Source organism: Cyprinodon tularosa, unplaced genomic scaffold (assembly GCF_016077235.1).
Source record: "Cyprinodon tularosa strain WSP-4 unplaced genomic scaffold, ASM1607723v1 ctg161, whole genome shotgun sequence".
NCBI lineage: Eukaryota > Metazoa > Chordata > Actinopteri > Cyprinodontiformes > Cyprinodontidae > Cyprinodon > Cyprinodon tularosa.
Window position 1 is genome coordinate 424,318 of NW_024038449.1, and position 222,252 is coordinate 646,569.

At 37.6% G+C, this 222,252-nt stretch overlaps 2 protein-coding genes across 2 annotated transcripts; one reads left to right on the forward strand and one right to left on the reverse strand.

The window, feature by feature from the left end:
* Positions 1 to 1,867: 1,867 nt before the first annotated feature.
* On the forward strand, positions 1,868 to 104,646 carry atrnl1b (attractin-like 1b). Its single transcript, XM_038280577.1, has 29 exons — positions 1,868 to 2,925; positions 11,131 to 11,214; positions 13,481 to 13,594; positions 14,329 to 14,457; positions 14,700 to 14,908; positions 17,238 to 17,412; positions 19,732 to 19,819; positions 20,161 to 20,422; positions 29,669 to 29,852; positions 29,981 to 30,135; positions 30,332 to 30,416; positions 32,371 to 32,585; positions 32,690 to 32,808; positions 33,078 to 33,210; positions 33,945 to 34,132; positions 36,023 to 36,236; positions 36,340 to 36,531; positions 42,290 to 42,523; positions 43,094 to 43,231; positions 45,773 to 45,866; positions 54,746 to 54,798; positions 56,012 to 56,106; positions 56,355 to 56,433; positions 59,567 to 59,724; positions 64,885 to 64,946; positions 74,855 to 74,933; positions 85,804 to 85,911; positions 101,786 to 101,900; positions 104,100 to 104,646. Exons 1-29 carry the CDS (start codon positions 2,681 to 2,683, stop codon positions 104,222 to 104,224), a joined length of 4,131 nt encoding a protein of 1,376 aa, XP_038136505.1. The 5' UTR covers positions 1,868 to 2,680; the 3' UTR covers positions 104,225 to 104,646.
* Positions 104,647 to 112,806: 8,160 nt separating this feature from the next.
* gfra1b (gdnf family receptor alpha 1b) lies at positions 112,807 to 149,506 on the reverse strand. Its single transcript, XM_038280557.1, has 11 exons — positions 149,471 to 149,506; positions 148,940 to 149,128; positions 148,383 to 148,691; positions 144,474 to 144,557; positions 130,181 to 130,359; positions 129,770 to 129,942; positions 127,061 to 127,170; positions 125,257 to 125,391; positions 122,628 to 122,821; positions 116,371 to 116,418; positions 112,807 to 114,073 (listed from the first exon to the last, which is right to left on the reverse strand). Exons 2-11 carry the CDS (start codon positions 148,995 to 148,997, stop codon positions 113,933 to 113,935), a joined length of 1,431 nt encoding a protein of 476 aa, XP_038136485.1. The 5' UTR covers positions 148,998 to 149,128; positions 149,471 to 149,506; the 3' UTR covers positions 112,807 to 113,932.
* Between the last annotated feature and the right edge of the window lie 72,746 nt (positions 149,507 to 222,252).

Sequence of the window (222,252 nt, forward strand, 5' to 3'; positions counted from 1 at the left end):
CCAATCTAAGTTACAACAGGTGAAATTAAACCATTCAAACCAACAAACATGTATATCCGTCATTGGTTCCCAGGACAATGGAATCTAATGGCTGAATTTCTTTAAGTTACATTTTGTCTTCATGAGACAACTCTGTTTCAGATCTAAAGCTGAGATGAGTCCCCCTTTAGCCATGGCCTTGACCTAAAGTAAAACAAGTGTTTGTTTACAGAGAAAGCTGTTAGTGATTCTCTGCCATCTTTGTTAGTTATGTTCTCTGTTATAGCTAAGATGGAAGCTCAGAATTTGAATCTCTTTCGTTTCCATGTAGAGAGTTGAGTTAATTTTTTAGTAAGAATTGGTGTTTTGTTTGTTTTTGGCCTGGGATGCCCTGAAGCCTAAAGATTTTTCTGTTTTTCTTTTATTAGATTCCTGTAGACTTGCGTTTAAATTTAAAATACTCATTTCTTTGGACATCCTCTCTTTGGTTAGTTTTTTTTTTTTTTTTTGTGTAGCACCCTGTGCCGTGCTGTTTAAGGGGGCTAAAACTATCAGCAAATTTTTTTTTTAGTTGTGTTAGAGAAGAGAGGGATCTAATTACTGCAGATAATAGCTCATCAAATATGTAATCATTATAAAGATCAATAATGAATGTAATCAACACAAGCAAGCTTTGAGAAGAACCCCTGATTTAGGTTTATCGCAGCATCCCAACAGATGGAAAAACAGCTCCTAAGTTTAATATTATCCTAAACCTGAGGCATATTTCACAAAATGATGAGGGATTAAATTGTTATTTTCCAGATATTATGGCTAGATTATGTCTTAACGGTGTTTTTTCATACAATGAAAAAAAATAATGCAACCGTTTTTGGCATTTATTTAATCATATTTAGTTACTTTAACACAATTGTTTCATGTTAGCAGGGAAGGACATAAAATAATTGTGTTAAAGTAACTAAATATGATGCCAAATGCCAAAAGCAGTTGCATTACTTTGAATAACAAACACAAACGCAAAGAGGCGTGCCGAAAAAGTGTGCATAATTTCTAACATTTGATGATCAACAAAACAAAGGTTGCAGCCCACTAATCCTATCTATCTATCTATCTATCTATCTATCTATCTATCTATCTATCTATCTATCTATCTATCTATCTATCTATCTATCTATCTATCTATCTATCTATCTATCTATCTATCTATCTATCTATCTATCTATCTATCTATCTATCTATCTATCTATCTATCTTGAAGTAAGTACGTTGTACGTTTGTCCTTTGATAATGTGATCTGCCAAAGCAATGCGTACTGTTGCCATTAAGATAAGATAACTTTATATTATCCATATTATGTGTTATATTACGTGTTTTTTTCTTATTTTAAATGTAAATCATCTTATTCCATCTGCATATTGTATAACCCTTCCATTAAAATTTAGGAAAAATATATTTATTCCCATGAAAGTCCCCCTGAGGCGGGATAGGGTGCGCAGCATGCAGCTCGATTAAATAATCCAATAAGACTTAGACTTAGGAGGATTTATTTTTTTCATTTTGTATACACGAGTGTAAACAAAAAAAAAATTGTTTTAAACAAATCTAGACAATTTCATTTTTTAAAGTGCAGCCTTGAAAAGAGTAATAAATACATTTAAAAAAAAACATATGTGTAACATAAACATGATTTTTTTTTTTTCATAATACCTGAAAAATTCTAAGATGGTATAAATAACCAGTTAATAATGAGCAGATAATTAATTAAATTATAATATTGGTTTAGGAAGATAGGCTTCCATAGGTTTTGAAGTCCTTCATCCCATCAATCAACTTAGTCCATTTTCTGTGCGCTGTACCTTTAAGTGGAGCTCTGTTCCACTGCGCATGCGCAGTCTGTGTTTAGGTTTAGCCAACCTGAGGAGCTCCTCGCTGCGCTAGCTTCTCATCGCTCTCTGTTGTTGTCATTCTTCGAGGGAAAACAACACATCTTTTCCTCAACAGCAGTACAAAGGAGATAACATTAAACGGTATTGCGACGGAAATCTGCGTTTTAGGAAGCCTGTGGTTTCAGTAAAAACCGATATTGTCCATAAAGAATAGCTGAAGTGTTCGCCGAAAATACATCCCCCCAGCAGCAAGGTAAGAATAGCCATCCGGTTCCCACATCACACCGCATCCACTGCGGCAACCGAGCTCTCGGGCTAACGCAAACCTCTTTTCACTTTTTTGTTTTTACTTTGTGACTGTTTGGGGGAAAACATCCGGTTAAAATGCAGCAGCTTCTTGTGGAACGAGCCAGTGTTAGTTTTAAGGACTGTTAACGCATTAAAATGGCTGCTGAGATGGTATTTGGGGGAGAATGGCCATAAATCAGCACAGTAAAATAAGTAACGAATCCTCTAAATTATCCCGGGCTAACAAACTTTTTTCTTTTTTTGGCCTATGAGATTATTTTATGCATTTTTGTTTGTATTGCTTCTTTCAACAAATCTGGTGAACGGAATTCCTCCCGATTCAGATGTATACAAGCAGCTTTAACTCCTATTTTAGATATTTTCTTACCCAGTCCTCTTGTATGCCCACCGCTCCAAACAAATATGCAGGGCGACTGTGTCATAGTTGAAGCGTCCTGAGAAGTCGAGGCTTTCTCCCAGAGAAGGCCCCGCTTGGTCGACCTGGAGGGGAGTAAAGCAGAAGAATCATGGAGCCTGGAGGAAAAAGGAACACTTTTCTATTCGGTCCCAAGCTATATTTAAGGGGCGATCAGAGGGGGATCAACAGATATCTGGTGGTGTATGTTTTGTTTTCCTTCGTGCTCTTAACGCACGCGTCCCCAGCGAGATCCTGTGACAAGAGCTGCAACTCTGGGAAATGCATCAACGGCTCCTGCGTCTGCGAGCGAGGATGGGTCGGAGATCAGTGTCAGCACTGCCAGGGGAGGTTCAAGTAAGTGGCCTGGAAACCCTGCCTGCTGCTGCCGCCGCTGCTGCTTAGAGATGTGGGCCAGCAGCATCCAGAGGCTGGAAGTTTCATTTGGAAAAGCTAAATCAATGGGGATGATTGGCAGAAAGCAAAACCTCTAGGAACACTAATAAGTTCTCACTGCAAATTAGGCATTTGTTGCTTTTAGATGAGTCCCCACGTTATGGAAGAGGATTAGGGCCACTGAGGAAAAAGAAAAATTGACAAATTTTAAAATTTAATATCAGAGTAATATGAGAAAAAAAATGTGACTTTTTGCTCAGAATTCTGACTTTTTGCTCAGAATTCTGACTTTTTGCTCAGAATTCTGACTTTTTGCTCAGAATTCTGACTTTTTGCTCAGAATTCTGACTTTAATCTCAGAATTTTGGATCTTAATGTAGATGGGCATCATGAAGGAAGAGATGTGGGAGCACTCAGCTTCACGGTCAAAAATGGGAGTTGTTTTATTGTTTAAAGTTTTACATTTTATTTTAGTGTAATATGAGAACATCTGTCAGAATTCTGACTCTTTTCCCCCTCAGAATTCTGACCTTAATCTCAGAATTCTGACTTTTTTCTTAGAATTCTGACTTTGTTCTCAGAATTTTGAATCTTAATGTAGATGGGCACCATTAAGGAAGAGACCATTAAGGAAGAGAGCACTCAACTTCACTGACAAAGATGTGAGTTGTTTTAAGTTTTAAATTTTATTTCAGTGTAATATGAAAAACAAGTCAGAATTAAAATTCATTCGGCTAATTCCGTCATATTCCAGCAATGTGTTACTGACCCATCCAAACAACTCAATCTTTGTCAGTCAAGCTGACTGCTCCAACATCTCTTCCTTCATGGTGCCCATCTACATTAAGATCCAAAATTCAGTAGATTAAAGTCAGAATTCTGAGGAAAAATTCAGGAATCTGAATTTTTTTCCCATATTAAACTGAAAAAATATTTAAAATATATATTTAATTTTTTTTTTTCAGTGGCCCTAATCCTCTTCCGTACCACATTATTCATAGAATCATTTGTTTTAATAACGGCACACAGCACTGTTCTCAGATCTTCATATTTTTTTCAGTAAACATCCTCGCTGAGGACCTGTAACACCATCCTTTCCTTCACTTACTTCTTGCATTTCCTGCATTGCATAATTTAGTCATACTCTCACAATTGAAACAGAACAATGTATATTTAGAAATTTATGCACAAAAAAGGGGTAAAAAAGGTTCATCTAACGCCTACCGTATAAATTCAGAGCAATTTCTGAACTTAAAATAGCTTTTTTTTTTTAGCAAATACTGTTCTCTTGTGTGTAGTTTAATCCAAGTATGGATTATAACCGCAGTATATCAAATTAATCAACATTCTCGTATCAATATTTGGAGAATTATAATTGTAAAGAAGTGCTTGAATGCAACGTTGGATTTGATATGTTTCAAGTACCATGTTTTTACACTGCAAGCCAATAATTTATTGGATGGTCTCTAACTTTTCTTATTGCAGAAAATAGCTACATTTTAGTTGTGAGATGTGAAAGCTGCAATAACAGGAATTAGGAAAAAGAAGTTGAGAGAATATCATCATTGACAACCCAGTCTCATGGGAAAATGTACCCCCACTACGTTGGTCCACACTGCAAAACGTAGTGGAGGTACATTAATGGCCATTTTTTTGTGGTACTGTTACGTTTCTTCTGCCTATACGCTTTCTATTGTTCTACGTCCTAGTCACGTGACTTTCAAGATTCCAGCTGGGAGAAGAAAAAAATATATATAGATGGCCGACATTCGCTCATTTTTTTGTGGAAAGATTAATAACTTGAGTTTGTTTTTGCATTAAAATGAGTTTTGATTACATTTCTAGTGAGAAATGTATAGTTTGTTGCCAGAATATTTACTCAGGGAATGTACATATTCACTTGCTTGTTCGTTTCTTGCAAAGATTTTTCAAGATAATGTGAAACTGTAACATTTTGGTATAAACATGGCTGAGATTTCTCTAACTTTTAGTGGGAAAATCAATAATTTCAATAAGTTTCTGCATTTAAATGGGTTTGACTACATTTATAGCGAGAAGTGTAGGGTTTATTTACATAATATTTACTTAGTGAACATACATAATCACCCGCTTGCTAGTTTTTGCTACGTTTTTCGGATCTCGTCAGGATTATGTGAAATTGCAACGTTTTGGCTGCTACCCATCGCCTAGCATTTAGCTGCCGCCCCGATTCAACATTGAATCCTTTGTGATTTAACTCCATCTGACGGATCAAACCCTCGCCACTGCGGCGTTGCGTCTGAGGTTGATTTTCAGATCAATGCATTACGTCGTGGCATACGGGAGAAACTAATTAAACTAGTTTAAAAAAAGGATCATGGATTAAGATCGGATGTGTTTTATTTGGAAATCTACCGGATCCTTTGTGCAATTAACTTCCTGTTTGGTGCGATCTCATTGATGGGTTTTGACCAGATTTAGACCAAAGAGGAACTAAAAAAAACAAAAAACAATTTAAATACACAACCAGCATATCTGGAATCAGTGACAGAGAGCGACTGGGACCAGAAGTTTATTAATTTCTCCCCACTGATTTCCATTCAAAATGTTTTCGATCCCACCGGGTTCTGGGGAAGGGGCGTGCATACCGCCACCTACTGTTCATGAGTGTGTAGCAACATTGTTTTACATCTATTAAATTCTATTTTTTAATTTTGTATTCTGAAGATAAATAAATAATGCTTTCCTTAATCTATAAATATCTTTTATATTTCCTTTATTTCCCAATAATGCTTTAAGACTCCATTCTTGGCCTGTCCTCTTTTCAATTTCTTCCTTTCAGGTCCAGATGTTTTAAAGTTCATCAATACGTGTTCTATATTTTCTATCTCTCCACATCCTTCACATTTATCATTATTTTTCCTCCCTATTAAGTATAAATTGTCATTTAAATAAGTATGACCTACTCTTAATCTGATCATTATTATTTCTTCCCTTCGGTTTCTCTCATTAATATTTCTATTTAATACTGACTTTTGTACTTTATATAACCTTCTTCATTTTTATCTTCATTCCACCTTTTTTTTGAGCGAATGTCGGCCATCTATATATATTTTTTTCTTCTCCCAGCTGGAATCTTGAAAGTCACGTGACTAGGACGTAAAACAATAGAAAGCGTATAGGCAGAAGAAACGTAACAGTACCACAAAAAAATGGCCATTAATGTACCTCCACTACGTTTTGCAGTGTGGGCCAACGTAGTGGGGGTACATTTTCCCATGAGACTGGGTTGTCATTGAAGCATTTGTGTCTCAAGTACATATCTTCAGTATTTGGTGCAACTCTTATATAAATATGCTTTTATAATGGCTTTGTAGATTTGATAGAAAATGTAAATGCAACCTTTAAACAGAGCGTGCACGAGGAGAAATGGGCTTGTGCACGCTCTCACACACATAGGGATTCCTTCTTGTGAGCGGGTACAGGGTTGTGCATGTGAATTTTTTTAAAGTAGAGAGGGAAGGTCTTTTATAAAATTTGGGAAAATCCTCACCTATACCTATAAGGTAGGGGAATCTTAACTGCGGATGGTAGCCACCAAATTGGACCTTAAGGGGAAATTCTATTATTGGGAGAAGGTTGTTCACAATTTCCCATTTAAAAAAAATAGTTGGACACTCTTCTTAGTTCACATGTAGCTTTGTGGTATTTTAACATAACAGAATGTGTAATGGGAAACAGTTACTTTCCTCAGTGTAGAAAGAGAAGCTGGTCAGAGTTTATAAGAGCATGGGTGGCGCATGTACTAGGTGATCCTGGAGGAGAGACCTACATGACCGTTATCTGAATGTCTACAATAAAATAAAAAGTAGTTTTTCTAGGCATAACATCAAATGTTTATCTGTTTTTACTTTTTAGAACATATAAACAGACCAGGGCTATAAATGAGAATGTGTAACTGGTTGCACAATTCAGTAAAATTAAGTAACAGTTGTTTTTGACCTAATGACAAAGGAAATGACTGGACAAAAATACATGTTGTCCTTGTACCATAAATATAATTTGCTAACTCTTGGCAATTACTGCCAGAAAAAAAAGGATTTACCTTTTTGTTTTATTATTATTCTTAATAAATACTGCTAAGTCTGGATCATTTTTCTGCAAAAGTCTCGAAAAAAAGCCAGTAAATCCATACCTAACTTCAGAGCATGCAGTTTAACTGTATTGTTTCAGGCTGCATGTTGCAAGTCTGATCATTACAACAACCCATGAAAATGCATGAAGCTTGATATTGAAAACAGCTGCAATAAAAAGTATTTTGGCACCAACTATACATAGAAATGTTAAGTCCAGATTCTCCCCATGCGGCTGCTAGCTTATGGTCATTTTAACTCTTATATGTGCGTATGTTTGCACAGTTTGTTGCTTTAGCATCTGTTCAGGGGGACTGGTGTATGATAAGTGTTTTTTTTTTTTTTAATATTGTATTCTTATATGTTCTTCTGTTATTTAGTCTGTAGGTAGAGACCAATGGAGTTTAGAGAAGCATCTAGAGCAGGGCTCCTTTTAGATGTGTCTCTGCTTCGACACATCAGAGTCAAATAATCAGGTCGATGACTCTGGAGAACTCTGCACACTGAGGAGGTAATTCAGCCATTTGATTAAGGTGTGTGGAAGCTGAGACGCATCTAGAAGGTTTAGGACACTGGACTTCAAGCACCAGAATTAAGGAACTTTGATCTAGAGCAGGCATCACCCACCTTTTTAAAGCTTACAGCTACTTCATGGCTACTAAGTCACAGGAAGCACTACCAATGCTGACCTATGAACAGGTTCGGTCTGTGTTCACGTAAACTTCATACATAGTAAGCATGTTTTTATTTTTTTGTTGAATTTCTTATTCTCTTTTAGATATTAATATAATGCTTGAAACGCTCCATATGATTAATATGCTAAACTGTTCTACAAATTATTACAAAAGAACAGCAAAAGTATAAAATCAAATATCAAACTTAGTCCACTGGGGTGACTAATTGATTTGTATAGGAATAGATGGTATAGATTCTATAGCATCTATTCCTATCCAAATCAATTAGTCATGTTTAAATTCAAATATATATTCTATATAAATAACAAGGCATGTCCCGATCCAATTTTGATATCAGAAAACAGCCTGATATTAGGCAAAAAACAAATATCAGATTATTTCCCCTCATCAAAATACTCCAACACAAGCAATCATATAGAAAAGCTTCCATCAATAACACATTGTTCAGTTGTTTTTCTCTATTGTTCTCTTTTTGAGTAAAATCCCTAGACTAAACCCTTTCTAACATTTCACCCTATAAAGTCAGTGATAAAAGCATGTATGATTCATGCTGATTTATCAGGAAAATATAATTTTTTTCCAACTGTAACATTGGTATATTGGAAATTAAAAAGTACTAATGGGTACTCTTAAAATAAAACCTTTCTATGCAGTGTCTTATTGACTCAGTCCTTCACTATTTCAGACTATATTCTCAATGAAATTCTCAAACAAATAGATCAGTTTGGGACAAAAGAGATCCCCCACTGGCATCTCTAATCAACTCAGTTCTCCATAAACGTCTGTTCTGTTTTAACTAGTCTTTTATTGGTTGAATTATCAAAAGGAAAGAAAACATGTCATTTGATGCTTTGGTGCAGATAAACGTCAAACTAAATTGGGTTTATATAATAAAATCTTGGGATGCGAGGGGCAGAATTCATAAACGACAGCTTGACAGGAACTTGGAAAGGGTTTTTAATAAATCGGAGCCGCTCTCAGCGGAACAGATGTAACTCGATTTCTGTAAATAGCATTGCCCCAAATGTCTTAATGTGTTTGTTGTTTTCATCAGACATGCTGTGGAAAGAGCCTCGGCAAAAAACAAACTCTTTTTCAGTGATAATACTTCAACCCTTGGCATGTGCAGCATTCAAGCTGCAGAACAGTCGTAACTCCCAGGGATGCAGCAGGTGTAAATTGAAAGACTGATGTTTTTTAGAACATGCTTTGTTCCTGTATGGAAAGCAGTTACATTATTTTATCTTTAAAGCTCCAAGTCATGTATATGCTGTCTTATAGGGAAGAACTGATGCCCCTTGAACAGTGTTCTTTTTGGCAGCTATCTTAGATTTAGTCTTAGTCTTCAGGAGGAAAACTATTAGTCTTAGTTGCATTTTGGTCATTACGATATGTGATAGTTTTAGTCGACTAAAACTTAAAAAGGTTTTAGTCTAGTTTAGTCAGTTTTATGTTGCTGAAAAAAAGTGAACCTTTACAATTTTGAAAAAAAAAACCAGATTCTTTACCAGACTGACAGCTTAGATACTACAATTGCTGGGTATAGAATTCTGTTGTGAAGTTCATCATTGCTGTTGGGCAGAAAACTTTGATTTATAGAATTCAAATAAACTTTTTTATGAATTAATGCACAACTTTATTACAATATATCCCACAAAAGTAGTAAAAATAGCAGATCTAGTTCAACACATCATATTGGTTAACAAAGCAGAGAGACAGTCTAACAAAATGTACAATAAAGGAATGGTTTTAGACATATAAGGGTTCCCTCCTAAAGCAAAATACTTCCTGATTTACTATGAATTATGCATTACACACAGATCAATCAAATCTTCATTGCTCCTAAAAGCAAAGAACAAAAACATTCTTCTTTCTACTTTGGCAATTTTGGCTTTATGTCTGAGGATTTCCCCCAATTGTTACCACTGCTCAGATGTTAAATTAGATTTAAATTCACATGGTTTTTATATAAAAAATTACAAAGAGAACCTTTATAATTGCCTTGTAATGCCATGACAATCCAGACCTAAATTGAATGAATATGCTAACTAAAATGTTAACATATATAAATGAAACAAAGACTATTTTAATGACAATACAAGGAAAATTTAACATCATATTTTAATAGATAGAAATGAGAATAATGAGAGAGAAATATTTAAAGATCTATGTACTTTTACACTTGGCTCTTTATCCTTTATGGAATGAAATATTTTAATGAAATGATATATTTGCATGAAATATTTTATTTGGATATAACGTGGGAATTCCTTTTGGTATAAATTAAAGAATGTTTAGTATCACCTCTTGTGAGCTGGAAGAAATTAATTAATGTAATTATATTGATACTAAAGGGATTTTTTACGCTTGGCAGAGGATGATCAGCCACATAGTTTATTAAGTAGCGAGAGCAGGAAGAGACAAACTGCTCGTCAGTTTTCATTTTGGTCATAAAAAAAGGAGCAACGAAACGATTTCGTCATCCTCATCATTGACGAAAACAACACTGCTCTTGAAGTTATTCTGGTTCGGTGAGTTTACAGCCTCAATATCTGACATGCTGTTGAAACTATGCTAAACATTATATAACAATCTTCTTTGTTTTGTACTGGCAAAACATGTAAAATATTCAATTTATTAAAATTAGATTTTTTTTAATAAGATAAAAGCATCCCAGTAGCCAAAAAATTGTAGGTAAATTTATCCAACTCTTAATTTCTTGTGAAGTATACAGATGGTGTTTGTCTATTTATATTCCCCCTATAATTATGAAACATTGCACAAAGCTTTGGTTGCTCAGGCCTCGTCCTTTGCTCATTGGGCTGGTTTTGCTCTCTGCTGTTATATGTTCTGTGATGTTATTTAGTTTTTAGAAAAAATCTATTTGGTATCTAATCTGGTATGATCTAAAAAATTGAGATGTGATTATAGTTTATTATGCTTTAAACCGATACACATAATCAGTCCAAAGTTTGGTCACGCTTCCTTATTCAGTTGATGAGAATGTATTTCCAAACTTTTGACTGGTAGTCTACATGTTCATATTTTGTTTAAAAAAAAAAGTTATTTTAACCCAGATACTAATGAAACATTTGGATGTGTGTAAAACCTAAAACAAAGAGCCGTCACCAGTTGAGGCAGAAATGCTTAATCACAGGATGGGGGAGGTGATCATAAACAGAGTTAGTGCTTTAATGTTTAGTCATCCTTCCCTTGGGGAGCAAAAATAAATCCATAACCATAGAAACAAACTCTGTTCATAACCACATCCTCTCACTTGTGAAGGAAGTGTTTACATTGTTTCCCACACTGGTGAAACCATTTTAGTTAATGGTGTTGTTTTGTTTTGCATTTTCTAGATTGACCGAACCCTCAGGATACCTCACCGATGGACCCTTCAACTACAAGTTCAAAACCAAGTGCACCTGGCTAATTGAGGCCTAGTAAGTACTTTATTCATTTGTTGCACTATAGCTGAAAAATTGCAGCAAAATGTAAGATTTATTTAATATCTGCTTCGACTGTTATAAATTCATAGTTAGTTTTTGGTTTAGGACGATATGCCCATTTTTACCAATATCTATTGTTGTTCTTAAACATCATGTTAGTTTATATCTCATGATGGTTAAGTGTTTTAAAAGTAATTTAGAGTTAATTAGTAGATCTCACAATTCATTTTCCTCTTGTGCCGGGGCGCACCATTTTTAAAAACCGAGGAGTAATAACAACAATGGATAACCACGGCGATCGTTGATCGAGGAGGTTCGGAAGTACAACCACTAGTATGATGCCTCAGACTTGTTGTTTTGGAAAATAAACACTCCCACCGGTGACGCCGAAGAAGTTCTCATGACCATCCTCCGATGTTCCACTCGAGTTCTCGAATAGGCTCCCCCTTGCACTTTGGTGGGAAACTGCTGTGCATCCCTAGAAATCCCAGACCGACGGTGCAGAAGCATAAAAGCAAATCAGGCTCGCGACCAGAAGCAAACAACATTTTATGTGTGCCTGTTGCAGAAGTATAATCTGCTCTTTATCCTTTATATCGGTGTAAATGATCCTGTATTTGTCGGAGATGTGTTCACACATCTTTTTCATCAATTAGGAAGTGAAGTTGGTGTCACATAAATTCTTGTTTGGCTAAATTGGTGGATAAAGCTCCTCTAAGTTTGGTACAAACCTGACAAATCTACTAACTCTAAGCCATAAAGTCAAATTATTAATTAAATTTAAATCATGGGAAAAATTGACCTGTATGTTGTTTCAGGGGTTCAGAAGGTTAAACGGCATCTTTTTCATTTAAAACTGACATAAATCAATGTTAATATACAGCTTTCCAAAGAAGACAGCTCTCTTTTTGTGCTGAACAAAGTTGAATAGAAATATGGAGATGCGAAGCATAAGTTCTGCATCTTTTTTAAGCAAACCAAAGCTTGAAACTTAAACAGGATAATTTAATAGAACCTGTAAGCGGCTGTAAGATCACATATCAAGCCTCACGTTACTGCTACTCTTTCATAAGCTTTGTTAAATAAATGTAGTTTGGTTTTAAGAACCTCTTTACCTTTTAAGGCCTTTAATTTTCATACCAGCTCTAACTACCAGTTGGAAACTTTTCTTTTTTTTTTTTTTTTTTTGAAATACAGTTTGCCAAAGCTAGCTTGTTATTTCCAGGTCTTGTTGGGTTAGAAGATGATTAAGGATGTTTCTGTGGACTTCTATTGAGCATAATTAGGCTAAAACATTATTTCATGCTTGCTTTTTTAATACTTCACTGAAAAAGACAATGATGTTTGGTTTAGATTGAACTTTAATGGCTAAATGTGTCTTTTGAAATACTCTTTCAGTCTTCAAAGTTGGTAGGATAAAAAAAAAAAAATGTATATGTTGCCTCAAAATGTTTAAAAAAATTTTTCTCATGCAAATTTTATTGATTTCATTTTGTAAAATATACAACAGATATGTTGATATGCCACACTGACCTTTCCAAGTTTACTTTACCGTTAGCCATTTGAGAAAGGCAGACCACGTACTATCATACTGATGCATTTTACCTAGAAGACTGTATGTCACTTTCTCATAAGAAGCCAGTTTAACCATAGGCGTCAGCCATTCATAACAAGGAGGACGGTTCTTTTTCATCCAGTATCTTAACAGGATCCTTTTTGCTGTGGTCAGAGCCAGAACCAGCCACCTCTTGTCAAAAAGTGAGAAATATGAGTCCGAGAGTTCTGCTGTGGAGCCTAAAACTGCAAGCTTGGCAGTGATATTAAACCTTCTTTCCAGTACTTCAAAAATTACTTCCATAATACTCTTCCACCAATCTTGAAGAGCAGGGCAGGTCCAAGGAATATGTAGAATAGATGCTTCCTCCTTGTTGCATCTCCAGCAGGTGTCTTTGGGAATCAGGTTCCATTTATGAAGTTGTTGAGGGGTTATGTGCCATCTGTGAATTATTTTTAATTGAATAAACTTGTTACTCATTTTGTTTATACATTGTGTTTACATTTTGTAAACATGATGTTTAAACATTTTAACTGAAATCAACTTTAATTGCTGATTTCTGTTTCATCAAATAACAAAATTCTTTAAGATAAAAAAAAAAGAAGATTAATGTTTGGATTTGTTTTATGTTCCCACCTAAATTCAGTTTTTAATGTTATTCCAACAACACATCTGACAGGAACTCTAATGCTTTTCTCCTTCCAGTCCTAACGCTGTTCTGCGGTTAAGGTTCAACCACTTTGCAACAGAATGCAGCTGGGACCACATGTATGTCTATGACGGAGACTCTGTCTATGCTTCTCTGGTTGCTGTTTTCAGGTGAGAAATCTCTTAATTTACCAGTTGATATACATACAGCTGTGTTTTGGAATCAGTAAAAAAAAAAGAAAGACATCAGCAGGGTTTTTTTTCACCCTTGTGTGAAGATAAAGCTGTATTAAGTTTTTCTTGTTATTCCTCTATAGTGGGGGTTTGCAACCTTAACAACCGAAAGAGCCATTTTTACTATCAGTGAGGATAAATAAAACTAATTTAAAGCCAAAAATTAGAAATTATCTTTGAGGAAAAGTGATTAAGAATTTTTCCTAAATGTTTTGTTTCAAAATGTTTCATCATGAATAAAAAAACACGATTTTGCAAATGTATGAAGGTTTGAATAGATAAGAAAAACAACATAAAACAATTGCAAATAGAGGATGAATACTTTTTTTTTATAAGTGACATTGATATTTGTGTAAAATGACACAAGAAAAAAAAGCAAAAAAGTAGATCTAAATGAAAGTATTTCTGGTACTTTAAGTGTAATTCTGTTGTGGAAATTCCCCAAACAATTAAAACCTACAAGTTATTTATATCCACATGTAACATTAGCGTTTTTTTAACAGGTTTAGCTATAATTAATAAGAGCAATTGTGGAAAACATGAACAGACACTTATGGCTGCAGGTTGCAAAACTCTGCTCTCGTCTCAATGATTTAACACAGAGTAAAGGATTTTCTGCTGCAATGCAGCAATATTTAAAAAACATTGAATGCATTTTGTGAATGTTTCAGCGGCCTGATAGTACCAGAGATCCGTGGTAATGAGACGGTTCCTGAGGTTGAGACGACTTCAGGCTATGCACTGCTACACTTTTTCAGCGACGCTGCCTATAATCTGACAGGATTCAACATATTCTACTCGTAAGTATGTTATGTGAAGAATTTGGGAAACAGATGTAATGGAAATAACAGTTTATTGAGGTAAACCTGAGCTGGAAAGAGAATCTAGAGCTCTTTTAGTCTATTTTAACTTTTTTTTTAAACAATTTTAACTTAATTAATCTAATCTAAAGTAATGATTAATGATATGGTGAATATTTCTTTTTCACACTCTCTCTATCACACTCAAGATTTAATAAAATGCTATTGATCTTTATATTCAGGATAAACTCTTGTCCCAATAACTGTTCCGGCCATGGAAAGTGCACCCCGGGGAACTCGGCTGCCAGCAGGGTGTACTGTGAATGTGACAAATACTGGAAGGGTGAGGCCTGTGACATCCCCTACTGCAGGAACAACTGTGGAAGCCCCGACCACGGCTACTGTGACCTCACCGGAGAGAAGCTGTGTGTCTGCAATGACAGCTGGCAAGGTGAGAGCCGAGGGGGAAAAAGATCATGTTATATGTTAGATTACATCTGGAAGCGGGACGTATTTGTCAAAACACGAAAAGCTGGCATTTTTTCCACTTTTTCAGCTTGAGTAAATCTACAGGAGATTTTATTGTATTTTTCCTGGTCTCAAAATATGGACCTTAAAACAATACAAAGTTATCCAAGTGCTTATATTTAAAATAGATAAAACTGGTTTAATTTCTGCTTCAACTAAAGTAAAAGCGTATTGATTATTACATTTAAAATGAAGGTAACTATAAAGTTATAACTTAATCTTTTTTGTGCCATGAACAGAGAGAAGAATCCGAGGTTGTAATCATCAACAATACAGTCATGTTAATTGGCAAAAATGCTTTTTGTTGTGCTTTTATTTATGGGTAGTAAAAATCACTCTGTAGGACAGAAAACAACTAGGATAAAAAACTTTGGACTTTTACAGCGGTCGCAAAAACCGCGCAGACCTCAAGCGGAAGTGCGTAGCACAAAAAGCAACTGTGATTGGTCCTTGGTATGCCTTTCCGGATGTCTGTGTGGTCGTCCTCGATTCAGTGCCGGGGCGCTCCATTTTTTAAAAACCGAGGAACAACTACGACAAAAGGTTAACGGTATCTTGCAGACGCGCCATTGTTGTTTTAAAGGATAAACACTCCCGCCAGTGCCGCCAAAGTTCTCGTGACCATCCACCAAAGTTCTCTCGAATTCTCGATGGTGCAGAAGCATACCAGCAAAACTGGTTCGCGACCACACCCAAGCAACATTTGATGTGTGCGGTTGCAGAAGTATAATGTGCCCTTTAATCACTGACTTACATTTTAAATGGTTACATACTTCAACAGTATTTATTTTGAATGGACATGCCTCAGACTGATGGACCACACTTCTCATCCTCCAGATGTGTCCACAATGGACATTTGAGCATTAAAGAAGGCGCTGGAATGAAGGTTTATAGTGCTTCAGTGATGCCCAAGGACAGTTGATCTGGATATTTCAGACATGCAAAATAACAGCAACCCTGATTTGTTGCACTTATTGACAGAAATCCTACAGCTCCAGTTCACAGCATGGTAATGAGCTGCGGTTGCGAGGAGAAAAACAACCCTGAGGTCATGACTTTATGTATTAATGAATACGATCTTTATGTAATGCACCATTTGTTGAACCTGTCGGGCAAGTTTATTTAATATATGGAGGCTTCACCACGCATTTTTAAAGACTTAGCTGGTCTGCCTCTAACAGCTTGACATTAGATACCTCTGCAGAGGTCTAATTTAAGTCAAAACTCCTGAAGGTCAGCAAAAAGCCAACCTGTGTAAAATAGCTTTGGAGGGTTTGAATAATCCCACTACTGTTGACCCCTCCCTTTTTTTAAAGCTCTGTCTGTAGTTTTGGCATCATATGCCTGTAGTTGTTCCTTACAGGCCTGTTTATACGGCTTCTCCCTCTGCAGTGCGCTACGAGGCACAGCAGAAACAGCTGTGTTGTGTCACGCCAATGTTTTCTTTGGCAGCCACTTAACTTTTAGGCTTCACTTTCTGGATCAAATCACTTTTTAGTTTAAGATTTTTTTTTATTATTATTATTAGATGAACTAATAATTTTAGTCAGTTCAAAATTTTAATATGCAAAATTTTTAGAGTGATTTATAGAAAATGTTTTTTGTTTTTGTATACATAAAAAAAACCTGGTAGTAAGTAAGTGTATGAAAAAAAAAAGTAATATATGCATCAGGAAAAAAAAACAAAACACATATATGAATATATTCTTGTACATCTTGTGTTTGAACTAGTGGTTGGATTAGATTAAAATTGTTAATCAATATACATCCTTTATATCTAAAATCGTATTCCTAATAACTCTGAAGCATTTTTGTTTTCCTTGTGAAGTGCATCTCCATAACATGATGCTGCCATTGCTTTTTACAGTTGTGTTGATGTCATCCATCCATCTGAAGGCTTTTTCATAATTGTATCTCTCACCTACCTGCTGTTCTTTGGTCTTCATGATGCTGATTGTTCACAGATGTTCTCTGTGAAAGCTTGCTTGCCTTCATAAAACGCCTGTTTTTTTTTACTGAGATTCAATCCCTCTCATGGGGACTTTATTTACTAACTGGGGGATTTTTTGCACCTAATTTAGAAGTATTTAGGGATATAATTTTAAAGGGTGGATTGGACACAAAAGTAGACCATAATTAAAGATATTTATTTATTTAAAAAAACAACATGACAATAAGGCACTGTATTGTTTTTTGTTGTTTTTGATATATTCTCCAGTTTTTATGCTTCTCTGTTCTGTTCACCTTTGCAGGCCCAGATTGCTCGCTGACTGTACCATCGACCGAGTCCTTCTGGATTCTGCCCAGCGTCAAGCCCTTTGGTACCTCCTTTGCCAGGGCTTCACATAAAGCAGTGGTACAGGAGAAGGTCATGTGGGTGGTGGGTGGATACACGTTTAACTACACCTCATTCCAGATGATTCTGAAGTAAGTTATTCATACCAGATAGCTTTTATAATCTCTTGTGAAATGTATGGTTTTGTTTATTACTTAATTTTTATTTTGAATGACATTGGACTGCTTAATTTGCTTTGTAAAGAACTGAGATGCTGTTTCAGATGTAAGGCTGGTATGAACAGCTTGTAGTTTCATCTATAAGCACAGCTTTCAATCTGTTAGTGGTTCTTCATTTCCATATGAGCAGTTTTCTTGATGACGTTCCGCTAATTTGTTTATTTATTACCAGGTGCAATAAATCCAGATATTCCTGTTCTGTCTTTTTTGATTACCAGAGCATTGATGTGCATTTTTGTTGCACATGGGCTGTAAATGCTGTGCACTTATTACTGTAGCTGAACTGGAGCAGTGATATGCTAACTGGTTAATACTGAAAAGTGGGAGTAATGAAAGTGTGTTTAGTAAGGGTTGTTATTTTTAATAGGTACGTTTAATCTGACAAAAAAGCCTCATTTGAAAATGTATTTAAGTTTATTGAATATTGCCTGACATACAGTTTTAAGGACATTTCTGTTTTACAAATATGTTGAAAGGTTTCCTGTAAGACTAACCCGATTGTTTACAGTCAAAAAACAGCAACTATCAGTAGAAAAAACACAAGTTCATTTTTTTTGTATTTATAAAATGATTAAAAACAGAACTAAAAAACAGAACTCTTAAAAACACATGAAGATATGTTTTTGGACATTTTAGATTGACAATATTTATGCCTAAGACTCTTAATTTTAAACTGGAAGAACCACAGCTCTGGTATTGTTGGACCTTTGTGCAGCTTTTGATACTGTTGATCACTCGATTTTATTAGAGGATCTGGAAAACTGGGTCCGCCTTTCTAGTACTGCACTGGACTGGTTTAAATCCAACCTAAATGATAGCTACTTTTATGTGTCAGTAGGAAACTTTCAATCAGAGAACAGAAAAATCACATGTGGGGTTCCTCAAGGCTCCATTCTGGGGCCCCTCCTGTTCAATGTCTGCATGATCCCTTTAGCTCAGATTGTTACTAAAGAAATGCAGACCATACACAGCTCGACATCACATTGACACCAGGTGACTATGAACCCATCAGAGGGTTTGCTAGATGCTTAGAACCACCGATTACAGCTTAAATCTTGGTGTCATGATAGGCTTGAACCTTCAGAGACTCATAAAAGCTGTTACTAAATAAGCCTTTTATGAGCTGAAGAACATTTTCAGGTTTAAAGGACTAGTTTCCCAACAGAAACTAGAAAAAACTCATTCATGCCTTTATCTCTAGTAGAATTTATTACTGCATCAGTGGTTTCAAACTCCCAGAAGACTGTAATAGTGCTGAAAGCCTGAGTTCTTTTAAGTCAAAGTTAAAAGCCCATTTGTTTAGAACTGTCTTTGACTGTGAAGGTTGTGGTCAAACTGTTTTGTTTTTCTTTCTGCTTCTATCATGTTTTATCTTTATTAGTTATTATTATTTTTCTGCTTTTATTTTTCTTCTATTTTTATATAAAGCACTTTGAATTGTCCTTGGACTGAATTATACTCAACAAATAAACTTACCTTGCAGAAGCTTAGAAGTAGATAATATTTTTTATTGGTCCAGTCATTTTTTTTTTTCAGTATTTTCAAACATAAGTTTTTTGTAAGTTAGGCAAAACAATAGTAGCCTTCTATCAGCCAGCTGACCAGCAGTGTGCTGCAACAGGTGTGAAAGGCACATCTGTTTCACACTTTTATGATTTTTGTCCATTTTAGCCTAAATGATTGAGTTATAATATGAAATGTCAGGCCATGAATGATGCCAAAAACAACGTCCAGTTATTGTTTTTATTTTTCTCCCTGACATGAGCCCCTCCCCACCATTTACTGGAGTGTTGTGTCTCTGCCATTTGCAACAGATGCCATAGTGCTGTAGCACGCCACGACTGCTATACTATCTTGCTGACGCCGTGTGCCATGTTAAAGTCCTGTTTGATTTCGTAGAGATGTGTGTGTTTGAAACTGTTTGTTTGAAACTTAATGCAGCCTAAGAAAACGATCAGACACTAACAAACACAAGTAAAGATTATATTAGTTGTACTGTTTTCTCAGACATTTAGATGGGTTACTTTGTGCAGAGATTCACAGCAATTCTGCTAGTTTTCTGATAACCACAGATATATTTAGGTCTATTGGCTGTTGCAAGTCTATCTCTTACCACAGAGGAAAAAAGTTGCATGTGTCATTTAATGTTTTCTTTTATTTCAAGCGTCTGAAATTAGATTTTATGATGCATGTTGGGGTTTTAGCTGAAATGTAATGTGCCTCTCTTTGTAGCTACAACCTTGAGAGTGGCGTTTGGAACACAGTACCCATCAGTGGGGGGCCCGTGCCAAGATACGGACACTCGCTTGCAGCCTACCAGGTACCTGCAGGTGTCGCTTGCTCTGATGCATGTTGGGGTAGATCAAAACGCTGTCTAGCTGCACAGTTTGATTACATTTTTAAAGTGCATCTAGGAAGCAGTAATAGCTGCTGCACTAAAATCTGTTTTTTTACACTTAAAAAGCTGTATTCACTATCTTTTGGATTTTTCTTACTTCCTTTATAATAGAAAAAAAATATGTATCATGGGAGCCCGAGATTAAAATATAATCTGATTTGTTAAACTTTTGTTAACAGGCTTAAACCCTCTGAAAGGTTCCTCCCTTTTAAATGCATTCTATATCTCAATATTCAGGCTAATCTAAGCTCTATGCTTTTCAGGATGAAATCTACATGTTTGGTGGGAAGCTTGAACCCAGCGGGGGCAACGTTACAGATGAGCTGTGGGTGTTCAACGTACAGAGTCGGACGTGGCAACGCAGAAGCCCCGTTGTGGGCTCGTCGGCCCAAGCTCAGGTTTACGCTGTGGAGGGCCACACGGCCCACTGCGTCCAGCTGAACAGCGGCGAGACCATCATGCTGGTCATCTTTGGTTACTCCCCCATCTACAGCTACATCAACAACGTTCAGGAGTACAATCCGAGTAAGTTGCAGCTCCTTGGTTAAGTCAGATTTCAGATTAATTAAGCAATAAAGAAGTGGATTATATTACCTTCTTAAAACTATGAAATTTACAAGTTTCAGTTTTCCTCTTCATTGAGTCCATGAAAACTCATACCAGCAGGGTATAATTAACCTGGCGCTGCAAGCTGGATTGTCGCGAGATCTTAGTCTCACAAAAAAATCCATCTTGAAAGCCTGTTAACAACCAGCGAGTTGGACCAATGACATGCAAGCAGTGTTTTTTTGGGGCGGGACATGTAGGAATCACAGCAGTCAGAAGGGCCTTGCTTGGGGCATTACAAACATGGTGGAGGACTCACCTGTCGATACTGCAACTGATTCGGTTTTAGCTAAAATAGTGAAAATTTCTCGTTCAAAAAAGGAGCAAAGAGAGACACTTTGTAAATTTGCAGATGGGAAAGATATCTGTGCTTTTCAAATTTGAAAATTTGATTTATCAGCTTACTCTGCCAGTTGTGAAAACACTGAAGAAGCTGCAGCCAAATCCTATTGTGATCATCGTGTCTCCGTTGGTGGCTCTCATGGACGACAAAGTTCCTGAAGCTGGTTATTTCTGCTATGAAGCTGGGTGAAAATGATGGCTAAGTCCTGAATCGCAATTACCAGCTGGTGTTTGGTAACCCAGAATCATTGGAAAAGTTTTTTCATTATAGGGTTGACGATGTTCAAAAAAATCAACTTTGTGTTGCTTAAAACGCCGTTTATGGGCAGATTTGTCATGCAAATTCTACAAACGTCGTTGCATGTTGACATGATGACTTCTCTATAAACATCCGACAATGACCTACATTTCAGTAAACTCGTCCCACCTGTCATTTCTGGTGCAAGTCTGAAATGTCAAAATTCTGTGCTGCAATGGGCTGAAAGTGTATTATAGAAGGCGGGTACTAGCTGGCACGTCACCCAATCACATCGAAGTGTGGTACTAGACGTCCCTCCTTTTCATGGGCAGAACTAAACAGCAGCCATCCCAGATTGATACGTAGAACTTTAAAGAACATTTTATGTGACCAATAGAAAATGTTTCTGTCTTGCCGTTAGGTCCGATTTGACAGACGTGTTTTAATTTTTCATTCACTGTAATCGATTTCTGTCTATTGGAAAACAGGAGAAAAAAACTAGATCCAAATTATTTCTTTTTTTTGGTTCTGTTTTTACAGCACTAGTGGCTCGATTTATGGACAGTAGGCTACGCCTGAGATCCAAATTTTCTGTAGCCTTTTCATTTAAAATTTTTATTCAAGGTATTTAACTAAGAATGCTCTCAAAGAATGAAACCAGGCAGAGACGTGATATTAGCCAATCAGAAATAGGGTAGGGCAGGTTTTTCCTAAGCAAACATCCGTCAGTGGGTATGCCAGCGTTCCATTATTTTAACTTTTGGAAAAACATCACAAACTTAGTGGAGATGGAAAGAATCAAAGTAGTGGAGACAAAGGTTTTCCTTGGATATATGCAGGTCAGAATGGGCAGCGGGCCAATATCTGTAAAGACGGTCACTGATTGTTCCTCTTGGAGTTAAAGTAATGAGTGTTATTTCCATCTGTAACCAAATCATCTGAGTACTTGCCACTGTCATCAGTGTTTCTCTCCCCTCCAGTGACTTTGCTGATAACCATGATTGGTCATTAGGTTTATTAAAAACATGAAGGGAGCAAAACAGAGTAGAAAGATTTTCGAGTCGGGCTGCAAAAAGTTTAACCTTCCAGGCATGCGAATAATGTGCCACAGAAAATTAGCTGTGCTATAATAAAATTATAAATTGTGTGAAACTAGCAAAAGCTAGATAAAGTTCAACAGATCATGTTAAAGACAAAATTGGTGTTTAAATCAATTCCCTGATGACTTCTGTAATATAATCCATTTTATTTACAAGCATCTTTCAAGATCGCCTTCTGGATAAACATGGTACTAAATGAAAAATGGAAAAGTCATAATATAGGAAATGGTTACAGATTTAAAAAAGCAATAACCAGTAAGCAGATTAGAAATAAAACAATTAATTGTGATTAATCAATTATTGAAATAATCGTAAGCTGATTTTAGTATTCGATTAATGGATTAAAGGAGTATACAGACTAAAAAAAAGTCTTAACCGACAAAGCAACCCACTTTGAACATTAATTATACCAAAATGGAGAAAAAAAACAACAACCTTTTTTAAATTTATGATGAAAAAAAAAACTTAGTCCATCAATATGCTCTATCCAGAACTCCTCAAGTGGAAAAGTTAATTTCACCTGCTTTTAATTCTGTAAAAAAAAGAAAATAATTCATCAATCAATCCAAAAAAGAATTGACAGATTAATCGATCAACAAAGTGATCGTTATTTGGAAACCATAAAAAAAAAAGATCAGAGTTAAAATGCTGTCCAGGCCTGCCAGCTCGTAAAGAGAAGGTAATGAGTGGTGTGGGCCAAGGATGACGCCAAGGCACTTAAGTTTTAATTGAGGGTGAGTTCTAGAAATGGTGGCACGGTGTGAACGGCCCAGGGAATACATGGGCTGAGTGTAAAATGTTTTATTCAAGTTGATTATCAGTTTAAGGAGAAAAAGGGCTTGATGTTTATTTTTTTCCATCCTAACTTCGACATGTATTGATAGCCTGAGACTATTACCTATTAGGCCTTAGATTATATTGTCCGGTGTTTTTATCTGATAGTTTTTGGACATGATGTTGAAGGTCAAGCTTATTCTGTTTGAATGGAGGATGTCTGGGAGAACATCCTTGCCAAGGATTTTCAAATATTTTCAGTTGTAACCTTTGACCTGATTATTTCCTTTTAAATATGACTCTGTCGTCCTTCTGGTAGGTTAACATCCAGCCCTTTGCAGTGTCTCAACAGGGACTGGTATCAGGATTTTTTTCTGTAATTAACTGCATATAGATTCCCTCTTACTCTAACTAGAATCCCCACAGCATGATGCTGCCGCTACCAAGTTTCAGAGAAGGAAGGATGATTGGTGATGTTTGGTGTTGGTTCTATTTCATCCCTACTGACCGCCAGAGGCGGTGCTTCAAGCACTGAATGATCATTCTTGCGCATGCGCAGGTCGAGTATTAATGACAACAAAGTCAGCTGTGACCTGCCGGGGACCCACGTGACTCTATATAGTCACGTGGCACCCGGCAATCAATCCCTTTTGTTCTTCTCGCGCGCAGGTGTGTTGAGTACCGGAGTGTGGTCGTGTGAAGCTGGTTGCTTCTGTGTATACCACTAGTTTTCTGGCTGCTTGTTGCTGGTAGCCCCGTGACCGGGTTTGGTCGGAGCTGCGGGTAAGTCTCGCCCTCCAGGGGCTGCACAAGCTGCTTTCACCTTACCAGATCTGCGGTGACTGGTAAGTTTTCGTTCTTTTCTCAGCAGTAGTTTACTGTTCGCTTTGATTTGCCACGTTAATTTTGTGGCTCTTTTGACTCACGGTAGCGTTTCTGCTCGCGCTGAGTTGTTTTCAGTTTGTTTGCCTAAGCCCACCAGTAGCGTTTCTGCTCGCGTTGGGTTCTTCTATAGTTTGTTTATCTACACTCACCAGTGGCGTTTCTGCTCGCGCTGAGTTGTTTTCAGTTTGTTTGCCTAAGCCCACCAGTAGCGTTTCTGCCCGCGTTGGGTTCTTCTATAGTTTGTTTATCTACACTCACCAGTGGCGTTTCTGCTCGCGCTGAGTTGTTTTCAGTTTGTTTGCCTAAGCCCACCAGTAGCGTTTCTGCTCGCGTTGGGTTCTTCTATAGTTTGTTTGCCTAAACTCACCAGTGGCGTCTCTGCTCGTGCTGAGTTCATCTTTAGTTAATAATCGATTTGCTAGTGGCGTTTCTGCTCACGCTGAGTTTGGAATCTCTGCGGGGGTTTTCCTACAACGAGTCGCCAGTAGCGTTTCCTGCTCGTGTTGACTTGTCCTTGGTAGCAGGCTGATCACGCCTTTCAGCAGTATGATGCTGGATAATTTATGTTGCTCGACCTGTCTGGCTCCACTTCAGCCGGATGACGGGCATGACTTGTGTCCCTCCTGCCTCGGTGTGGAACATCTCCGGGAGGCGCTGTCAGATGACGCTTGCCCCAACTGTCGCGTCATGCCCCGGTCGGTCAGACTGGATCGGTTGGCTGCACTGGAGCAGCCTACCGACTGGGCGAGCGCTTCGCCGCGTGCTCGTTTGCCGATGGAGAAAGTGGTGTGCAAACGATCTACTGTGGCTGCACCTTCGGTACCGACGAAGCGTGCTAGACGGACCGATGCAGGGAGGTTGTCCACCAGAGTGGATCATCTCACTACTGAGCTGGCCCAAATGAAAGCCCTCCTCCAGTCCTTTCAGACTGCTGGTGATCGCGGCACGGCTCTCCCTACCGAGCAGGATGAAACGTCAGTCAATGACGACGATGCTGTTTCTGTGGCGGCCTCTGGCACCCATTTCTGTGAGGACCTTCCGGAGCTGGGCTCCGGGGCCTCTGGGTCGGACTCCATTGCCTCCCAGGAGGATACGGGGGAGTCTGTGACATCCGCTATTCGAACGGCTCTTGCCCGTTTACAGATTAGTGTTCCTCAGGCCCAGCCTGCGGCTTCCAGCGCCTTCTTTAGGCGCAGTAGGTCAGAGACTGCCTTTGTGGTTCCTCCCTCGGCGGAGTATGTGCGGGAACTGCATGCTTGCTGGTCAGACACCAAGGCGTTTTCACGTCTGACGACGGATGGCAGGGTCCTGGCAGCTATGCAGGAGGCACCCAAGGTTGGCTTGGGGCAGATGCCAGCGGTGGAACCGGGCATTGCCTCTCTTATAATCCCGCCTGATGAGGCCTTGCGGCCCAATGCCCGTTGTCCGCGTCCTCAGTGCCGTATTACCGACGACCTTCTCTGTAAGGCCTATGACTCTGGGGCCCGCATGGGCCGGATTGGGAACTCTCTCTCCCATCTTATGCTGGCCCTGTCTTCCTCCTTGGAATCTGTTCCGCTGGATCATGCCACGCAAGGCCTGGTTGATGCATCTCTGCAGGCCTTTGCTCTTATGACGAGGGAACTTGGACGCACACTCTCCACACTGGTTCATGCTCGCCGCCAGGTCTGGTTGGCGCAGTCACCACTAACTGAGCCTTGTAGGAGGACCCTCCGGGCCCTGCCTGTGGTCCCGGGGGAGCTTTTTGGTTCAGCGGCACTGGACGCCTTGGACCGTACGGCTCAGGCCTCTAGAACGAGGCAACAGCTGGCAGGGCTTCACAGACGTGATCGCCAGCCAGTAAGCACCTGGGCAGCTGCGGGTCCTTCACGGAGGTCCTTAGTGCCTTCTCCTTCTCCCACTGAGCCCCAGGGTCTGTTACCAGGTCAGAGATCGGTCCGGGGACCTGCTCTAGATCGGAGGAACAGAGCTCGAGACCAGGCTGGGACGAGGTCCTTTCATCCCTTTCGAGCCGCGCAGTCTGGCCGGCGTCCTCCCGGGCCTTCGAAGGGCCGGGGGACCCGCAGATGATGCCTTAGGGCCGGCGGTCGGTTATTTTTCCCCGGGACAGCTCAGCTTCTGGGCTGCCCACACCCCGGACTTGTGGGTGTTGTCCACCCTGTCCCGGGGGTACCGTCTTCAATTCCGCCGCCGGCCACCTATCCCTGGCCGGGTCAGGATGACTGTGATCCACGACCCGGTGAAGGCACAGGCACTGAACCAAGAAATCTGCACCTTGCTGGCCAAGGGTGCTATAGTGCCTGTGGACCCTCTGCTGGATCCAGGGGGCTTTTATTCCACGTATTTTCTGGTTCCGAAGAAGACCGGGGGCCTGCGTCCAGTCTTGGACCTCAGAGGCCTGAATGTGTACTTGAAGGCCATGCCCTTTCATATGCTGACCACCAAGGAAGTGTTGCAGGCGATTTCCCCGGGCGATTGGTTCACTTCCATAGATCTCAGGGATGCTTATTTTCACGTTCCGATCGCTCCGCCCCATTGGCGGTTTCTTCGTTTTGCTTTTCAAGGGAGGCATTTCCAGTTCAGGGTCCTCCCGTTCGGACTTTCACTGTCCCCCAGGGTGTTCACCCGATGTGTTGCAGCGGCCCTCTCTCCTCTGCAGGCACAGGGATTGAGGATCCTCCCATATCTGGACGACTGGCTCATTTGTGCCGCGACGTGGGACCAGGCGGTTCGAGATACTCGGTTAGTGCTCCATCATGTGGGATGCTTGGGCTTGCAGGTGAACATGGAGAAAAGCAGTCTGACCCCCTCACAGGAGACTGTCTTCCTGGGCATTGCCATGGATTCCATCTCAATGACTGCTTGCCCGTCACCCCAGCGGGTGGACAGTATATTGAGCGTGCTCCCGGAATTCAGGCGCGGCATGGCGCTGCCTCTTGTGCGGTATCTTCGACTCTTGGGCATGCTTACAGCTGCGTCCGCCGTAGTGCCCTTGGGGCTGCTGTCATTGCGGCCCCTCCAGATGTGGTTGAACAGCTTGAATCTGGATCCCACACGGAACACTCATCGTCTCCGAAGACTTCGGGTGGGGCCTCAGTGTCTTCAGTCTCTGTCCCAATGGAGGGTGAGGTTGTTTATGACCACAGGGGTCCCGCTCGGTTCCCTCCCGTGTCGTCGGGAAGTTGTGTTTACAGATGCATCCTCCACGGGCTGGGGTGCAACCTGGCGGGGTCAAATGGCACAGGGGACATGGTCCCAGCGGCAGGGCAGGGAACACATCAATGTCCTGGAGTTACAGGCTGTGCTTCTGGCTCTTCAGAGCTTTCTTCCAGGCTTGCGGGGGAAGCACGTGCTGGTGAGGTCAGACAACACCACAGTGGTCTTTCACATCAACCACCAGGGGGGCACGAGGTCAAGGAAACTGTTGTGCTTGACTCAACGGCTTCTGACCTGGGCAGCTCCACGCATAGCCAGCCTCAGAGCAGCCTACATCCCAGGGCCGGAGAACGTGCCAGCAGATTTTCTATCCCGTCAGAAGCCGCTTCCAGGGGAGTGGAAGCTTCACCAAGAGGTGGTGGAGTGCATCTGGAAGGTCTTTGGCAGGGCGGACGTGGACCTCTTTGCCTCAAGGGACGCATTTCACTGTCCCCTTTGGTTCTCGTTGGACAACAGCAGCCCTCTGGGCCACGATGCTCTGGCACACGACTGGCCCAGGACCCTCCTTTATGCCTTTCCGCCATTCAGCCTACTTTTTCAGACTCTCCTCAGGGTACGTCAGGAGGGGCACAGGGTCCTGCTGGTGGCCCCCTACTGGCCAGCGAGGACTTGGTTTCCTCTACTGTGCGAGCTCAGCTCCGGCTCGCCAATGCGTCTCCCCTCCAGGAGAGACCTTCTTTCCCAGATGGGGGGTCAGATCTTGCACCCCGAACCGGACCGGCTCCAGCTCTGGATTTGGCCCCTGCAAGGCCGGGGTCCACCTTCTCAAGATACACTGGGTCCATAGGGCATACAATGGCTAATGCATGGGCGCCGTCCACGCGAGCTGTCTATGCTAACAAGTGGACGGTCTTTGCGACCTGGTGCCGTGATAGAGGGCAGGACCCGGTGCAGTGCTCAGTTTCTGACATACTGACCTTCCTGCAGGCATTGCTGGATCAAGGACGGTCCCCATCTACCTTAAAGGTGTATGTGGCTGCCATTTCCTGTTGGCATGTTGGGCTGAATGGTTGTTCTGTGGGCCGAGACAAGGATGTTGTACTGTTTTTAAGAGGTGCTCGGCGTTTGCACCCACCCAACCGCCCTGTGGCACCGGCGTGGGACCTTTCTCTTGTGCTTGAGGCTCTTCGGTCCCTCCCATTTGAGCCCCTGGCGTCGGCGGACCTCAAATGGCTCTCACTGAAGACTGCGTTCCTTTTAGCTATGGTTTCCGCAAAACGTGTAGGGGAGTTACAGGCTCTCTCGATAGCCGAACCCTGCTGCCGGTGGAATCCTGATGGCTCAGGCGTTACACTGTGGGCTGATGTAGCATTTATTCCTAAGGTATCACTGCCAGCAGGCAGCACCCAGCCTCTCCATCTTGCCCGGTTTGACTCCGGAAGTCCCTCTGAACCACTGTGTCCTGTCCGTGCCCTTGAGACATACATCAATGCCACGGCATCCTTCCGAAAGACAAATAGCCTTTTTGTTTGCTACGCTGGCTCACGGAAAGGTCAGGCACTTTCTAAGCAGCGACTTGCACACTGGGTTGTGGATTTGATCTCCAAGGCTTATGCCTTGCAGGACCGGCCACTGCCGGCGGGAGTGAAATGCCACTCTACAAGGGGCATGTCGACATCGTTTGCTGCTATGACTGGGGTGCCATTGGATGTTATATGTCGTGCGGCCTCCTGGAAGTCACCTAGTACCTTTACTCGGTTCTACAGGGTGAATGTGGCTGCGCCCCATCCGCTTCAGGGAATCCTCGAGCAGTATGCCTCTACATCACATTAGGTGGGTGGTGTAGTCGTTGTTCCTTGAATGTTGCTGATTCCTCGTGACCTTGTTGATATGAGTCATCCAGTGCTTGAAGCACCGCCTCTGGCGGTCAGTAGGGATGAAATAGAACGAAAGTTACTACCGTAACTACGGTTCTATGAATCCCGGATGACCGCCAGAGTGCTTGGTCCCTCGGAATCTCTGCTTTCGCGAGAAGATTGAGGGATTGATTGCCGGGTGCCACGTGACTATATAGAGTCACGTGGGTCCCCGGCAGGTCACAGCTGACTTTGTTGTCATTAATACTCGACCTGCGCATGCGCAAGAATGATCATTCAGTGCTTGAAGCACCGCCTCTGGCGGTCATCCGGGATTCATAGAACCGTAGTTACGGTAGTAACTTTCGTTTTCCACCACACCAGTATTTTTGCATGTTTTCCAAAAAAGTGACATTTATTTATTTATTTAATTTTTAGGTTTTCTTGTCACTCCTTTATAAATCTAAATTGATCTTCCTTTTTTCTTATGGGTGTAAGCCGGCTAAAAATTATTGTACGCGACAGATGCATTTTTTTTTCTCTCTCTATACAGTTATGTTTCTGTTGGTGTTTCACAAAAAATCCTAATCGTTGTAGATTTTACTTTTAAGTCGATGAAATGTAGAAAAGTTTAAAACATTAAACTTTTTAATTTGTCTGATTCCTTTAATAAAAGCCTACCGATGTTTGTGACTGTAGTAAATTCCTGATGATTTAAATCTTTTGTAAATTCAATTATTATGTGGGAGGAAATTTGATTCAACAGCGAGTGAATTCTTTTATTTTAAGCTTTCCTAATATGTTTTCCATTTAGGATCCAAAGTGTGGTTGGTACCTGAGACTAAAGGGGCCATTCCACAGGGAGGTTATGGCCACAGCAGCACTTATGACGGCTCCAGCAGCAGCATCTATGTCCATGGAGGCTTTAAAGCTCTGCCAGCCGGCAAATATGGCCTTGTGGATGACCTCTACCGCTACGACGTGAACACAAGGACATGGTAAATCAAGATAATCGTGTACCGCTTTCGCCGTTCATTATCCTTTACAGATGGTGTGTGACGCTTTGTGTCACACGCTTTCTTGCTACAGCTGTCCGCGATAAACACTTGTCTTTCACATTTCACAGGTTCATTCTAAGAGAAAGCGGCTTTCCACGGTACCTGCACTCCGCGGTGCTTCTCAGCGGCACTCTGCTTGTCTTTGGTGGAAACACGCATAATGACACGTCACTCAGCAACGGTGCCAAATGCTTCTCTGCTGACTTCCTGGCATATGATATCGGTAAGTCTCATGTTCAAACATACAGTAACTAAAAGAAATGTTTGTTTTTTTTCTGTAAAAGTGATGCTAAGAGTTGTGTTAACTTTTTACTCCATTTAATTTTGAGCTGTTTATTAAAGAGAATGAAAAATTGTAGTTGAATACATGACCATGCTTTTTATTTGTTGGATATTGACAAAGAGAATGTATTCCTCAGCTTGTGACGAGTGGACACTCCTGCCAAAACCAGACCTGCACAGGGACGTCAACCGCTTTGGCCACTCGGCTGTTGTTAGCAATGGGTAGGTATTTAAAATAAAAATAATTTCTCCATTTAATTTAAACTGGTTAGTTTCTTAAGTGAGAGGTACAGGGTTCCAAAACATTCTGGAAAAAAGCCTTTTCCATCTGTTCTGTCCTGTGCAGGTCAGTTGGTTGGTTTGACTGTTTTTTTTCTCCTTAGATGAGTTTAAATTAGCCAAAGAAAATCAGGACCTCCACATAAAACAAAGTTAGGTCTACAGCATGACCTACATTCAATAAATAGAAAAATAAGTTTAATAATCTAATTTACCAACTATTGTCTGAAGGATTGGTTAAAAAAAAAGGATTATTTACTATTCAGTTCAAGACTCCATTCTGTTTATGCTCAGAATGAGAAACACTGTAAGATTGTTTCATGAATAGAAAAGAATGGAATAGAGTAGAATTGATCTTTATTGGCTGCCAGGGTGGAAAATTGTCTTTGCGTCACCAGACAGTGCAAAAATACAGACGCTTACAATTAGTAAAAGCAATCAAGAACATAAAAAAAGATGAAACAAGGTCCAGTGAAATAGAAATAGAAAATCTATTTAGGTTGTCACAGCTTTATTAGGACCTTCATACATACAATCTAACCGCTATTCAGTGGGTAACTCTTTATAAACTATCACTTTGCCTTAAAGAAAACCCAAATAGTGAAAGAGATCTGTTAGAAGTTTCAGATATTATGCTAACATCAGCTTGGAACAGCAATTTGCTAACATTAAGGTGAGCAATCAGCCTAAATGCTGCGATTTCATTTAAACATTTCTTCATCTTAAGTTGGACCAACTGATTGTGTTGCATTTTTGGATAAGTTCAGTATTCTTTCTCTGCAAATTTAATTGACAGCAGTAAGAGGTTTGTTAGAATGGAGAACAACCCATGTTTAATCTATAGCAACAGAAACGGGTGCCAGTCTTGATTGCACATTAATGCTATTATTTCTTTCACTTGATTTATTTGCATTCTTCCTTGAGTTTTTGTAGAGTGCAAAAGCGCCCTCCTCAGCAGATTGCGCCCTAAGCAACTGTGTCTTTAGCCTATATTGCCCTTCGATAGAGCTGGAGATAGGCACCAGCACCCCTCGTGATCCAGCTGGCATATGCGTGATGGAAAATGGATGGATGAGAACCAGCTGTCCATCCAACTGTTGTTCTATCCATGATGATGTTTCATGATACAGAGAGAATATTTGAAAGATAAGAGTGGGGTTTACCTCTGCACAATTCTATATCTTCAAAAGAAAAAACAGGATAAATCCTCATATGACAAAAATATTTAGACTATATTTTGTTAAATAGGCACAGATTTACTTTCTGTCTTAGACGCTGGTAATTTCAAATGCAAACCTTTTCAAAGTGGAAAAAAGTCATAATTCCTCATTCAGCCGGTGATGCTTCAAACATTGATAAACAGCATCTAGGGTGTGTAGCGTTTATAAAATTTGTACATATGTAACAAGAAATGCTGCTTTTCTCTTTAAACAAAATGCACCTTGATTTTCACGTCAAGCATAAAAAAAACAAGCATGCATATTTTTTCGCATAGGACCAATGACATCAGACCAATAGTATCCCTACCAAAGTTGAAATCAAACCTACATCCTTGTATCTACCTGATATTTATCCATCCAACCTCTTATGCTTGTGGACATCCATTATTTTATTATTTTGCATGTTACATTTCTGCTCAGAAGAGGAACTGTTTCTATTTGAGCCCAACAAATCTCAAGTCCAAAACTGTAAGAAGTATTGACAGAAGCCTGTTAAACAGTTTCTCTAATAAACATGGCAACAAAGTTTGACTAAAATGCAGATTTTAAACCTGCTTGGGTCTAAATTAGAAGTTATTTAAAGTAATATTAAGTAATACTATTTCATAAATCTGTTGTGTCCTTTGTAGTTTCAGGCCGTTAACCTTGGTTCTAATGAGGCACTTCTTTTCTGTCAGGTCTATGTATGTGTTCGGGGGCTTTTCCAGCGTCTTGCTGAATGATGTGCTCGTATACCGACCTCCCAGCTGCCAGGCCTTCTTGGCAGAGGAGTGGTGTGTAAGGGCAGGGCCTGGGGTCCGCTGCATCTGGAGCAGGGGCCGCTGTGTCCCCTGGGAACTAGGCGTGCTTAATGGCAGCTCTATTTCCGTACCTTACTGCTCCTCTAAAACAGGTAAAGACAGAATAACGAAATATCTTTGTACCTTTATTTTTACACCATTTTTATTTATTTCAGTCAAACTCTAAAAGAAAATATTCAATGTGCTCTATTTTTAGTGGCAGCGGACGAGTGGTGCTATAGGTTCTCAGACTGTGGCAGCTGCACAGCAAACACCAAAGGCTGCCAGTGGTGTGATGACAAGAAATGTATCTCTGCCTCCAGCAACTGCACCTCTGTGAGTGTTTCAACAGGGGGCAGCAGAGCACTGTTAATGTATCTTGCTGAAACACATAGAAATGATATTTTCTTTAGTTAGTGAGGTAGTTTTGAATATTTATAACCTTTTACCGAGCTGTTGTCCTGTCCAGTTTACTACATGATGACCCAAGCTGGATGCTGCTTCTGAAGGGGTTGATTTCCCCAAACAGATGCAAACTTCCTCATTTTATCTTGAAATTACAGCCACTCTTCTCATCACCCTTCCCCTCTTTGCACTGCTTCCAGGGTGTGAAGAACTTCACCGAGTGCCCGGTGCGCACCGAGCAGGTGTGCAGCAAGCTCGCCAACTGCAAGAGCTGCTCCCTGAATCTCAACTGTCAGTGGGAGCAGAATCACTCACAGTGCCACTCGCTGCCTGGTGAGCCCGAAAAGTGGAGCATGAACACTAATGCATGCATGGGATGCTGATCAGATGTTTTTTGTTATTTGAGTCAAGGATGTTGGCCTTTCCTGGAAATTACAAATGGATCTGATGATGCTCACTGTTAAAGGCATTATTAAGCTATATACTCCATGAATTTACCCATCAGGGTTTGGCTTACGTCATCAGATTATATAAAGTTTAGTGCGGAGTATGTGTTTTAAACACAGCAGAGGGTGTTTGTTTTTTGTTTTTTTCTGAGGTTTTTGTAAACATGTTTTTTTTTTTTTTAATCTGTCATCCTGATGTTGTTTATCAGCTTTGCCAGTGCATTTAGTTTACCTCTCAGCTACTTCCTCCCACCCGGCCCCGTTGTTGACGTCGACAAAATCTAAAGAAATGGTGCTGTCACTTTATCCGTAATTTTCAGCTCATGAGGAGCTGTCGCCTGAGGGGGATTGCAGTGGTAGCTCCAAATAATATCTTTTTTATGTCTGTGTGTGACTCTGGATTTGTCATGCATGAAAAGGACTTGGTGATCACATAGACACGCAAAGCCTAAGACCAGCAGATGCAAATTAGAAAATTAAATATATACCAAAACAACACATTTAGATTTTACATGTTAAGTGTTTTCTAACTTAAATGCTTAAAATTGAAAAATGTTTACCTCTGACTGTAGTTAAAACATCATTTTGAATGATATTATTGCCTATATTCCCTACTTATAGCCCAGCAGTGCAGTGAGGGTTGGAGCCAGGTGGGCGACGCCTGTCTAAGGATCAACTCCAGCCGGGAGAGCTATGATAATGCCCAGCACTACTGCAAGAACCTCAATGGGAACATCGCTTCGCTCACCACCTCAAAGCAAGTGGATTTTGTGCTTGAGGAGCTAAAAAAGCTTCAGCAGCAAGAACAGGTAAAACTTCACAGTGTTAAATGTTTGCTTAGCTTCATCCAACCAACCCTCCAAACATGGTCACAATTATTCACACAGACTTATATTAAGCACTACAAACATTTAGTTAAATGTCCATTAGCAGGTTGATACTCAACCTCATGCTTTTGCAATAGCTAATGAGGTTTGTATCATAGTCTACTAATTTACATTTGAGTGAAAATCAATTCCAGGCGCTGAATGTTAGACTGTAAGAATCAATTGATTAGGTGCTTTTTTTAAAAGAAGGATTTGTTAGTCATTACTCCTTCATTAAAATAGTCAGCATGATGCTGCCAACACCATGCTTGGCAGCTGGTATAGATGACATAATCAATTTGCATTTAAGCATGGTAGTGGCTGTATCAGGCTTAAGGCTGCATGTGGATTTTAGAGCCATAAAATGATGAAATCTTCAATGAATGGATGTTTTCCAATCAATTGTACCCTGGAAAAACACTAATTGAATTAAAAGAATTATTTTTAGCTCCCAGAACAAATTACATTAATCTGTTTGCTCTAAACTAACATGCATTAGAGAGCAAAAGTTTCAATGATAAATCTTAATACGCCGTCTCCCCCATTTAATAAAAAAAAAAAAAATCAATTCAAATTATATAGTGCCAACTCTCAACACATGTCATCTCTAGGCACTTTACAGAGACAATGCAGTCATATTGGTTGAAAGTGGAACATAACAAATACTGCAAAATAGAGATAGAACAAGAAGAAGTGGGCTCTATGTGATCCAGCAGGCCAAACATATAGCATCACAAATACAGAAAACAAGCTCAGGATAACTGCCTATTTTGGATTAAATATCAGAAAGTTAGAGCCTACGAGAAATGTAGACTGAAATTCTCCCCCGCCGGATCAGGCTTTTTTTTGGTGTCCTATCTGGCAATGTGGCAATAGGAATTGTTGTCTTAATGCCAGAAAGAGCCCAACAGATTTTACTCTCACAAGTGGAGTATTATCGCTTTCACCACAGTGCTCTGCTATAATTAAATATCTAAATAGTTTTATTATGGTTTATGTAGGGAATAAATTATGTTATGGCAACTTTACAAAAAAAAAGACAAGTTTAAAGAAAGATGAGACAAAAGGGAGATATTGACAAAACTTAACCCTTAACCCGATAACATCTAAACCTCTTTGATATGGGATTTAAATGACAGGTCCTGATCAAAAATAACACCTCAGATGCTGCCTCACCTTCCAGAGATAAACCAATCATATTTAGAGTGGTGCTAATCTCATTTTTAATGGAATCAATGAAGTATTCCACAAAAATCATCACTGCTAAGATGAAGATGGGATAGACAGTTCAACAGAGTTATGGCTCTGGGTGAGCTGCTGAATTATTAAAAAGAAATCTAGGATTATTCCTATTTTTCTGTATTAATGAGGAGAGATGATGAATATTATTTTTATTGATGGTCTTAATGCTAAAGCTACTTAGTGAAAATGTTGGGCAGTTGCTCATCTTTTCCTGACCTCATAGCTACATTTTCCTCCTATAGCTTCAGAACAATTGCAAAGCTGCTCTGCAGAGTTGGTCATGCATGCTGTTCTCATGAGGCTATAATTAGCTGTTTGTCTGCCTAGTTTAGAACTTTGTTGTTTGTTCCAAGCAGTACCTTGATGTACTGTTCCACATTATTTTCCCATTACATTAAAAGCTGAGTCGTGGAGTTAAATAAGTAAACATATCTGTGAAATTATGTTTGGCAGATATTTAATGGCATCTTTTCTTCCCAGGTGGAAATGGAGCAATTATTTTTATTTATTTATTTTTTATAATAGCGTGACTGAACAGCATTTAGGATATTTTTGTTCAGACTTCCACTGACTTCAGCTTTGTTACCACAGCGACTGTCTCCCTGGGTGGGCCTGAGGAAAATCAATGTGTCATACTGGGGTTGGGAGGACATGTCTCCCTTCACCAATAGCAGCTTGCGCTGGCTGCCTGGAGAGCCCAGTGACTCTGGTTTTTGTGCCTACTTGGAGGAGCCTCAGGTCTCAGGACTTCGGGCCAATCCTTGCACTGCAACTGCTCATGGCCTCATTTGTGAAAAAGCTACTGGTAAGCCACAAATAACACACAGATTGTTGGATATTATGAAATTAAGCATGCTTTTACCTATAGAAGGTTTTCTTAAAGTCCCATTCCTTTGGTTTGTTTTTAGGGAACCCCAATCATAGCAACCGTACGTCATGCAAGAAGCCTTGCTCTCTGCACACAAACTGTGCCAACTGCACCAGCCAGGGCACGGAGTGCATGTGGTGTGGCAGCACACAGCGCTGTGTGGACTCAAATGCATATGTCATCTCATTCCCCTATGGCCAGTGTTTGGAGTGGCAGACTTCAGACTGTGTGGGTAAGTTTCTCCAGGCAAATTAAATGTAGGTGAGTCTCCCGGAGATCTAGAGTCTAACGTCAGGGCAACAGACAATAAGTTCCCCTAGATTGGCTTCTGTAATTGTTCGATATTCATTATGGAGAGAAGAGAGGTTACGGGAAAGCAAATGGCTTAAAGTCGAAGGTGTTTGAATCACAGGGAAAATCGTATTTGTTTCCTGTAATTGACTATGGAATCTGCTTTGGCTCTTAATGGCCAATTACTTTTGCATAAACTCGCACCTAACTGCTGCTGTCCCTCCTGACTGCGCTTTAGCTGGTCTCTTTACTGTTTGATGCTTCTAAGTAATGTTGCGGTAAGGAATGGTGGCTGGGGTTTAATGGGAGCTAGGAAAATCGGGGGGATCTTTCTTACCTGCTCTTTCTTCTGTTTAACAATTGCAGAGAGTACTAAAATAATGGGATAGAACCCTAGGAGAGGGAGCCCAGATGTTGGTCAAAGAGCCAATGCGCTCTTATAAATTAGCGTATCGGCATAAATTTAGTCTAGTTGTGACAACTTTCAGTGTGTCTAAAGGAGCTGACAAGAACCATGAAGAGTTTTCAAAGAAACTCGTCTTATTCAAGGCTTACGCAAAAATTATCCACCTAAACATTTAAGAAAAGGCAAAAAAACAAAAATAACAAGGACCAGTGGTCCAAATCAGATTGAAAAGTGGACACATATGAAGGAGAAAATAGGCTTTGACTACCTAGCAGTAAGCGTACTGGGGATCTCTTTCACCTGAAGGTCGACATAGCCTTTCAGCTAGATGCCGGTTCTTGATGTATGAATTATTCCCCCTGTTGTGTCACATTGAGAAAAATCTCTGATCAGTTTAGCGAGTAACAAATTTAGGGAGCCCAGGAGTGCTGTCTCAAATTCATTTGTGTCTGCTGGTGTTGGGCAACACAGAAATGCTGTTTGCTGTGGATATTTGTCTTGAGGAATTAGTCTCTCTTGGCATGAAGGACAAGGAAGGTTGTTCTAAAAAAACCTTTTGTGTTTCCCTTCCTTTCTCTTTGCTTGGGTGAATTCGGAGAGATGTTTCAATCTTGGATATTTGTTCCCTCTTTCTTTGTTCCTTTTTTAACGTGAGTGTGTTCAGTGTGTGCAGTAATGTATGCATGGGGTTGGGCCTTCTATATAAATACATCTAAAACCCCAAGAACAGGGGAAATGTACAGCAGTGGTACAATGATTACTGTTATTCAAAGTTTTTTTTTTACTTACTTGAATTTAAACATGTATTGTTTTTGTTACAAAGGTTAAATTGTTTTTTCCACAGAGAGTTTTTTCGACAAATATTGCCTTTTTTTACTGACAAATCAGAGTCCAGGCAAAACGTAATGGCTCTTCATTAGAGTGGGCTATAAAACTGTTTCCTTAAGGTTAAATTAACTATTTAAGTTTCAAACATTCTCAAGTCATGTTGAATTTCTTCAGGCAAGGCAAGGCAAATTTATTTGTATAGCACAATTCAGTACAAAGTCAATGCAAAGTGCTTGACATGATTAAAATACAGGAAAGTAAAAGAATCAAAGCAAGTAGGAAAAAATAAAAAAATAAATTTAGCTGTAGGACGCAAAATCAGATTTGGTGTTTTCAGGGTTTTACAAAGCTAGCAAAATAGTTTAAGCGCTGAACACACTGAGTCCGATTTTTCGTTCTAGTCGACAGAAAATCGCTTCTTATTAGCGCTCATTAGGGGGCAATGGGGATGATCACACCCGACATGATTTTCTGCAAGAGAGCTGGCGTAGCTCTTAGTCACACTATGCAGTAATTTAGCTGCAGTTTCATGGGTTAGACAGGAACAGACACGCGGTTAAAAAGTAACACACAGCCGCTTTGGGTGAAGGCAAAATAAAATCTGTTAATCGCAAGACAAAAAAAGTCAGGATTGGAATTGCAAATCCAATATAAGGCAGGTGGGACAGACTCATGTATAGAAAATAAATGAAACATTAAAAGGAGCACCTTACCTATGATAGGATTTCAGGAGGACAGAGAACGTATAGAATAGTGATCCTCTTTGAGCAAGGGACAGAAAGCGCAGTTCATCAATATTCACGAAAAGGAAAAGAAAAACTTCAGGAGGATAGAAAACAGATATAGTAAAATAGTGATCCTCTTTGAGGCTCACAAAAACCAAAACAAGGGGCAGACAGAGCAGGTAATTAAACTTCATCATTCTCCCTTCTTTATCTTTCTGTGAGAATCACCTCTCACTGCCTCAGTCAGCATATAAACCATCCAACATCCTGTATTGCTGAGTTTTCCTTATTTAGACATAGATGACATTATGTTTTTAATAGAGGCATATTATTATTCGCTATCTGTTCTGGTTTGAGATGCCACGCAAAATCATTTAGGGGTGGCTTTGCTTTATTTATATTTTTATGCTAAGCAGTATCTTTTAAATTTCATTTTTAATAACTTTTTATAATCTTTCGGAGGCAATTGTGGGAAATGTTTTTTATTTTATTTTTGTAGCACAGAGACAGAAGTGAAAAAAAATCTGCACAGATCTGCTCACCCTGCCTAGTCGGAGCCTCTCTGTACGCAGTCAGTGTGACATGGAAAAAATCATATCGGAGAAAAAAAAAACTGTCATACGCAACGTTTGTGACCTTGCCTTAATAAGGAAAGTAAATGTTATCATTTACTTTAGCTACAACCAAATAGACCAAAAACTGGTTGAGTAGTTGATTTTATACAGAAGCTCCGTAGATGTATTTATACTCTGTAGTTAAATTAAAAGCTATTTACTACTAACTGATGAGTAGAAGAAGGTAACTGAAAGAAATACTTTTTCCTGCCAGCCTAATGGCACGTAAGAAGCCATTGTTTCTGAAGCTAACAGCCTTTTTTTGCATCCATAGCTAAGACATGTTCACATGGACATAATTAGTATTATTAGATTTTTTTTAAACAGAACACATTTCAGTCTGATTAAGAGATTTTGAAGAAATGTAAGCATGACTATTGCTATGAATAAAGCAAATACATATCAGAGAACCGACAAAAAGAAAATTATTTAGATTTTTTTTTTATTATTTATTTTTTTAAACGGAGCAAAGTTGTTTATTTGATAAATCATAAGACAATTGATCGGTTTCCTTTATGAGGGGAGGCCTTCAGCTGTCACAATTGATCTGTGTGTTAGGAGCTTTTTGTATTTCAACATGCTTTTATGTTGTGGCAAAGCAAGCGTCTGCTTCCAAACGTCTTCTTTTTTTAGAAGAGCATTTTCTGCAGAAATCCTCCACTTATGGCCTGTCGTCTAAGCAAACTTAAATGGCTTTACTTTGTTCTGATTGCTCTTGTGTTGTCATGGTTTCACATCCATTAGCGGAATAGCTGGAGATTTGTTTGACATAAACTGAGGTAAAAGCACTCAGTGTTTGTCGTCTTAAAATAGTGGCGGTGTTTCTCTGCTGAGGTGTCTGTTGAGCGGGTGAGTGGTGGCTTTGAAACTTGCCAAGCAATCGAAGTGTCCTTAAGAGTCTCTCAGATGGCAGCGCAGTATTCCTCCTTCAGGTTTCCAAAGTTAGGGTGAAGTGCAAAGACATGTGGCTCATTTAATCCCTTTCTGAAACTTTGTTAAAATTTGAAAGCTTTGGAGTTTTCAGGCAGATTCTCATTTAAAGTCTCAGACTGTGATTCTGACTCTTATCAGCTATTAAAATAGGGAAGCTTTGCTTTGCTGTTTCTTATCGTCTTATCTATTTTCTGGTCTGTTTTCTTGCTGTCTCACTACATTGTGTTAAAGTGTTAGCCGCGTTTCATTTTCTTAGGCAGTGGATCCTGTAAAAGATGAAAAACAAACTAAATCTTTCTGAAAAGATATTAAAATTTGATATTTTTAAAATGACTTTGTGTCAAAGTGACTGGTAGCGCCCTTGTTATTATCCCTCAAAACATTTTTCGTCAATGTCTGAAACTAGACAAGCTTATATTCAATTTTATTTTGATTTGTAGTACAAAATTACACAAATTTCAACTGTTTTTTTTGTAAAGCACCTCAAGCATGGGCCTGCTTTATGGGGAGAATCTGTTCCCTGAAATCTTAGCTCTTGCCAAGGGTTCCTAAGGCTACGTTCACACTGCAGGCCTTAATGCTCAATTCCGATTTTTTTGTGAAATCGGATTTTTTTGCGTGTCCGTTCACACTTCCAAGTATATGCGACTTGTATGTGATCTACTGTGTGAACTGAAAGCGTTCAACCGAAGTGTCCCGCATGCGCACTCGAGGACGCGATGACGTCACATGTAGCAAGCGTCCTCAGTGTTTGCGGAAGTAAACATGACTCGTAATACCGCAGCGTATATTGCGTTCTTTAAGTTCTTCTCCAACAGGAGCAGGCACATTACGAATGAAATCTTTTTAAGAAGATCAAAAAGAAAGACCCTCCCCCGGTTCCTGTAAGACCCTTCGAGTTTGGTCTGAATCGAGCTATCTTTCCAAATATGAATTAAGTCAGCAACCTCACTTTCTCACCATTGACTGCTCTCTGTGTTATCTTCCGCCTTTTTTGTTAGTTTTTCCCGCCTCCGCTTAGTAGGACGCAGATTAGTAACGTTTAGTAACATTTGTCAAGTATCAATGACGTGTAGGTCGGATGAATGCGACCTGGCCGTACAGACACAGGTCGCATTGAAAAGATCAGATGCGTATCGGATTCAGGACCACATATCCAAGTGGCCTGGGTCGCATTTGAAAAAATCCGATCTGTGTCGTTCAGACTGTCATAAAAAGATCAGATACAGGTCACATATGGGCAAAAAAATCGGAATTGGGTCACTTCAGGCTGCAGTGTGAACGTAGCCTTAGTCACTTCATTTCTGGACTTTGACTAGAACCTTCCTACATATCAAGATGCTTTGATTTAATCCACCCAATTGTAGCTTAGGTTGTAGAGTATGTATGCACTTCATGACTCCTACAAACTATAAATGTAAACTTTGGCTTTTCCTTATAATGGGATTTTTTTCTATAAAGGCCAGATTTTTAAGGTGGAAGAAAAAAAGATTGTCCTTTCATCACATTCTGCCACCTGAGTGGTCAATCTTGACACCTGTCCAGAGTTTTCATTGGCTTCCTACCTGCTACTCTAACTGGCGCACTGTCTGCCCAGGCCTAAGTGTTTTTTTTTTGTTTGTAAAAAGAATATCTTGTACAAATATCGAGAAAAAAAAGATGAATAAATGCAAAATGGCTGAAAACAATAAAACAGCCACAGAGCCTGAATGGAGCTTACATCAGTATTTTTTTTTACAGTTTTCATAATAGTCGACACGGGGAAGAAGGGTGACCCCTATGTGGAATGTTTGAATTAATTCAGACTTAAAAGGTAGAAAACACAAAGTAAAACGATAGAAACAGAGGTTTGAAAGGACGGCCTACAAAAGGTCACAAAAATGTAATCCATCGGTTTTCCTTTCATCAGAAAAAATGAGAAAAGTAAAAAATTGTCCATTCCTGTTTATAACTTAAATGCATATGTTGCTTTCAGAGCCGTCCTCTGTGTCCTCATGGTGGTGTTGACTATCCAGCAATAATTCACATAGCAGTTTGTGTTCGTAATGTGATTAACAATGCAGACAAGTTCAAGGATTCAAAATGCTTTAGAAGAGAAAAGAAAGATGCGTTTGATGTCCTCTGAAATGAATGGCCAAATGAAAGTGGTGATTAGCACAAAGAGATGTGACCTTTACTTGTTTTCCTCTCCAGCTCAAAACTGTTCAGGACTGCGGACGTGCTCCCAGTGCTTGGATCAGCCCGAGTGCGGCTGGTGTGGCGACCCCAGCAGCACAGGGAAGGGGCTGTGTATGGAAGGGTCCTACAGGGGGCCCATGAAAAGAGCTGCAAAGCAGGGCCAGCAGGGCCATTCCCATGACATGAGCCTTGAGCCTGGCAGTTGCCCCAAAGACAAAGGATTTGAATGGGCCTTCATTAGCTGCCCTGGTGAGTAATATACACCCCCGTCCCACCTTATAGTATCTCTACTACATTATTAGGTATTGACCGTTGGGTTGTTCTGATTTTGGTCTGAAAAGATATCCATGTATTGGAATCTAGTTTCAGCTGCTGAATGCAACCAATCCCTCCCTGATGACTTCTTGCAACCTAATGCTACTCTCCCCCTTTAATTTTCCTTCCGTTCCACGCTTCAACACATGTTATCAGATAACAATATAACCCTTTCTCAACGCGATAATGTTATCAATCCAAGGTTGTTTTCTGCTATAAATTTAAATGTATGGAAATTACCACATTTTCTTTCTGGTTTTAGTATATCCAAAGGCTAATTTAAAGTTGTTCCAATAAATGCAATTCCAAAAAGAAGCAATGATTTTTCAAAAGTCATTCCTATAACATGGCTGCTGGCAGCATTAATGGGTTTCAACCGTAGCTGTAGTAAAATTCCTAAATCCCGCATCGACTCCATGACACTCGGGTTTATTGACATGCATTTTTAGATCATCCTTCTTCTTTCAGGTCTTTTTATCCTCTTGTCTTGATATTGCTTTCCAGCATGCCAGTGTAACGGCCACAGCACGTGTGTGAACGGCAGTGTGTGCGAGCAGTGTCGCAACCTCACCACTGGTCCTAACTGTGAGACCTGCATGCCGGGTTACCACGGAGACCCGACCAATGGAGGCAAATGTCAAGGTGAGTGACGCCCCTTTTTATTCCTTTAACATAATGAAGACTTCCTCCAGTTGTAATCTCCCCCTCTGATTCGATCAGTAGATGACACTCCAGCATTTGGTTTGGTTTGATTGCCAAAATAAAGATGTAACCTAGATTATTTTATAGACTCGGAATATCTAGCTTGGGTTTGGTTAAGCTAAGTTTTGTGTAACGTTCAAAAGATCCAACCAAATATGGAGAATTTATTGTGCAAAAAAAGTCCCAAATAATGCAAAATCTCTTTAATCAATCAAGAAATTTCAGTTTGGAAAATTGTGAAATGATGCAAACAAAGATTTTTCTCAGCTATGTTAATATAAAAGATTATCCATTGAAGTTAACTTTAGATGAATTTAGAGAGCTTTCAAACACAAATGCCTTTTATGCAGAGCTTTTTTACTACACCCAGAGAGGGATACATGATATTTTTTAGAGGAACCTGATACAAGTTGTTTTGAAAATGGTGAAACAATTTCCAACAAAAGCTCCTTTCTTTCAGTTGTTTGACCAGTTGTAAGACTTCTTTATTAAGTGGTTTACAGAACTGGTTTCATTTCCTGTGTCTCTGCCAAACAGAGAACATCGTTGTTGAGCTGGTGCAGACTATACTTTAGACTTAATTCCTGTTTTCAGTGGGCAATGTTTTTACTGTAGTCCCTGCTGAATTTAAAAAAGTAGAACGTCTGCAATGACAGCAGAGTGTAAAGTAAGAATAGGGATTAAAGCATCAGTGTCTGATGTCCACTGAAACACCTGAACTTTGGTGTATTTCATTTTGCCTGAAAGATGAGACTTGATTTCTCTTCATGTCTTTTGCCATGAAACATCAATTGCATTCCTCAGAAATTAGACACATGTATTTGTATGAGGTGTCGGACGATGAGTCACTCATCCTTACATTCAAAAACATAAAGCTGGGTGGATTTCCTTTCCTTACATACTTTAATGCTGATGCAGTTTTAAAGCTGTACAGTGACAGTAAACAGCATAGCACCTTAAATAATCCTTCCATTTGTTTCTATGGGTGGAGATTTAATTTCTGTCATTGAAACCTGTCAGTTTGAATGAAATTGAGGATGCATCACCTAGTTCAGTTTGATCTTAATTACGATAATAAACATTCAAATTAGTAAAAAAAAAAATGTAAATTCATTAAAAGAAAAGCCTTATCTGTCTATGAAGACTGTCAAGTCATTGATTTCCGTACAATTCATGCTAAACGGTTAAAATTGCAGTAAGTAAGCAGAAGTTCTAATCGCTTAGCAATGAAAAATTGGAAAAGCTGTTTGGGTAAACTTATATATATATATAATATTACAATAAGTTTTGACTGCAACCATCTCAGCACTACTGGAAAATCTTATAACTTTAGATGCAAGCAGATTACAGAATATACACATTTTATGAGGTGTGAATAGAAAGTCTTCAGATTAAAATGATATAAACTCATTAGGTTTAAGTAGAAGTTCTGAGAAAAATCATTGTCATCTTCTTCAGTTACTCCACCCTTTGTAGCCATAATAGCTTAAGGGTCAAACTGAGTTTTACACATAGGGTGGAAATAGTAAGAGCTTGTTTTTCCTAAATGTATTAGCTTAGAGCTTATTATTTCCAGGTGATTTTCTTGATTCTCATACAGCTTCTAAAGTCTTCATAGCAGAAACTACACAAGCACAATTTGCTTTATTTACACTTTAATAAACCTTATTTATGCTTTTAAGTCCCTCAGTGAAAAACTCATACTTTTGCAACTAGCTGAGTTTCATTTACTCTAGATTTCTTGGTGAAAATTAAATTAAATTCAATTCAGAATACTTTATTAATCTCAAAGGGAAATTAAATAAAAAAGATGAAAGATAAAGATAAAAAGATGAAGTTGTGAAACGTAGCTAATGAAAAACCTGAAAGAAAGAGATTAGACACTTTTTTTTTTTTTTAAAGCACTCTAGTAAATTAAGATATTAATATGCACTATGGTAGAATTTGGGGGTGGAAGGTCTACTGACCCCTCAGTAATTTGTCTTCTTTGTTTTTTTTTTTCAAAGTTGGTGAACTAAAATGAAGGGGTCTCTTATTTTCCATCAAATGCAAACCTAAAAGCCTGCCGTGGTCGAATCATTTCAGAACCCTGTCCACCCACCTATTGCGGCATTTTCGACACAGACTCTCAAACACCCGGGGGTTTGGTGTGTGTGTCTATCAGATCTTTGAAGTTCAGCCTTTCTTTTGGGAAATCCAATTGTTTACCGTAGTCCCCAGATCAATATCAATCTTTCCCGTGTGTTTTCTGAAACAGAAGAAATCTGAGGCGTAGCTTAGCCTCAACAGCAGGAAACTGCTCACCAAGTACTTTAAATTGGAAGAACAATTTCTACAGCACAGAATTGTCTCTTTTGTGTTCCTCAACTCAAATCTTCATAGTAAACCACTTTTTACATTTATCAGTAAATTCCTCTGTTATTTTTAATTTGCTCTTTTTGTCTCAATGTTTGATCTATCTGTTCTTGTCGCCTGTTTCAGCTTGTAAGTGCAACGGTCATGCAAATGTATGCCAGGTGTTGACGGGGAAATGCTTTTGCACCACCAAGGGAATCAAAGGAGACCAGTGCCAGCTGTGAGTACAACAGCCTACAGCTAAAACAATGAAAACAAACACTCTTATCCTCTGGTTTATGGCTGCAGTTTTTCACATCCTATATCCTGGTTTAGGCATAAAAAAAGTCACTTTTTTTCCCCGTCTAAACATCATCTTAATGTCAGTTAAAGATGAATAAAGAACAAAGAAAGTTGTGGCTGATTTAGAGAAGAAGAAAGAGGCATAAGATTTGTTGACATTGTTTTTTACGAAATGAATGCCATTCATGGTTGTAATCCACATTTGATTTCACATGTGCTTTTTCATAGAAATAGTTGTTTTAATCTGAAGTAATTATTGATCCATGGTGACCACTTGTATATTTAAATATGAAATCCCTGATCCAGGCTGTGTGGGAGAGCAGATGACATAAAGGTTGAACTTTTGCTTTCTTTTATCCTTTAAAGCGTCAAACTATTTGTTTTTGTTGAAAATGCTGGATTTTAGAAGGCTGATATTTCTTTGCCAACTGTGCTAATTGCTAATAAAATATGCTCTACTCTTAAGATCCTATCAAAACCTTGTTTCACAGCGACTGCTTCCTCACACCCTGTGGGACATCAACTCTCCTGCTATACATAGTTAATGACTCCTCACTGCAGGAATGCAAGAAAAGCACATTTGAGACCCTTTTCTTCTGCTGTAGTTTTTAAAGTAAACATTAGACTAGACTGAAACTTTATAATCACGGGTCATGGTAATAAACGGACGGAAAGTCAGCCCTTAGGTTCAGATGAGTACATTTCTAGAAAACATAATTCTTTGGATTTCATTTGATGCTTGGATACAGTTTTTAGAAGCAAGATTTAAATTATTTAACAATAAGTCTGTTTGCTAGATAAACAAAAACAAAAATGCAATAAAAAAGGTATAATAATAATAATAACAACATTGTAGTGGCTAAAATCTTATATTTTAGATTACTCTCCTGGTAAGCTTTGGCCTTTCATGTACTCAATCAAGAATATGCAGGTCTTCTTAAGAGTTATGCTTAAAGCCATTTATTTTCCTATATCCATTATCTTTCCAACAAAATAAACCAACATAACTTCTAACTAAGCACAGTAAAAAAAAAAAAAAAGTTTGCCTCTTCTTATTTAGCAACACCTGAGCAGAATGACACTTGACCTTAAATAACCCCATCCCCCTTCCAGTGTGATCAGATCACAAAAGGGCAGGAGTGGCGGCCTAGTGGTTAGGGCATAGAGCTTGGAGGTTCTGATTTCGAGCCCTCAAGCTTTTCCTCTCCACTGTCGCTGCATACATTTTAATGTGAGGGATTGCTGTAGAGACAGACTTTCACTCTTGTGGCAGTCTGATGTGAATTTCTTCTATATAAAGAACTTTACACAGTACTTTTGACAGTGTAATGACATTAAAGCTGGGAAAAAAATGAAGGAAATGCAGCCCCTGGTGGAGATAAATACAGAACAATAAGGTGGAAAATTGATAATTTCTTTACCACAGCTACTACTTCTGTTGATGATAATGAAATTGATCTATAACAAAAACAATCAATCACATATACTAAATTATAGTAGGAATTGTTGCTGCATTTTTGTTTTCAAATCTGAAACAACTATATGCCCATCATGTAAGTAAACAGCTCTATATAGATCAAATTCAATCAAAAATCTAACTTTGAGTCCGACAGCTCCCCTCTTTCAATTACACGTTGAGATTGATGTGTATATGATTAATTCAGGACGGATGATGCATGGCTTTCGTGACGCTGTTGTAAGCGTTGATGTCAAATCTCTGCGAGCCAGCTCTGTTTCCTCTCACATGGAGTCTCAGATGTGGAGATGCTGTTGATTTGATGGGGATAAAAACGACTAGGGATCAGTTGCATTATCGCCCAGAAAGTCTACATCCACTGTGATTTATGCTGAGACGGTGGATTCCAGCCGCGTGGGAGGACCATTTACTTTAAACTGGCACTTTTATTTATTTTTTATTTTTTTTTTACAGCTGGAAGCAGGATAATGCAGTAGAGTAATGGTGGGGTCACAGGCAAAGCTGAACAAGCATTTATGCTTTTTAAACATAAAACCTAACCGTTTTTTTCCCCTCCTAAGTCATTTTGTTCAGATGATGCACACCTTTGGATTTCAAAGTTATAAAATTTTGCCCCATAGGTAACATAATTAACTCTCTCCTTTTTTAATAGCATTTAACATTGTAATGAGATGTGGCTTTGTTAAAGGCTGACAGTGTTTCCTTTTTAGAGGAAGTCTGGAAAGAAATACTTTGTAGTCTGTGTCAGGATGTTCTATCCAGTTATTTCCTAAACCTGTAGCTCCTGCTGCTTTTAAGCTGTTTGTATGGCAGCACTTTGGCTGTCTCCTTGGAGAAATACACAGTGATGGCGGAGAAACAAACCATCAACACTTTTAAAGTGTCTTTATGGCTGCTGCATTCCACCACTGAAGTTGTCCTTGATTTTCAACTTATAGTTCAAAATCTAATATGCCAACTCTGGTCTTACAGAACCCGAACCATTTTTTTTAAACAGTGCTTAGAGACTTTTTGAAGTACAGTGGATTTATTCATTATATATCTTTATTATTACAAATGATAAAAATAATGGTTTTTAATTTTATTTAAAGTGTAAGACCCATCATTATCTGTGAAAGCTCTTCTGGACGTAGCTAAAAGGCTTTAAAAATTTTAAATTAATCACTTATACTTTAAAATTTTACAGTATCTTGCCGGCTCTAACCTCAGTTTCTAGATATATTCTGAGCAGAAATTGATCAGAGCTTAGTTTTTGGTTCTTTTTTGTTTGATTTTTGTAGGTATTCTCAATTTTTTAAAATGGCATATAGAGCAATTTTGCTACTTTGCTCTTTTAGACATTATCAGTGCCTAAAAAGTGAGAACTGGAGCATCATTCAATGACTTCCGCTTCTTTAAAATACAGCTCACAATTTCTGAAACTGTTACTTTATTTGCAAACATGATTCATGGTTTAGTTATTGGCTGGTGTGAAGTTTTTCTTTTTTCATCAGCCGAAAACTCTCTGGCTGCTCAGAACATAGAAGACTCAGAAAGCTGCAGCTCTTTGTGTCCAACTTTCTTAACTTAAGAAAAGAATCGATGTATGAATGCAATACAATGATGTATAGATTATAAATGTAAGTTGAACTAATTGATACTTATCTCTTCTATATAAATAGCTTGGCTCATTTCAGTAATTTAGTTTGAGGTTTTTTGGTTCAAAATTGAAAAACTTTGGATTTTGTCGTGTCTTTTCATACTGGCTTGTTGCTACGGAAACCAAATACATTAAGTCCTGATTCTAATATTGTTAAAAATGTTATGTTTTCTACCCATGGGCTTGATTCAGCTTCACTTTAAATGTCCTACTGTGCTATGATAGAACAAAAAGCAGCATCCATATATTATTTCTACTTTGTAAATTATGTTTTTTATAATGTTATTGTTGCTAAGATAGCAATTAAAATGATTAAAGGTATATAAGAGGGACTTCAGGAGAGTGATTCCAGAAAGCGATGGATTCCCATTGCTTTCTGTTAACCGTTATGCTGAATTTGTTGCACTTTGCACAATCGACAAAGTGCCACATTGATTTCTTCTTCCAGAAAATGCAGTGCAGAGCAGTGATTAGCAGACCGCAGCACAAGGCTACAAAATACACAAATAACACACATGTAAACATCCACCTGTGCTTACACTCAAACCGCAGATGCCATTAGGTTTTTGAAATAATAGCTTTACTGATGAAGCAAAGAGTGCATTAATGCAGAATAATAATTGTTTTGGGCTAATTTTGACCATGGTACATTGCTGTGATCAGTCAGTGGGAAACTACTTCTTCCTTTTTGTTCATTTTTAAGGGAACTTAAATTATAAAAAATGTTTTATGCAGGAGGCACTAGTAGTAACAAACTTTGCTGTAACTAAAGCAGCCTGTGCTTATATAGCGCACAGCCACAAAGGTTGGAGAGGAGTAGGGATGGGGATCGAAACCCGGTTCTATCAAGGACCCGGTTCCAGTTTTTTCAAAACCCGAAAATCAATAACGTTTGGGCTTATCGATACCACTATCGAGTCTGGTCTTTTTTTTTTTTTTCCCGGAGGTCCTGTAACATAATTGTGTGTCCCTCGAGTCGCGTCACAGCATTTAAATCTAATCAATCCAATCACTGCAGCATGTCTACCAATGTTTTGGAATGAAATTGTAAGCAAACAGATATTAAAAGTAAAACAAGTGAAGTCTGGCAGTTAACTTTGCTCGCAACTCGAGAATGGCTGAACGGAAAAGACTCCTCCTCCTCCTGCTGCTGCCCCGCCGCACCACAGTCGGGCCCGTCTTCATCATCCACTCAGAGAACCACTGGTTAGCGCGCACACAGACTTTGTAGCTTGTCTGGTCACTTAAAAATGGTAATTGTGAAATCCGTGTTGTAATCGGCAGCATACAAGCTAGTTAGCTTAAAAAGTAAATAAAGTTTCAGACGTGCTGCGTGATGATGTGTTCAGGTTGGCTCAGTAAAACGACAATTAGGTTATCATGATGCGTTCAAGTGTAACGTAAAGAAAAGGGAAATTGAGTTTTTGGCGAGAAACATGAGTAATACAGTTGTATATTGCTGTAATTATTTTACAATATATAATTAAACTACTGATGCCAACATTTATTAAAAATTACATTTAATTTAAAATAAAATTATTTATTTGATAAATATTTTCCTAATCTCTAAAAACCTGATGAAAAGTGACAGACATGTTAATTTTTCTGCAAAAAAATACCTGTTAATTTATGGGCTGATATTTTATTTCCTTTTTTTCTGACACAGCATATTATTCATTTAATTTATATACATTATGACATTTTATTTTTCATTTGGTGCTGCTGATATATTCTAGTTAGTTTTATGTCATTTAGAAGTGGCCTATTACATTAGCCATGTTTACTGAAGGCTAGAAACTTTTTTGTTATGCTCACTTGTTAAGCAATAAAAGCAATACCAGTTCTGTTAAAAACATATTGTCGCATCGTCTTTCCACCAAATAACAGAAAAGTATCGATAGTGGTATCGATAAAGACTCGGATCGATAAGGAGTATCGATAAAGGTATCGATATCAATAAATATTAACGATCCCCATCCCTAGAGAGGAGTGTAGATCAAATTAAGATACAGGGAAGGGGGATTGCCTGAAGTTTGGATGCATGAATGGATGCATGCTGGTGTAGATTAAATTAAGATACTGAATGAGTGGAGAGGCTGAATTATACTGATGAGTAAATGGGTGTGTGGAATTTATGCCTCTACAAATTCCAGGAAGTTGAAATACTTAGGTCCTATCTAAACAGAAAATATTTAGCCCTTCAAGCTGTGGATCCAAACAGCTGGCATTTTGGGATCAATGGCCCAAGACACACCCGCCGCTTTCTTTGCCTGACACCGCGCCGCGCTAAGACATGTGTTACAGGCTTTGACCACTGATCTCTATTGCTATGATGCACATTTTAGTTATATTGTTTAAAACTTATATTGTTTAAAAGTATTTATTATACAAAAAAAAGCATTGGAAAACATAATGAATGTCTGTTTGACCTCCTGCACACCATATTAAAATAAGCAAACAATAAAAAATTTTCATACATTTTTGAAAAGGCTCCAGGGAGCCGCAAGGGGGGCACTAAAGATACGCGGGTTGCTGACCCCTTGTCTAGTTGATGAAAAATTAGTGGACTCAAAATTTCCCACAATGCACTTTAAAAAGTAGTGATTGCCCATGTTCACCTGACAAGCAGCCATATCCCGGAATGCTTTGAGGGGAGAGCTTTCCTTGCTTAGCATTGTGGGATTTGTTATAACAGTGGCCCGACAAATAACTAAGATGGCGCAGGCATTATGAGTCACATGACGGAGTCACATGACAAACCAGGAGAGAAAGTAGTGATCATCGGTTCGAACGGACGGTTAGCTGAGTTAATTATGGCTACATTCACACTACATGCCTTGATGCTCAATTCCGTTTTTTTTTTTTTGTGAAAGCCGATTTTTTTCATTGGCATTCACATTTCCAAATACATGCGACTTGTACGTGATCTCCTGTGTGAACTGCATTCATTCAGCTTAAGTGACGTCACAAGCCACCGTGCTCTACCGTATGTTTACGGAAGTAAAAAAGGATGGTAGTGCTGAGGCGCATCTAGTGATCTTTACAAACCTTAAAACCTCAATCTTTTCAAGATGGTTAAAAAGAAATGCTACTCTCTGCATCATCGTCCGCCATGGTTGTTGTCTTTCTTGCCGCTTCTGTGTAGCAAGACCCAGAATAGTGACCTTTGTCGGGTATTATTGGCGTTCAGATTGGATGAAGGCGACCTGGCCGTTCACACACAGGTTGCATTTGAAAAGAACAGTCGTATCGGATTCAGGACCACATAGACAAGTGGCCTGGGTCGCATTGGAAAAAGAGGATTGGGCGGAAAAAATCAGATCTGTGTTTTTCAGACAACCATAAAAAGATCAGATCCAGGTCACATATGGGCAAAATAATCGGATTTGGGTCACTTCAGGCTGCTGTGTGAACGCAGCCTAAGAGACTATAAATCTTCTTCCAGAGTTAGAAAAATAAAGTTCCCTGTGATGGAGATCAAAGTCACTTAAAACTAAAATTGCTATCCGTCGTAAAGTAATATGATTGTTGGGGCTCACCGATCACTACCTTTGGATGGGAACTCCTCTCTTTCAGAGCTGTATGATCAAACCATAACACCAAGGAAAGTGATTGGATAAAACACAGCATTAATAAAGGATCATGGTTCGGTCAACATTAATGGCAATTTATTTAAGCAGAAGAGATTCTGATACGACATTTTGCATGTTGACTCTAGCTCAATAGGACAACTGATATAAACCAAAGGTATTTGTTAATATGCACACTAATGATTCCCTGATCATTAATAAAAGTGACTTGTAAAGTTTTCCTCTAAAATCGATCAGTTCTAAGCTAAAAATTTTTAAGGAGACCATTTTAAGGAGTCGTCCACCACTGGCTCATTGCTGGCTTTGATTTCCTGGAGCAAAGTTCCAGCACTTTCACCAACATATTGTATATTAAGTTAAACTATGGAGCCTACTGAGTAAAATGTACAGTTGCACTGTACTAAAAGCCAAATAAAAAGTCTAAAAGTTAAAGCCAAGCATCCCTTTAAATCTTTTTAAAACCCAAAAGTGGGTTTTGCTTTTAAAGTTTTTTTTTTTTTGTTTGTTTCAAAGAATTAGAAACTTCACAAACTCAGAAACGACACAAAGTGTTCCCTGCGTTCTTCAAATGTGGCAGAATATTTTAAGAATCAGAGTCAGCCCATTTCCAATACAACACCGCCTCACAGCCACCCCCTCCTCCTCAGTGGCGTTCTCGTCTCTCAGCCGGCTTTCCTCCCGCCCGTCACCGGCCTCTCTGACTCCACAACACCGCCTCTGATTTTTCACATTCTAACAACTTTAATTAGTCGTTCAAAAAAAAAGTTGATAAAACTGTGTGGAATGGTTTATGTGATGACAGAGGTAATATTTAGAACAACTTTCACTTTCTTTGTACGGTTCCAGAATCCACAGTATATGGTAATACTTTAGAAAAACTGTTTCATGGTGAGCTGCTTAGACTTCAGAACATAAACAAACCGGGAGTGAGAGATGCATTTAAATAAGATAAAGGGCAATGCAGTCCAGTGAACATGACCATATGCTCGGATTGATTAGAGGGCTTTGGAAAGCCATGAGGCTAATAAAACACTCTAATGTGCACACATATTCTCAGAGTAGTTGACGTTCCCTCTGTGGATATAAACAAATTATTTTTACTTGGCAGCTCTTCATTTATAAAGTTTGCCTGTTTTGGCTGATTCCACAATTTGACACACTGCTGCGGTTGCAGCTAACGTTAATAAAATAGTCTGTTATCTGGTCTGATTGTAATGTTTGATGTGACTGGACATGTCTCTACTTACAAACCTTCCATAAAAAATAAAAATAAAGAAAAAAAAACAAGCAAAAGTAGGTACATTTTTCTTAAAATTAATGCATTTTTTTGAAATTGAGACACTTTGCTAATAGAATAAAACAACTTACATTTAAAATAAGGAAAACATCTGCAGTTTCTTATTTAAATATCTTATTTTAATATCTAATTATTTAATTTTAAGGGTAAAAATACAGATTCCATTGGCAGTAAATCTTATTTACCTGCTGAAATTACTGTTAAACAGACGTTATCTATTAAATTATTACTCTTTTTTTTTTTAGATCATCTTTGCAGAAATCTGCACAATTATATTTCTTTGTTCATCAGCAGATATTATTTTGACACTGAGTTAAATGATTTTAATAATCCCAACATATCTAAAACACAAATTGTTTGTCCAATTTAAGACTTTTGGCAAAGAAATGATCAAATCCCTTTTTTAAACAGGATATTTATTTGTTCTGATTTTGATTTTTTTTTTTCCCTAAATGTATGATTAATTAATCTATTTAGGTCTATATCTTGATTTAAATTGCTGTTGATATTTATTTATCTAATCACAACTCATGTAGAGATATTTTTATTTCCAGTGCAAAGTTCTGTCATCTGTAATCATGTGCATATAAACGTTCATGTCATTGTTTTGTGTTTAGTAAAAGTTAAGAAAAGCCTGTTTAACTTCCATAAACTGTCAGATTCTTTCTCCTGTCAGAAGTTAAGAGGCTTGATGAGGTGCCAACAGAAGGAGCTAATGCGCTGGCACTTGGCATACTCTGCACCTGATAAGAGGCGTTGTTTTTGTCTTTTAGCGCTCCTCTTCATTTGCTTCTCCATGTTCTCTTCCCTTCAGATGTGACTCAGAAAACCGTTACCTTGGTAATCCACTCAGAGGAACCTGTTACTGTGAGTGATTCTCCGCTGGACTACTACCCGCACACACGTAGACATTTCACAGGCTATTCTCTCTTTGCTTTCCTCTTTTTCCCACTTCTCTGCTAGCACACTTCCGCTCAGGGCAGATGGCATCTTAGCACTTTGGCACCAGGGGCCCATGTTCGATGACAGAATGACTTGTCGTGAAAATGTCAAGTGCATCACAGGGAGTGAGTGATTGAGCTAATCAAGGAGACGGAGGAGTCAAAATCCTCCACTTGTCTGCTCACTCAATCGCACACCTATTCATTTAGAAATCAGATGAAAAGAAAGCGTAACTTGGAAGGAAAGGAAATACCAATGAAAGTGCAAGAAATACATGTCTGCATCAGTACCTGCTCAGACCGCTTTCTGTGTTTGCATGACGGGGTGTCCTTCACAGTACCGCAGAAGTACTTTGTGATTTGTTATGTCTTCGAGCACTGATGTTGCAAACATCAGAGCCTTTACCAAAGCTTTGTCCCTTTTGAAATGTCGTAGCCTGACAACGGGCTCAATGAGGAGGAGACTGGAAACTAAAACCCTGAAGCCTGTTTTAACCTCTGGACACCACTGGAGCTCCTTGTGCTTTTTTTTTTTTTACGCTGCTTTGTAAACGCAACACTCCCTCCAGTCAGAAAGGCCAGCGAGCACACGTTTAGCAGAGCATGCTCAGGGTGACACTGCTCAGCTTTGTCTCAGGGTTTGTTCGTGAGCTCTCTCTCTCCCCCCCCTTCTCTGTCTTTCTCTCTCTTATTGATCATTTTGAGCTTAATGTCGGCTTCCAAGTTTAAGACTATATTCTTAATCCCACCTTGTTCACTAAAGCAGAAAAAACCCTTTCTGCTTTTAGATCTTGCATGCTTCACAACAATTATGCCAAGAATTGTATACCAGCAAATTCAGGCTTTTGAACCTAAAGTAATGATTGAAAATTGCATCTGATGTTTTGATAATAGAGACAAATGCATGAAACACACTGAACAGTAACTTATTCAGTATCTCACTTAAGTACATAATAGGTCTGGATAAATGGACTCACTAGTGAATATATATGAAGAATGTTCAAATTTCCAAACATTACTCTACTTGTATTGAAGATGTTTCTTTGGCAAACATAAATGTTAACACTATTTCAAATAAAATTCCTTATAGCTGTTGTTCAGAAATCCTCCCCTTGTTCTTCTTCTTTTCTTCTTCATAGATAACCTCCTGATTGACTATCAGTTCACATTCAGTCTCATCCAGGAAGATGATAATCATTACACCGCCATTAACTTCATGGCCTCGCCTGAACAGGTAACTCGTTTAATAATAAATGCCTTTCCTTGACTTGTTTTCATGTATAAAGCTGATCATCAATTATCTTTTGTGATGATCATCATTATAAGTTGTTGATGTTGAACTATTCTGATATAAAACTGAGTTTTACGCACCAATGACTGATTGTACCTCTTGAACTATTGTTTGATTTTTTTCCTATCATGATGTGATTTTGTTTATTTGTCTCCCTGATAATATCTTTGATTCGGTTTTCTTTTTTTTAGGCAAACAAGAACTTGGACCTGTCCATCAACGCATCTAACAACTTTAACCTCAACATCACGTGGTCCGTGGGTTCAACAGGTAATTTTGTTCTTAAATAATTTTGCTTTTTCATGCAAACTGGAAATTAAAAAGGCGCCTTATTTCCTAATCATCAGCCCAATAACACATTTGTCAATGTTTTGCTTCGTTTTCTATTAAAATTTGTGTGGCAGTTTGCAGGAAAATGACTGGAGAAGCGGTAATTATTTTCCAGTCACACATAAAAGTACTATTTATATGTCTTTAGTTTTGTCATGGGTCATTACAGCTAATTTCGCTTAAATGTATGACACTGAATTAAATTGTATCTTTCAAATATTATTACAGGGCTTACACTGAGTTTTATAACTTTTCCTTTTAAATTATTATCTGTTATGTAGCAGCCTGTTGTTTTTTTTCACTTCATGAATCAAACTTTTTGCAACAATTAAATAAGGAAAAAAAGCTGATTTTACAGCCAAAGAGACCCTACAGGTTATGATGTTGCATGAACTTATTCATCCATTGCTTAAGACGATTGTGACACAATATATATGCAGGGATTAATATGTGACGTGGAAGAAGTCATGAAATATTTTCTGAGAGCAGGAGTTTTGACACCAAGCAGACTAGAAGCATAACCTTAATTATCATGCCTATAATTCAGCAAAACTAAAACACAAGGATCGTCCCTCTGCCCATGGGCAGCTATATGTGTCTCCCAACAGCTAATCCTTGATAATAGCATTTTTTTATAAATAAGATTTCGCACAATAGCTCTGAACATTTAAATACAGGAAACTTTGTAAGTTCCTCTACGATTTCCTACATGAAGATATTTGTTTTTCCCAACTTACTAGAATTAGCCTCCGACTAAGGCTAAATAGGTATGTTGAGGTTGGAGGGAAGGTTTTAATAGTCTTTGTTAAAGAAACAGTTTTCTTTCATTTGGTTGAGATGCTGAGCAAATAGAGCGGGAAGCTAAAAGCAGTTTATTGTGAATTTAAAGGAAAACCTTTGGAGACAGAGGTTTGGATTTATAATCAGTAATAAAGCAACCCAGCAGAGAACCTCCAGCACCATGAAGCAATGTGATAGAGCAGACTTAGACCTAGATAGATTTTATTTTGTCATTTTGTATGCACAAGTGTAAACAAAAAGTAATTTCATTAAGAAAAGCCTTGAAAACAGTAAAAAAAAATACATAGAAACAGTAATATAAACATATGACTGTATATCTACAGTTCTAACATTTCATTTTTTTTATAATTAAATATAATAAAATAAAATAAAATACCCCATTTTACATAACATTCAGCAGTCTAATGTTAGTGGGGAAGAAACTGTTATGGAATCTGCTGGATCTGCAAAGGATGTTTCAAAGCCTTTAACCAGAGGGCCGCAGGGAAAACTGTCCATGTTGGGGGGGTGAGGGGTCACTGATGACGTTACGGGCTCAGGACACGCAGCGCTGGGATGAAATGTCTTTAAAGGAGGCAAAGATCTTCTCTGCTGTTCTCACAATTCTTCTCACCTCCTTCCAGTCTGAGGCGCTGCAGTATTGAGTACTTGTAAAAAGTAAAAATCTAAATAATGCAACTTGATTATTTAATGAACTCATTGCTCATAGCTTACGCCTCAGTCACCTTTATTGTCTGGGCTGCTAACTTACTGCCAGCTCTTTTGGTCATATTTGGCATAAATGTAGTCCTCCTCTAAGTTAAAATGTTAATTGTCATTGAGCATAAAGTGTTTTTGACAGTGAAACATCTATGTGAACAAAATAAGACATTCTTCCTTTTCATCTGTTCACTTTTACGATACTCCGCCATCAAGAAGCTTCACTGTGTTCTCAACAAGTGGCCACAGACCTAACTCTCTGTTAGAAAGTTTGTTTTTTTGGTTGACACCCGCAGAACGTTGACTTTCCAGACGGCACGCCATCACTCTGGATATATAAGTGCAATTTCATTTCAGAGAGACATGGTTCCAAACTTTCAGTTTCAGAAAAGGGCTTTTTAAGAAGACTTAGTATTAGCCCTAGTACGAGTAAAGACTGTGTTTTTACTGTGTGGATCAATGTGGGTTTCCATTTTATAGCAGATTTCTGGCTGTTTATGTTTGGTCCTGAGTTCATGAACAAATGTTCTGTTAGCTTTTACAGTCTCCCAATTAACTTGATGCTGTAGGTCCCTGAGGAAAAACACCCAAGGACACTGCAGTTGTCCGATGCCACTGTTCATCTCTTGCTCTCCCTTTCTTCGCCTGGTGCACTCAGTTCATTCCGACCACACTGACATTTTCCAGCAACTAAAACAGGCTCACCTCGCACCCTTCTCTTCACCAACTTTAGCATTTTCAGTGTTCCATCATGAATATTTGAATCGGGGCCCCTACTTTTTCTACAACGCAGATTTTCTTTTTTGTCTCTGAAGGAATAGAAGCCTCTTAACAATTGACAAGAGCAAGAGGCGCCTTTAGGTGGGGTGGGGGAGGGAGAAGGTGGGGGTGATTTCAATTAAGATAAACATGCTCACGTAGCGACACTCAAGCTGTCATTTCTGCTGCTTTTGTTTCAGAGTTGTGGATTGGAATATCAATGCTGGGAAAGCACTGACATAAAGAAGGAAAAGAAATCATTTTGGAAAATAAAGGCTGATGAGGAACAGGCTATTTTTAATATTTTTCCTTGAAAATACTTTTTATTAAAAAAAAAAAAACACCACAAAAGCAGAATTACTCACATTTTTAACTGTTAACAGATGCATTCATGAATACTGGCTCTAATTGGTGCTTTCCTCCAATCTATGGACATTAAATGGGAAATTTGGGGTGTTATATATTCATAAAGAAGTGGGGGTCCTGAGTTAAGGGGTGTTTGTCACTGTACAACCTGAGCCTTTCACTCACATCCATGTCTCTTTATTTGATAAGCATTAACAATCCTACAATACTTCTTTTTTTTTTTTTTTTTTTTTGCTAACTGCATTGAAGTTAAATGCAGTTAAGAAATAATGATAATTGCACATGAGTGCTCTCCTGTTGTTCGAAATGGACAAATAAACTCGTTAATGCATTTATAATCACACGTTGCAGTCAAAGCACCTTCATCTCGATATGTAAGGTTTCCTTTTTTTCTTTTTATTAAAAGCTAAATGGCTTTGTTCTAAAAACGGACACTTTGTTTTAACAGCTGGGACCATCTCTGGAGAGGAAGTGCCCATTGTGTCCAAAACAAACATCAAGGACTACAGGGACAGTTTCTCCTGTGAGAAGTTCACCTTCAGAAGCAACCCGAACATTACATTCTACGTGTATGTCAGTAACTTCTCATGGCCCATCAAAATCCAGGTAAGAACAACAGCTAAGGCCTGAATTTGGAATGATTTTATGGGGATGTTTACCTCCTCTATCAAATAGTTTTGGCTTTCTCTGGAAGGGTGAGATTCTTCCTAGAATAATCACTGAAAAAAAAAAAAAAATTTTTTATTTTCCTTTGTGTCATTTGGTTGTAAAAGACATTAAGGCGTGGTCGACAAACTAAAAGAAAAATACTGCTATTCATCTAATCGGTCATAGGCCCGATTTAGACAAATCTTAAATGGTGGTTCTGTCCAGTTAGCAAACCCCAAGCAGTGCCTAAACTCCAATATCACATCTTATTTAGGAATTATATTGTATAGCCTAACGGAAGTGGAAAATTTTCCAATGTTATTCAGGATTGCTTTTTTTATAATTATGAAGTAACATTAGAGCTTAAAAGCTAAGAATGTAAAGAGAAAAAAAATTATAGAAATAGGAGAAATGCATCATCATCACCATCTCAAGCCTAAAAGTCTAAAGCAAAGTTTCATGGATGAATGCACAGATAAATTATTTTTTTTTATTGTTATATTAATGGAACATATTAGCCTACAATAATACAAAATAATCACAACATTTTGAAATTGAAATGTATATATATATATAAAACATTAAAACATATTTGTTGAACTAATACGTATTGTAGGACCTAAAACAAGCAGGTTATATAGGGAGAACCCGAGATTTGTCTTTTTTAATTTTTCTAATATTTCAAAATAATTTAAAAACTAAATGACATTGGTAGATGAATACAAGCATTAACAATTACTTAATAAGTTTGCCCATGATATTATTAAATTCCTCTAAGCGTATCCAAAGGGTTCTGTGAAAACATTAAAAATATCAACCAACTTTCAAGAAAGCCTTCTACTATTACTATCACTGTTTGTTTAAACAAGGTAGGGAGGCTTTTACTCAGAAACGTGATAGTTCAAGATAAGAGTAGCGATTACTAATAATAGCACACAGCACCGGTTTTGTTAATTAGCCCACTCCCACATATTGATTTTTATATCCTGTCGCTTCACATCGCATGGTGGATGAGTGGACCACCTTGAGGTAATAACATCTTAGGGGATGGTCCATCTGCAGAGGTGGCCTGGTAATAGTTTTCTATTAAATTTCCTGGCCGACAGTCACTTACTTATTATGGACTGAGCCCACACCATAAAAGCAAATGGCTTCTATTACAGAGTAAGCCTTCCTGGTCGGGCCTGTGAGGCTGAATCTAAGCTGGGATTGATGCTTGTTTTAAAGGGTGAAGCACATTAAATAAGCAATGGAAAAATACTGTAGAGGCATGATTGTAAATCCAAACTTTATTCCATATTTCACTTTTAAAAGCATCCATCCATCCATCCATCCATCCATCCATCCATCCATCCATCCATCCATCCATCCATCCATCCATCCATCCATCCATCCATCCATCCATCCATCCATCCATCCATCCATCCATCCATCCATCCATCCATCCATCCATCCATCCATCCATCCATCCATCCATCCATCCATCCATCCATCCATCCATCCATCAAAAATAAAAATAGGGAGGTCAGATTTGAGAAATGGAGCATAAAAAAGATATTTTGCACTGAAATAAATGTTAGACCTTTGTGGTTTGGGCCATGTTCTCTGAAAAAAAAAAGAGGTTTTTATAATGGACAATCAGTGGTTAGAAATGAACAAATCGAAATTAAATTAACCTGCATTTGTGGCTTTGAGTTCACATCATGTGGAAGGCAAGTTTTATAAGCACGAAACAAAAAGTGTCCCACTTATTAAAAAGCCAGCCAATCATTTGTACTTTTCATGTTAGCCGTGTCAGTGACCATCGTATTTCAGATCAGCGGCTCTCATTTTCTTGTTAATAACGAAGAGAAAAGTCAAAGGTGACCAAAGTGTAAGAGGGTAATGGAGTTGTTGAAGAAGAGTTTGGCACAATACAGACTCTTAACCTAAATATCACCCTGCTCCCTCACCACTAATGCTAAAAACTCAAAATATTTAGCCGTTTTTTGTTTTTTTTTATTATGGACAATGTAAATGAGCAATGCCATTATGTTTGCTGGTAAATGTTTTCTGTTTAAATAACCCATGGAAACCTCTACTTTTCCTTTTAGCCATTCTGTACCGTCCACTTTGACATTCAGAGCAACAAATGTGACGCAAATGGTCCACGTCTAAAAGCAGAAATGGTGCTCCATTACCCAGCACTACACGTTGCCAATCAGAGGCTCAATACAGCTGCAGATGACATTGTTTTTGTGGTTCTAAATGCTTTCAGGACAGAATGGCTTCAAAGCATCTGTGGTAGATAATGACTTGTCACCATGATGTGGCCTATCATATATGATTTAGCTGCCAGGGCTGTCTGTAATCTCTCCTTTAATGAAGATGAACCATATTCCTGACTCATTATTCACTGCATGTGTTGCCTCCCAGGCAACAATACATAAATCATCAATGAGCTATAACTATTACTCTTAAAATGACAAATATATCATATAGGATTTGATTCCTATCATTGTAATATCTGTGTATATATTTACAATAGAAAATAACTTTCTGCCTCTTGTTTTCATTGAAACAAAGACTAGAAGGTTCTAGCCTTAGCTTTATGCACAGAAAGGCTTGTAAATGCCCTTCCTTCCTTGATTCCTTCCTTGCTTCCTTCCACACTTTCTTGCATCCTTGCTTCCTTCCTTGCTTTCTTCCACACTTGCTTTTACACTTGCTTGCATCATTGCTTCCTTCCTTACTTCCTTCCACACTTGCTTTTACACTTGCTTGCATCCTTGATTCCTTCCTTGCTTGCTTCCTTCCTTGCTTCCTTGCACACTTGCTTCCTTCCTTCCTTGCTTCCACACTTGCTTGCTTCCTTCCTTCCACACTTGCTTGCTTCCTTCCTTCCACACTTGCTTGCATCCTTGTTTCCTTCCTTCCACACTTGCTTCCACAAGTCCTTGCTTCCTTCCTTCCACACTTGCTTCCACACTTCCTTCCTTCCTTAACACTTAGACACTGACAATTCTGCTCATATCCTTTATATAAGTGTGATATAATTAAAACATTTTTGTAAATGGATCCAATAACCCCAAAGGCAAAATAAATGCCAGTGTCCAGAAATGTTTGAACCTAACTGTACTTTGCTCCTGTCTTTTCAGTTAAAAATATGACCTGTCACACTTGTTTGTAGAGCTTCTTTGACACACATCAGCAAATTCTAAAATCATGACCCACTCTGTGACTCTTGACTTTTTAACCTGTCTGATTATGTCAGCTGTGTTTATTTATAGCTTTTTATTTCTATTACAAAACAATATTATAATAACATTATTTTTTGTTTTGTTTAAAAAAAGAAAAAAAAAAGCAAAGAAAAAGTCCAAAAAGCATGTAATTTCAATAGCCTTTCTTGGCCTGAGCTGAATGCAGTTGGTTGGCTGCAGGTCAGGTCAGGCCCTCCCTTCACCTCACATCCATCCTGCTGATCAAATGAACTTTGATGTATACTGCCAGAAACTTCTACCTTGTTCTTGTCTTTAGCCACACTATTACATCAAACCTACTTTTTTTTTTTTTTTTTCTTTGACGTGGGTTTTAATAACAAGTCTTCCAAGTGAATCAGTGACCTTTAGCGGGCCTACTTGGTTCTCAGCACTGACTTGACCTGTGAACGTCATGTCACATTAACCTCCTCACAATGTCACATTTCAACTCAGGCACAGTTTTCAAGATGCCCAAAGGCACGTTTATTGTAATGGAAATATAATGGTTGAAATATATACACTATATTGCCAAAAGTATTTGCTCACCTGCCTTGACTCACATATGAGCTTAAGTGACATCCCGTTCCTAATCCATAGGGTTCAATATGACGTCGGTCCACCCTTTGCAGCTAGAACAGCTTCAACTCTTCTGGGAAGGCTGTCCACAAGGTTTAGGAGTGTGTTTATGGGAATTTTTGACCATTCTTCCAGAAGCGCATTTGTGAGGTCGCACACTGATGTTGGACGAGAAGGCCTGGCTCTCAGTCTCCGCTCTAATTCATCCCAAAGGTGTTCTATCGGGTTGAGGTCAGGACTCTGTGCAGGCCAGTCAAGTTCATCCACACCAGACTCTGTCATCCATGTCTTTATGGACCTTGCTTTGTGCACTGGTGCACAGTCATGTTGGAAGAGGAAGGGGCCAGCTCCAAACTGTTCCCACAAAGTTGGGAGCATGGAATTGTCCAAAATGTCTTGGTATGCTGAAGCATTCAGAGTTCCTTTCACTGGAACTAAGGGGCCAAGCCCAGCTCCTGAAAAACAACCCCACACCATAATCCCCCCTCCACCAAACTTTACACTTGGCACAATGCAGTCAGACAAGTACCGTTCTCCTGGCAACCGCCAAACCCAGACCCGTCCATCAGATTGCCAGATGGAGAAGCGCGATTCGTCACTCCAGAGAACGCGTCTCCACTGCTCTAGAGTCCAGTGGCGGCGTGCTTTACACCACCGCATCCGACGCTTTGCATTGCACTTGGTGATGTATGGCTTGGATGCAGCTGCTCGCCCATGGAAACCCATTCCATGAAGCTCTCTGCGCACTGTTCTTGAGCTACATGAAGTTTGGAGGTCTGTAGTGATTGACTCTGCAGAAAGTTGGCGACCTCTTCGCACTATGCGCGTCAGCATCCGCTGACCCCGCTCCGTCAGTTTACGTGGCCTACCACTTCGTGGCTGAGTTGCTGTCGTTCCCAAACACTTCCATTTTCTTATAATACAGCTGACAGTTGACTGTGGAATATTTAGGAGCGAGGAAATTTCACGACTGGATTTGTTGCACAGGTGGCATCCTATCACAGTTCCACGCTGGAATTCACTGAGCTCCTGAGAGCGACCCATTCTTTCACAAATGTTTGTAAAAACAGTCTGCATGCCTAGGTGCTTGAATTTATACACCTGTGGCCATGGAAGTGATTGGAACACCTGATTCCAATAATTTGGATGGGTGAGCAAATACTTTTGGCAATATAGTGTATATATATGAATGTATGCATACAGAGAGAGAGAGGTTTCTATGTTTTTCAATAACCTTCCCTCATATCGACAGATTTCGGTCATAATCAGAAATACTGAATCTGTCTCCTTTTTTCTCCAATAGATTGCCTTCTCCCAACACAACAGTATTATGGACCTCGTCCAATTCTTTGTGACCTTTTTCAGGTAAGAGCACTGTTTGGTTTACTCTTTTTCACTTTTTGCTTTTGGTGTTGGTAGGAAAGATAACACATCACCATTACAGTTTAATATAACCACTTTTTTACTCCATATATGTATAAATAAAGTGAACTTTCTCAGCTAATCTTTACTATTTCGTCTTAAATACAGGTACAATGGAAAAATGAGAATACCGCGTACATGTATTCCAGTCATCTCAGAAGATGAAACTGGTATAGAATCACTACACCTAAAGTGATATATTGCAAGCCTTTATTTCTTGTAGTTTTGATGATTACGATGTACAGAAAGGGTAAACCCAAAAATCTTCGTCATGGGAAATTTGAGTTTTGTAAAAAAAATTTTTAAAGAAGATTTTATTTGTACAGGGACAGTGAAAAATATTACTTTGACTTAAAAGAAGTGAAAGACATATTTATGGTGTCAGGTTCTAGCATAGAGACACTAATCTCCCCCTGCAGTGCATTTTTTTGGTTGATCATAAGCAGAACAAACTCTAAATGCATGAAAAAGAGAACCATTAAGTCCATATAATAATACAAAATGAAAAAAGACTATAGTCTACAGTTACTCAAGCATCTATCAGGAAACTCTAGAGGACTTTAGGTTTTATTGTACTGTCAAGCTCTATTGAGATGCTGTTTCTATTTGGACTGGGCTGCTGCCCAGACTTCCACAGGTCGCCATAGCTGGCTCAAGCCTAAAGGTGCTCCTGCTCTTAATTGGCCAGCAAATTCCCCTGACTTCAACCCCATAGAAAATCTATGGGCTTTTGCCAAGAGGAGGATGATAGTCACCAGACTTAACAAAGCAGATGATGGGAAAGTGATCTGGGCTTCTATTACACCTACGCAATGCCACAGGCAGGGCTGTATGCAGGGTCCAAAAAATACAGAGGTCAAGGGTCAGAACTTTGTAGCTGGTTAGGGGGCAGGCTTCCCAGAAACATTTTAATTCCATCATTTAAATCTGTCCAGTTTTAAGGAGCAAAAACAACATGATTCTGACTTTTGAATATGCTAGAAGATGCATTTCTCTCTTCCTCTTCTCCCATGCCAAATATATCAGACATTGTATACTTTATTTTATATCATCTTTCTTTTGAAGCTTCTATCTACAGGTATTGTGTCACAAAAGCCATTCCATTATAACTGAAATGAGTTGCTTCAAATTTATTTCTGTATTTTAAATAGACACCGAAGCCCCATTACACTATTATGTTGAAGATGGTGCCTAATCTGTTCACTCTTGTTAAGGAAAGCTTTTGAACATATTTCTATTATAGTCTTACACAATACTTAAATTATCATGCATTAAACATCTGACTTTTAAACATATACAGTTGACTGGTGCAGTATCTTCCTTTTGTAGTACCTTCTCTCCCTCTATCTCCTCACTGCTCCTCTTGCTGCTTGGCTCAAAGATGAACTCTGTTTAACTCAATGTTTTTCTCCCTATTCTGTTTCCCTTTAGTTAAGAATAACAACTCAGTCAAATGCTAAACTGCCATTTCAACATTAATCTAGTATAAAATAGTAAAACTAGCTATTGATAAGTATACATGTTAAATAAAGAAGATAAAATATGCAAACTTTAGCTAAAATAAATGAATATAGGAGTCGACAACATTGAATAGAAATTGGGCATTCTGTGGCTTTTTGAAGGACCATGGTGACTCTTGAAGGCTTTAAAAGTTACCACAAAAAGTTATTATTTTAAAAACAAACCTGATGTTTTATTTTATTTCTGCGGATGACTTCCTGTCCCTTGCAATCTGCTCTGTGCCGTCCTTCTGCGTTGAGCTCAGGCATCAGGCAAAAAATGTGGGTTCAGCATCCAACACTGAAAAATCAACACCGAATAAAGGTTTTGTTTTTAGCCGAAGATGTTGCTAACATATGAATAGCATAATGAAAGTTGATTCAACTGCTGGAAATTGACTGAACATTACCAAATGAGTTAAATAAACTTTGGTTGGACGTGAGTAGCTCGTTGAGCTAAGATTTAAATATTTTCTCTTGAAAATGTATGTTTTTCTCAGTCATCTACAACTTAAACTGCTCTCTGTCTACAGTACGTCTGTAGCTTAATGTGCTCCTCTTCCAGTGGCTAAAAAACTGAAAATGGCGTCAGTAGCTTGTGTGTGACAGTGCATGCTGACAACGATGTGCATCACATATGCCCAAACCCTCGAGCTACTACTGTTTTATAAAAGGGTTGCGCTACTTTTGCAGTTACTAACACCTCGCGGTTTTTTGGGAGACCAAGATCATCGTCCCACTGTCAAGTTCACTGTAATTTATTTTGTTTATATATCACAATTTAAGCAATAAATAAACTGTGCCCCTGGTGTCTTCAATGGTAGTTACAAAGAAAGGGTATTTCGAGTTTAAGCTTTACTAATACTTCATCTTATGTCCTTTGTTTGGATTTCTTTTTAACACTTAAGTCAGCAAAGATAAGGAATATCAGTAAACCTGGTGACCGGAGTCCAAACTTTCATGCTCCATTAAAAACAAACTGTATAGAGACCAAGAAAAAGTCCCTTTATTTTTATATATAGGCTATACTTTTATATGCTCTAAATCGGTCAAGTATGACTATTATCCACCTCTTCCTTCTCTTCCTATGCTTCTTATTACTTATTGCGTTATTTGAGTCCCTCTTAACTAAGTATGTACAATTTTCCTTGTTTTAAAGTGGCAAATTAACTACCAGTAACAGTTTAAGAAGGTGCATAATTCTTTGTAAGTGGCATCTCGAGAGAAGGTGTGGGTGATCAAGATATGGGGGCTCTTCAGGATTTTTTTCCCTGCTCAGAGCTATGACTGAAGTCTTTCATTATTTTAATGTTTTTAATGAGTCAGTCGAGCTGTTTAAAAGCGCATTAAGGTCTGAGTACATAAAGATGATTCAGTGAGATTTCCTGCATATCTGCTTTTGTTTACTCTACAAGTTTGATTTGTTGCCTGCATTATTTTTTCCTACCTGTATCCTCCAAATCATTTGATTTGGTTTGCTGGTATTATCATAGAAGACACAAGCCTTGTATAGTTTTTCCTCATGCGCTTATTTTCTTTTAAAAGTGTGTGGTTCCGGTTTGCCTAAATTCTGTGTGTAGGCATCACAAAGGGCATAATAGACAAGCTTTGCCCGAGGCACCTGTCCATCAGTGCCCAATCCACAATACGTTTCCAGGGAAGCTGTCACGCAGTCACTTAGCTTGTGCCTCCAGCTGATCATATTACAGCATGAATGGCCCAAATCATGAAACCTTTGGATAGAAAACTGAGAAAGGAGACTACTTTTGTCATTTACGCTGCCAATTACACAGGTTAAAAGAACCTTCAAATTATTTAACTTTTATTATCACTTTAGAATTTATTTATTGCCTAAATCTAAATGAACAAACACTCATCACACCAGTTAAAGAACACGATTCTCTTGTTTTTATGTTCTAAACATTAATTATTGCTTAATTAAAGGAATGTTACACTCTGTCTCAATTTATCAAAACTCAAGTTGGTCTCAATATTTATGAAAATCCATCTAAATAACAAATTCCTGAGTTGTTCTGTAATAGGATGTTGTTTATAAACTGATGTCAGTTACTGGAAATTTGACTTTTTTATGTTAAAATGTGTGTTTGGCTTCAAGTAAAACCTGCCAGAAAATCTGTAATGTGAAAGTGCCTTGGTTTTTTTTTGTATGCGGTCTCATTATGTAAACCAGAAAAACTCATAAGAGTGCACCCTCCAAAAAGCGTAATTTTGGTCCTCCTGTTTTACTAATGTGAATACTGGAAGGGTACTAGCTTTAGTCCGTCTCGCTATCAGCATTCCCATCTCTGTTCCACCAAAAGGGGTGATTCCAACAAATATAGGCTCACCTGCAGATAGTTGGTAAATGTTGCTGCTTGTGTGTAAAATTGTAAGAAGGAGCCAATAAATTATGGTAAACAAATCATGGAAAGCTGCTAATGCTACATCCACATAATGGACATACACAAGTCTTGTAATCTTGTGAGACAAAGCATTGGAATGAAAAGTGGTCTGAATGAGCCGCTTTAATTTATTTTTATTCTTAAAATGACTAATCATTAATTAAATATCATTTTCAAAATGATTGTATTTGTAAAATACTTGGTTAATAATACTCCATTAAATATTCTGGTTGAATTGAAAGTAATAAAAGCATCCAACAAAGCTTCTGATCAGATAAAGTTAATTCAACTTAGGTCAAATCTTTGTGTTAAAGAAGTAAAATTAACTAAATTAAGGCTTAGATTTTATATTTGCAAAATATATGAACTGGAATGACTCCAACAACAGGAATTTACCACCCCAGTTAATACTGGAAGTGATTTCTCCTTTTTGTAGAAATGATTTTAGTTCAAACCTTTACAGGCATCTTAAGCAGTAAATCACACTTTTGTTTGGTACAACCTGCTGCAAACAGGATTCACTGCCAGAATTCTGTCATCTGTCTTGGAGGATTTCAGCCCACTCTTCATTGGTAAATGCCTCTAGTTTATTTGTTCTGTTGCTTTAATGCTGAAACCAGCATAAAAGGTGAAATAAGCTGAATAGGATGGTAGCTCTAATATCTTCCATGACTTATTTCGCCAACTCTTGGTTCGCTTAGAGTTTTGCTTGGAATATTTGATCGATTTCAAGTTCAAATAATACCCAAGCTTCAGCTTTCTTAGAGGAAAGGGAAAAAAAGAAGAGATAAAATAACCAAAGTCTGTTCAAGACATGCAACTATATATATATATAAAAAAAAGTATTGCAATATCCTCATACCTTTGATTGCTAACAGAATGGACCAGAGTCTTCACCACCTAGAACCTGCAGCAACTAGTAGATCATTATTTATCGGACAAAAGCACATAAGGTTTATATTTTTTCAATTTATGTGCAAGTTGTTAGCTTTATGCATTTTCAGCGTCAATAGTTGGCTGCAACATAGATTCAAATTGTGTATTTTTTTGGGGGGATTAATGAGTAGATGCACTTACCCATAGGAAGATATTTTAGAAGTAAACACCTGTTTTATTTCTTGACACAAATGGGTAGAAATATGTTACAAGAAAAATGATGTGAAAAAAATTCGTCTCTCAGGATTTCTACTGTAGGGCATGAAAAAGAAAAACAAATGAATTTACAGCAATTAACCTATTTTTATAGCATTTATTCAACTCGATTTTAATTGGGGTCAATGGCTAAAAAATGCCTTTGGTACAACAGTGACTCTATGTAGTAGAAAAAAAATCTAATCACTCAACCTCAAGGACACGGTTTAGCTTATTTTGTAAAAATTAAGCAAATTTAAAATTTTGAAAACATGAAAAATTCAACATTGACCTTAGGGCTAAATAAATAATTGACACAGGTTAACCCCGCGGTTCTCAAAGTGTGTGGCGCGACCCACTGGTGGGGAATTGAGACGTGACAGGTGGGGCGCGCCAAGTTCCGGTGTGTGTGTGTGTGTGTGTGTGTGTGTGTGAGACTATAAATATAGAATGTGTGAGAGCAAACTGTCCTTAAAGCTGTATGTTGCCGCTTTTTAGACCAATCAAACCCACAAAGTAATCATTAGTAGCCTACATGCAGTCTAATTAAAAGAACATTAGATATGAGAAAAATTTCACCTGGAACTGAAGTGCCAAAATAATGATTGACGTGACGTCGGCATATTATTTGTAACGGAATAAACTTTCGCGCCCCAGTGTTGCCAACTCAGCGACTTTGTCGCTATATTTTAGACCCCTCCAGCGACTCTTTTTAAAAAAGGGACTAGCGACAAATTAGCGACTTTTGGAGACTCTTACGTGAAAGCACGTATCGTTCCTTTTCTTGTCCTCCAGCGGCAGGTGCTGCCGTGGGGCGCCTCCGTCCCAACCCCGTTCTCCCCCGCTATCGCAGAAGTCCCTCTCAGTGCTGCAGAGACACAGCATGTTTACCCTCAGCGTCCAGACTGCAAATAAAGCGCACATGCGCCGGGATTGACGGCGCAGGTTGATCATAAATAACTGAATTTGAAATATTTTATCTTAAATAAATAGGACCAGTTTATTGAAATTACGTCTGACTCCACCCTGAGGCTCAGGTTTAATGCTCAGACTAATAGTGAATTCTGGTTTGGAGTGGAGAGGGAGTATCCACTCATCGGGCAGAGAGCTGTGTGCATTCTTCTTCCCTTTGCCACATCATATCTCTGTGAGATGGGCTTTTCAACTGTTGCTTCACTGAAAACAAAATACAGATCTCAGCTGAACATTGAGCATGACTTGAGAGTGGCAGTATCAAGCCTGCAACCCCGTTTTGAGAAACTGTGCAATGCAAAACAGGCTCATTGCAGCCACTAATGCAGGGATAAATAGACCTGTATTGCCAGATGGATTTCACTTCTTTTCTTTTATTAACAGATTGCAGAGTGGCACTTTAATTTTTTCTATCTTTGAGCTTGATACAAATTTTGACACAGCTGCATTTTTATTTTCTTTATTTTTGAGCTTGCTGTTATTTGATGTAGATAGTTTGTATTTAGATACTACTTGTTACTTCAATAAAATTGGAAAATTTTAAGATTGTTGCATATTTCATTAGCATTGTGTTGGGGCGATGGGGACAGGCGGGGCTTGAAAATTCCCCCTTGTCCAAAGTGGGGAATGACAGAAAAAGTTTGAGAACCACTGGGTTAACCTAACAGATTAGCAGTTACTTTCCTCAGTGTTTTAAGAATGCATATATCATAAGTTCAACAGACTTCATGTTACAGACTTCATCTGTACATTTTTTGAATATATATAAAATTATCAGTTTTTTTATTAAGATGGGTGGTTTCTTTTTTGCCTTTTCACTTTTATGCAATATTATACCCCAAATGAAACAGACTGTTTGCTTTTCCCCCATTTGGTAGACAAATCATATTCCATTTAGCTTTTGTCTGTATCCACGTTGTTTAGTTCTCACTGACCCATAAACCCAAGAATGGAAAAAACAAACACACAGCTAAGCACTGATTAACTAATGAGTTTTTTTGGGGGGGAGGTTGAGACAGTGTGTGTCTGTGTATGTGGGGGGAAGATTTGAAGAGACTTGAACCTGCTGGAAACATAATCAGCCTGATGACAAAATGTCAAATCGCCCCACAGGGTTTTTTAGAGCTCCTTGAAGGAGAGATAAAGAGGGAGGACTGGACATCAAGACTTCTCCAATGCATTAATTTCTTTCTTCTAATATGAGATCATGTTATCTTTTTAATCAAAACATTTTAAGATGCATGCACAACCTACAATAAAGTATATCACTTTTCCTCTAATATTATTGCATAACATTCTAGAGAATCACTACAACTCAGGAGGAATGTCTGAATTATTTTAAGAAGGACCTTGGTTATTTGTTGAGCACCCTGAAAGGCTTCATTTTTCCCTGTCAGGTAGTTGCAGATGTGTGTTAAAGAGATCCAATTTCCTTTAAAAGGTCAACAGCTGATTAGCATTACTACCGTAGATTCATTTTTGAAGGGTATTTAGTAGGAATTAGAAATAATCATCCAAATGATGTGAATATTAGAACATCAAACACCTGCTGTTTTTTTTACCTGTTCAACAAAATAAAAAGTATGCTATATTTGCAGATTTATTCCCTAAAAGCAAGGCAAGTATTTAAGCCTCTTCAAAATCACAGGCCGTCTTTTAGGCACTTCAGTCTCAACCGTCTCCACTCTGTTTACTGATCTTCACGGTTATCACTGTGTTCAAACATCCGAGCAAACACATCTGGAACGCGTGGCGATCTAAAGCTTACATATCAAACAAATTGGCCAATGATAGTTAAGATGGCTGTTTGCCTCCAGAGAGACTTTTTTTTTTCTTTCTTTTTTTACGTTTGTGTTTGGCACATCACTAAAGAGGGACACTGGTTTCTGCAGACATAAGACTGGAGCGTAAGCATTGCTATATGGAAACCTCTTAACTTTATTATTAATAAAAAATGACATTGCAAGGACTTCTCTTTAATAAAAGGAATTTAAATGTGACCAAATGTCCCTATTTCTGCAGGACTGATGCCCATTTTTCATTTCAGTCAGTGTCCCACAAATTGATACATATGTATATGTATATAAAATATGTATGATTGATATATATCTATCATACACATATATATATATATATATATATATATATATATATATATAGAGGAAATAGAATATAAAATACCGTCTTTGTTGGGGTAAACATCTTTAAAATTATAGAAGAAAAAAAATAACCAGATCCTGCCCCCCTGAGGTGATTTGGAGTCTTTAAACACGAGTGACTTCTAGATCATTCACTACAGTTGATTTTCATCAAGCCTCAAGTGGTCAGTGTATTTTCATCTGTAACTGGGCTTGTTATGCTGCATCTTTATGCATGATCCAACTACTGATTTTGATCAATTTGTTTTTATTGTCTTTCTCTTATACAATGCCATATTTCTTAACCTTTATCATTATCCACAGCATTAGGTTTGTAATCTGAATCTCTACCCTGACCAGAACTCAAAGAATGAATTAGAGAAAAGAGTGGTGGGCCAAAGCTCCCAAATATTATAAGGACAGTAAAAATGCTTCTGTTGTGAAAAAAATGCACTTGACTATGCCTCATTTTATTATGTGAAAAAAATGAGTATGTGCATGGCTGTTATTGAAGAGCGAGGTGAAGTGAAAAGCTCATGCCCCCCTACACCTCTCAACAGAAACCTGCACATTATACATTATACCTTTTTTGCGGCCACCAATAAGTACTGTGTTTGCATGAGTTAGGCTTTGTACCACAGAAATACTATCGGCATAAGTAGCCATTTACTTTCTTCAAGCACGCACCTTATTGGTCATCACACATTAGAAAAGCTTGTCAAGAGACAAGCCTAAGCTATTTAGATAAATTAGTTGTGTTTTTTTTCTTCTTTTTTTTTTATCTTATGCAAATGCTGGAGAGATTTTACAGTAAAAGACTTTAAACACAAAGATAAGCATTTTAGAACCTCCAAAACTAATTTAGAGCATTGAGCGGTTTATTTAAAAATTGTACATTAAGCAATACAAAGAAAACACTATTTTCTCAGAAATATACGGCTTTTTCCTCCTTTTCTAGTTTGTCCTCTGCAGACTTTTTCCTACTTTTTTCATGAAGGACTTACTGTAGCATCTGATTAAATGCATCAAGTTCTTTGTCAAGCCCAGTATCTTTCTGATATCCATTTATATAATAAATGACTCCCATTTGCGGTTGTTGGACTTTAGAGAAAAGAAATCCATATTTTGGCTTTTTTTTTTTTAAATACCTTAAGAGCTTTAACGGCAATATAAGTGGAAAATTCTTTGAGAACTTTCATGTAAAATCTTGAAGTTCATGATTTTTTTCAGCTCTTTCAATCTCTTTAGTGCATAATCATCTTTACATTACATGTCAAAAAGATAATGAAGTGGAAGCTCTCAATCAGTCAATTTGTCCCTCCCAGATAGGCTTGGATCATGCGGACTTTTCTTTGACTAATGATCATAGTGTTGGGTTATTAATCGAAGTAATCGGCCAAAATATTTCAGTCTGAGCCAAAATTATACTTCTACCTTCATTTTTCTACCTACTTCAAGTAAATATTACAGAGTAAGGTTTGCTTTGACTTGCTTTCTGCTCTAGTTTTCAATAACATTTACGATTAATAATTGAAATATTATGAAATATGTATTCTTTAACTTCCTAAATTTAATACAACTGAATATCTTTAATACTTACTGCTTCTTCTGCTATAAATCCTACTATCAAGCTCAAAAAAAGAAAAAAAAATTACTAAAGACAATTGTTTTTCCATTATTAATCGTGCCCTTTTTTTCTGTCATCACAGTTGCTTTCTGTCGTTACTTCTGGTGGCGGCTGTTGTGTGGAAGATCAAACAGACCTGCTGGGCATCGCGGCGTAGAGAGGTAAGTCCATGATGTTCAAAGCTGAATCTGACTAATTACTTTTCAGGTACTTGGTTGAAACTAGTGTGAGTAAATACAGATCTGCAAATTTTATCTCAGTTTAATACAAAGAGTTTCACAGCAGACAGTAGAAGACAGCAGTCTACTTTTGGGCATATGTAAAAATGAATAACTTAATAGTACGCTTAAGAGAGCTGGATTTGTCGTTGTTTTATATAATTCTTTGATGCTAATATTTGCAACACCTGCAGGTAGCTGTTTATTTAAAATATTGTAAGTTGATATTGTGACCAAGGCAATGAATAAGAAATAGAAATCTTAATTTCTGCTTGGATATAGCTTAAAAATGTGTGAGTTGCAAGCATAGATGAAGAAAACCATAATGCATTTTAGCCATAAAAACAGTAGGTTGTTTATTTAAAGGTATTTGATAAACTTTTTTTTTTCACCATGTGTTTCAGTTTGTTAGGAATATTAAAGCATATCAAGACCTTACATCTCACTATCTGGACTTCTCTTTATAATCCTTTGACAGCTGATAAAGAAAGCTTTAATGCTAAACCAGCAATACCCTGCATTCTTCTTTTTGATCAGCAATGTGTCAAATAGCAATATAATCAAAGGTGGAAATAATTATTCAGTCCTAGAGTGAGTTTACGGTCAGCAGAAAGGAGGCGATAGTAGGGATGGAAAGGAGAGGAAATATTAATTTATTGATATTCAGTGGTGGATTGAGAGAGGTTTGGATGAAAAGAAATGAAGATGGGATCATTGGCTGTGGAGATATTAAAGTGGGTCTTAAGAATTCCGTCCAGAAAATGGAGGAGAGGATAAATGCAAACTCATCTTACTGCTCCTAATCTGAAACGGTGTTGAAAATTTTTCAGCTCCTGAATTGACTGTAATTTCCATCTCTTTGGAGTCAATCTTCTATTCTCCTGGGTGCTGTTGGATGTTTAACGGCAGGAATTTTATTTTGGTCGCACTGCATGACCCATAGTTTGTTAATGAGGCTCTCGCAATTCATTTCCACTCTGGGAATGACATTAATAATAGGGGAATCAGTTTTATTGGCCCTAATTGATTTATGAAAACAAACAGAAATAATTACCCTTTGTTTTTGACTCATATTTGTCCAAAAAAAAAAAAGTCAGTAAAAATGAACGCCAGTTGTTGGTTCCCATTAAAATTCAGCTTTTTGTTTGTGTCTGATTTGGCCCGTTTTTCTGATCTCTTCTTTTGTTGGTTCTTTTATTGTGTCAATGGGGGTATATCGTCTCCTCCTCAATCTTGTATTGTTACAGTGGATATAAAAGTTCTCTACAGTGAACCTCTATTTTATAATATAAGACCTTTGAATTATCCATTTTCATCCTCAAGTGAAGAAAGAAAAAGATGATTTAATAGAAAAGCTGTTTCAGCACTAGAACATACAAGGCAGTCATTTAGACTGTTCTGAGATTTTGAAGTGAAAGAGCTTATTTACATTAATCTTACCTTGGTCATGTTAACTGACTTTTCCTCTTTCTGTACAGGTGCTGGTCATAAAATTAGAATATCATGAAAAAGTAGATTGATTTCAGTAATTCCATTTAAAAAGTGAAACTTGTATATTATATTCATACATTACATACAAACTCATATATTTCAGATGTTTATTTTGTTTAATTTTGATGATTACAAATGACAACAAATGAAAATCTCAAATTCATCATATCAGAAAATTAGAATATTACTCAAATTAATTTTGATGATTTGTTGTCCTTCAAAGACAACTCTGGAACCTTTGCTTATAATGGAAATGGCTTCAAAGACATCTAAAATCGTAGAGGGCTTTTAGCATGCTTCAAAATATTGATGATAGCGTTTGGGAGGGAAGGAAGAACGATGATCACAACAAGGAAAGCCAAGAATTCATGACCGCATCCTGAAAATAAACAAACACCCCCTGCAAAAAGTGAGAGTATCTGTGACATCAGACATGGGGAAGTTGTCATTTGGAAGAACCCCACACCACGACAAAATGCAAAAGACATGTTCTACTTAATGTCACTAGTTCTTGTGTCAAAGATTCTGTAAAAGATCCAAGGCAAAGTGCGTCTCTTTTCCCTGGCAACAGAGAAACGGTTGGTTTTGCGAGTTTGAAGGTCGTCCAAAGATTTTACTTGAACTGAAATACAGTTTTGATTCCCTCACTCCAGAGGAAACAACCAAGACCCAAAGAGCAGTTTGGCAGGCAAAGACAAAAGGGCCACTTCATCCACAAACGCTTCTTGAATTTGTCTAATGTGTAAAGGTGTCATTATATGTTATGGTCCAGTGCTGGTTTAGGGCCCATTCTTATCTGCACTGATGTTGGCTCCTTGGCTCAATTCTTAGGTCCAGAGTCGAACAGCCCCAGCCACAACAGGAAGCTGTTGAGAAACTTCTAATCTTCCAATTGTCAAACTGACATCATCTTTTTTGGACCAATTTTTTCCTCCAAAGTGACTTTGATTTCTGCACTTTAAGTGGAAATGCATAGAGTTGAAAGTAAAAGTTTTTGCTTGCAAATGGTGTGCGAGTAAACATCTCTACTGATTATTTTAACCAATAGACAAAATATAATGCACGTAATTGGAGAAAAAGATAATAAAGACACTGTTTAAAGGCTAATTACATATTACAATGGGCTTATATGACACAGCAGACCCGTTGATACACACACTGGTCCATTGGGAAACATGTCACCCGCAAATTGACTGCAGTATTTCCTTCATTTTTACTTTTTTTTTTTTTTTGTAATAAAATAAAAACCTAAAAAATAAACATGGTTTAATTTAACTCGATATCTCATAGCCGTCATCTTTACAGCTTTATTAGATGCATCGTAAATTCTTTCTATAGATGATTGTGTTTGGTACCGTTCTACCTAGAAAACTCTGGAACTCTTTGGCTTATATGGAAAAATGGCTTTCAGAAGAAATCTAAAATCGTAGCAGGTTTTTAGCAATGCTTCAAAATATTGATGATAGCGGTTTGGGAGGTGATGGAGAGACCGATGATCACAACAAGGAAACGGCTCAGATTCTGACAGAGTCTGACAATAAGCAACCACCCCCTGCAAAACGCAGACGTATCTGTGACCCATCAGACAATGGGGAAGCTTTGTTCAGGGTTTGGATAGTACTGCCCACACCTCAGCCGGTACAAAAGCCAAACCAGAGCCCATGTTCTACTATAATTGCACATAGGTTGGCGTGGATGTGTTGGATCGGATTAGAAAGTATTCTGTAAAAGATCCAAAGCAAAGGTGGCCTGTGGCTCTTTTACAATCTCCTGGACACAGCAGCTATGAACGCGTTGGTTTTGTCCAGGAGCTTTTTGAAGGTCACTGTCTCACTAAGAGCTTTTATCCTTGAACTGGTAAAACAGTTGTATGTCAACCACATGCACTCCAGAGAGCCGCAAGTTACCAACCCTTAAGACCCAAAAGAGCCAGCTTTGGCATGGCAAAGACAAAAGGGCCAGGTGCATCAATGTGGCACAAAAAACGCTTCTAGGATGTTTGTCATAAATGTGAAAAGGTGGTCATTGATAATGTTATGGGTCCAGTGCTGCGTTTCCAGAGCCCATTACATTATCAATGACCCCACCACTGACTGTTCTCGCTGCTGCCCTCTGGGAAGAGGCCTCACAGCATTCAGTTCAGGTCCAGCAGATTCCGAAACAGCTTCTTCCCCACCGCCATCAGACAGCTGAACTGTTGAGAAAACTCTAAATCATGTCACAGACTCTGCATCAAACTGACCATTTCGATGCATTTTTTTGCGCCATATTTTTTCCTCTCAAAATGTTGACATTTGATTATTGCTGCACTTTAAGAAATGGAAATGTCATGAGAGTTGTACAATAAAAGTTTGGCTATGTCTAAATGGTGTGCGGGAGTAAAACAGTCTTATTTCTTTTACTGATTTATTATTAACTCAAATTTAGACTAAAAATAATAATTGCACCTAATAGAGCCTTTAAAAAGTATATATAATAGACCTGTTTTAAGGTCTACATTTACATATTCACAATGGGTTTATATGACACAGCAGAACCATTTCAGTTGATATCACTACTCTTGCGTTCCATTGGGAAAAATGTCACCCGTCAAATTGACTGCCAGTTGGAGTTCTAGTAGGATCAGAATTCTGGGAGTCCTGGTGTTAAATGGAGTCAGTCATTTCACTTGGTGCTTTTCTCTGTTCAAATTAACCTGTCGCTATTAAAGTGGTTTAACTGGGACTAAATTGATCAGAACACCCTTTTTGTTTCACATTACAATTTTGCTTCAAATTACGCTAAAATTATTTTACTCGATGATTAATAAATGCGATTACTCTCTATTAAGTGCATGTAAATTATATTTATTTTAAAATAACAAAACTTTTTTAAGGAATAAAGAGATGGATTTGCTACTTGTCCATGTTGTTTCCTGTCCCTTTATAATTAAATATTACAGCCATATCATTTTTGGCTGTTATATGTTCTAACCCTATTAAAAAACAATTTCTTTTTTTCTTTTTACTCAAAGCATTTCAATTAATCGATTAAAGAGTATCAAAGTTAATTATTTTCCCCTGACGTTTTTGTATGCCATTTGCCTTGGCAGAATGACTGTCCTGCATTTTAAACACGTCCGACGCAGGCAGAGTGTTCATGTTCACCGTCTGTTTCCTTTTCTGTGTTGCATTTTCTTCATATTGGGAATGTTTGGATTTCTATGGCATAATTTCTTTAGCCACTTACCTGAGCACGCAGCGAGACCGATGTGCAGCATTTAAACTCTCATCCCCCTCGCATGCTCAACTAACAATCCGTCAATGCCGTCTAATTTTAATCTTTTTCTTCACTTGCTTCACAACTTTTCTGTGTGCTGGCTGCGCTGTTTGCTTTCTATTCCCCCCCCCCCCATGCTGGATGTGCGGTTGGTTGCATCATCATACATTTTGGCTGTGTGCTTTTGGTGTGAAACACATATCAGCCGAAGACTGCAAATGCACTTTTCTGTCATTTTTGGTCCAAACTTTTCAGTGGCTGAATTTTCGCTCCATTCCTATATTTAAAATATGCAAAACATAAAGAGGCGTAAAACAAAACAAAAAATTAATCCAGCTAACTTATGAACATCTAAGTCATAAATATGTTATAATAAGTTGATTTTTGTATAGATATAACAGAAGCATATTCTTCATTATGGAGAGAAAATTATATTTGTTGGATGATCTAAGTTTTTTTCCTTCCAATCAAACTCTTGTAACTTTTTCTTATTGGTGTTTACTACAGTTTATGTTTGGTAATAGGATGCTGGTATTTGAGGCTAGAAGGTCTTCTGTAAGATCCCCCTAATTTTAATATTTCACTCAGACTCTTTACCTACTTTAGGTTGAGACACTGCTTAACTCATAAATTTTTTAATTAATTAGAAGAGATGTTGATAATATTAAAAGATTATACTTGAATGTACCAGGCTTGTGAAAGTTTTGATGAACCGTATCCATGATATTAACACTAAGACACACAGGTTTCTACAGATTTGCTGTGGCATTTTCTTTTATATAAACCTTGTATTCAGAAGTTGTGCTCCAATAACCTTTTCCTAAGGGGGGTTTGGGGGGGTGTCCTTCGCCTTTACACAGTTGTACCATAGAATAATACAATAGACTTTAAAGTAACTTAGCATTTTGCAATCTTTAAACTTGCTCTTCGGTGATACAAGAATCAGTAAAATCACTTACAGAAATCATTACAGCACCCTTAAGGGTCTCTTTAATTGTCAATCTGAGGAGGTTTTTGTGTTAAATTGGCCATCTGGTTGTGGTTTAATTGCTTACAGTGAAATGAGTGCAGACATTGCATGCAGAATATGAAGGAATTATCATTATTAAGTAGATTTAACTCCTTCTCTTTTGGGCATAGATAGCTTTAAGCTGTTGGAGCCCTGACAGTCTTGTTTGACTGGTAAACCAAATGGCTTTCTGATTCCTCTCCAATGTGTCTCTGCATTTACAATGCTGGCTGAAATGAGGGACGGAGGTTTTCCTAGGGCCTTTTGAGCCTTCATCTCATGTGAAGACATGAAATGAAAGGGTTTTAATGAGGCTTTCAGAAATGGGTAGGCCATTAATGAAACTGATCAAGCCAAGGGCTTCATGAGCATCTGATTAAATGTGTTTTTTTTGTTGTTTTTTTATACTGGCATTCTACAGAAAATGTTTGTGTTCCAGTTGAATTGTTTAAGGCATTATATAATGCCTATATTTCTGATAAAAGGTGTGAAGAGAGTTCAATTCTAAAGGCTTTCCAGAAAGCACAAAGCGTTTCCTAGAATTACTTTTTATCTCAAAGCACTGGTTGTACTCCGCACTGTAAAATTAATTTGATAAGGATTTCTTGTCTGAGTTTAAAGGGACATGATAACGGAGGTGTGCTGGTTAATTTGAATAATTTTCTTTGAAGTTAAGTGATGGGACTTGGATTTTAAGTAGAGAACAAGGGAGGAGAGACAACAGCTCTAAATGCCACATAGTAGTGCAAAGACTGACCTCTTTGAAGCTACCTGTGGGGGAAAACGGAAGGGAGGGGCGTGCTGGCATTTCACGAGAGACAGCCACAAAGATGTTACACACATAAACGTGGATTTATCTAATGCAGCTCCTCTCTGTCAGACCCTTTAAAATCATCCATGGTGCTCAGTAGTTTCTCATATTTTAAAAGTTTTATTATTATTTATTATTCCACAGGTGTCCAAACTCATTGTTACATTGGAAAAAAAATGTCAAGCTAAAGCTACTTGTAGCTAACCTGACTCCACCAGATGGATTTGCTCCGCATATCCATCTGGAAACCTTCCATTGAAGTAATTTTGGGAAGGGGCGAAAATACTGGTTAGCTGATTGGCCTATGTTGGTGATAGACGGGCCAAATAAACCAATCAGATCAACGAAGCATATGACGTACTAACAGGGTGACGACAAAAACACGACCACAAGCCAGGCTACTCTTGCCGAAACCAGTCGAGAGAAGAGCAAAAACATCTTTTCCTCTGAGAAAAGCCTCCAGAGCAGTGTTTTGCTCTTCTTTCAGTGAAGAAATACTCTGTAATTCCGATAAAACTTGCTCAATAGCCACGCTAACGCTAGTTTCATTGGCTGAAGCCGCCATGTTCTTTAGACTGAACTGTCGCACTTCTCGTTGCGTCACACCTCAACCCGCCTCAAAGCCAACGCTGATTGGACGTTCGTTTGGTGAACGGCTCCAAATTTTCTTTAACGGAGAATCCCCAGACTGATCTGCGAGTGAAACCTTGAAAGCTCGCAAGATCAGGATGGTCTCACGAGGCTAACTTGTAGAACCCTTTTTAAAATTATGATTTTTTACATCAGGTTGTAGGTTATGTGAGTGACTAACACAAAAGTGATGCAAGCTTGTCTTTACAACATTTTAACACATTTACTATTTTTAATAAAATTTGTTATTTTTTTCATTTTTATTTTAAGAAAATCAAATACTTTGTCAAGACTGTTGAAGAAATGGACAATTATGATCCAAATATGATCACCTCACTCTTAAGCCTTTAATAAAGAGTTAAGTTTGCTCACCTCTAGTTAGTTTTGGTCAAATTTAGCATTTGATTTTCAAGATATTTAGCAATTTCTGGGATGATTTTAAAGTTGACTTCAAGGAAAATGTTTTGCTATTATCTATCCAGTTTCTATTTGAGTTAATTATTATTCTGTTCTGGTGTTTGGTATCTTAGCCCACACAGAACACCTCCGCCCTTCCAGCGTTATATCAGATTTGGGAAGTGTAGCTAGACACCACTGAATATCTTCATATGGTTATCTTTGGTCCATTAATCACAGGATGTGTTTAGACTGTCCAATAAGGATGGTGTAAATATTCTAAAGCAAATTTGTTATGAGGTAAGGAGCTTTGGTACAGGGCTGGGAGGTTGTATATTTGATTGCATGTTTATGTATTGTTTGACTTTTAAGGAACCGGCCTCTGGGTATAACCGGTGATCTTTGAAGGGGACAGTGTGACCTGGATCTGTGTGAAATATGCTCAGAGGCAGGATGACACCCACCCCTTCATACAATTCAATGAGGGGAACGAAATGTTGTATTCACTCAACAGATAATTCATGGCCTCAGTTGCCAAATTAATCAAGTAGCATGGCAATGTGCTGCATGCCCACCCTTATCAAAACTCTGAATGGCTCCAGCTTGTACTCTAGACAAAATCAGTCTGTCATTGCATAAACGTTAATTGGTTTTACAGAGTTCAGCCTTGCCTTTTGTCATTAAATTAGCATTCATTTCTAGAGTCTCTCATGTATTGTTCTGGTCCTTTTTTAATGGTTGCTTTCTTGGCATACTTTGGATGGCAGGTGCTAGATTTGCTCTTGCTCCCATCTTGTGCTTTGCTGCTTTTAAATGAATTCTGCAGCATGATAAATAACATTACTGTTATCTGACATTTAGGATGAATGTTGTTGGATTTGAAGCTTTTTGTGCTGGAAACCGTAATAAGCCTTGAGCTGTTTTCTTGTTTTGAAACAACCTCGCCAGGCCCCCCATCCTGCGTTTATCTTTTTCGAAAAGGGCAACACTTTTCATTTTGACCCATTTTGACCCAGCAGCTCAAATCCATCGGTTTTGTATTGCCGGTTTGATGTTTAATGGCAGAGATGTACAACAATTTAACATCGGGCATCAGATTTAAAGTTTAAAAAAAGGAAAAATCAATCAGGTGATCAATGTCAATTTAATGTGGGTGCTGTTATGTTTCCCCCCCCACAAACACTACCTCCCTGAGGGAAGGTTTTCAGACTGAACAAAGCAGCATTGCTTTTCCCTCATTCAGTGTGTACCTATAGATCTACCCAGAATTGAGTTGGGTCTCTGAAAAGCTTTCATACGTATTTGATGGCACATTAGAACTGTAAAAGACCATAAAGTGTAGAGATACAGGGCATTTTGATACACCTAAACAAGTAGAATCTTAACGGTTCATTCGATTGAAAGTGGTTTAGATTCTTCGCGAAAATAAAAGTCCAAACTCCAGTTTGTGCTTAATCTTTTAAATTCGATAAGGCCAAAATTCTTACTTTAGAAACCTTAGGTGGCCTCTGAACCCATGGGAAGGTAAAGTTCATCAGTCATTAAAACCCTACAAGCCACTGAACACAATTGCTTGAAGAATATTGCTGTGTTTTAATAGAAATGAAAAATATGAGAAATATAAATATATTTCTTAAGTATCGTTGTAATTTAAAAGTTTAGTTGATAAATAAAAATGTATCTTTGTGGGAGTTCAACTGTAAATAATAGAATACAAATCTATATTCTAATATAAAAGCATGAGCTCTGTAAGTTATGGCTGCTACATAAGAACTTCATCGTAAAAAGTCTGGTTAAAGTATCCTGACTTTGTCTCTTCACCGTTTGTCCTTGATAAACACCTAGACACTGATTCAAATTGTCACTTTCTCACTCGTTCATTTTTTCCATGTCAACCTCTCAGGCCTCTAATAATATCTGCTAATTAATAACCAGACTAATGAATACCAAATTATGCTCTGAGTGTTAAAGGTTGGGGGTCCTGAAACAAGAATTGCGAGGGTCATTTCAACTTCAAGGAGAACATTGTGTGAAGGAAACTATAAAGCACCTCGGAGCAAAAAAAAAGTGCACATCTATTTAAGTTGTTTTATTATTTATACTGAACATGAAGAAAAATCTGCAGGAAAAAATTTAAAACTTTCCAGTGCAGTGCTGGTAATTTGGTGGCTACACTGAGGTTTGAAATTATAGACATTAAACATAAATGGCCTTTCAAATTTACATAACTTCCAAATCCTTTATTTTAAAACAGACTGTTGTACAAACTGCAATATGTTTATTGTAGTCTTTGTAGTAATTCTTAGGCAAAGGAAGTTTATTTTTATAGCAGGTTTCTGTGGCACGACAATTTAAAGTTCTGTACACGAGGAGGAAAAAACACAAATAATTGAATAGAATAAAAGTGAATAATTAAAATTAGATGATAGTATTAAAAAAGAGAACAATTGAAAGAAAAGTTTGAGTCTAAATTAATCTGGTTTAGCTAGCGCAGTAAAAGGAGACTCTAAACAAATATGCTTTTAAACATGACTTAATGCAACTGAGGGTTTCAGCTCTTTTGTCGGGAGTTTGTTCCATATTAGTGGAGCATAGGAACTAAACTCTCCTTCTCTATGTGTAGCTCTGGGTATACACACTAGACTTGAGCCAGAAAATCTGGACGGTCCAGGATCTTGATGCACTGATAGCAAGTCTGTAATATAATTTGGTGCTAAACAATTCAATGACTTATAGACTAACAGAAGTATTTTAAAGTAATTTTTTTGAGAAACAGGAAGCCCCAGTCATGATGTGCTTCATTTTCTTAGTTTTAGTGAGGACACGGCAGCAGCATTCTGGATCACCTGTAGCTGTCTGATTAAGTTTTTAGGCAGGCCAGGAAGACCCCATCGCAGTAATCAATTCTACTAAAAATGAACACATTAATTAGTTTTGTATGTCCTGCTTGGACAGTAGTCCTTTAATTTTTAGATGTTCCTTAAGTGATTAAAAGCCACATTTGTTACTGCCTTCATGTGTCTTTAAAGGTTTAGGTGTATGTCCATAACTACACCCAGATTGGAGGTTTCTAGCTGTATTAACTGAAGCTCTGTTTTTAAAGCCATGTTCTTGTAAATCTAATGGTTTGGTTTAATAATGACACTAAATATGTATCAACTGGTTAATAGCAGATTTACTCAGTTTTGTTCACATGTCTTCTGTGTTTGTTGTTACAGCAGTTAATGAGAGAGCGTCAGCAGATGGCCAGTCGTCCGTTTGCATCCGTGGCTGTTTCACTGGATGCCAGAAGAGAGCTGACTGAAGTCCTGCAGCCCGTGCTTGATGTGAGTATAAATCCCACATTAAAGACTATAGATTATTTGATGCATTCTTTTTAGTTTTAAAATTTAAAATACAAAGTTTTACAAAGTAGAGATGATAGCAATATCCTTCCATGTAATCCAACATACTTGACTGTTCCTTCTGTTAAAGACATTAAATATGCAATTATTTCAATTCTACATAATCAAAAGCTATTGTGCTGTAGTCATCTTAATCATTTTTGGCTCTGAGGAAGCCTTTTTCTAAGTTGTCACCTCAAAGAAAATCAGTGAGTTCTTCCAATGCTTCATTTCTACCCTTTGGTTTGGTTTATTCATAATAGTTTTTTAATTTCTTGCTTTCTTACATGCTTCTGCGTAGGATTACTCCATACTGTCTAGTCTTTTCAGTTTTTTTTTTATACTTCCCTAACAGATGTTTAAGTTTGGCTCCAGGTTCAGCATTGGATATTAGCCTATTCTGTATATTTCTTGGCTTTAAAGAAGAAGAAATATGTCGAGCCCGAGCTGAGTCTCATCTGCTCTTGTGAGAAACAAAATCACTGTGGCAACCTGCAAAGAGGCAACCCATTAAGGCTGAGCGTTTTGCTGAATGGTACTCACGCAGCATTATGTTGTTTTAAAGGGCAATGTAAAGCACAAAAGAGGAGGAAAAACTATGCTTCTTCGCTCACTTAGTGTGTCATGCTGTCTGAAACCGAAAGCTGCAAGAAACTGGTTATTTTTTTAGATTAAAGTAAAGTTTTAATTGCATATTTATCAGTGGAATGTAGGTCTGTGTGACGTTGGATATATTCCAGCCGTGGTTCTTCTTTATCTCATGAATATCTCAAGCGTCTTTATAGCACATCAAATGGGACACTTATGAGACTCTAAAGCAATATTAGAAAACAGTTTGTATTGTGAAAAATAGAAATCCTCCTAATGGCAATGAGACAATACAGCAACCCAAAATAGGTGTAACCTATCCAAAATAATTTTGTGCTTGGGTGTAAATTCTCTTTTTTCTCTCAAGATTTTGGATAATGTATTTGCTAGAGAGCTTTTACCTTCTAATAAAAAAATATGTTTTTGATGTTTAGGAAAAAAATGCATTTAACTGAGAGTATGCTCCTTTAGACAGCTACAATATTTTGGGAATCTATGGCCTAATTTCTTTTTGATTTTCCGTCTGTCTCTGCTGCCCAGAGCACCTTGAGAAAAAGGGTGTATTATCTAGCAGAGATCACAGTTGATCCTGGGTTATGGTTCGGATCGTACTTTTCAAACAAAACCATCATCCAGATCTTGCCATATTTGATTGTCATATTTTTTATACATTTGGATTGTTTAAGAATGATTTGGGCTTTTGTTGTACATACCCCAACATTTTACAACATTTCTCACCATGGGAGGTGGTTAAATGTATTTTTAAAAGCACGTTTTTGTTTATGTCTATACGGTAGAACAGAGAATATGGCGCTCAAATGGTTTGTGACATTTGCAAAGGCTTCTATATGTTCCTGTTCCCTTTGCACCAAAGGGCCACTTACTTGGATAAAAGCCACAGTTAAGCTGAGCTGTGGAAAGAGAAAAGGAAATACTCTGAAATGTCACAAACATGATTGTTGTTTTGCACATCACCAATATGATCCACTGCAGCAGACATAAAGCCAATTGAGCTCAAGCAAGAAAGTTAATTTAATTTGAACTTTGAAGATCTTCCACTATTGAGAATTGTTGAAAGTCTGGGCTTTTGTTCAGTGGAGGTGCCCTTTGTATTTAATATCCCACCCTAAAGGTCTTTCCCTGGAAGAGCCATCCCCACAATTTTAAACAACACAAAATCAAAGCAAAAATGACACAACCAGCCAAGATAAATATAATATGTGACGGCATTACCGTTTCAGTCTCTGCTGCATCACTGTAGCTGAACATTTTCTTCATTTAGTTGGTTTCTTCCCATTCCATGCATTTCAGAAAATCAGGTTGCCTACAATTGCCAGGGAGGCTTTGCTTTACAAAAAGGACATCTCTAGACATTACCCTAATTGCATACACAATTTGGACACAGCCCCTTCCTCTTCGAACATAATGGTGGTGGACAAGGAGGTGCATAAAGCAAGGTTCATTAGACATGGATGAGAGAGTTTGGTGTGGATATGCTTGAATAGCCTGCACAGATTCCTGACCTCAACCCAATAGAGCGCCTTTGGAATTAATTAGAATATTGAGTGAGAGGCAGACATTCTCATCCCAGTTATGATCTTACAAATGTGCTCATGAAAGAATTGCCAAAAGTCAAGATTCCTTTAAACCAACCCAGAGGAGTTGAAGCACTTGTTGCTGTAAAGGGTGCACCAATGTCATATTGGACCCTGTGAATCGAGAATGAGATACTACTGAAGTTTATATTAAAGTCATGGTAGGTGAGAAAATACAGAATCTGATCTGAATATTCTGGCTGGAATGTTTAATGATGCATTTCAGTCCAATTGGCTGATTATTTCAATAGCTTATTTCCATGTAAACATAGCTACAAATTACACTTTCAGGAGTACCAGGAGGTAAATGGTGTCGCACGTGGTCCTTGACTTTAAAAAAGTTGCTCCTTAAAAGTCCTTGATAATATTTGCATTTCATAATAACCAAGGTGTGGATACCCTGCTTAAATAAGGGCAGGAATTTCGAAAAAATTCCACTAATGCCCCTTTTCCACGGACCAAAAATCCTGTTTAAACCTGGAAAAAAAATCAGCTTTTAGCAGCAGTGGGAAGAGTTCTCTGAAGCGTTTCTACTGGAATCCAACAACTCGGCAAGCGGCCTGTGTTAAAATCACTGTTCGACATTCTGTGGAAACACCAGAGCCAGGTTGACCCGCTAATTTACGTGAAGCTCTTGAGTGCAACGTTAGGACTTCAACGGACTGAGCCAGTTGCATCTGATCTAACAACCTGAAACAACTCTGCTTGCATTCTATAAATATGATGCAGCACTGGTGACAGGGATTCGGACAGATAATAGATCAAATCTATAAAGCACACTTACTACTCCCTGGCTTCCTTACATGTTACTCCCCATTGATTACTTTCCTGATTTGTGTCACACTGATGATAGTATCAATGCTAACCCAGCGAGATGGCATCACAGACATGCAGCGATAGGGGGACAGAGGCAACGCAGAAGGAAGGGAGCTACATGCTGATCGTTAGCGGGTCAACCTTTGTTTAAAAAACACTAGTTAACCCGGTATTTTCAATGGGAAAGAGGCTTAAAACTGACAGGCAGCGTCCTGCAGGTCCAGAGCAGAGGGGAGAGCGGGCTCAACAGCATATTAATGTGCAACAAACTCATTAAATCAGTCGCATTTTAGCCAAATTTAAGGCAGGTTAATGAGCACATTTATGAAGTTTGATTATGCTAATTTTACCAATATTTTTACGAAACTTACAGGGGAGGTTTAGTCATTCAATGAGAAATCGCCACTGGTATAGAGGATTTAAAAGCCCAACGTGTTGGTGGTTATATTACGCTTGTAGCTTGCTGTAGCCACATGCTAAAGGTTTTTATTTTTTAACATTGGGTTTTTTGCTTTACTAGGCTTAGTTTGCATAAAAAATAGATTGAAGCTAACATGAAATTTAAGTAAATAGTTACTTTTTTGCCTGACATGATGCTGGTTGCCGTAATAAAATGTGTGATGGTCTTGTAGTAAACCGTCTTGTAGTAAACCATCTCGTACCTGACGATACATCATCACCAGTGCAGTGCTGTGAATACGGCCTGTCAGTGAAATGCCTTTGCGTGCTCCCATGCCGACTTGGCTCGTTGCTGCAGTTGCCCCAAGCGTGTCACTCTTGAGTCTCATTTTCTCATCTTGCCTCTAGTTCCTTTAAAGGCATTTGAAGACATATATTTGCTTTGTAAGCCAATATTAAGAAGAAGATGGCAGACAAAAAAACCCAAATAACATATATATATCTAGTTAGTTATATATATGGGGTAGATGAGGTTATTTCACAGCAACCATGGACAAATCATTTACCCCATTTTACACTAGGGTTGGGAATTGAAAAGATTTTCACGATTCCGATTCCCTTTTCGATTCTATGAAACGATTCGATTCTTTATCGATTCTTTTTTCGATTCCAATTTGGGGGAAAAAGGAGAACAAACAGTTTATCAGAATCAACTTTGTTTACTTAACTATTGCACAATCTTACAAACTCAACAAGATCAAGATGTCCACAGGAAATGTGAAACTGGAGTAACATCTGTGTTTAAATGAAAAATGAATACAAGAACAAACTTAATAACCAACAATGTCTAATAACAAATGATGGGATAATAACCTATTTTAAATAACAACAAAATACTAATTATAAAACAGTAGTAGGGAAAATTAACAGTTCTTTTGCAGAAAGATGAGCATATCTGCTTTTCTGGAAGGATACGGGATCTTTCAGGGCTTATGGTGTTTCCAGCCGTGGAGAACACCCTCTCAGATGGGGTGGATGAAGCCTGCACACACAGGTAGTTTTCAGCCAGTCCAGATAGCAAGGGCAGCGTATCTTGCTTGTTCCACCACCACAGTGTGGCGCTATCCCTGCAGGGGATGGAGGGCAAGCTTTTATAGAGCTGGATTTCCTGATCTACCCTCTGGACTAAGGAAAGACGGGGCTTTGATTCACAAAGTGACCACAGCTCGTTGTCTTCCTCCTCGAATAGTTCTTCCAACTTGCGTAACTTGCGTAACTTACGTAAAAAAACGTGACGTAAGTCGTGCTCCCCAGAGCCGGCGCTCTCGGCTCTGGTGCTGCGGGTATCGAAAAAAGAATCGTTCAGCGAGCTGCCAAACGATGCCATGGAATCGGAAAATACGGAACCGGTTCTTAACAGGAACCGGTTTTCGATTCCCATCCCTATTTTACACTACCCTTGAAAAACCGATCCATGCCGAGACCGGTCCAAGCTCGGATCAGTTAACCAGGCCAAGTTTGGTTCTGACGACCATTTACACATCACGCTATCTCGGTTCCTCGACTCTTCGCCTCCTAGTGACGATCTGCGGTATTACTGCCAGTATTGAAGGAGGAAGTCAAGCAGCTGGTGGCGGTAATGCACCAAAAGATGTTTCCCAACTTTAAAACACAAGAAGAAGACAATTTTGATTGTTGTTTATAGTTATCCTCCTTCTTCTGTTTTGTGTTGGTTGGCAAGCAACTTCCGGAGGGGCATTACCGCCAACTACTGGAATGGAGTGTGAATCGGGATGTGCAGCCAGACGGAGATGACGCGTTCTGCTCATCGCTCTTGTTATCAGAGAACCGAGCCGAGCCCACCTCTGGAACTGGTCTGCAGTTAGCGCGGTTCGGTTATGTCTAGCTCGGTTCACTTCAATTTGCTTTCCATTTACACACGATAAGTTATCTCAGTTACTGAGCTCGGACCGGCTCGAGATGGTTTTTCAAGGGTAGTGTAAATGGGGTAATTGTCAAAGCCCAAGTCTTCCACAGCTAATAATGATGGGTACACAAAGCTGTGGCCTAAAAAGCTTTTATGGATTATTATTATACACAAATTATAGGCTTTGTTCAAAGTTTAAGCTTTACCTACAGTAATAACAAACACAGATCAAACTTATGGAACAAGGTACAAATCATTCAAGCAACTTTAAAATTTACACCCTTTTATATTGATCATCAGGACATGCTCTTTTTCCAGTAAAGTCGAAGGTTGATCCTGTCCTTTTCTGTCATTAGTATGTAACCTTTGAGCTAAAACATTTAGTTCGTTTAGAAATATATTTGAAGGTTTGAAATTTCCATGCTTATGAATATTTAATTGTACTTTTGGATGACTTACAGATTTATTAAATGATTTGGCATGGGCTGAAGGTGAAACTTCAAAACAGCAGTTTTGCTTGGTGTCAGCTAATAAGTCAACATCTGCTGTCATTTAAGTATTGTAAATATATTTTGATGACATAGAGGGCAGTTTTTATTTTTACCATTTAACTTAGAAAGACATTCAACTTGATTTAGGTAGTTCATCTTGGAATAGTTCTTTGGAAAAATAATAACTGCACAAATGACTGAAGGTGTTTGTATAAGAAGTAAAATAGATGAGATAAAGCTTCTCACATCTTTTCTGTTTTAATGAGTTTTATTAAATTCAAATTCCTAAAAGATTTATTGATCTCAAAGTTAGATGTTGTAGTAACTCATGTTTTTTTTTTCTTTTTTTTTTCTTTATATATATATATATATATATATATATATATATATATATATATATATATATATATATATATATATATATATATATATATATATATATATATATATATATAACACATTGTACATGTTGTTAACTGAAGGTAGGCAGGATCTTCTGTTTTGCAATGGATCTGAAGAAACCTTTGACTGAACAAACTGTGGTTGTTCAACAATCTTCTAAGGAGGATTCTCCCGGTTGTCCATGATCTTCTTTTTATAACATTTGCTCATTATTAAATCATCCCAAGAGGTTTTAGAATATTTCCAAGAACAGAGTCGGTTTTCTTTATCAGTTTGCAGAACTTTTTGATGCTGCTACCAAAGCAGATGATTATGGAAGATATGCAGCTTCTTGCTGCAAATACTGAATGATCCAAGCTTCCTTAAGAAATACAGTCTACTCTACCCCTAACACAGACGTATTTATACTCGACCACCACATCCTCTAATTATAATAGTACTTGACTTGCTCCTGTTTTTATTGATATCTACAATCGTCTTCCTTGTTTTGTTTACATTCATGATCAGATGATTGTTTCTAAACAAAGCGATTCACCAAGTATATTTAGAAATATTTCAAGTATTTCAAAGATGACAGCCTGACTTGTACTGGAGCAGGGTTTCCGCGGGTCATTAAAAATCATTAAAAGTCATTATATTATTATTTTTCAAATTAAGGCGTTAATTAACATTAAACTTCATTAAATGTGATTATTGTTGCATTTAAAATGCTTTATTTAAAAAGTTTATAAAAACAACTTTATCAGATATTTCGCTATATATGAGCACGAAACTGCCTTGTGTTGTTAAGCTGTATGTTCAGAAAAGAAGCTTGAGGAGAAGAAAAAGCTAGAGAATGGAAAAATGCAAATTTCAACAAAAAGTGTCTGGAAAACGAGGAATTCGGGACGTGGCTGGAGCTTGTCGACAGTAAAGATTATGCAGGATTTTGCTGTGTTTTTTATATATATCTCTATATATATATAGATATATATATATATAGATATAGATATATATATATCTATATATACATATATACCGTATTTTCACGACTATAAGGCGCACTTAAACGTCTTTTTTTCCCCTCAAAATGTGCGGTGCGCCCTATGGTGCGGTGCGCCTTATGTGTGTTGTAACTGCGACTTTTGAGACCACCTCATTGAGGAGATGATGAAAGAGTGGCTGAATGTAAGGAGACCAGGTGTTTTTTTTCCACTCATCACCATCGCTGTTAATATGTGACTCCATGCGTGCCCATCTCACAGCTGATGTGAAAAACATGGGGAAACAAATTAACGCTGTGCTCGTTGTTCAACCGCTCCACATCGGTGTGAACCGGACCCAGCAGGTGCAGCAGAAGCAGCGAGTTTACATGCAAAGTCAATGGTTGACGCGCGTATAGGTGCAGCAGAAGGTCCCGCAGCGCGTTTTGAGCAGCAGGAGCGTTTAAGCATCTGCCAACGCGCTGCTGCTGCTCGAGATGGAAAAATTGAAGTTTTGCTGCTGGACGCGCCGCATCAACCAATCAGAGAAGCTGATCTGGGAGCTGACAGCGAGACAGACACAGCACTCTGATGACATATGATATTAACGCAAATGAAACGGGCTTGATGGATGAGGAGATGATGAAAGCGTGGCTGAGGCAGGTGTATGTGAGGAGAACAGGTGTTTTTTTCCACGCATCACCATCGCTTTTAATCTGTGACTCCATGCGTGCCCATCTCACAGCTGATGAGAAAAACATGGTGAATCAAATGAATGCTGTGCTCGCCGTTATCTCGGGGGTCTGACAAAGGAACTTCAACCGCTCGACATCGGTGTGAAGCGGCCGTTCAAAGTAAGGCTGCGAGCGGCGTGGGAGTGATGGATGACAGACGGAGACCACAGTTTTAGGATAAGTGGAAGGCAGCGCTGGGCAAGTTACGCCACCGTTTGCAGATGGATTGTAGATGCTTGGACTAACGTGTCTGCTGGCTCTGTTGTTCAAGCTTTCGCAAAAGCCGGCATTATTTCTGAGGAGCCGCGCTGCACGGAAAGTGACTCTGACAGCGAAGAAGGGGAAATTGGCATGTCTGATTTAGCGCAGTTGTTTAATTCAGAAACAGAGGATGATGACTTTGATGGGTTTGATTAATACTTTGTAATAAATACATGAATAAAGCACAATCATACTCAGTTTTGCTCCCGCTCTATTTTTCTACCTGAACACTTAATTCAACAGCAGCCTCTGGGCCGGGTCTCCTCCTCTTCACCACGGCGGCTGGCAGGTGTTTTTTCATCTAAATAATCTAAATCTTGCAGCTATATTTGCTGTGATCAGTGGGAATAAAGTAGTTTTAATATGTTTTTAAGTGAGAAAGTCCACCTGAAAACTTCATAATTGCAGTCAGTTCATCCAGATTATTTATTTCTGTCGGAGGCGCTCAGACCCCCACATACCAGCGGTGCACCGACCAGTAGAAATCCCTTCATCAGCAGCCTCTAGGCCGGGTAGCCTCCAGGTTCACCGCGGCTGCTGGCAGGTGTTTTTCATCTAAATAATTTTAGCTGCAGGCACCAGGATACCGGTAATAAAAGCGAACATATTCTGTCGGCAGGTTTCAGGATTTTAAGTTAATTTAGGAGTAATCACAGTGCTGTGTCATCTGCGATGTGTCTGTCTCACGGCCAGCACCCAGGTTTGATTAATACTTTGTAATAAATACATGAATAAAGCACAGTTATACTCAGTCTTGCCCCCGCTGTATTTTTAAATACGCAGTAGAGCTATTTAAAGGTAGTAGAGGACATGTACCTGTATATAAAAAACGCGCCCTATAGTCCGGTGCGCCTTATGTGTGTGTTAAATACAGAAATGGGACACATAACTGAGAGTGCGCCTTTTAGTACGGTGCGCCTTATGGTCGTGAAAATACAGTATATATATATATATCTATATATATATATATAGATATATATATATCTATATATATAGATATATATATATCTATATATATATATATATATATATATATATATCTATATATATATATATATATATATACACTATATTGCCAAAAGTATTTGCTCACCTGCCTTGACTCACATATGAGCTTAAGTGACATCCCGTTCCTAATCCATAGGGTTCAATATGACGTCGGTCCACCCTTTGCAGCTAGAACAGCTTCAACTCTTCTGGGAAGGCTGTCCACAAGGTTTAGGAGTGTGTTTATGGGAATTTTTGACCATTCTTCCAGAAGCGCATTTGTGAGGTCGCACACTGATGTTGGACGAGAAGGCCTGGCTCTCAGTCTCCGCTCTAATTCATCCCAAAGGTGTTCTATCGGGTTGAGGTCAGGACTCTGTGCAGGCCAGTCAAGTTCATCCACACCAGACTCTGTCATCCATGTCTTTATGGACCTTGCTTTGTGCACTGGTGCACAGTCATGTTGGAAGAGGAAGGGGCCAGCTCCAAACTGTTCCCACAAAGTTGGGAGCATGGAATTGTCCAAAATGTCTTGGTATGCTGAAGCATTCAGAGTTCCTTTCACTGGAACTAAGGGGCCAAGCCCAGCTCCTGAAAAACAACCCCACACCATAATCCCCCCTCCACCAAACTTTACACTTGGCACAATGCAGTCAGACAAGTACCGTTCTCCTGGCAACCGCCAAACCCAGACCCGTCCATCAGATTGCCAGATGGAGAAGCGCGATTCGTCACTCCAGAGAACGCGTCTCCACTGCTCTAGAGTCCAGTGGCGGCGTGCTTTACACCACCGCATCCGACGCTTTGCATTGCACTTGGTGATGTATGGCTTGGATGCAGCTGCTCGACCATGGAAACCCATTCCATGAAGCTCTCTGCGCACTGTTCTTGAGCTACATGAAGTTTGGAGGTCTGTAGTGATTGACTCTGCAGAAAGTTGGCGACCTCTTCGCACTATGCGCGTCAGCATCCGCTGACCCCGCTCCGTCAGTTTACGTGGCCTACCACTTCGTGGCTGAGTTGCTGTCGTTCCCAAACACTTCCATTTTCTTATAATACAGCTGACAGTTGACTGTGGAATATTTAGGAGCGAGGAAATTTCACGACTGGATTTGTTGCACAGGTGGCATCCTATCACAGTTCCACGCTGGAATTCACTGAGCTCCTGAGAGCGACCCATTCTTTCACAAATGTTTGTAAAAACAGTCTGCATGCCTAGGTGCTTGAATTTATACACCTGTGGCCATGGAAGTGATTGGAACACCTGATTCCAATAATTTGGATGGGTGAGCAAATACTTTTGGCAATATAGTGTATATATATATATATATATAGATATATATATATAGATATATAGCATTAAAAAGTATTAAATTAGAGTTACCCCTTCCTGTATAAACCCTGTGAAAGCTGAAGGTGATCAAACTAAATCAGAATTTTGAAAGTTTATTGTCTATTGTGGTGCTCCTGTGCTGCTGACTGTTTTTATACACTTGAACCTTCAGTATCACAAACTGTAGTCTTTTTTTTTTTTTTTTTTTTTCTGGTAGTCTTTTATCACGGTAATTGTTAACTAAGTCTTCCAGAGTTTCTGAGAAAGTGATCTCTAAAGTCCTGCCTGTTTTGTCTAAATGACAGTGGGTTTGTTGAAGCAGGTGTATGATGGCATCTTAAGCTCCACCGCAATAAGAAAACTGTAGGGGCTCCTTATAGGCGTTCATTTGGTTGCTCCAGTGAACCAAGTAATTTTCAGGATACATTATTTGGTTACTTCTTTCTGGCTCCATTGGAGAGCTTCAAATTTTGCCTCCTCGGCTCCAGTCATCCCTCTAGCACCTCTCCCCTGTCCCTGGCTGGACGCCCATGCGGTCTCTTTCCTCCCTTCCTCTCTTTTTTCATCTTTCTTCCTCATCTGATGACCTCCATGCCACAGTCAAGACTTGGGCTCTGTAAACAAGGAATATATATGCTTCCAACCAACACATTCTTGTTAATAAACTAAACGACTACAGTTACTTTGTCTGTTTATATGTCTATGCTAAGCAGCTCACTAAAACATGACAATGATGTGGAACAAATAAGTACATTCTCTGTCTTGGGCCTTCATAAAATCTATATCCTAAAGGAAGTAATAAAATACAATTTATAAAATATCTCTGTAAATAGACATCCTCACTTAACAAGATAGGTGATGCAGATGTTGCTGAAGCCATTGTGTATTGTTGGAGGGGGAGAAGCAGTCATGGGAGCGGCTCATGTTGCGGTCAAAATTAGATGTCACTAAAAATGACACACTATAGCTTTAAATCTCTGTCTGCTTGTATGTCAGATTGCAGAGAGATACTGGAGTTGGGGATATGATCTTGCAACCAGTAAAACACGCAATACTGCATTCCAGATGTTCTGTCTGGGTCCTTGCTATGGCATCGAGTTCTTTTAACCTGTTTTACTAAAGATCTCAAATTCCACATAATAATTAATGGAAGATATGGGCTGAATTTCTTCCTTTTCTATTCTCCTTGTTCATGCCCTGCACCCCCTGTGCCACATTTCCAACCCGGTTTAGACTTGTAGAAGTAGTTATAAGTATTTTTTTTTAGCTTTTGAGATTTGAATGAGCTGCTCCTCAATAAAAAAGAATAACAAGTTGCTATCGTGACCAAAACAAATGTCCAAAAACATTTAAAAAATAAATTAATTTTGATCCACTAACAGAGGAACTTGAGTTCTTTTGAAAGAGAATATCGGAGTCATAATAGCAGAGCTACCCCAATGTGCAGCTACCTTCAGCAGCAAACTTCTAGAATCCTAAAAAAGATTTAGATCCTGTACTTTGGACTGAACCATTAGGACTAATTTCCATACGTCTGTGATCTTCAACTCTGGTCCTCTGGGTTCACTGCCCATGTGCTTTAAATGCGCCTCTGCTTTAACACTGAATCAAATGACCTGCAGTCATCAAGAGCTACAGAGGCATGTTCATCAGCCGTTTACTCAAGCCAGGCACTTGGAGACAGGAAAAACCTTAAAAAACATGCAGGACAAAGGATACTTTTTGGTTATATTAACGTATTGAGCAATACATGCATGCATTTGCAGATTAATTGGTGCCTTCAGTTCGTGTGAAGCAAATGCACTGACACTTCCTCCATTTTCTATCCATCGCTAATGTGCTGTTTGCTAATAAATTTTTTTATTATTAAACTGGGATTTTTACATAACATTTGGTATTATGTTTTTTTTATCATGTAAATGGAGAAGGAAAAAGAAATATAGACTTCAGTAATCCGCCCCCCAATAATTATTATCATATTTTGGGAATCTGTTGGTCAATTTAAAAGTGTCGGCCTTAAAAAAAGAAACGTTATCTGTATTTTCCTGGTGCCCAGATTGGAGAATCCTGCTTTATCATTAGCATTTCTATGACACAGCTTTGCAGAAACCGCTTAGTGCAAAAATGCTAGCAGCCTTTACACCTTTTTTTGTATTTTCTTAATGGGCTCCACAATGTTGACCAAGACATCAGCAGCTGCTGGACAGACAGATTCAGGCCCTCAAACTACAGACCAAAATGGCAGGCACTCGACATATGGAGCCAGTAATGAACAGCTGCTTTGATTGATGAGACCTGTCAGTGCTGGAAGGAGAGCTCATACTGACTGTTTGGTTATGCTTTTGCATTCATTAGCATGTTTTCATCATGCATGTTCATGAGCTTTGGAGTTATGAATGACCAAATGCAGAATAGATTTTGCAACAGCATTTTCTATTATTCCTGCAGTGAGTGATTATTAATAAAGTACTTTAGTCCTGTGGTTTCCAAACCCTGTCTGCATGACCCACTGTCCTGCATCTTTTTAGTATTTCCTATCCTCTGCACACCTCAATTTTATAAATGGGCGATTATGGGTCCCTCCAGCCCACGGTGGCTGCTGAGAAGGGAGTAAAATCATTTGATGCAGGTGTGCTGGAGCAGAGACGCATCTAAAACATGCAGAACAGCAGGTCTTTAGGGCCGACTTTGAAAACCACCTCTGTAGATATGAGGCCTAATTTTATCTCTGTGTTAAAATTTAGTTAATCGATTTTGACCATCTTAGTTATAACGGTAGTCATTAGCATACTGTAGATTGGTGTTTAAAATCACTAATTTAATTTTCTATTTTAGAAATATATATATATATTTATTTTTTTTATCCAAGTGGAAAATAAATAAAGGCTGCAAGTTGGCTTAGTTTTTAGCACTGCTGCCGTGCAGCAGGAAGGTTCCAGGATTGATTCCTGGCCCGGGGTCTTTCGGCATGGAGCTTGCATGTTCTCCCTGTGCATGTGTGGGTTCTCTCCAGGTACTCCAGTTTCCTCCCACAGTCTAAATACATGACTGTTTGGTTTATTGGCTTCTCTAAATTTTCCTTCGTTGTGAGTGTGTGTGCATGATTGTATGCCTCCGCTTGTCTCTGTATTTCGCTGTGACAGACTGGCGACCTGTCCAGGGTCTACCCCGCCTCTCGCCCATAGACTGCCAGAGATAGGCACCAGCCCCACTGCGACCCTGACAGAATAAGCAGGAAAAGATGGATGGATGGTTAGATGAAAACTGAATAACATTTAAAAAGGGCCTAGTGTGGTGTTGCAACCGTTATCCCCCAAGTTAAGATATACAGTAATAATTAGATTAGTTTTATCAGCTTCTCCTGTGATTATTTATGGTGCTTGGGGTTTTCATATTCATCCAAAACAGACATAGCTGTCCAAAAGGAGATTGGACCTTATGTCACCTTATATCACATCAGTGGAGCTAATGTGTGACATCTGAGTTTGAAACTCCATTATAGCCCATTAACTGAAAGACTAAAAACTAAGACCCTGTGATAGCTTAAAGGATAATTGGCTGTTCCCTGCTGATGGAAAAAAAAAATCAACAACAAAGACCAGGTGCTCCTGCTGGCTACCTATGCAACAAACTGTCTCACTCCCCCCTAGTCTTTGAGTATTTATGCATAAACACTTCTTCTGTCATTATAATTACAAATTGCATTTATAATAAAATATATTTGGGGTAAGGGCTAAATGAATGTTTTTGTTTATTTTGATGGAGAGGTACATCTGTAGATAGACAGATATATGATTGCAATCATTGTTAATTTGCGGAAAATCTGACCATAAATGTAACTTTTAAATCACTTTTCTAAATATTTTTTGGAATATAGCAACATAGTTGTAATTTCAACCCATTTTCTAACATGACTTGTTGATATTGGCTATTTTTTCAATAACATAATTATTTATGCAGATTGACAATGTTATTGTTTTGCATGTAATGCTTGTTAGGATTATGTTATTCTAAATGGGGCAAACTGACCTGAGTTTGTATGTGCACTCTGCATCAATGTATGTATTTCCACTTCTAATGCTACAGTAAATGCGATCAGAATATTCTAATAGGCATGTGTACATGACACATTTTTATTCCAGTTATGTCCATAACAGCGGTGCATTTAGATTATTTTTGGATTTGTTTTTATTCCGAAAGCATCTTCAAATTTTTCTACTTGTAAACATAGCTATTGTGGGGTTGTTGTTTTTTTTTTCGTTATATAGACAATTGTCTATAAAAGAGGCAAACCTACCACTGAAAATGGGCCACAGTTGCACCTGGTGAGAGAAAAGCCAAATTCACATAAAGCAACTGCTGCCAGATCGACCACTTAACATCGCAGGTGGTGTAAAAATCAGTCACCCTGTGTCACCCTCAAAGATAACAGTTACACCTGATCTGTTGAAAGTTTCTGTCAGTGAAAGTATTTTTTATCTGTGAGCGTCTCTCTCTCTGGATTTCTAAAAAGGTTTCAGAGCTACAGCAAAGAACATGGCATGCACCATGGAACCTGGTCCACAGAGAGAGAAAAATTAATATATAGAGAACAAGTCTGCATCTTCTAAAGATCACTAGATTTTTTTTGGACCAGAGTAGTTTTTGGATCCTTAATGTCAGATTTTACTTTTTTTTTCTTCATGTTTTTAATTATTACGATACTTTTGGAGACTAAAAAATGTATCTTTTCCCACTTTGACTTTGCTACATCTACTTTAAACAAAACAGAGACGAAGAAATCCTTTTCTATTCAGAGTCATGTCATTGCTCCACAATTTCTGTCCTTTCTTCCAAAGCATGCTGTGAAACCCTTGACATTCATTATCAGGATGACATGTTTTTCACGCTTGATACGAGCAGCTCTGGCCATTACGTCTGAGGGGTAGGTCATCGCCTCGACGCACCGACTGTCTGACAGAGACACAAGTGTTTTTGTTGTGTGACGAATCAAACCATTTGTCTCAGGAGGAGGGCGTCTTGACTTAAATGCAGCAGCTCCATCAGATGACATGAGTGACTTTTTGTCAGCTGGTCCCTTAAAAAATAAAAAAATAAAATATCTCTGACCAGAGCAGAAAATAGAATTGATTTCAACTTATCTGTTGAGGAATGGCGTATGAGCAGAGAAGGCTGTTTAAGCCATGATTGCTGTTATTGATGTTGTCTTTTAAGAACAAGGTATAGTTTTCTTTTAAACTAATACCTGATCTGGAAGAATAATACCTTAATGAATTTTGCTAAAATTTGTAAAATTGTTGTGTTTTCTCCTGTATGTTGAAGGGGCCACCTAAACCAGTTGCAATGGAGCCATGTTTTGGAGGGAAAGCGGCTGTGTTGACGGTCCTCATGCGTCTCCCGTCTGGACTTTCTTACTTGCCTCCACCTGGACAGTCAGGTAACCACTTGAACTAACAATATATCAATCATCTGTCTCTGTCTGCAGTTATTACAGAAACTCTAAAAAACGTAATCAAGAACGATTTCCTAAAGATCTTGATCATTGTCACCATTAGGGGTGGGTATTGGCAAAGAAGTCATGATTCGATTCGAATCATGATTCACATGCCACGATGCGATTCTATCACGATGCATCACGATACTTGAAATATTGAGATGCATTGCGATATTTTCACTGAACACTGTAAGAAAAAGATACAGCTATTACCAGTGGCTGACTGGCTGGGTGTGATCTGGATAGTCTCTTCAATTGATACATAACTGAAAGCAACTGAATTCATACATAGCTGTATTTATTGAAATGACTTTTGGAGGTGTTGCCATGAAAACAAATACTGGACACAAATATTACTATTACTGGTGTGGACACACTGATAAAAAGATGTTAGGATTCATCAAACTTAAAATAACAAAATAAGGATAATCAGTGCCGTTTACATGGCCTAAGTGGTCCTTTTGCAAATTATGTGCATCATATCAATTTAATTTTTACCTTCTTTGTTTTTAAAGCCAAAATGCATCCAAGCGGGGCGAATTTTCTCAGTGTCGTCCATATTTTGTTTACGAATGACTCTTCGCAGTATCCCGCGGCTGGAAATGCTTGTGACACAAGGCAGCGGGCGTCAACACATCCGCAGCGACATCTGCTGGACTGGAAGTTGTATTCCACTTGATTTGGCTGATGTGCGCCAACAATTAATGTATTTTACTTGTTCATTTTTTTTTTTTTTATAATCGATTCTTGCCTTCAAGAATCAATGCAGTAGATCACAAAAATTAGAATCGCGATGCATCGTCATGACGATTATTTTGCACACTCTTAGTCATCATGATGTATTTTTGTCCACATCCTTTACCTACTGCATAAATTTCACTTTGATAAACAGAGCTCAACCCAGGTACACTGCCAGGTGATAGCTCCAGCCTCAAGCAACATTGTTTTAATCTTTACATTTTAATTTTTAAATGAGGCTCTAATAAATCTTTTAAAGTAGGACATTTAGAAGACTGTTCAAAATGTCCTACTTTTTTCCTGCAAGACAAAAAATGTAAGCACTCGTGAAGATTTAAAAAATGAAAGTTGATTGATGTTAGCTTACCAATGAAAAGGCACAAATCCTTTAGGTAGTCGATGAGCATACTGACAGAGTAACTGTTCAGTAGTCAGAATAAAAGTTGTTTAATTTGCTTGTCAGTATGCCGCAGTGCAGCTTGTCAGGCTCGGCTCGGCAGCGGTCTTCAAATGTCCCGACCACCCCCCCCCCCCCCCCCCCCGGAATCTCTCACTGTTATGTCCTAAGGTGTTTTCATAGAATCTTTAATATTTGATGAAATAAGGTAGCAGCGTACTCTTAACACTGCGGACTTCTTTTTGGAAAAATCAAGAGTAATTATTGTTCAGATGGAGCATTGCGTTTTTATTTTGATTTTGTTTTTTAACCTCTTAATCTCAAACCTTAAAAGTCTACTAAACCAATAAACACAGATGGGTAGAGAAGCTGTTAATATATATATATATATATAATTATTATTATTATATATATTTTTTTAAATAGGATAAACGGTGAAAAAAAGTTCAAGACCCAAAATTCCCTGGAACCAATCGCTAAGCCCTGTATTTAATTATATATGAATATATTTATATTGTATTGAAAACCTGGCTATATATGCTGTTTGAATTTTCCGAGAAAATCATTTTTCTTTATTTTGGTTAATTACTAATTAATTCCGTTATATCCTAATTCCCTGAGATACTCCTATAATAAACAACAGTACTTCCTTCATAGAAAATTTACCAGGAAGTCTTACATGACGCAAAAAAGCCCTACCTGTACCCCAGTATGTTGTTTATATTTAAGGTAAACAAACCAAAGTAAGAACGGCAAACATTTTACAGTCAATGCAAGATTTACATACCTATAAAAAAAACCCAGCTAATATTGGTATCAGATGGAGCATCTATTTAGTTTAGTTATTTTGCCAATTCTGATCTACAACCGCATCCCAGGAAAAAATGTAATTAAAAATAACTATTTTTTTATCATTATTTACTAATTGTTATTGTTTGTATTATTCTCAGATGCATAAAAAAGGTTCATGTATGTGTCACTCATTCCTCCGCTCATGTTTCCTGCAGGACTGATTGTTGCCAGTGCATTGGTCGACATCTCACAGCAGAAACCATCAGATTTTAAGGACAAGTCCCAAACCTTAAAGAACAGAAAAGCCCTTCCACCAGCTCACCAAGGGACCTGCGTCTGACTCCACCCGACGGTTACCTTTACGACCACAGGTCACATCATCTCAGCACGCCTCTGGTTTCGCAGCCGGAATCCTTTCCACAGACTTGAAATCGCTAAAGTGACTTACAGGAGTTTTCCTTTGGCTGCTAACGTTCACCACTACAGTTCACCATGTTGCAGGATCACAGCCCCCTGGTTTTTCTGCTTTTCTTCAATCATGCTTCTGCAGCAACAGATACCGGCTTGATTTTCAGTTTCTTAACTTTCGCTCGGACGATAGTGTCTACATATTTGTGTCAGAATATGACAAATACAGACTTATAAAAGCGTGACTGATGCAGGTTTTCTGATGCCATCTATTTGCAAAGAATGAGGGAAATATGAACATCCATTTGGTAACGTCTCAAGCTGACAAAATGTCCCCATTTAATCAAAAACGTGGTACATTTTGGTACCAAAGCATTTATTATTGTCTATTTTTTTTTTCTTTAAAGAATTGTGACTTAAAAAGGTCTCAATTTAACAACCCATAATTATATTGCAAGCCATGGCAACTGAAGCATCTTCTGAAATGTCTAAGCTTAATTGTCTGCTTGCATATGACTCCTCCTGTGTTTTTAGTGGGATACATGAACTAATGCTGCTGTATTGCGACGTATTGGGAGAAAACTTGGAAGGAGGTGCAAATTAGCCAATGTCATCAAATCCAGGCATGAAAATCTAAAACTCGGATGCATTTTACATGGGAAAACAGTTTTAAATGTATTTCTTTCGCGTTTAGATAAAAAGAAAACACTGAAGCTTTCGTTTGGTCTTTACTGTAGTTTGTAATGAACTCTTTCAAAGTGCAACTTGGACATTTTGACGCTTTTGAACTGAGACTGGAATGGTGGACGTTTCAAGAGGCTGCTCCAGCGACTTCCTGCTCTTCTAGCTGTTTACTGTTTTGTTTTGTAAGTTTTATATGGGGGGAAAAGCTATACGTTTATTTCACTTTATAATTAGAAGGACTTGTGCTACCTTTAAAAAAAAAATGTCTTGGCTCTTCATGGGCTAAACATTTGGGAACATGAAGATCTAAAGGAGTTTCTAAGCTGTACAGTGTCTCGTTGGAACAAATGTGCATCTTTGTATTTTACATTTGCTGTTTTGTTTTTTTTTTTGTTAGTTTTTATGAGACTGAACTTTTTGTTTTATTCAGGGCTTGTCGCCTGATATTATATCTATAATAAATTATCAGTTTGCAACACTTGTGAGGAGCTTTTCTGTTAATATGTTGAACAGATTCCTTTTTTCTCGCACACTTTCATTGATTTAAACCACTTGTTCTTATGTCAGCCATGTTTTTCTAATTGTGCATCCTTACAAACTGTTTGGGCATTGTCCTGCTTTGTGTTGCAACAGTTCATGATGAATTTCATGATGATGCCATGTCAGCTCGTGGTTTTTCTTTTTGTGTTCTTTTTATTTGTTTGTAGAGTAATCCCTTAACCCTGTCTTTGCGCAGGAATCAGACTCGCACTGTTCTGTGAAACAGATGAGAGACTGCATATCAGTGACCCGTCAGTGTATTTGAAAGATGGACAACATGCCGGAAAATTAAAAGAAGAAAGATCAAAACAAAACAAACTATTGTGAACTCAGCATTTTTTCTGCTTTTTCGTCGATTATGGTAAAGCTGCTGTTTCCTAATTGTCTGTTAAAACTCACTACATCTAAAACCCCCGTATCATTGAATCTATTTCAAGACTTAACCTTTAGTTTTTACTGTGTCTGCAGATCCAAAGTAATTACCATATGCCCGGTAATTACACTTTAAAAGAAGGAATGAGTATGTACGCTCTTACTGTTTGAGTATTTAACACCGTCTTAGAAAAAGTGTCAGGACCCCATGAACTTCTACATTTTCTACAAGTGGCAAAGATGGATGTTTAAAATATATATATATATATATACATACCGGTATGTATGTGTATATATATATATATATATATATATATATATATATATATATATATATATATATATAATGTATATGTGGTATAAATGTAAGGATTTTTCACATCTTAAGAAGGGTTGCCAAAAATGTATATAAATGAAATAAAACTCCAGTCTAGTAAGGTTAAATGTCTTTAAAGGAGCTCGATAAAGAATTTTGGACTTACAAGTTTACAGTAAGCTCTGGAATAGTTTTCTCTATTGTTAATTCAATTCAATTTGGTTTATTTATATAGCGCCAATTCACAACACGTCATCTCAAGGCACTTTACAGTTCAACCAGATCATACAGTCAGATTGATTCAAAGTTGTCTGAGGAAAACCAGTTGATTGTATTAACTCATTGACTCATGCAACCCCTCACACTAAGCATGCTTGTAGCGACAGTGGAGAGGAAAAAAACTCCCTTTTAACAGGAAGAAACCTCCAGCAGAACCAGGATCAGTGTGAGCGGCCATCTGCTGAGGCCGACTGGGGTTCAAGGAGACAGAAGCAATTGTCCCAATTCGTTTGAAAAAAGTTAAAGAAGTCCACTGGACTTAGTTTCCAAGTTTCAAGATGTTTCACTTCCCATCCAAGAAGCTTTTTCAATTCGAAATTTCAGAATTAGCATTGCTTTATAGAGTGGACCAAAAACAAAGCCTTGTTTTGACTTAGTAAACATGCTAATTGAACGTGCAGAACGAGTCCGTCCCTTAGGAATGGGCAGTCGTCTGGGTTCTTTGTTAGCCTGCATCACTGGTATGATACTGGTCTATACCCCTGAAAGGGGGTTTTGTTAGGGGGAATTCCTGACCTGGCTGAACAGGTGGGATGTTCTGGTCCCCTGTATGGAGGCAAGGGTTGCGATGATAGTGGGAAGGCATCAACTCTATCATTGCATTGTAGGTTTTTGAAAGCTCTATTGTCCCAAATTGAACTTTAAGCTTCTATTTCTTTTTTAATAACAGAAGTTTTCAGTTTTAAACATAAATCCTGCAATCACTCATCAATTGGACTCAAACTGGGCACTTAGACTCACTAGAATAATTTTAGTTTAAATCTTTCATCGTCTTGCTTTAATGTCTAATTGACCGTTTTATGGTGTCTTCAATGCTCATTATGAAACTGAGCATTCAATGTAGTTCAATCTGATATTAGGTTTATTCGTGTTAACATCTTATTTTGTTGATGATCTTTTCTGGTGTCATTTGAGCTAGAATGTATGGAAGAGAAAGGCTGTTGGTTAAAGTGCTACTTTAAAAGATCTTCACTTATTCTGTTCCCATTAGCTGCAGCCGCTCTGCTTATAGTGCTCTGCTTTAGTGTCCGGTACCTGCAGAAGAACCTTGAATGCGAGTGCGTCTCATAATTAAAGGAGGGATGGAATACAACACTATATACCCCTGGAGAAAATAGGTCCACAATAATGTCAGTCTTCGTATTTTGGTCTTTTTTTTTTTTTTTTTTTACCTTTGCCTCTCATGTGTATATATATTTCCTTTAAGTTAGCATTAGCACTCCTGCATATCACCATGAAGTTTGAGAAGTAGAGGCTTAAAATTTCCTTTATGTGTTTACAATATTGAAGGCATATAAAATGATTATTTAAAACTGTTTGAGTTAATTAAAAAGTATTTTATGTTGCTGAATAATCCCTGATGAAATGAAGGGAGCCATGTCTTCGTGTCATTTGTCAGGAGCTGAAGTCTCATGTGACACTGCCTTTATGCTTAGGATGCTCTGGGGTTCTTTTTAATGCATATTTAAATACAGAAGCAATAAAACAAGGATATGCCACACTATCTTAATGTTAGATCTCAGGTTGATCCACAGGTTGAATCGACTACATGAAACACAAATTGTTTTGTTTTTTTTACAAAAAATACTGATCTGAATCTGTACAGGTGATATATTCACTTTAAATTATGTTTATTAAATGCATTGATCTGGTTAGTTTTTTTGGATTTGGACATATGAACATGGTACAACCGATATTATGAGTTTGTTTCTATTTTTCAGATTACAAATTAAAGAATCTGTTCAGGCTGAAATAAACAGATTAATAGATTATTGAAATAATCAACAAATTCAGTAATCGATTAATCATTAAATTAAATATAGGAAATGTAAAACATGCCTTTGGCTGACAAATCAAACCACTTAAAGCAGTGATTATATCAAAATTGAAAGAAATATATAAACATTTTTGTATGTCAATATGCTCTATGCAGAACTCCTGAAGTGGAGACATTTTAGTTTCACTTGTTTTCAGATTATTAATCGATTAATCGAAAAAAATAATCCACAGATTTATCGATTTGCAAAGTAATCTTCAGTTGCTAGAATCTATATTTCCTAAAATAGCAATCTGTTATACTTTGCCAACCAAAAATACAAGAGGGTTTTTTTTTAAACAAGTGCTTTCTGATTCCTGGATTCTTCTGGCTGTTTTCTTCATCCATCCATCTCTGCTTTGGTGCCCAATAAAGAACCCATTATTTCTTATCTCTGTCTCTGGGAGGATTTTAAATAGATATGAGGTAAAGTATCTTGAAGTAACTCTTGAGTGTTGTTTACTGCAAAAAGTCAGGCACGCTGACATTTAGACACAATAAAACCCCCCAAAAAGTAATAAAATAAAATTGCTTCTGCTCTCCTGGTTAATAGAAAAGGTTGAAATCCACAGAGAAGTTCTGCGTGGCTGAAGAAAATGGTGCAGGAGAGGTCAGTGTTGCAGTAATTAGATATTAGGTGCAGCTTCTGTAATTGTGTTGTTTTTATCAAGCTCCACTTTAATCCTTGCCGAGGGTGAGTGCGTGGATGTTGCAGACCTGGATTGGTTTTATTGGTGGTGAAGGGTCGAAACCCCATCTGCCCGAGTTCAGGGCTTTATGGCAAGGGAACAATAAATCTCCTGAGCAATAATGTTTACAATGGTTTTAATGGCAGCTATTTGTCTCTTGGTATCAATGAATTGAAGTTAGAAAATATTACATCTCTTCTTCAGATCGGATGTTTCAACTGAAGGAAATTATTTAATAAGATAAAAATGTTAAGCTTTTAACCAGTTTTTTTTTTTTCTGTGTTATTGCAACGTAGGTGGTAAAAACATGCAGACAATTTCTTTCAGAGAAAATGACAATGCTTGTTCACTTCCCAAAAATTCATAACAGCAAAATTGTATCACCAGGGATTGCATAATGAAGCCAAAAATGATTCACATCCCAAGCAATAAATCATTTTCAGTCTTTCAAGTTGTTTCTTCCTGATATTTAATGAAACGTGATATTTAATGAGACATCACTTAAAAAGTGACGTCACTAATGACGTCACTTAAAAAGTGTGATAATGTAAAAAAAAGCATCAATATAAAATGTTTTATTTACATTTTATTTAAAAATAATGGTCCGATCAATTGTATTAATTTCCTTCTCGATAACTTGTGGAAAAGTATATATTGGTTTTTAATGTATTTTCTTTTTTCCCCATGTTTCCAGTGGTATTTATACCCTTTTTTTTTCAGCTGAGTAGGTTCAGGTTTTTCATGATTTTTTGAAAAGACCCACCCTCTCTACTTAAAAAAAAAATGCACATGCACAACCCTGTACCCGTTCCCAAGAGAGAACACCTATTAAACGTGTGTGAGAGCGTGCACAAGCCCATTTCTCCTCGTGCACGCTCTGTTTAAAAGTTGCTTTTTGCATCTCTCATGCATCTTTTATTTTCCAAAAGATTTGCAATCAGACTCACCACCAGTAAGTGAAAATGGGAACGAACACATAGGACGGCCTTATGTAAACATATCACCAGAATGATTGACAATTAGGAGGACCACTTATTTCGATATTCCACCAGGAAAAAAAAACATCCTCCACTATACCTATAAGATTCCTCCCAGATTCTCTGTCATATTTACAAGGTGTCAGGACTCCTACGTATATACATACATACATATATATATATATATATATATATATATATATATATATATATATATATATATATATATATATATATATATATATATATATATATATATATATATATATATAAACATACATGTATGTGTATATATATATATATATATATATATATATATATATATATATATACATACATGTATGTGTATATATATACATGTATATATATATATATAATGAAGCCCTCTGACATGAATGTATATATACATTCATGTCAGAGAAAAAAAGAGATAATATTGTGATTCTTTTAAACCTACTTCACTTCACTTAAATGAACATCGCCTTCAGAAATATTACTATCCTCTGAACTTTTTTTCCACATTTTCCAATATTACAATCACAAATGTGAGTATTTTTTGTGGGATTTTATGATAGAACCAACATTTGAAGAAAACTTTCTTCTCTTTTTTTCTATTAATTACCAAATTAAGTTTTTGCTAAATACAACTAAATACAATTACTGTGTGGATCAATTGCTTTTTAATTTCATTTACCTCCTATTTTATGCGTCTGCGTGGATAAAAAGCATTCAGACATAAGTTTCCTTCTCATGCAGAACATGAGACATTTTGGTCTGGTTAATGCGACACATCCAATAAATCTTTGGCTTTCTTTGCGCATCATGCTTTCCATCACTGTTCCCAAAACAGGTGACAGTACACATCCCCCTCCTGTCCAGGGACGAGTCTGTCCTCTGCAGGTTGTGTCCTTGTCTGCCTCTGTCACTCCACACGGGGACTGATATGATCTAAGTGACAATAGTAGGGTGTCTGCCAGGTGCTATCCTATAATCCTGCTTTACAGGAGTTCCTTCTATATGGAAAGGTGAGATAAAGTGTCTATTTTGGGGAAGAATGACATGATCCAGGGTATATTATTACTGAGTCTAGAAACCAGGATGGGTTGTTATTCACATATTTATTGTTATCTGAAGGAAAATTCAATAAAATAAAATCTTTGGATTGCAATCATTTGAACTAATCATACTGTGTCTTGCCTTACAGTCTTACAGAACAAACTCCTGATATCTGCAATGGATTTTATAATTCGTATAATCTTTTAGTAAAAACCTGAAAGGGTGACATTCATTTATTTTCATTCTCTTATACTCTGACACCTCCAAATAGCATTTATTTATATCAAAATGACCTTATCAGTAAATAGAGCCATGTTTGGTTTTTTTTGACAAAAAATCCATCAACATACACTGAATTGAGGGACAAATAAACAATGGACAAACAAAGTGGTGGCAGCATTAGACTGTGGGATGTTGTTTCATTGGTGCATGGAGTTTATGTGAAAAAGGATTTAGTTGAATATGTTCTATATGTATTGAAAGAAACTTCTTAAAGTTGCAAAGAAGTCATATTTAAATGTCAAATAATTCCGGCTTAATCATCTATATAAATGTACTCTTTATTAGACTATATTGTCCTAAATAGAAAATTTCTATTTACAAAATAAATCCTGTCTTGAAATCTGTTTTTTTTTTTCGTTATCTCATGAAGGCCAGTTATATGTCAGCTTGTACATCTAAATTCTGCCAATCTTATCAACGGTCATCTATCAATAAAATTTTTTTTGGTCATAGCATCTTGATTCATATGTTGCAGCTAATATACGTAACGGTAAAAATAAGAAATAGGAATCCTTTCCTTTCCCACTGAGTTACGTCCCAGTGTTCACAGGGATGGGCATCTGTGTCTTCGGGAGGCGTAGAGCTAACAGAACTGGCAGTGCTGCAAGGCAAGGGCTCAAACATACGGCTGTAAGCCTTCTACACCAAACCAAGCTTCTGCCGTCCTGGCGTCCTCTTCCACAACAACTTTGTCCCCACTTTCCTCCTCTAAATAAAAAAATGTATGATGGAGAAGACTCATCCATGACCTCCGACACAAAACTCCTCTTGCATGTTTCCTCTGTCCAATAGCGTTCCTTGACAGAGTTGTTTCTAAGTCACCAATTTAGTGCTACTCGGTCCTAATGTAATTTTCCATTGGGAACCTACTAGCACTAAGTTGCTAACTGGTTAGCAAGATGTTTCTGACAAACCGGCCACAACCAAACTTGTTTGCAAACCTTCCACCAAAACAATCCCGCCCTCTTGATAATCGACCAATCATTCACTTTATTCACTCGTGTAAAGTCATCCCCCACTCATTTGAATTTGGAAATGCAACACTTGGAACAGCCGCTTTCCTACGACTTTAAAGGCTGCAGAGACTTGAGTTTAGGTGGAGATTCCTCTTCCAGCAGGACGACATTAAATAGCTGCAGATGTTCAAGGCATAGTTTGGACCTACCTGCTCTAATTACGGACAAAGCTGGTTTTAAGTAATGAGTCAGGGAAGCTGTTAGATAACTATATATATTTTTTTTCAACTTCACTCCTTTTTGTTGGTCTTTCACAAAAACTCCCAATAGAGTAAGTCAGAATAAAAGTTTGTACTTTTAACATGATAAAATGTTTACAAGTTAACGGTAATTTAAAATACAATGTTTTACAGCACCTTATAATGCCGAATACAACATTCTGAACTTCTAACTTGGATCGGTTTATTATAGATAAACTGTTCTGATGTCAACAAAATCACTCTTGAAGTAATTACAACATACACACTGCATTTTTAAAAACGCTAAAGATGTTCAAAAACTTGCCTTTATTGTGTTGTACATTCTTTGAAAGGCAGTATTAATTCAAGCTCCTAAGTACAAACTAAGAATGTGTTTTGATCTTTCCCTCCATTCAGACCAACACTAATTGTTGGCAATTAATGTCCGATGGCGTTTGTCTTTTGATATTGACGCTGGTCGCTGGTATTTACACATTGTTTATTATCCAAACCCTTGTTCTCTTGCTATTCAGAAAAAAAAATAATAATTACATGGAGAAAAACAGAACTGTCCGGTCCTCGGGTGTCTGGATGAGACTCACAAACCAATTGACTTTCTTAGCCATAAGAGACTTTTTTTTGTAGACTCTTTGCAGTACTTTTAAAAATGCTTCAATATTTAAGCCAAATGATGCGTTTTCAATCAAAATATATTCACACAATGAAGTCAAACCTGTAACCACAGGAGATAAGAAGCACATTTCAACACACTTCATAAATAACAACAAGGCTGGGTAAAGCTGAGGGACCTCAGTCACCTGTTCTAATTTACACTCTCAAAATATTACAGACAATATTCTTTACAAGCTAACAGTATTTCCACCTGTATATTCTATGTACAAAGTGACACGATGAAAGCCACAAACGACCTTGACGACCAGATCTACAGAGCTGCTCTACACTTAATGCCAAACGTGGAAGAAGTTGTAACCTATTATTTGGTAGATGGGTCTTTGACGTTAGGAGATTTTCAGACAAAATGAAACTTTGAATGACCTTAATTATAATTCAATCAATGCATCTATGAAATGTGTTATATGTCTATTTTCTTTCCACACGTTTAGCTTTCCATTTGCCCTTAACTTCGACATTTTAAGCAAAGAGGGCATGACTTCATGCTTGAAGCAGTTTTCACCTGTTTGGCACATCACTCCGTCAAATATGCAAGGCTTGAGTCATCTTTTTTAGTCAAGGTCTTTGCAAATTACTTCCACCGGGCTTTGGAAGGCAAATGAGCTGACATCTCAGTGACAGTCATCCACAAATCTGATCCACGAGTGGCTGTTTCAGAAAAAAGTTCCAGTTCGGTGAGTAAATTAAAATGAAGTGGACTGCTTTTTTAAGATCAGAAGGTTGACCATCCGCTCTCCGCTCCTACAGAGACAAGAAACCTTTGAGCTGTATTGTTGTGGAGGCCAGGGCAAGGGCTAAGATGGAGGGATGCAAGTGGCTCTGTCTGGTGGGTGAGCTTCCAGCGATGGCATTCGAAGCACCGGACTCATCCAGCTGATGGTTCTAAGAGAAAAGATCCCAGTGTTCTGTCAGTTACACATTGAATTTAAGTTTATGACATTTACTTATAGCATTTTCAAAAGTATCAACAATGCTTTGCATTACAACCATAAAGCTCAATAGACTTTATTTGGATTTTATTTGGCAAACCAACACAAAGTAGAGATATGATTGTAACTTAAGAATGTTTTTCTTGTTTTTTTACTTAGACATGCATTGGTATTTCATTCCCTCTACTCTGATACACCTCTTTTTTGAAGCCAATAAACTGGAGGAGCTAAAAAGATCGACAGTTCAGGTGGATAAACCCAGTCACAGGCACTTAACCTTAAGATAAGGAATTTATTTATTTTTGCTTCTCAAGAGTGCTTGGTTCAAAGATATTTGTTGACTGTCCCTAACTGCACCACTGCATGCGGGAGGAGGGAGCAGCAGACAGACGCTGGCCGACATCGGAGTCCCTCAGTCGGATCAACGGTTTGCTAGATCCCGCTGACTCCGCGAAGCTTGAATATCCAATATCCAACTTCAAACCAACTTCACTGCGGAGCTCAGGGTTCGGTTCTGCTGCACTGTAGTAGACCAAATCCCGGAAGATCTTGAAAATCCCCCTGGACATTCTTTAAGGTATGAAAAGTAGGACATGTCCAGGAAAAAGAGGACGTCTGGTCACCCTACATGTAACCAGTGAAACGTTCTTGCTTTCAGTCAGCCAATTTTCTTGAAATCAGTTGAGAGTTCAGCGAATTTACAGTGTCTAAAGTTATAAAGTAGGGTTAGCCTCCATTGACGGGTATTGTCTCTGAAAGCAGCTTGGTCTGACCCAAGATGGCCGCTCTGTCAGCACACCTCTCATCTGATGATGTGTCTATGGTTCAGGAGCTTGATGCAGAGGCTGCTGCTGTGTCCGGCCAAACTTCGTTGTTGTGGAAAGACTTCAGCACCTTATTACCGCACCTGCACTGCACCGTGGCTGTTGAAGCTTGATTTATGCTTGACGCATCCGCAAGGTCAAAGCGGTCCGCTCGCCAAAATTACCTAATTTTGGGTGTCCACACCCCTCTGAACGGACAAATTTCTGCACGGAGCACCAAGGAAAATTTGTACCTATGTGGACAGAGCTGTGCTAAAAACATAGTGAGCGAGCACCATCTCCCGCTGGCGAGGGTTCGCAAATGTAAACATCTACAGACATCTCATGATTTAGCCCATAAATATCACCAAGATCAACACATTGTGGAAAAACTCCAGGAAATAAATGACTGTCCCTTTTGAACAACATGAAGAGGCTTTGATAAAGTTGTAAACGGCTGGGTTTTCTACTTCCTCATGTAGTGTGATGGTGTCTGCTTACACCTTGTGCTGAACATGCCCGCCCAGAACCGAGGGAAACCCGAGTATAAATGCTCCAGATGCTGTGACAGGCAGCTAATTTTCCGTGTGGAATGTCTGTGCGTCAAGCATAATGAGCCAATGATTGTACTCACAGGTGTTACTTATGGTGCCCTCAGAGACACCTCTAGGGCCACGTTCACACCGCAGCCGGAAGGACCCAAATCCCATTTTTTTTTTTGCCTATATGCGACCTTTATCTGATCTTTACATGACAGTCTGAACAGATTTCTAGATGTTCTCCAGCACCACTATCCAGGTTTACTTCCGTAAACACAGAGAACGCTTGATTGTGACGTCATTGCATCCTGTACTGCGCATGCGGGGCACTTAGGTTGTATGAATGCATTGTATTGTATGATGTAAGAACAGCAAAAAAATCGGATTTCACCAAAAAAATCGGAATTGAGCATTAAGGTCTGCAGTGTGAACGTAGCCATAGAGTCAAGTGTGAGCACACCATTACACCCCGTGTAAGTGAGTCTGGCTGGCCAACTTTTATAAGCCAGGGAAACTAACCTTAATCAAGACTAACATACTTGTAGCTGAAACAGCAGCGAAAGTTTGTTTTAAGGAAGCATTTATTTAGATGGTATGAATACAAATGCATGCCACACATTTCAGATTTTTAACCTATAAAAAAACAAATAACATTTTCCTTCTGATTTGAATCAATGCATTACTTTGTGTCAGTCTATGATAAAAAAAAAAATAAATAATTCAAGGTACGTCATGTTTTTTTAAAGACAACTTGGGAAGGAGCGAATTAAACTCTAAATGTAGGATGTCAGACAGCAACTATATCTTTACAGGTAAACTCTAGAATTTTTTAGAAAACCGAGGACCAAAATATTTTTTGTTTTATAGGAAGAACAAAACTTTAAAGTACTTAATAGAACAAGCCTTACCGGACAAAAAGCTGCATTGGCTGTTTGATTTGAGACCAGATTTTGAACCTTTGGACAGAAAAAGAAGAAAGGAAGAAGAAAGACATTGTATTAGTTTATTTGATCTTCTTTTATTAGGTTTTCTTCTGTCTGAATAAGAGAAATAAAAAAAAGTTGGTTATGTGCACTTTTTAGTTCTGCTTGGGTTTTCTTTTTGAGTTGTTATATGTTTCTTTTCAATTTTGTGATGTTTTCTGGTTGTGTTTGAGTTCTATGTACTGTATTTCTTGTTCACCCTCTGTCCCCCCTTTAGTGTCAGTCTCCTTCTAGCTTCTTCTGTCCACACCTGCTCCCAATCAGTTGATTACCCCAGCCTTTGTTCTGTCTGCCATATAAACCCTCCTCTTCATGTAGTGTTTGCTGGTTCCTCGTCGTTTCTTTGCCCCTCATGTGTTTTCCCTAATGTCTCCTGGATTTTGTCTTTCTGTATTTTGTCATCTTTGGATTTTTGCCTCAGTTGCCACCTTTTGGATTAATAAATCTACAGGTGCTGGTCATAAAATTAGAATATCATGAAAAAGTAGATTGATTTCAGTAATTCCATTTAAAAAGTGAAACTTGTATATTATATTCATACATTACATACAAACTCATATATTTCAGATGTTTATTTTGTTTAATTTTGATGATTACAAATGACAACAAATGAAAATCTCAAATTCATCATATCAGAAAATTAGAATATTACTGAAGACCAATAAAAACAAAGGATTTATAGAAATGTTTGCCAACTGAAAAGTATGAACATGAAAAGTATGAGCATGTACAGCACTCAGTATTTAGTTGGGCCTCCTTTGGCCTGTATTACTGCAGCAATGCGGCGTGGCATGGAGTCGATCAGTCTGTGGCACTGCTCAGGTGTTATGATAGCCCAGGTTGCTCTAATAGTGGCTTTTAGCTCTTCTGAATTGTTGGGTCTGGTGTATTGCATCTTCTTCTTCACAATACCCCATAGATTTTCTATGGGGTTAAGGTCAGGAGAGTTTGCTGGCCAATTAAGAACAGGGATACCATGGTCCTTCAACCAGGTACTGGTAGCTTTGGCACTGTGTGCAGGTGCCAAGTCCTGTTGGAAAATGAAATCTGCATCTCCAAAAAGTTGGTCAGCTGCAGGAAGCATGAAGTGCTCTAAAACTTCCTGGTATGTGGCTGCGTTGACCCTGGACCTCAGAAAACACAATGGACCAACACCAGCAGATGACATGGCACCCCAAACCATCACTGACTGTGGAAACTTTACACTGGACTTCAAGCAACGTGGATGAAGTGCCTCTCTTCTTTTCCTCCAGACTCTGGGACCTTGATTTCCAAAGGAAATGCAAAATTTACTTTCATCAGAGAACATGACTTTGGACCACTCACCAGCAGTCCAGTCCTGTTTCTCTTTAGCCCAGGCAAGACGCTTCTGACGCTGTCTGTGGTTCAAGAGTGGCTTGACACAAGGAATGCGACAGCAGAAACCCATGTCTTTCATACGTCTGTGTGTGGTGGTTCTTGAAGCACTCACTCCAGCTGCAGTCCACTCTTTGTGAATCTCCCCCACATTTTTGAAGGGGTTTTGTTTCACAATCCTCTCCAGGGTGCGGTTATCTCTCTTGCTTGTACACTTTTTTCGACCACATCTTTTCCTTCCCTTCGCCTCTCTATTAATGTGCTTGGACACTGAGCTCTGTGAACAGCCAGCCTCTTTAGCGATGACCTTTTGTGTCTTGCCCTCCTTGTGCAAGGTGTCGATGGTCGTCTTTTGGACAACTGTCAAGTCAGCAGTCTTCCCCATGATTGTGTAGCCTATAGAACTAGACTGAAAGACCATTTAAAGGCTTTTGCAGGTGGTTTGAGTTAATTAGCTGATTAGAGTGTGGCACCAGGGGCCATCAATTTTGAACCTTTTCACAATATTCTAATTTTCTGATATGATGAATTTGAGATTTTCATTTGTTGTCATTTGTAATCATCAAAATTAAACGAAATAAACATCTGAAATATATGAGTTTGTATGTAATGTATGAATATAATATACAAGTTTCACTTTTTAAATGGAATTACTGAAATCAATCTACTTTTTCATGATATTCTAATTTTATGACCAGCACCTGTACAAGAAACCCCTTCAGCTTCCACTTCTGTATTTGGGTCCTCTTCAAACCTCCACACAACCAAAGACCGTTTTATCCCCTTAAAAACTTCTGGTGTAATCTATTGGTTCATTTCCCCCTGACTGTTCATGCTATACTGTAGCTCAAGGTTACATATTAAAACTTACTCAAATTTGTTTCCTAAGATTAAAAAAAAATGCATTTACACATACAAATAGATAAAGTATAATAAACCACAAAGATACAGTGTTTTGGTGCAGAAAATGATAAGGGGATCTGTGATGTTTGGAAACAAAATAAACATGCTGTGATTTTTAAGCAGAGAGAATCCTACAAACCAGGGTTATAGAGAAGAATGATAAATTGCTCCATTGGAGGTCTTTCTTCCTAAAGGATGTTTTACTGGTGATAAATCATATTATCGCTATTAAAAGCCAATGTGATAGATTGTTTCGGTTAAAGGAGGCTCTGTGATATGATCTCATTTATAAGAAATATAAAGCCCCAAAGTATTTATCAGAAGAAAATTGCAGATATCAGGAGTTTGTTGATGGGGGGGCCAAATTCTCTCCAAAGGGGCGGAAGTGGATTATAAGCAGTTTAACACAAGTCACAAATAAAATGATATTGCCACAGAAACTAGTTGATGCAATGCATCTCGAAAGTGTTTATGCTTCAGTTTAAATCCAATTTACGATTGCCAAATAAATTTTAGACCATTAAAACTCATTTTTAAACTTTTTCACCTTTTTCCCCCCCAAGATTTCTCATTAGAATTTGTCGGAAGAGAAGAAAGTGCAATAATCTTTCCAATCCTTCACTTTGATCTTTTCACTCAATATCAGCCTTCAGTCTTCTTTGGGAGGAATCTATCAGCATCAGGCACCTTGAACCGGTAATAATTACCCATTCAATCTTGCAAAGGTTCACCACGTCTATCAGAGGCAGATGACAACCTGCCGACAGCCCAGGAGGAACTCTAGCATTAAATATTAGGCCCCTCCAAATTTTTATTTTTTTTATTTTGGATCACAGCTGACAGTTACTTAGATGGTTCTTAATAAAACAAATAAAAAAAGCATCTTAACATAAAGTGTAGTTTAGCCTCATAAAATGTTATCTGACTGAAATATTTTAAATCACTGCAGCTTGAATTGATTTATTCTGATCTCTCTTTTCTATATAATAAAATCCTGGCATTAGAAGAGGTATATATAAGCTTACAAGATCCATTGTGTCTTGGTGTAAAAGCTGTACTTCATCGGTAATAACAGCACTGCACAGAGAAATTTTAAAGTGTGTTTGAATCAGTCCTATTTGGGCAATAGAAAATTACTATCACCTTTAAGTGGTTTAACTGTGGCTGCAAACTGATATTCAAATTTTCCATTGGTGTTTGACTAAATGTGTTTGGTTTGAGGAAAAATTACAATATATGAATTGCAATAAACCCTTTTAGGCTTTAGTTATGTAGTTTAAACCCTGAAATAATCTACCAGCTGAAATGACGTGGTAATGCCACAGAAATAATTGTAATAATATGAAAAGTACAACTCAGTTTTTAGGTGTATACTGTACACTAACAAGATGGCCGTTCACACTGAGCCTGGTTCTGCTGGAGGTTTCTTCCTGTTAAAAGAGAGTTTTTCCTCTCCACTGTCGCTACAATGCATGCTTAGTGTGAGGGATTGAATCCGAGTCAATGAGTCAATGCAATAAACTGGTTTTCCTTAAATAGAAAACTTTGAATCAATTTAAGTGTATGATCTGGTGAACTGTAAAGTGCCTTCAGATGACATGTGTTGTGAATTGGCGCTATAGAAATAAACTGAATTGAATTTAATTAACAAGACGTCTGATTTGGGTCATGGTTTTAGTAAATAAAACAACAACAAAAGAGCTAAATTTTATCTCCCAGCTTTAATAATAAGACCACTCACTGAACACAAAGACAAAAAAATGGTTACAAGTTACTATTTTTCTTTATCTTTTAACTGCACGTTACCCTACGGGGCAAATATTTAACAAATTTGAGTAAGTCCAAAACTAGGAGGTATCTTCTCTACTTATAAAATAGCACAAAATAAAATAATGCTTTCTATTCAGTTAAATGCTAATTAAATAGCAGTACAGTGAATGACTTCTGCACCTTCAAAGTAGGCAATCCCAACTCAAAAAGAAAATGTTATAAAGTTAAAACAACTAATTATATAAGCATTGGTGTCGATGGCGTAAATATCGGTAAGCAGAGACTGCAATTGCTTAGGGGCCCCCAGCCTCTTAGGGGCCCCGTCACTGACTTCTGGTAGGCCCCCTACGCAATTGCAGACTAGGATGTGTCTTTGCAGATGTAACGGTGCGAAAAATTCCTGTTTTACCCACCTGATGCTAGTCTGTCTGATCGGACCTTATTTATACCCCAAGATATGGCAAATTTCAACACAATGGTGAGCCGTTTAAACACGACACCAATAGCAAAGCAGACAGTGGTACTTTTAATTACTACATTAATAACTGTGTATAATTCATTAGACGGTGGCTGGAGGGGGTGTTGTACTTCGTATGGGGCCCACCCAGATAATGTTGCTTAGGGGCTATTGTTGTGTCGTATGCCATTTGGGGGGGGGGTGTGGCGTTGTACTTCATTTGGGGCCCACCCAGATAACGTTGCTTAGTGGCCTATTGTTGTGTCGTTACGGCATTGATTGGTGTTCTTTGATCTCTCGCACTTCTAGCAAGAATGTTAGCGTTCAAGGATCTGCCTATCATTAGTCATTCTTACATTTCTCTGGTGTGAAGTTCTTTAGCTTCTGTTTACTTCCTGTCATTTACTGTTGCAGAACTAAACAAAAGAAAACATAGAAGCAAATGTGATTTAAAGAGGCATTGCAGAGTTTTCTAATGATACTGCCACCTCTGGCCAAAACATAGAACTGCAGCACTCTTCTGCTCGTTCTCGTAGCACATGCCGATACTTGACAGGGGTGTTTCTTTTTTGTTTGTTTTTTTTAACTTATGTGGAAGTGCCATAGGTGTCTGAGTTGAGCTGGATACCGGTCGCTTTTGAGTATCAACAAAATCCATCTTGAATATAATGCTTTGATTGTTTTTTCAAGGAGCCATTTAACATGGACACGCATGACATCACACCTTACAAACAGCGTGGGAACTTCCAACCCAAAGTAAAAATAGGCTACAGGCTTATAGATTCATCGGCGTTGAACTACTGAGGTGTCAGTCTGCTCATCAAATCATGTTTTAGTCCTAAAGAGTCGAATAAAAGGCTATTTTAAAGAAAATTTTCAGTAAAATTGTACACAATGTCTCTTTAATTACAGTGAGGGGTTGGCAGATATCAGCATAACATCACATCCAGGCTTCTTTCTGAAATAGATCTGTTTGTTACAGTATTTATTCATGCAAACAGATCTGGTTTGAATTTCCATAATAAAATCATGACCACTTTTACTAAAGTCTGTGGTAATTCATAATAAGCTTTAGTATATGTACTTGTGTTTAATTGCTACTGAGAATTCAGAAAGTTAAAGTTTGCAAATTTAAGGATCTTTGAAATGAAACATGCAAAGAACCCAATAAGAGAGAAGTCAACCATCAACCTTCTATTATTGTGGGAAAAATTCTGTGGCTTCTATTCCTGCTTGCAAACTAACATTGTCACAAACAGACTGAACCTTTAGGCCATTTCTGAGGTTACTGAGGCATCCAATTAGCTTTGACATGACAGCTTCAGAAAATGTGACTCCACATTGACATATCCACTTTCTGCCCAGGAGGGGGGATTCTGCGCATGCCGTCATAAAACCCTCCCTGATCTATCACAGTGACAGATTCAGACATCTGACAATCACACTGAAGCTCTGAATGGTTTTCTCAGTGACCTCCTAAGGTCGGAAGTTAGGGCGAGACATTTTCTTTTCAAACTTTTAAAGGTTTACACAAAACACAAAGTATATAGCCTGGGTAAATAAGCAACTTGACTTTTTCTGTTTTCAGTAAAAAGTTTTTTTAATCTTAATCTTAGTTTAAACTATTATGCCAAAAACGTGATAGTAAAATAAGAAAAACAAAACGCTAGATGTCAGAGGACTCATCAAATCTCACCTGCAAGGTTCCACAGATGTGGTATGAGTCACTATTGGCACCCAGGTGATTCACATCTTTCAGCTCGTCCAAAACACTGTTTGTCCAACCTTTACCCCTGCGAGTGATGCTTGTCTCTATAGTCGGTTGAATGGGGGGTTGAGGTTGCCACACTCCAACATCAGTACCATTACCAAACGCCTGAATAGCATTGCCTAAACAGGAACAAAGAATTGATCAGATTGATTTCCTAAATGGAATAAACAGAAGACACCACGGATGTTTGGCAAAATATGGGTCATGTATAGTTGCTCAGACAATATCTAGTTGTCCATTTAAAAAGTCAATGAATCTGAAAAAATAAAAGCTGCCAACAAAAACTTACAACTAGGTAATTACACCTCTTTTACATTAACATACATGCCTTTTAAAGTACTCTGTTAGGATCTGATGTTATGGACCAACATAAAATAGAGCATAATTGTGAAGTGGATGCGATGCATTATTTTCAAAGTGTTTTAAATGATAAAAATTGTCAATACTAGACATACTTTTTAAATGATGTCTTTATCAGCTTTGCCCATCTTTCATTCAACAAAGTTATTCTAACTCCTCTAATGCTAATCTTGATCGCCATTTTGAAACGTACTGTAGCTTTATCCTTCTTCACATCAGTTCTAAAGAGTGTCCCCACAGCATAATCCTGCCATTGTCGTGTTTCAACCTGGGAATGTTGTGTGTAGTTTTCTGCCTAGGGTTTACCAGATTACTCGATTTGTCTGGGATTGCAAAATATTTTCACTTCTTTCCTGCTGTTCCACAAATTGACAAAATGTCCCACATTTGACTGGATTCGGGTAGAAAAGAAGTTAAAAAAAATTAACAGGCACTTTGCCTCAATGAAAAGAAAGCTGAGCTGCATTCAGAAGCTAAGTTTAGGTTTTCCCTGATTTGATCTAAATGTTGGTTGATCGAACATTAAAACTCTCTATTTGCATGGACACTAAATGAAATAATCCAGTCATGAGGGAAGTGTACAAGTATGAAGCATTATCTGCTCTGCCGATAATGCAAGCGTAGAAGAAGAAATGTGCTGTTTACCTGTGCAAAGAAAGAAACAACGAAAGAAAAATGTCTGAGGACTTCAGTGTTGAGGAAGAGCATGAGTTCTTTGCCGAGAAAGCAGACGCTGAATGCGCACTTTCATCTGGTTTGGTCTGCCGCGGTTTCCGTAGAGTCGTGAACTCGCAGGCGCGCGTTTTTAGGAAATCCTATACACTACTGTTTAGGCTCTAAAACATTCTAAATGACTTCGTTTCAAGTAAATTATGGACGCTACCCACTCAGGACACTTGGATTACATTGGACGAGCAGTATGGAGGAATATTGACACGTTTTTTGTGGACTTTTATGGACCTTTCTGTCTCGGTCACCATAGACCTCCATTATTTGAATGTCAGCAGACAGCAAGAAGCCTCCCAGATCTCCAGATGCATTTGAGATATCAAAAAAGTACTCCAGAGTGTTGTTCAGCATGGGGGTGAGTAGAAAATGAAGGATAATCATGTTTTGGGTGTACTACTCCTTTAAGTGAAAATTCAATATGGAAGGCTTTTATAAGCTTCACCTGAACCACCTGCGATGTTCCTCCTTCAGTTCCAGCCAATCAACTCGGGGGCTGCATCTTTTCCGAAGCTAATCATCTTTCAATATCCCCATCTCCTCCATCATTCTCAGATTATTCTCAATCCCACTCTCCCTCTGGCTTATTCCACCACCAGTGTCCAGGCCCCCTTCGGAGAGTCAATGTATCCTCACAATCAGCTGGATTTCCTTAGATAGAAATCAGGTGTAACCTGTATAAATAAATTTAAATATTTGCAGCTTTTCTCTGTGTGAGTCTCTCCAAATTGAATTAGTTATGCAATAAAATGACATAAATCTTAAGGTTTGGGTCAAATATTTGTGTGTGTGTGTTACTTGATGAGGTTAGTGGCAGGTGAACGCTTTTTGTGAAGTTGTCCAAAGTAATTTTTAGATATGAGAAAAGCATGATGTAAAGCAACACCAAAAACCATCGCTAGAAACTCAAGTCTGACCTACAATGACCCTCATAACCTAGTTGTCACACGTTTTTAATTTTGAGAACTGGTTGTTTTTTTTTCTAAAAACAAATTAATGCACTTTTCAGACTTAACTTAACCCTTTAAAGCCTGATCCAAGAATAAAACAAAACAGAAAATTACTTTTTTTGGTTTGAATTCCTTATTTGCCCTTTTAACAAAATATGTAAAAAGAAAAAAAAGAAATACATTTTTTATATTAATAATTTATTATTATGCGATAAGTCAAGATAATTTTTTGTGTAGTCTTCTACTGGCTGTTATCAGGTATATCTGATTGTGTACAATAGGATTTTAAGCAAAGTTTTTACCATTAAATTATGCAAAAGGTGTCAGATACTAAACATTTCATAAACCGTATGTATCAAAATACGATACATTTGGCATTATAGGGTTAAAAAATAAAATGAAAACAACACTTTACAATCTTTCATTGTTGCGTCAGTCTATCACATAAGATCCCAACAGACTACATGAAAAAAGTTTTTGTACCTCAGTTCAACCTGTAACAATGTATTGCAACTCACGGAGGCATCGATTGTTGGTGAAAAACTCCGAAAATTTATCACAGTCTTGCTTGCTGTTCCCACTGCTGCTGCAGTCGCACCATGGCGACAGGCTAATGCCCGAAGACCGCACATAATTGGGTGTCATCACTGTACCTGCAGCATTAAAGAGAATAGGACCCCTGTTAATTGCTGCTACTCTGGTTTAAGCCCATTAGGTCACTTGTGGTTTAGCAGGATTTCTTTTTTTTTTTGGCTATTAAAATGTTCAGGTCAGCCAGTGAGTGTAGGCTTACAGTAATATGTGCTATAAGGAACTTTTTCTCCATTTACAACTTATATGGAACATGCAAAGTGTAAATAAATTCCACAACTCCTAAATAAGCTGTATGATGAAGAAAAGAATAATATCTGCATCTTTGAAGGACATTTAAGGTTGAATAGGTTTGATTTTTGCTACTATAAGCAGATTCTGTAGTGTACTGTTGGGAACTTGTGAGGTAGGAGCATAAGAGGGAATACACAGTGCAAAGCCTGGTATCTGTGGCATAGCTTAAAATATTGAGACTGCAACTGGCCTTCTTTGCAATGTGTTCAAATCTCATTTCAAAAACTCTGTTGGATGTCATTTTCCTTCCTGCATAATGAAACCCCCCGATGGAAGGAAGACTGGAACACAATCTTTTATTGCACAATGAGCTGGAGTGAAATGTTCACGCTGCAGTTTTGCTGTAATATAAGATGTTTGCCTTCATGGCCGATCAGCCAGATTAACCTTTGCTCTGCAGAATACACAGGGGCTAAATTGAATAGCTTCCCAAGGAATTTCATATGCATGTATAAGAGAATAAGTGAGCAATTTAACAAAAGGCATTTAAAGGAAATATATCATGTAACTAATGTTTAGTTAGCAAAATTTTGGGTGTTTTCAACTTCTGCAAAACCTGAAGTATAAAATATTAATTATCTCAGTTTTTGCCAACACTTGTAAAAGATGTGTACAATGCAGGCAAAACCTGTCCAAGCCACTCTTCAAAACATGTAAAATAAAAAAAAACATGCCATTTGTGTGAGATATATGAGTGTTGACTTTTACAGGTCAGGAAATCGGTAAGAGAAATCTGCTGAGCAAAACTTGCTTATTTAGTTAGAGAATTACATAGAAAAATCAGTGAAATGTTAACAAACAATGATGCATGAAGACACCAGGATATTTTGCTGTTGCCCCTGCGGAGAGTAAAAAAGGAGAATCTCCAGGGGTGCTTTAAAATGACAGTAAATATTTCAATGCCGGTTAGAAAACAACTTATCTTTTTTAGCATCACTGACATAACGTGTGATTAATTCTGATGGTACCTTGACTAGAAATTGGGCGCTTAAGTCAGATAATACTAAAATGGAGCTTTTTTGTGTCAACTCCAGGTGGGTCTAATATGAGGCAAATAAAGTGTTCAAGAAAGTAGTTTCTGGCTATTTCAAAATTTGATGGATAATCATGGAAATTTCTTAAAGTACTCAGAACAAGAGGGTGAGCTAAAGAGAAGAGAAAAATAGCTAAGACTCAGAAATTGACAGCAGAGGCAGTCGTTGTGGTATATGTATAATTTCCTAGGAAAAATATTTTTTTGAACAAAGGTTTTATTTTTTGCTAAGATTTGCACCAAAATCACATCTTATTCCATAATGCTTTATATGTGAGATTAGGATCCTCCAAGAAAAAAGGTTGCACATCTTTTGAACAACAGGTTCTTTCTACATTTATAATGTTATCTAAGAATACAGGTATTTAATGGAAAATAACGAGTTCTGTTTTTTTATTACTTACCAATAAGGCCTGAATAAGAGAGCAGGCAGTCGGCGTAGTTTTCTCGTAGACAGCCAGATATGGAACGAACTTCAGGTTGACAGTTGCTGAGGAAGTCTGCCAGCCTTGATCTATCAGCAGTGGAGATACATGACATGTGATTTCTTTTGATGGATCCTTCCTGTGCAAAGCACCGTGTGCGTCGGAGTTTGGAAATCGCTTTAAAATAAAAATCTGCTCCCGGAACAGTTCTTTAGTGCAAATCTCTCTCCCTTAGAAAAATGCTCAGATTCACATCATGCATATACTGAGGAAAATATCTGCCCTTATTTGAGAATATCTTTGAAAATAGAGGAAACAGTGATACAGTGATTGTTTTTTCTATTTTAAAACTAGTTAGTTGGATGTCATGAATATCTTAATAAGTTGTGTATACTGTGTTCAATTGGGATGATTAATAAAAGTGGCAGTTAGAAAGCATTCAAAACTTTATGTTTTATTTTGGGATGTATGTGCATTTTTACAGATATATGTATAGATTTTAATGAAGTTTTTAAACAACTAAAATTCTCAGAGTAATACATTGATTGTGATTTATATCATGCTGCAGCTAATCCTGAGAGGAGCTACAAGGCCCCATGGACAGGGAAGATTGCAATGTTTAGCAGATTTTCCCATGAGTTTCTACAACAACTTATATAGTTTAAGTTAACATTCTGTTAAAGTCTTTCTCTGAATATATATTCACAAAGAAAACCAAATTAGGTTCTATCTCTACTCTGGCGCTGCCAGTACCAACAATGGATCTTTTTATTTTAGATTGCACTAGTGCAGACATAGCTTTTTTTTCTTCTTTTTTTTTTGCAGGTTTCTAAGTTTAAAATGAAAATAGCTAGTGGCACTCAATTTATTGTTATTTTTTAAAACGGAAAAATCTAACCCTTTCCCCATCTGGATGATGATTGAGAAGTCAAATGGCAGATAATTTAGTGAAATTTTCAAGGAAAAAAAGTCATAGTTTTAAAATTACCCCTGTTAAGCCTTGCTATTTAATGTTTTTCTATAAAAAAAGAGGGGAAAAAAAGCTTTTTTTGTGAAGTTGTTTGTGAAATATTATTCATGACTAGTATTGAAAGCAAAAAGGCAAGAAGAAAACACATATTTAAAACATTGATGAAATGAAATACAAAGAAAAAAATTATTTAGTTGTCAAATCAAACAAGTGTTTAGAAAAAAACAAATGAATTAAATTTCCTTTTTTCTGTTTTATATAAGTGGAAACTTATTCATTCACCTGGCAGAATTTGGTTTAAAGTTAATCTCTAAAGTTAATCTCTAAGTTTGATCAATTTGTTTATTTTCTGACTATGCCTATTTGTTTGGCTAAAGTTCTGATTTGAAGCTGATAAAAGATCAGATTCAACTTCAGAGACTTTGAACTCATTAGAAAAGATCCATTTTCATAACACCAGTTAAAACATACAGAATGCTTTTAAGTAACCAAAAATAGTTTTTTAATTGGTATAATACCACTGAAAATAATTCAAATGGCTTTTAGGAAAAAATCAATTAACTGTGATTAACACAGTTTCTCTTCTGAATTAATGTTCGCTTTATATTGTTATTGGTTTTTAAGATATACAGGTCTCATTTACTATCAGACACAACTTTTGGGTTTTGCAAAGCACAACTGATTTCAAAATAAAATATTTTGGGCCAACTGTATACAGGTGAGAAAAGTTTGAGTTCAGATTTCTAAATATACTTTCAGTTCAAAAGACTCTCTGTAAGGTAAAAAGGTTTATATGTAGATTTAAAAGGACCCCATAGAAAAAAAGCAGAATTCCTGTAGTTCTAATTTGCTCCTTTGTCCTGTACGGTTCTTCTGTTATTTAGTTACTAAATCTCATCACAGACGTCAAACAGAGTCCAGGAAATCTTATTATGCTATCAGCACCTGCAGTTGCATGAAATATGACATGCTATAAGTTATGTTATTGAACTTAATTAGCTACACGTGTTTACCTGCCAATAATTTAGCAGAACCTTGTAGCTTTTAGGGATTTACAACAGTTCAAATAAAGCCCTAGAATTAGTAATGTAACCAGTTTGTTAGTGTTGGATGTCCTGGTCTGCTCCCAATCCAGATAGCAAAAACATTCCTTGGTCTGATGAGTCTAGATTTTTGAAGGTAATGTTTAAAGGCGAGGGTGAAAATTTGATTTAAGAACATAAAAACATCCTGGTTTGTCCTACTGGTTCAGGCTGGTGGTGATGGGATACCTGGTATGGGGGATATTTTCTTGACGCACTTTAAGCAGAGGATGACAATCATAAAGCCACAGCCTACATGCATCAAGTCCTTCACTTTATAACCACAGTTCACCGATTCACTCAATGCTCTCTTTTCTTAAAGACTGTTTCCTTAAACATGGGTCCACTGCACTTGACTTTCACAGTCACTATTTCACATCTCCAACAGAGAAGCTTTGCACAGTGGAATTAATGCCATGAATGTTTAACTGACAGAACTGCATTAAGCATTAGTTCCTAGCTTTTAATATACTTTAACATTTCCAGGATGTTTTCATCTGCAAATGTTGAACCGATGCCAAGGAGACTAAAGGCATTTTGAAAGGTCAAAGGAGCCACAACCAGCAAGGCGTATGTGATTTCGGAAATGGAGAAGATTCTGTCATAATGTGGAACTGTTTTGGACGGCTGTTCTACCTGCAGATGTAGTTGGTCTTGCATGCGTTCTGCAGAGAAAGACAGTTGGGCTTGTCCTTATCCTCATAAGAGCAGATCGGTACAATAGTTTGTCTTCTGCGTTCAGCACATGCCGTCTGATCTCCCGTTGGGCAGGAGCAAAACAGCATCCCATAGCTGTATTTAGTTGGAACCTTCATTTTTGGACAAACGAAAAGATAAAAGCCTTAATATTAATAAGTGGTTTTTAGTGATGAATTACAGCAGTTTCATTATTTTCTCAGCTGAGACATTTATAAAGACATTGCAATAAAAGTGAACACAATACAAAATCCTGATAAAAGCCTTTTTCTTTTTAAATTTCCTTAAATATTAGGTTGAGCCTCAAACATTAGAGAGCAAGATAATGAAAGTGCTTAAGTGCTTAATTACCTTGTCAAAGAACTGTCTTAGAGCCTTGTGGCACTTGCGCTTGTTGCAGACCTCCGAAGCAGACACCCTGCTTGTGCAGGGGTTGATGTAAGCAGAGCGATATTTCTTACATGTGTCGTTCAGGTTACAGGCTTTGGCAGCACTCAGACAGTTGTTCTCCTTTGTGGATGCAGGCTCAGCTGAAACAGAAACAAGAAAATTGTTTTGAACGGAAGATTTCAAGCTGTCTTTTAGCATGCCGAGTGACTAACCACAAAGAAAAGACAGAAGACATCATAACCACTTTTATCTTTTATTAGTCATTCCATCTTAATGACTTTATTTTACTACCGTGCAAAATTATTTATGCCTTTATTACACTCCCACTGCAAAATTATATGTTTTATTGTGATTTTATGTGACCAACGTAAAGTAGTGCATAATATTGAAACGGAAGAAAAACAAAGACACAATTTTTAGCACTGTTCCCTTGCAGCAAGAGGGTCCTGAGGTCTTTTTGCATTGAGTCTTCAAGTTATTCATGTGTTGGTTCAAGGTACAAAACGCATGTTAGGCTATTTAGTCTCCTGCAATGTAAGCATATTCATGTATGTCTCCTGCTTCCTATTATTTCTCATTTGTTGTAGTTAAAACCATTTCTGCTCCACTGACTCCTACACAGTAGAACAAACTCTATCCTTGGTCTCAACATGGAAGAATGAGCTCTATAATTTAGCGTTTTGAGGTGGAATTAAAGCGCACTGAACTATTGGATGCACTGCAGGATGAGCTATGATTAAATCTGAATACAGTCTTGAGCCTTTGGTTAATCATACATTACAGAACCCATTACTTATATATGCCAAGTGCTCAGAGATCTGGGCTGTTATCATTGAGTTCTTGTTTGCATCTCTTGGGGCATAGGTTTGACAGCTTCACTCCTGTTTAGGTGACCCTGGGGCAACATGCACTTCTGTTGAATTAAAGACAAACTTGTTAAAGGTATTACAGAAACAGTTGTCTCTACATGTATACACACCATAAAGGCTGACAGAAGAGACAGCGGAGTCAAGGCTGTAGGTCACTGAGTGAGTTTGTGTGAAAGCTACCAGAGGCAGAGAGGGAAAAAATATATCTGGGGCATATTTGCATTTAGAAAGTTCATCTTAATGTCAAGTGCCTCACATGAGAATTCATATTTTCTGAACTTTTTTTTACATTTTGCCACGGTCCATGGTCTTGCACTTATTTTGGAACAGGTCACAGACCCAGACATCTGGAAATAGTGAAAAAGCAAGTAAACACAACACTTTATTCTTAAAAAATGTTAAAACTATTGTTTTTTTCACTTCTCAATTCTGTACTACCTTGAGTTTGTCCCTAACATAAATATCTTTACTTTTGTAATTTTTGTAATGTCATGCTTTACTTTTACTGTCTAATGACTGTATTTGCATTAGGATATATTATATTGTGTTTGCTGGAGTAAAATATTGATTTGGAGATTGATGTAAGTTCTGCTATTTTGAATAAGTACTGTAACTGTGCATAAGGGTAATACTTTATCAGCGAACATCCGGTCATTTTGTTTTTTTTCCAGTAATATTTCTGGCTCTGTGATTCTGTGTAAAAATGTATTGGAGGAATTTCAATCACATGCAACAAATGAGAAGTCTAATATGGGAAACCCTACAACACACAGTGATGGTGAATGTAAAGTGTCAAAAAAAAAAAAATCAACAATAAAAAACAGGTTTTTGCAACCATTCTCAGGTTGCAGCCCTCCAGCAAGGCCACCACAGCAGACAAAACAGTAATCTGACTCTATAGGTAGCTTTCAATAAACTGAAACAAGAGATGTTTCAAATGATGTCAGTCAGGCAGGGTTAAACACGTTGATTACGATATGGGGTGGGGGGAAATTGCACCCAGAAATACAATAAGGGCAATATGATTAAAAAAAGTTTTCAAATACACAGTTTTGTAATTCACCCTGCCATCAACCTACAAAGAGAAAAGCTGCAACTAGAAAATATTCAATTTATTAATACATGTAACACAATCATATTCTTCAAAATATTTCTATCTAAGCAAAAAAAAAAAGCTGATAGCGAGGACTCATTGAATCACTTGCCCTGAGCATGCAAGTGGCGATAGTGGAGGGGAAAACTCCCTTTTAACAGGAATCAACCTCCAGTAGAACCAGGCTCGGTGTGAGCAGCCATCTGCTGAGGCTGACTAGGGTTCAAGGAGACAGAAGCAGATAAAGACATAAACGAAATTAGTTCTTTGGCGCACGGGCCCCGGCAGAAGACTCCGATGCTGTGTATCAAGATACGCTTGGATGAGTAACCTAGAAAAGGATTAGGGAAGTCTTCTCCCCCAGGGCCCAGACACTGGTGGTGAAATAAGCCAGAGGGTGAGTGGGACTGAGAATGAGGGAGGAGATGGGGTGGAGGGTGAAAGTTCGCTTGCATGCGGGAGATAGAAGCTAGGCCAGGAGCTAAATGAAGGGGATCTTGAAAGATTATTGGCTTCGGAGAAGGTGTCCCCCCAAGTTTTAATATCATTTTTAATAGTTTTTTCAGTCATAAGAGTAGAGAGATTGGAAAAACAAAACTTACAGTAAAACATACAACAAAAGGAGACCCTAAACCTACAGGACCACAGCAATACATAGATCTCCAACAAGTATAAACATATGTCCATGCATACAAACAAAATCAACAGGATGAAAGGGGACAGAAAAGTAAATAGCATGGGTGAAACAAAAATTGAATAGAATGAAAAAAACAAATCACAAATCATAAGAGGCACAAATCACTTCCTTTTGCTCATTTCCCAAAAAGAAATAGAAGATATTCCAGCTTAAATTGGCACAGCCATGTTTGTTTTGCTGAAGCCTTCCGCCTCTGGTTGACGCCTTGACGTATTAGACGTCACTGCATTTCATTGGTCCGATATGTTTTAGAAGCATTTCATTATTGAGGCCAATTTGGTTTATAGCAAGAAGTATTTTGGGAATGTTGTAAACTAAAACATCTCACAAGAATTAATCTCGCTTGGAAGGTAACCTCCTAAGTATTAAGTGTGTGCTGTGTCAAATTACATAGTTTCCTAAAGTAAGGTTGTATCATTTGTTTTTTCAAATACATCCAAATCTCCTCCTTTTTAATTTCATGACCCAAGCCCTGAACATTCTACGCAGTAAGTTTAGAAAAACTAAACATAAGAGCCACAAAGCTGAAAATTATTGAATAATAGTGCTGAGTATGAGGAATTTAATCAAAGTACAGGAATCCATAGCCCCAGGCATGCAATAAGAGGAATTTAATGACAAAACATGGAAACAGCAGCCCTTCCCTATTCTATCATTTCCCTATCCTATCACTGAACAACAACACTGGGTGTACTAAATATTGTCCATGTCTTAGTTTAGCAGGTAGATCAAAGTGACCACTAGGACATCTTAAAAATGCTAAATAATAAAGAGAAAGGCAACCTAAAGAGAATGACTTGTTTTTGAACCAGAACCTTAAAGCAAAGTGTTTTTTTGGATATAGAACTACAGCAGAATATGAAATAATACTGCATATACAGTATTACAGAGCATAAAGAAACCAAAAGCACCTTAATTTTGAAAGAAAATGGCTATAAGTCAATCAGTTATGTCTTTTCCACTTGCCAAAAAGCAGTTTAAATCTGGGAACAATCGGCTTTTAGTGGCAGTTGGAACGGCTCACTGACCTGTGTCAACCAAATTGGATTGGTCTGATCGGCATACAGTGGGGAACAAGAGATCTGGGATCTCTAATTTATCTGATACCACTGAGCGCAACGTAAGGATGTCAACACACCACAACAGTCATGTCTAACAAGCCAAACAAGTCTGCTTACATCATACATAAACATGGAGCAGCACTGGTTTAGAGGGATTCAAACAGATAATAGAGTGAAAAAATAAAGCACTCTGACTTCCCCCTGGCTTCCTTCCATGGTGCTCTCCATTGTTTACTTTCCGGATTTCTGTCGCACTGGAGACATCATCAATGCTAACTCGACAGTGGGGGCAAAGAGGCCATGCAGCTTGCAAGCAGGGTGTTAGACCTAGTTTTTGTAGCCAATGGGACGGTTAGAAAGCACTGATTGTTAGAAGGTTGACCCATATTTGAAAAAAACTGATTAACCCGCTAATTTCAGTGGGAAAGAGGCTTCAGACTGAGATATTGAGAAAGTTTGGAGATCTTCTTTAGAAAAGGAGAAAAAGGAGATGTGTACAAACCTATTCACAAACCTCAAGAAACATCTTTGTGTAAACGTGCAAAAGTTCTTACTCTAAATAAATAATTATTTGTTTTAGTAAGCTCTTTTCGCCATGACTAGGGTTTCCACTGTGCTTTTTTTCATTACAATGTTTTATGAGTCACAAGGTAAGTTATTAACAAGGGTAAAGATCAACCTGGATCTATCTGAATCCTTTTAAAAGCATCAACTAATAAAATTATGAAACCACTGAAAATAGATTAAAAAATGACTAGATTACGGTTGATCCAATCAGTGTGGACGTAGTGAAAATACTTACCGGTACTCACACCATGACTCGGGTTTTAAAGAAACAACTGTAGGCTTATCTTAAAACTTAGAATTATATTTGTAAGCTCTTCTTTAGTGTGTAATATGAGGTTCTAGAACATGCAGCCCTGGACTTGCCTTCTTGTGTCTTACAACATTAAAGTTCACCATTGTCCATGAAGCAGAAGTGCGTGAGAATGGCAGACGGGTTAATCTTTAGAGTCATTTATGTGAATAATACTCCCAAAGAACTATAAAAGCTTAGCGGATTAGCTTAAAGGATGTAAGGATTTCAGGTTAATGCACAGCTATTTACTGACATGCCACTGTAACGCTTAAACATTTTAAGTACTTATGTCTGCATATAACTAATTTTAAAAGCGTCTCAATTATCATTATCATAGTTGACTTGCATGGAAAGATTTTTGTATCAAGTATTCGAATATTTTTTATTATTGATTTTCCCAGTTCCTTTTTTTGTTAAAGAATTTGTGTTTCAAAGTCCTTTAATAACATATTCCTATTTTCAAAGAAAATATATAACAATGAGACCAAATATGACATTTTAGCTTTTTTAAATTTAGAGCTGATGGCTTAATAGGATGGAATACAATTATTTTCAGATTGACAAGAATATTGCTAAATAAAATATCAAATAGATAAGATAGTTGTAGACTTAAAAAAAGTTAGGGAAAGTGTAACTATAGAGATAAAAATAGAGATTTCTAGAATAAATAGAGCAAGTAATGTTTATTTGAAAGAGAAGCAAAATTTTATTGATAACAGATTAGGAAACTGAAATAAGGTTTTGGAGGTAGGTTAAGTTTACCTTCTGGGGTATAAAAATTATTACTAAATGTGTATAGTTAGTGAGAAAATGGCGTGGCTAACATCATAAACCAGAGCTATTAATAATAAGTGTGTTATAAGGCATTAATAGCCACATATTTGTGGATGTCCCAGACAGGTTGATGCAAAATTTTACAGAATATGTCCATTCATGTCAGATCTATGGCATATGGTTTAGTCTTTTATCCCTAATTACACAAAATAAAGATTTTTCACAATCTAATATTAATTAGCTGGTAACAAATGTACATTTATTAGTTAAATTTCCATCATATTTTTTACTACAGTGTCAACCGTTTTCCCACTAACAGTATTACTACTGTAGATGTTTTAATCACCTGCTCAAAAAGCAATATTGTTAACCAGTGTGTCAGCCTGTGAATGAGTGCTGGAGTTAATCTTTTTAAACCTTTTCATCCATGAAGTACCCTTTTGTTTCTTCCCATTTCAGGAAAAAAAAACAAAAAAAAAACATCCCAGAGCCTTTTCGTTCATGGTGCCCTCTTTTCTAACTGATTTCAAGCCACCATGTACAAATTCCCACCAGAGTCTTAATATTGATGTTCAGACTGAAGACTCATTTATTACATGCACCCATGAAATTAGTAGAATCCTTCTTAGTTCCTGCTTTAAAATACATCACTTAATCTTTGCGTCAGTCATTTATTCTGGAATGATAGAGAATTCCTGTAAAAATGACTTGCTAGGATGAAGCATCTAGAACCACCAATATTGTAAGCAGTAGCAAAAGTTGGAGAAAGTTGTGCAAATGTTTACCTTTTTGTAGAACATTTAATCTCTTATATGAAATAGATGGTCTGCTTTGAAGCCAAGCAGATATTTTGTTACATCGGTGGCACAACACGTTATAGGATAAGAACTTTTGCTTCTTGTTCGACTCACTAATCATGATGATGTCGTGCAATGTAAGCTTGAGTGGACATATGGCACACTGTCACTGCAGTGTATGGGTGAGCAAGCCAGACTTTCTCACTGAGATATGTAAATCTCAGAAAACACTTTTAAATTAAGTTATTAGCTATATATTATTTTTTTTAAAGCTTCAGCATTAAAATGTCTGATAGGTAATGCATTGGGGATTACTTTATTTTCCTTCCTTTTGAGTCTATGATGGAGCCATTATCTTCAAATTATTATAGATTTGGAGAAAAAGAAAAAAATGGCAATAATTAGCTCAAATTTCCCTCAAAAATAATAACACAAACTGGTTAATTTTTGCAACATCAGCTGATTGAGGCAACATCAGTTTAAATCAGGCTAGCTATAACAAAGAAAGCTATGGACCTCCACATGTCTGGTTTCATCCTTGGTTAGAATTGAAAGGTTTTAGCTTCATCTGTTCAAACAACGACATCAAACCATTTCTCTGTATTCCCAAGGTAAAAGTGTTTTGGTGTAAAAGGCTGTTTGAAGCTTGTAGGACAAAGTAATGATCTGCAGGGAAATATGTTTTGCAACAGGACTGTTCAAACTGTTCATAGCCCACTCAATCTTGTCTTCAAACTTAGGACCTTGTGCTGACATTTGACATTGATTACAAAGAAATAATAGCATTCCCTCACAACTGTCCTATTTGACTAATTTTTAGTAACAACAAAGTTAATTACACTGTTGTCTCATCCCCCAAAAGAAGGTTTAAATTTAGCAAATAATTATCAGAAAATTTACAAATAAATTTTAAATGATCTGTTCCCGTTTACCTCCTCTGTATGACAGAACAATACTGTAGAAGGCAGCGTTTTGACCCAGTGTGGTAGTCTATGGGAGTGGGTTTCAAACTCACAACCTAAGGTTTCCAAGCTCTATTCACTAACCACTAGGCCCCCACTCCCCTAAATCAAGCCTATAGCAGTTATGCTGCTAGAGTCTTAGGCTGCTGGACATGGGTACACATTTCCTCATTCTGCTTCATTCCATTTCTACTTTCCTATTTGGCATTATTTGTTAGTTCAAACCCATACATTTATGCTTCCTCTGTTTTCTCTTCATAGCTTCATTTGGCCTTGTTCTCTTTTTGGTTTGGACACAATCCTGGAGGGGGCCATAAGCTGAGCTGTACCTATCAACAGCTTTTATTATAGATAGTGTTGGGCCGGTTTTTCAGTGCTTAGTCCTGACTGTCTGTTAGACGTTGCTATGGGCTTAGCTTCTACTGTAACTATTTGTATGTGCTCTTTTATCCTTTTTGTCATGAAAAACAGTTTCTTTCCGAGACAGAGGCACTTATAAAGTGGTTTACTGTCACCTTTTCAAACAAAGAAAGTATTTATGGATCAGTGCTTCCATGACCTTTTTGAATATCTGGTTCTGTCTCCTTGAAGGCCGCTCAAATTGAGCCTGGTTCTGCTGAAGGATTGTTCCTGTACTTTTTTTTCCTCTTCATTGTCACTGCATACAGAGTGGCACAGTGGGTAGCAAGAAGGTTCTGGGTTCAATTCCCAGCCCAGGGTCTTTCTGCAGGGAGTTTGCATGTTATCCCTGGGTTCTCTCTGGGTACTCCGGCTTCCTCCCACAGTCCAAAAACATGACTGTTAGGTGATGACACCTTAGGTGTGAGTGTATGCTTGTTTGTCCTGTTTGTCTCTGTGTTGCCCTGCAATGGACTGGTGACCTGTCCAAGGTGTACCCTGCCTCTTGCCCATTGACTGCTGGAGATAGGCACCAATCCCCTGCAATCTGCTGGGTTTCGTTAGCCAGAAAACTTTTAAACAGTCTGACTATATGGCTTGATTGAATTGTCTCTGCAGAGGGCCTTGAGAAAACACGTGATGTAAATTGACCCTATATTAATAATATGAATTGAATTCAAATAAAATAAAATAAAATAAATATAGTTTCCTTTGTTGATTGCTGATTCAGCAAGATTTCAGTTTGACTCAGCCTGGGTAATTTGGCAAAAGAAATAAGATAAATATCAGATGCTGGATGAGACATATCCCTAATAAATTATTTTCTGTCTGTTAAAAATATGAATGTTTCCCTTACAGCCAACAGTACTTAATTTTTGTTTTTCAAAGTCATGATTAGCTACTGACTGCATCTCCAATGTGTGCATACTCACTTGGCTTCTGCTCTGAGTCTGTCATGGCTGAGCCATCAGGTACATTCATCTTAGTGAGGAATTTCCATCTTTCAAGCCATTTAACTGAGCCTTCATCTTCAGGCAACATTTATTTATGTTAGAGTGGTAGTCAGTGAGCCAGTATGCAAATGGAAATATGCATGTGCAAGTGTGTATGCAAGAGAATGTGGCAGATGCTGAAAGTTTGCTCAGTGACGTATTTGGCATGATTCATTTCAAATATTTTGCTACACATTTTGCTTAAATTAACTGGAGTACCTAATTCTCCGTTTTATCTCATGTGGACTATTGGTGAGCTCTTGGAAAGGCAATTTATTTGTTTTAATGTATCTGTGGATTACAGAGCACAATTTGAGCTCAGCTCTGTGCTACTTTTTGGCAGCTAATAACACTGGCTTCATACAAGCAGATAAATTTTATTTAATGCGTTTCGGAAATCATAATTAAAATTTTTGATTCATTTTTAGCATAGCACAGGGTGCACACTGTTGCATACTACCTTTGTAGCTCAACGTAATTTACATAATATCTAAGGAAAAAGGAAAAGGTAAATATCAGCAAAACTATGAATTTAAAACACCTTTTAGGCAGGAGGAATAGAAGTATTTTGATCTATTGCACGAGTAAGACAAAGATGATTTCTCCATGAATTGCTGGGTCAACAGCTGCTTTATGCTTTTGCTGAGAAAGCATCAGTTTTCTCTGTTCCTCTCCCTTAGATTTCCTAAAAAAGCTTTCAGGTTTGTTGTTCTAGTTTACTCTTAAAGGGGTCATAGAATGCTTATATAGGGTATTTGGTGCTGGTCCGTAAGGTCTCTGAATAGGGTGTGTAACACTGGTTGGGCTGAAAATGGCATATTTGCTGTTCTATGAGCCCTAATGCAAGCCTGGTTAAAAGCCCCAGAATGAAACGACAGGTTTTCTTCCTTTTATGGTATGCTCATGAATATTTAGATGAGCTGTGAGCTGATTGGTTGGTTTACAACGAGTGAACCCGCTGAGCAAAGACGCATCATAGCAACAAGCACTCACTCACTGAAATATCGAAATTGTTGATATGGTAGGGTGATCAGACGTCCTAGCATTGCTATCCACAGCTTAGCAACGAATCATACTTTGTGATGGCCTTTGGTTGGAACAGCCCCTCGTTTCAGTACGAGAAGTTTAGCAAATCCTGCTTTGAATTGTCCAAGATTTTGAAAGCTGTCTTCGGTAAAATGCTTTGAGCAAATGAACAGCTGAGCATCAAACTTTGCAGGGATCTTCTTATAGACAAAAATAATCCGTACCTGTCGAGTCTTCGGATCCTTGGGAGGACTGAAAATTTCCCTTTTCTCCGCGCAGCCTGGAACATTGCATTTACGCCCGTGGCCCTGGCTCATTTTAAATAGAGAAACTGCCTGCTTTGTATTTCTGGTAGAAGTTAACCCAGCTGTAGGCTAAACAGCTAAACTGGTGTCTTACATCAACCTCTATTGATGTTCTTGGGCCATGAACCAGTGGGCTGGTCTGTATGTCAATTCTTAGGCGTGGCAAAAGTACAAAAGTAACAAATAAGGCAACATTCCCCAATTGACATCAACTCTGTGCTTCGTTGGAAGAGAAGGAGGTGCAGAGAAAGGAGGTGTCAATGGGGTTTGAACTTCTCTGTACGTCCATTTCATCCACTGAACTATTGTTATTCATCTATTACAATGTAAACTCGGTTTTGCATTCTATGACCGCTTTAAATTCAAATACAAGGTTAAAAGAATATATGAGTTCCAGCTTTTAGCTTCTTTGAGAGGGCTGGTCTTTTCTAACCTACACCATATTGTGATAGAGGTTCAATTAAGGTAAAAATAGGTGAATTCAGGATCTACAGACCTGGGTGTGGCAAGCTAATTTGGAAAGAAAAATATTGTTAATCACAGTTATTTCATGATTTAATAAGAAAGAAATAACTTCTTTGTAAAGAGGGGCAGGTGGATTTGGATAGCTTCTTTCATTTGATAAATGTTAGTCCTTTTGTCTGATACCATAACTTGCATATTAACCAAATGCACTTCCTGCACCACAAGGATGTGAACCTAGTTGTCCCATATTAATTAAAGACTTAAACTGATACACCAGTTCTTTCTTTTGACAAGTGAAATCAATATTTGAATAACATTTTTTTTATATTTACTAAGAAATATTTACAATTATTTGTCTAATTTTAAATTGGTAAAATGGTCTTAAAAATGTAATATTAAATCCCAACCCATGTACTTTTTTTTAAACAAGGGAGTTTCACTTATCTATCTGGCATGTCTTTGCAAACGGTCAATCACGGTCTTAGTATTATGTTACATGACTGAAGGGCAGCTTTGCAGATTGATTATGTTCATTGATTTTTCAAAGATCAAGCATTTAATTTCATCTGTTCGGGGAAACCATGCTTGTAGTTAGTGGTTTGGATTTCAACCCTTTTGTTCTAAATTATTAATGCGATGATTACTGGACACCATTAACTGGAAAAAAACAACTCTAGTTCAGAATTTCCAGTTCTCTATGACTACTTTTGATTTATATATATTTCATTGTTTAAGTACAGGAATATTTTTAGCTAATAGACAATATTTCTATTAAATTCTATAGGATTGGGTTGCCTGTCAGCTGGCTATAGGAAGGCTACTGCCCTTTCCTTATTCTTTAAAAAACAAATTTAGGTGTTCGAGACATTGTTGGTCCCAAAATCACAGAAATTAGGAAACAAAAAATGAAGAAACTAAAACTACAGCTTGTATATTACAAGCCGCTTCTCTGTTAACCAGCTGACCAGAACCAATTCTTGTTTGATTGTTTTTAATTTCCTTATCAATTTAATCTATATCTATATTAATTTATATATTCACTGGACATGCTATCCCTGATACAATACCATCAGGTCATACAGTCAGATTGGTAAATCAGTCATAAACAGGACATAAACATAGCTTGAAAATGAATTTTATGCAGAGTATTTTATATCATTTGATTAAATCAGCTGATATACAGCTAACTAACTTTCCATAATACCCCTGCAGCCCTGTAAATGCCAAAATGGTGCTAGTTAAACCATATTTTTATTTTTTATTTTATTTTTTTTAAATAATAATGAACAAATATATGAATAAAATTTGACTCTTTAGATTACAAAAAAGTGTTTAGACTCAGACAGGGTGTAATGATTTTGTAAATATTTGGATAAAAACATATAAAATGGTTTGTTAGAATCTAATGGATAAAAATGTGATGTGATGGTGAAGAAAATTGAAGGCTAAAAACATCAACAGATTCAGTCTTTAAATTGTAATTTCTCTTCTCATTATTGAAAACAACAGGAATAATGTAAAGTAATGCTTAATTGGTCATACATAATTGTTACTTTCAATTTGGAATGCAGCTCTTCCTTTAAAACTTATTTTGGAGAAACAGAGCAAGTGGTAATGGTGGAGACATCTAAAGGCTTTGTTTTTGCTAAAGGATACATGAAGATAATTGTCAAGTCAATAATTCATTAACTCAATTCAGATCTATCTTGAGTAATATGTGCATTATTTAACATTTGTCTTAATTTCAGGCAGGAATGGGGTCACTTTCGGTTAATGGATTTGTGATATCTAACCCATTAGATGAATTAGTTCTTCTCTAACTGCCGCTGAGGCAGTTACACAGCTTTACACAGCTTGAAGTTAAAATTCCTCCTCTTCTTCAGCTTCATAAACACACCAAAGCATATAATGATCACAATAAAGGTAACAAAGGTGATTTGTATGATCAGGCATAATACTGATAAGTTACACTGTCAAATTTCCATATTCCTAGTCACTGACTTTGATGGAATAGCATATTAGTGGTGCATCAGTTTTCCAATGATCTCCTAGTCAAGATTTTAGGGTTTCTCATATATTAGGTAATATAAATGTGATGTTAGGCTGCTCACTGCCTGTTTCATCATAATATACATTATTATTAATACTTATCCGTCTCTTTTAAACATTCATATAACAATACATTTTATTGTGAATATATTTTACAAAATCAAACTATATTCTCTAGAGAAAGCCACTTCTATTTAATAAAAAAAAAAAAAAAATAAAGATAGGCAGAAAGGAGCAACATTAACCAGAGGAGCCAATAGCCATTAGTAACTCTGGTGGAACTAGAAGCTTGTGTCGATATGACAATGACTAGTTTCCACTCCATAAATCAGGCATTTGTTGAAAGAACGTAAAAAAAAAAAAAAAAAAATCCAATATATTATTAATAATAAATCTGAAGCATTTAAAAGTGGGTGCTCTGGTCAAATGAGACCAAATTGAACCTTGTTTCCCTGTATGCCAGGAAGCATGAACCCTATATTATCTCGGACACACAATCTTAAGGAAAAACGTGGTAGCAGCAACATATGCTGTTTTGATATACAGGTACAGGAAAGCTGAAAGTAGTTATTAGGAAGATAGATTGAGCGGAATACAAAAAAAAAAACAAAAAAATCCTGAGAAAAACCTGCCAACGGCTGCAAAAAGACTTGGCAAGACAGCAGAATAACAACCCTACACATGCAGTCAGAACACAGATTGGATTAGATCAAAAGATATACATATTTGATACTCGAACTCTGGTCTTAAATACAAATAGAAATTGCAGAAACCTTTCAACTGATCCTTATAAATACTCTGCATCCAGGAAATTAAGCTTGAATGTTTTTTCTGTAAAAAAGAATCAGCAGAAATCTCAGTCTCAAGATTTGAAAAGCTGGTAGACATCACCCAAAAGAGTTACAGCTGTAAATGCAAAGTTACCACGAATTATCCTTCTTTCGCTTCACAATTTGTTTTCATTTGTGTTACACAATATTAAAGTTAAATACACTGAAATCTGTAGCTGCAATCTAAAAAAATAGCTAAGGTTCATAGCAAGTAGGGAAGTAATGTGAATCTTAATTAAGGTTTTTTTTTTTTTTTACTCTGTGGTTGAAATAAAGTTAGGTTCGTTGTAATTGTTGAGCAGAGCGGTTGTAATATGGTAAGTTCATTCAACCAGAAAAACAGCCAGAAACAGCAGGAGGAAGAGAAAAATAAAGATAAAAATTTTCCAACCAAAATGGTGACTGGCCAGTTCGGCAGATGCATTCCTCCAGCCAGAAAGCCCAATGATGTAGAGTGCCAAAGGGTTCTGCACATGTCACAAAGCTCTTCCTCTATCATTACCTCTGAATGCAGACAGATGGCTAATTGCTCCACTGTGAAACTAAATACGGGCTTGCCTAAGTGTACGCTCTCAGGTCCACCTTTGATGGCTGTGAACATGTATGACATTTAGAATTTACAAAAGCAAACTACCTTATTTTAATTCAGGGATTCAGTGCAAACAGTTTCCTGGAACTCAGACACATTGGAGTCCACGCTACAAGGATGATTATTTCACAACTAGCAGATAAATGCCATGTTCAGCATTAGCGCTATGAGAGTAAAAAAAAAAGAAAAAAACATGCAGACCTCTGATCATCACTTTCAGGGCTGGAACTGAAATATACTAAATTATTCTGCTTTGTGTACTGTGGGTCACAGTGGCAGATAAAAGCTTTTGTGGTGGATAATGGCCACTGAAAGCTACAGCCTGAAAACCAGACAGCAATAGAAAAAAAAAGTAGTTGTAAAATAGAGTGATAGACTTGTTGCAGTGATGTGATGTCTTATACTGATGCTGGTTTGAAATACCAGCGATACAAATGACTTAACACTTTAAACTGAGACCTTTTAGGAAGTAAATCCAGCCTCTTACCAGCTATGATGGGGGCCAAGCGGAAGATGTCTGAGAGACGGCTATTGACTGGTTCATATGGAGAGTATTCCAGTAAATCGTTACCTGCGGAAGAACACAGATTGTCAGCTTGAGTGCTTGAAATTGTGTATGTGTGTGTGGCTATTTTTTGTTAGCCTATGGGGATAATTCCCAGAGATACTACATTTTTGGGACTCATAGCTACTTGTGGTAAACATCGGCTTGTCAACTTCTCTTCCTGGGGTGGGGGTTGGAGTTAGGATTAAGGTGTGAAATGAGTTTAGGTTAGGTTTAGGGTTAGGTATGTGTTGCATGAATGTAAGGCCAGGCATACTCTGTACAAGTTCTTGCCCTTTTCAGGACGATTCTCCAGTCGTGCCAGAATCTTTTGGATTGGGCTAAGTTTCACCATTGTTGTGCATCCTGCTTCGTGTAGTATACAGGGGGGCGATTAGTCTCCCGCCTCCCGATCAGGAATCATAGGGTCGGGAGAAAATCAAACATATTTGAAATTCAGTCAGCCATCGTAAGGTGGGGGCGACAGTGGTGTTTACATGCAAACTGGAGGGTTGTCGGTTCAAGCTCTGGCTCCCACTTTCAGTGTTGTTCTGTCCTTGTGTAAGACACTTCAGCCGCATTGCCTACTGATGGTGGTCGAAGGGTCTGGTGCCACCAGTGTACGACAGCCTTGCTTCTGTCGGTGAGTCCCAGGGCAGCTGTGACTGCAATGTAGCTTACCCCCATCAGTGTGTGCATGAATGATTGAATGTAGTGTAAAGCACTTTGGTCAAGTCCTCTGACTTGAAAAATCGCTATATAAGTACAGGCCATTAAATTTTTTAAGGTGTTCGTGGGCAAATCACGCAGTTGAAGCAGAGCTACAAGCGTCTACGAGTCGCTTTACCTAAACCTCACGCACTGGAAATGTGCAAACATGCAAAGATTGACGAATCCGCCCAGCACCAATTCTCTGCGCTGAGTCTAATGTGTGTTTTTTTGGATATACAGTGTAAGCAGTTAAATTGTATAAGAGCATCGGGCCGTATAGAGAAAGAACATGCATCATGAGCTGCAAACTTTTAAACCTTGTGGTTTCGTCGTACAGTTTGAGCTGTACATGAGTACAATGAATTAAAATATTGTACAGTGTATGCCCGGCTTACGTCAACAGAAAGTCCCCACAAGGATAGTGTGACACAACTTGCGTGTATGTTCTTGTATTTGACACATTGTGGAGCCCAATTTTCAGAAAAATAGCATCATGTGGAGACCTACTTCTCCTTGTGGGGCCCGATGCCTGCCCTATGAAGGGAATTTCAGTTCAGGGGTCATGTTTTGGAACAAGGAGTGAAGTTGAGTTTAGGTTGAGGTAAGGGTTAGGTATAAACCCCCTCATAGCTATGTTTAGGGTAAGGCTCACAGTTAGGCAGTTGAAATTGGTTATAAATGAATGGAAGTCAATGGAAAGGTCCCACAAAGATAGAGAGATGTATCTCGTGTGTGTGTCATTTCAATGACATTAACAGACTCTCCTGTTACATCCACTTTGAGGGGATGTCCTTTATTTGGGACACTAAACTACAATCGTTACAGTTTCAACCAGGTACAAATTAAGTTGTTGATGCTTCATATTCAACAAAAATGAAATAACTTTTCTTTAATCCTTAAGTATGTCAAGAAAGTATTAAACAACATAATCTTTTTTTTTAGAAGAAATCTGTGAGTATTGAGAAAGCAATTCTGCTTCCTATCAGTGTAAATTAATATTGACTGGTTTTTCTAACAGATGGACTAAAATTAATTCTTATTTACAATAAATTGCATAAAAAGTATTTTATAATGGTTAAAATAGAAAAGAGCTTTCTAAAGAGCTTCTCAATCTTATTGATACCAAAAAAAAAAATGGCATTGGTTAAAAGAAGTATCTATAGGCTTCTAAAGGCACAATTTTGAAACTATACAGAAATGGAAATATCATTGTTTTACGACAACCCAACCATCAACAGGTGCTTTCTGCTGGAAATAGATGAATAATATTTATACAAAGTGGTTCAGTACTTATTCCCTAACTTTCACCTTTGTAAACCTGAGCTTAAACAGTGAACTAATTTGGTTGATCTTATTGTATCTCTGGATTTGAGTGAAGGTTGAAATGGCCAATACTACTTTTATCTTACCTTATGATCTAATATGACATTTTTGTCAGAGTAGGTATTGGTGTTTAATCTGATAAACCATAGACCATTTTCATAAATAACAGCTGTAAATTCAAAATAGGTATATTTAAATATTTTAGATGAAGGTAAGGAAGAGTTAATTGCAGTTATTAATCCTCGGAGTGAGGATATGTTGAGCCAAGGTGACACTTAGTAATACTTGAATATTTGCCACAAGTGAAACAAAATAAGAAAATCTGATCTAAAATCAAAAGATCAGAAGATGGATACATCTTTGTGCTGCTTAAGTGATTAATTTATTACTTCAACTTTATGTCTTATGCATCATTGTATATGAAAATTTTGTATTGTTATTTTTGTCTTAAAGAAAGAAATGAAATACAACTTGATAAAGAAATATTTTGATATGGTTGGATTGTACTTTTTATACATAACAGGCAGATAGCAACACTTGTTTTGTTTTCTCTTATTCCAGCACCCGTATGCAACATAACTCCTCGATGATGTCGGATGACGGCGATATGATTGAACAGCAACATATGAAGCAGCAGTTCCTGGAAAAAATACATTTGGGATAATGATACTTTATAACTGACCATCAGCCATAACTTGACTCATAATGTTAACATAACGTTGTGAGGCCACTGGCTTTGTCATGGAAAACATAACCTCATATGATGAAGTCATCAACAAGTTCATCTTGCAGAAACTGGGTCATTTCCAGTTCATCAGTATGATCTAACAGTTGATATTCCTATGGTTTTCAGAGTAGGTAGTTGTGTTATATCTGATTAAACATGCAGACAACGGCACTCCAAGGCTCTTATTATTTTAAAACCTTCTGCCAGAATATAAAAAAAATGATTCACCTATATTTATTCACATATAAAACTTTTTTTGCTGTTTAAAAAAAGCTCTTTTGGCTTCCAGTGGTACTGTTGCAGAATTGTATGTAATTTAAATAATATTTCTCTGATCTATTTACCCTTCTTAGCCAAAATCTGATGATATATGACTGTCAGATATAGTATAAAAGCTTAACCCTTTATAGGGCAAGTTATGGTTTTTAATCACTTGCCCCTTACAAATGGAGTCCCCCGTCCCTGAGTGAGGTCTAGAACCACAAGATCTACATCCAGCCATTCAGCAAAGATATTGCTACATGTCTTTACATCTTATTTTGGTGATGAGTCTTTAAATGATATATTACCTACTAAAAATGTTAACAAGTCAAGAAAAAAGGGTTAAAAAGCTGATTGAAAAGTTAAACGTGAAGTTAAAAAGTTAATAACGATCCTATTTAGGTTTATAAACTAAAAATGTGTTTCTTTAACTCTGAGTGTTTTTTAAAAAAAATGAACTTCTTATAGAAGTACTTTTATTTTTTCTTAATATATTCGGGCAAGTTGGCATTTCATGTTATTACATTTAAATACATTTTTGCCATCAAAATATCCATATTTTCATATTCAGGGTTTTTCATTTTATGTTATATATATATATATATATATATATATATATATATATATATATATATATATATATATATATATATATATATATATATATATATATATATATATATATATATATATATATATATAACATAATATATATATATATATATATATATATATATATATATATATATATATATATATATATATATATATATATATATATATATATATATATATATGCATGCATGCATGCGCTGAGCTCTTAATCTCACCTTGTAAACTCTGATATATGCTCCAAAAGATCCTGAGACAGTTCTTCTCCTTCTTCATGCCTCTCCTGCACCTGCAGTTGTACAGGGAGCTCTGCTTCATGGCTTCTATCGCGCTACGGCATTCGCCTTGAGCCTCGGGACCGGTGACCGCGCTGAAGTTGCTCTCCCTCCCCGCCACGCACTGCCTCATCATCCGGTACTTGGTGCTGCAGGAATACTCCTTCAGACATTGCTCGCTGGCCTTTACGCAGTCCAGGCGCGCTGAACGGGGAGCTGAGCCACCGTCACCTTTCAAGGTGAACAGACAATCTGAGGGTCATAAAAACTCAGTGAGATCTTTAAATTATTCGGAAACAATTGCGCACTTTACGCACACAGACGCTGCCAAAAAAATGCGATATTACCAAAATTATGCAGTAAAGCGCTTTAAACTTTAGCCTATAATACCACAGTAAAAATGATCTCCACCCTTAAAAAACAAGTTAAATCAAAGAGCACCAGGTGACATTTTTATTTGAAAACTATCTAAACACAAAGGGAGACAAAAATGCACTTACCAAACACGGAAAAGATAAATACCAAAGTTAAAATCATTTTTGAAATTTTTTCCACCATTTATCAACTGTTGCAGGGATTAAAACAGCCTGTCAGAAGAACTTATCAGAGTGATCCGATCTCCGTCTGGAAGCAGATCAGGAAAGCTGAGGTAGTGAAACATTCTCTAGATCCGACAGTGACAATCCAAACTGTGGAATGGAAAAAATTAAATAAAAATAAACCGTCTTAAGTATCCGTAGTTTTTATCCTGAAAGACCATCAGAAAAAGTAACACAAGTCATGAATCAGTGCTGACTGACTGTTTCTCGCTGTTGAACAGTCTGCTGAGTCTGAGCAGCCGATGCGCGCTGCTTCAGTTGCGCATGAGGACCAACTTAATAAAACAGCAAAAATATTCAGTGGCAGCAAACTTCAGTCACTCAATCAGTAGAATTTTATGAATTGATTTATCCACCATTGCGTTTAGATTATATCCCACCATCTGAAAATACAATCCTTCCACACATAGCAGGTGAAAAGAAAGTAATAACCTTGTTGAATCCGGACCGTCCTCCACTCTGAGGGAAAGCTGAACTGAAGACGTCGAGATGCGCATATCATAGGCTGCGTGACGTCATGTGTCTTTTCACAAAATGACCGTCATAAATCAGGACTTCTAACCTAGAAAGTCATAGATACGTTTGCTTATTTCAGTAAACTAAAAAAGTTAAAACTTTTGACATTATATATTTTTATTTTATGGTCATTAGTTTATTCCAGTTTTGGCTTCAATTCAATTCACTTTATTTCTATAGCGCCAATTCAAAACACATGTCATCTCAAGGCACTTTAAGTTCAACTAGATCATTCAGTCAAATTGATTCAAAGTTTTCTATTTAAGGAAAACCAGTTGATTGCAGCATGCTTGTAGCGACAGTGGAGAAGAAAAACTCCCTTTTAACAGGAAGAATTCTCCAGCAGAACCAGGCTCAGTGTGAGCGGCCATCTGCCGAGGTTGACTGGGGTTCAAGGAGACAGAAGCAGACATACAAAAAGCAGCTGTAAAAGGCGACCCTGTCCAGCAAACACACAGCCAGGCAGACGAGCACCGAGCCAGCTCCCATGTCAGAGGATGAAGAGAGCACATCCACTCAGTCACGGTCAGAGAAACAGGACCACACTGGAAAACAGGCTGATCTCCAGCATCTATAAACAAGGGTGTTGATGGAAGCAGCACAGCTGATATTTCTTTCCAGGATGGCGTCACAGCCAAACAGGAACAGACGAGGCAAAGCTACTGTGAGAAAAAGCAGAGAGAGCATAACGTTAGAGATTGAACTAACAGATTGTGCAGATTGGGAGAATAGAGGTAGAATGAAGCAGAATGATGAAATAGGGGTGCCTATGTCCTCCAGAAGTCTAAGCCTATAGCAGCATAACCATAGAGATAGCTCAGGTTATCCTTAAACCTGAAGTGCTCTTTTATGAACATAAGGAACAATCAGATCTCTGATATAAGATGGAGCTTGGCCATTTAAGGCTTTATATGTGAGAAGGAGGATTTAAAATTCTATTCAAGCCCTGTTGTGTTCCCTAGTTACTTTTTGTTGCCCCCTAGCTCCTCTCTTTTCCCCTTAGCTCCCTTCTAGCTGCTTCTGTCCACACACCTGCTTCCAATTAGCTGATTACTCCATTCATTGCGCTTTCTGCTATATATACTGCTCCCCTGCAGTTACTTGTGGCTAGATTATCTTTGTTCTTCCTGTATGTTTCTCCTGAGTCTCTCCTTGTTTTGGTCCCTGGGTTCCCTTCCTTTTATTCCTTGATTTATGTTTCTGTTATCTCTGTGTCGGTAGTCCGTGGTCTTGGTGGATAAAGTTTTGATTACTAGTTTCAATCACTGGATGCCTCCATGTTCAGTTTGATGTTTTAAAGCAAATGTTTGATACTGGTGTATTCTTTTGAGGGAAACAAAAAATGCATTCCGTCCGTCCGTCCGTCCGTCCATCCATCCATCCATCCTTGATTTAAGCAGCTATACGGTTCATTGAACAGTAAAGACTTTTTGTCTGAAGTTAAATCCCCAACTCTTCTTAATTGTTTAATAAACTGCAATTAAAGAGGGTGTTATTACAAGAAAATTAAAATTACGTCCTTGTTTGCCAATTTCTATGTTATTGTCAAACTCACTGACATAAATCTCGGTACCTCTAAGCACCAATTAATACTTATTCATTTTAATTTGTGATAGTCCAGACTGGAGGTTTGGAAACTTTTTATCTTCTGACCCAAAAAATAGTACCCAAACTAATGGTTGAGTATACAATCATTTCAGCAAAATGAAATAATCATGGTTGAGGTAATATTTCTTTCTTTCTTTTTAGTTTTTAAAGTACTTATGGCTTGTTTTCTCAACAGTAGGCTGACAGGAAAGGGGGTTTGAGAGAGGGGGAGAGACATGCAGCACAGGACCACAGGTTAGATTCGAACCAGGGTCAGCTGCATCAAGGACTCAGGCCTCCTTACATGTGTTGTGCGTGCTAGCCACTGTGCCACCTGCACACCCCCTGGTTGAGGTAACATGAAAGAAAGACTCAAAAACCAAAGCAGTTAATTTAGTCTATATTCAACAGATGCTTTTATATGTTGAAGCAGTTAAGCATAAATGTTTATTGCTTAGTCTAATTTTTGTATTGGATTTGAAGACCCAGTCAAGGACCCCAAGTGGGGTCATGACCCCACCTTTTGTAATAAATGGTCTACCATTGGATAGCTCATTGTTACAGCATTTTTATTGCTTGTGAGTAATTTTAAGCCAATCAATTCTACCCTGGAAAACAAAATGTTTAGATAGAGAAAGACGGAGAGGAAAAAAAATACTGTCTCTTTATCTAAAATTGAAAATAAATTGTGATAGCAGGAAGAACTTTTCCTATTAAAGTTTGCTCTTCTACGTTAAGAAAACAGGAATCTTATTTACAGGGTCTTTGCAAAGCAAGAAAATTGAGGAGGTTCATTCTACCATCTGAAATACACACACTCTTACACTTCTGATTGATGTTTGCAAATTACACAAATAGGGTTGTCATAGTTAATATGAACGGGAATTGTTTTTTTGTTTTTTTTTTGTTTTTTTTTACCTCTAAGTTAAAAAGTTGCTTTTTGCAGCCAAAGGTTTTGTTTGATGAGTCATCAATGACCAGTGGTCGCTCCTAACTGACTCCATTCAGAGCAACATGGCCAGAAAGTGTTTTCTTACTGTGAGAAAATGGTAGTTAATGAGATTTAAGTTAGCCTTTGTTTATACCTACCATTTCAATTTAATGGCATCAAAAAAAAAAAAAAAATGTAGATTAAGGTTATAATTAATGTTTTCTAGTTTAAAACATTAAAAATCTAAACTAGATAATCTGAAAACACTTTATTTGGCACATCTTGCACCGTCACACAGAAACATATAACCATGCTTTGAGAGTATCTGGGGTTTTCCTGTTTTTCTTGTGTGAGCGACTTTCCTGTTACAGTGATGATCTTTGCTTGTGGCTGAGTTGACCGGTGTTGTTGCATACCTGAGAACATTTCCATTCAAGATTATTAGTGTTTATATAAGCAGGTGAAGGGTCATCTCTCTTCACTGGATTACTACCCCTGATGTATTGAAGCAAAAAACCCAACCAAAGGAATATCTTTCTTGTTGAATCTGTCTTCTTGTGAATCTCTTTTAATGTAGACTGTTGTTCCAGACAACCAGTGAACCTCAGTCTCTGATCTTCATGGATCTTCTTGCCTGTGTGCTTCAGTTCTCAGTCTTCATCAGCTGCCTGGCCGCTCTCCAGCACAACATCTCTTGCAAGTACCAACACTCTCAGATCTCACTCACATTCTCCAGGACCTCTGTGGTACACTCTGCTAAGCCCACTAAATCAAATATTTACAGATCCAAGCTACCTCCCCTTCATCTCTCAAGTAGCAAATCAATCAGTCATCAGTTGTCACCAACCAACTTGCTCTTTATCAGTCAGCTTTCTCCCCTCAGACCAACCAGAAAGTTAACTGACTTCATGCAGTCCCTGCTTCAAGATTCGTGTTTGCTTTTTATAGATAAAATGCTCAAATTCACAGGTTCTGTGGGATTCTGCATGTAGGTCAAATAACTATAAACCAACATAACACATGCACAAACACACTTCTATTTAAGGACAATTTAGAGAAGTCAGTTAACCTGAAAGTCATGTTTTTTGGCTGTAGGAGGAAACTGAGGTACCCAGAGAGAACCCACAGATGCACAAGTAGAACATGCAAACTTCATGGAGAAAGACCCAGGGCCGAGAATCAAACCCAGAACCTTCTTGCAAGTCAATCTGTTCAGCTGTGCAGCCATGCAACCTTATTCTTAAAAAAAACAAATTATCAACAAAACACTTATTTAATCCATTAAACTGCTTAAAAAGACATTCCAAAATTATGCAATAAGAATTTGCGTTTTATCTTTGATTGTGTTTTCCCTGACAGCTGCAAAGCTTAAAGTTTTTGCAACAACAAAATGTAATTAAGGATGACTTTTATCGCTGTTTTGTTAAGTAAAAGCTCTAATTCCTAACAAAAAGTCTATTGATACTAATATTCATCCATCAGCTACATGGTCACCTTTTCAAACACCAATTCTTTCTGAAACCAAAACATCTAAACACAGATATCTGTTCAGTTGATATGAAATGTTTTCATTAAATTTGAGCATGGTGACTTATCTTGAATCATATGAATACAGGATAACAAATAGACCGGCTCACATTATTAAATTTATGGGGTTGTCTTATTCATCAGCTGGAAGTGTCCATCAGATTGCTTTCCACTAGATGTAAGTCAAGGGCCGTTTCCTGCCTTAAGTAAAAGGTAGACATTTACAATATTGATTTGTTTATTTATGACATTAAAGTGCACAGATCATGACTTCTCTGCAGTCCTATAGTTATATTATGGCAAGGGAAATGTCAACACTCATCATTCAACAGCTTTGGGACTTCCTAGCAGAATCTATGTGTTGTTACACATAGGAGGATTTCTCCTTCACAATAATGCAGAATATTAGATGGTCTTTGAAAATGCATTGAGCTATTAAAGCAAAAGGCTAATATCTAAGGCCAGAGCAGGATCTAGCTAATTGCTTAAACAACACATCAAGTGCTAAAAATATGCTTTATATAATGCATACTGTATATTATATTGGATAACCAAAGATAACGATATTTGTTACCCCATATGAAATACTCCAATAAAATGATTTAGACATTTTTTTGGATTTGTCATTCTAATTCATGTATTTGTTTGAGATTTAGGTAACTCCACAGTATCAAACAGTAGCGTCAAAAAAAAAATAGATTCATTACCATTAATTTAAAGTGTTGGAGGTAAGTAAGCCATTAGATCTTAAGCTTCCGACGAAGAACCCAATATCTTATTTCCTCCTTATAATACATCATTCCAAAACAAATGGAAAATCTATACTGAATCAGAAACAGGAAGAAACGTTTCCTCTGGGGTCCTTTGCTCATCCAGTGGAGGTTTCTTCATTACTTGCAAAAGTTCTCTTTCAGCATTTTCCATTCCATCTCCTTCCATTTATGGGGATCATTTATTTGATGTGTCCCCCAAGAACACTGAAGCTGTTTCCGCACAGGCACATTTTCAGGGTGAGATTTATTTGGGAATAATCAATATCATTGTTATGTGTATATCACAGAATCAACACTAACCAATTACTGTGCCCAGAACCGGTTTCTGCACCCCCGACAGGAAGCTATAAATCAAATCACATGTGGCTCATGTCCTGTTAATGGACCGGCCGGTCAGACTGCAGTTCATCTAAATCACTGATAATCATGAAATATGTCCGTTATTGATAGATCATGTGTCATTGTGTTCCTTATTTGGGAAATTTTTCCAGCCACATCTAGCATTATAACATTATGCTAAATGGTGGCATAATTTAGGCCTATTTCATAGGTAATACAATTTTAACTATAAGGCAGTGAAGCCTAAAATTTAAGTGACAGGTTATTTGGAGAATCTAATTACCACTTTTCCTCACTTTGTATTATTTGCTGTTATTTCAGCTTTATGTTCTCTATTTATTTTTCTTTTGTTGTAGCTACATCTGGCCTGGCTCTGTGTTAATCTGTGACCATGCTGGAGGGGGGTTTTAGCTGGGCTGCTGCTGCTGAGGACTTTATGTTCAATTTCTCTAGATGGCCCACTTGGCCCTGTCTCTCAGTCTTTAACCATGTCTATCTCCTTGATATTGCTAACTGGCTGAGCTTTTACTGTGACTTATTGTACAGTATGTGCTCTCTTATGTCTTCTAGACTTGAATATTGCCTCGGAGCTCATCTGCCAAGCTTAGCTGTGTTTTTCTTCAAGATAAGGCAATTTCCGATGTCACATGCATGCAAGGTATGAGATTCTGCTGTAAAGTGAACAACACTAGGCAGGCAACTGTCCACTGTTTCTACATGTTCCTCCAGGATAATTGAATGATTTGATAAAATCTGTTGGGTTTCCTTAGAAGGTCAACTTTTAACAAACTCGTTTATATGATTTGATTGAATGGACTCAGGAAAAAGTGCCTTGAGATGTATGTGTTGATTTGCTGCTATGCAAATATACAGAATTGATGATGGCCACTAGCAACGGGGGAGGCAACACAAACATGAAGGAGATGCACTGCTCTAATAAAAACTGAAGCATTGTGGTCTTCATAAAAAGAAACTACAGTATGCAAGCACTTGTGCTAAACAGAACAATGCTTGAAGAAAACCTGTTCTAAGCTGCAAATGACATGACACAGTGACAAAACTTGATACAGATGGTTGATCAAAAACAATCTTCATCCACCTGTATTTGTAAATAGTTTTGCAGAGCTAACTTACAAGTACAGACAAGTTTAAACTCTTTCATCTTATCATAATGCTTTGCTGATATAGGATTATTTTAAGTTTTTGGTAGTTTAAGGTTTTACCCTACAGTCGATTACTGATAGCTGATTTATAAAATCTCTTTTAACAATTTTTCGGGGTATTTTGATTATCGTTTCAGTTTTACTTAACTATTTTTGAAGAATATGATAATATAACATAAAATGTGTTTATTTAGATATTTAAAATTCCTAGATAATGTTCTTTCCAACTTTCTGGTTAAATATACCAGCTAAATTATGTTTTGGGGCCAAAACAAATGTGTGGAAACTCAAGCTAAGCAGATACTGTGTGCCGCAGCAGATTGTATTTGGAAAAAGATAAAAAGATTTATATATATATATATATATATATATATATATATATATATATATATATATATATATATATATATATATATATATATATATATATATATATATATATATATATATATATATATATATATATATATATATATATATATTTTTTTTAATGGCTCAACAAGATATTCCTGCAAAGGATTAATAAAGTAATTCTGATTCCAACATTCAGAGGTGAAAGAAACTGTTTGCTAGAACCTAATCAGAAATAGAGGACACACTACCATCTAGTGGAAGAAAAAGTTACTTGCAAGCTTTGTTTAAAATTATGGTGACGTTAATGCATTTGGCATGATCCAAAGCGACTCACAATTGAAAATATAAAATTTAAAATCTAAGTTTTAGATGGAAAAAAATCTCATCATTCTTTGATAATTGCATAAAAAGCTTTAATTGATATATATATATATATATATATATATATATATATATATATATATATATATATATATATATATATATATATATATATATATATATATATATATATATATATATATATATATATATATATATATATATATATATATATATACAAAAAAGGCTATTGACAAAAAATAAACATACAGACAGCTAGAAATATTCATATCGAAGGCTGATATTTAGGTTCCATGTAGTGTTTTTACTACAACCTGGTTCTGACAAGTGATACTAATAGAGTCGTCAAAGATTCAAACGAATGTGGTACAGGATTTATATACTGAGCTAAAGATAAAAAAGGTGACACAGAGGCTTTCCAGCCTTAAAAAAACTTGGAACTTCAAATCAATTTTAAATTGTCAAACTATCAGTGTAAACATATAAGAAGCAGGTCTGCGATTAAATGAAGGAATTAATTTCTGTATTTTAAAGATTACTTTTCATTCAAAATCAATAATACGTCTATACTAGTACATGTACTTGTGCTCATACTCATTGTTTTGTGCTTATCTGGGATCGGGTCTGTCTCTGAAGAGACTCCCCCACTTACTTCTACCCAGACACCTCTTCCAGCTCTGTGGGGAAGGCCAGAGGCACTCCCAAGCCAGCCAAGAGGGATAGTCCTTCTAGTGTATCCTGGGCTGTCCCCTGGTCCTCCTTCCAGTGGGACATGCCTAAGACATGTCCCTAAGGACGTGTCCACGCGGCATCAGAAAAAGATGTCAGAACCACCTTAACTGACTCCCTTTGATGACTAAGAGAAGCAACTCTACTCTATTGCTACTGATGACTACTAATAGGTTGTTAATAAAAAAAGAAAACATTTTTATTCTAAACTTAAACTATCATATGTTCCCATGTAATTCTTTTTTCCTGTTACATCATATTCCAATAAAAAGCACATAGTACTTTACATTTGAGGGCCATCCATTCACAGACCAGGCAAGGAGAGCTTTAATCTGAAAGCAGCAAAGTGTCCAAAGGTAACTCTGGTGAAACTGCAAACTTCAACAGCAGAGACTCAATAATGTCTCCATTGGACCACAATAAGCTATATACACAATAGATCTGGGGTTTATAGGTGAGGGGCCAGAAAATAAGTCATTACACTGCATGAAAAGTGGGATTTTCGTCAATATACGGCACTGTAGATTGTCGTGGAACTTCAGGTTAGCGGCAGTTTACGGCAATTTGCAGGCTTCGACGAAAACTCCCGTAAATTGTCAGAAATTGACGTGGAATTTCTTAGGCAGTGTTCCCCCCATGCCTCCCCCCCATGGAATTCTAGGGGAGGCTTTAACATGTAAATGAACATGCTGTGAGCTATACAAATGCAAACCAGGGTTGCAGGGGGGGTTTTACCCCCCCTGCAACCCTGGGTAAGAAAATCTCTGATACAAAGAGATCAGGTATAGCCTCTTACATTTTAGCTTGAATTGATTTATTTAATTAAAGTATAGAGACCAAAACAGATCTTTAGCTGACAGAGCAATACATTTAGAGCAGTAATTATTTTTTTTTAAATTTGCATTTAAGATAAAAAATAAAATGTTGTCTGTCAATATGCTCAATTCACAATTACTTAAGTGGAAAAGTTTCAAGAAATGATTCTGAGATGATTCACTTTATAACATGGCGCATTATCCTGTTGGAAGTAGCCATCAGAAGATTGGTACACTGTGGTCATAAGGTCATAGGTCAGCATGCTAAATTGGTATTAAGTGGCCCAAAGTGTGGCAATAAATATCCCCCAAATAGATGGTAGAAATAGATCAGGCTCAGTATAGCCTAATTATAGACTCTTCCATTTTAGCTTGAATTGATTTATTTAATTAAAGTACGCTAGATTACTGTGTATGCAAATGTTATGTAAAAAAAAAATACACAAAATAATTTACTTCAAAAATTAGTTTTAATCAGAATCAGTTGGCTGTAATGGTTAATTTTTTTTTTTAGATTTCCACTTTTTTTTTTTTTGTTATTGAATATATAAGAAAACAATAACAATCTCAAATAACAAGTCAATAACAAATATTTCAATACAAGAAGAAATATCACAACTCCTGCTTTTGAAAAATAAAATTAAATGCACAGGCTGGAAAAAAGTATAAAATAAAATGAAATAAAATAAATAAAATAATAATAGTAGTTAAAGTAAATTAATCAGTGGGGACTACCAACTGAAATTCTTCAATTAACTCAAACAATTTAATTGCATTTAAATTCTGCATCTTTCTCAGACATCTTTTGAAAAGGGAAAGTTCATTTTTGAGAGCAGAGATTGAGAGGGAGCATTTTGCATAACGACATTTATGGATATAATACTTTGTTACAATTATTAGAATATTAATTAAAAATTCCAAATTTTTTTTCTTTAATGGATAAACCGAATTAAAAGTTTTGCCAGGAAATAAAATCTAAATTTATTGTTTTAGAAGACAGAAAGGTTCGAAGTTGATCCTATAAGTTTAATACTTCTTTACATTCATAAAAAAGATGTTTAGTTGTTTCCAATTGAGTTGTACAAAAGCCACAATTCTCAACATTAAACTTAAATCTCTCTCTTAAAAACTCATTTGAAGGATATATGTTATTTATTATTTTAAATTGTAATTCTTTATATTTAGGAGGAATTGGGAATTTCAAATAATTTGTCCTAATTTTGACTATCATAGATTTCTTAAAATTTTGTAAGAGAGCTGTGCTTTTTGTTCTTCCTGGGTACATATTATTTATAGAATATTGATTCAAAAACTTGTTGTTGCATTTATTATCTCTAATGTCCACCTGCTCAAATTCAATCTTATGGAGACAAACAATTGCAATTGCAAACAATTTATAGGTGCATTACCGCCACCTTCCAGAATGGAGCGACGCGAGCTCTTCTCGCGAGTCCTTCCGTATAACAATGACGTCGTATGTGATTGGAGGAGCCTGATGAGCCTTCGGCCCCATCGTCCAATCACGTGTGAGCTTTTGTGCACTACGACTTCTCGCGAGACCAGCATATTAGCAGACATGTTTGTGTTACTATACTCAGAAGAGCTTCATCTCCAGTTACCGTGTTTGTATTTTGTTGTTACGTGAACAATGGCTGCACGACGTCTCGCGTTCAACTCGCCTCCAACTGCTCTTAGTCCACAACTTTCGGCCAGCCCGCAGACTGACGAGAAGAAACTGCTGATTGCTATCAGCGGACTGTCTCGTCAGCTTGCCCAACATACTGCCGACATGAATGAGCGCCTCACTCAGCTGGAGAATTCGATGCACTCCAGGTTGTAGTCCATAGAGGACAAGATGGCGGCTCTGCAGTTAGGGTGGCCATTTCTATAGCACCAAAAAGGAGGACATTGTGCGGCATATCAATAAATTACTAAGGTGTACATAAGAATCGGGTAAAGTCACATTTATAGCACAATTCTTAGTAGTTTAAAGAGGATGCTTGTGTAGCTGAATAGAACAAAATATTAAAGAAATGTAAAAAAGAATTGGTTCCCAGCATTTGTATTTATTTAATACATTGTGGTGTTTAAAAAGTGACAATTTTTTTAACACAATTAATTTGCGCAGAACTGCTGCAATTGATCATAAAGCAGTTGTTTGGAAAAGAAGCTCGAGAAAGAGCTAGAGAATAGGACGATGCAAACTGCAAAAAGTGGCTGGAAAAGAGGAATTCATGACATGGCTGCAGCCTGTCGAGAGTAAAGATGATTTCACCATGTTCTCTATCTATCCATATCTATCTATATATCTATCTATCCATATCTATCTATATATCTATCTATCCATATCTATCTATCTATCTATCTATCTATCTATCTATCTATCTATCTATCTATCTATCTATCTATCTATCTATCTATCTATCTATCTATCTATATATATATATATATATATATATATATATATAAACTTGAGTCGTGGAACTGTGCTTACAGCTCCTTATTTCATGTAAACTAATAACTTGTGTACATGATACTTGTTGATGGCATTAAAATTATTTCTAATAGCATTAAAAGAGCATTAAATTAGAGTTCCTCATTCCTGTATAAAACCTGTGAACGCTTAATTGAATCTGACATATTAAAAAAATCCCCATCATCATCCAGCAGATGTTCAGTTTCTGCCCAAATATTTTCTTTCTGTTGCCGATTTTTGTAACAGGGATAACTAGGATCATACATAGTTTGTATGAACTCTGTTTATTCTCTGCTTCCAAACTCATCATCTCTTCATCCATTCCTGCAATAAGAATTTTCTTTTAAAGTTGTGAGATTCACTCTAGAATCTCACAACTTCTTCCTGGTCTGTTGAAGCACCAATAGTCTGCATCCAATTATTTAATTAATTGCTCTTAGTTTTTGGGAATATATACAAACTATGCTCTAATTTCTAGATACCGATCTGTTTTTACTATAATTTAATTTGACAAACCGGGTCTTCTCTACATTCTTTTTTCTGTTTGGTGCGATTGCAATAGCGGGTCTTGATCTGGACGGACCGGAGGGGAGCAAAAAATAGCTCAGCTCCGTATTTTGACGGTGAAGGACGGAGAAGACGTACGTGGGCGGTGACGAGCGGAGGATGTGGAACAGCTCTCATTGATTTACATGACAGACAAGTACTCCGTACGTGAGCGGGGCGGAGCGCTGACGGAGTATGTGGAATCTGGGGGTAAAGGAGGACAAATACATGTCCGGCTGGGTGCAGCGCCGGACGCCGGACAGTGCAATGAAAATCCGGACTGTCCGCCCTAAAGCCGGACATCTGGCCACCCTATCTGCAGTCGAGCAACTTTGCGGGATATACGAACTCGAGGAAGAGAAGACGGGTGCACAACGCCACGCTAGCGGTAAATATATGTTCGATTACTGGTAGCTATGCTAAAAGCAGCCTAGCTTAGCTAGGCAAGCTAAAGACAACCTAGCCTAGCTAGGTAAGCTAAAAGCAGCCTAGCCTAAAGCTTTATTAAAGTGTATTTTTTGTGATTCACAGGAAGCATTATGCCGTCTTAACAACTCGGAGACTAATTGCAGGCGCTATGAACCGGGGCAGGGGTAAGGTTTAAAGAATATGCTTTCATTCAGCGGTAAAAGGACATGGATACGGATGGATACCGACCATAGCTGTACTTTTTTTTTTTTTTCACAGACTACAGTCGCCTCACAATGAGGCGGTGACCTCCTATTTGCTCGGATTTGCACGATGTTGATAAAGACGACATTGTGTGTAAGTGACTTGTTTTAATGTTTTCTCCTTCCTTGTTACTGTGACTTGCGTTTGATTTTTTTTTTTTATTCATACCACTCTCATTTAATTGTTTTCCAGCTGCCTGTAAGACGTATTATGAGACGGTATGCAGGAGCTTCAGATACACGCTGCTAGCCAGCACGCTGCGTGCTGAGGCTATCTGCTCGGAGTCGGGCCAGAAGAAAGAGGGTAAGACTTTATTTGGTGACTATTTTTCAGGTGCATTGATAGATGTGTTGTGTCCATATGCAGTGCGCTGATTCATTGTTTTTTTTCAGCTGCTGAAGGCGAGGCAGAGTGTGCTATCAGATGAGGAAGTGGAACTCTGTAAGTCCGCCACCGTCGACCTCATGTCCGACGAAGAAGATGGCGTCGTCGGCGGTGTCTCTGGATGGATTGTACGGTCGCCGCCATTTCGTAGGCCGGATCTCACTGAACTCTGTGTTAAGCTGCAGTCCCGGTTAGAAGCGATGCCGAAGTACAGGGCCACGCACAGTATGCGTCTGCACATCGGACCTGCCTCGGAGGGAATGCTGCCTGTTACCTCCAACCCCGAGGAAGCAAACGGACCGTTCACGGAGTTGTAATTTTTAGATACGCATGTGTTTGGATATGCGTTGTATATAGTTGTGTGTGTGTTTTAATGAAGCTCTTTCTTTGCATAAACAGCTTCCTGGCAAATCTTCATTTCCTGTATAAATTAATTCATGTCCTTGATGGTAACATAATAATTGTGTAGTAGTGTAGGATAACATAAATACACAGCATATGAATGAATAAATATATGAATGAATAAATATATGAATATATATATATATGAATATATATATATATGAATGAATAAATATATATATATATATATGTAAATATATATATGCCAACCAATCACGAGCGACTTTACTTGTTTAAAAAGAAGTGGTTCCGTCCAATACTCAGTAAGAAAATTAAAGCCTGGCGTGGCCACGTGTGGTTTTGCTGCCAATCACGAGCGATTTCATTTGTTTGAGAATAGTGGTTTCAGCCAATACTGAGTAGGTTATTCAAGCCAGACCTGGCCAGCCGCGCGGGTTTGCTGCATTCATATGCTAATTAGGGCCATTAGTACAGCTGATCGCTCTCCACATACGTCAGAGTCCGTTTCCGACAATTTGTGGCACGACAAACGCGGACAAGCACGGGTTGCAAATTGTCGGAAACTGACGAAAATCAGGCAGATCTGCGGGAGTTTACGGGGACGAAAATCTCACTTTTCATGCAGTGTTAGTAAGTTTTAAAAATAAGAAGACAGGTCTGAGTTTGCAAAAAGGCAACTCTCTGAATATATAGAGGATGGTGAATTGGTCAGATGAGATTAAACGTGATCTTTGTATGGCACAAACTCAAGAGATCCAATTATCCCAAGAACAAAATCCCTACAGTGAAACATTCTGATGACCGCATTGAGCCTGGATATGTTTTTCAGCTGCAGGGAATAGGAAACTGGTCCAAGTCGAGTTGTGGTATTTTTTTAATTAAACCTGTCTCAGTCTACTTGTGACTTTAGACTGTCCCAGAGGTTCCCCTTTCAATACGACAATGACCCAAATAAACTGTTGAAGCCACACTATAATGGTTATAGGGGAAAATTAAAATGTGTCAGAATTTTCAAGTAAAAGTCAAAACGTCAATCCAAATAAAAACCTGTAGTTAGACCTGAGGAATGGGCAAATTTCCAGGTACCAAGATGAAGCATGTTTATAGAGACTTATTTAATATGCGGGAAAAACAGTCATGAATGCTAAAGCTTTCCGATACTGCGTCTTATTTGCTGTTTACTTCAGATTAGAATGAATATTTCAACTGCAAAGTTGTAGTCATGTTCTGTAAAATGTGCAAAGTCTTATGTAATCAATTTCAATTGCAGGTTGGGGGGCAATTAAACAAAGAAAAAAATGGCAAGCAATGGGGGAGTGATTTATGCAAGGCATGGTATAAAGGTTGAAATAAAAAAAAACAACTACTCTCACAGTAAAAACCTGCCTATATGAAGAGGGAGGAAAGTCTCTATAGTAGGTACTGTACAGTATGCCTCTTTTAGGACAATCAATTCTTTGTTAGCTATGTTTTTGTCTTAAACTAACAGTTCAAAACAGACACCTTTAACTCCCTCCGCTGTCTCATTTTAGAGAAAAAACAATCTGATTAGATTTTGAAAGCGCCTTGCTGGATTAATTTGCATAGTGGAGATGCACATGGGAGAAAAGGCAGGTCATTAGGCAGAGCAGACGCCTCATGTTAAACTAGCTTTCCTAAGGCAGAAACTGGGTCACTTTGGTTTACTTTTTACAACAGCAAAAGGTTACTTTGATTATGGTTAAAAAAAAAAAAAAAAAAACAGGATTAACTGACAGAAAGAGGTTGATAAACACGTGATGATAAACACACTTTTTTTTTGACAGAACAAGTTCAATGGATGTACCCTAGTGCTCTAAAATGCAGTGCATTTGTGACCCACAAACAAATGTCTCAACAGTAATGTTTTCTGTGAAGTTTTTAACAGTCTTCTTATTTATCAGAGACTGAAATGCAAAAATCTGTCTTTATAGACAAAACATGGAAAATATCAGGACATGTTATAGCAACATATGCTTGCAACATATGCAACATATCAAGTTAACATGTTTTGACTGGACTGATTGAAACAATAAACTTGGCTGTCATTAATGGTTTTTAGGTTAGTACACTTCCATTTACTTTGTTCAAGATATTAATATTGGATAGAATAGGAAATGTGTTTTGCTTGTATTCCCTCACTCAACTTTTTTTTTGTGTGTGTTTCAAGACTCAGAACAGAAGGACCCAGTATTCAGGCAAGACAGACAGTGGCATTACTCAAAAAGTGTTTATTTAAAAACACAGATCTGCGCTCCAGCAGTTGCAGTGGCTAGGGCTTCTATCACTGGAAACTCATGTTTAACAGTTCAGTCCATCGCCAGGTAGGAGGTAGGATCCAGCCTGTGGGCTGCCAACAAATCGCAGCGGAGGCTGCCCAGAGTGTCCCCAGAGGCTGCTGCCCTGGAGAACATGCAGGAGTCCGAAGCAAGGTCAGGGAAAAAGATCAGAACAGGAACAGGCTGGTTCAGAGGTCTAGGAGTCCAAAAACAGTTCAGGCAAACCGTTCAGACGGAAACCGACAGGCTCAGTGGTTGAGAGGCAGAACAGGTCAGGATCAGGTAATCAGAAACACTATGGTACGCTGAAAACCCTCTCACCACTGGCCCCTGAGAAGGAAAACAAGATCATCTGATCCTGATAGCTGGATGCAAGTACCTTGAATAGTGGTAGGAACAGGTGGATCAGATGAGCGGTAAAAAGCAGCCAGGCAGAGTAGACAGGTGAATTGAACTAGCAATAAAGCCAGCCATCAGCACCAAGATGATGCCATTTTCCCCCTGTCAGAGTACATGATCTTAAAGATAGTGGAAAAAAAACAACGATGTTAATTAAACTGTATTTATACAGTTGGGTAATAGTCCCTCACTCACTTTGTTTTAATTTCACGGATGGTACATTCCTCTATCTTTAATAATTTTAAAGTACATTTCAAGTGTAATTTTAACCTAAAGAGGACCCAAAAGAAGCAAAAGCAACAATTAGAGTTTTATTGAAAAAGAAATATAACATTTGGTGCTCTGGTGTCAGTGATTATACTGGTGATGGAATGGAGACAGGAGGAGGAAGGGAGCCAGAAGAAAATGAGGATGATGATGGAGATGAGGTGGAGGAGGGTTGCAGCTTGATGGAGCAGAAACACATGATGTCTGTTCTACCATGGCAGACATTAATATGTAGAGATTTCTATCTTAATTAGATTGGACTTCAAAGAATAATGTACTAAACCAAGAATAAAAATGTTAAAAATAAAAAAAAACATCAATGCCCACTGTAAGACCTTAGTAAATCTGCCTTGGGACTGAAGATGTAAATTTGTATATTTATACTGTATATGTCTATTAGTAAGCAGTCTCCCTATTAAATAAATAAGTAAGAAAGGAAATGAAAACTGACAGTGCCATGATGATTTGGGCTTGTTTCAACTTAAAAAAAAACTCTTAGAACTTTGTTGGAGAGCATGGTATTAAGGACTGTTTGAATTACATGGACATCTAAAAAAATCTTGTTACTCTGCTGTAAACCTGAAATGGATTAATGCTGTGTTTCTCTGCAGGAGAGTCATTTAAACATATAACCCAGTCAAAACAGATAGAGTATACTAGAGCCATAATCAGTCTTCTTTAGGGGACATCTCAGTGCACAAACATAAATCATATAGAAAACCTGTTTCGGTGAGCTAAAGAAGCCTAACAGAGGACCTAGGGCTTTGGAAAAAAGGCTGTTTCTGTACAGTATAATGCCTAGGGCAGAGTTTTACCTCTGGTGGATAAAAGAATTAGCCCATAATATGAAATCTTTTCCCTATTATATAAATGTTCTTTTACTAAATGTTGAAGTGTTCAAAAACTTTAAGTGTGAGTTTGTCCTATCTATGTTATAATATCTATCTTTCAAGAAACCAACTCTTGCATCCATTTATCCATCTGTTTCCTCTTATCCATCAGGGTGATGGTAGGGCTGTCTTCAGCACTCTATGAACCAAAGATGTGGAACACCCTGCATCAGGTGCCAGTCTATCAGAGGGAACCAGCTTATTCGGTTATAATATATTATGCTGTTTTTTTGTTTGTTTTTGTTTTATATAAAAATCAAACTGACAATAAACCTCCTTGGATTTATTGAAATTATCTTTATGTCCTGTGGACATATGGAAACATGCAAATACATACTCATAAAAGATCCACTTATTCAGCTAGTTTCGAGGAAAACCAAAAATAAGGAGTAAACTGATTTATGACACAGTTCTGCACATTTGATCAAACCGAGTGCCCCCCCTAAACTAAAAATATTTTTTTTCATCATATTACCCTAACCTTAACCATTAACAACATACCTGTACCAATGTACCTGTGGGTCCCCACAATGGAGGATATTTTACAAAACAGTTCCCCACACCCAAACACTGTAGTTAAAACACGACCACCATCACATACAAAAGAAAACAGAAAAAAATAAAATAAGTGCAATCCCTTTTTTTAGTCAGCAGGGGACAATGTTGGTGCACACAACACCAGGGGACAATGCAAAGGAGTGAAGATGGCTCCTTATTTCATAACACCTCTGTGGAGATTATCTTAAAAATAGTGCTGAGTGTTACACAGCCATTGTGTGATGGCTCCAAACACTCAGTGAGATATTAGTCTTCATCCTATGATTTTTTTCAGGCTACATCTTGGAGACCATTCCCCACCCCCCCCCCCCCCCCATGTGTTTTTTTTTTTCTTGATCCAAGTTACATTGAACAAACCTGACAGTTGAGGTGACTGAGCCAGTCATGTGGAACAGTTAATTCTTATTTTCCACTCTATAAGCTCAGTATTTATAGGTTGCCTTTTAACTCCAAACATATACACACAGACTGTGAGTGGGCACAGTCACAGTCCTAAAGGAACACGACTAGCTTGCATTATGAACACAAAAACATGGCTCGGCTTTGCATTTCACATTTTTTATCACATTCTATATGTTAATTTTCAGATGGTCTAGTTCCAGATTTCTCCTTCACCGCACTAAGCTCGCAATTGTTCTCACAGCCCTGTTTTGTTCTGCAGAGTGGAAGAAGAAAATATGTGTGCGTAAATGCTTTAGGTGGGGCCCACTTAGCTCAGTTTTGGAGGTGGGTATTGCTTTGGCATCCAGCAGGTTTGAAATAGAGTCAGGCACATTTAGGGCTGTTGTGTTATTCTGTAGTAGTGTGTGAAAATGTTGCTGCGCTCATTTGGAAAACTTCCAAAATATGAACATCATGAGAGATAGATCAATATCTACATGATAATTTTAAAAGGTCTGACTGAGAAAAGGGAGAGAGTAGGGACTACATATTGTGGAAGCTATTGTGAAACCTGTGAATAAAAACAAAACAGTAATTAAGTTCAACAACAACTACCTAGATTTATATTCATAAAAGCAAATGAAACAATAATAATAATCTGATTTGCCAGCAATAAAAGGTACCTTTTTGTTTTGCTGCAAGCTACAATGCATCTCAGAAAGCATAACATTCTCTTTCACTATGTTAGTTTATCAACGGATTTCATTCAACTGGGGGTCATGGTGAGGCTGGTGCATATTTCAAGCAGTCTATGGGCGAAAGGTGTGGGTCCAGTTCATCATAGTGCAGCACATTAAACCATGATGCCAGTTATCCAAACAACCATGTTTTTTGGATGGTGGGAAGAAGCTAGAGAACCCAGAGAGAACTTATGAATACACAGGGAAAACAACCAAACTCCATGCTGAAAGACCTTAAGATGAAAACTTGACCTTCTTGCTGCAAGGTAATGGTGCTATAAACTCTCTGCATAACATATAAGTAATCCCGCGTACAATTTGTTTGTACACCAAAAACGGCTATGTTAAAAACAACTTAACTGGTGTTTTTTTAAGCAACTAAAATGTACATCTATCAGGTAATTAACTGATCTGGTTTGAAACTGACAAAAAAATATTAGGTTAAATTAAATCATTTTTAATTTAAATCAAAACTACACAAAATATACTATAAACAAAATGAGCCCCACAAAAAAAAAACAAACAAGCAAATAAACAAAATATGAAAACAAATAATCTTATCACTACCTCTCAGTAATTACGGTACTAGACTATGGTTCAAAACAGCACTTTTGTGTACAGGTATTTTAATTAGTAGATAGGCATCAGCCTGATGGATAAAGCGGGAGAAGATGGATATATATAAAATAAAAAATAAGTAAAAACAGCTACTGTTAACCCTAAAAAGGTTTACATAGTTTCATTTCTGAATTTTTTATTTATTTTTTATTATTTTATTATTTTTTATTTATTTCGTAAAATGCATTTTTTCATTAAAAAAACGTGTTCTTCACAGTTCGGAACATTAATGGAATGAAATTCACTCCATACTGTTTCTATGTATTTTTTCATCATAAATTGTGTTTCAGTAAAAAACAGTTTTCTTCCATTGCTTTTACCTTTAAAATGCGTGACATTTTATTTTAATCCAACTACTATTTGACCTAATGCATGATATATATCAGGTATTAAGTCCTCCAAAAGTCAAATGTGTTATGAAAACCTTTGTTTGTTTAAATGAGGCACAACAAATATAATGAAATAGATGCAAAAGTTCATATGTAACACATTTCTTGTTAGCTGAGATAATTCATATTCGCTCTTGTAGAACAGTGCTAAACCCCTCTAATTGGCTTGATCAGTTTTGCAGTTTATCTCTGCCACCTCCCAAAGTCCTGGGCCAGGCATATTTATCTTTAACTCACATCCTTTGTCCCTGAAAACAGAAAACTTGGGATGTATTTGGGATTTTGGCTTCCACCTCAGTGACTATTCATTTTATTTGTTGTATGGGAGAAAGGAGAAAAAATGGTTTTTTTTATAACTTCAGTTAGTTTATATCTCACTTGCTTGTGTAGATTTATCATCTAAACAAAAAGTGTTTGAAGATGACCAGTGATAAGTTTCACAAAAAGGTATATGTATACATAGAGATTTCATCAAAAGCTTTGATAGATCTTCAGTCAGGTGTTTTGATTTGTGGCATAGGTACTGAACAGAGAGGCATACATCTTATAATTATTTTTATTTTTTTATTAATTATTTTCACAGGTTGTCTCACTGATATTTAAGAACTGATTTACAGGAAAGAGCTGTATAAAAAAAACTAAAACAAAACAACAACAACAACAAAAAATAAATAAATTGTAAAGCGTAGTAACAATATGAGACAAAGGTGAATTTATTCAAACAATGTTATGGTAATCTAACAACAGTGGAAGGTTCATTACAAAAAGGCTGTTAAGGATCAAATGTCAATAATGTAAGCAGGAACGATTCCCCCTTGACGTCATATCCCTGCGATCGGGTTTACCTAAGCGGCCGACGACAATTCTATTCGCTTGCCAGTGGCTCATGAGCTTCGATAGAGGAGACATATGCCGGTTTTCAGCTGAGGCTATGTCCGAAGCCCCCAAATCCCCCCCAGAGAAGAGTCTGCGCTCGCTTCACTGAGCCATACTGGCCACTGCCTACGGTTCAGAAGAGCTGATTTTCCTGCATTTCAAACCAGGTTGAAAGCAGTGTTTTGTGAACTCGCCTGCTGAAGCAGATGAGAAACTACCCAGTTCATCTGGTCGACCGATGGAACTGCTGGGTCAAATTGCTTTTCTGGGGGGGAGCCACATAAGCTGCTGAGCCATGCCACACAGGTACTGTCGCTGCTTTGAATTGCGAAACCACCGGACTGTGACCCATTGGTTTGGCTGCTGTTTGGAGCTGTACTGCTGCCGTCTAAACTGCTGCTACAAAGCTATCCACTGCCTTAAGGGGGCGCCAAGGCTATGGCTGTAATGTCTCAGAATTCAGGCACAACAGACAGTGAAATTACTTAAAAAACATTTATTCAAAAGACAGCTGTGGCTCTGCAGTATCAGCGGCTAAGACGTCTAAAGCAGGAATGTCTATAGGAGAGAAACACAGCTTAGTGACCACGATAATCTGACGAAGGATGATAAGAACACGTGAGTCACTAACCTGATTTGACAGTTCAGTCAGAGAACAAGTCATTCCAGCCGCTTGGCTGACAAGACGCAACGGATTCTGCCAGAGAGTTCCAGACGCAGAAGCCAGCAAGGCTGCTGAACTGGCAGGAGGTCAGATACAAACAGACAAAGGAAGGCAGGATAAGCACAGGGTGAAGTCAAGAGGCAGATCCAGGTTCAGTCCACAAAGGAATCCAACAGGAGTCCGAAGACAGGTCGGGCAAACAGGTTAGACAGGGGTAGGCAAAACTCAGGATTTCGGAGGCAGAACCTAGCCAGGATCAGGTAATCAAAAACACAACTGGGTACGCTAGAGAACTCTCACATGAGGCTCATGAATAATCTGGCACTGATCACTGGGAACAAGTAGTTTAAATAGAAGTAGGAGCAGGGGGGTCAGATGAGCAGTTATAAGAAACAAAGCAGAGTAGACAGGTGAATGAAATGAGCAATAAAGTCAACCATCAGCACCAAGATCATGACAATTCTAATATATTTTTGGTTATATTGTCTGTTTTGAAAGGTGCTTTAAAAAACGGTATTATTATGACCAGCCAGCATCAGTAGCTCCAAGCTACCTCATTGCCATTCATATGACAGCAGCCATTTTTTTGGTCCTCTAACCCTTTTGTTCTAGCTGGTCTGTGTGCCAGATATTCTGTGCTGAAATAACCCATTCTGTTCCAGTCACTATATTTTAATCCATTCCTGAGTCACTTTTCACCGTTTGATTTAATTTAATATCACTGCATCAGCGTTATACACATTTATCTGCTGCTTTTTAAAAGGACACGTTGAATGCATAAAGGCTTAAAACTTGAACATTTCTCAGACTTGAAGGGAGTCTCTCCCTCTTTATTTGTTTTTATTTACTTGTTCTTATTTTCAGTACCGTTTAGTGTTTCCATAGTTATTAGATCCAATTATACTGTGATATGGATTATTAGCTAATAAAGGTATCATTGTAGTTTAATCTCCACCCTCCTTTGATTAACATTGGAATAAACAGAGACAATTTCTTTGGGTTGTGAACGTGATTTATAACTCTGCCAATAGCCATAGTCTAATTAATAAATTGGTGAAAGCAACTGGATCTTAACAGCCAATCCAGGAGTCCAACCTTCATTTAGAAGTTGTTTATGTGAAGAACGTTGTTAAGTAAGCAAATTACAATTATAATCAGTTAACTAAAAATCATAAATTTGAATGACTTATTAATTAGCTACAATTTCCAGTTCTAGTTATTAAATGTATTCATAATTCATAAGTTGCCTCATCGCATTAACCCTACTGCCATATCCAAATATCCTTGTAATTTTTAACAAACTCTATTTGTTTACCTTCCATTGTTTTAATGTAAGGAAGAATTTGTTGAACTTTATTTACCTTACCTTAAGAGGAGTTTAATATCATGCTGCTCTTTATTCATTCTTTGATGACTGGAATCTTTGAGCAAATGAACTTATATGTTCTTCATCAATTAGGCTCCAACATGTGTGTACTGCAGTTAACAGATCAGCTTTGTAAGATGATATCTGATTATGCCACTGAATTGGTTTTATACTGGAAAACTTTGTCTGGAAACGTTTTTGTTGTTGTTGATTTGCTCAGAGGCATCACTACATTATTAAACCTGGTTTCAATTGATCGGATGAGAAAGAGTTTGAACATATGAATGTCTACCTGAAGTTACACAGGTAATAATCATCCACTTTGATTCTTTACTTGTTAAGCAAAGCTGTATCATGAAATTTGTCTTCTTAAGCAACTCATCTATATATGTTTCTGGTGATAGCACAACACATATTCCACATCAGTTCCTTCAGTAGATGCAGTTTCAGGGATCATCACTAATAAGACTTTTATCCAATGATCAACAGTCCACAGCTGGTTTTCTGTAGCCTATTGAAAGCTTTTGTTTATCTGTTCAGGTTTTATTTGTGGTGTTAGATTGGCTTTTCTGTGCATACAGCTCTTTGTCCTCAGAGCTAATACTTTATTGAACATTTTTTCTCTGCAACGAGAGCAAAGAGAGTGGAGCTTTTGATTTTTTATTTGCAAATTAGGTCAAGATTGGCTGTGATCAGCATTTTATAAAATTCGCAACAGATTCTGAATTCTTTGATTTAGATCAGTATTTTAACTTGGTTTATCTGAGAAATGAATATGCTAAGATCAAATTACGTTTTTTTTTTTTAGTTCTAGCTGTTTGTTTGGGGTTGTAAGGTGATGAACCTCCAGCTACATGTCTAGTTTTTTTTTTTTTTACAGCCTTTAGCTGCTTTTATTGATTAGTGGTATAGTATTAATCTCATTCAATCTATTTCGTCATTTTGATCAACTGTATTTTCTGCCTCTTTCCTCTTGCCACTCTTCTTTGAAGAGATTTCCATGCCTATGCAGTGTTTTTCTGTAGCACCTGAAGAGTTTACAGGTTAGTGCTTTTAAGGCCATTAGTATTCAGTTTGTAAATGAGACAAATGTTTTTAATAGTTTTAACTGACATCCAATTGTATCTTAGTCCTCTCTTAACTTTTATGCATGAGCTTATTCTCTTATTCTGTTCTTTTGTTCTATCGTACTCTAATTTTGCTTTAATAACATGTCTGTTTGCTGCTGCCAGTTCTCTCTTAAGGAAGTGATTTTACTTTTCTTTCTTTCACTAGATTTATTATTTCTAAGAAGATCTCTTAATCAGGCTTATGAGTGTCTTATCCACAAAAAATGGCAGTGTGTTGGGTGTATGCTGATATGAAAAAAAATTTGTGCACACATAACACAGTCAAAACTACAGGGAGTTGGATAAGAATGTAAATAAACTCCAAAAATGCTCTAAGCTGTTCAGTAGCTTCGACTTACAAAGAAATCTTCCTGAAATAAAAGCAGATTCATATAACATAAAAATATAGGTTTTGTCAAAATCTATCCCAGATTCATTGAAACAGCAGACCTGAATTATTATGTTTGAAAGACATGATGCAAAAAAAGCTGTCATATCTTAAAGGTATAGAGGACGATATTTTATTTTCAGATGGATCATCTAAATAAGTGGTCCTCCTAATTGTCAATCATTCTGGTGATATGTTTAGCTGCGTATGCGCACTTCTCAGCCGTATATCTTTGGGGAGCTTTGGTTTCAGACAGTCCTTGAAGCTCACATTTCTCACCGCGGTTCTTTGAAAATGTCCGAGGGTCATAAGTGAAAAAATGTCTACAAAATGTATGAGAAGAAATGAAAGGCCTCTGGAAAGGCAGATATATACTGGAAAGCTTTGTGCGAAGAGGTCTCCTCTAAAAACATTATGGGATTTGCTGTCACAGCACCCCGGTGGCGACTAATAACAAAGATTTCACAGGCAAAACGCAGTGGAGGAGGAGTTACGTGACCAACGGGGAGTAAAAAAAATTGTGATCATCTGTCTGAACAGTAAGTTAACTGAGTTCACTATCAAATCCACTATACAGTCCCGGCTCTATATAGTGATTGAGGGGTTGGAGCGGACTTTCAGAAGCAGTAAGCTTGTATAAACTATGAGAACAGCAACTTAAAAAAAAAAAAGCAGGCTCGAGGAGAAATGAGCTCATGCATGCTCTACCACGCGTTTAGTAGGTGTTCACAGTTTGGAGCGGGTACAGGATTGTGCATGTGAATTTTTTCCACAGTTAGGAGGGCGAATTTTTGAAAAGACCCGCCCTCTTCACAGAAAAAAATCACATGCACAACCCTCTACCCACTTCCGAGAGGGAATGCCTATTAAACATGTGTGAGAGCAAGCATGTACTCATTTCTCCTCGTGCACGCTCTGGTTAAAAGTCGCTTTTTGCATCGCTCATACAAGCTTACTTTCCAAAAGAAGATTTGCGATTTTTCCACTATGTCGACTCACTACCGCTAAGTGAAAATGGGACGGGCACATAGGACGGCCTTACGTTAACATATCAACAGAATGATTACATATGTTTCTTTTTTCCATATCCTAACTCTAACACAGTATCGTCATATATTGCATGTTATTTTGAGGAAAAATCAGAAGAATTCCTTTTAATAAAGTTATATTAATAGTAAGAGCATTTGGCCTCTTCTCAGGTTGATGCCCTCCTTACCTAGTTGGTTAGTTTAAGTGAACAGCCATGTTTTAATACCCTCTTTCTGTAGTGGAATGATGAATAAACTTCTACTTAAACCTCTACACCTGCCTACTGTGTTACTCACAAACCTCCAAGGCCTTCTCAGAACAGCTGCAGAGCTTAGATCACACTAAGGAGAATTATGCTGACTAGTTGGCTGACTTATGATGCCGACCAGATTTTATTTCTAGGAAAATACTTAAAGTTTGGTTAATACAAACTTTTATCCTTACATTTCACTGTTAGGCACTATTTGTGCTGATTTGTAATATGAAGTCCCAGAAAATAATATATATAGGTTGGAAGTTGTGATGTAACAAGCATAAAAAAGTGTAAAGGGTTTTGAATACTGTTGTTAGGGACAGTAAATAAAAGAGTATGTTTTAAATTCCCAACCTTCTTATTCAGATTGGCCTCAATTTTAGAAAGAAGTGACTACAGTCAGCCAATACACTTTTCCTCTTACTCTGCTGATTTACCTTCTGAAGGAGTTTCATAATCCTGTCCATTGTTTCAACTGACAGCTCTCTTGCTTGGGCCATGTTTCCCATCAGTCAGCCAGGCTAGACTGTTTAGCTGTTGAAAGCAAGTTTTTCTTTTTTATGCTGTATCTGTGATTATAATTTTTTTCTGACTGCAATATGTTTTTATTGGTTTATTACACACAGTTAAAAAAAGTAGCTAAACATGCTTCAAGAGTGGTAATTCAACACATTTTCTTTTACACAGCAAACTTTAAAAAATATTTTTTATGTTTTATATTGGTTATTACTAATTTAAAAAAGGAGAAATATTGTAAAATTGGTGCTGTGTGTAATTCATTCAAATACTTCAGTGGGAGTTTTTAATTTAATTCAGTTCAATTCAATTAAAAGTACAGTTTTGATCCCAAAAGGAAATTAAATGTAGGAACTGTTGTTTATGTTGATCGCTGTAGTCAGGAAGGATCTTCCATAGAGGTCTGTCTTGTGGCTGATCTGCAAAGCCTAAATTATTAAAGACACCCTGTTGTTTTTGGTATTTCTTGTTATTTTAGTGTTGTTATTGTATTGTTTTTTTTTTAATACAGTCATAATAAAAGCATTAGTTTCATGTGCTTAACTAAAAGCCAGCTCACATAATATTCTTCTATTACCTTGCAGTTTCTTGGAAAGATATTTGCTGCATATCTTTTATAAAAAAGGTCCTAAAATAAAGTTAGATCTGATTATATTTGGGTGATATAGCCTTTGAACATGTTAGTATTTACTGTGCAATATTCTACCCAGAAGCTTCAATATTGTTTTTTGCCTTCTTTGTTTTCTTTCACAATCATTTGTTCTGCAGTATCCATGCTTGGTATTCCAGCCCACACTTCCAATTACCCTTGACGTGATAACAGCTCTAATATAACGCACAAGGGTAAAACGAGTACTCCATCTAGAAACCGATCCCCACAGATCTAGCTCTCCCTCACAGCACATGTACAGTCTTGCTGGATCATAATTTGCAGCATTATCATTTAAATATCACACACAGCATTATGGGGAAATTATTCATTCAGGATATTGTGTGCCACAATAAAAACATTTGTCCCCATTTGTGCATTTGGAAGACATTTGAAAAGGGCTTCATTACATATAGGCTCAAACTAACATCAAGCATTGCTTGATGTTAACTTAACTTCCTTTCTTTTTTTGATGGTTCAAGGTTTAAAATATTTTTACAAATAAAAAATGAAAAATATTGGCTTTAATGCTGCATAAAAATGCAGCATATTGGATGGATAATCTACATACATACAATCTACATACAGATCCGGACCTTATCTATATAAGTGTCACCAGATCCATACAACATTTAGAGAATCAGCACCAGAGCAGTGGCGGACTGGGATCATAAGCCCCCCCCACCCTTAAGGTGGCTCATATCTGATCCTACAACATAGCCTGATTGTATGAGGTGCCCCCAGGGACATAAATCAGAATTAACTTGCATATACACATATTAAATTACACTCTTCCATATAATATACTGAAAACCTCACACAAACACTAGTAAAAAGCTCTCACATAAACTAGTGAAAACATTTACCTCTTATATAATCTACTCAAAAGCTCTCATACAAAGTAGTGAGAACTGTTCATATAAACTGGTGAAAAGCTTTACCTTTCATACACACTACTAAAAAGCTTTCATATACACTATTAAAAAGCTCTCATATACACTACTAGAACGCTCTCATATACACTACTAGAATGCTCTCATATACACTATTAGAAAGCTCTCATATACACTACTAGAAAGCTCTCATATACACTGCTAGAACGCTCTCATATACACTATTAGAACGCTCTCATATACACTATTAGAAAGCTCTCATATACACTGCTAGAACGCTCTCATATACACTATTAGAAAACTCTCATATACACTATTAGAACGCTCTCATATACACTATTAGAAAGCTCTCATATACACTATTAGAACGCTCTCATATACACTATTAGAAAGCTCTCATATACACTATTAGAACGCTCTCATATACACTATTAGAACGCTCTCATATACACTATTAGAACGCTCTCATATACACTATTAGAAAGCTCTCATATACACTAGTAGAACGCTCTCATACACGCTACTAGAAAGCTCTCATACACACTACTAGAACGCTCTCATATACACAACTAGAACGCTCTCATACACACTACTAGAACGCTCTCATATACACTACTAGAACGCTCTCATATACACTACTAGAACGCTCTCATATACACTACTAGAAAGCTTTCATACATACTACTGAAAAGCTATTAGCGGATTTCAGTTGAAACGGAAGGTGTTTCAGTGAAACAGGAAGGACCGTCATTACACCGGAAGTTGTTTTAAACGGAGGTCATTCTGGCTAGCTCCGTACATTTTGCGCTATCTCCGGCCGAAATTGTATCAAATAAAATTATTGATTCATGCTCAGCTATCCGCTAAACAACTCACAGAAGCATGGGCATTACTCGACTTTATTTTTTATGTTTTTGCTTCAACAGAGATCCTTTTCCGGTGTTGTGCGAAATTCTGTTCCCATGTGAAAATCTGTTCCACCTGTGTCGGGAGCGCGCCGCGCATTGCAGCCACATAAGCGGATCTGATCATTTCCCAGGCCTTTCGGATCATTTCTTGGTTAAAAAAAAAGTCGTAAAATTATACAAGGTTGAGATATTTAGTTTAATCAGCCGCTGTTGTTTACAAAATTGTAAAATAAAAAAAATAAATGCGGTTTTCTTATGCTGTTTTGTGTTGTTATTTTAAACGCCAAGAGAATCAGTCTCTTTCCAAGTTTTTTCACTTCAGCCTGACAGAAATAAAAGTCAAGTCACCAAATACCAAATTTGTATTTATAATTTTTTATGACTGATATAAGATGATGGGAAGTGCCTGATAGCAGTTCCATAATATGGAAACAAATTAATTTAGCTGCAAATCTTAAACTGTGTTTATTCCTCTCTTCATCACCACAAACCATCTGGATTCTGTGATATTTGAGCAATGTTTGCCTAAATTAAAGGAGGGGGACCGTATATTTTAGCTTTCTAATAGTGTGTATGAAAGCTTTCCAGTAGTGTGTATGAGAGCGTTCTAGTAGTGTATATGAGAGCGATCTAGTAGTGTGTATGAGAGCGTTCTAGTTGTGTATATGAGAGCGTTCTAGTAGTGTGTATGAGAGCTTTCTAGTAGCGTGTATGAGAGCGTTCTAGTAGTGTATATGAGAGCTTTCTAATAGTGTATATGAGAGCGTTCTAATAGTGTATATGAGAGCGTTCTAATAGTGTATATGAGAGCGTTCTAATAGTGTATATGAGAGCTTTCTAATAGTGTATATGAGAGCGTTCTAATAGTGTATATGAGAGCTTTCTAATAGTGTATATGAGAGCGTTCTAATAGTGTATATGAGAGCGTTCTAATAGTGTATATGAGAGCGTTCTAGCAGTGTATATGAGAGCTTTCTAATAGTGTATATGAGAGCGTTCTAATAGTGTATATGAGAGCGTTCTAGCAGTGTATATGAGAGCTTTCTAGTAGTGTATATGAGAGCTTTCTAATAGTGTATATGAGAGCGTTCTAGTAGTGTATATGAGAGCTTTTTAATAGTGTATATGAAAGCTTTTTAGTAGTGTGTATGAAAGGTAAAGGTTTTCACCAGTTTATATGAACAGTTCTCACTACTTTGTATGAGAGCTTTTGAGTAGATTATATAAGAGGTAAATGTTTTCACTAGTTTATGTGAGAGCTTTTTACTAGTGTTTGTGTGAGGTTTTCAGTATATTATATGGAAGAGTGTAATTTAATATGTGTATATGCAAGTTAATTCTGATTTATGTCCCTGGGGGCACCTCATATGATTGGACCTACCTTCTTTTTTATTTACCAACTGACTGGAGCAAAATTTAAGCAGCAATCATATTGCTGGCATGTTGTGGTAAATATAAGCATTTGTTTTATTTTGAATTAATTTTTATATTTTTTCCCAATTGTTTTGAATAAATAAAATAATGTTTACACTTTATGAAATCTTTATTTCTATGGTGTGCAAATCAAATGATTAAATTGCATTTAACTTGGATTGTGCAGGAGGATGGACTTCCATGCTGCTTAAATAAGTCGGCGCTCCAACTCGAGATTGCTCTGGTGCGAGACAAAAGAATTTACAAAGTCTCCTGGATAGGAGTTGAAATATTTTCAAAGTATTGAGCAAAAGTCCGGTTACCTCCCAATTTAAGCCTACTGTGGCTGCCGGATGAGAATTTGGCAGTTGGTGTGTATAGAATATATAAAATCCGTTTGGGTTTAAGAAAGTCTTTTTGAATTTATTGAACTGAAATTAACACCTGAAAAGGTTGTTACTTTGAAGTTAACCTGAGGTCATGTTGGCTTTGGCTAATTTCTTTGTGTGAAACATTGCACTGAAAAAAAAATAGAGGTTGACAGAACTTACATTTTCTAGGCAACGTGATGCATTTGGTTTTTTGAGTTTTCCTTACTTAAATTCACTGTGGTTGAGTTTACAAAGATTTTTGAGTTCTGCCAACTTAGGTTTTTGGAGTGTTACATAGAAATTTTGAGTTCTACCAACTTAGGTTTTTGAGTTTCACCTTTAAGTTCTGAGTTCTATCAACTTTGTTTTATGAGTTTGACATATAGATTTTGAGTTCTACAAACTCAGATTTTGTAGTGTTATCTGCAAGTTGAGTTCTATCAACTCAGTTTTTTTAGTCCTACCAATCGTCTTCACTACCAATCATTCAACACACAAAAAATTATGTTAATACAACATTTTTATTGCTTCAAGCCAAACATTGCATCAATAGATACAGTATAAAACCATGTTCAACAACATAATCTTAACTGCACAGATCAAAGTAACCTGACACTGGACCAGAATGTTCTAGATTCGTAAGAGGGATGATGAGGGAAAAAACAGTAAGACACCATTTTAGTAAGAGGAAAACACACAGGTAATTTTTTGTGAAGTAAGTGTATTAACATATATGAAGAAATAACAGTTTTACAAATTTGGACGGCCTTCAGTTTGTTTTTTTCAATTGTAGTCTCTTTAAATTGGGTGCACCCTTTAAAAAAAATAAAATGAAATAAAATGTCTTGTTTCCCAACGGAAAAAGAAAAAGGTTTTCCCTTTTTATCTCTGAGTTTTTCTTTTTAGTCCTACCACTCCGACAGGACGATGAATGCAAAAAAAGAAAGTCCTCTTCAGTCCAAATCCTTCTCTTCAGTCCAAATCCAGATGTTCACACGGTTGGCTCGCCATCTCCATTTAAGGAGAGAATCCAGAATCCAGGGTATCCAAAAAACCCTGCCTGCATAGCACAACAGGGCTTAGTTAAATCCATTCACTTCTTGTTCTTAACTGTACAGTTTATATCTCTCCAAGTATGATAAATTTCAGTGTGTAATGTAACTTTTCTAACTCATTACGAATTAACTGCTGCATTACAGGGTTAACATATAAAATGTTAATGTCACTGTTTTTCTTGTAAAGCAAATAAAATCATGAAAGCAAAAAATCCACATGTAAATAATGTAAATAACAGTAAATACCCACATCGGATTAAGAAAGTAAAATAATGTAGTCTTGTAATATTCTGTGCCTGAGTGCAACAACACTGCACTACATAAAACAATTTAGAAATTTCATAAGTTATTACTCTCAACTTAATGTCTCTTTTCATTTGTACAATGAAAATAACAGGCACACTCTTTTCTCTATGCATAAACACTCACCCGCACATGCGCGGCATAAACACGCACGCGCACACGCGCATTATAAACGCGCACGTGCGCTGCTTTTCCTTTCATCAGAACATGAAAAACATGTGAACTCATGCTTCAACTCGGTGGCAATACACCACAAGGGAATGCTAACTCATGGAGCTAACCGCTAACTGTCTGTACTTTGCAGCACTCACCGGGAAAACTGGTAAGGTCCCAGGGTCGTTCCTCCGTGGTTCTCCAGATGCATAAAATTACAATGTCCGCCAATCTTCTCAAACACGAGGGAAAAAGGCTGTGCCCTTGAAGAAAGGGATAGGAAACCCCGTACCGTAGTGGGCGTGTCCATGAACATAAGCAGTGCGCATGCCCATGAGTTTACAGTTGAGGGAACTCAAAAAATCTTGTATAGGCGATTTAAAACTCCTTGTTAAACCAACTTCTGAGAATTTGAGTTGGGCAAACGTGTATTTATTTGTTAGATGTCAAATTTATATTTCTGAGTCGGATTACAATACAATTGTGTGTTAGAACAACAATTGCCATTTACTTTTTTAACAGTGTGGCCCCATTTACACTACGTTTTTTAACCATGCCGAGATCGGTCTGAGCACGGTAATCGAGTTAACTGTTGAGTGTAACTGGCACGCAAACTGAACCAGATCGCACCAGACACAACAGAACTGTACTAACACGGTACTAGTTCATCAGAAGGGCTCGGCACGGCTCAGTTGTAGCTCAGTTCTCTGATACAAAGAGCCTATGAGCAGAGCATCATTTCCTTACAGTCAGCCTCCGTAATCATGAAATTTTAGACATTCATAACAATACTAGCTTCCCTACTGTGCCACACGATTTCCAGTGATGATTCTGCTTAGCAGTGTGATGAACCTCAATGCCTGTCATTGGTCCCTGCATCTTTAAGCCCTAATTAGATTAATGTTTGTTGTATCAACTTCCCAAAAGCTGACCCTGTCAAGTAAATTCACTAAAGGCTGCCTTCTTTGTCTGACTCTCCGCAAACAATGAAACATGATATATAACTATATAATTTTGAAATAAAATATCGAATTATCATTATAACCAAACTTCCTGAATGTGACCGGTGCTGCCATATTGATTTGCCTGTTTCCTTTAGAGAGCATTAATACCCTAGATCATCACTTGAAGGCGAGGAATCGTGCTAGCGTGATGTGTAAAAGGTCGTAAGGAACTGAGCTCGGCACGGTTCACTGATCCAAGCTCGGTCCAAACTGGGCATGGATTGGTTTTTAGAGGGTAGTGTGAATGGGGCTATATAATGTAAATAAAGAAAAAAACCTATAAAAGAGGCTTTCTCAATTCTGGCCTGGAGGTTTGGTTTCTTGCACATTTTAGTTGTGTCTTTAAACAACAAACCTGTGTTATGTTTAGTCACACAATAACCTTATTTCTCCTGCAAACTTCCACAGATAACCTGGACCACTACATACATTATTATCCAGTGTCCTAAGCATAAACTTTTGAACACTTATGGTAGTATGGACTAGGCTTTTTTATGAGATTAAGTTTGTACTTTATCCATTGTTTTACAGTAAAACATGATATGCCTTATATCTAAACAATGATGTTTAACATTATCTCTATCCTACCGAAAGGTGAACTAAGATCCTATGCTTGTCTTTTGCAGACTCTACCACCAGACTGCCTTGCTTTTAGGTTTTCTTCCATCTTCCCATAAGCTCTTGCAACCCACAAAATATTGTTGCCACTGGCATCTTGTATGAAAGAAAGGTTCAGGGTGATGTGCCGTGTTTTTTTCACCAAATATGTTTTTTTCTTTAAATCTCAAAGAGTAACATTTTTTTTTCAGGCAACCAGTGCATATTTTTTTCACATACTTGCAGTATCTTCCAGATGGCTTGATAAACCGAAAACAGGACTTCTTATGATCTTCTTTCAAAAATGGCTTTCCTCCTGACATTTCAAAATCTAAGCGTGGACAGGAAAAAGTAGGGTTCTCTTCAGGTTGACAATTTTTAAGATAAACCTTCGCAAGGCAAGGCAAAGAAAGGCAAGGCAAGTTTATTTGTATAGCACAATTCATTACAAACACAATTCAAAGTGCTTAACAAGAATTAAACAACAAAATAGACGAAAAATAAAAGCAGATTAAGAGAAAATAAAGATAAAAACATGCTAACTTAGCGGATTTGATGCTATGTAAGACTTTGCTTTATAAGGCCTGCAATGTGTTCTTTTGCTTGAATTACAGAGAATTTATTCTTGCTTACTCTTTGATTGAAACTTTTTAAATATTGTTTTAAACTCTACCTGCAAATACAAAACCCCAGATTAATCCTATTTAGTTTGCATTATATTTTCCATGTACTGTAGCTCAGCTTTTTGTTTGAGGACTTTGGGATATTTAGTCTGAAAAACAGCCCAATCTCTATTTAAAATATGTAAAAAAAAGAGGAGGTCATCAAAAAAAATTAGCTATCAAGACCTTAAACTAAGAACATTATTAATGCTGGACATTGATTGATGACTGATAACAGTCTGACTAATTAAAACAAGCCAATTCTGCCCAGGCAAGGGTTTCCAGTGGGAATGTCAGTATAAATTCTTCTGCAGCAGACTGATTGTTAGAGCTGAATTGAGAATGACCTTTCAAGTAACATTCTAAAATTAATGAAACACTTTTCAAAGTCTGATATTAAAGATAGGGAAAAAAATTGCAGTAAAAGCAAATGTAAATATGCTCTCGGATAATTTGTGGAGTTGTTGACTATTAGGAATCATAGTTAGAAAAAAATATGCTAAATTTGTTAATTTTTTATTTTTACTTATTATAACGATAATGCATTCTTTTCACAGAAGAGAAATGAACAAATAACAAAGAAGGATTAAAATTGAAGTAATCTAACTTTATAACACAAAAAGAAGCCAGAAAGAAAATCCAGATTTCCACTGAAAACTAAATATCAAACACCCAATTGTAGCAGATAACACATTATAGTGTTTATAACTCTAAGTTTTATTTGTTATTTAAATATTTATTACTCTTGGAACCTGTCTATAATACTTATTTTTTCTAAGATAAATTATTCCTTTTCTCTAAAGTAACACTTTTATCTACAAAGAGCATTAAAGGATATATAGTTCAGTTTAATTATTTTTTAGATTATAAAATAGAAGAATAATTATTAGATATATTATATAGATATTTTCAATAGACTTTTTAAAGGAAAAAAAAATCCATGTCATTTTAATAAATTAATGCTCACTTATATAAATAAATTGGACATAAACTTACAATCTACAAGAAAAAAATTACAGCTTTTTATCTGTGCACCATTTTTGAGAAAGAGAACACCACAAGAAGAGCTGTTTTTTGAAATTAAAGATGGCTAAGGGCCATTTTAGAGTTTATATCCTATTTTCATCTAGAAGGAAGGATAAAAATGAGAAACCTGTCATGGTTCTGCCATTTGTTGACTTCTATCTGAGTTTCTTTTTGGGTTTTCAGTTTCACTGTGATTTTGTGTTTTCTTGGTCATTGGTCTCTTTCTTTCGTTCATTTTGGTGGCAGTGTTGTGTTTTTTTTTGTGGTGCCCCTTTAGCTGGTCTCCTTTCCACTAGCTCACTTCTAGTTCCTTCTATCCACACCTGCTCCCTATCAAGTGATTAGCCCAGTCTTTGTTCTGTCTCACATATATACTCCTGTGCAATTTCTCATTGTTGGATTCTCTTCATTACCTTACCCCTCATGTGTGTTTCTCCCTGACATCTCCTGTGTTTTTTTATTTTTATTTCCTGTTTATTGTTTTTAGAATAATGCTTCTGTTACCATTTATTTCTAACTTAAATTTGCCAAAACTCATCTCTGCCTCCTACTACTGTCTGTTTGGGTCTCCAACAACATCCAGCAACTTTGACAAAACCGAATTCAAAAGCCATGAATCACCAAAGATGGTTGCAGCATTGAAAGGATCTGCATGATAGGTCATAATAGGATTCATAATGGTGATGGATGAAGTTACAGAGATGCGCCGGCACATGTGTCGTGCTGTAACAGCAAAACCTTGTGTCAGTGCACATATCGTTTCAAGTATGTCACGTGACCGATACAGGAGCTGGTTCGAACTGACTGACCAACTAAACTGTGTTTATTAGCTGAAAAATTTTGGGATCTTTAGCAATTTATCATTGAATTAATCAAGAAAAATGGATCAGCCTCAAGGGAAAAAGGTTTTAGCTACGCGGGACAATTCTAATCTAATATTGGATTTAATGTTGTTGTTGTGTCATCCTGTTTCTTTCAGTGATCACTCAACTTTTCTGAAATCAAATTGACTCTTAGTTTGCCGTTCTTCCTGTAGTAATTATCTTAAATACCGTAAATAAATATATTATAGTCCCACATGCTCACTTAAATTTTCCCATTATCTGTTCAAATTTATGGATGGTCTAGAATCTATCTTAAAAGATATAAAACATATTTTAAAATTTTAAACCAATATATGAAATAATGTATTAAAACAAACAATGGTTTTAAATATGATTTAATATTATAGGTCATCAAGTTTGTGTCAGTTTATTCTGTCAGAGGCTGCCTGTAGTGTTTGTAAATGTCCAGCAGGTGTCACTACTCAGAGACACAGTATCGACAGTATCAATACAGTTTGCCATTGTGTCGCGACGCTTCATGACACCTCATGAATCCATCACTTGTGCATGATAAAAGTATATATTTTACAGAAAAAAATATACTGCATTAATAATTCTTAAATACATTTGAATGGTTTAAAATTAAAAAAAAAATTACTTTTTGTTAAGGGCAGATTATACATCTGCTGCCGCACACATCAAATGTCGCTTGGGTCTGGTTGCAAATCAGTTTTGCTGGTATGCTTCTGCAACTTCGGTCTGGAATTTCTAGGGACGCGCAGCAGTTTCCCACCAAAGCGCAAGGGAGAGCCTATTCGAGAACTTGCGAGAACTTCGGCAGCACCGACGGGAATGTTTATTTTCCAAAACAACTATGGGGCACCTGCAAGATATCTTGGTCACGGAGATGGATCTAGAGTTGCTAGACATCAAAGAGGAACAGCTTCTGGTAATGAAGTTGGCAAAAAGACCGTCATAGTTGTCCATTGTAATTGTTCCTCGGTTTTTAAAAATGTCGCGCCCCGGCACCAAATTGAGGACGACCTCACAGACAGCCGGAAAAGCATACCATGGACCAATCACAGCTGCTTTTTGTCTGGGCACTTCCGCTTGAGGTCTGCGCGGGTTTGTGACTGTCCAACACTTAGTCAGGATTTTTTTGAGACAGATTGACAGTTGAAGAGGCTATGCGTCAGAAGCATAAATTGGCCTTTACGGTACCAACATCGACACAGAAGGATTCAGCCCCAATAGCAAAAATAGGAGGGAGTCAAATAAGACAGAGCTCAAGCATTGCCATAGTAGTTCTGTGATAGTTCTTAAACAGCTTCTTCTCTGCATTATATTTCCCAGATTTAAACTCTCCAAAACATGTCGCAAAACAAGAGTGAACATTGTTTAAGCTTTTGAGCGTTGATTGATTCCAGAGGAGTGCGAAACGTATTAATCAGAAGCAGTTCAAGTTGTAGCCATCTCCTTTAACTAAATGCCAAAATACGAAGAAAGAGATTGACAGCATCATGACAAAAAATATCTGAAAATGTTGCTCAGCAGACAAGCATAAACCAAAATTTGTTATGAAGCATATCAAGGGTCAACAAAGTTCATTTTTTGAGTGGCCTACACAAAGCCCTGATTTTTTTTTTCCATCTGTGTGTTTTGGCAAGATGAAATACCCTCAATCCACACTAGTTCTAACTTGCAAAAATGGCTTAAATATCAGCAGTGGAAAAACTTGTAGAAGGATATTATTTTTAAACAAAGGGAAACATAATTTAAAAACAAACCCTACTGAATACAAAGGATATGCATGTAAACCTTTAAATTGGATAAAAGTAAATACCACTCATTTAGATAAAAACAGAAATTCATTTTGCACTCTGCACTCACTGCGTGATACCAGGATTGCACTTGCAAATGACAAAATAATAACAAAAAAAGTAAAAACAAGTTGGAAATCAAGTTACATTAAATTCAGATTAAGAATATAAAAGCACAAGAGCCACTGAAATGTTTGCATCTATTTAACATGGAGAGTTGTTAACATGTTATGGGTTAAAAAATATTTATGTAAAATATGGGTAAATTATTCTTAACAGCAACATAAGGGATAAAATAGAAAAGACTATCTGTGTTTAGATAACTAAAAATAGATATGTTATAATGTAAGTAATGAATACTGATTACACATATTTTAATGTAAGTTGGGATTGGTTAAACAAATCATTATTTTGATATTACACTAAGAAGAACGGGGTATGTATGCATGTGTGGGGGCATGCTCCATGTATTAGTGGGTAAAAAGATGGTGTGTGTGTCTGTGTGCTCCTGCCCTTTTTTCAGTGAGAACAGTTTTTCTGATTTCACCATCAAATTGAGGACCAGTTGTTATTCAGTGAGCATATTTTACTGGTCTGTTTCGCTAACATTTAGGTTAAGGGTTAGGGTGAGAAATGCTCAAGTAATGATTTGGTTTAGCTATTTTTACTATTTTATAGTTATTTAGTATAGTTATTTTTAATGGGAGTAAACACATAGTCCTCATTACATATAGCAAGACGAGAATGCGTGTGTGCATGTCAGGGTTCTTGTATTGGATACATTCTAGAAAATTTGATACATTCTGAAAGTAGCATGTTTTGGGAGCAACTGCTTCCTCTGTGGCCTGATACCTGGACCATATGAGGGGGATTGGTGTTTTAGGTTCAGTGGTCATGTTTAGGACTAAGGTGTGAAAATAGTATAGTTTGGGGTTAAGTATGAAACCATAATAGTTAGATGTAGGGTAAAGGTCACGGTTGGGCTGTAGAAATGGCTAAGAAATGAATGGAAGTCAATGGAAATGTCCAAGAAAGATAGAGAGATACATCATGAGCGTGTGTGTGGGGTGTATGTGTGTGCATATGCGTGTGTTTAACATTACAGTCCATATAGCAGTTTCACAGCTGTTGGGAATAAGGTGTTTTTATTCTTGAGGTGTGAGTATGAATTATTCTAAGTCCCCTTCGGCAAGGCCGGGGCTTGAAGAGGGAGTAGACTGGATGTGTTGAATCTCTGATGACGCTCCTGGCTCTGCTTGAAGATCAGGTTTCAAAGACGTGGCTGATGACTGGCAGGCCAGACATGATAACCCTATGTGTGGCTTGTATGACCTTCTCCAGGAACCTCTTCTTCTTCTTGTTGCATCCTGATTATCCTACTGTGATGCCATAAGGCAAGATGCTCTCTGCTATGCACCAATAGACATTGTTATGAGCTTTTTAGGTTATCCAGCCATTTAGTATTTTCAAAAAATTAAAGCCACTGCTTAGTCTTCACAGATGTGTAGGTAGTGTGGATAATATTTTTTCTGAGGGTTGCAAATGGTGTTTAATTCCATGATTTCACAAAGAAATTATAAGGTTCCTGCAAATTCCAAAAATGTAAATAGGAAACTTAAAAAAAGACTAGCAAACATAGAAATGAGACAAACACACAAAACACATGCAAAGGAAAACTCTGCAGACAAAAAAAACTACATGATCGGAAAAGCTATAATGACAGAAAAAGAGCGGGAAAGTTGAACAATGGCGCAAACACAAGGGTGTAATTTTGTGTTGAAAGTTGGTGGCCAGAAAGGTTTTAGTTGCTAAAAATCCCATCCATAAATTTAAATTCCATGGACACATATAATTCTTTAAAAACTGTAAAAAAAAAATCATGTATATATTTGGCGAAGAGTTGTAACAATAAAATAATTGCCTTTCAGTTTTTAGATGCTCAAAAACACTTATACTTTTCATGACAATAATATTTTGGTTGGTTAATAAGGATGTCATAAAAAGCTCCTTAGGGGCATTATTTTTTAGCTTAACCTGGTTCAGATTTTGTAAGACGATATTTAGTCAAATTTATTCAAAAGCAAAATTGGGGCTTTTGTACCGATTTGGCTCAATTACTGCTCTTCCAGAAAATGTTGATTACTCTTTGCATTATCATTTCAATAGTCAATCAACCCCAGTTAATCTGGTAAAATACTTTCCACCCTATTAAAATGCTTTAATCTGTTCGGTGTTGGATTTCATAAGAGAGAATAAATAATATGAGTCAGCTGGATTTTTTTTTTTTTTTTAAGTACTGACAAGAATTTTCAACTACTTTTATCAGCTGACAATGAGGCAAATGTAATTCAATTTTTTTGTATCAGGATGTTCTGAACCTCTGCAGTCTGATAAAATATAATTTTTTTCCTGCTTTTACTGTCATGAAACGAGGACAGATGGACCCAGTATTCAGGAGAGACAGTCAGTAGGAAAGTTCAAAAGGTTTATTAAAATAAAAACAAAACAAAAGCGGAGCTGTGGCTCGCGGACACTGCAGGCGGGGGGGGGGGGGGGGGGGGGGGGGGGGGCGGGGCACCGCCCAATCTCAGACACTCTAGGGGAGGAAACACAGGTAAGTGACCACGATAAACTGATATGATTATCTGGGTTGGTCACTTACCTGGTTTAACAGTCCAGGCCACGAGTGTCCCCAGTGCCGCAGTCCCAGAGGTCCTGCTGGAAGCTGATCCTGGTGAGAGATCCAGAACAGACAGGAACAGGCAGGGTCCAGATCAGGCAGGAACAGAGACAGGTGGCAGGATCCAGACTTCCAGACATGCACAGGCTTCCAGGAGGGTTCAGAGTCTGACTGGGACCAGAAGCATGACCAGGTGGTCACGCAGAGGAGCAGACAGGATCAGGTGCAGACGGGCAGGCACAGTGGAAGAGGGTAGCCGAGACAGGACGTAGGAACCGGAACTTGAAGCAGACTTTAAACTGGTTTCCACCCTGGAGCCAGGCTTACTTAGATAAAAACTGAACCTCCCCCCATAATGAGCCAAAAACCCAAAGGACTCCGCGGGGGAGGAACAGTGGACGATCAGGAGACGAGACAAACACTAAAACCCTCTTTCCACTGGCAGCTAGGATCCAGGACATGAAACAAATAAAAACTGAACAGAAAGACTGACAGAAAGACAAGCAATGATCTGGCCCTGAATGCTCAGGCTGAACTGAATATAAACCACAGGAAACAGGTGAGAGGAATAAATTATGATTGAGGCAGGGAAGGAAGAGGGCAGGTGAGAGGAATTACTAATTAGGGGAGAGCAAACAGGCCAGATCATGACATTTACAAAACTCGACAGCAATACAACTAAAATGTCTTTGTTCTTACACATTATATCGTGAATATTTTCACAACAATTGCTTGTATTTTTACCTGTGAACCTGTGTAATCTTCGTCTGAGAAATCCAGCAGAGTGCTTTTTGTTTATTATTTCTAAGTGGAACAGAGGCCTATACTGAATGCTGCTATATTAATGCTTTGTTAAAATTAGAGCAGACATGGCTTTCATTTCCCTGATGACATACATCTTGTTTCTGTTATCTGGTGAAAAAGCTCCATGTTTAAAGCAGTTTTAAGTTCCATTATTTCAACTATGTGTTTCCTTACTTAATAAAAATGAAACATTTTAAATTTGACTGACATCACTACTGCATTGTGGCTCACTCCTTCTGTCAGGTAGCTATGTAGCCTGTAGTGGAAAGCAATAGGCAACCATATCAATCTGTTCTGACCCTTGAAGGAGGTGGTCACATTGTCCTACTGCTCCTGCACCTCCCTGCCTGTCCCTGCTTTGCTGTGTTTTGTCTTTTCTGAGCTCTCTCTTCATATCACCCAAACTAAAAAAAAAAGGTCTCTCAATACAAATGATAAAATTTTCTCAACTGGAAGACAGGGAAAAGGGGACCTGTCCTGTCCTGCCGGGACATTGTTTGTAGGATACACCATGGACTCCTGGAAGGCTTGGAGGTTGGTGTGCTTCACAATGCTGTTAGTGGAGGATACCAATGTATAGATTATTTGGTTTTATAATACTCTGATTTCTCCTGTACCTGATGTATCTACAATTACAGAGGATTATGGCGGCAATTTGGGCACGGATCAGGCTGCCAGCAGCGGTTGACGCCCTCACAAAGGCTGTGAATGAGCAATATCAGGAGACGAGCCGTATGCTTGGTGCGATTGAACGCAGACTGGCTGTGGTGGTTGAACTCAAAGGCGAGATGGGATAATATCTTGGATGTGCACGCTCACTTGAAGGCGGAAAAACCCAACAAATTTGGAATATTAGACTCGCCACATAGAGACAGCAAGAAAAAGACTCAAGGCTGATGAAAAATTTCCGTGCATCCTGCTCCTCCCCTTTATCAAAGTCTCTCCTGGATGTAATGGCGAAAGGGCACTGCTCCCCCTCCCCCGCGTGGATGACGCCCAGAACTGTTGATAAACTTCCATCTTATCAAGGACAATGGCAGCGTCCATAGACAAATAGAACACGCTCATCATACACACACAACTAATGTCACAAATGTTAGATTGACTTCATGTGACTCCGCCTCTGATGTGACCCTCTGCTGAAATGTCTTGTGTTACATGTGCTTTTCTTGTGCTGAGGGTTTTTTGATTTCTCAAACTGTATCATGTCAAGGATAAAGTGTGAAATATGCTTTTTTCCCCCTCTCTTCCCCAGTGTGTCTCCAATCTTTCCACAGATATTAAGGGAGGTAACCGGTGGGAACCTGGGAAGCCATAAAAGCGCACCAAAGTCGGCGTTCTGCGGCACGCATGGCCTCAGCCCCTACCCCAATATATGTTATGTATTGTGATGAACGTTTTTTACTGAAACTGAAATCTCGATTACAATGTAAATTGTAGTTGACAGTAAAGTTAATTGATTAATTGATTGATATCATGTCTTAAAGTGATGCATCCAATCGCATTATGGCAGGAAGTTTGAAGTTGGAGCTTGCTGTTTACTTTGTAAAAAGAGAAAAAAAACACTGTTTAAAAATGCCTTGAATACTGCACAACTGAAGCTGCTCAAGTTACTGTTGACAAATTTGGATGCACGCAAGTAAAGAGGGTGTGTGACATATTGGTAGATATGGTCCCTGTCAGGGCAAGATCGCTGGGTATACATATCCACTCAAATATTAAGAAAGTTATGGCAGCTTTTCAAATATATGTACAGCTTTTCATTTATACGTAAAACGCATGAGGCGAACACATTTGCTTCCTTTTGACTACCATAATTAAAGATGGAGATGCAGCATATTGTCTCCCATTGGTTCCCCCCTTACCATGCATTTATAGATAATTTATTCTAAGCTTTTTTTTATGTGAATTCCTTTTTTTTTTTTTTTTTTACCTTGGCAGAATGTTTAAAAAAGCAATACTCAGTAGCTGCTAATGAAAAGCCGCATTAGTTGAACAACTGTCTCTTTAAACGGAAATTAAAACTTACATAAACTTTCTCCTGAGCATATAGCATGTTTAAACATAAGGTATAGGCATCCCACAGATTAAAAATAGGTTCACATCAAGATTTTCTGTAAAAAGGAATAATAATAATCAGCATTAAACCATTAGATGACTTCTGAAGTGTTCTGTTTAAAAGGAAATTATCCTTTCTTATCCCTTTTTTGTGACACATTGAACAGGCCACTGTAGCTGCATGTGATTCTCTTTGATGAAAGTGCTATTCTTAGAAATGTTCTTTGTAGTGGTAAACCACTGTGGCCAGAGAAGCAATCTGGGGCTGAAAGGAATTCTTCTGTTGGAAAAAGGTTAAATTCAAACGTTTGTTTACTGCAAAAAAAGGAAAAAAAAAAAATAATAATAATTTGACTGTTTGTAAATTTTGGATTAATAAGTCCAAGTGAGCGTGCTTATAAAAGATGCTTTTTCTATCCGTATCTTGTATGTTTATCTTAGACCTGTATTCCTGCATGCATAACACCAATATGGTGCATGTCTATAAACTTAGAACGAAATTGGATAGAGCTACATCCAATATCGTTCCAATCTGAGCTGGTTTTCAAATGGAATCAGCAGCTCAGATCAGTTCAAATTATGTCATGGGTCATTTAGTGTTTTCAGCAAGATGCTGTATATCTTCTAAGTGGGTTGTGGTAGGTGTAATTTCTTCTGCCATTATCTGTTGGGGTGACAGCATGAGAGCAAAAGACTTAAAGAAGCTTAACAAACAAATAAAGAAAGCTAACTGTGGACTCCTCTAAAACCTCTGGAGATTTTATGAAGGAAAAGTCTTTGAAAAACTGGAGAATGGAAAAGACCAAGCATCCCCTTGACTGTTGAAAAACAGTCAAGCAGACCGCTAAAGATCTTTCTTACCTACAGCTCATTCATGCATTTATCTTTAGTAGAATTGATTACTGCGACAGTGTCTTCATAGGTCTGCCAAAAAAAGTCCATCAGACAGCTGCAGCTGATCCAAAATGCTGCTGCCCTTGTTCTCACTACAACTAAGAAAGTAGAGCACATCAGCCCAGTTCTGAAGGCTTTCCACCGGCTCCCTGTAGCTCAGAGAATAGACATTAAAATCCTTCTGTTACTCTATAAATTACTGAATGGATCATTGCATCAATACATAACAGATTTGTTGTCAGTGTATCAACCTCACAGAACATTCAGGTCTTCTAGTTCCAGTCTACTCTGTACAACCAGAACTAGAACCAAACATGGAGAAGCAGCATTTGATTCCTATGCTCCACTGATTTGGAACAAACTTCCAGAAAATTGAAAAAGTTCTTAAAATGTGAGTTCTTTTAAGTCAACGTTAAAACCCATTTCTTTAGAGCTGCCTTTGACAATTAAAGATAAACTGTTAACTGAGGTATCTAACCCACACTCTAAACAATTTTGGGTTATATTATCTACCCAAACACTGAATTATGAAATTCTTTGCCCATTATAAGTTATTTTTTTAGGGTATTTTTGGTTATTTTTATTGGACTTTAGGTATTCTTTTGGTGCAACCTATGCACTGGATCAAAACAACTACTGCTGGGCCAGTGCTTTAACCAGCAGCCAGCTTTGCTGCAAACAACAACGTTTGGGTTATTTCTGACCCACTTGTTTTTAGTGTGTACAAGATTAAGGTTATCAGTTGGGCAAGGTTACTGTTTTGTTTGTTTTACTACCAGCTTTTATCATGTTTTTATCTTTATTTGCTTTTGTTCTGCTTTTATCTTTCTTCTATTTTATTGTCTAATTCATGTAAAGCACTTTGAGTTTTCCTTGTACCGAGTTGTGGTATACAAGTAAACTCCCCTTGCCTTAAAGCTACTGACATCTACAAAACTGAATTGAAAAGAAAATATGAGAACATATTTACTTTTTTTCCCCTTGGGCTCAATAAAATATTTAGAACTGAATAAATGTACAAAAATCTGTGAGTCAGGTTTTTTGTTTTGTTTAGGGAAACAGTGAAATTACAATGATAGATCAGATTCCTCAGTTAAAGTGAGCTCTGGTTGTATTAATGTTTTCCAAAGTCCTCTATAAGCTTTCAAATGTATTGAATTGTGTGAGGTGATTACCCTTCCTCTGTCATATCATGTGAACCAGATGCAACGACACAGTGATACAAATGTGAGGTCAGAGCAATCTGGAGACACAGTGACCTAGCAGTAACTGTGCCTGAGCTATAAACAGGTTGTAAAGCACTCCATGCTTGGATAACACTTCTAATTAGGATTCTGTTCTGATGTGATAATGATGACAACAGACTTGCTAAAAGGAAAAGGTAATACTTAAAACTTAAGACGTGTTACATCTTATCATGCTTATAGAGCGTGTTTTGGAGTATTAATTATTTGTATTGTAAGAATCAATATATTGAGTTATTAGTACAACCACACCCTGGTAGAAGTGCTTCAAAAAGCCTTAAAATAAACTCAGATTTTATTATAGTTGATAAATCTTAAATTGACAAAAATATAAAAAAACCATACAGTTGTATAAGAAAATGAAATCACCACATCAGTAAATTGCCCAACAGGACATCACTGAATCTTCTCCTGTTACTTTTCACAAGGTTAAACCATACAGAGAAGGATCCTTGATTCTTCCTCTTTCACAATCTCTCTAGATATTTAGGAGCCCCAGTCCTTTTTGCTTTTATTTTACAGTACCTTCAACTTCTGGGAACTAGGATGGCAATGAGAGAAGGTGAATCTTTTGACTGGTTAATAGTTCATGTTCTAAATTCTTCACAAATGTTGTGTCATTATCCAGCTAAAAGATAACCCATTTTCATTGCCAGTAATAGCAGGTAAAAAAGAAATTTATTAAGGCAGAAAGTTTTTTCCTCTTACAATAATCTAAGGTTAGTTTAATATCCCATTGCAATAGAGGATTAATTATTTAAAATACTAAAACTAACTGAGGTAGGCAAAGTACCAGGGTTGATGGATTACTTACCATATCTAATCCTTATTAGAGAGACCAAAGGAAATTTCAACATTTTCACATTGAATACTTTATATAAAGTTTATAATGTAAATTGTGGACGCTTTCTTTTACAAAAGTGTTATTTTGCCATGTTGACTTTATCAGTGTGTGTTAATTAGCATTTACGTAAACATTTATATTTCATTTAACTATTTCAATTTGCATATATACTCTTTACAGCTAATCCAGACAAAAACCTTGTCTGCATACTCTTAACCCTTTAAAGCCCGATCCAAGAATAAAACAAAACAGAAAATTACTTTTTTTTGGTTTAAAAGTCCTTGTTTGGCCTTTTAACAAAATATGTAAAAAGAAAAAACAGAAATTAATTTTTGATATTAATAATTTATTACTATGCGATAAGTCAAGATTATTTTTTGTGTAGTCTTCTGCCCTCTGTTATCAGGTATATCTGATTGTGTACAATAGGATTTTGAGCAAAGTTTTTACCATTAAATTATGCAAAAGGTGTCAGACGCAAAACATTTCAGAAACCATATGTATCAAATATGATACATTTGGCATTACAGGGTTAAGCTAACCCCGACCTGGCAAAGGCAGGGTTGATACTGTGTAGAATTCAAATTGAACTACACGGTGTCATGATCTTTTTCATTGATCTGACCCACATGCAGGAAACCACTCAGTGAAACCAGGGGAAGGTTTAACAGGTTTTATTGAAAACAAGTCGAGATAGGTCCAGTGTTACTCTGAACGCTGGTGAACCAGCACTGGAAAGTGAGAAGGGGAAGTGCAGTGTTTAGTTCAGGCTCAGTGGGAAATTTGAGCTGCAATTTGCAAAAGCAGAAACAGCAACTGGACTCACGTTTCTAGAAAAGGTGTCCTTCCAAGAATCCTATCAGTGTGGGTTGTTCCAGAAATTGGTTGACTCGTTGGAGGGCAGACATAGTTTACCCAGGTTAAGTTGGTTCCTTGAGGAGCGGTGGAGTTGACTGCCACTTAGATTTCCTGAGGTACTTGAACGGTTCGTGTGGAGATGAATCCCCTGCTCAGTGTGAAGCTCAAACAATCCTTTCGGGGGGGAGAAGGTCCAAACCTCCTGTTTGCATCCCCTGCTCATTATGAAGCTCAAGACGATCCTTCCAGGGGGAGAAGGTCTAAACATCCAGTTTGAAGGATGACTTCCTGCTGAGAGGCAAAGACAAAAACAACAAGGTTAAGACTCAGGAAGACAAAAAACTCAGTTTGACTCAACAAAACTCAGCTTGGCTAGAGTACCCAAAACTGGAAAAACACTCAGGCGTCGAGGTAGTGGCCGTCAGCAGCTTAAGAGTCCTCAGGTAATGAGGCAACCATCCGCAGGTGTGTGAAAGGGCCAACGAGAACTGGGTGCCACCTGGTGGTAGAGGGAGAAAACACAAAAAAACAACTCACACAAACTGGAATCCTAACACACGGATCAATCTGGGAAGGTAGAGTGTGCGGAAGTGTTGGCCTAATGGTTTAGAGCAGTGCGCTTGTGCTCTGAGGAGGTTGAAAGTACCCAGTTCGATCCCACACAGCCTGCATCCTGGGTCCCTGAGCAAGAACCTTAACCCCACACTTTGCTTCTCCCTTTTGAATCTGGTTGAAGTGTTGAAGTCATACACCTCAATGCATTTAACCGCTTCTGTACCTATCAAGATGTATTTTCGAGAGTTTGCAAATTCATCTCGCGACAGTTCATCTTGCTTGCAAGTTAAAGCTAACCCTGGTCTGAACGAAACAATCAGACCTCTGCAAACAGAATACAGGCTGGCCACACGCTAACAATAGTCATTGATATATGTTTTTAAATAAGAAAGGTGTTGCTGGCATTCAGCAAAAATGTCCAACACCATTTAAATATTATGAATAATGATTTTTAGAAAAAATTGCTAAAACAAGTTGCATGAGCTATTCTTGACAACCATGTAGATTGAACAGCTGTAATTACAATCATAAACATTTTGAACAGAAATGCAGCTTTCAGGACTTCTTTGACAGTTTTCCTTCATTGCCAGGTTTGTGTTTTGAGTCATTTCTGTTCAATGTGTTTAATGTCTGTCACACCATGTCAAAACTTTAACTACAGTAAGAGGAGCTTTCTGTAAGCCAAAAGGTTCTTTTTACACTTGTGCCTTACTGAGGAAGGAATTGATTAGGGAGAGATGATCATAACTTTAGGCAATGGCTCATTAACTCAAGGTTCTTAACAAAAATTAGAGTGATTTTAGATAATTTAATCTCAAGAGTGCTATGATTTACTGCCTTTGAAAAGTGATTCGTCAACTTCATTATGGTTCTGCCTGATAAAAAATATAATGCTGTAATGCTCTTCAGCCATCAAATTATTAAATTTTGCTATGCTTACTGGAAAATGTTACTAATTACAGCTCATATTCAAGCTGCACTATACCAGCAAATAATGTAGAAAATAGCTCAATCAGACATGACAGAATACATAATGACTGTTTGTAATGTGAGAGAGTGAGAAACAGGACTGCATACGCAGTTTACGGCTTCCAGTAATCAGCACATCACATTCTAGATATGAGACATTTTCTATGTTTCCAAAGCTGGTATTATGTTTGGTAATTGTTTGTTTTTCCCCTGAAATTTTTAGTATTTATGTAAATGTCTAGGTATGATAAGATGTAAAATCTAATTTGTATTTACAGTTTAGCTTTGGTTAAAAATATTTGATGAAATATTTGTAATGGATAATATCCTGAGTAAAAAAGAAATATCTGGGTAAACAGTCTGGCTCCATCTATATTCCATGAATGGAGGGAAAGCATATGACCTTTTTTCCTTTGATTGATAACTTTAATTGGTTGAATATTATGTATTTAGGTCTTCAAATGAGCTTGAGAGAATCTTCAGGACCAGATTTCAAAAAAATCTTCTTTCATAACAGTATCCATGTTAAAAAAGACCTAATTAAGAAAAAAAGAGAGTAATCGACAGAAGTCATCTTCAGCTGAACTTGCTTCACTTGTACTGTATGGAACTTAATATGGGCCTAATGTCATAAGCACCCCTAAAATGAAATGTCTGGCCTCACTGATTGTGTGTGAACTCAACTGTGTTTTTCATGGAGTGACACTTTGGTAAAAGCCTCTCTCATTCATTTCTCTCACTCCTCAGGGTCTTTCCACTCTTTTCAGCACTACTGAAATTGAGTTACATTTTTTTTTCTTTCTTCTACTAGCATGTTATATATGATACATAACCAACAAAAAGCTCAGTTTTCAGCACTTTTTAATTTTAAGGTATGGGTTTTTGTTAGTTTAAGTTCACTTACATTTGCATAGTGCCTTTACTTGCTAGCTTATTTGTATATCTGGGACATAATTTACAAATTAGATAATACCTGCATTTTTATAGCAAAGTGTTTATATGTTGGCCATACTTAAATAACTCAGCTTGAGAGACAACTGAAGTCTGATTTTATTTGAAATCCTTTAGGCCATGTCCTTTTGGTATAAAGCGGATTACTCAAAGGCATAAATACCACAGCACAGTTTGAATTCCCTATTCTTGAAGTTGTATTTCTGTGACCTTCAAGGAGAATGTGTTGTTTCCTGGGTCCATACTTTATGGTTCATTTCAGTTCAGTTTATGTCACTTCAGTTGAATCATACAGCTCCAATTCACATGTCTTAAAAAAACACGTGACAATGGTCAATACAATCAACTTATACAGACCAATTCTTCTTCAAGGATCTTTGTAGCCAGGCCAGCTAGACTGATACAACATATAGAGGACGTGCAGTTGATGTCAGCCAAACCTGTGAAACCCTCAACTCCAACTCCATGGTGGAAAACCTTGGTTATATAGAAAATTATTGGCAGAAATTTTATAGCTTCCCTAAAGACCCAGAATGACAGGCGACATCAGTGGCTGGTGACGAGACAGAGCTGGAGTCAACTACAACTTTTGAAATAGGTAGTTGTCATGCTTAAAGTAGGAACAGACAGAACAGGCAGGATCCAGGCATCCAGGCATCCTAGAGCTCCCAGGAAGGTTCAGAGTCCAGAAGCGTGACCAGACGGACACACAAAGGAGTAGACAGGATCAGGTGCAGACAGGCAGGCTCAGTGGAAGAGGGTAGGCGAGACAGGACGTCGAACCAAAACTGGAACAGGACCTTTACACTGGTCTCCAACTTGGAGCCAGGCTTACTGGAATAAAAACCGAACCTCCCAAAAACCCAGAGGACTCAGCAGGGGTGGAACAGTGGACGAGCAGGAGACGAGACAGACACAAAACCCTTTTTCCTCTGGCCGCCAGGATCCAGGACATGAACCTTAGAATAAACAGAACGGAACAGAAAACAACATCTAATGATCTGGCCCTGATAGCTGGAACTGAGCCCAATATAAGGGAAACTGACAGGTGGACAGAGGTGTCAAGTAACGAAGTACAAATACTTCGTTACTCTACTTAAGTACACTTTTTAGGTATCTATACTTTACTCCATTACGTATTTTTCTTCATACTTGTGACTTCTACTTATTACATTTTCACACGAGTATCTGTACTTTCTATTCCTTACATTTTTAAAACAACCGTTACTCGTTACTTTTGGCTTCAGTTTAATACAGAGGTCACGGATTAGCGGACCGCGGTCCGGTGTTATGCGGAAAAGTGCATCCCTGCAGGAATATGCATCCCCAGTAGCGGGAGCGCGCCTCGCTCTGTACAACCACATATCAACGAGGGAAACGGATTAAACTATGACCAATTTAGCTACTTGTTGTTTTATTAATGATATAAAAACGTTTAAATATTCCTCTCGTGGGGAAAACATTTGTGGTTATTTAGAAGTTTCATTAAAAAAATATATGGGTGTTATGAACAACATTAAATCCAAAGATTTTGTCCGAGGAGCAGCTGATTTATTTGTTGTAGTCTCTTGTTTTTCACACACAACAATAAACAGTGATGCCGCCGTGACAGCACAGTGTTCACAGACCAGTGTGATGCATTCGCGAGCGTCAGATAGCTATGGTGTATTCAGGAGCATGGGACATTTCATATTTTCAAGGAAAGATACATAAACGGAAAAGAACTTAACTAATACAAAAATTTATTTATTTAGAAACAGTGTGGGCTTTTTTTTTTTTATAATACTGAATGCTCTATAATTGTATTTCTGTTTTTTTATGATGCACATCTGCTAGTTTTTTATTCTAAAAAAGTCTGTAATATTAGCAGCAAATTATCAAAGTTTTTCAAAAGCCAGTTTAGAAGCTCCAAATGACAATTACGCTGTTATTGTTTTACAGGTAGAATTTTCATTTGCTGACCCTTGACCTTTAACTACTGATGGATGTATAGGAATACAGTCATACAAGTGTCAACTCCTCTGAGATAGCACAGGATGCAATTTTTGGCAATTTGTTGTTTTTTTTTTTCAATTTAAAAATTTTATGTATAACATTAATGCATAAATACCTCATTTTGTTTCAGTGTTAAATTCTGTTTAAAGTAACAGATCATTAAAAATGTCTCCAGACCTTTACTGGTTGATGATTTTCTTTATTCAGACCCACTGATTTTTAATTGGTTTCCCCTGGTTTAATGTCTCTAAATATTTATTTCCCGTCATGTGCTCCATCCAGTGCAGATCATTGGCTCCATCCACATCTAGTGAAAACTAGTGTGATTGGATGAGTCATAGAACGCAAACACTCATTGGTTAGCTAAAGGAAATCATCAGAAGCAAGCAGGTGTTCTTCAAACTGTAAACGTGAATTGTCTATGCCATGCTACAATGTGGTATTCAGAAAAAGATGTTGAAACGTCTGAAAGGTCGGACACAGGTGAGAGCGTATCGGGAGACGGAGACCAACAAGCCCTCCCTCATCCTTGGCCCTACCTCAGAGAATTTTTTTTAGAAATAGTCGAAAAATTGAGCTTTCAGTTCATATAGCGGCATCTGGCTGTTTTTTTAAAGGTTACTTTATACTTTTATACTTTAAGTAGTTTTTGGAGCAAATACTTTTTCACTTTTACTCGAGTAAAGAGGTCAAGTTGATACTTCAACTTTTACCAGAGTGTTTTTAAACTGCAGTATCTATACTTCTACTTAAGTAACAAATGTGTGTACTTTTGACACCACTGCAGGTGGATGAGATGAATGATAATTAGGAGCTGGAAAGAGTGAAGCAGGTGAAAGGCATGAGTAATTAAGGACAGCTATCACAGCAGATCATGACAAAACCCTGGTCTTATGGTACATGTATAAACTAATGCAAGCTAGCAGAGGGTAGTATTAGCAGTAGATAGCATTAGCTTAGCCTTACATGTGCTGTGGTTCATATCTTTCTATTTATTACCTCAGTGCTTCTCGATCTTTTTACTGTACATATCCATCGTTGCTTCAGCTAAGTATAGCATTATTTAGCACTTTTCTATTACTATTGAGTTAGACAGCAGCCATAAATGGAGCAGGCTGTTGTTTTAACATATTTCATTGTAGGGGCATATTGTTATCAAAGAGTTTGTCGCTGGTGAGATACTACTACATTGTAATGACCCAACCTAAATAGATAAGTTTCCAGGGGAAAAGAGGCATCAGTCTCTTTGAGTTCAGGTGTTTAGAACTTCTAAACTCCTTCTTTAAACTTGATATAATGACCTGAACAAGTCTCAGTCGCCAAGCTACACTGAAAAAAATTATGTCATGAGAGCTATACAAAAACAAATATTAGTTTGTATACACTTCTGTGAACAAAATGACAATAAAAGTTAATATAGGTCTATCTAAGTATTTTCCTTTTAAGATCCCCATCAAACAAAGTGACATTTACATTTTTTTCTGTTCATAACCTTTTCAAGACATTGTCAACTTTTTTTTTTGCCAAGATTTCTTTGCTTGTTTTTTTTTTTCAAAGCAGCTTATAACTCAGGTAAATAATAATTCAGGCAATAGCAATATGTCAGTCACAACCAATATTAGCACAGTCATATAACACTGCCTTGCTGAAGCGATTTCTTTTCTTGGTGCAACATTCATCAATCAGGCAATACAACAGCTGAAGCTCTTTAAGTAGAGGTTGTATAATGCATTTGGGAATTTCTGATTACACAGTGAAAATGCTTTAGGCAATAACAAACATTCATCATTCAATGTTCATTTACCTTTTTTTTTTTGACTGCACTCTCATCTTTTAGATTCCTCCCACCTCATAAATCCTGCCTAGCTCAAAAATACCCTAAGATGATCTATTATTTCCCTGAAAAGATGTAAAGACTTAATATACTTAATGTAATCTTATTTTTGAATACATTTCACGTTTTATCCACTGTGTGTGTATAATAGGCCCAAATAAATGCTTTATGTGGGAGCTATTTGCTTATACAATGATTAATGCATCCCCAATGATGTTTAGAATTTGAATCTACCTGTAGGTGTTAATGCACATTTTAATTGCTTGACATAATCACAACCCTAGAAGAAATACGTTTTGCCTTTTTCCTCTGTTTTTGTGTTGTTAACTCACAAGTAATTTATGAAAAACATGTTTTTAAGGCTTTGCTATTTTTTCAACTTTTCATGCTCCTCTACTGAGGACCCCAAGCTTTTTAAAGCTTAGGGCTGATAAGAATAAATAGTTCAGAACATTCACATTACTTATGTCCCTAATGGGAAATCAATCAAGAAACACAAAAAATGAAGGGATGCACAACATGTATTTATACTAAGTGGACTTTGGATGAACTGCTGTGTAGATCTTGGCTTGTTTTATAGAGACTCCCTAGCTGGCTTTACAGATAGTGGCTGAGTTTTGCCTCAGGCGATAGGCTTCATCAAGACAGATGCCTGATCAAGATGACTGGCAAATGCTGAAGAGGGGTTTCACTAGCTAAGGACGAACAAACAGAGACTAGACATTTAGAGCATAGGATTCGTCTTCAGCTACATCCATCTTCCTCGAAACTCAATTCTGTAGATTAAAGCACTTCTGGTTTCATCCAGCACACAGTGATAATATCTCACTTTCTTGTTTGTTGCAAGAGGCAGCTGTTGACTCTACAGAATTGTAAGAAGGATGCGTTGCCTTTACACATCTCAGCTTTTCTGCACAATGTTCCAGACAAGAATGAAGTAACAGCTAGAAAAGCTAAGCCTTCTCCATCATGCAGTTAACTGGTGCTGGACCTATAAAGCTTTTCTGGCATGAAGGCAAAATATTGTGAAGCCTGGGAAATTAGCTGCCTCACAGCACACAATTACCAGGGTTCTCACATTGCAGCACTTAAGTGTTCATGAACATAACAAACAGTAAAGATAGCCATATGACCTTTCTCTTTCATTTAGTCGGAACCAATGGAGAATGGACTTAAACTCAAACTCTTTGGTAAGTATTTTAATTAACCCTACCTATTTCTGCTCCTGAATACGACTCAGTGCACTCAGTTAGCTTTAAAAAATACCTGATTAGTAAAATAGAGTGAATCATTGTGCAGTTTTAAAAACATAGCTGTTCTGTGAAGGCCTCAGAGGTTTGTTAGAGAACAAAGGTCACCAAAGAAGACAACGGAGAAGAATAAACTTAAATGGATCAGGGACAAAGTTGTAGGATTTCAATTGGGTTCAGGTCATAAAATTCACTCCCAGAAGCCCAAGTTAATTGCTGAAGAGCTGTAGAAAACCATGTCTCAGGTGGGAGATGGTAAACAAGAAGAACCTACTTCTGTGGTCTAACAATATGGATTTTACAAGAGAAAAAAACAAGAAAAAATGTCATTGTTGAAAAGAGGAAACACAACACCAGACCTGAACTACACATTTTATATCTATTTTTAAAAATGCTATGTGTTGTAGAAAACTTCCACTACTTATCTCCTTGATACAGTGCAAAGCAAGTTGATGGTAGAATCATCCTATGGGGTCGTATCTCACCAGCACAAGCAGGAGGGTCGGTGAGTGGGGAGTGGAAAAGTGGCTGAACATAAACATAGGGCGATGCTGGGAATAAATAGTTGATTCCTTAAAACTGTTTGAGTCCAGAGGCTCAATCTTCCAAAATGATTGCTTTTAAATTTTTAATTCAAAGCACCATTGCAAAGGTTTTTATTATGGAACTTTAGCTACTTTGCAAAATAAGATTCAACAGAACTTTTACGGACTATAGATGCGCAAAGCTGTAAGAGACACAACCCAAAAGATTGGTGATGCGAAAGAAAAAAAATAAAATACCTGCACCAGTTTTAGAATGATAACTTGGGGGGGGAAAATGTTGGTGTTTACCTAATTAAATTAGCTTTCCTGAGCAGTAAGGTAAAAAACAACAATAAAGTATTTAATTTTCCCAGTGCTTCACAATCATGGAGTACCTCGTGTTTGTTTATATAGAATATTCACATAGAATACATCCAAGATTACGGTTTTACCCTGAAATAGTTAGGTTTAGGGGAGTGGCGGCATAGTGGTTAGGACATAGGGCTTGGAATCCTGAGGTTCTGAGTTCAAGCCCCACTCCCACAGACTGCCACTCTGGCTCTCTGTGCAAGACCCTTAACCCCAGGCGCCCCATGATGGCAGCCCACTGCTCCGCAAGGGATGGGTAAATGCAGAGTTGAATTTCTGCAATGTAAGATCAATAAAGCTCAACTAATTTTTAAATTATCATAAAAGAAACAAAATTATAAGTTTCCCTTCTAGATTTTAACTATTTAGATGTACAAAGTATAATTGTTATTTAAATGTATAATTTATACCATTTAAATAAAGCTAAATGCAAAAGGCAACACAGTCAGTTTATGATCCCAGGCATACACAGCTGAATAATTCCATTAGAATAATCTATTGTTTTGACATGACTGAAAGAAACATCTTCCATCTCTCTAACAGTGCAGAGAACAATGGCATTCATTACTGGAAGTCAGTAGGGACACTGGGTACATGTAAGAGTAAAGTGTATAAGTGTATAGCTATCATCTCTGTGAAAGCATTTAGATGAGTATCTTCTGATAATGTGAACCACTGAAGACGTGCAGACAGCTGGAAGTCTGTGATAGTGTCTTGATAAAAGATAAGATCCAGAGTGCAGCATTGTAGTGAAAGCATAAATCAAAAGAGAGATGAACGATACGAGATACTGCCAGTTCAGCAGATGACACTTGCTACTTGTTTAGTCTGCATTATGCCAGATTTGTTGCTTAAAGGGCTATGTGTGGTATTTGCATGCACACTTTCCACACACCAAGCTTGGGGGTAAAAATATGGCAGAAAGAATTAAAAGAATTAAAAGTTTAGATCCAGCTGTCTATCCAGAGAATGGAGAAAGTGCCTGCATTATGTTGCATTATATAGCTACATCAGGAAAGCATTACTGTCAAGCAAGGCTCACTGGCTTCTACACACCTGTTCACTATGTGGGAAACATTTGGTCATTTTCAAAGTTTTTTTTTTTTTATGCATTTTCCCATGTGCCAAAAACAGCCTTCATTTTTTTTTATTAAATCTGATAATTTTCAGCTTACTTCAATTAAATACACAAAATATAAAATTAGAACATTACGTTAAGCCGGGAGTAAGAAATTATAACATCAATAATGTCATGAAGATGGAGATGGAGATGTTCACCCATTTAGCAGATTCTTTTATCAAAAGCATCCTACAAAGTAGGCATTAGTGTGAAGGGTGTTGCTTGAAGACCCACACTGGTAGCTCATTCCCGCCAGAAAGGATTTGAACCCAGGGCCTCCTGTCTGCAAAATGGGTGACTTCCCACTTGAGCTAGCCAGCCGAAATAACAGCTCTTGTATTTTTCCATCACAAAGAACATGTAAACATATATTACATCAGAGGCATGTTTAGCCGTCATGACAGTAGCATGTATCAACCAAGCTCCTTGTATTCACTGTAGGGGTTTTATCTTAGTAGCGTGTTAAACTATAGCTTCATGAAAATGCGGGCAGAGTTCCTGCATAAAGTCTGTTCTCATTTCTGTTCTCATCTTTATACATGCGGTTGTAAAGAATCTGGACATGTTTCAACAGTCATTGTCCCTCCATCTGTTTTGGAGATATCTTTCCCAGGAGATAGCACTTCATTTAAAGCAGCACGTCCTCCTTGCTTCTTTTGCGGAATCTCCTCCACCCTGTCTTCACACATAAGTGCCATAAGTAATGCAGCAGATAAAATGGGGTTGGGAGCTGTCATCATCTTTTACATCTTTAATAGTGGGATCCCTGTCTGCAGCAGCAGTAATGCATTACATTAACATTAGAATAGCTTTGATGAATGGAGGGCAAAGAGAGCTCCAAAAGCAGTTTTAGCCAAGGATATGATTGTATTAATTTCTTTAACTGGTTACACTCACCATTTCAAAAACTGAGGGTTTTAGCACCCTTTTATGGTACCCTTAATAAAGATGAAAGAGGGGGGGGGGGGGGAGAAGTTTCTATAACTGACTCATGCTGACCCCAAGATTCTACTCTTTGTTGAATATCAAACAAAATTGCCCCCAAAACAAGATTTTTCCTTTCCTAGGTTGTGAATGATTGTGAAGCTGTTTTATGACTATTAGCACAGTGTTTACACCTGTAAAATAACAAGCCAATCAGCATCCCACAATTTTAAAGAGAATTTCCTCATTTAGTATTGCTCACTTAATCAGACAGACTGAAAATGTGGTTATAAAATTGCTTGAGTTTCAGTGGAGTTAAAAAAAAAGTTTGGAAAAGTTATCTCTTGAATAAAGCTAATCTCTTGGACTTCCAATTATTTTTGAGATTTTTACTATTTTTGGTTTCTTATTTTTTAAAGATGTTATTAGTACATATGGGTATTACTGTAATCAGCATCTTTATATTACTCAACAACATTTTAAAATAAGTATCATTTTATGATGCTTCATTTTAAAATGAAGTATCTTTTTATGATGCTTTTTCCAATCCTAGATTTAGTGGTTAAAAAAAATAACATCCTGGCATATTCAATAACCTACTTTGCAGCCGTGCAGGGTGTATGTAAAATTAGTTCACTATAACAAAGAGCCTATCTTGAATTTCTGCATTTTTTTCCTTTGCTCCCTCGGGTAACAGCTCATCTTTTGATCATGAAGATGAAACTCCTTGACAAGGTGATTTCTGCATTGAAATGAGAAGCTTTCAGGTGTACCTCGGGAAGATCAGTACTTTAGAAAAGTTGCATGACAGAAATTAAATTAAAGAAATAAGCAAAGCATGTATCTAATGAAGGAACGAAAACTGCATTCCAAACTGACAGTAGATAAAGCATTTTTTATTCATCAGCATGTTTGTCAAGAGCTTTGGTTTTTAAAAAGTGCTGTTTATTCTATAGCTCTATAAAAAGTCAATCAGTTACTCAGTTAACAACTGAAGTGAATATTTTTCGATCTGCAGTTTAATCACACATTTTTAGATAAATTGGACTCTACGTGATTAAAAAAAGAGCTGCTGATAGGTTCAAAGTTTCATTTTTCTGACTAATAAGAATTTCATAGGGTTCATAAGAAAATAAGAGGTATATCTTTGACTGTGCAGTAAGTAACACCTGAATAAGTTTCTGTTAATATAGAATACATGATCTGCAATTAGTGTTGACCAAAAATAAATGAGGTAATTACACACTAATACAAAATGGCTTATTGTTGTCTTTCAGTTTTCCTTTTTTTTTTGTCAGATTTAAATTACTAAACTTCTCAAATAGATTTTAATAATAGGCTAACCTAGTTGCAAATTAAGTGCTAGTTTCAAATTAAGGTTTTGAAATTTCATGAATCTACATCAGTGACTATTTTTGAATCAGTTTAAGAAAGCCTAAATGATGAAAGGGCCAAACTTTCAAAAGAATTACCTAAATAGAACCGCTTTGACGATATGAAGTAGACTAAACTATCTCCCAAGGCAACACATCATATTCTTTAAAGAAAAATCAATGTGAAACAATGCATTTGACATTTATTTTTATGGAAATCATTTTATAGAACTAACATGTTGGTATTGTAGTGAAAAAGAGTTAAAGCCGTTAGATCATTTTCAGTTATCATCCTTCCATTGCAGAGACTTTCAGTTGTTATCAGGTATTTTGAAACCACTTATATTTTCTAGGTCCCAAGAAAATTATTTATGGGAGTCTTGTTATGGGAGAAGGACTTTCAGGTTAACAATGGATTGCTGGGAGCGAAACCTGTTACGTTTACCTACGTTGATTGGTCGAAGCAAAATTGTGGGAAAGCTTCAAGGCAGTTTGTTGAATCAGAAGTGGCAATAGGGAAAGCAATATTTGAAATATTGAAATATCTTTATGACAAATTTAACATTCATAATATTCTTAGGGAAGGGTGTAACTGTGTACCCTTATTTATCAAGGTACCACTTACATGCCACAGGGTCTTGACATATTTAGAGATGATTGTTCCCACAGCCCTCTGCCAGCTGTCACTTTACTGGGAACCTGAGGCTGGTTATACCAGGAGAGAATGACAGGTTACCACCCTATGGTTTTAAACTTCTGCCACTTCTCAGCCATGAGTGGACACTAAATACAGATATAATTCAGTCAGGTGATATCCATCCATTCATTTCAGATTTTTTTTTTTGTGTTTCATTTTGTCACACAACTAATTGGCTTAGCTCAGATTGAGATTAAGCCTTGTAAATAGTTTTATCTAAGTTCAATGTCTAATTAGCGACCTTGGGTGTCCTGAAAGGCGCTATATAAATCAAAGTAATTATTATTATTATTATTATTATTATTATTATTATTATTGAAGAATTAAAGGCTACATTTTGAAATGTTACTATCTTTTAAAGAATGCCTGAAAACTTGTAAAACTTCAGAAGTTCCTCAAGGATAAATTTAACATAAAAACAAAGCAGAGCAGAAGCTTTTTTTCAACTACATATTTATTTTGTATTTTTTTTTTGTATTTTTTATTTTGTATTTTTTCAACTACATATTTATTTTGTATTTTTAAACATCTGCGTTTTCCAATTTCTCCAATCCCCCCCTAAGGCGCTATATAAATCAAAGAAATTATTATTATTATTATTATTATTATTATTATTATTATTATTATAGTTGAAGAATTAAAGGCTACATTTTGAAATGTTACTATCTTTTAAAGAATGCCTGAAAACTTGTAAAACTTCAGAAGTTCCTCAAGGATAAATTTAACATAAAAACAAAGCAGAGCAGAAGCTTTTTTTCAACTACATATTTATTTTGTATTTTTAAACATCTGCGTTTTCCAATTTCTCCAATCCCCCCCTCTTTTCGTGCATTTAGGTCTTCTACAAACACCTCCCATTTTGTTACAGCGGCATAACCTCAAACACACTTTTTGTTCTTTAAACCTTCCTATGTAGAAACTCTGTAGAGAAAAGTAGACCAATATTGCTAGGCAGCAATGAAAAGACTTCTTTCAATTCAATTTCAATTCAGTTTATTTATATAGTGCCAATTCACAACACATGTCATCTCAAGGCACTTTACAGTTCAACCAGATCATACAGTCAAATTGATACAAAGTTTTCTATCTAAGGAAAACCAGTTGATTGCATTGACTCATTGACTCAAATACAATCCCTCACACTAAGCATGCTTGTAGCGACAGTGGAGAGGAAAAACTCCCTTTTAACAGGAAGAAACCTCCAGCAGAACCAGGCTCAGTGTGAGCGGCCATCTGCCGAGGCCGACTGGGGTTCAAGGAGACAGAAGCAGAGATACAAAAAGCAGCTGTAAAAGGCGGCCCTGTCCAGGAAACACACAGCCAAGCAGACGAGCTCCAAGGCAGCTCCCATGCCAGAGGATGAAGAGAGCACATCCACTCAGTCACGGTCAGAGAAACAGGACCACACTGGAAAACAGGCCGATCTCCAACATCTATACACAAGGGTGTTGATGGAAGCAGCACAGCTGATGTTTCTTTCCAGGATGACGTCACAGCCAAACAGGAACAGACGAGGCAAAGCTACTCTGAGGAAAAGCAGAGGAAAAGCAGAGAGAGCAGAAGGTTAGAGATTGAACTAACAGATTCTGCAGAATAGGAGAACAGAGAGAGAATGAAGCAGAATGATGAAATGGGGGTCCCTATGTCCTCCAAAAGTCTAAGCCTATAGCAGCATAACTACAGAGATAGCTCAGGATAACCTGAGCCACCCTAACTATAAGCTTTATCAAAAAGGAAAGTTTTAAGTCTAGCCTTAAAAGTAGACAGGGTGTCTGCCTCACGGACTAAAACTGGTAGTTGGTTCCACAGAAGAGGAGCCTGATAACTAAAAGATCTGCCTCCCATTCTACTTTTAGAAATTCTAGGAACCACTAGTAAACCTGCATATTGAGAGCGAAGTACTCTGTTAGGAGCATAAGGAACAATCAGATCTCTGATATAAGATGGAGCTTGGCCATTTAAGGCTTTATATGTGAGAAGGAGGATTTTAAATTCTATTCTTGATTTAACAGGAAGCCAATGAAGAGAAGCCAAGATAGGAGAGATATGATCTCTCTTTTAAATTTTCATCAAAACTCTGGCTGCAGCATTTTGGATCAGCTGAAGGCTTTTAACTACAGTTTGTGGACTTCCTGATAGTAAAGAATTACAATAGTCCAGCCTTGAAGTAACAAATGCATGGACTAGTTTCTCAGCATCACCCCTGGACAGGAGATTTCTAATTTTTGCAATGTTCCTCAGATGAAAGAAGGAAATTCTAGAAACCTTTTTGATATGGGATTTAAATGACAGGTCCTGATCAAAAACAACACCAATATTTTTTTACTTTATTTTCTGAAATCAGTTTAATCCCATCCAAATGAAGTGACTGGCTAATCAGCTTCTTTTTCAGAGACTCTGGTCCAAAGACTATAACTTCTGTTTTTTCTGCATTCAGAAGCAGAAAGTTAAGAGTCATCCAGGTTTTTATGTCTTCAAGACATGCCTGTAATCTATGTAATGGGTTAGCTTCATCTGGATTTATAGAAAGATATAGCTGGGTATCATCAGCATAACAGTGGAAATTAATCCCATGCTGTCTAATAACTCTACCAATTGGGAGCATGTATAAAGTAAAGAGAATTGGTCCTAGCACTGATCCCTGTGGTACTCCACAGGTAACCTTTGAGCGTGTTGAAGATCTATCATTAACATAAACAAACTGAATTCAATCAGATAGATAAGATTTAAACCAGTCTAGTGCTGTTCCTTTAATTCCAACAAAATATTCAAGTCTTTCTAAAAGAATATTATGGTCAACTGTATCAAATGCAGCACTAAAATCCAAAAGGACAAGCACAGATACAAGTCCATTATCTGAGGCCATGAGAATATCATTAGTGACTTTCACCAGAGCTGTTTCAGTGCTATGATGAGCTCTAAAGCCAGACTGAAACTCTTCAAAAAGTTCATTATGGTGTAAGTGATCGCAAACTTGTTTGGCAACTACTTTCTCAAGAATTTTGGATAAGAAAGGAAGATTGGATATAGGTCTATAATTAACCAAGTCATCTGGGTCAAGAAACGCTTTCTTAAGCAGAGGTTTAATTACAGCAACCTCAAATGCTTTAGGTACATATCCCTGTAACAGAGATAGATTAATCACATCTAAAATGGAGGAGGAGATCAAAGGGAATACCTCCTTAAATAACCTGGTTGGAACTGGATCTAACATACAAGTTGAAGGCTTAGATGAAGACAATAATTTTGCTAATTCAGAAAGTTCAACTGGATCAAAGCAGTCTAAACCCGGTTCAGATTCCATGACTACCTCAGGTACAATCGCGGATAGAGGAGTGCTTATGATCTTATTTTTAATAAGATCAATCTTATTTATAAAGAATCCCATAAAATCATTGCTGCTAAGAGCAGGTGGAATGGACGGTTCAACAGAGCTATGGCTCTGGGTGAGTTTGGCAACTGTATTAAAAAGAAATCTAGGATTATTCTTATTCTCCTCTAATAATGAGGAGAAGTATGCTGCTCTTGCTTTACAAAGGGTCCTCTTATACAGCAGTAAACCATTTTTCCAGACTAGGAAGGACTCCCGCAGGCCTGTGGAGCGATATTTTCTCTCCAGTTTCCTAGCATTTTGCTTCAAAGCACGCAGCTCTGCATTAAACCAAGGAGCAAGCTTTCTATTTTTAACGGTTTTCATTTTCAAGGGAGCTGTGTTGTCTAAGGCAGTACGCAGAGAACTAGCAACCCCATCAACAAAATCATCAACCTGTGAAGGGGAATAAGCTATGCTTTTGCACTCTGCAGCACTGCTCAGCGACACAGAGGAGAGAGAAAGTGAAGCAGATTCTTTAAAATTTTATAACTGCACTATCTGATAAAGATCTACTATTGAACCTTCTTTTGGGGGAGGAGAACTCTGTTAAAGTAATCCTGAAGGTTATTAGAAGGTTATTTCCAGTCATTATAAAATCCTGGTGGCAGCTGTTAACACCAAGGCTGCCACAAGCAGTTACATTTAGGGGGCAATTACTTTATTCTTTAGGTCAGGTTATTCTGTATCCAATCAATAATTTTTTTTTTTTTTTTTTAAACACAACTATCTACACCTTAAGGTTTTCTTTGTCTAATATAGACAGTAATGACATATGCATTATAGTAAAGTCTGGGCTTCTTTTGATATGATGGTTTCATTGCATTCTCAGTAACGGTGTTAGAAATGTTAGTAATAAATGGTTTGGTGGTTTAGTTCAGTGCTGTGTGGTACTGTGAATCGGATCGCAGGATTAACGAATTTGGTCTGTGCTTGAGAACTTGTACGGATCACATGATCAATTTCATGGAAAAGCTGATAAAAGATAAACTGGGTATCAACAGAGATGTGATCATTCAAAGAGCGCATTGAATTGGAATAAAGTCGTAACATGATTGGTCAAGAGAGATTATGGTGCAATTCCAGAAATTCCAGTCCGACATAATGAAACAAAGGGTTCTATAGCAGCAGATACGGAGGGAGCGTTCAGAGGATTTTCTTTAATGACGATTTTTCTGGTTAGGTGTACAGAGACCATGTAAAATACAAAGAAACACGGGAGCACCTTAAAACGAGGAAAATAAGATCACACAAAACCAAACAAAACCTTCCAGGAACAATAAAGCTTCAGACAATGACTACATGTCTGATATCAGACATCTTCTTGGGAAGATTGGAAAAGTAATGAACAAGTGAGCTTATAAAGATATGGTTGGCAAAACAGATGAGAAATTACAGGACATTTCATGTGCACAGTGGTTACTGTTTTGAATTTACACATATCTCTTTGCCAAAAACATGGTTAAAAGAGGAGGAATTAAATTTCATTGTGATGGATATGAGTTTACTTTATATCAACAGACCTAATAAGATTGGAGGTGGGGTGGCATTTTGTTTTTCATAAAACTTTAAAATGTAGATTTCTTGAAGACATGTAATAGGGTATTGGAGATTGAATCAAATATATAACTAAAAATTAAGCTGGAGAAGGTTACAAATATAGTGGTAATTTGGGTGTATTGATCTCTAGGATCCAATCTAGACTTTTTCATAGATAGCTTGGAAGAATTAATGAACAAATGAGGTGAAAATAAGATCTATATGATCTGTGGAGATGTAAATATTGATTTAGTTAAAGTTTCAAAACATACAGCAAGCTCAAATTTATTGAATATGTTACAGTAAAGGATTCTACCCTTTAATCACAAAGCCTAGTGCTTGAAAAAGTTCCGTCTAGGCAAGTGAACATGAAGTTTTCAAAAAGATCTTTTGCCTCTTATGTTAGAGGCTTCTACAGTTCTAACTAGTGGTAGGGAGCACTGGGATTAATATGCTGAAGGTCTAACAAAGAATTAAAGGGAACAGTAGGTGGCTTTGATCCCTCCAACTGGATTGGCCAAGGAGGTCAATGCAACTTTAACTGAGAAAATATTTTTTAAAAACATATACATATAAATGAAATAGAACAGAAGAGTAGAATAGTATAAAAATTCCTTTATTGTCCCACAATGGGGATTAAAACAAATTGTTCAAAATTAGAACAAATAAAATAAAATAAAAAATAGTGTGAGAGGTCTGGCATTAGTTTGGGGACGCAATTACTTATACAAAATACAACAATATGTACAGTTAGCTTTAGAATTTGACAATGCATACAGCACAGAATTAATATTTACAAGAAAAGTTAAAGAACTTATTAGAATCAGAAAAGGGGGATATAAGACACTGGTTGGATTTTAAAACCAGGCTTGGTCAGTTAACATTAAAGCAAATGTGTATTTCTGTTGCAGGTGTTAAACTAAGGAAATTTCAAAATGTTACCCTGAAGAGGTGGACTAGTATTTTTCAGTTAAAAAAAGGATTTGAAAAAGCTAAAATGAGCAATTATGTACTGGAAGATGACAGGAATTGAGGTTTTACAGTATATTTGTATGTTTATTCTCTTTCTTCTATATGAGTGATTTTTTTGTATTTTTATTTGTACCTTGTTGTTACCTAATAGAAATGTTTTTACTTGTGTAAACCGTGAATGAAATAAAATAATAAATAAAATACAATTTTATAAGGAAATTAATACTGACCTACATTACATACTTATAACTGTGAATACAGAGAAGCAGTTAAAAAAATGCCCACAGACAAAGACAAACTGAGGATGTGTGCAGACAAGCAGACTGAGAAACCCTCACTCAGACAGATTGATTCTGACCTGACCAGATTCTACACGACAGCCATCAAGACAAAGTGAGGTCGGTCTATCGAGCTGTGGCTTAAGTTAATCTAAGTGAAGTTTTTTGTGAAAGGAAGTTATGTAATTTTATTGCATAAGCAATCATTCTCAATAGAAATAAGCAGTTTGAATTTCATTGCATGTTACTACACAGTTTTGGTTAAAAAATGAAAGTCATTTTTTCTCAATGTATTTAAACGTATGATGATTTATGATCAATTTTAAAGTAATACAATCTATGAAAAGAAAATCTTTCTCAAAGCAGTCTTAAAAAAATGTAATCAAAAAATCTATTCCTAGATCAAACAAAGGGGTATTTTGGTTAGTAGTGATTAGTATTTTGGAGGAGCTTTGCAGCTTTTAAATTTTCGAGATCTGGAATGAAGTGTCCCTGACCTAAAGTGAGACTTAACACCATGGTAAAATCAAAAAGCTTCAGACTTCTTCAAAAGAAGTGAGAGCCAGTTTATAAGTCTGGTAAGGGATTTTCATAGGTGTAAAAAGAAGGTGAAATCAAATACCTCATTACAAGGAAAGTAGTCTAAAGTGGAGAGCTTTCAATGCAAATTCTCCTTGCGAGTGGTCTGCATGATTCCGAACTAAGTCTATATAACATGTTGTAATGCCACGACAGAATAAAGAAAAATTAGAATTCAACTGACACAAGGAATAAAAAAGGATACGAAATACTTTGTTAACCAGTAAACTAGTGCTCCTGGGACAGGATTTTACTTGAACTGGAATCACTAGAGGTAGGAGGGGCAACCAAGTGGGTAGGGAAAAGAGCTTGGAATTCTGAGGTTCTTAGTTCGAGCCCCACTCCCACTGCCGCTCTGGGTCTCAGAGCAAACAGTCCACAGGGCAGAGGTTTCCAAAACGGCTAGATGAGAGGGGAATCGAGGTACCACGCTAGAGAATTGGTAACAGGTGGAACAGTGACCAAGTGGATGTTTCCAGAGAGACAGGGACAGATTCGAGGTCCAGGATTGGGTTATACATGATAGACGGGAAAATCAAGACGGAGCAGAGGCCACAAACTTGAATGAGAGACTGAGTAGGAGGTTGACATCGAACGAACAGAAGACAGCAGGAGTATCCTACAGTGGCAAGGCAGGTAAGAGAAAACAGGATCAAAAAAGGTTGACATCAGGAGGTCAAGACCAGGAATGCTACATGCTTTACTCACACAAATGGCTTTCAAGAATCTGGCAGCTGCCCACCGTGAGAGCTACAAATATAAAGTACTCCTCCCAGGTGGAGCAACACCCAGTAACTGGAGCTGCAGTAGGTGTAACTGCTCAGACCTTGATTGTCGGAGCAGGGGGAGTATGGAGTGACAAAACGGGACTTAATCGAGCAGCTTTAAAGTCAGAGACTTTCAAACATACAGTATTTACCATAGCTGATGCTGTTGTTGTGAAAGTAAATGCCTGTATAATCAAAAAGAGAGGAAGAGGATGTCCTTGACTGTTTTATTAAAATGCTGAGGGGATGACTCAAAGTGAGCTGTACTAAAGAGAAACTCTTTGAACATCTAATAGATCAAACGTAGCAGTAACAACATTTTACCCACATTAATGTTAGACACTAGTAGAAGGTGAGTCAGTGATGTCATCTTGGCTAAGGTAGATGAGACTAAACATTAAGGCTATTATGTCCTGACATAATTAAAAAAAAACATTTGTGGTTCTCTTTTGTTTCATCTTTGTCTTGGTGCAACTGCAGTTCTCAAAGCTCAGAAAAGAGGACCCAGTATTCAGACAGACAGTAAGATATTTCAAAGGGCATTTATTTTAAAACTGCAGATCTGCAGTGAGCAGCTAAGGTCTCTAAGGCAGGAACATCTACAGGAGGAAAACACAGGTTAGTGACCATGTTAATCTGCAAAGTATGATAATTACGTGTGACTCACTGCCTTGGTTTTGAAGTTCAGTCCATGCCCAGAGGATGACAGGGATTCCAGCTGGACGGCTGCCGACACAACGGAGCGTAGGCTGCCCAGAGAGTTCCAGGCGCTGAAGCCTTGAAGACTGCAGAGCTTTCAGGAGATCAGATCCAAGCAGATGAATGAATTCAGGACAATCCAGAGTACGAAGCCAAAGTTGATGTCAAAGAGGTTTAAGAGTTTAAGACAGGTCAGACAAACAGATCAGAATGGGAACAGGCTGGCTCAGAGGTCCCAGAGCAGGAGGGGTAAAGATAAGGCAATCATAAAACACTACTACTTGCTAGAAGACTCTCACCAAGGGCTCAAGAATAATGTTGCACTGATGCTTAGAGAACTGGTTTAAAAGAGGCAGCAGTAGGTGGATCAGATGAATGTAATGAGAAACTGGGCAGAATTATGTAGGTGAATTAAATTAGCAATCCAGTCAGTCATCAGCGCCAAGATCATGACGAAAGTACATTCTTTTAAAATGATTAGCCACAAAGATTAATTATAATCTGAGCATTTATTGGAAATTAAAGGAATATTTTACACTGTCTTCTATTTTTCACATAACTGCATGAGTGTCTTTTGTTTAATAAAATAACAAATTAATTGTTAATGTCTCAAACTTTTTCTCCAACTAGTATCCAGCTCCCTAAAACGATACACGCTGGCACCAATATCTTATTAGCATGTCAACTGGATTTAAAAGTTCCACTTCAACCACTTGAACTTCACTAACAAAACTCATATTGGAGCCTCTTTTGTACACCTCTTGCTGTTTTGGGCTTCATAGCTCCTGTTGGGAAGAAAGATGTTCAGACAGCTGCTGAGACACATGACTGATTTCATTTAGAGTGGTTGAGCTGATTTAAAGTTAATGAATTACAGAACAAAAAGTCAAGGCAAAGGGAAAAAGAATAGACTCGATCAGCGAGCCCCAGTTGGCCATGTGTTCTTTTTCACAACATGAAAATAAAATTATGAATTACAACTGGGACTCAAAGCTTCATAAATTAGGAAGAACATACAGAAGGGTACACAGCAATTTAACAAAGAAAAGAAGATTTTTTGGCACCGGTTTTGCTAATTAGTAGTTCTAAAATGTTTTCTTCTTCCGCATGTTGACCCTGAAACAATTAATACTAAACGCTTCCCTATAGTATTCTAGAGACAGATTTACTCTAGTTATGACTTTAATGTTCAGGTTAGTAGTCTAATTATATATACCCTATCAATACTTGAACATCCTATTGAATTTAATGAAAGTCAAGTGTAAAAACTTAACTGAAGATAAACAAATTCTACATGATGACTTGAAAGAGTGTACTGTACTGAAAAGTATAGGCTGATCCTAAGCAATATTTGCCTAAATATATATTTTTTGCTTTGTTCAATTGGCACCTTAAACTGAATCGTTTGGTGTCAATGAGTAGCAACATGTGTAGCAGTTCCTATTGGCTGGCATAGATCAAGAAACTCTAGGTCACCTTACCATCAAGTTGATTCTAAAGCCTAACCCTTTTTCACCGTCTTTATTTGCCTCAGTAGGTGGAAAAGAGCAGCAGGAATCTCTGTCAGTTGCATGCACTGAAATTTGCATGCACCTTTTCATATTTGTGTCACGTTGTGAGGATGTGGACTGTGTAAAAATGAGACAAACATTCTGCCATACTTTTTCTCCTTGTGAATTTAATTAATACTACAGTTAAAGCACATGTATTTTCTACTGTAATTTCTAGAGACATTATTATAATTTTTTTATTACGATGATTCAGCTATAACCAATATGCTGTTTTGGGTTTGAAAGAGTGTGGGTCTTGCCTTGGTACTAAGTGCTTACACAGTTTTTTTTTAATTGTTACAGACATGTTAGTGCACCTAAAAACATTTTTTTTCTGATGGTATAAATCTAACTGCCCTGTTGCCAAGCTACACTAAGCATTCAGATGCTTTATGAAATGCCCCCAAAGTTATTTTCAGAAATAAAGTGAGATGCAGATATATTGTATATACGATTTATAAAGTCCATAATGTTGTAGGACTAAGCTCTAACTATATATTTTATTTGTTAAATCAGCACTATGAGACACTGTAATTGACTGAAATGGTATTAGTGCCGTTCTTTCGTAAATGCATGGAGACATTCAAAATTGGCAGCAAATAATAGATACATACGACCGAAGGAATTACAGTAAAGTAAAATATACACATTTTTTGTTTTTACTTAAAGCTACAGTGTGTAATTTTCAGCGACATCTAACGTCCAGACTGCAGACCGCAGCAACATGAACATCTCCCCCCCACCGCTTCCCCCCCCCAACAGTACGGCGAGCGTTACGGGACAAAATGTCTTCCACGACGTCCGCATCACCTACCTTCTCAAGTGATGAGGTTTGTTTACATAGATAATTTTACAGATAGTATTTCATTAGTCTGTGTAGGGTATAGATTTCAGTACCGTCTCAGTTTATCTCTCTCAACTTGCCGTAGTTACTTTCGAGCGTAATGGGCGATCTCGCAATCACTAGTTTGTTGGCTCTGCGCTGCCATAGCGCAAAGATGTCTGCCTCCATGGCTGCGAGACCCGCTCCTATGTAATTATAAATAACGAATTCTAAGGCAACGCAAATATTAAGGTTAAGAGGCTGAGCTCGTAGATGATGATAAATAACATAGTTATGTATAATATATTACATTTCTGACTGTATATCCCTGTAATTATTACACACTGTAGCTTTAAGTAAATATATATTCCTACACAATAATAGTATTTATAAATGTTGCCCCTCATCTAGGTGTATGTATGTTGGGATTTCCCCGGTGAATGAGAGGGTGGCCTCCCTCTGCAAATGTGTGGGGTGACGGGTTCTGACTGCTGTTTGTGCTTACAGTATGCGCTAAACAGCGGTTCAGTTTACCCACCCTTTTTCGAGTCCTTGGGGGGGTACTGAAGAGTGCTTTCCTGGGGACTTCCTTGTTCTTCTGGGGGACTTCAACACTCACGTGGGCAATCACAGTGAGACGGGCATGGTTAAGAGGAATGGCCCACCTGATCTGAACTCAAGTCGTGTTCTGTTGTTGGACTTCTGCACTCGTCATGGATATTCATGATGAATCTCATGTTCAAGCATAAGGGTGGCCATAATATGTTCTAGGCAACAGGAACATTGTAGGCTGTAGTTCAATGACCAACTTTGTTATTGTTTCATGTAGCCTGCCGCCATATGTCTTTGACACTCAGGTTAAGAGAGGGGTGGAGCTCTCCATCAATGACTTCCTTGTGGTGAGCTGGCTCTGATGGTGGGGGTGTATGCCGATGAGACCAGGTAGGCCCATACGTATTGTGAGAGGTGAATAGGAACGACTGGCAGAGTCCCCCATGAGACAGAGCTTTAGCTCCCACCTCCAGAGAACTTGAAACATGTTTTGAGGGAGGTGGGGGACATTGAGTCTGAGTGGACCATGTTCCATGCCTCTATTTTTGAGGCAATTAGTCAGAGCTGTGGCTGCAAGGTTGTCGGTGCAGCAACCCTCATACACTGCTGGACACGGTGAGGGAGGCTGTCAAGCTGAAGAAGGAGTCCTATAGGTCTTTATTGGCCTGCTGGACTCTGGAAGCACCTGATGTGTACCGACAGTCAAAGCTGCAGGCAAGGGAAGAGTTCAGAGAGGCCGTGGAAAAAAACTTCTGCATGGCTTCGAAGTGATTCTGGTCCACTGTCCGGCGTCTCAGGTGGGGGAAGCAGTGCAGTACCAACACTGTTTATAGTGGGGCTAGTGTGCTACTGAACTCGACCCTGGAACTTCATGTTTCAGTGGCTGGAATACTTCGAAGACTTCCTTAACCCCACCAACACGTCTTCCATTGAGGAAGCAGAGCCAGGGAACTCCAGGTCAGGTTCTCCCATCTCTGGTGCTGAGGTCACCAAGGTGGTTAAAAAGCTCCTCGTGGCACTGGAAGTTATGGGACTGTGTTGGTTAACGTGACTCTGCAACATTGACATCGAGGGCAGTTCCCCTGGATTGGCAGACTGGGGTGATGGTCCCCCAATTTAAAAAAGGGGACCAGGGGGTGTGTTACAACTACAGAGACATCTCACTCTTAAAGGAATAGTACACCCAAAACATGATTAGCCTTCATTTTCTACTCACCCCCATGCTGAACAACACCCTGGAGTACTTTTTTGATATCTCAAATGCATCTGGAGATCTCGGAGGCTTCTTGCTGTCTGCTGACATTCAAATAATGGAGGTCTATGGTGCCCGAGAGAGAAAGGTCCATAAAAGTCCACAAAAAACGTGTCAATATTCCTCCATACTGCTCGTCCAATGTATTCCAAGTGTCTTGAGTGGGTAGCATCCAGAATTTACTCGAAACAAAGTCATTTAGAATGTTTTTAGAGCATAAACAGTAGTGTATAGGATTTCCTGAAAGCGCGCACCTGCGCGTTCACGACGCTACGGAAGCCGGCAGACCAAACCAGATGAAAGTGCGCATTCAGCGTCTGCTCTGCCAATAATGCAAGCGTAGAAGAAGAAATGTGCTGTTTACCTGTGCAAAGAAAGAAACAACGAAAGAAAAATGTCTGAGGACTTCAGTGTTGAGGAAGAGCATGAGTTCTTTGCTGAGCTGAATGCGCACTTTCATCTGGTTTGGTCTGCCGCGGTTTCCGTAGCGTCGTGAACGCGCTTTCAGGAAATCCTATACACTACTGTTTATGCTCTAAAAACATTCTAAATGACTTCGTTTCGAGTAAATTCTGGATGCTACCACTCAGGACACTTGGAATACATTGGACGAGCAGTATGGAGGAATATTGAAACGTTTTTTGTGGACTTTTATGGACCTTTCTGCCTCGGGCGCTGGGCACCTCCATTATTTGAATGTCAGCAGACAGCAAGAAGCCTCCCAGATCTCCAGATGCATTTGAGATATCAAAAAAGTACTCCAGAGTGTTGTTCAGCATGGGGGTGAGTAGAAAATGAAGGCTAATCATGTTTTGGGTGTACTATTCCTTTAAGCCTCTCTGGTAAGGTCTATTGCAGGGCACGCACTGGAAAGGAGGGTCTATGGAGCATTGTGATTTTTGTCCTGGCCGTGGAACACTGGATAAACTCTAAACCCTTAGCAGGATCCTGGAGG

Coding starts and splice junctions, on each gene's coding strand:
- gfra1b (XM_038280557.1), bottom strand. CDS start 148,997: ATGGTGGAAAAAATTTCAAAAATGATTTTAACTTTGGTATTTATCTTT. Junction 129,943..130,180: donor TAAGACAGTTCTTTGACAAG/GTAATTAAGCAC, acceptor CCAAAAATGAAG/GTTCCAACTAAATACAGCTA. Junction 114,074..116,370: donor CCAATGCAGCTTTTTGTCCG/GTAAGGCTTGTT, acceptor CTTTTCTCTTAG/AACCATCAGCTGGATGAGTC.
- atrnl1b (XM_038280577.1), top strand. CDS start 2,681: ATGGAGCCTGGAGGAAAAAGGAACACTTTTCTATTCGGTCCCAAGCTA. Junction 14,909..17,237: donor CTGCAATGACAGCTGGCAAG/GTGAGAGCCGAG, acceptor TCACCTTTGCAG/GCCCAGATTGCTCGCTGACT. Junction 74,934..85,803: donor GGGCATCGCGGCGTAGAGAG/GTAAGTCCATGA, acceptor TTGTTGTTACAG/CAGTTAATGAGAGAGCGTCA.